The sequence below is a fragment of the Falco peregrinus genome, chromosome 2, assembly GCF_023634155.1.
Source record: "Falco peregrinus isolate bFalPer1 chromosome 2, bFalPer1.pri, whole genome shotgun sequence".
NCBI lineage: Eukaryota > Metazoa > Chordata > Aves > Falconiformes > Falconidae > Falco > Falco peregrinus.
In genome coordinates this window covers 56,883,113-57,126,905 of record NC_073722.1, presented here as the reverse complement: position 1 = coordinate 57,126,905, position 243,793 = coordinate 56,883,113, and the positions used below count along the sequence as shown (strand labels likewise).

The 243,793-nt window shown below is 40.8% G+C and overlaps 3 protein-coding genes across 8 annotated transcripts; 2 read left to right on the top strand and 1 right to left on the bottom strand.

Moving 5' to 3' along the window:
- The first annotated feature begins 305 nt into the window (after window positions 1-305).
- Window positions 306-7,485, top strand: COMMD8 (COMM domain containing 8). 2 transcript variants are annotated; one of them, XM_055795034.1, is made up of 5 exons: window positions 306-461; window positions 1,554-1,709; window positions 2,739-2,891; window positions 4,540-4,695; window positions 7,012-7,485. In XM_055795034.1, exons 1-5 carry the CDS (start codon window positions 321-323, stop codon window positions 7,030-7,032), a joined length of 627 nt encoding a protein of 208 aa, XP_055651009.1. In that variant the 5' UTR covers window positions 306-320; the 3' UTR covers window positions 7,033-7,485. The 2 variants fall into 2 exon arrangements, with proteins under 2 accessions (XP_055651009.1, XP_055651008.1); XM_055795033.1 differs by lacking the exon at window positions 7,012-7,485 and having other exon boundaries at window positions 4,540-4,743.
- A 6,014-nt stretch (window positions 7,486-13,499) lies between these two features.
- On the bottom strand, window positions 13,500-154,666 carry GABRB1 (gamma-aminobutyric acid type A receptor subunit beta1). 4 transcript variants are annotated; one of them, XM_055795029.1, is made up of 10 exons: window positions 154,248-154,666; window positions 154,074-154,165; window positions 153,916-153,983; window positions 136,294-136,344; window positions 79,474-79,694; window positions 45,669-45,751; window positions 25,448-25,585; window positions 25,152-25,304; window positions 23,701-23,951; window positions 13,500-16,581 (listed from the first exon to the last, which is right to left on the bottom strand). In XM_055795029.1, exons 2-10 carry the CDS (start codon window positions 154,144-154,146, stop codon window positions 16,234-16,236), a joined length of 1,386 nt encoding a protein of 461 aa, XP_055651004.1. In that variant the 5' UTR covers window positions 154,147-154,165; window positions 154,248-154,666; the 3' UTR covers window positions 13,500-16,233. The 4 variants fall into 4 exon arrangements, 3 of the variants coding, with proteins under 3 accessions (XP_055651004.1, XP_055651006.1, XP_055651005.1); XM_055795031.1 differs by lacking the exon at window positions 136,294-136,344 and having other exon boundaries at window positions 154,248-154,665; XM_055795030.1 differs by lacking the exon at window positions 154,248-154,666 and having other exon boundaries at window positions 136,294-136,585; window positions 154,074-154,144.
- A 17,653-nt stretch (window positions 154,667-172,319) lies between these two features.
- On the top strand, window positions 172,320-217,872 carry GABRA4 (gamma-aminobutyric acid type A receptor subunit alpha4). 2 transcript variants are annotated; one of them, XM_055797833.1, is made up of 9 exons: window positions 172,320-172,589; window positions 172,706-172,824; window positions 182,118-182,185; window positions 184,635-184,855; window positions 184,958-185,040; window positions 186,813-186,956; window positions 188,379-188,531; window positions 191,823-192,082; window positions 210,332-217,872. In XM_055797833.1, exons 1-9 carry the CDS (start codon window positions 172,507-172,509, stop codon window positions 210,863-210,865), a joined length of 1,665 nt encoding a protein of 554 aa, XP_055653808.1. In that variant the 5' UTR covers window positions 172,320-172,506; the 3' UTR covers window positions 210,866-217,872. The 2 variants fall into 2 exon arrangements, with proteins under 2 accessions (XP_055653808.1, XP_055653809.1); XM_055797834.1 differs by lacking the exon at window positions 210,332-217,872 and adding an exon at window positions 200,235-201,024.
- The last annotated feature ends 25,921 nt before the right edge of the window (window positions 217,873-243,793 follow it).

Here is a 243,793-nt window from a genome sequence, read left to right as displayed (position 1 = left end):
TCCTCAGTGTCATTTAATATCAGAGAAGATGTGTCATCTGTTTTAAGCCTTGAACTTTGCCGCTGCTGCCAGTTGGAAAGTTAGCTTGTTAAGAGGAAAAAAGCAAAGCTGTAAAACAGGTAGCATATGAAAATAGCATATGTATTATTGCACGTAAAAGCTCGTAAAGATTCTGAGCTGCCAACTTCCTTCGCTATCAGATCGAAGGTGGCACAGAGCGCTGGTTTGCCCTCCAAACCCGCCGAGCGGTACCCGCTGCGCCGGGGCTGGGATCGAACCGGTGAACTTGGGCGGAGGAGGGCGAGTCCTTGCCTGTGCGCATGCGCGCTGCCGCCGAATGGGAGGGGGGAACGTGTGCTCGCGTGCAGCCCGGCTGGTCACGTGGCCGGCGCGGGGGGGGCGGGAAGGGCCGGGAAATGCTGTCGCTGCTGGAGAAGCTGCCGCCGGGACGGGCCCTCGAGGTGGGCGGGCGGGCAGCGGGGTCCGGTGCCTCTGGGGGCAGCGGAGCCGCGGCCGCCGTGCCGGCCAGCAGCCTGCCCTCCGCGCTCGGCAGGGTGGCCCTTTCCGTTGTCGGGGCCTCCGAGCCGCTGCCGCCGTGAGCGAACCCGGGAGGGCGGGGACGCGGTGGGAGCAGGCGCGTTCCCCCCGGCGTCCGGTAACGGCCCTCGGGGCTGGGGAGGGCGGCGTTCGCTGCGGGGCGGCCGAGCTGCCGCTCTCCGGCACCGGTGAGGGAGGTCGGGCCCGCCGGCCGCCTGGGGCTGCGGAGCGGTGCCGCTCGCCGCGCCGCCCTCCCTCGGCCGCCGCTCTGGGCCGTGTCGAAACGAAGCCGGAATAGGCGGGGTAGGGGGTGCCCGGCGGAGGGGCCTGCGCTCGTATGGCTCTTGGGCGGCTGGAGGTGCCCTTCCTTGTGCCAGCCTTCCGCCGGCTGAGGGCTCGGCGCTGGCACTGCCGCTGCGGGGGTGGCCTGCCTGCGGGAGCTCTCGGCTGCTCCTAGAGAGGCTCCAGCCGTTTCCAGTTGTTGAAGGAGCGGCCCGCCTGGATTTGCCTCACTGCAGTGCTCAAATAAAGTTACTACAGCAGGCCAAGAAGCCAAGCATGTAGAAGAGGCTCGGTGCTAGAGAACTGTGGTTTGGGAGACCAGAGAGATCCACAGGCACGGAGGTTGGCCCGTTGAGTTGTGCTTTGCATCCTGCCAGTCCCGATACAGGGTGACAGGTGTCCTCTGGGGTGGCATCGCTGCTGCTCAGCAGGATGTTACAGTCGTGCACAAAACTGTTGTCCAAATGTAAGTCCGTGGTGAATGTGAATCATGTTGTGATTTCTGTGGCCAAACCTTGTGAATTAACTTTGAGGGGAGGGGAGAGGACAGTTCATATTCGGGGACTAACCTCTGTGACTTTTTAGGATGGTGCGTGGGCTGTGCTCAGAGGAAGCATTGAGACAGCACCCAGTGAAGGAGGGGGTGATAGCTCTATTGCTTAATTAGTCTCATATCTGGGGTAGGTTAACCCTGATAGAATTATGCTCTTAAGTTATATATGACGTTGTTTCAGTTCCTTCATAAAATAGTTGATGGTATATGTGGCCGTGCGTATCCTCGATATCAAGATTATGGCACTATTTGGAGCTTGTCGGAGTGGATGGAGATTTTGGAAGAAACAATGACATATTTCAAAACTGCAGTTGGCAAAAACATATCTGATGAAGAGGTAAGGGCTCATCACTGTAGGGCTTGGCTTTGAGAGATCATGCTGGAGTGATTGGTCTTGTAGTTTATTTAGTCCTAAAGTGTTTTTATAGTGTAGCATTTGAATAGTAGCAGACTAAGCCTAAATAGGCGTAAATTGAGCAGCATTCAGAGATACACTGCAATGACTTTTAAAAGAATTAAATTGACACTGGTTTGTTCTTTAGGTTGTTTTTTTTTTAATAGCACTGGATAATACTTGTTAAAATACTGTTTTGGTGACTTAAATTGATATCTGAAGTACCACCAAATTAAATAAGCTTTCCTTAAAAAAATAGTCTGTCATTACTGTTTATTAGCAGTAAAACCAGTTCACACTCCTGTTTAGCTTTCTTTGGTCATTGCTACTGCATTGAAGTGTTTTAAAATATTGACTGTATGTAAATCCAAAACCCCTAAATCTAGACTGTGAATGGAGGACTGTGTGGGACAGGGACTACGTTTCGTGGCATTCCAATATGTGTAAACTTTGCAAAACCTGTTCCGTTATCAGAAATCTTAATTCCTACGTTTTGCAGATTGCTGGGATTGAGTACTTCTTAGTAGCTAGATCAAAGAAAGACACTTGTGTAGCTATAGGAAGCTGTACATCAGCATGTCTCTTTCAGCTAAGCTAATATATTTTGTCTCCACTCTGATGTTCAGAAACTTTCAGAGCTAAACTTCAGTTGGTTTTGTGTGTATGATTTTTTGTTTTGATTTTAGGGTGGCATCTAAGAAGGCTTATAAAGCTTCCATTCTCTGGTCTCTTAATTCGAATGACAAGAAAATTATTTTTTTTCGTTATATATGGCTGTGGTAAATGCTAACTATCAAACACAGAGGGTAGCCACTGAGGACAATACAGGAAAGATGAGAGTATGGAGTCCAATAAAACAGCAGACTGGGTAGAAGCTTGGATATCTACAGACCACAGCTATTACAGCTGGTACATGTTATTTCTGTAGTTCACTGTTTAAGAAATAACAATTTTTATTTTTATTTTTTGTAGGCTGCTCAGCAGATAAATGAGTTAAATTCGAACTATCAAGAAGCAATCACGAAATGTCTAAAAGGCAGAAAGGAAGAAATCAGGAATGCACTAGTGGAAAAAGTAAACGCAATCTCCTCTGCCCAGCTTCAGGATTTTGACTGGCAGTTAAAGGTGAGAGGAGTGTCTCAATGTTGTTTGAAAGAAGTGTTCTGCAACACAGAACTCAACTATTGGTATAGTGCCCTTAAGCCTGCTCATTCTGGAGCATAGTTCAGGGTTTGTAGGTATTTTGTATAAACTGTAAAGGTAAAATTCTTTCCTGTCCCACCCCTCTTCCTCTTAAATCTGCAATATGTATCCCTAAAAGGAGACTGAATGTTACTCAGGAACACCTGGAAGTTTCATATGCTGTTACGATTTTGAGGCCTGAATAGACAATATTTTTATTCAAAGGAAGAAGAAATATTTACTTAATTTTAAGGTTCAGGATGTGTTTCTCTGACTTCTTTTCAAATTTTTAGATTCCTGCAATAAACAGTTATTTAATAATTAGTTTGAAATTTTATCTTTAGACTTATTTTGATAATCCAGTGATCACTGTGGTGCTGCTTTGGGTTTACAAAGACAGCTGCTTTAAATTAGGCTCTGTCAAAGACTTAACAACACTACATATACCATTTACATTTTCAGTTAGTCCATGGGAGCTATTAAACAGATTTGTAGAGCTGTTAAATAGTTTTTAATTTCAACAAGAGTGTTAAATAATTTGTGCAGCAAACAGCTTTGGAAATCAAAGACCAATGCCCACAATAGACAAGATTTTGCAAGAGCAAATATGGCTTCATAATGTGTTTCAGATGAACTGTTAACTACAGATCAATCTCTTGCTAACTGCATTTACTGCTTATGAAAATATAAACTAGGCTTATGTGAACTCTTGTTTGTGGTTTCTTTTGACTTGGAGGATTTTTTAAGTTTCTATTTTGTGATTTCTGGTACATGTCTGAACTACTGTATTAATTTTGTTTTAAACCAGATTTATTTTTTTTTCTTGAGCTGGTTGTGATTTTTTTCGCTCACCGTAGTTGAATCCTACCAAGGACATTGTTTCTCCTCTGCTGTATTACATTCTGCTCTCTGAATAAGATAGGTGTGTAAAATACTGACCTACAGTATTATAAACTGAGCTTTGATTTGAATGTATTTTAAAAGCCTTATTTATGCTAGAGTATAATAGTAAACAAAAAAGAAAGCACAGTTGGTATGTAATCCTCTTTATCAGTGTTTGTTGAATAGGGTATCTGACAAGTGTTTCATCAGCTGTAAGAGAGAGCTGAAAAATGCACAAAGGTGTCCTTTTTCTCTCATCTGCCTCTTTCTGTAAGACCCTTCTTTTTGATTACCAGAACTATTTTAATGTGGTGACTTCAGGATTTATATACTTCACTTTTAAAGAGCTATGATCAAATGTATCCTTTCTTTTATCCTAGAATACAAAAATGTAGCAGCCCAGTAATTTTAACAAATTGTTTTGACAAATGTATTGCTATGAAGAGGGGTTTTAGTATTTCAGTATATTGTTGATATTAACAAACAAAAATCCCAACAATGGCGGGGGTGGGGGGGAGGGGGAAGGAAACCCCTATACTGGAACAGTGACTTGTGAGGAATGAATTTTGTCATGTTGATGTTTGTTCTGGTAGTGTACTGGTATACTGGTGGTATACGTTCAGTATAAAGTGCGAATATGATGCTATGAAAAACTAAAAAGTTAATGACTCCACCTTGTACTTTCTTGTTGTTCCATCAATCTGCATAGCTTGCTCTCTCCAGTGACAAGCTTTCCATGCTGCAAATGCCACTTCTTAATCTTGATCTGGATGTGAGAGAAAATGGTGAAATTAAACCAGTTTCTATAGAGATGAATAAGGAGGAGTTGCAGAACCTAATAAATGCACTGGAAGCCGCTAATAAGGTAGCTTTTACTGATATCATCCTTTGTTCCTGACTTGTCATGTACTGAGTTTATTTTCACTGAAATTCATAGAATTATAGAATAGTTTGGCTTGGAAGGGACCTTTTAAAGCTGTCGTAAGTAGCTGGCGGCTAAGTACCATGCAGGCATTTCCTTCTTGCCCTTTAGCTTGACCAGCAGGTCTCAACTCATCCATGCTGGTCTCCTGCCATCCTTTCTGATTTCTTACACCTGGGGATCAAGAGCTCTTGTGGTCTATGGAAGGTATCCTTAAGGGTCTGCCAGCCCTGTTCTGCTCCCTTGTCACTGAGGGCAGTGTCCCAGGGGGTCCTATTGATTAACTCACTGAAGAGCTGGAATTTTGCTTTCCTAAATGAGCATCCTGATTTTACTTTTTACCTGCCCCATATTCCTTGGGACTGTGAAATCCGGCGGAGCACGATCACTGCAGCCCAGGCTGCCTCCAATTCTGACATCACCAATTAGCTCACTTGCACTGGTGACCATCAGGTCCAGTATTGCATCCCCTCTGGGCTGTCCGTTACCTGGCTTAAGAAGTTATCCTCAATGCATTCCAGGAGTCTCCTGGATTGCCAGCAGCTTGGCATGCTATTTTTTCAGCAGATGCTGGGGTGGCTGAAGTCCTGCAGCAGGGTGAGAGGCTGCGAGTGCGATGCCTTCTGTAGCTGGACTAAGAAGGCTTTGCCAATAGGCTCCCCTTGAAAGGCTGTAGTAGACATGAACCACATTGTTCTGGGTGTGTTGCTGAAAACCCAAAGTCAATTGTTCATTGGCAAAATGACTATAGAGTTACAGAAAGCCCTATAAAAGGCAGACTGTCTTGGTCTTCGGCACGGTTTAGTCTAGAATTTTTTAAAAATGCCATTAGAATCCTTATAAGCATAATAGTCTGTTCGGAGCACCATTGAAAAGTCTATATAGTGAGAACAGGAGGAGAATAAAACAAAGTAAGTGTCGGATGAGAAATGATTTTGAAAGATTGGCGAGAACTCCAGTGTTCCCCCAGTTCACAAAATGCCAGTGGCTGGGGATGCGTATGGGAGAGTTGTTTCGTTCAAATGGAGTGCTGTAATTTCCATGGCATAGTAAATCAGGAACAAAGTTAAAGGTTCCAATACAGTAACCCAAGAAGAAAAATTCGAGTAAAGCTTTATTTGTAGTGTCTCAGATTTCTTAATAGAAAAGACTAAAGGAAGTGACAATTTGAAGAAAAATCATTGGGGGAAGAAGCGTCATCGGACATGCCCCCTGGTGATGACTGAATCCTGGAATCCATCCTTGTTCACTTTCAGTATTAATTCTGGCTCTGTTATAAAGGAAAGTATGTGTGTGTGTTAACAGACAATAAATATTAAGACATTTTCACATTATCTGAGAGGTGGAATTCTCTGACATACTGCAGGATGGATGCGAGTATTGTACGTACATGTTTTAGAAGTTAGCAGCTTCTAGATGCTTCATAACATTTAGCAAGTAGGGAGTTTCTTTACATGTTTTATGTAATGTTATGATGCTATAGCTGAAATCTGGAGACTAATATTTAGAAAAAAGCTTTTTCAGTATAAATCAACTGAAAGTAATCGTTTTATAGCTCATAGAGTTAAATACTAAGTTATAATAGTGCTGTTAATATTTTGAATTACAAAAGACACTAAGATGATGTCCACCAGTTGCTTTAATGAGGCTTAACATGAGACCTTTGAATAACTGTGCAGTTCCTAGTGAGATAAGTACATTAGTCCAGATACAGGTGATGTTCTTGTGAAAGGAGAACCCTTAAGAGCTTGCGTTCACCTGGATCTTTTCCTGCAAAACTAAATGAAAATAGTAGCTTGTCATGAACTTGACACTATGCAAACAAGGATTGTTCCAGGACAGACTTCAGTTTCCACACAGTTTTTGTTCTGCTTGAGGGTCTGTATGGAAGCTGTGGTATCTTGTCATCCTCTTACTTAGTTTTATGTGCACACAAGGAGGAATTCACGTTAGAAATGGTCCCTCAGTTCTGCTTTGCACGGAAGGAATCTCACTGGACCTGGAAATTACCATTCTTCTTTGTTTACAGGTAGCTGAGGAGTGGTTTGCATGCAGTAAATGCTGGTTAGTTATTGGAAGTGATAGTTATGTGAGGTTGTAGAAGAGAACTGAGAGAGGGATGGTGTATTTTCCAGAGGAAAGGCATGTTTATACAGTTGTATATTACACTGTAACAGAAAGAAAAAAGCTGTATTTCCTACCCTGCTTAAGTTTTGGTTTTATCCAACTTTAATCTCATTGCTTTTCTCCTTTTTGAAGGTTGTCTTGCAACTGAAATGATGGAATTCAGATCATCGACAGTATCTGCTGGTGATGGCTCCCCATTTGACCTGGAGTGGGCAAGGGGAAAGAAATGTTCTCTGCAAAGCCAAAAGTTGCTGATGCTGTAAAATACTGAAGTGAAAAGGCTATTAAGACTTGTGACCAAAAAAAAACCTAATCCTTTTGTAAAAAATAATAAAACCTTGTATCTGTTTGACCAAAACCATAAAAATCCAATGTACAGTTGCTTTTAGTACTAAAGATTTATAGAACTATGGTAAAGTATCATTTATGACGTGTGCCATATTTGTTTTGGTTAAACTTCGGCAGTGACTGCACAGGTGCCTAGTAAAACTAACTCACATAATGTTACTCTTATCTAAGGTGCCGTGATAATGAAGAACATGACAAAGTAGCATGAATGTATTTATACTTGTAAATAGTAAATAAACACTTGATTTTGTGTGTGAATATTTGCAGTAAGTTGTTTCTTGATTTTTATTAATCGCTAAACTCGGTCTTTTTAGATGCTGGGAAAAACCCGCTTTACAAACAAAAGCAGTACAGAATCACAGAGTAGTTGGAGTTGAAAGGGACCTCTGGAGGTCATCTTGTCTCACTACCCTGCTCAAGCAAGGTCACTTAGAGCAGGCTACCCGGATGGCTTTTGAATATCTCCCAAGGATGGAGACGCCACAAACTCTCTAGGCAACCTGTTCAGTGCTCGGAAATTGCAGAAAAAGCACTGGGGCTTTTATACAGAGTAAAATTTGAGGTTTTTATCTTACTTGATGGCTTTTCATTTAATATACTGAAAGCTCTCAAAAGGGAGTGCAGTGCTGCTGGAGAGGAGTTGACCTACATAGACTGTGAAAAGGATATTCCCAGCCCACTTAATACAGCAGGTAACTGATAAATCCTACTCTAAACTTCTCTGAAACCATGTTGACTTTTGATTGTAGTATGTAACAAAAGTTAGAAGCTGTAATACTAGAGAAGACTACGCTAGAAATCTTACGGTGTCTACTATTTGTTAAACCATTTTTCCACATATAAAGAGAAAGTTATCTGTAATGCTTGCATAAATACAAATGTGTACTTATCATATGTGTGTGTATATTATGCATGTTTTGTATATATAAGAAGGCAAAATTAATAACTTACCTTCATAGTTTCAAAATTGGGGTCTTGAGTTTCTCCCACTATATTTTGTTATGCCATAGGTTTTCATATAAGCAACGTGTAAAATAACATGTATAAAAAAAATTGGACTTCAGAGGTCTTGTCAAAGAGGGAGGAGGAAGAGGGAAAAACTCGTAGGAAGGTTTCTATGAAAATTTCAATGATTTTTTGCTTTAAAAAAAAGACAGTTCTGTTGTGATCTGACAGTAATAAATGTGCAATGAGCTGCTTTTTTGTGGATGTTAAGACTTTATTGAAAGTCAGAGTATTTTTCATATAACCATCAAAATGATGTTTTTGACAGAGGAGCATAACAACACCACATGAACAACTAGAGAGGGAGAGGAGCACCAGTTCATGAGCAGTTGAGAGCTAGCAGCTAAAACATGATTGTCACAGAACTGCATTTGAAACATGCATCCTGACCTTACATCTCTGCAGAGAAACGAACAGTCCTTGTAAGGCATGTAAAGGCCTCCAGTAGATGGAAAGGAAAAGGACCAAACAGAACGGAGAGGAGAGCTTGCCGCTCTGTATTTTGTACCATCTATCAGAAAACAGTTTTGTTATTTCTCTGCTCTGACAATTAGCTACTTCTGGAGTAAGCAAGATCTCCAGTTGTGACAGGTAAGACATTTGTGGAGATGGTACCAGGTCGAATTGATGAGAAAAGCTAGAGACTTCACAAGACTCGTTATGGTAGTGTCAGCTTCAATACACTTTGATGAACGCAGGTAGACATGAAAAGGCAGTGAATAGGAAAAGCGTACCTGTCAAGGAAGCATCTAAACCAAGCTCATGTGGCCAGGAGCATGTCTGTCAAGTATGCCTGGCTGTGCTCCCTTCTGGACTGAAGACTGGGAGGTTAGGTAAGGAAGTTGGTGTAACATTTCCACACAGAGGTTTCCATACAGCCCAGAGCACTTCAATGCATGTCACAACCCCACAATCTGGAGGAACTGTATGCTGGGACTAGAGTAAAATACAAGAACTGTACCAGTAACAAAAGCTGAGGAGGGGCTGTGATGTGGGGAGTGTCACTCACAAAGCCACTTCAGTCTGTGACTAGGGGGGAATCGGTGGTGGTGGTGGAAATCTTCCGAAGGCATAGGAATTGGACCAAAGGTGCAGGAGTTTAAGGAGACTCCATTAACGTAAAATAACTTGAAATTTTGTCCTTGCCTATCTGCTTACTTTGCCCATATCCATATTTTATTGCGTTCTTCCAGGCCTGAGCTCTTCTCATTAACTGGTTACACTAAGTGAGGCGGGTTTAGTATTTGTATGTCCCACCACACTAAATTGTAACAGTTGTTCCTGGGTGATGCTCCCCCTTTTGTCCTGTTTCAGGGACATGGGTTCATATTCTGCCACTGTTTGCTCCTGCAGAGCAGCTCACTTCTGGGTCCCATGGTTGCATGGGCAAAAAAAGGAAAACAACCATCATAAATATATTGATAAAACCTCTGTGGTTTTGCAGGTACTTTGTACAGACCTATTAAGCACGTAATTAAGAGCAAAACCAAAATTTTGTACAGTAGGCTCTTTGAACCAGAAGTCCTAATGAAAATAATACTTATAATGGACACACCGCTGTATGAAGTTTTAATTTCAACATGTAAAAAGCACCTACAGAAAATCACATTGCTTAAATAGACCTGCAATTTGAATCAGAAAATGCAGCATATCTTGATACAAAATATAAAAATGAATTATAAAAATGTTACTTGCTTTCCACTAGTGTTCATTGCACTTCTCTGTTTCATAGAAATCTTCCTGTGATTTCAGAAAAAACGTGTTTTTAATGATCAACCATTTCAGCTTTGATCTTGGCATGCTATAGTGAATCAGATTTGGCTCCGACCTGCAAACCGTTGGTATGGAAGTGACTGTTGCAATGAAGCTGCTCTTGCAACAGGGCAATCGTGTATGTCAAGAATATGTATTTTCAAAACATCTATATAAGCCTGTAGAGCAATTTCTGAGTTCTGGAGCAAGCCTTTCTTGTAAGAAACATGCTGAAACATGATTGTACCTTTTTCTGAAGCGTGGTCTTAAAAGCCAGTAACACCTTGTCCTGAAGTATGCACACTTTGCTATCCCTTTGAGTTGTGAACTAATATTTTTAATGAAGTATCAGAAATAAAGGTATTTTTACTCTTCTAGTACTGGAGAACGCTTCCATAAGTGCACCAAGATCACTTCTTTAAATCTGCCTTGATTACATTTGGCAGTACACTACGCTTCCCTCTGTAAACTTACAGTTTATACTTAGTTCTGGACCTCTCCAGAAAGACAAAAAGACTACTACCAAAATGTAGAAAAGGAGGCAAATCTCACAAAGATTCATCCTTCGGACTTTTACAAGCCCGTGTGCTTCACCTCATCAGGCTGCTCTGTGAAGTCTTCACAGGAGCAGAACCTGACGTTTTAAGCTGGTTTGTAGAGGATATACTGGATGTTCGACACTTCATGCTGTCTATGGCTGAGAATTTTACTCAAAGGTACTCTTCATATGTGCTAGCACCAGCAGGAGTCCTACATAGAGAAGGCTTGGGCTACGTTTTAGCATGAGGTTAGTCAGCTAATTTAGCTAATACAGTAATGAAAGGCACTGGGAAGTGTGTAAATTTTTCTAATTGGGAACTACTATAGGTCCACGGGGACTGCTTTGGTGGTGGACTATCTGGGGGGAAGGATTCCTAAGACCATGTAGATTAAACAACTGTTTTCTGATGCCTACCATAAAAGAAGGAATTTTGTTTCTTGGGAATGCAGAGGTTTCAGTTCTTCCATATTTCTGTTTATGTTGATTTAGATGGGAGCTAAAGCAAGCATTGGGCAATCTGATGAGAATTGGTATTAACTGCCTTTGTAAAACCCGATTCTGAATTCTTTACCAATGCCGAAGTCTTATTCAGCTCTTTCTTGAAATGATTTGCCAGCTTTGTTTGTAAAGCTGCTGCAAACAATATTCAAAGTTAGTTGTCTCTGAAAATCTAAAGAAAATCAGGTAGTATGTTGTCAGCTAGATCAAAACGGCAAATGATGTTTCAGACGGGAACAAGGAAACTGATATGTTCATAGATGGGAACAAGGTTGCTGATGCTCTCACTGAAGTGCATAATCTGCCAGAGGAAACCCATCTTTATGAACATTTTTGGCAGTGTGATTGATATTTTATGCTTTCATGAGCATATACAGCTAGCCAGTGATAAGTTAAAACACGTTATTGATCAGAGAGAGTCTCTAGAGATGACATGCTTCTGCTGTCATTTAATTATTTTAGCTTCTCATTGGTAATGATAATCAAATACAATTGGATTTTGCCAAGAATAAGTGCTGAAGACCATTTCTTAGAATGGCACCAGGACAAGACAAGAGGTGATGTTTTTATAACATTTGGAGATTCAAAATTACCTATAAAATAATTCAGAAATAAACATGCCAAGGAGCAGACAACATAATTAGAGTTCACTCTGCACTCCAAGACAGTAAGTAGACCAAAGTGACCTAGTCTTCCTTTAAGAAATGCCAGATTTCTCATTTGTCTCTTAATTCTTTCATGCTGTGCATATATGTTTTGGTATCATTACATGCTGAAATTAAATATTCTTCTGTGATCTCCTGCTGCCTTTGAGCTGCAGGGTGGATGCCCACGGGGGTAGGAAGGCACATTCTTGTACAATCACAGATATGGGTCTTATGCCTTGCAATACAGAAGCCATTTAAAAATATTTTTGTACATAACAGGTGTAACACAGCCCCTATATTTGACTAATGCTCCCAAGGCAGTGTTAGCAATGCATCCTCAGTACATGGGAATTCACAAGAAGGTGCAGAGGTTCCTCAGTGATGGGAAACAGGAGCAGCTGGTGGAACATGGCCCCCAGCGCTGCATGACTTCCCTCATGATACATCTCAAGAAATCCTCCGCTTGCAGTACGAGGGGATGGAACATTTTCTATAAGGGTGAACAAGGTGAAAGAGCAAGTAACTGAAATGGCAACTTCTGTGCTGGTCAGTGGTAGCATGAAGGATAGGAATGCTGGCAGAAAGATTCCTGTGATACTGATTTTTTTTTTTTCTTTTTTTACTAATCAGGTTGGTGTTCATCGAATATCTCTGTGCCAGAGAAGACGGGTGAGTTAACATGATCTTTGTCCTCTTGCTCAGCTAACTGCTTTGTTGAAACCTGTAAGAATGTGGTATCTCCTAGATCCCTACTGTTCTGCTATCTTGTAGTTGAAATTGTCAGCGGATTCAAATATTTTTGGGAGATTTCCAGGTAGGCACACAAACATGCACACACACTCAGGGGCAGTAGAAGCCCATATCTTTGGGAAACCTAGCTAAAAAGGACTTCCAACACAGGTTGCACGAGACAGCTGCCCAAATTGAAAGGGAGTTTAGCTGAAATCTAATTAGTAATAGTACCTTACCTATGCTGATCTTGATGTCTGCTTCCTAAGGGCAGGCAAACTAATTAGTGAAGTACAACAGTGATGGAGCTTAGCATTACATCATTATTCACCTTCATTGCTTAAAGTCAGCCAAATGACTCCACCCTGTTGATGGGAAGAGGTGTTTCTTTTGTACTCACTGATTTCTAGCTCTAGATGGCAGAGTGCGTGGGTAACCCATAAATAGACATATTTTTCCATCCTGTGCCTCTAATAACCACTGTCTTTTCCTTGCTGCCAAGCTATTGCTCTCAAGTGAGAAATGTTTTCTTCTGCTTTTTTTTCTAAAAGTAGTTGAAAGAGGGAAAATGTACTCGTTATGGTCATACACCATTATATACCGTTCCCAAGTTTGGGTTTTAATTCTCTTTTGAGGCTTTGAAAGGGGTTTTAGTTTAAATCCAATGTACCTTGCAAGCTTGTATGCCAAATTCTGTTTTCTTTACCAGAGTTAGTGGTTAGATGTGTGGATAGGAGCGGTGGGAGGCAGGAGGTGCTGGCTTTGCGGTAAGATAGTGCCTGCAGTAAGTGGCTCTTGCCTCTGTATGTGGTGGGGTTATTAGCCCCTGCTGCAGAGCTTTGCGCCGAGAGCTGGCAGCTGTTTCCTCCGTCAAGACTGTGGCTTCCAGCTCTTGATGCAGGCAGGCCTTGCTGCGTGCCGTTCAACACTGGCAGTTCTATTTTGGACAATGCTGTTCTGAAGGACTTCTGCATTTGCACTGCTTTTTGTTTGTTAATGGCCCTTCCTCTGCTCCATACCCTTTTATTTATTTATTTATTTATTTATTTATTTATTTATTTATTTTGCTTGGAACTGTACAATGTAATGGTTTTTAGCCCATGTGACTAACATCTGTGGGTGAAGTAGCTGGGTGATCCATAAAATAGAAACTATGTGTATGCAGATGCTAGGGTCTTACAAGAAAAATGCTGAAGACCAGTAAGGCTGATCTTTGCTCTTGTAATATAAGGTAAAGGATCCTTTTCTTAAGCTAAAATCTTGTTTCAGTGCCATGCTGCTTTTCCTAAATCTCCACTGTAGCTGTAAGAAGGGGTTGTAACATCTCTGCACCACTGGAACAGCTGGGTTAAATTACTGACCTGTGGTCTGCCTGTGAATATCTTTGAGAAATCAGGTAATGCAAATCCATGGGTCACTGACAGTGGTTTTTTTCAGAGTATTTTACCCTACAAATCTGTAGAATGTATTTCTTTCTTTATATTTATTTCTGCATATAACCTCAAATCTGGCAAGTGCACAAGCTCGTGGACCTATTCTCTCTGTTTGTAAAGTCCGGTGCCAGTTCATTGAATTCAAAACCATTTAATGGGGTATGTGTTTGGAATAGGCAGCATATACGGCCCTGCTGCTGTCTCCCTCCTGGGGCTCTTTTGGCAGTTACAGAAGTTCAGTGTACTTAGCATGCAAGACTTCCATATACAGCTAAAATGTTCATGATCTGAACATTGCTTAAATTTAACTAAAAAATTCATCAAAATGTCCCATGTGGAATGATGTGTGGCAGTTCTTAGTTTGGTTGCTGTTATGGTGCAAATGTTGAACATTTATTTGGAGTTGTTTTAGGGTGGGGATAGGCATACAAGTTGTAGCCTGTTCAGAAGAGCCATTTGACTGAATGAATATTTGTCCTGAATCACTTCAAGTTGTACTCACTGGCTGATTAATCTGGTAAAATTGTGCAACTCTTCAATAGAGTGGAGGTTAAAGGTTGTGACAGAGAGAAGACAGCTGAGGAAATCACCTTTGTGTTCCGTTGAGCTTGGGTTCTGTGGCTTCGGAGCCCACAGGAAAACTGATAGTCTCAAGGACCCCCCTAGACTACCAATGTCAAATGCCTGTTTTGCAGGCTTACATTTTTTTGTAATGAGTAAATTAAACCTATTCCCTTTCTTGTTTGATGTTTTATCATGCCAGTCTGTTTCTGCAGGAGCCTGCTGCATAAACAAAGGGAAGGGGCAGCAGGTCCTGATCTGTTAGGAGGTCCAGGTCTTGCAGGATGTGGCAAGCATTAACATGTAGGAGTGTTTCATTTATTATTAAGTTCTGATTGATTAAAAAGTTGTAATGTCAGCTGGCGATAAGGTCACCGGTTGACCTTACTGCCAGTCAGTGTGGAACTGGTGTAGAAGCTTTCCATCACTCGTTTGTATTCCCTACTAATTCCTAACTGTGGGTATTGCTGCTTACTGATTGTCCTGATCAAAGTTTCTTTCTGTACCAGCTGGCACTGATGAAAAATCACCTTGGTACCTCCACAGGCTCTGCTGGCTTGTATATCTTGGTTCTCTTAAAACTATGAAACACTTTCAATACAAAATAAAATTCAACCGCTAATAGTTCTGTTTCAATCAAATGCTATGTTAGGCACCATAGAGTTAAAACTGTTAAAACTCCCCTGGCAATAGAAGAGGAATGGATTTGATACAGATAGGAGATGACTGACCAGTTGCTACCCAATTGCAGGGACCTTCGCCTGTGGTCCCTCGGCTGGAGTTGTGTCAGGCGATAAGCAGCCGGATGGGGAGAAGCAACTCCTCAGGAGCAGTGCACCCAGCATCACTAGTGTGTTGCAGGACTCAGCCGTATCTCCTGTTCCTCAGCAGAGTAAGGCAATCTACAGGAAACTGCATGCAGAAATCTCCTCAGATCTGTTCCCAGACACCTGCCAGCTTTTGGGAGAATGTGTTGCAATTATCAGCCACAGGCAACCTGGGAGTCAAAAAGGTGGCCGCTTGAGGCCTGGGGTATCCCTCAGTAGTTGCTTCCAGGAATGAACACGTCTGTGTGTCCTACTTTTTAATACAAAATTATAAATGGCACAATTGTTCTCAGCAATTTCGACTTTGCTACTTTGTGGAAATAAGTTGGATCCAGTTAGGAGTCCATCAGCTGATTCCTTAGTTGGAAACTTGGTGGGATTTGTCTCTGCTACCCTTCCTTTCTTTTGAAGATCCCTGCCTCTTTGAAAATGTGAATTGACTTTTCCTTGAGTGGTACTTCTCACGGACACTATGGAAACACTTCCCAGTATAACTATTAACTTTGAAATGATGTGTGATATAATAGTTACAATCCTTCAAACAGTTATTTCTTCAAATTTCTCTGTGCTTTAAATGCTGAAAGACTGTGACATAACTACTACTTTGAGTTGTTTTACTGCCTCATTTGGAAGCGTGCTGCCATAGGCTGCCAATATATGGTAAGAAATACAGTAATACTAATTTTTATTCCATTAAAAAAAAAAAAGAGAGATAAAAGTGGGTACAGAAAGGTCATGGGTGATGCATGAACTCTATAAAAAATCAAAGTATAGCACTTTTGCTGAAGATGCTTTTTAAGAGCACATCTGTACTATACTTATCTGTGAATGGTGAGGCTGGATTTGGGTTGGGTTCTTTTTTTTCTTCGAAAGCTTAAATCTAGAAGTATTCGATGGCTGGGTATCTTACCTTGAACATGTTATGGCTACTGCAGTTCTTCAGAGTTAACAAAATTGAGAAGGAAAAGAAACAAGTCTAATTATGTTAGTCTATGGTAACATTATTGCATAAATTAGTGCACATAATACAGCCAGTAAACAACATTGAAAAGAATAAACGTGATGGGAAAGACCATTCTGGACCACTTGTCTATCAAGTTAACATCAGTCAAATCAGGGATTTTGACTTTGATCTGGGATGCCCTTCTTCGTAAGCGTCCTTTTTTATGAAGCCTGTGCCTGTCCAGAACACTCCTGCTGTAGAGGTCTCTGCTGGAAGTGGCTCCTCTGTACTGCAGGTTGGCGCTGTCGTACGTGTACGTGGTGGCTCGAGGGTCACAGAGGCTTGTGAACACATCTGAGCTGCTGACATCATTTCGTATTTCAAGTGGGCTAAGAAGCACATTTCCATGGGGATCAACCTGTGTCAAGGAAGGAACGTGAATTAGACGAGTTCCTCAGGCAGCCCAAGGTTTTTTCCAGATGGACGGGTGACTTCTGGCTCTGCTGCTGAGGCACTCCTGGCGCTGCTGTGACAGTCATGTCTTGTGCAGCGTTGACAAAAAGTGAAAAGGTACTGAGTACACTTTCCTGACTAGTGTGAAATTATTATTAAGCATCTAAACACCTTCCATCCAGACCTGGCCTCTTGGTCTGGGACCTTTTAATTCAGTTTGTTATCTCGGCCCCTGTAAAGTAAGACTTTTCTAATTTTATCTTTAACTTAGAACATGGTTTTTATGAAATACTGATATTTAATGCCTGGTGACCTGACACTCGAAGCTTTCACGTACTCAAGATGAAAATAAAATGTTGCTGTCTCTGCTCGTTTTATACAGGTTTATACAGAGTTAGTGCTGTAGGTTAGTTTAAAAATTGCTTTTGTAACAATAAGTTCATCATACGAAGAGCACGTAGGTACACGTGCATTTTATCTGTTACTGTAAAATACTTGTGATGAGAATTAATTTTTGAGAATTACTATATTGCAGGATGGAAATCCCCACTCCCCACAGCATACTATTAACTTGTTCATATGGAGACAGAATAATTTATTTTACTTGATGAAACCTTACATTCAGTTGCACTTTTATATGTTGGTATCAGAAGCAGTTGTTTCAAATACGTTTATCACTGAATTTTGTGCTGTTAGTCAGGGCACTGTTTCAAGTACCTAAAACTGGAAATTGCAACTAATATGTACATGTCTGGCAGAAACAATCATATATGTGTAGACATAAAATATTTTAATATCATTGCCTTTTGTGTGTATGAATGTAATTAAGTATGGATTGCTGCGTTACTACAAAGTGTTTATCTTTTCACTCTTCTTTACTTTTCTACGTGTCTGTAGTAAAACCTCTTTTAGGAAAAGTTTTTTGGTGTTCCCAGGATGACTCCTGACTTCTCCATAAAGACTTCCTAGATGTTTCAAATTCTCAGGCATTTAAACATCCACGGTAGCTCATATGAGGGAAATATGCTCAGGACACAGACCTCTTAAATGAAACTTCAAAGACTTCACCTTGAGGCTTGAATATTAAAATTCTTTTTTGTAAACCGTGGTGTTGGACCTACCCCAAATATGTTACAATCTATACCATGGCTGTCTGGGGATACCTTTGTACCAAGGAAAATTACTTCTTGATGATGTCTAGTCTTGTGAAACATCAGTGATATGCAATGCTTGGGTCACACGCTGAGACTTACATTTTTAGTGAGACATAGCAGAGCTAGGAAATGGTATAATCATCTACAGCAGGTTCGAAGTATGTTCAAGAAAAAACCCCAAGCAGAGCACAAGGGGAAATCCAGTCTCTGGGGGATGCTGCAGAGGAAAGCTGGAAGCCAGAGAAAGCCTGGGTTCCACCTGGCAGCGTGGAAGATGTTCCTTCCCATCACTAGAAGGAGAAAATGTTGCGTGATAGCTGCTGGCATATATACACTGTGCCAGACTAAGCACTTACTAACTGAAAACACAGAAGTGAAGGGGCTATTTGTACAAAAGCCACCCAGGAGAGCTGTGAGGGAAAAAAAGTCTTCTAAATGGAATAGTAACTCACCACAGACAGAAGATGCACTACTCTGGTTTAGTGCCTGGTTCTGTACACACTGAAATGAGTTTTCAGTGGGAACATCCCAATTCCCACCACTGTTTTTGGTGGGAAAAGCTCACATATTCTGAGTTAGAGAGGCTAGCTGGTCACAAAGGAGCATGGTGTTTGCAATCTTTATTTGAGATAGGGGCTACTCAGTTTACTTTTTTGGTCAAGTCTTAAAATTTAGGCAGAGGGAAGACCTAAGCCAGGGTTTCCTACTCTGCAGAGGACTGCCATAGCTATGGGACTACTCATTGTACCCCTAAGTTCTGACTTTTTCTGTGGAAAAAGCAACAATCTCAGAGTTGTCTCCATGTAAAAAGGAATATTTTTTTTTAATTCTCAGAAGCTCTGATAGATCAACCTGTTCTTCCCAGTTTTACAAAATAGCTCTTTAAGCTGTCTTTGATTACATAATGTAATGTTTAAGCTAATTGACTTTAGTGCTGTGATAGTAGTAGCAGTAGCACAAGCATCATTAAGCAGTTGTTATGGCTTCTCTTTTGTGAAGACAACTCATAACTGCCTACAATCTAAAGTGATTCATAGGGATGTTTCTTAAACTAACACACCCTGACAGCTTATTATAAGTCAAGCAGCATATGAATTCCCCCTTTAAGTGTTATGAATGAGCCTGTTATATTTTAAAATTAGTTTTATTTAAATCATTTTAGGTGGGATGATTTGTATACATCATGAAGTAATTCAGTCTTTGAATTGCGGTCTTTGTAATTCAGAGCAAAGGGCCTTATGCTAATCTTGAATAAATTAGCTCAGAAAAGTATAAAGGCTCTACTTATGTACCTGGGTCAAATTCTTCACTTGTGCAACATGAAGCTGGACTAACAGTTAATTTCCCACATTGTTAAAAACCCTTTCAGAATTGATTGAAGTTCACTCCAAAATATTCTTAAAACTTGTGCAGCTGAGGTTTTGTTACTGAAGCATAGGAGTTCTAAATTCTACAAATTCCTGTAGGAATCTGGAAAATGTACAGATTGTTAAGGGATCCCCCAAAAGGACTTGTTACTAGTTTTGTTTATGTTAATGTTAGAACAAATCAACAGCAAATGACTGGACAGTAAAAGCTGTAAATTTTCTGTCTTAAAATATTTTCTCCCTTACTTGATACGAGGTTACCTGGGGCTTGCGGTCAGTCCTGTGCTGGAGGAAGCCTGTGCATCAGAAACAGCCAGCAGACTTTGACTTATTTCACCCTGTGTCTCAGTGAAGAGGCTCTTTCACCTCACCAGGTATGTACTGCAGTTGTACACAGTCTTTGACACATTTGCATCAGATGGCATGGCAAAAAATGGGGATGGAAGAGTCAAGGCTCTGTCTGCTCAGTTTTCTGGCCCCCTGCTTTGGAGCAGAGTATCTCAGTCCCCTCCTTAGGTAGGAAAGATGAGCCATATCAAGCCCAGAGTTCTTCCTTGCTTGGATGCAATGCATTTATTCTTTCTTTCAGATACAACCTTGTTGTTCTTTCGCTGGAGTGCCCTAAATTTTATTACATAAACTGATTATTGCTCAGATGAAAGCAGGATTTCTTGCTTAACAGATATTCTGAGCCTAAATGTGTGTTTGCACAAACATACACACTTAGCCTTGTTTGTACAATGCATACATTTTGCCTAAAGTTATAGAAAGCTGAAGAATTGTTACTTTTTTTGTCTTTTGAACATATCATGACGAATACGTGAGCAGGATGTTAAAGCATCTAAAGCTGATGTGTTAGTCATCTAGTATAATTATGAAAGCGTAAATATGCTTCTGATGCATGTACATGGTGACACTTCTTGTAATGACATTTGTACCCATATTGAGCGTGTATCTATATTGATTTTATAGATTTTTAATTCTTTGCTTGCACTGGAACTACGTAAAACATCAATCAGCACAGGTATATATATATGAATCTTCATCAGTGATGTAAAGCCTTGATGTGTGCTCAGGAAACAAAGAAGAATTAATAATTTGTCTTGTATGTGTACTTAGAAAATGAGTTTCCTGCTTAGGAGTGTCAAATGACATTGTAAGTGTAAAATAGTTAAAGTAATAAAAAGACCCCAAAATAACAATCCTGTGCTGACCACATAAAAATTAGTCAGTTCTAGGGGAGGAGCACACTGGCATTCCTTGACAGAGGATGGGTCTCAGATGCTTAGTGCTGTTTGGAATGGGTTTTTACCTACCTACTTTTTTAATGTTAAGTGTTGGGAGAGAAAAGGTAAGAACTTTTGTTTTGTCTCAATACAAAAACATCTTTTCTTTTTCTTAAGTTGAAAGATTCAGGGCCATGCTACTCATACAAGCCGTCTTGTGGAACAAATGCAGTAGTGTTATCACAATCAGATCTGCAAAGAAACAGGTTATGCTCAGCAGGGGTATACTTCTTGAGGCGTGGGTTTACTTGAAGGCTGAGCTAGCTGTGTGGTTATGTGCTCCCTCCTTTTTCTCCTTCCAGTAGCCACTGTACTGGAAAATTGTACGTTGTCCTTGCAGCCTGTGGCTGGTCTCTGGCTTTGCATCCCAGGTGTTTTGTGGTTCATAGAAGGTTTGAAAGGAAGGTGAGATGCTCTGCAGAACTGGGGAGCAAGAGACCATGCTTGTTGCCATTTATGAACCCCTTGATGGCTCAGCCCCTTATGCAGTTACGATTGCATCCTGCCTCTTTCTCATGCTTAAGAGGCATCTTCTGTGTAATGCTTATTCATATTATAATTGTCTGGTGAAACAGAAGCAGTTGAATGCATGGATTACCTTGCTAGGTGGTTTGTCCTATTTAACCATAATTATGGTGGTTTCCTCAGTGACATCTAGCTTCAACAAATGGACAAGGAGATATAAACAGCATTTATGCTTTATTCAGAGAAACAGAAAGCATGTTTATTACAAGTTAATATTGTTTTTGCGTATTAAAAATTAAGATGGTATAAGTTGTGAAACTGGAGGGGCTTTACTTCCACCTTCTTCATTCTGTAGAGCAAGCAACAGCCACATATGAAATAGCATTATGGTTTCATTTTCCATTGGGTCTTCTTTATACTGTGTTAATATCACGGCCAGTTTGCTGAGTGTTGCTCACATGTCTAACGCTTTTGTTATCTGGTGAAGGAATTTGAACTCCTGGTTGTGGCAGATGGAAACAAGAAATATCTTCACCTGGCACAAAGAGAGGAAGCACTGTTACATATCTTCTATTGGTTATAGGTGTCTTTATGGATAAGTGGTATGGATCAAGAGTAAAAGGGAAAAAATATCCTATAGCTGTAGATACTTACATCTGTGTTTCTTTTGTGCTCCAAAACCACTTTCCCCTGCTCTGGTACAGACATCATAATACCAGTGAAAAGTCTCAAAATATGACGGAGAGCGGCTGGGAGCTGTCTTCACTAGAGATCACATAACTTTACTGTGTCCCACTGCTCTGCTCATGTGCATTCTTCCTGCTGAAGACAGAAATACGGCTGCTGGACATCAGCATTTCCATGCTGAGTAAAATGAATGCTCACAAGCTCCCACATCAATGTATCTCCAGTGGGATAACAAAATCCATTGATACCTGTTCACAAGTGTGTGTCTGCATGTGTGCGTGTAGGTGTGTATTTCTCTCTCTCACTCTCTAAAATCACAAACCTGCTCTGTACAGGCAGAAAGCAGTCTGTTCACTTAAAGCATTCTAAGTCTCAGAATGGAATTGCAGTCTACAGTGTGGACAGTTGCAAATCCTAGTACAAAGAGAAATGCTGGTGTATGATATGCATGTGGTGCTCTGAGAAGTTCGAGTGGGATTGCAAACACTTTCTATTCCATTCTGAGTACTAGTCTCAGTGTAATCTTTGCCAGTGTAACATTTAGACAAAAGCTTTCAGTCATTAAGTTAGGACTTTTTGTTAGTTAAACAAACTCGCCAAATACGTAAGAGAAAGAGCTTACCTGCACTCTTATCCTTCACACTGTTTCATCCTTTACTCAGTTCAGTGCACTGGGGCCCATAAAGCCAAGGCTGACCTCTGGAGAAGTGTTTTCCTTTTCATCATGAATCCTTGCTGTGCTTCTTCTCACCTAGGCTGGGTTATCTCAGGAGCTGTTGAGGTGGCTGGTTAGAGTTTGTGGGCTTTGTTGGGTTTTTTCCACTTATTTTCCACAGAAATGGACAGACAGTGCCTGCACACAGCAATCTGTAACAGGATGGCTTACCTCCTCTGCTCTGTGGAGGACAATACTTTGTGGGACCCTGGAGACTGCTGCAAGTCTAAACTGAATTTGTGCACCCGTTGTAATAAAGCATCTCCTACACATTGGGACAGGAGGCAGATGTGGGTAAGGACTTTTAATGGGCTTATGAGTTCACTGAGACTGAGGACATGACTCTGTTAATGATGCGGTTACGTAGTGGCATGGCTGCTGGGATACAAGGCACACAACTCTAGTACTAATAAAATATCACAGAGTTTCTGAAATGCACTTCCTGACATGTATGTGGAATTGCAACCATCCATTAAGCTAAGGTCTTACCTGCTGGAGCTTTGTGTGCCGGTCTCGTGCTTCAAGCCGAGCAGAGGGCTCACATACAGTTTGGTCCAAATGTTATCACCCCAGGCCACAACAGCACAGGAGATTATAGGACAGCCTGGGCAAGATCTCGTAAATACTTGGATGTAATATATTGTAAGAAAAGCAGAGAACAGAAGAACATTTTTGGCTCATGAGGATATGTATTTTCCTCTGAGTCAGACTGGGCCAAATACACTTAAGGGAAGTGTTTATTTCTGAAAAACTGGGAAAAAATGAAATAGGTTTATAGAAGTTTACAAGTGCTCAGTGATGTACTGCTGAAAATTAAACTTTTCCAAGTTAAAAAAATGTCCATAGTATTACTTCCTGGAGTTTGTCTGGCTTGTTTTTTAAGAGGGTGTAGCTGTGGTCTGCTTGAATTTAGCCTGAGGGAAAAGTCGTGACATCTGTGAAAGCTGTTATAACCTAGCAGCAGCATCCTTACATTTCTGGAAGCTCAGTGGTGTGGGCTTCATTCAGAACTCACTGAAACAAATGTGTCTGTCTTTGCTTTTTAGTTTTGTTAAAGTTTTATATGTAAAGAGGAACTATATAATAAACATTTCTTCTATATCACCTTGTGTGGCAAAGAAATATACAGTTGAAATGGTAAATATTTAACTTCCTTGTACCCCTTGCATTTCTTCTGTGCTGCAAAGAAAAGCTTGCTCTGAATATTCTTCTCCATTTTATGTAGTTTCTTACTCTGTTTTCAGTTGAAAATGGAATAAACATGTTGTTGTAATCTCCTTAAAATACAATTTTTCTCCAGACAATCCTAAATACTTTTGCATATGTCTTCAAACCGCATTTATCACTATCATCATATACATCAACACTGTCACAGCAGAAATAATTGAAAAGTTGGCTTGAACATTTTACCTGGACTGTATTTGTTTCCAGTCTGCTCTTCTCGCCTGTAGCATGTCCTGCCCTTCCTGCTGCCTTTTTTTGACGTTGGGGCCCTTTCCCAAAGAATATGTAGTTTACAAAGGCATATTCCAGCAAGGCAAGGAACACAAACACAAAGCATCCCATCAGGTAAATATCTATTGCCTTGACGTAGGGAATCTTTGGCAAGGTCTCCCTGAGGTGGGTGCTGATGGTGGTCATGGTCAGCACAGTTGTGATTCCTGCGAAAGGAAGCAAAAGACATGGAGTAAGCAGGCAGGGAAGGAGATTTGAGCATGAAAGGCCTAGTGGCAGCATTGCCCAGCTACCATGCACTTCTCACGCAGATGGCTTAATTACGAGAACAGATTCTTAACAGCAAGGGAATGTGTTTTGCAGGACTGGAAAGGAAGATAATCCTTGCAAGCCTGTGAATAGCACCTTTCTTGGCTTTCTGTGCATCACAGGGTGAACGAAATAGCCTTCAAAAGCCCAGGCTACCTTGGTACATCTTGCCTTAATTTTTGCAATAACTCTGCTAGGGAACACGGTGTTCCATAGCTGACCTAGATAGCAGAGAGCTCATCACTGTATTTACAGCAGCAGCCCTGTGGCTTGCATTGCTCTGGGGAACTGGATTAAGTATCTAGCTTTTGACTGAAAACAGAGGGTTGAAAGGAGAAAGGGAAGCTTTATGATAAAATGATGGTCTTTGATGAAGAGAAAGTGATATATGTGCTTGTACCAAACAGCTTTTCCTGTTAGAGGGGTGCTTGCAAGTAAAGCATTTCCATCTTACTGTTATCCATCGCTGCATGATTCTTTCTTTCTTTCTAATGCATCTAAATAATAGCTCTAGGCACAGGTGTAATGAGCTAAATTTACAGAGAGGTGGGACAAAATAAAGGTGGAACAAAATGCTTTCTGGCTTTAGCAGTTGAAAAGCATATGTGCCTTAAAGCGCAGATGGTGGTAGAAGATCTTGGTTCTTATGGAAAGTTGTAGGAAAGAACATGGTACAGGAAACTTGGTGTAAGCTGGTACCACTCCACTTTGGGAGGAACTTGAGTATTCATTCCAGCCACACATCTGGCCTGAGAGGATGCTTTTTAACATCAAAGAAATGTTGATGCAGCACAGTATAGGTACCCTTGGCCACCCGAATTAGACCTTTATGCTTACATTTGGAAGCAAGATACTTTTGACCTGATCCAAAAACCATTATGGCAACTGGAAGTCAGTCAGGATCCCAACCTAACTGCAGGGTGAGAACATCAGATCTAGGCAAGGTGGCACCTGCCTGCCTTCCTAGTGATGAAGACCCTACGCTGCATATGTAAGCTCACAATTAATGCTGCTACAATCACCTGTATGGATTCAGTGCTACTGTATTCGAAGGCAACAAGCATCTATGTAGTTCAGTGATTTTGAAAAGAAGTTACCTAGAGCAACTCTGGCTGCAGAAGCATCATAATTGATCCAAAAAGATACCCACGACAGAATTGTGATCAGTGTGGAAGGCATGTAAGTTTGCAAAATGAAGTATCCGATATTTCTTTTAAGCCGGAAGCTAAGGGATAATCGAGGATATGCTCCTGAAAGAAAGAAGTCACATAATAACTGATGTCTAACACAAGTTAGACACTGATATTTCTGGGTTGGGGAAGAGGGGGGAGCTTTTTTAACTAACCAGTACTTACCTGTTTTAAATTCCACTCTCTTTGATACCATTTCTTACCTGTTGTAAATTCCACTCTCTTAGATACCATCTTGTAATCAACAATAGAGAATTGTGGGAGCTCGATGTTACTAACTCCCGTCACTGCCGACTCTCCTCCATTCCAGTAAAATTCAATATCATCAGTAGTGTATCCATCTGAAACAGAGGCACAATTTGATTATTGATTTTTCATTTTATTTTATTACTTGGCTTAAATAGTTGCAGTTAAAGTGGAGGGAGCTGCTGTCAGTCAGGAATTCAGCCTTCTCTGATGTGACATTTCTGTTGTACAGTAGCCATGTAGCCTCCTCCATACCCAGGGGAAGATTCTAGGGGTGGAAAGGGAGAAGGCAGAAAACAAGGACAGAATTTAAAGTTAAAGATCAATTTTTAGCTAGCTCTAATGCTGCTGCTTTTCATTCAGGCTCGAGTTACTCAATTTACTGACATGTTACAACATCAGCGAAACAAACTCTCTAAGAGGAGCTCTGACAGTAAAACCAGGTTCGGTTCCCAGCTTTGCCTTGATTTTGTATGCCGGCTTGTGGCAAAATACTGAGTTTGGAGCCAGTGGAGGCAAAGATGATTCTAGAATTCAGGTGCCTGTACTATTACCTGGCCATGTCTGTCAGAGCTTCAGGTATTCCTTTGATATTCATGCAGCATTTTGTATTTTAATTAGACCATGCCATCTTTGATCTTCTGTTATCACAGGACTATTTCCTATTGACTTAAATTTTCCTTTCTTCTCTTTCTTTTTAACATTGATGTTGATTATTTATCATTTAATTAAAAATTAATTTGCCATTCTACCACTGGAAATGTTAACATTATTGTTACCATTTTCAAAAACATTTTGATTAAACTCAAAACTGACTGAGTTTCAAAAAAAAATAAATCTCACAATTGATAACTTTTTTGGACTAATATTTAAACTGGTTCCAATTTATTGCATTTTACTACTTTCTCCAGATATCCACCAAAGGAGAGAACAACACTCATCTATTTTTAGACTTTTCCTTCAGGTGTTAGTTTTAATCAGGTTTAAACCATATGACACAGATCAAATAAAAACATGTGTTTGAACTCAAAGCTTTAGCAAACTTGACAGTAGTTTTGCCAGCTGAACCAACTGCATCAGAAACCTCTCCAGAATTAGGAACTTATCCTTTCATATGCAGCAGCAACACAATTTCTAGCTAGGGAAATCAGCCTGGAGATGTCCTGTGACAGCGCCTGGTATCAGCCTTGTCTCTGGCAAGGTGACCACGTGCAGAACGGGTCTGTAGTTTCCCTGGGGACAATCAGAGAAGCCCTCACAGCTTGCTGCAGGCTCCGGGGACCGCTTGGCAAGTCTGCAGTTATTGAACAGCAATCTTTTGATGCAAACACACAGTGATGGGCTGAACAAGGTTAAGTGTTCACGTACCTTATTTGTGAACTGCTCAGTGCCATGGTTTGCTGACTATCTGAATTGCTCCCGAAACTGTACTGATCTGTGTAATATGGATCGCTGCTGTTTGCTTAAAACTGTGCTTCCTGTTACTTATGGTAATTTTTTATTTTTTTTTAAATGAACCATCCCAGGGCTCCCACACAGGGCTCTCTGCATGACTGGTTTTCATTCCTTCCAGGCAGAAGCCAAAAGCTTTTCACTGAAAAAGGTCGAGGTAGCTGCTTGGTAGTGGGACTTCAGTAGCTGCTGTAAAGGCAATGCACACAGCCGTGCGCCCAGCATGAGCCACGTCCAGGGTACAATACAGAAGGATTGAAGGACAGAGTGAAGACTGCAAAGTCTGTTTAAATGGCTGAGACTAAGATTGTCAAGGAAGTGTTAACTTCATTTTCTTGCAAATCTGTATTATAAAAAAATCTCTGTTGAATATTTTCCCTTTTTAAAAAAGATGGAGCAAAACAGAGGAAATGGTAAGGTGTCATCTCATATGGAAAGGGTATTGATTATGTATAGAGTCGGTACCACACAGATATCTCTGCATGAGGTAACACTCACAGCTATTTCTTTGTCTTTAGGGGCTAGCATAAAAAAGAAAGGCGCAGCACTACCTAAGGTGTTGCACCCATACTTGCTGCAAAGTCACAGGTGAAGGTTTAGGTGTCAGAATCCTGGATTCTGCTTCAGGCTTTGGTAGAAAAGAATGAACCTCAGTCTTCTGTTCTGTGCCATTGTCACCTGGGGCCCTTTTCACACCCCTCCCTCTGATTTTGCTGCGGTTGTGCTGCTTTCTCGGCCAGGACCCAGGGCAGAGAAAGGAGCCGTCTCCCATTCCCAGCAAGTTCTGACTTCATGCTGTCCCCCTCGTCAGCCTCTGCTAACCTCTCTGCAGTTCCTCTGCCTGTTTGACAAAAGAAGGAATAATTCGGACACCTAACTGCAGAGAAAATTCCCTTCCCCAAAGGTGAATTACTGTAGATTTAGTTGTTAAAACTAAATGGTACCAAATAAACCCCTGGGGTATCACAGGGCAGATTTCAAAAAGAAAATGGGCACAACTTCCTACAAAAGGATTGCATCGTGTTATTGGTACAGTGTGTGGGGATGCTGGACCCTGGCAAAAACAGGTTATAGAAGTTTTGTAAGGTAGGCAGATGGGCTTTGCACTAGTCTTGGAAAGATTTCTATGACTTTGGCTACAAAATGAAAATTATAACTACAAGGTTATAAAGTCAATTAACCAAAAAGCAGGAACCTTGCATGGAAGATTTCAGAGGATGACAAGCCATCACTGTTAGCAGGCCACGGCTTTAACCTTTACAAATTTAAAAAAGGCTTGAGAATACAACAAAAAAATGGATCTAGTGTGAACCGTTGCTGCTTCTAATATGCTTGTGCCTTGAATTTAGTCGGGTTAAAGTTGAGCGAAGTTAGGAAAAAGGGATAATGATGTTTTTCAGGTACGAGCATTCACATTTGTTAGCTCTTATTTTAGAAGAGTAATCAAGAAGGAACATCTTCCTGCGGTTTCGTATAGAGACCCTTGGTACAATCGTGATTTTCTTGACAGTCACTGTGATAACTCTGCCAGACGCTAACAAATTGTATACTCTCCTCAGGCATTCCATTCCTTGGTGTGATATGATTTTTGTTGTGTGATGCCTTCCATTATGTGCTTTGCACATTGTAGGTGTGTGAGAGGCGTTGCTTCCACAGCTGCTGCTGACTCACTGGTGCAGGGCTTGGAGCCCCTCATGTTCCGTAGGTGTTGACATTGCTTTTTGCTTTCCAAACTAGCAAACTCGAGAGGAAGGCAGTTGGCTGCAGTTTAATGATTGGAACCGATCTCGGCTCCGAACAGAGTCAGCAGAGGACAGATCACTCCTTCTCCTTTTTGAAGTGGACAGTGCCTTCAGATGAGGAGCCGTAGTGATGTAAATGAAGAAACATTCAGTGTGGAATGTGCTAGCTTCTGGCTAGCAGGTCCTCAGTTCCGGCAGCATACGCCTTCACATTTGCAATGGAAGAAAGGCTGTTTCAATGATAGAAAAAGTGGCTCTAGCCTGCACAGAGCCCAATCTAACAGGCTGAGTTGTTCACTGGACGTACCTGTTCTGCCCAGGTATTCCCTCGGCAGCTCCTTTTCGCATGTGAGCCTTTCCCTCCGCGTGCATCCCCGTGTCACCGCTTTACCAGGGGGTGCTGCTGCTTCTGCCGCAGCGAGAGCGGGGCTACAGCTGGGCAGCGGTGTCCGAACGCCAGTTGCACAGGAGTCGAATACCGGGAACCTGAACTATTTCAGTTACGTTCGTAACAGCTGTCAGGAGCGGGTGCAGCTGCAGCGGCCTGGAGCTGTTTCCCCAGGCGGGCATGACCGTGGCATTAACCACGTGGAGCTGCCGTGACAGCAGGGGTTGCTGCAATTCAGTTGTGCCCGTTCCCTGGAAATCAGGATCGGCTCCTCCTCGCGGGAGTCGTCTGTGGCAGAGCTCCAGCTCCGCTCCGCAGGCACACACCGGGCACCGGGGGGCGCCTGTCCCCGCCCCGCCCCGCCTGTCCCTGCCTGTCGCCGCCTGTCAGCGGGCCCTGCGGCGCGGCGGCCACTGGGGGGCGCCCGCGCTCCGGCTCCGGCTCCGGCTCCGGCTCCGGTCGAGCCCGGCGGTGGCGGCGCGGGCCGGGTCCCCGGCGCTCCCGGTGAGCGGCGGGCGGGGGCGGGGGCCGCTGCGGCTGCGGCGCGGCTGCTCGGTGTTTCTGGAGCAAACACGGCCCCATTCTGTGCTGCCCTCCCCAGCAGCCTAGCCCACCCAATCAAACAATTTCCCCAGGATTTCTGCCTGTGGTTTTGTTGACCTAAGTAACAAGTGATTGCTAAGATTACCATTTATATTTTTTAATTAGTAAAGGTCCCATGAAAATTATTTGATCCATTTAAGCCTTTGCTTGCTCGCTCGATTCTTTTTCAGCTTCAAAGCCAACAAAACATGTTTGACTGCCCAGCTCAAGATAGCGAACTTCTGCTTCCTCTAAAATCATGTCTAGAAGTGATAGTCTAGCCCTTGATGTGCCTGTCACATAGATAGAAATGGAAACACTTGTTCTTTTTTTGTATTTTTTGTGTTTTAATTCCAGACCAGCGGCCGAGAGTTTAAGTGAGAACACTTAGGCAGAAGTACCACCAATCTAAAAAGCAACTAGATTCAAACATGGCAAGAAATAGGTTATGTATAAATCTTGCTGTTCACAGGAAAAAAAATAAATTAGAAATGTTGCTGACATTAATAGCTGAGATTAACAGTGTATTAGATGTTAATGTCACCAGGCTCTTTTATTTTCCACTGCAGTACTTACCATCTGAAATACCTCTGGGATAAATAAAGATCTGTATTACACTAAGTTAACAAATAAAGTCACGGTTCTACTGTTATTGCCGATTCCACAGACATGTCCAAATGGAGCCTCATTTTCCTTCCAGTTCTCCAGGACAGACAGCTCTGAAACACCCAGCAACAGGGTCTCTGCCTTAGGGACCTGAGTCTAAACAGGGCATTTCAAAAGTGTTTCCTCCCTGCGTGCCCCAAACCACTCGGCCTTGCGTAAGGCCACGGCGCTGGAACCCAAGCCTCTTCCCCTTGCCTAACAACTTTGTCTTTGCTGCTGAATGTACTCTTACAATATCATTTTTCTTGTTTCACACAGTTATTATTCCTATGACTGTATTCAAACAGGAAGATAAGTAATTTGTTCTGCATGCCACCAAGATGATCCATCGACTGGTAAATTTGTTGTACTATTTCAACTTAAACCCGATGCGTGAATGGGGCACTGTGGACCTGAAGATGTGTTTTGGAAAGAGATGTCACTAGTTAACGCTGAAGTGACAGAATTGCTTGAAAAGGCTCCCTGCCACCTGTGTTCAAGTGGGTGTTTGTATCTATAAGTTGTTTATTCTTTTCACTGAGAAATACTTTCTATAGGTAGATGGCAGATTGTAAATGGGGATATGAGTCAGAATTTAGCCTAAGCAATACTGACCCAAACAAAAACTTGGTTAGACTGCTGGAGTACTACAAATTGTCAGTTACTTAAGAAGGTTTCTCAAATAAAAATAAATTTAACATATGGAGCAATCTGTTCCATCCCAGTTGGAGACATCACTTCCCATCCATTAGAAGTAGAAAATAAATGTTATTACAGCATAAAGTCACTCTTGCAACATCCTAATCTAGTTCAGAGAGTGAGTTATAACCTTGCCTTACTGTGCAAACACTTTTAATATTGGTTCACTGTTACTCGTTATCATTTTTTGCCCCTCTAACTTTTTAAATCTCATTTTCAAGCGAGACTCGATACAAGGTTGAAAGTCCTTTGGGAGAGGAATTGTTTGGTTTTGCTTAATACCTCTTTAATGACTAACACAGCAGGACTTCTTAGTATCACTGCAGTCTCAATAGATGGGAAACATTGAAGATTTCTGGGCAAGTAGTCAGGCTTGTGCTGAAAATGCCTTACTGCTTTGTCTCCTTCTACTGGATTATGCTAGTGATGTCAAAGGACCTACTGACCCTAAAATAATTATATTGCAGTGCACAATCAGAAATACACATTAATATGTTTTATCTAGTATGGCTTTCATGTGCAAGAGTACCTCTTATAAGGCATGCTGGTATATTTTTTTTTTCCTGTTCACTAGTAAGAGTTTTATTCTCACTAGCTATAAAAACAAACAACTCAAGGAATTATTAGGAAAGGAAAGGAGAACAAATGCAAAAATCTTTGTTTGCATTTTCATATGCTTTCCAGTTCATGTTGTGCTATTTCTTGACTATTATATGCAGTTTTCTTTCTTTCCCTAAAACAGCTGTACTAAGCTGGCCAACAAGAAGTGTCACAGAGATGACTTGCTTCCACTGAGGGACAGACTGATTGAGTCATGACTCTTCAGGCTGGACGTAAGGTGGCTGAGGGGCTGTTAGGACAAACGTCTATAAGACCCTAAGTTATCATGGTGAGTTTGAACAGGATGTGATTATTCACAATCCCTCACACTTCTAGAAAGCAACAAATCATATGCCTAGTGGCTAGTTGAAAGAAATCAAGGGAAATACAATGTACAGCCAAACAGCAGAAGTCATTGCGCAAGGTGACGTGTCAGAAGTTTATGTTTGTTTGGAAGCTATCAAATATTCACAGAATAAAAGTCTATCCAGGTTATAAATCACAATGATACTATTTCTGACTTGAGGTAGCAAAGTGCAGAACACTTACTGGAGGTGTGTACTGGGGAAATATCAGCATGTATATCCTATGCTCTGTTCCAGCTTCACACATATGTGCTGCCGGCCACTGTCAAAGCCAAGAGGACGGGTGAGACAGACATTTGATCTGAGAAAGCACAGCAGGTAAGGGTCTGACATTCTACTGCTGCCTGATTTGTCCCTCTCATGTCTCTTACCTTTGCAACTCACGTTTTTACTTCAACACTGGAGTGATGCCTTTTAGCCTGATGTTGAGAGCCTCTAACTCTACGCATCTTTGTGTAATTTATGTAAATTAAATTGCAATTAGAAAACTTTGTTCATGCCCATGATAATTTTGTGTAGAGGTAAGCAACCTGCCCATAGTAACTCAGTGGCTAAAATGTAACTGAAAACTCAGAAGTCTCTTACATGCAAATGTTTACCAAGCAGTGCCAGTGATTTAACTTTGAACTTGAGATATTCTGATGACCTGTTGTCTCAGAACTAGCAGCAATGATATTGCTTTTTTAACTTTTTTAACAAAGCAGGTGTGCAGTGTGTGCTCCCGACCAGTGTCTTCTTGTAAATATTTAGTTGTGTAATTGTACACGTAACGTACAGGTGCACAGCTGCTATTGATGGATCGGTCCTGATAAGCACAGCCTCCTTTGCCTGAATCGTCTTCTCTTGTGGGTTTGAGACCAGCAAAGTTCTGAAGTCGTGCTGTCACGTTCTCTTTCTGGTCTAAAGGCCAGCCCACAGCAATGAGGGCAGAGGCTATACACAAGGACATTAACCCCAGTAGTTTCCTTTCCTCACATCCAGGTTCACTTGCTGCTGGTACCAGACTGTCCTTGAGAGTTTGGAGCTGGGAAGAGAGCAGTTGTTTCTTTCCAGTAGTAAGCATCAGAAATCTCAGTTGTCTTCTCTTGCTTTTGTTCTGAGATGCCTTTTTCCTAAACCTGTTTTGAGCTTTCTGCTTTTCCCTTTCTTCTTCTGCTTTTCAGTGGACAATTAGGCTGGATACCAGCTGTATCTCAGTAGAGATCTGAACCAAAGCTCCTGACCTCTTCTGGTGAGGTTTGCTTGCCTTTCCTCCCTATTTCTTTTTATCTTCTGTCTTTCATTCCCCTCTGGTTTGGCAAGGAGGGGAAAAAATCCATTTTCAGGAGCAGCAAAATGCAGACCACAAATTGTTTCTACTCCAGTCCTGGCAGCATAGCCTGGGAGTGCCTGACCTGGGATGAGAGACCTTGGCACGTGAGAGATACCTGACCTCTACTGGAAGCCCAGTGTTGCAGCCCGTCACCGATTTTGCTAACTCAAAACTTCCAGATCCTCACCTGAACCAGACTAAGGTAACTTGACTGCAGTGCTGTCAGGAGCACATTTTATGTAGCATTTATGTCTGTTGCATATCACAATTTTCACCCTTCAGCTTTCCTTCTCTTTCTTTCTCATCTGGGGTTGCTGTGCAATAGATGGCTATCCCAGTCTAAGCCATTCTCCTGGAATTTTTTTCTGACTTGAGTTGCTTTACAAAGTTAAAAAGAGAACACTATTTTATAAGCACATTATGTAAACATTAGCAACAGAGGTCCAGCTGCTTAGCATTCAATTAATTTAGTTCAGTCAATATTGCATGGTACATAGTTTTGTCTGCTCATATTGTAAACACATCTTGCCCTTGAGCACTTATTTCGTTTGCCTAATTAAGATCTACTTCTAAGCGCTCTCATTCAGTTGCAAGGCAGACTCCCCCCATTTTAGGTACAGCTGTTGTACTCAGTGGAAAAGGCATTTGAAATCCAGGTCCATCTGGTTTGTGCTCCAGCGTGTCGGGCCAAAACCTGCTCTGGTTTAAGGCAGCAGGGTCTCTGTTTTCAGCAGGACTCCGACTGCAGGTGAATCAGGACATGTTGTGTTTCTTTCTTATACCAGCATGGCTTATGCAAGTACACCTGATATTTCTATGCATTATTGTGTTCCCCTGTCTGACATGGTGAAAACCCTTTTAAAATTTTTATTACTTAATTCAGGTGTGCCATTGTACTTGGGCCTTTTAGATCAATGACGAGAATGAAGTTTTCATGGTGGACTTACTCAGTGTTCTGGCTGTGTAAGTAGCTGAGTTTTCCATTCATGAACAATCGTATAACAATTTATACTGAGCTACATGAAATTTTTCATTCAGACAAAATTCAGAATAATCGAGAGGAAAAAGGTACTTTTCTAATCAAAATTAATTTCAAATAAAAATAGCAAGTATTTTGCCTTTTGAAAATGAAGTATTGACTCTTTAGAAAGTCTGTTTTACAATGCACATGTATTGTGCATGTATTACACTTCTTCTGCGTACATATTTTGCCAAAACAGTTACACATTACTGAATTGATATACCTCACTGGGGAAAAAGCCTTGCCTGAAACATACCGTGTTGTTATTTATTACATTGTTACAAGACCATGGAAGGAAATGCAGGTTTGACTGTTGTTTTAAACCTGTCACTGATCCACTTTATGGCTGTAACCATAGGTAAATACTAATTCTGTACCACCACAAAATAGGAAGAAGAAATTCCTACAAAGAACCAAAAAATACGGAAAAGTACATCCAGATCTGTACTTGGTAACAGATTTATAGTGTAACAGGAAAAAAAAATAAATAAAAGGAGCTTCAGACTGAATTCTGGTCTTGGTTCTATAGAAATGATTCCCATTGCTTAGGAAGCTGGGATGGCATTGGCTTCTCCTGAGAAAATTTATCTTTGCTAAGGCCATTGAGATAAGCCAGCATCATTTTAAACACCGTGACACATCCTGCGGTTCACAGCTGGGCTAAGCAGTGCAAGCTACCAGCATTTTTTTGGCTGCCTGTGTTGCTGAGATTGAATTTGTGCTAGCAATGATTAGGAGCAAAATAGCAAAACTGCAGTAAAAAATAGCAGAATTCTGTTACTACCAGGAAAATATACACTATTTTTCATCCATGGGCTTTAATACTATACAAAAACAATCTATCTCCATTTTGTAGGGACACCAGAAGCGCATAAGGGAGAAGTATATAAGGTATATAGAGTTTACAGTCTATCTGAAGGACTCAATTCTGTTCTCAGTTCTGGAGGGTAGATTCCTGAGGGCTGGAAGACTTGTACGTGACTGCACTGCCCACTTCGTAACATCACTTCATGTTAATGTTGTCCCAGGTCAGGTAGGCAGCCTCTTTCTACATTGAGACTTGAGGCACTGTGTTTTGTTTGTTTGTATTATTGCAGTGTCAAGGAGCCATAGGTACAGATCAAGCCCCGGAGTAGATAGGCACTGAACAAAGAATTTCTCAAGTTTTATAATATCTGTAAACTCGGATGCCTTTGGGGCAAGGGTTCATTCACACAAATTGAAGTGAATCGATGATACCAGTATCTTCTAATTTGTTTTGGATTTTGCTTGTTTTATACGGCAATTCACACCTTGGCAGAAGACAAGTAAATACATAAACTCTACTTACGGCTGTTACATCCTAGGACAACTGCATTATCGCAAAGCAAAATATGCCAGCTCTTCCAAAAAATGTGATATGACCAGGTGCAGAGGTTTTTTTCCCCTGCTGCTCTGACTGCAGCAATACAGACTCATTTAAGAGCACAGCTGTTTCCAGAGAAGTCAGCCCCTTCTCTAAACAAAGCCTTATTTTTGAAAAGGCAGCCCAGCTTTTCCTTTTGCTGTTCCCGAGGCCTGGGGGCTGTCAGAGGCTGAAGATTGAGACCTGGTGAGTCTGTGCTGGGAAGCGACTTGACCCCAGCTTTCATGTCCACTGTGGTCACCGGGGGACAGCCCAGGCCCTGTATTGGTACCTCGGAGGCTACCGGGATGGCGTTAAAAAGAGAAGAGCAGTCGGTGAGAATAACTCTGCATTCCTCTGTGTGCAACACAAAAGTGCTTAAGATATACCAGACAGGTGACTTGGCTACCTTCATGTGCTGTGCACTGAAATCATCAAGTGTCAAGTACTTGCTATCAAAACGTATGCATCCATATAGACACAAGTTATCCATCTTTTTGAAAATAAAAAGGGAAAGTCATATAGACTATACCATCAGCATCTGAGTAACTTCCAAATTTGTATGCAGTGTAAAAATACATTGTGAAAGTAAAATAACTGGTTTATAGTCCTTTGGGAAAAGAAATCTTTCCAAAGTGTGGAAACAGAGCAGTTGCTGTGGCTTAACACTAGTGTACTGTGAAGAATTATTTTAGCTTAGTGACTGACTTAAAAGATGAGTGGTAAGGAATGACTTAAACAGAGCCAAAAATGCGTTTCAATTTTTGATGTGAAAAAAATGAATCACAGTCGTAATTGGCTAATTTCTCAGTTTCAATATCAACAAGCTATTTGTGAATCTGCCTCTCGGAGTATCTGAAAAACAACTTGCTCAGCTCCACAGCTTTGTGCTAGTCTTTCTGTCCCTGTGATGTTTAAATCTGCTGCTGTGGATGCTGATGCCATGACTTTAAAACCACTCCTGTTTTGCTGCCAGCATGTTCTCTGCAGCTCAGAAGGATGGCATTTCAGCTGTGTCAAAAGTTAATGTGCATCTACAGATTGCTGTGTGCATGCAGAGTCTGCATGGGCAATCCTGAGAGTGAATTTGCAGTGACACAAGCTCAGTGTGTGTATTCTGCATAAGGCATGTGGAGTGACCTAGGGTGTATTACCTGAATGCCTTTAGAAGTTATCGAAGTGTGTTTCAAATTGCAAAATATGTTGCCCAGAGAGTAGTCACTTTGATGTCCCAATGGGCAGTATATGGGATCACACCAGCAGCCTGCGTGTGCTGGTCTCTGTTCCTGCTCTTGCTGGGATGTTTCCTGTGGTACCGTCTTGCTTGTTTAATGAGTGTGCTATGATAAAGTGTGCTTTTCTGTTTTACTGGTGTTAGCTGTTCTTTTGCTAGGGTTTGTGGCAGCTAGCTGCTTGAATATGGCATTTGATCCTTGGCAGCGTCCTTCTGAAATAGAGCATTTTATGCATGTCATAGAGCCGGCAGCAGTGGGAGTACAGAAGGTGGCATGGATGGAGACCCACATTGTGAATGCTGTGAATGAGATGAAATGCTAAGAACCTCTGATCACTTATAGCTGGCAGATTAAGTCAAGATGGCCAGGCAGGAACTCTTCTGCCTTTTGCATGCAGATAGTTAATCATCTCAGAAAGATCACACTGTTTGAGTGATCTGAGTATTGGAACAGATACTTCGCTTTCTCTCTTTGTGGTCCACCAAGTTTGAAATAAATTTAAGGCCGAGTGTGTATTTTAGAGCAGTTAAAGGAACTGGTGAGAAGCTGAAGAGAGCTTTTATTCCCAGTGCTACACTGTGATAACCAGAGACAAGTCAAAGTGGAGAAAACAAGGTGGGGTTTTTTCCCTCAAGGTTTGCACGGCCTGGGGGAAGCAACACATGCTGGGACACAGGTTTATAGCTGACAGGTCTCATGGGGGAGCAGGTGAAGTCTGACAGGCGGGTAAGTGGCAGAAGTTCTTAATTTACAGATGTGGCAGAACCTAAGCAACTGTGAGGAGTGGGAGCTGCCCTCATTAGAAACATCAGAAAGGTGGAATCTCTTAAAAAGGGCATATAGCTGAGCATCCTTCCAGACTTTTTTTTAACTGGGAAGGGGCCTTGCAACCGGTTTTTAGAATACTCTGAGCAGCGAGCTCCTTTGGAAGGGCAGAAATTATGCCTTCTGTGGAAGCAATTTGATATGCTTGGTGAGAAGAAGCAGGATGAGACCAGATGCCTTTTTAGTCCTTCTGGATACTGCAGGGAAAAGGCATGAGTGGAACCGGCTCAAAGCTCCTGCTGCCTCAGGTACCAGCACAGTTGTATTCATTAGTGAATTTTTATTGCCAGGCATGAATAAATTACTAGATATCTGGTGCCTGCAGACAGGCAAAGGAAAAGCTGTCTGGGAAATCTTGGATTTAAGACAGGCTTGTCATCTCTAATAAAAATAGCTCTTTTTGTTTGAGGTGTAGGCTCTTACATCCTTGGTAGTTCAAATGCAATCATACCCTGGATCAATGCAATCTTGTCTCAAGCAGGGAGCTGTGATAAATCTGTTCAAATCTCATTCTGTCAGACCACTCTGTGCCAACGGAGGTGATAATGAATGTTTAGGTATGAACACAGTTGTTTTTTCTGGCAACAAACTATGTAGAGGTTCAAGTGGAGTATTTTACCGATTCACTGCAATATCACTTCAGGTTGGTTGCACTTTCATCAAAGCATTACAGATATTTAGTGTTAGGTCTACTTCTATAGTAAGTAGGGGCAGCCATAAAAACAATGGACTCAAGGCAGAATCACCATTTTCTACACTGTAGCTGACGAAATAAATCTTCCTCTTTTCCCCAACTTGTTCTGTTCAGGTTTCTGTGGGCTTGTTCAGCTCACCCACACAAGTGGAGCGGTTTCTAAGAGTGCTGCTGACAAGGCTAAGGCATGGTTCAGTGTTGCAGTCTTGATCCCTGAATCATGCTGCAGCATTACAGTTGTCATAGAGACACAGATTTTTGAGACCAAAGGGACAGTTCTGATAATCTGCTCAGACCTGTTGTAAAACACATAGTCGCTTGCCAAGAAGTAAATAACTTTGCCAAATCGGAGTGCAGCCTGGCCCTCCCTCTCCTGTGACAGTGGAACATGTTTCACTTAAGCTTGGGGGATGCTGGAAGAGAAACCCCAAACAGGGATATAACTTGGTGTCAGACTGGTACTGTTGGCACAACACTTTTTTTCTGCTGAGTGAAAGCCAGGTGCAAGCTTAGTCCACAAGGTCACACCGTGATTGTGATACTGGTGACTTCAAAGGGACAAAGACTATCAAAGTAACAACAGCACCCCGTCCTATTTTCTAGGTGGTGCGGTGAGGTCAGCACTTGTATTTGTAATGAAGGATACTAGAGTGGGGCAGCTTGTGCACTCGGAAGTCTCTAACAGACAAGCACTGGGTGATTTAGCTGCAGCAGTTTGATGCTACTGTGCCTGGTGGTTTGCCCTCTCCTTCTGTCTGCTGCTTTATTAGCTGAGATGTGTCTCTGCATCTCACCCATGCTGGTCCAGAGCCTGCCGCAGCTGCTGCCGGGGACAGTGGGCTTGTGCCAAGGCACTGGGTTGTGAACTGCCATAGCAGTTGTAGTCCTTGCCAGAGGCTACCTGGTACAGCAGAACTAACAGCTGGGGGATTTAACATCTTAAATTGCCAAGCTGACATCCATCAGAACTCACGTAAGAGTGCCAAGCAGTCTGGGTAACCTCCAGCCAAGTATTAAGTCTCCTCTGTCCCAGTATATGCTAATCTGTGAGAAATGGATTGTTACAGATTCTAGCTCCGCTGATGAAGCAGTTCCACTTGTAAAATCCCTTGATTTAATACATAGAAGTTTCCAGTGGCCATCACAGTTTTATACACTGAAACAGGTGTAAAGTCTCTGATATGGTCTCCCATCTGCTGCTGCAGAATTTGGAATAAGGTGAACTGCTTGAGCAAAGCTGTGAAAATCTGTGTGAAGGAACATGTGCAGCCAAAATGCTCTCCTCCTAAATGTATACATTTCTCTGGTTGTCACCTGTGCATACATAGCTTTTGCAGTCCTGTAAGATAGCTTTGGGAAAGCTGGAAATGTAATTTTTTAATGAAATAATCTGCTGGCTCAATATAGGCACATGTTATCTCTGCATTGGCTGCTCTGCTGGAAAGGTTTGATAATAGGGCAGCATTTGATGTTTTGTGCTCTTTTCCCATTCCTGTGTAGCACAGTTGTTTTGTGCTATTTGCAGTGCCTTATATTACTTGCTGGTAAGTATTATTAAGGAAAAATTCCAGCAGTTTAGATTTGCAGGGATTGGATTCAGGAATTTGGCTAATTTCCATGTCATCCCTGTGAGGTGTAATGACTCACTGCCTTTCTGTTCACAAATAGTGCTATGTTAATCTATTCTTTGAGCAGGTTAAGAGCAGTTCATCTGTGGGACTGCCTGGTTCCTCTGGAGCACGCTGCTGCCGTAGGAGTAAGTTTCCCTTGAAAACACAGGGGAACTCAAGAGAGGGCCAGGCTGTGTGTGCTACAGTATTGGTGTGCTACAGAGCTGCGCACCTATTGTGGGTGCACTGGGGAGCACTGAGCTTTTGGAGGGGAAAATGTGTCTCCAGCTTGCATGGTTTAGAGGTGGGGAAGCACCCTGGGACAGGGAGAGGAATCGCTCAGATGCCACCTTCTTGTCACCCTTTAGAGACAAAGGAGATGCTGCAGCTCTCCTGTTGAGAGGGAGCGGGGCGGGGAGAGGGGACAGTGTTTGCAGCAACTTTCTGGCCTCACACTCAAGCACAGTCCAGCCACAGGCTGACCCTGGGTAAATAAGCAAGACTGAACTGAGGAAGCAGGCAGGGCTTCAAACACAAGGAGACAGGATGGTGCAGAACATAACGCTTGTGAATCTGAGTGTAAAATCTGTTAACCGGCATGCTTTCCGAAGGATGCTATTCAGGGAACCACTTGCAGTCCTAGCGTCCTTGTACACGGGATTAGAAGAACACAAAGCTCATAAAGTTCAGTGTTTTGGGGAGAGTTTAACAATAGTGTGAAGCACATGATCCATTCTTGTTCATGGTCTTGTGTCTCAGCATTGGTTTAACTGTCAGGCTTTTGCTTGCTGTTTCTGCACAGTCATACCGCTTGTGATTGCACCTGCTGGTATCCACCTCCCTATCAGCCATGCATTTACATCTGCAGGATAGCGAAGATCAGTTTAATAACTACATGGCTTAAATGCAGGATAGATATTCTACATGCCCATATAGACCTTTGACTTGGTGTATTATTCACCCTTTATCTTTTTGCTTAAATTCCAAATTGACGTGTGCATTTTCTACAGGCATTGAAAACTCCTCATAAACATGTATCTTAATTTCCGAGTCAATTTACAGTGTTTCTGCTGATTAGATCTAATTTAAAGGGTGAGGCTGAGGAAAGGGCCATCCATTTGGAACAACTAAGAAAAAAGATAGAAAAGATTCTCAGTGTGAGTTGTGGTGCTTTAATTGACAAAAATGGAGCCATGCCAGTTTTCACCGGCTAAAGATCAGACATAGAATCATAAAATCATTTAAGTTGGAAAATGTTACTTCTACGTCAAATTACATGCTGCTGAGAGCTACTAGATTTAGGACTTTTAGTATTGCAGAGATTTACATGTCCATACAGGTCTTTTTGCTGTTTATGCATCCAGCTCCACTCATTGTTTTCTTTCTACAAGTCTCAAGCTTGCATGATTATTGGCAGCACCAAGGACAAAAATGACATTAAGAAACAAAGTTAGGATTAAAGAAAGTCAGTGTTACTGTTATTTATATTCCTGCTGAAGCCTAGAAGACTGTAGGCAGCAGCAGAAGAAAGTCAGTGGCAGTGGCAATTTAGAGCACATCTCCTCAAAGCAGGGATTATTGTTCAGTGATGGTTTCCTTGACCGGTATTGCTCTGGAAGCTGGTGCCATATGGCTTAAACCATATAACCATGCTCAGTATAAAAATGAACAAAACCACTTTCCGGTGCTTTGAAAATGGTCTGGCAGTACACATCGTGCACAGTATCTGTCTAGCTGTGAGGGATGCTGCTTGCTTTTACACAGGGCAGTTCCAGGATTGTGTAGTGATTACAGCACTGTCTTCTCTGGCCCTTTTATTAAGGAACAGTTCCACTCTGGGGATTATTTAATTCCTGTCTCTCCCAAAATTAAGGCAGATAAGCCTTTCTTTCAAAGGGATATTTTAAAACTAAGAAAATGTTAACATTTTGATTTTCATCCTATCTCTGTGAAGAAACAGAAAGCTGAATAGCTGAAGTATGATGCAGGAGCTGGAAGATGTTGAGGGTGGAAATCTCACAAACATGGAAGAAAACATCACATGCCTGATGAATGTGGTGTGATCAGAGAGGCAGTGGACACAGTTACTGCCTCTTTATTCACCCTCTCCGCTCTGCCCCCTGGTAGCTTTCAAGGGGATTAATGGTACTACTAAGTGCAGGGTACTCAGGACAGCTGGCTTGAACTCAAATGCCTAAGAAAGAAGTAAGCAGCCTGCCCTTCAGAACTCTGTTCTTCTCCCAGGTATGATCAATAATTATCAAGATGCAGAGGAGAAAAGCTGTGGTGTATTAGAAGGTATATTTTAGGGAGAGAATTGTCAAAGATGTCAGCACTCCTGACACATCTACTACCTGTGGGCTTTTATTAGCAGGTAAGCACGTTTGTGCATTTGGAAAATCACTGAATTCTTAGTAGAACTGATCTAAATACTCATGAGAAGTAATGCACTCTGCGATTTTGACCTGTTGACAAATTGTGAATAAAGATTTTTTGATTTCTTTGGATCAGCTCAACAAGCATTAACGTATCAACACATATATATATATATATATATGTCTTTGGGGACATGAAATATTTATAGAAAGTGTTCAAAAGGTCTGAAATGCAATTTTCTTCTGGGGATGTGTGACTGGTCACATGGGTGACACGGTATTCTTTCATCCCTGATTGTGTTTGCATTTTAATTGCTTATTCCATCTGATGTTAATTTTGATTCTTGATGAGGTCTCAGTAGTAGTAGTAAGTCCATTTTCACCAAGCATTCACCCCTACAAAGCTTCATTTATGTGAAAGCTTGTGAATAAAGACATATGAGCCAGCCAAGTGTCAGTCTGGTTTCATTATCTGGGCTGCCAGCTTATAAATGCTCATGTGCTTTGATCAGCTTCAGTCATGATTGGGCTGGAGACTTCAAATCAACTATCTCCCAGCAAATAAATTCAGGTATGAATTCAGTATGAAGGCAACATTTTGGTTGCTGTGGTACTGAATAGATACCCATTTCCTCTGCTGTCCGGGCAGAAGAGTTACTGAAGAGATGTGTTATGTGCTTTATTTTGAAAATCAAGATATGACTCATTCTCATAAATCCGTTGCATGCCTTATTAAGTTTAAGCCAGAAGATGAGCCAAGCAGCAGCAAGCAACATAAAGAGAGCTGTTTTGTGACAAAAAAGACAGGGAGCTGAAAAGCCCAGGGATGTGTGAGACAACCATGGGGTTTAACGAGTGCCTCTGTAGGTCCCATAAAGTGGTGGATTATGATACTCAGACAGAGTTTTGCACTAGCAGAAAGTAACTGGGGAGATCAGTAGGGTGATGGGCAGCACTGAAAAGGGAAGTTACAATCGCCTACAGTCCCTGCTTCTCGGGAACGAGAAGAGAATGGCTGCCTATGTGTTCATACACAGGGCTGTGGGTTTGTGGTGCTTCAGTAAACTCAGAGCAATGCAGATACAGGCAGGCTGACTGCAAGCAGATGTACGGGGAAAGGCAATACATGCTGGTCTGACACAAGTATTCATTACATGCACATTGACTTGGCCCAGCTTGCCATGCTACTGCATCTGTTGAGGGGGTTTAATATGGTGCATCACCAGTATGTCCTTCCAGAGACTTCCTTGTGCATGTTGAATGGTAACAGACAACAAGCTGTTGTGGTGACTCGGGACTGTGGCTACTGAGGTGCTTCATGGGGAACCTTGACAACACTGTCTCCCTGTTTTTCCTTCTGAGATGTCTGCCTGCAGTGCTAAAACACTAGGATCTTCAAAATAAAAGCCACCATTTTTAAATCTCTAATGAAATAAATGACCAGGTTCTGTTCAGACAATGCTCTCCAGTAAAAATAATTTGCTTAAGCCTACTGTTAATGTTTACTTGATTGAAATATTTTGCTGCTGGAATAAAAGGTTTGTTGTTCTCAACCTGGCAGAGAATTTCTAAAATCGCTATAACATGACATTCTGTGAAAAGGAGCAAAAGCAAATAATTTGTGGGGAAACGTTTCAAGGTGCTTGCCAAGCAATTTAAAATCTGAATGAGAAGCTGCACCTCCACTGACTTATATTAAGGCTGATATTGATTATGTGCTTACAAAGAAACAAAATAATTCATTATGGAGAGTAATTTTGATGGTATGTACCCATTTCAATGCTTTAAATAAGGCATCTTTCTGGTGCCATCAAGTAGAAATAATAATAAGTATAAACATTGGGCTGAGAGCCCATCTTGTCTCTCATCAGTGCTCTAGACTGACTGTATGCTTTTTTTCAGTGCCTGGCAATCACCACCTCACAGGTATGTTGAGATATATTACATTTATGTATACACAACTGATGAAAACCTCTGCAGTTCAGAATAAACTGAAATCTTTCCCAGCAATATTTTCTAAGGTTCAAAGTGAGTGTCTTCTTTGGCTTAGACTTATTTGTTTTATATTTGTGTTACTATACTATTAAACATTTTATATGTGAATATTCCATTGTTTTGACACTGTGAAAATGTTTTTATTTGTCAAATCTAAGCAATGGAAGACTAATGGAATAATTTTGAAAATTGGTGCTGTGAGGTTTTGCGGAATTTAACCTCTCTTCAGTCCACAGCAAAATCTGTACATACTGGACTTCTGAGAAATTGTAGTTCCTTGAATGGGATATGCTACAAACAATGAAATCATCGCTTTTGTTGATGGCATTGGTATTAGGAAATTATTTTGGTTAATTCTGGATCAGCTTGTTTCTCTGTTTATTTAACACTTCAGTCTATCCATCAAAGCAGAGGTTCAAATGCTAAAATCATTCTTTCTCTTCAGTAATTGAACCAAAGTACTTCATTTGGGGAAATCTGTTAATCCTTTCTAGAACCTCATACAGATCGCTTAACTCTAACAGTGCAGTGGTTGTAATGTGAAAAATGGAAATTCTTAGAAAACTGCTGCATTATTTTGCTTTGGACTCTATGTAGTCTTAACCAGTTTGTTTAGACAGACTGCTCTGTGGTCAGTGGCAGCAGCTGGTTTGACCAACGACAGAATAAAAATTCTTTTCAAAAACCTTGGTAGGCATTTCTCTAAAGGTTAAGTTTATAAAAGATAGACTATCTTAATGGTAAAAATTTGCAAGTGCATGCCTTGATCCTGCGCTCGTGGATGACAATGGCAAAGCTCTCATTAACCTTAGTGCTGAAGGATCAAGTTATTTCCTTTTTTAACCTCCAAGTGTTTTGGTAAGAGCAATTGATCAGTCCTGCCACCACCATGTGGGGCAGATGTTAACCTTGATGTTAGAGATGAACGCACTGAGGTGAAGTAATTAATTCAGGTTCTGCGGCTGATTAGGCACTGAAGAGGGACAGTGCTTGGTTGCTGTCCTCTGACCATCAAGAAATACTCTTCTCTCTTTGATGAGAGATTTTAAAAGACATTTTACAAGCTTGGATCAACCAATATTGTGAATTAAACATACTTTGGCTTATGTATTACAGAAATATGTTGGATATGTTCAGTGTGCAAGCCCACTGGACACAGCGTATTTGAATAACTTGTTCCTGTCGTACCTAACCTGTGAACGTCTTTCAATCCACAGCTGTCATTTGGCCAACCCTCTCCCTCCAGTAACTTACAGCTTTCAATTTCTAGTGTGCAGTTTTGTTCATCCAGAGGGTATCTGCGTAGATCCATCATGCAAGCAGCTGTTGTTGTGATCCTGCAAGAGGAGGGTGAAAAAAAATATACTGAAACCACATTTTACTTGTTTGAGAAGGCAAGATTTTCTGTAGTGGCTTCTCTCTTTGTTTAAATACAGAATGGTTATGCACAGGGATTCCTGGAATACAGGCTTTACATAGCTTGTATTTATATGATTAAATAATTTATACAGCACACTATATTGGTTAAAGTATAAAGCATCAGAGCATATGGTGAATACTGCAAAGCAGGATTTTGACTGAAAACTTTATGTGCAAGTGTACAGTGTTTTGAAGAACAATTAGAGAGATTTCTACTTGGACATCTGTTTTTTAATGTTCTTCATTCAGACATCTTCAAGTTGCTTTATTTATAGCTTGTACTGCTGATAGTTTTCTTTTTTCATTTTGTTGTCACCTGCTACTCTTTCGATTTTGTCTGATAGGTATGTGCATTTTCACCTGAGCTGTGGAAATGTTGGTTATATTTGATTCATTATTTTTAAGGTTTCATAATCAGTTTATCATTAACTGATAACTGAACATCACCTCTTAAAAATGGCATGATGCAATCAAACACTTGTGAAATACAACATTGTATGGTGGTTACTTAAAGAACATTGAGAGTAGCTATGATGTAGGCAGGATCTTCCCCATCCTTGCTCCTTCTAGAGGAGCATGTAAGTTGGTATTTCGTCCCTGAAGGTATTCACCATAGCCTAAGACTTTTTGCAAGGCAGTCCTTCTCCTTTTGTTGGACTGAAAATCACAGAATATCTAAGCAAATGCTTGCTGACAGGCCTGTGGTACCTGGGAGGAAGGTAAGTGGCTGTGTTAGGACAGGGGTCAAATTATAGCTTCTTTTGAAAATCCCTTTAAGAAAGGCACTCATAGTGGTGCTTTCAAACTCACAAAAGTGGGTTATTACCCGCATTTGCCTTTTTTTTGGTGATAGATGGCTTCTTAAGTGTTATACAACTTCTGAAGTTGTGAATGGGCAAACTTAGCCTCTAATTTTTTTTGTGTCTCTCCCCCTCCAAAAATTTTTACCTGAGAAAGGCAGATCTTGCCTTGATCTGGATGTGTTCCAGTTCTATGCTAATTAATGTCACAGGAACACATCTGGAGATTTTACTTTTGATGGGGTGAAAGTCAAGCACACTTACATGCTCATGTATGGGGATGATAAACCTTGCTGTCATAGAACTGACAGAATTAAAAGAAGAAAAATGCCACATGCTTCATTACTGTGACATGCTTCAGATTATCCTAAGTCTACAAAATCTGCCTGTCTACCTGTGTGTAAGGACCATCTAGCTAGTGCTGTTATGGGAACCCATCCATGAAACTACTCTAGAATACTGTGTAAAGCACCATGGAAATGATATATTTATGCTTTTCCTCAGGCTGATTTTTGTTACATTGAAGTGAATTGCATATATCTTAATGGGTTTTGCATTTGTCATGGGAAATGTTGAAGGCTTCAGCAGAGGTAGGATCTTGTTTAGTTTAGCCATGTACCAAATATATCTTACTGAGAGGCACTGAGGAGACACACAGTAATCATTTGTCAGGCACCTACTTGATAGTGCTTAAGATCATACATAACTCTATACTAACATTAGTCACACTTAAATGCTTTTTAACGAAGGTTTCATAGGGTAATGTTTTGTTTCCAATTAATAAATCAGCCTTTATGGTAATTTTGTTCACTTACATCAACCAGATTTATTTAAGTGTGTATGGAATTAGAGGTTGACAGTGTTTCCCAGATCACAGAGTTGCAGTGGCTTGCTGTTTCCTAATGGCCAGTGTGTCTGTACTGCTGCCATCTGCAGTTCTGCATATCCTACATAAGTTACCTAAGCAATACAAGTTCTTATTCTTTATATAATCAATGCAAATTAATTTTGCAGTAGTAAATAATGCGATTGTTGTATACTTGTGATTTAAATATTCCACATAATTATTTTTTCCTGACGTTGTAATTCTGTCAACTGTACTGTCTTCTCACTATTTGTGCAGGTTTTGGCACGCTGGTTGGTTTGGTGTGTCTGATCCGTACTACAATCCAAGAACTAATATGAATGTACGTGTGGCTAAGACACTGCACTGCTAATTTCAGGTGGGATCTGGAAGTAAATACTTGGGTTATGCAGAAAAAAGGTAAGAAACCCTTAGTATCAGTTTCTAGCAGCAGTAAGTGATCCAAATCTGCTTAGCCTGCCCATTGGTAATTTCTCATCCTTGTTAAATCACTCCTTGTCTCTATCCCACAAGGAAAGGTAAACCAGAAGCATTTAATTTATGTTCTCTGCTTCCCTCAGGTCTGTTTTGCATATCCTATAGGGCCTCTGTATTTTGGGGTCAGTCTCCATACTTTGGGGAAAGTCAAAGGTGGTGGTGGGGAGCAGCTCTCCCCCTCGTGAGTCTTTTAACCCCTTAGCAGCAGTGCTGAATGCTGCTGTGGCTCCTCCGGTGCAACAGCAAGCAGCTGCTCCCAAGGAAAAGGGGAGTGACAGGGTTTTTGCTGAAGTCTGCAGAGGTGAGAGCCGCACAGCATGAGGTGGGAAGGCCAACTGGAGACTATTGCCAAGCAGGCGGTGGAGGGGTAGCTTCCAGCAGCAGGAGAAAGGATCCTACTTCGGTTGCAGACCCACAGCTTTGGAAGTGGTACAGTGTCCCTGCTGCTTAAACTTTATTGGGAGTCTTAGGCTTCCTTGAAAATAGCTACCTATGACTGCAGTAGGAGTGCTTCAGGATCTGGTAACATGCATTACCTGTAGTTCATAAATCTGCCTTTCAAGCATTTCTTTCTCTCTCATGATAGATCTCAGCTGTGTAAAATTTTTAATGCATTGTGCTCTGGATAACCACAAATCTGTTTAAGGAGATAAATTAAACCCAGACGCAATCATAGTAATTGCTGTCTCGATTACAAAAATCAAATCTTGTATTATAAATAGAGTATAATCCCAAACCTGTTACTGTCTGTGCTCTGAGTGAGTGTGTGTGTGAGCCAGTGCTCACAGTGGAGAGTTAACTGATGGCTTGCACAAGCACCAGAAGCTTAAAACTGACATTCAAATGTGGAATACAAGGGTGTAATGGCAGGAAGGGGAATGCAATAGCCTGAAGACAGGGCAAAGCTGCAATAAATCTGTGTCCAAGAGGATTACTGCTGAAAGTCTCTGGGCACAAGCAGTTTCTGGCAATGGTGGAATATGATGGGGCTTTGTAAAAGTTTTAGTGGAGGACTAATCTTACACTTGAAGCAGAGCTATTTATATCCCAGAGTAAGATATGTTTCTTCCAGACTTTCCATTCTCATAATATGTTTTAAGTTCCAGTGTTGGGGCTAATATATTTTGTTTGTACAGTGTCTTTTGCCCTACTATCCTTACAGTCTTTAGATTCTTTTGAATACAAATGATAAAAATGGGATTTTGCAAAGAGTACAAGCAGTTAGGTGGAAATATATCATTGTGCTACTTAATTTCATTCATGTTAATACTCAGACATTCTGGGCTTGAGTGAACTCTGAATGGCTAACAGGCAAGACAAATATCTGCAAAAAAGCAAAATTATTATTTTTTTAATTGTTGCTTGTGTTTCAAGTTATCTGATGAACTGCTTAGCTTTTATTTTGATGTCTGAATCTCTAAATACCATATTCTTACTGTATAATCAAGTTCTTTTTTCCAAAAATAAAATTATATAAAACATTGATATCCAGTATCTGCAAAACTGAAGTCCTTATGTAATACTGTCAGAGGCAGCAGGTCTTGCAGGAACAAATGGTAAAGTTTAATATTTTGGGTTAAGTCATCAGTGAGCAGTTAAAGCAAGTTCAGAATGAGTGCAGGAAGTGGAGCTGTGGTTCAGTATTTAGAGTATTTCACCAAATGCTGTCAAAAATCTGTTCCTCAATTCTTGAAGAAGAGAAGAAATATTTAAGACAGCAATGACAACTAAATGTGGAGGTGATCAGAGCTAAACAATGCAAGATCTGTAGTGAATTGTTTCCTCTGTTTGGAGGACAGGTATCAAATTTTAATATGTTGGTTCTTTTTCTCTCAGTCAACAGAGCGTGAATTATAAATGTATATGAAGATATGAACTGGGGTGGACCCACTTTTTTTCCTTAAAAGCACAATAAAATCTTCAAATCAAATAAAGAATAACTTCTCTTCATCACTGCAGAGCTGGGGCTCTGGTGCACACTGGAAGTAGACTTTCATACCCCAGGTAAAACACTGTTTTTATTAAATCGGTGTTAATTTAACTTCAGTGGTATCAGCGAAATTAATCCCATAGCCACTGTTTGACATCAGAACCCAGTCCCATGTTCTCAGTGTAATCAGCATTTTTTTCTGGAACTTGGAAGAATCCTGATGTTTAAGATCTAATAGGATGTCTTGTAGGAGAGTTACTGAAGGAATAGAGGAAGGCAAAAAAAAGGTACATTTAATCTGCATATTTTTTTCTCTGTCCAAACCATGTACAGGATTTACGGTTGTCATGCCAGCTGACACTAAATTTCCAAGGAAAGTGTGAGTGCTTGACCCTGGGAGAAAACGTCAACTCTCAACCTGCAAACATGCCCAACTTAGAGTGCTTGGAAAAGCCTACTTACAAGATGTACATTTAAGCATTAGCATTATTTGTGTTGATGTTGTGTATTTTACAGTGTAGTGTGTACTTGGGAAATTTGTGTTCAACAGTCTGTGTATTGCTTGTCTGGTCAAATTCTATTAAAAAAGAAGTTACAAGTGTTAGTAAAATTGGGAAGGGCCAATACATGATTAAATAATGATGCTTTCACAGATCTCATGAGAAGTTGAGAGAAAATTGGAATATTGGGTCCTGAACCAGATGCAGTAAAAGATTTAGATACTTAGTTTTAGATATGAGTACAACAGCATGTGTAAACCAATTTTTTAGACTGGAAAATGATTATAATATGACTAATTTTTTTTCCTTTATCTTTTTTTTTTTTTTTTTCTCCACAAAATCAGTAGGAAATATATCTTTGACTCTATCTTGGAGACAAGCTGCCAACTGCTAGGTCACTGCTGTAGACTACATACTTTGAGATAAGACTCAGGTTTATAAGGAAAGCTTTTGTATGGATTTAAGTTAGCGAGTGTAACACACATTTCCTTTCCATGTTGCTCAGAGAAACAGTAGACTTGCATAAACACGAAAAAATAAAAAACATCTTGAGGAAGACATCTACAGATAAATATACAGCTCAAAGAGTTGAAGCTGTAAGCAGCTGAGAACTGGGTCTAGCATGAGAAGCACCCAGTGACCTTTATTATATCAGGTAAAGTGACCTGTTCTACTTAAGTCACACGAAGACGAGGCTAGGAAAAATGTGTCATACTAGGGGCTTTCTCCTGTGTTTTGTTGATAACCTGAACTGGTGTTTTCTTGGTTTGCCTCTCCTTCATCTTTATTTTTCATTGAGAAAAAAATTCAAAATACAGATTAAAATTCACAAAGAAGTGAAAATGGTTTTTAAATGTGGAAATCCTGTGGTCTGCCTTTCTGAAAAAGGTGTATATTTATATGTGCATGGATGTGTACGTATATGTATATGTGTAAATAAAGATGTTATTTATATTTTGGATTAAGCAGAGGGATGTGGATTTAACACACTGCAGATAAATAACTGTTAGGTCAATTCTTTTCCCAAGAGTTTATTAGAACTGTGTTGTAATTACTTTATGCAGAAATGGCCAGCCAGCCAGCAGTGCTTCAGCAGTCACCGTAACCAACAGGGCAGCCAGCTTCTGGCTGTGCAGGAGCTGACCTGTTTCCCATGCAATGACCAAGCATGCCCCCAGAAGCCACCTCTTCCATGGCTTGTGGACAGTGGTGGTATGGAAAGGCATCTCAGGGACAGCCTTCTGCCTACAGCTCCTGCTGGTCTGTGATGCTATTGCTCTCTCCTCCCCTTCCACCATGCTCCTTTCCTTCCAGTCTGCCCCTTTACTTGCCAACATTGAACCCTGACTGAAATGCAAGCAGCTAAGCAGTAAGGTTGGTAACCATCAAGGTGATGAGCAGCAAGGGCAATAACATCTTAAGCTAGTATAGCTGCGACAAGAAAAGGGTAAGTGGTCAAATTCTGCAATGCCTTTCAAAGGCTGAAACATGGTTTTTAAGATGAAAAGAGCTGCTATGGTCAGGTAAAAAAAAATACTACTGAAAAAATCAGAAGAGTTAACCATAGTAGTACTACTGGCTAGTGCTGTAATGGACTGGGATTCATGCTGAGACCTGGAGAAGTTGTTATGAGTTTATTGTCTATCCCCGTGTACCTAGTAACATTCCTGGGAGTGAATACACTTGTCAAATGTAGAGGAGGAATATTTAGGTTTTTTCCGAGGTATAAATACAAATGTCTGTTTCCCAGCAGATGACAGGCATGAAAAGTTAATCTACAGGATGTCAAATCAATCAACAGCATTGGCTTGAAATAAGAATGTTAAAAAAAAAAAAATACTTTCCCTACTGCTCTTCTAATTCATGTATGTTCTCACAAGCTACTGAGCTGCCTGCTTGAGCTGCCATGCTGTTCCGTAGCTCTCCTGAGACACTCCTTATCCCATTCCTTTTCCCCCCAGTCATATCAATATAACAGCTGCCCACCCAAAGAAGGCAGAATTTGTCCGAGTTGCTTATTGTTCTTGTTAGGTTGGTTTAACATGAATCAGTTCAAGCTGGGCTCACTGCTGGGCCCCAAAGGTGGTTAGATGGCACCATCTCTGAAGACAGTGTTGATGATGAAGAACCGAGGAAGGCAGAGCTTGCACACAATGGATTTTGTCAACTTATTTCATTGTCAGTGTTATGCACCAGTGAATTGCCAAGGTCAGCCATTGCTGCTTGAGCTCTGCCTCAGATGGAAGACCTGCAAAAGTCAAAATGCTATTCTTAAATAACATTTCCTGTCCATCTGTCCTGGTTCCAGCTGGGATAGAGTTAATTTTCTTCTTTGTAGTTAGTACAGTGCTGTGTTTTGGCAATGATGTGAGAACAATGTTGATAGGACCTGATGGTTTTAGTTGTTGCTGGGTGATGTTTATACAAAGTCAATGACTTTTCAGTTTCTTGGCCCTGCCTGTGAGAGGGCTGGGGGGGCACACGAAACTGGGAGGGGACACAGCCAGGACAGGTGACTTGAACTAGCCAAAGGGATATTCCATACCATGGGATGTCATGCTGAGTATATAAACTGGGGGAAGAAGAAGGAAGTGGGGGACATCTGGCATCATGGTGTTTGTCTTCCCGAGTAACGGTTACACATGATGGAGCCCTGCTTCCCTGGGGATGGCCGAACACCTGCCTGGCCATGGAAATTAGTGAGTGAATTCCTTGCTTTGCTTTGCTTGCACAGCTTTTGCTTTACCTATTAAATTGTTCTTATCTCAACCCTTGAGATAAGACCCTTACCTTCCTTTCCGATTCTCCTCCCCATCCCTCTGGGTGAGGGGGAGTGAGTGAGCAGCTGCGTGCTGCCAGCGTTAAACCACGACACCATCTCAGCAGTAGAGTCTAATTCAGTATGTCTTAGGCAGGGGCAAACCATTGATTTAACACACAATGTGACATGTTTCTAAGAGAGAAGGAATGGTTTGTAAATGTCTCTTTGTATGCCCAAACAGTCACCAGGTCTTATGCAGGAGATGTTGGTTAGCAGTAGGCATGTGCTTAGTATTGCTGTTGTGGTCATTTCAGTTTACTCCAACTAATATTCTTTAACATAACCCAGGCACTGGTTTCTTACGTTGGTTTTGTGCTTACAAAGCTATGCAGTGAATGGTGTCTTTGTCACTTAATAAAAAAAGAGTTCTCTCTGAGAATAGCTGGTAGCTTCGTGGTGAGGTGAAGGTAAAAGAACAAATCAGAAATCATCTTAAGCCTTTCCCAAGACATTTGTCCTCAGTAATTGCTGGGGACAAGATAATGGGCTAGATGGACCTGCAGTCTGGACTTTTGTCATAATTTTTAATGTTCTGAACTTTGGTAAAATTAACAACTGAAGTGGAGGCCTATCCCTCACCACTTGTAGTCCATCTTTCATTCCCTAGATCCTTCCCGAGTCCAGCTCACCCAGCATGTTTATATGGATAGCCTGCAAGTGCAATAAATGAGTTTGGGGTAGTGCTCAGCAAAGCAAGGTCTAACTTCCTTCACAGGTTCTAATACACTCTAGAAGGTGGAAATAGTTCAGTATTCTACAAGAATTACAGCAGTACAAAGCTAGTTTGATTAAAAAAAAAAAAAAGAGGAACACGTATGCATGATATTTCAGTCCTGTATGCCCAGGAAATGTTTTCTGTTCACAAATATTTAATCTAGTCACTTGCACCTGTGCACAAGTGATGGCACTGCTTGGTCTTTAGAGCTCTAGTTATATGAGTTATATGAGTCCTGCTGAGTTACTCATGTGACCTGAAATTTTGCCAGTAGAGATTGTGAGATCCATAGACCAAGGCATGTAGAAGTGGGTGCAGTGCATTGTAGCATCTTTAGTGTGCGTGGTAACATATATTTTTAAAAGCCTGACACATGAGATCACATAGACAGAGAGATGAGATGTGGATATTGTCACAAAATATCTGAAAAAAATAATAACTCGTTTATTCTTTCTTTATATATACACAGTGGCAAGATGAGCAAAATTAAAAAGGAGCTCTTGGACTGGCACACTGTAGATTCATTTATGCCTTTGTAAGCAAGCCTATGATGGTGTCAGACTGAATCACTGGCATTTTGTGCTGAGTGGAAGCAGGTGTAAATAGCTAATACATACCTCAAAGCAGAGGAGCTGCGGGCATGTATCTTTACCTCCAGCAATTCCAGCCATTCAGGGTGAGCAAACTATTAAAGACTGCAGTATGAGAATCAGCTTTGTGCTACCATCTATTCAAGTGTAAATGCTCTTTTTTGAACTAACTGTGAATTTGAAACCTGTTATCCACCTGCTGATTGTTCTCCCCCTCCCTGCTCCACCTTACAAATTGCCTTTACTTTCTTTGCCCCCCTCCCTTTTTTTTTTTTTTTTTTTCTTTTATTGTTGTAAATGAGGAAGGGTCCTTTGCTGGAAAAGGTCACTGATGGTCTTCCTTTAAGGATCCCAGGTTCAGAGATTCCCTGAAGCACTTTGAAGCTTACACATTTTCTGATGAGGTCGTGCAGCTGCAGTGCCTTGTGATCAAGGTGCTGTGTGCTGCCTAAGAACAAGCGGATGGCCTCCTTGGGCACTGGGGCTGCTGCTCGCTGGCCTCTCCACTGTGTTGGTAGAGGTATCTATGGGACAGTGGTGTTACCTGAAACACTGAGATATTCAGGGCTAAATATCCACTTTTCCACAAGGAAATGTTATTTCTAGTCCAAAAGAAGTCTTCTGCTCACCGCAGAGCTGTTGTGCTGCAGAGTCAAAGGGTGCTGCAGGGAGTGGGGGCCAGCCAGCACCTGCGTCCTGGAGAGCAGGATCTCCTTTAGCCAGCCCTGCTGATCACCTCCTCCTCAGCTCATGAACTTAGTGTCAACTACTATTCCTTCTCAAAACCAGATATCTTATTAAGCTCTATAAATCTAAAGAGTTGCTTGTTAGTAGGAAGTATGCAGGTGGGTCAGACTATGGCATGTCAGGTGTTGAGGTGAGAACCTGATGGGGAGGATTTGTTACACTCCTTCACTGCCTGCATCGTGTTCTCTTTGGTTTACTCAGTGATCCTCACTGAAATCTAGCACTATGCTGTCATGCTTAGCATATTTTAAAATCTGATATGAGCTAGCGGCTGGTGATTTGCAAGTAAGTTTTGGCGTCAATAAAAGAAAGCCATGTATATCATAAATGCTAGCTTGACGGGTATTCCGCCCTGAACTCGTTCTCAGAATGAACCAGATCTTTGAATGTAGACACCTGCAAAATGCATGGCATTATAAAGCATAACTTAGCATAATAACATCCAACTGAGGACGTGTTCAGCCCTTTCAAGGTGTCTGATTCTTGGGAAGAAGTCAGGATTTCTTACGCTATGCTATGTATGCATTCTGGCCAATTCTTTTTATAGGTTGTTCACATAGAACATTGACTTCTACAGGCAATGCCAAGTAGAAGTGTTCAAAAAGTTAGACAACCTTTAACTTGGGTGCTATAGGCATTAAAATATTTTGGGGAAGGGGATATCACATTTTAGTTGTCTTGGGAGATTCACCTCAGCGTTGAAAGTAATTGTCAATAAAATCATTGTTATTTAGCTTATAGAAAGAAACCCTTGCTCAATAGCCTGATTTTTAGCTGCCAGAACTCTGCTTCAGCGAATGGTTACGTAGTACTATCACAGAGCAGGGATGGGGTGAGATTACTGAAAATGGGGACAATTAGGCTTGCTGGCTTCTGCCTTCCCCAGGAAGACAGCCTGAAGCTCCAGGGCAGTGGTGGGAGCAGGAGGCAGTGGGGAAAGGAGAGCTGTGATGTGGAGGAGTGGGGGGACAGAGGTCATGGGAGAAAAGGTCTATAAGAAAATATTTTGCTTTGACTGCATTAGAAACTTCTAAAATCAAAACCTTAAGCAGATATGTACTTTTTACAGTGTAAGAAGTTTTCTGTTCAACACAGTTTATTAGAAATAATTCAGTGAAGATTAATGACTTCTTGTAAAGATCTAGAAATATAAAAAAAATCACTAAAATATTACAATCTAACTTTTTAAACGTTAGCAAAAAGCACTCTTTCTTTGATGCTTGTAGGCCAAACTTCAGTGCAATGAGAATTTTTACTGCACAGCTATAAACCCATGAAAATAAATCCCAAGAGAACTATAACTATACCAGGGCAAACAAGATACTTCAATAAAATGTGCCTGAGAGTTGGAGCTGAAATTTACTAGAAAAAATAATTTAGTTTGACAGTGCAAGTATGTTGCAAGCCAAAAAGAAAAAGAGTGAGCCAGATGGGAAGTGCGTAGCATAAAGGAGGGTCCGAGTGGGAAGTCAGATAAATGGTTTTCAATCTGGTTTAAAAAAAAAAAGAAAAAAAAAAGAAAAAGTGCCAAATCTGCAACTTTTTCAGTACCTCTATACAAAGCTTCTAAAAGTGACTAAATGCGAGAAGAGTGATGTTACTATTGAAATTTCTAGACGTAGATAATACCCACAGACTGAAATATCCTGCTTAGGAGGGAATAGAGGTCTGCTAGATGGCAGCAGTGATGTTCGTGTCATTTGGCATCTTCAGCTTTTGTGTTGTTTTTGTTGTTTATCCCAAAATAAAACCAAACCAGACACTGAGATACGTGTTGTGTGCGAAAGAGACATGGACATGTTCAGATGTCTCCCCTTCTTTGGTGGAAGAGGAATCTAGGCAACAAATTCCGCACCCAGCCTGGTTTGTAATTGGAAGGTTTCAGGATGTGCGTGGTCAAAATGACTGGTAAAAACCAGATTGTTTCTGGCATCAGACATACTTCATATTTACCTATCACTATCTAACTGCCTTGTGAGCAAGGAAGATCTTCCTGGATTTTGGAAGCAGGGGTGAGGCTGGAAGAGAGCGCTGTCATTTTGCTGCAGGTGTGGTGTGACTCTTCAGGAACTGTGACTTCTCATGTAGCTTCTACAGGTCAACATTACCCATATCAGTGCATCTCAAACAGAAACCTGCAGTCAGGGGAGGAAAGGTGCAGAAGCAAAGATCAAAACAATTTCTTGCTTTCATGTTTCTTTTTTCTTTCCTTATTCTGGTGCCTGGCCTGCTGGCTTTTCCAAGAAGGGGGAGTCTGCTCCTTTTTCAGTGCTTGTAGCTTTACCTATGCAGTGGAAAAATGGGCCAAAACAGTGGCTTCAGTGTCAAACTTGGATGAAAGACAGAGATCTACTGATTTTAAGTTAAGAGAAATTGGGTGTTATAAGCTTTCATGAGTGGCACGGAAACTCCTTCATAGTGGAGAAGCTTAATCCCTTCTTGACTTTATGAAACATGTGTGAGAAACAGAATGATTTTGAATACAGCATGCCCATGGACTCCCTGTTATGCAATTCCTATTACTAAAAGCACAAGCTGTCAGCCCTTACTGTTGGTTCACAACACCTGTATGGGCCAGCAGAAAGAGCAGGGCTCTGACAGAGTAATTGGGGGTACCTGGGGAGGTGCCGGCTTCTTTGTGGTGGCTCTGTCTGGCTCAATGTCGAGCTGCTTCAGGAACTGTGAACTGAGTGGGGAGATGCCTTGGAAAAAAAATGGTCGAAAGTACAAGTAAAGTGCTAAATTTCTGTGGTTTTTGAGGAAATGGGTGCCTGACTAAGCTAAGAGTTTGTTTAAAATCTGAAATACTAGGCTTTTTGTTGGTGGTAGGTGAGGCCTTGTTCTTTTTTTAGCTATAAAGAAGAGGAAATTAGTAACATAAACAATTGCAGAGAAATTTGACTTGAGATTTTTGGGACTTTGAGATCCTATATTGTCTGAAACTACAGTCCCCGCTCCTAGGAGAGTGCAACAGAGAGGGAAGCCAGCATTTTCTATAGGGTTTGTGTGGCGAAAAGAAGGAAAGAGACAGGAGGAACCCTGACGCAAGGGAGAAGATGCTTCCACTTGAATCTGTGGTTAGTTTTATGGCCACATTTTCTTATATCGAGCTCACCTATGAAATCTATTAACGACATGTATCACCTAGGAAAGGTTGCAATAGCAAGAGTAAATGGCATCTTGCAGTATGGCATTGCACTGCTTTATGTTTGCAACTGACTGTAAGATCTAATATTCATTAAAATATGCTTTTACCACTTATACAGAAGACCTTAAATTATCAAGCCTTTACAGACCACTCATGCAGTTCTTAATATAAAGTGTGATTGATTTCTGAAGGTTTTTCTTAGGTCTTTGGTATTCACTGTTTTCCTGTGTTCACCCATCCTGACCAGACAGTAAGCACACCTCATTTCTTCCAGGTAGGTAATTGAATGTGAAAACTAATAATTTCAGTCAGCAAAGCTGGCAGTGTAATTATGTCTTGATACATATGTTATGAGGAAACTGGAGTGCATCTGAAGAAGCTGAGCTCCTGTAGTTAATCTACCATGTGTGGTGACTAATTTCATTGGAGAACTGAAAGTAAAATGAAAGTCTTGCACTAGGACCTTAATGACAGGATCTTTGTTTTTGCAAAATATTGACCCCACTGGCAGTCTCAAGCATGAATGAAGAAATTAGATTGCCTTTTTGCACACCCCTGACTTGGGAGAAATGCTGATGTGATTTTTGTGTAGAAAATTGATTGATGTTCATGCCCTGTCAATGGATCTTAACTGGAAAACAAGATAAATCAAAGAAGAAATGAATGTTTTCATTGCATGTGGCCTAGGACTGATTCTGTGACAGTGAATCAGTTTAAGGCATGTATTACTTCAAAGAGATTTCTAGTTACAACAGCTTATTAACTCTCAGAACTTTTTGAATGAGCATAAATTCATTACAACACTGAAATAAACTTTGGAGAGTAGAGTGTTTCTGTTATTCCAGAACAGCTTTTTTGCAGTTCTTATGCCTTATTTTTCTTTGTGAATTGTGCTGTTGAGTCAGTTAAAACAAACATAAGAAGAAAAATTGTACCCTGCCATTCATTTTATTTAGAAAACAAGATTTCGGATGCAGTGGGAAGGGAAGGAATTTTGGGTCATTGTTCATACTACTGCAAGTACTACCTCATGATATTTCTTTCATAAATTGATCAACATGCCTCTTAAAATACTTGGGCGTAGTAGGGCAAACTATTAAATAAGAAGGTTTTGGGCAACCACTTTTTTTCTGATAGCCCTCTAACTTGCAGCCTAAATTGATTTATGGCTGGTGTGTACTCCTTTGCCTTTGGGACGGTATTGTCCTGTGGCTTACACAGAACTTTTTCCTAAAGTTGTTTTTCCCCTTTCTGGACAACAAGCACATCTTCTGTCAAGACTTCTTTTGCTGGGAAAAAAAAATATCTCTGTCCTTGTTACGCAGATATATGTCCTTTCCCAGCTGCAGCAGCACTAGATGAATAGGTTACCATCTTTTAATTTATCCCCCCTTTCCTGGAAGTTGAAATCCATTATTATCTACCAGCAGAACTACTGATGTGAAAACACCTTGAATAGTCTCTGTGAATCTGTTTTTGTTGACCAGTAGTTAAATTGGGCAAGGTGGTAACTAAAACCAGAAACAGAAAGTGTTCACTAAAATAACCTTACTTAGCACCTGTAAGAAAGCTGCAATCTCTAGCAGAGGAATGGTGATGAGTAACTTGGGAGTAGACAGGGAGAGACCTTCTTAAACCAGCACAGTGTGGATTAGGACAGAAAAATATGAATGTTTTATCTGAGCTTGTCCTTTTCACCCAGTTCTTCAGCTGGGCTTGCATAAGATGGAGCAGGTTAGCAAGCCCCAGAGAGTGAGTAGCTTAATTATACTTACAGCATTTAGTTTCTCCTGACTGTCAACACTGATGAGTCATATGCAGACTTCATCTGAGTGGGTCACATCTTTGAAAAGAAAATTGGTTTTGTGCCAATGAGATATTTTTATCCAAAAAGATCTGCTAACTAAACCCAATATTGATAACTTTGAACTGGTAGGGGGTGGGTATTTTGTATATGAATGTGCTGGCGGGGGGCAATATTTTCACTGTTTTTGTCTTTCAGTAGTGGTAGGTAGTTGTTTTACAAAGTGGGTAGCAGTTGTGTATACCAAGAATGTCTTACAGAGAAGAAAAAGTTATAAAAATTGTAAGCAGTTCTGGAGCAGAATATATATATTTCTTTGTTTAACTTTTATATTTTAATAGAGGTGAGAACAACTTGCTCCTATGTTGAAGCTTTGTCGTGTTTTATTTGGTTTTAGACTTCCTTTATATTAGCAATGTAATGTCTTTTTACTTTTGAACATTGATACTTTGTGCTTTCTTGTATTCACTGAATGCTATGTGCACCAGTAATCCAGCAGACTAATACGCAGCTGTATAGCATCTTGAATGCACAACACCTGTTACTGCTCCTCTGTAAACTGAACATCCCTCATAAAAAGAGCACACAGGCTTGTTATAAAGTGTTATTTCAGGAATTAAATGTATATTTCATTATTTAAAGAAGTGTGTATGTCCTACAAATAATATACTTGTAGAAATGCTTTCCCCATGATATCTCAGAAGACCTTATTTTGTCTGCTTTTCCCCCACACCCCCCCGCCCCCTCTTTTTTTTTCTCTTAAATTATTCCACAACATACACACTGCTTTTAAAAGTTTCATAAAAAGCTTGCCTGGTCATCCAAGCTAGGTACTCAAAATCCAATAGCTATTCTAATTTCTCCTTGGCACAGAGTATTTTTCAAATGGATGGAATAAGGGCAGCCAGAGAGGTGGACCTGTTCAAGTAGGAGAGCAAAATGCCCAGCTAAGTACTTAACGTTCAGGTTATCCACCCCATGTATCATTATACAGTATAGGCATACTTTGTGATACTTGGCACTTCAAAGGGATGGCGGGTTGTAATTAAAACTGTGCCGATCTGTATATGAAATCCAAGAAGAGGTGTGAATGGAATCTCATGTTACCTTTTTACATTTTGACTGTAGAGCTGCATTTTTTTGTTTGTGTTGGGTACTCACATAGAAAGGCTGGCTAGAGAACACTTGATTTTTCGCTGAAATCATGGAGGTTAGCTATATTCCGAATGGTGATGTGAATACGTTTGGCAAGATTGCACACGCTTATGAAACGTGAGGAAGCTGGATGCTGTGTGAGTGTGGGGATGTATTAGCTATTGGCTCTTCCAGAAGAGAGAATCAAAGCTCTGATGGAAGAAACAAAATGAGAATGTTTAACAAACCAAAGCCATGAGTTGGATGAGGGCAAGACTTGTCTTCCTTAGCTCCTTAAATGTCAGGACAGACAATATTTATGTACTTTAGAGAGTCTCCTGGCTCAGGCTCTGGTGTTGACCTACATCAGGCCTTCTTGTTGCCTTTTACCTCCTGCCTCAAGTAAGCTTTAATATTCTGCAAGTTCGGACACTGGGCTTTTGCTCTTTCCTAGCAACACATCTGCATTTGATTTTTACAAATAGTTGACAAATAATTCCTCATAGTCAGTACCTGTCATTGTGTCTGTTTCTTCTATCTTTAGCTTTAAGAGCACAGTATGATAGACTGTTTAATGCTACTGTGCCTTTATTCATGCAATGATCATGATGACAGAATAAGCAAAAATCTCCTTAGATGATAGAGATGCTCTTTACCATGGCATTAAAATACCCCATTTAAGACTGAAGCTTATACAAACAGATTATTTTCTTTTTCTGCTCAAGTTGTCTGCCTCATTAAGGAGAATTTTCAGATAAGGTCAGGGTTGTTTATGGTGTTTAACTCTCACTTTGTGTTGTTTTGTCACAACCTTGCTGTGTTGCATGGCTTCTTGGAGCCCAAGGAAGTGGTTGGGTGATTTTACCTGTTTTTTTCTTCTGAGACAAGAGAAAAATACAGTGAGACAATGCTGCTTGACTACTGTATTGTATTTTCTTCTGGATTTCATAGTACAGAAGTTCTTCCCTGAAATGTTTTAATGAAGGAAGCCATAATAAATTACACAGTCATTCCTTCATCAAGATAGCTAACAAAAATGTAGGAAAGTATGAAAGACATCATACCAACCTGTTTTGTTTTGAAATTCTTATCCTTCCACTTTCCAGCCTATATAAATTTTTTTGCTATTTATTCTCATGTTTAGTAGCTAAATAACATGTTATTCCTAAGGCTGAGTATTCAGGTAAGCCTAAAGAAAAGGTGCTCTAATAATCTACAGCCTTGATTGCTCAGTGGATTACCATGAACTCTAGATTTCCGAAGAGCAAGAAGGCTTACTTTAGAGATAAGGGAACAGACAATTCCTCTCTTACCCCAGCAGATCAAGATGCAAAAAGAACATGTAATTTATAGGGAATGATTTACACTCTTGGTTCAGCCCCTTTTTTTGCGGTTTCAAAATCATCTGAAGAGCATGAGTTCCTTGGGTGAACAGGCTTAATGTTGTTTGTCATTCTTTGCCTTCTCATATGGGCTGCAAACAATTTAGTGTAAGAAGCTATCGCACTGTGTTCAAATTCTATACTGGTTATCCAGTGGCTTCACAGCATGATTTCTTTTCCTTGAATGGACACCTTATTTTTGTATTGAAGGAAGTAGTTGTGACCCTTCCAGGAGAGGGATCTAAAAATGGGTTTAGAAATGTATTTTAAACTTTATATATTGCAGTTTCTACTAGTTTAATACATTCTTCCTAGGTCTAATTTAAGCTCCTTTAGAAGGAGGAATATTTACATATAAATTTTACTTCTTGTTACATTTACACAAAATAAGTGCATGCCTGGCATAGTGGAAAGAACTAAGGTAAGTTTTTTCCTTTGATCTTTTAACTCCACTAGCTATGGCCGGGGCTATCTCTTCAAGTATGTTAATAGTGCTTATATTTGGCAAATAATACCTCGCTTATACTGATAAAATTTCCTACAGGTGTCTGAGTATGGAAGAAGATTGACTTATTCCCCATGTGAGTGAAAATTCATGGACAGCACGTTCAGTGTTCAGGCAGCTTTACTTATAATCTCGTGTGCATGCAGGCCTTTGAATTTTTTCAAGAGAATGCTTTGATATTTTCTCTGGCATCTTAAAAATAAACCTGACATTTTGCCACTAAGAAATAATAGAAAAAAGAAATTAGAAATGTAATAAAAGATCACTAATCTTTTAGTGACTTTTGTATTCAAGAAAAGGAAAGCTCATATATATATATATACACATCAAACAGCCATCAGCTCAATGCTCATAAAAGGCAAAAACTCCAACTGCCATTGAGAAAACATTTCCAAGGAAGCAGGCACTCCACCATTGATGTCTCCATCTTGGGCTTATAGGGACACCTACAAAACATCCTCACAGACAAACCTGGATACTGAGCTTTATTGCTGTACCCTTCATAACCAGAAGAATGAAATGATAGGGGTACAACATACTTGTGGAAAAAGCTGCTACTTACAGCCCTAGGTAGTTAAATTGCACAGTGCTCTGAATGGCCGTACGTGGTGGAATAGAGGAGGTAGCAAATGCAGTATGGTTCAACTGTTTTATGAGTTTTGTCAGGAAAGAAAATACTGATGGATCTCTGAGTTCAGAGCAATTGTTCTAACCTGTACTTAACCTGAAATTTGTTGTTTTGGTTTGACTTATAGGAGCTTTTGTGCCCGAAAACTTGTCTATTTTTTGCAGTTAATTCAGGTGGTACAATAAAAATACTACGCTTCCAGAAAAGACAAAGACTAATTTTGGCATTTTTCTTTTCCTGCAGCCCTAAAAGTGTTTTAGTAGGGTTTTTTTTGTTCTGTCTGGGCAGTTGTTTCTTGGTTTTTTTTTTTTTCTTAATCAAACTGAATAAACCTAATTCTGTTTATGGTGTTTTTAATGATAGCCAAACAGATCATCTGCCAGTTTGGATCCTTTCTATTTAGCACACAGGCTGTCCCTTTGCATCTTCATGCATTTCCCAGAATTAGGAATATTTTAAAATGTTTCAAGTATTTTACGAATACCAAGCAAATGCAATTGTTATGTACAGAAAAAATATTTTTCTTCTGTGTATTGATTTATTTATGAGAAATCAAGCATTCAGTGACTCAAAGGTTGATAATATACCATATGTAGAGTAATTAAATATTACTGAAACACCTGTGACATACTTGCAAAACAAAACTTCTTTTTGCTTGTTTTCTAAAGGCAGAGTCCCAGCAGGGGGCTCCCAGGTAACACAGAAATCTTTAGGAGTCTTAATGCACTCTAGTTGCCCACACTTGGATGCTGAGTATTTTAAAACTTCCCAGAACTTGAGCTAAATTACTATTTAGAGTCTTTATTATTGTTTAAAAAACATTTTACTTAAGGAATATTTTAGTTGCTAAACTCTCCAGGTTCATCTTAAAGTGTTTCAGTGGAAATTACTGTTCCTTGGATGCAAAGGTAGATGGTGAAAAGCTGAAATTTTTGCCTTGGATCTTTTAAAAATCTGGCTAATATAGGTCTTGTGCCAATTTAGGCTTAACACCAGTTAACATCCCAGAGAGAGCTTGGAATCCTTGTATGTTTTAGTAATCTTCTGCAAACAGGTTAAGTGTATGCCCTGTATCAAGAAGAGGCACCATTAATTGCATTAAGAGCAGAATTATCAGTCTCACATAAAGAAATAATTAAAAAAAATGAAAATGATATACCAACCTAGAAATTTACCCAAAACCATAAAAGTGCTTATTTAATAGCTGTTTCATTTATTTCTTTGAGTGGAAAACTCAACAGTTGGAGACATTGCAACAGGACAAGTAGGCCAGTAGCCAATTGTATTTAAAATTATGTCAGGTGGGGTCAATGGATTATTTCTTAGGAAAAGAATCGAGAATTTTTTATTCTCTTCCCTCCCCCCATTTGCAAAATGTCTGACTAGAGATTCATCAAAAGTATTTCTTCAGGTACTGAAATACCTCTTGTGAAATAGTTTATAAGCTAATAAAACAGAAATCGAGGTGTTTTGGTTTGGGCTTTTTTTAATTGGATTTCAAAGGTGTGTTCCACAGATGTTTTCTGACAACAAAATAATGGTAAATGGGTTAAGACATTATTTGAACTAAATCCTTAGCAATGCAATAAACCTGTGCAACATTTTTCTTTCTGTCCCTTGATCAGAACATACTAAAACTAATAAATATAGCACTGGGGGCTTACAGGTGATTTACTTGGATGACTGTTAGGCCCTTTAAAAAACTCTTAAATATTATCTGTCGTTTTACCAAAACATAGATAGCCTTAAGAGGTATGGTCTTTCCTTTGTAAAAAGATTTATCATCAAGCCCGAGAAAAACATCCCACATCTGCTAATAAAACAGAAAATATTAAGATTTCCACACAAGATTTACTTTTCAGGTTCTGTTCCCAACGTATTTGTGTAAATGAAGGACTGGAAGTAGATTTATGCTTCCACTAAAACCGCTTGATGACAGTGTCGTACATAGTTTACAAATCTGTCTATCTAAAGATTATGAAAAATGCTGCATTTGCAGTCTCTTGTGACCGTGCTCTCAAGAGGTGGCAAGCGGCTCTGTTAAAAGACGCCTCAGCACCGTGCATCAGAGTTAAATTTCCCAGGCCTGACAAGTGTTGAAGGGTCTAAACTCCCCCAAATTTCTTCTGCCTGTGCCATGACACATGGAGATGTCAGCTTACCCTTTGTATGTAACTTATTTTCTCAGACAATAAAATTTTCTGTCTGATCTATAGAAATGACGGTAATATAAGAGGGTGCATATATATCTTTTTGGAAGATGATCAGTGTCTTGTTGGACCAAACCTATTGGTACGCACGTGGCTTTGAAAAATTGGTCTCTGGCACTTTTTCATTAATGTGAAGAACCAGACACTTTTCAGGTGTGGAAAATACACAGTTCTGCAAAAAGTAAGGACAAATAATTTGTAATTTCTGTGATTTGTTTTTAGCTGCTCTTTTCAAAGAGAAGCAGTGTATACTCTTACTGATCCGACTGCAGTAAGGACCTGTGTGTAGGTTTTTTGTTTGTGTTGTGTTTTGTTTGGGGGTTTTCTTTGTGCTTGTGTGGGGTTTGTGTGGGGTTTTGTTGTTGTTCTGTTTGGGAACTTTTGTTGATTGTTCTTGTTTGGTTGGGTTGGGGTTTGTTTCGTTTTGTTTTTTAAACGGAATTTCAAGAATTGGAGCCAATGCCTCCATCAGTGGTACTTGTTGTTGCTGGTACTGAGGTAAAAGGCTGTGACTGCTGTGTTACCATGACTTGTGAGCAGGTAGTTCAGCTAAGACGAAACCAGCCATGCTGGGTGTAGACAACACTGTAGTTGGGCTGGGGACCTTGAGGTTGATGTCGCTGCCTGATGATTTACCCATAGATCAAGAAATAGTCTGCAGTCAGCTCAGACTCCCATGTCACACTCATGTAAACCTACCTACTGTGAGTTTAACTGCTGAGTGAGTTTCAAGTTGCTTTCTTCATGCTTTTGACTCTTGCTTTAGGCTCCAAGAAGCTCCATTACTTCTGATACTTTTCGGTTCTTCCCCGGAAGATATCTAATTATATTTGTAATCCAATCAAATATGTCAACCAAAACTACACAAATGGTATTTGAAGTACCTACCTCCTCATGTCTGCTCAGGCTGACTGCTCAGTCTAACAAAAAGAAGTCAGACAAGGTGGGATTTTATTACCAATGCTATAGATATAGTTGGTAATCACATCTTATTAATGGCTTTATAAATTACAACATTCTAGTTGTCACACATTTTGCCTCTTTAAATGAGGTAATTCTGGCCTGGCAGTTATGAGAGTATGTATGTTGATACTGGAGCAAAGGTGCCAAACTGAGGAATGTACTGGTTTATTTTATGGAGTGATTAATTTTACATTTTATTGTACTCAAGGGCTTGGCTATTTTCTAGATTGTAAATTCTCTTGCAGCTACTTCTAAACTAGGTCAATGATATTTCAGAAGAAAGGCTTATCCTCTTTTTCTTTTAAGTGGAGATATTTGTAGAGGGGTGAGGGTTAAGGAGAAAATACATTGCCTGAAAACTTTTTTTAATGCTTGATTATTTGCATCTTAGCATTGTACTCAAAAAACCCAGCTCTTAATCTGTCTTAAAATTACTTAAAACCACTGTGCTTGATTGCCTTAGTGAATTAATCAAGGCAGGGCTGCTCTTGATGCTAATGCCCTTAAACATTTGGTGTGGTACAATACAGCTTTCTGCATGGTGTGGCACAGAGCAGGTATGGCCTGACTGCTGTGAGCTCTGTGAGCAAAGGGGATGCCTGAGAAGTAGCAGCCCCCACAAGGCACTTTCTATTAATTTTCCTTTTCCACTTTTTGTCGTGTTAGTAATGGGCTGTCACACCATTTGTTCAGGATTTCAGCAGCTTTTGGGTAGCGTTGTGACAGTTCTTGTCTCTTAGAGAGAATACCTGAATTAAGACCCCACAGTCTTGTGGATCTAAGTGCATTCATCAGTTTGGTTGCAGGTTTGGTGAAATATTTTCTGCCTCCCCTAGAACCTTAATTTACCTGCCTGATGCTCCTAATGCATAGAAAAGGTTCAGATTTACCCCTTGCCCCCTGCCCGTCTGATTTTGGTTGAACAGGTACTTCATTGATATCACAGATCAACATCAGCATAAGCGAAATGAGAGTGAGGATGGTTTTGAGCAGGTAAGAACTTAATGTTTTCTCCCTCAACAATAATTTTTCTCAGCATGCTCGAAATTAATAGCATGCAAATTGGAAATCTGCAGCAAAGTACAACTTTAATTACTGTCCCTTTTAAATGTTTATTATTAGTGAGAAATGGATTTGCTTTTTATTAAATGTCTCTTTAATGAACTTCCTTTTAATGAACTTTAATGCACTGTTAATGAACGAGTGGAAAACACACATAGTATGTATGTATCATGATATGAAATGTACTACTTCAAGTATGTTAGCATATTAGGATTCAGCACAGATTGCTATTGTTATGTACTGTCATGTATTATATAGCATTATATAAAAACATATACTAAATTATCGTACTGCTAACAATACATACCAGCTCTGTAAGTAAAATTGCAGTGTTTTTTGAAAAGTTTTTGCTTTTTTCTTTAAAAAATACAAATAGTGTAACTGTGTATGTCTGTTTCATGTTCCTTGCAAAGTATAAGCAGCAAGAAATGTGTCCATAATCTAGTATTTCAGGGAAAAGGCCAACATTATGAAGTTACACAAACCTAAGGACTGACTTCTAGAATACGAAGATGAAATATGTGCTACTGCAACAGTGTGCATGCAACTGGCCACGCTGATATAGTAGGACTTACACAGCTCACTTGTGAAAAGCTTGTGGGGTTTTCTTACTGATTGCTCTATTATAAGATACCTGTGCATCTAACAGGTTGTCAGGCATGAGCTTTCATGGTTTGCAAGAGAAGAAAGCTGAGATGGTAAATATACAAATTTCCTTTCTCATGTGATACATACCCCCTAAAGAAAGAAAGACTCATAAAAAATTGCCTATGCTGTTACTGGATGAAGTAAATCTTAGAGTGTATATAAATACACTTGAAACTCTTCTTGATCAAAGGTACTTCAATCTTAATTGCTGCCATTAAATTTATTTTTACTTAATTTCTGTCTCCCAATGTGTTTGAGCCAACTATAAATAGTATTATTTACACACACTAGAGATAAACTTTGGTGTGAATGGAGTTCTTTTAAAAATAAATAAATTGTAGAGAAAATTAAAGACCATTATATTTTGAAGTGTGATTTTGATGCAAATTGGGTTGATAGCAGCGGGGTAATAATTCTAAAGTATTGGAAAACATTTGCACTTCTGATATGAAAGAAAGTGAGGACTTCCTCACATTGAGTAGAACATAGTCTTTAAAACAGAGGGTAAGAGAGTCATCCAAAACCAGTTTATACCAAGACACTAAGAGATGATGTGCTGCATAGGAAACATGTAATCTATACTTTGCATTATCCTTCAGCTTTAAAAGTAAACATTTGTTAAATGTTGTCTAATTATTTTTTATTGTTCTTTGGATAGTATTAATGTGGTTAAATAGTACTGTAACAATGTTATATTCAAATAAGTGACATATAATCTCAGTAATCTGAGCGTGATCTAGAGTCTGCTTGAATTAAGTGGTCTTTGAATAAAGCCTAGTGGGCTTTGCTCTACAAAATGCTTATAATTCAGTTCTTCAAAGCGCTATTACTTGATAGCCACAATCAATTACAGCATCTGAAGCTTGCGTTTAAACGCAAGCTTGTGAAGCCAGTTGTTGTGACTCCACCAGACTACTTATGTACTCAACTACTAATTACAAGAGCCACCACTCACATATTTAAAGCTGAGTCTATGTTAAGTACTTGTGTGGTTTTGTTGCTTCGGGTTTGGTTGTTGTTTTTTTTTTTTTAATACGCTATTATTTGACAGTTCAGTAGGAGTTTATGAATTGTTGCTCCCCACAGAGCTGTGTGTTTCCGCCATGTCTGCTCTTTACTGGGAGTAAGAAAGCAGGGGGAGATGTGCTGTGCATTTCACTGGAGGGATTTCAGTTTGTGTGTTGTCAGTGATGATAGCACCTCTTCTTGGGATAGGTGGCCAGGCTGCCCCTGGCTGTGTGTGAGACCGTTTGTGCTGGAGGAAGGCAGCAAGCCTGTCTCTGAGTTACCCCAGGACTTCTTACCCTGCTCTGGTAGCTGGAGAGGACCTTTGTTCATTTTTCTTATAGTTTTCAGTCTTCCTTTTCCATTTGTGCTATTTATTAACTACCAGCTTACCGCTTCATTCTATCAAGCCTGTGGGCTTCATTTTGTGCTTGACACTGAATAAAACCTCAGTGTTTTGGAAGCAGTATTTTTAGTTTGCACATAGAAATCCATAAGCAGTTGCAGGTTTTCTGGTTTACGTGCAGTAGTAAAGGTCCATATAAATGACACCCCATGTGTTTTAAGGGTTGTACTCACTTTTGTCTTAAATTTCCTCAGCTTTGGCTGTGTGCTCTCAGTTGTAAATTACGACAAGTGATCTTGGTCTCAGGTATTTTTCATCAAACAACGTTAAAGAAATTATAAAACCCTGTGTTGACTGGTATGTTTCATTATGTATAATAAATGTGGGGGTAAAGTAGTAGTGAGATTGCATTTCGCTGTATATACAGCATTACATGGACATAGCATAAAGGTTACAAATCCAATCACTCCAGAGTGAGGAGGTGTCTGAACTGAGGTTGTCTCTTCAATTTCCAGCCATAGTGTCAAGCAGTAAAGTACACACCAGCCTTTGGGAATGGGTATAGAGCAAGGTGGTACAGAGTTTCCCACTGCTGCCCAGCTAAATACTGGAGAAGTAATACTATGATGAATCAAGCTTCATGCAGCAAATGCACTAAATGTGCTAGTCTGCCACTGATTTATCATCCTTATCAATCCTGTACTACTCTGTCTTTTTCAATCTTTGGACATTAAGCAGGGGAATAAAAAATGACAGGCTGGGCATGAAGAGTCCTGGGAGGAGCTGGAGGAGGCAGGTTTGGGGAGAAATGTTCAGACCTGGAGACGAGGAGGCAGTCAAGTTGGTGGGGAGTGTAAATGTGGGTTTCAACATCTAAGCTGGAGAAAAGTCTGGCTGGACCTGAAAAAAAATGTATCTGACATGTAATAGGCCCAGTGGAGAAGTACAGCTTTGTGCTGCTACTGCCGTGTTGCCTACTGCTAGCAGGTTAGATGACTGCAGGGGACGTCTAGCCTGAGGAGACAAACATTAAAAAAAAATAATCTAATAATAAAAAATAACTAGAGTAATGCCGTGGTGGTTTGTCATGAGCTTAGGAGTGGCTAGGCTAGGTTACAGTTCCCTTGTTCTTGCTATTTTTTGTTTGTTGTCTGAATATAATTACATCTCTTTTTGCATCTGAAAGCAAAGTGAGCAAATACAATTTCTGCAGGACTTGTTTATTCTGATCCACATTTTTTTCCCCCTCACCTAGAACATCATATAACTGTTCTTCAGTTAGATCTGTTCACTAAAAATGAGTGATGCTGAGGGCATCCCGTTCCCTGGCGTCCCTTCACCGTTCTTGCATAGAGCTATGAGGCAGGCTACACCTGTACTGCCTCCTCGTGCTTTCTGCAGTATTTAGAGAAGCACATCTCCCAGCTTCTGTGTGAAAAATAAGCTGTATTTTGGTATGCCAGTGCCTGCTTGAGTGCCTCTGTGCTTCACGCAGTAAATTGCAGACTGTAGTTGTATTGAGATGATAAAACATATACTTTTTTTTTTTTTCCACAGAATGTATTATACAAACCAGTTTGCAATCTCCACCAAACTAACTGCAGTGTGTGGGAACTGACTTGGGACAGACTGTGTCAAATAAACAAGTTTTGCATGTGATAAGAACAATCCTGAAAATGCATTTTTGCTTATGACAACTTAACATATTGATGGTGCTGCATCTCTTGAGTAAATACAGACGTTCTCTGTTTTGACTTTATAAACACCCAGGCTGGAGGAGTCCTTGCTCAAGCATGAGAGAGCATAAGTGAACTTGGGTGCTTTTTTCCATCTGGTAACTGCCAAGGGTAAGGAGTAGCTCTTTCTCCTATACTGACTAAAGCCTGGTTAATATATGCAGCTGTAATTTGGCCGTGCCTGCTGTCTTCTGTGCATAGACAGTTGGTGCCAACTAATTTCTCCCCATGGGTTTATGTACCGGTTGCTGCTCATCCTTCCATCAGAAGGGCTGAAAGGAGGATCTGGGGAACTACAGGCCTGTCAGTCTGACTGCGGTGCCAGGGGCGGTTATGGAGCAGATCATCTCAAGGGCCATCAGGCAGCACACGCAAGACAACCAGGGGATCAGGCCCAGCCAGCATGGGTCTATGAAAGGCAGGTCCTGCTTGACTAACCTGATCTCCTCCTATGACAAGGTGACCTGCTTAGTGGATGAGGGAAGGGCTGTAGATGTTGTCTACCTGGACTTTAGTAAAGCCTTTGACACTATTTCTCCCAGCGTTCTGGAGAAACTGGCTGCTCACGGCGTGGATGGGTGTACTCCTTGCTGGGTAAAAAGCTGGCTGGGTGGCCAGGCCCAGAGAGTGGTGATGGATGGAGTTACATCCAGTTGGCGGCCGGTCACAAGTGGTGTTCCCCAGGGCTCAGTACTGGGGCCAGCTCAGTTTATATCATTGCCAACAATCTGGACGAGGGGATCAACTGCACTGTCAGTAAATTTGCCGATGACAGGAAGCTGGGTGGGAGTGTTGATCTGCTGGAGGGCAGGAGGCTCTGCAGAGGGAGTTGGACAGGCTGGGCTGATGGGCCAAGGCCAGTGTATGAGGTTCAACAAGGCTCCGTGCCGGGTCCTGCACTCGGGTCACAACAACCCCACGCAACGCTACTAGCTTGGTGAAGAGTGGCTGGAAAGCTGCCTGGAGGGAAAGGACCTGGGGGTGCTGGTTGACAGCCAGCTGAGTTTGAGCAGTCAGTGTGCCCAGAGGGCCAAGAGCATTCTGGATTGTATCCAAAATGGTGTGGCCAGCAGGACAAGGGAAGTGATTGTCCCCCGTGTTCGGCACTGGTGAGGCTGTGTTTGTTTTTGGGCCCCTCACTCAGGAGGGATGTTAAGGTGCTGGAGCATGTCCAGAGAAGGGCAACAGAGCTGATGAAGTGTCTGGAGCACAAGTCTTGTGATAAGCAGCTGAGGGAACTGTGGTTGTTTAGCCTGGAGAGAAGAAGGCTCAGGAGGGACCGTGTTGCTTTCCATGTCTACCTGAAAGGAGGTTGTAGCGAGGTGGGGGTCAGTCTCTATGAAGAAGTAACAAGCTATAGGAGAGGAAATGGCCTCAGGTTGTGCCAGGGGAGATTTAGACTGGGTACTAGGAAAAAATTCTTCACTGAAAGGGTTGTCAAGCATTGGAACAGGCTGCCCAGGGAAGTGGTTGAGTCACCATCCCTGGAGCTATTACATGTAGGTGTGGCACTTAGGAACATGGTTTAGTGGTGGACTTGGCAGTGGTAGGTGAACAGGTGGACCGGATGATCTTAAAGATCTTCTGCAACCTGAACAATTCTATGATTCTATGATGTCCTTGCACCAGCCATACCATGACCAAGAACAGATGACAGTAGGATTGATAGAGAAGCACAGACAATCCTAACAGTCTGCAAAGCAGCAGGAAATAGAGGAAAATCTGTCTGCCTCAGGATTAATTTGCTCTGTCTTCTTCCTCTCCTTTTTTCTGTCTGAGTTAAAAAAATGCTTGTAGAAGTGCATCTCCTGTCATTAGGGGCCATGCTGGCTGTCCATCAGGCTCGTTTGCTTGTTTAAGTGTGGTCTGTTGGAAGAAAGCTTGCAGCAGGCCTGGTGTGACCTGAGGCCCGCTGAATTGGCTTCCACAACACACATGTGAACTGACCCCCTCATCCCTACCCCTTCCTAATAGCTGTACATTGAGGAATGCATTTGTTTGTTTAGTGAATCCTGAAAACTGACCCTCAGAGACTGAAAAGTTTTGGGAGGTGGAAGAGATGACAACTATTTGATCAACTTATTTTTGCAAAGTTCTTGTATATCTTCAGGTTTCGAAAATGTAAAGGAAGTCCCAAACTGGTTACGCTAAGCCTTAATACCAGGTAACCACATATGAAGACACCAAGTAGGAGAAAGTAAAGTTTTCTATGTCAGCTATGATCTAATGTCTTGCTCTTCCTTGGATTCTTTACTGCAGCATAACACTTCTTTTTTCTTTCTTTCTTTTTTTTTTTTTAAAGATGCCTGCTTCTAAATCTTTTGGCATTGATACACAGAAGAAATAGCGTTTTGTATCATTTTCAAAACTACTCTATCACCTGAAAAAAGAATGCTTTATAAGTTGTTCTGTATTTTTCTGTAGAATGAAAAAAGAAGTAGCTTTTTATTTTGGTTAGACGATAGAATTTTGTATCATTTAGAGTGACTGAAGTAGGGTTGGATTTTTTTTGCTAGAGCTGTTTAGTAACACAGGTGAGGACAATCTAGTGAGTACCAGCATAAGCAGGCTGCTTGTTGCCATGAGGGGATGTCCTCAAAAGGACCCAAAACCTGACTTTTTAATAAAATCCATGAAGGTGTTTGGAGAAAAACTAAAACTCCATAGCCCCAAATCATGGCAACACAAAACCAATCCACAAAGCAGTGAAATTTCACTGCACTAAAAGATGTAAACTCCTAGCTAGTAAATTTCTTTAGTAACACTCTCAGATATATCACCAAAATACAGAGAGTCAAGAAGGGAAGTTTACACTCAAGTTTAATTTCAAGATTATATTTAAAAACAAAGCTTTCTGCATTTAAATATAGCTTTTCTTGCATTCCACCTTTAGGATATGCTAGATGGGCTTCCATGGATACTGCATGAACAAGTGGTTAGTAAATTTAACGTTGCATGGGTCAGTCCACATTTGTGAATTGGTTGGAGTAGACGGATGTGTCTGACAGTGTTTCCATCACAGAATACCTTCTTTGTGTAAGAAGTGGTGAAAAAAGTCCTTACATTAAAGGAAAAAATGATCCTTCACTCTGTCCCCTTGCAGTTGTAGCAGTGCCTAGCAAAGTGGCATCCTCTGCTGCAGCAGTATAAAAACATGTGGTCACACTAAACCCAAAAGTTTTTGGTGTTCCAAGCCAGATCTTCACATCTTTGTCATAACATGCTTAGTTCCCCTGCCTTGAAATAAATGAAGACCTGCTCTAATATAAGATGGTGTGTCTGAAAATCAAAAAGGAGGGGAATCTGTGTAAAGGGATCATCGAAGGTATGTTGGTCTTCTTAATGACTTACACTTTTGAAGGATATACTTCTTTCAACACACCAGATGAAATTATCCCAATATTTATTTTGAGGCAAGGTCATTTTAACAGAACAGATGTCTTGGAAGCAACAAGATGTCATTGTTCTGCTAGTGAAATGCTGAGAAGAATTAAGACATAGCACAAAATACTAGGAAATTATTTAAATCAGAGCTTCCATTCTTGACATTATGACATAAGAATTTGAAAATGGAATTCAGTACAATAAAATAATAATTTTTCCTTAAATATCTTCAAGATGGATTGCATGTCTAGCATCTTACCCAGTAAAGGGGGAGAAAGGACAAGCAAAAGAAACAACAGCATGTGTTCATTTGAGATTCTAGAGCTTTGGGAGAGATTTCTAGATAATCTTGCCTGAAAACGCATCAAAAGTAACGTAAGATGCTGCTAGAACTAAAAGGATTATACCTAATGGGATCTGATGAGTTATTAAACATGGGGAAAAAAATAGAGAAGGATCCAGTATTTTACCATCTTGTACTGGGACCAGGCTAGAGCTGTCTTGGACACCAGCCTCAGAGTGCTGCAGGTTTGCACATTGACTCAAAGGGATACTTTTTCTTTCTTTTAAGAAGCAGGTGGCTACACCACAGAAAATAATAATAGCTGCTGGTGGGAGCACTTGATAGACACTGAAGAATCACATGCTTCAGGTACATAATACTTAACAGTGACACTCAACTTCCCTGGCACATTTGAAATGGAATTCAGAGGAAATATCAATGTGGAGTTAAATATGTTTATGTGTGTTTACTTGCTTGGGTGATAGGATGAAAGAGTTATTTGGTTGTTAATGTTACACATTATTCACTACTGTGAATAACTAACAGAAGTAGTATTTGTAGTAAGAGACGTAACAGCATGGTACTTAGAGGGCAGAAGGTTAGGAGTGTCTGTGTCTGTACAAGTTTGTATGCACATGTCGTTCTTTCAACTGTGGGGATAGAGCAGCTGAAAGTTACTTGAAAATATAGCTAAAGGGGCTGGGTTTTTTTCATCCTAGAAATAATACTATAATTGAGACATACTGAAGTGATAATGCTTTGTTACATGATCTGAAACCAGTCCAGTGTATTCAGTGCATGTTTTCCTTGTTTATTCATCTGTAAATCCAGATGATTAACCTTGTTTTATTTTTTCTCAACTTTGTTGAGTCTGAACATTGCATCAATGCCAAACTGCTGAGTACATGGATGCAAGCAAAGCAGGTTATTTAGAGCTGCTGTGATTGTTCCAATTCCTGTTTAAAGAAGCCAGTAAAATTTCATATATGAGCCTGAAAAGAAACATTTAACTCTGGACTGAAAGTAGAAAATTTGTGTAGGGAATAGGAGGCACAAGGGAAAGCAAGCATTTAAATCATCCTGCCTAATTTGTTGGGAACTTAGACCCTGGTCTGCAGGGTAGTTATGCCAGGCCAGTGCTCTGTCTTCAGTAATGAAAGTGAAACGCAAGTCGCAGCTCCTGTGTGAGAGGTTTGGTGATAACTGTCTTCATGCCTTCTACTGCATAGAAGCTAAATGTAAGCTAATATGGTGCAAAGTTTCTTCTTTACTTGTGAGATTAAAATTGGAGCTGTGTTTAAATTTCTAACAGGCAATGCTGAATTTTACCTAGAGATCATTTTCTGCATTGTTTTCTTATGTTTTATTTTTTATGAGGCATATGTATCATCTGGCATATGAAGAAATTGCTGTTTGAATGATCTAAAGGTAATTTATAGGTTGACAGAAGCATGTTTATTACCATGAGGAAAGTGACCACTAACAGATGCAAACAGTGCAATAATTGCCATCTGTTGTATGAAACCTGACTCGATGCTTCTTCATTCCTTCTTTTGCTCGTTTGTTATCTTAGTCTTTCATCAGATTTTTCTTGTGGGATGGGGACATTACATGTGTTTTCACTGGCAGGTGGCAGACCAAAGTCTGCTCACCAGATGTGCCTAAACAGCTGCCTTGTCCTTGGAGAAAACATGACACATCACCTTGAGCTGTGACAAAGACCTGACAGCTGAGCATCTGCTGTGGTTGGTGATGATGATCCTGTTGGTGGATACAGGCACATCGGGCAATGCTTGGCCCTGCTGCACCCTGAGCCCCTTCTGCCTTCTCTGATGTAAGAAGATGGGAAAGTCCAGAAACCTAGGAGAGCCCCAGGCTACCCCTGTGCCAGTGTGCATTAAGGGCATGAGACAGGGGTGAGTGAGGAGAAGGGAATCATGCTGTACTAGACTGTGTGTGGAATACAGGTTGCCATTTATATTAGTGTGGGTTTTTTCTCGTTTATTTGTTTTTTGGTTTTGTTTGGTTTTCCTACCTACAGCAGTGAGGTATTGGATGGCATATTAAATTGCAGAGCTGCAGCTGTTGCAGAGCTGTTGCTTAACCATTGAAATGTGAATGGTTATTTAATCGTATGAACTAGCAACTTCGTTATGTGAAGGTGACCATCTTTGCTGTTGTAGTGGATGTTTGCTTGAACACCTCTGAGAGGAAGAGCACAGGCATTATGATTGAGCAAGGTCACAGCTTCTTGACCAGGCTCATACTTTGTGGATGAAGCACGTAAGAGGACCTGCAGCAGGGTCACCAGATGTGTCACAGCTTCTTTTGCTGTTTCTGCAGAAGACAGCTACTCATAGCAGATGTATGGCATGTCTGTGGGAGCACATGCAGGGCATACATTTCTAGGTGTAGTTTATATTGTATACTACTGTTTGTGAGGGACTGCTTGGCTCTAATGCACATTCTTGCCACTGTCCAAATCCTGGAATGTAAATAAATTTAGTTCCTGGCCTTAAAAAATAAAATAAAATAAAATTTTGAAAAGGTCTCAGGCCAAAACATCCTCTACTGATAACTGCCTTGATAAGCTGATTTTCAGGAGTCAGTTTGATTGAAAGGAACTTTAGAAGGTCTGAAGGCAATGGCAAAGATGTATTTCTCAAATGCTTTGTTTAGTAAATGATAACAGCAGCCTGTAGTCTATCAGCTATTTCCTCATGGGTTCCTTGTTTTCTTTTTCACAAATGAAGTCGTTTTTCTGTACCAGAACAGATCTGGCTGTACCAAAGTGCCTGTTTGGTCATTGGTAGCAACTGATACACTGCCTGTGAATCTGACAAGTTCAAAAGAACTTAAAATGAACCAAAATAATAATTTATTTTTTTTTTTTGTTTCTTGTGAAGCTTGAATTGATTGGTTGGAAGGCTTTATCTGAGTGCATGGGTAGTGTTGTGTTTTAAAAGGTTACGGTTTTTATAGCCTAAGAGGTCATTCCTATTTTCAGTAAGCTCTAAGTTATCTTTCCACAAATATTTTCATTTTGAATTGCTGCAGCAGTTTGGGTTTTCCCCAATTCTATCTTGGGTACAATTTTGAGGTATTTCAGCTAGGTTTTATGCTTTATGACTTTTTTTCTGATTAACTGAAGTATGCTTTCAGGTTTGTGCTCTCCAGACATTATTTTCACTGTTGAATGGTAACAGTGATCAAAGGTTTCAGGCATGCAATGTTGTTTTTCCAAGCAAAGATACCTTAATTTTAAAATAATGCAAAGCCTATTTGGGCTGTGCAGTGATCTCAAAACTCAACAAAGTTATTTGTTATGTTAATTTTACATTTGTGTACCTTAACATTAGATTGTGCCTGTTCAGATTTTAGAATGTATTTTTATCTACAGGGGTGACTGTAGGTTGCATTGGATGAAGAAGCAATTGTGTGAAGAGGCCATGATAAACCAAGGCAGATTAAAGAAAACCTGTACTCGGACATTTAGAAAATCTTTAAATGATTCATGTAAATTTAAAATGACTTCTTCTTGTTCCCTACCGAATGTTGGTTGCATTTCTTCAGTGGACTCCCACATATTTTACATTGTTCTAAAGAACTGCTGGAGAAATTTCAGAAGGAAGGAAGCATTTGTCTAAGCTGTGATTATTTACCAGGTGAGAACCATAATAAAGAACTTGTCAGAAGCATTAACATATTCAGAAGAGCTGCACAGAGGCATTAGGCTTTGTTTGTTACGGCTATAGCTGTTAAAGGTAGTTTTGATGCACTGTGCAAAATTCTTGGATCTATACTGATGGTCTAGATGGAGTATTTGCCGACTTATAAAGCTGCACTGAGAAACGAGGAAAAAGGAGAGGAGAACAGCATTGGTACTACATGCACTTAACAATCATGACTTGCATTGTGCCAGGACAGCCATATAGTGGAATAAAAAAATCAACGTACCGCAGGCCATAAAGGACTGTCCCATCTGGATGGAGTCGAATCATTCGGTTTTTCACTGTCACCCCATGGACAAATGACTTCTTGTCATTTTGGAAATATGTGTCTGGCACCCAGAGCTGGTCAGCCACTCTGTTGTCCAGAGTTAGGTTCAAAGGTATTCCAGAATAAGAAAGCCTTTTATCCCTCCACGACTGCTGGAAGTACATGGTCAAGGTGTAGTCCTAGGGAAGAAATAAGAAGAGCTTTTTGTATTTTGCATACCACATAACTTAACAAAAGTTTATTTTTTAGATAATTCTGAGTAACTGAGGATCAGTAGCAACGTGAATTTTAAGGATTGTTAAGATGATGTCCTTAACCATGATAGTAAGTCTTGGCCTGTTCATGTTAATATTGAACATCACACTACTCACCAATGGCAGTGACCGCCACAGGCTTTCAAAACCTCTTGAGCCAGAGGGAATACATGGCACATTTGAGTTTCCAGTCTGTGGATCACACTTGCATGGTTTTTGATTTTTTTTTTTTCTTTCATGTGAAAACTGTAGTGTTTAGCTGACCTCAGCCAAATAGCATTGCATACCACTGAGGACATTTTTTTCATATTCCCTCCCTTCATTCTGAAAGATTCCCCCATAATCCTGAAAGGCCAGAGTCCCTAATCTCTTGAGAAAGAGCAAATACAACCTCAGAATGTATAATTGACAACTTCCCGTTCTGTATCTGCTGGAGTTGCCAGATATGATGACCTTAGCTGGGCAGATCTCACCTCAGCCTGAGGAATGCAGGTCTTTCTGTCCTTGGCAATCAGATATTACAGCATAGAAAATTAACATTTTCTCTTGACTATCACATTGTGGCTTAGGTGAAATATCATTTATGCAGTCCTTCAGCTTTCACTTAGTCTGAAAAGAAATTGTTCTAAAAGGCTTCTGGTCTGATTTAGTCTCTCATGTCTGTCTTTCTGGGAATTCCTGATTTTAAAGGTAGTCAGATTTTTTAAGTGGAAAAGCCCATGCACTTTGTAGCTGATGGAGTTCTTAAAAGAGGACTGGAACAGCAGTACGTGGACTATTAGTCTTCTTTTCCTCATCTCCTCCCCCAGCCACCTTTTCAAGTGGCAGGTCATTTTGTCACATATTTTTATGGTAGAAATGCAGCAAAATTATAGATATTGTTGAAAACATTGGTCAGACAGAGGTAAGGTTTTCTTTTATGTGAGGGAAAGTCTTACCTCTGCCAGCCCCACAAATCCTAGCCTGGACTCTAATTTTTGAAGAAACAGAGAGCATAAAAGCTGTCTGATGTGATCTGTTCTCTTAATCTTCAGTGGCTTCTTAAGACTGTATCATTGCCATGAAACCAAAGCAGTGTTGATACCTTTCAGAAAGACTTTCTCTCTGAAATGTTGCATCTAGCAGACCTATAAACTATAGACTTATCAGTAAAAGAAGTCAATGAAAATACTGTTCTTCAGGCTCTGGGCGTGGTAGTATTTGTTTTGTATAGAGGAAATGCCATGACTTGATCAGTGGTCATATACAATAGGACAATTACGTCCATTTTGAGCATTGATTTGCAAGGTTTTAATAGATATACTCTTTTCCTGGCCTGCAAGATGATGGCTACCCACAAACAGAGCCAAGAGGCGGTATGCTGAAAGCATAAGTTTTTTGTTTTTCTGGCCCAGGTAGCAAGGAGGAGATCAGGACAGCTTCTTTCACTTTTCAGACCATGCTGGTCAAGCTCGGAACTATAAAGTATATGCAGTGGGGTGTATGCTGTGCTCTACTGAATAGGTAATTTATAATGTAAATTGCTGTATGGAGAAGCATGAACCTCAGGGAGGCAAATTTTTGCATGTACAATGTGAATAGAGTTGGATTAGAAGCAGACACCTAAAGAGAAGTTAAGTCCCTGCCCTTTGTTTCTCTTACACATATACAGACCCAAAGACCAGATGGGAATTGGATGAGAAAAAATAAATAAAATAAATATCACTATTCTGTTGAAGTTTTCATATGTTGTAACTGTTTTCTAGCCTGTTCTATTTCAAGTAACTTTAGGCAGAAAAGCCTTCATACATGGTTTTTACAAGTTAAATTCTCAGTGCTTCACTTGGTATCCTCTACATCTTCTGCCTGACTCAGCACAGGCCATGCAGTCTGCAGCACAGATGGAATAGAAATTCCAATTATACATAATTATCTTTTTTCCTTCCTGCTTTCCTTTCTATTTTCACTAGGTCTTAAAGCTGCTTTTGTAGAACTGTCATGCTGTTCTGGAAAAAAGCTAACAATTGCAAGCTAACATAGGCAAGCGGTGCCTATGTGATGGTTCTCAAAGCTCAACCAAGAGAGAAAAATAGCCAAGATAAACTACAAGAGATCTTAAAGGATGTGATGAAGTGAAAGAAAAAGAAATTCTGTCTCTCTGCTGTGGCTACTGGAAGAAAATTAGTTGCTATTTTTAGCATCACAGTCTGCTTTAGAAATTTTATTTCATCCAGCTGTGCTATACACAGAATACCTCTGTTGGTAACCCTGTGGTAGAGTGAGTGATGCTCTGCCCTGCAATTGTACTATACTATGTAGAAGTACATGGCAAGCCAACAAGCACTAATGGGGAAAAAAAAGCTGAGGTTCATCCTAAAGGAATCTCAGTGTTTCTTAACTCAGAATTACCTATTTTCTTCCATTCCCCAAGAACATGGGGGTGTTATTCATTCAATATTTTAATGAGAAAAATGGAGAGTTATACGTCATGATTGTAAGAGTCCCTGTTGCTGTAAGTTCTTATCTTAAAAAGCATAGTTAAAGGTTATTTTCATGGAAAGGAAGTGATACCTGAGCTACGATAACCCGAATTATATAGTTATATACTTTCTAGCATTTTTAAAGGAATACAGCCTTACCTTTCTCATGTCTAATTGTGCAGAATGAAATACTGACAAACCATATAGCTAGCCGCATCTTGGAGGATTTGTATTATTTTTTTATATTTCACAGCAGTGTGAGTGAAGTGAGGATTTAATGACTACTTGCCTGCTACCTTGTAAAACTTGCGGGGGGTTTTGTGGTTTCAAGCTTTAGAGTGTATGAATGATTTCTGAATCCTTCATAACTATAGTGGTAACTGGCTGCAGAATTTTTTTAGCTTTTTATGACAGCTTCCCAAGATCTCAAGCGTCAGTCTAGCTGTGAAAATAAATCAGGTTATTTTAACTTTTATATTTAACAATTTCTAATCATGAGTTAAAAAAGCAGGGCCCAATGTAAAATTAAAAGAGGCTCTGTTTCTGCAGATAACTGTTCTTTTAAACAATGTTTTAAAAAATATTTCACTTTTTTTAGAAGCAGACTGAACTTTTTTTGCTTAACTATACTTCCTATAATAAAAGAAAAAGCTGTAATGCAGCTGAAAAATCATGATATGTCAGTAGATTTACTTGAGCTTTCTACACTTCCCACAAGTGACTCCCTGCTTTTCCAGGGCATAGTCAACCTTCCTAGCAGTAAATATCTGAGCACCAATGAAAAACTTGTTCTGACATGTATTGATTTTTATTTTTATTTTTTTGTGATGAATTCTGATTTGTCAAATGAGATGGGTTTTTTTTCCTTTCTTAGTAATCATGCAAGTTTCTTATTTCGTTGTATGAAACTGAAATGTGTGAGCGTGTATAGATGTGTACTATAGCATGTAAGTCAATCTGTGTATCAAACAGTGTTTTAGTAAGGTGCATTAGTTTGCTAAGACAAATAAGAGAGATGCTATGAAAATGTGAGCAAGAGAAACTAGCCTATTTTACTCAAAATGGCAGATTTCTTAATCTGAATTTAGGCAGCTTCATAAATAAATACTGGCCCCAAGCTTCACAGTTCACTTGGGTAATATAAATTTCTTGTAGTAAAGAAAATGAACGGACCACGGATGCATATTATACTTGAAGTTAAAAGAACAGTCGATAGTTCCAGTAAGTAATGGATTGGAGTTTCCATACAATACTAAGTTTCCTTTTTATTTCTACTTTTTTGGTTTTCTAATTTTTTTGTGCAATATGTATAGATGATGCAAGGACAATAATGGAATTTTTCTCTCCTGATAAACATCTGTAGCTCCTGAAACCAGTAGAGATGCATTAAAACAATAATTTGGACTTGCTGGTAATTTCCAGTGTGGTTTACCAGTTCAGCACCGCAGAATATAATGTGGAATACACTGTTCTATTATAATCTAACCTTCTGGGAGACACAGAGCTAGTACTTCACCATTCTTACCAGTTGAATTATGGACTCTGGTGTAGTAAGAGATGAGTTTACGTGTCTGCTGTGCTGGCAGTTGCTTTGTCTTTCACAATTTCCAGACATACATGTTTAAGGGGAAACTAGGGAATATTTTAACTTGCAATGTTAAGCTCTGTGATCTAAAAGACCTTTTGTGTTTTTCCTCTTTCCAAGGTGGCCCCAATCTAAGTTCTTTTATAGTTTCAAGTATTGAAAAACAGCTTAGTACACTGAGATATGTTTAAGTAATGACCAAATATCAAAGCACACTCCAAAAGACTTACCAGCTAAAAATTAACAATATGGATACAGTTCTTAACAAAAGTTAGTAAACAGAAGAGTATTTTGTGACTATTTAGCTGTTCTAGGTCAATTCAATATCATTAGATCTCTAGATGAGTTTGCACATGAAGGCACTGTGCAGCAAAACAAATAAATGAAACACATCAGTGTCTTGCTTCTAATAGATAACAGTGTATATTGATAGTTGTGGGATGCCTACTTTACACCCAAATGATCTTAAATTTAAATTATATCCTTGGGAACCATCCAACAATCAAATATGTGGCAGCATCACAGAAAATTAGATGCAATGCAATTCAGATATAGTATAACTTAATCAAGACAAGCATAATTGAAGCTGCATTTTAAAATTAAATATGCAGTGATGATCAGAATACTAATATTGACTGCAATAAGGCCATAAATACAGAACACCAATATATGTAAATCCTGCTGTGACTGCAAGCTGTTATTAATTGGAGAAAATTATTTTCTATGTTTATCTGATACCAACAAGAATGGGAAGGGCAGAGTTTTGAGACAATGGTAAGTGTTGGATTTGTAAATAGTAAAAAAGCATAATCATTCACGTTATAAGCATGCTAATACATCAGAAGGAGCTGTTAGCATTTGTTTAGCAACAGTTAGCTGTCCTATCTTGGAACTCCTAGGGAAGATCTATGCCCTTACCCACAAAAGAACTATTTTAAGATGAGAGAATGTGAATGATGATGTGTTTTTTTAGGTGGGGGTTTGGTGTTTCTTTTTTTAAAGTGTTTTTTGCTTGTTTCGTTTTTGGTTTTATTGTTGTTGGGTTGTTTGTTTTTTTTTCCAAATCCTGTAAAATTTCCCATATATGCTTGGTGCTCAATTCCAGATACTGCACAGAAACCAGGGGGAAACATTTTAACTGAAATTATGGAGAAAGAAAATACTGGTTCTGCTCATGCTCTTCTCTAAAATTGTCAGGGCAGCTATATATCTTTATTAAGTCTGCAGTCCAGCCAGGCAAGGAAGCCAGGGACTTAAGGATGTGCACATTAGTGGATCAATTGCATTTACCTTCCTTTCTAAAGGACATAGTTCAGTGGTACTTTTGGTTTTGTTTTCAATGAAGACAGATGCAGCATATGCATCCAAAAGTAGTGGGAGCAGGGGGGAAGGAGCACATACTCAAATTATTCAGTGCACTGGCCTGGTTCACAGGAAGCCGTGGTTCTTGTGAACTACACCTCTGTCAGTGTACAGGCAAGATGGGAAGCTCCACTGACTTCAGGACAATAGAATAAAAGACTTCTATTTTCCTGAGAGAAGCTGTTTGGTTTTATAACAGGATCAGAATTTTCCCACAGCAAGCTTCAGTTTTGCAGAAATGTTTTCTGTCAGAAAATTTGAAATCATTTGTAGATGTGAGATTTCTGTAGGAGAAAAAGTTGTGCAAGGTATTGTTATTTTGTTTGATCCAGTTGGTAGCTCTAGTTGCTAGTGAAGTGCGTTTAATTCTTGTTTTTCAAATCTGCTGACAATTCTCCAGAGAATGTTTCATAAACCTTGTTGGCATTTATAACTTCACAATTAAGTATGTGGCATCACAGTTGTGTCTTGTAGAAAGACACAGAGATCTGGCAGGAGTCAGCATAGCTGTTATGATGATGCTCTTTATTGCTCAAAGCACAGCCAGGAACAAGATTAGACTCATTATAAGAGGCATGTTGGAAATGAAGGCACTCATCATTACTGTATTGGGATCCAATATTACTCTTTGCAGTCAAGACAGAAGTCCCTGTAACTGCAATGGGATTAGATATACATCCAATGTCTTCAATCATTACTGAAAAAGCAAACCAAAAGGCAAAACGTTTCTCAGTTACAACAGCAGACTTAAATATTTTGTTGCATTTCCTTCAGTGTTTTCATAATAATACTTAGCAGAAGCATTTATTACTGCTTCTAGCATTTAAATGGGTTGTTATGATACTTGTGTTCCATTGGCTTGGCGTTATTTAACATAGAGGAGGGTAAAATCCCAATTTTATCTTGTGTGTTCTACTTTGCCTCTCAGGGAGAAGAAAGCAAGGACTTCTGTACTTTGGATCAATATCCCACTGCCTTGCCCTCTGCTTCTTTTCTCTTATTTGAGCTTCGCTAACCTGGAGGCCTGAATGTGTCACTTCTTTGTACAGGAAGAGAGATCATGTTGCTAAATATTAGTATAGATTGCTTTGATTAGAAGTGCACTTAGCTAAACGTAGCAGGAAAGTAAGGTAGCAGGTAAGGTAAGCTTACAGATTTGTTACCATCACTGAATGCTGGAATCTCCTTTAAGAAAGCTTGAAAACCACTATAGCATTCCCAGCTACACTTCAAACTTCCAGCCACATAACTCGCTGTCTGGGGCCGGGGGTGGGTGGGGAGTGTAGCAATGAGATGCACCAGTACAACATTGCTTACAGTGCAAGCTAATACTATGTCTGTCTTAAGTGGCTATACTAACTGCCAACATAAGAATCAGAACATGTCCGTGCTGATTCATATTCCCTGAAAACTGCTTTTAGTACCTGTAGGAAACAAGTAATTATATCTATTCCCCTGCTATTCTATTTTGCTTTTGAAGCTGGTAATCTTTTCTATACAGAGGGTAATACTGCCATAATGATGCTTGAGGGAAGAGGTGGAGAATGGCAAAAAAATGGCAGAGGAGTTATGTGTGGTTAAGCAAGATGGCATTGTAATGAATGATGGAGTAAACAAATACAAGTGTATTGGCATATAGAATAATTGTATTCAATGTGTGCATATACGTTCACAGGCAGCAAATAAGTGTCCTTTATATTTTGGCTCCAGGGAGAACACCTGGGGTTGAATACAGAACAATTGAAAGGAAAACAAAGGAACAGAAAAGCTTCTTACTGTCAAGTAGCCCGCAGCCACCATATGTTGATCCATGTCTAGATATATCTTTTAAAAGCAAATGTAGACAGCACTGAGACAAACATGTTTTCTCTTGGACATTTGTCTCTGAGAGGCAGCTGAAAGCAAGTTTTTGCCAAAAAACCCCCAACCAAAGTCAACTTGTCCAGGTGGTCCATACCTGTCTGTCTGTATCTGGGGACTCCAGTTACTGTTCAAGTCTAGATATTAGCAACTACAGTGAAAAGGTGTTCTAGGTGTTATATGCTGCTTTGTGATGAAGTTGAGGATGTTCTTGGGTGGTACTTGTGCGAATTGTTCAAAAACTTGCCTGTTCATATGAAGGTATGAAAGGGAATGGTGGGATGACATTTGAGGACTGTGATATTGTGCCTGCGTAGTGCTCTCCTCATCCTCTCCGCAAAGCAGGTGGAGCAAGCAGTACAAGGAAAAGAAATTTCAAGCTTTAACTGATGTTCTAAAACATTTCAGCCAGCTTGGACTGGAAGCACCAATACATGGGGGTGGGACTGGGCATTTGGGAGGAAACTGTACTTCCCATGTTCTTCTTTGGGCTACGTGGAGATGGCTCTTTGCTGACCAGAGGACAATCCAAATGAGGTGGGCATGATCAGGTCTGAGGGTCTAAAAATTGGAATGTGATGTGAGGAGTAAAGCAAACTATGAGATAAATACATTGGAAGGATGCAGCACTTTAAAGTTCCTGTAAAGGCAAAACATTGTGGAATAGCGGAGAACTAATTAGACCACACTTCCCCTGCTGCCTATAAGCAAGATAATTGGAAAGCAGCCTTTTTTCTAACAATGTTGTTTCTGAAGCACTTGATTATTTTTTTTTCCCTTTGTGATTTCCACCTAGCTCAGCAGGGGTGAACTATGAGACCATTAAGAAGTGCACTGAATGTCTAAGGAGGACAACATGGTGCTAAGAGCTCAGAAGAATTCCTTGCTGCAGATGAAGCTGAAATGCTTGCTAGCTTAGGAGCAGATAGGAGAGGTCTAAATTTTGTCTTGAATGCTATTGTATAAGCAATAAAAGTATCAGAAATCTTATAAGCACTGGACAGAAAGTTGAAGAGAACACAAGCACAAGAATGTCAGCAATGTAAAAATGGAGTCACAGGGTGTACTAGCTGAGGATGTACAGTAAAAAGAAAAAGCCCCACAACCCTTCATTCTGTGTTGTGCAGGGGCTTATGATAAGCAAAGCTTATGAGTTAGAAATCAGTAGTGAAGATGGCAAACCATGCCCAGACTCCTTGGCTTCAGCAGATGCTGAACAATGTAGGAAGCAAGTTACATATATCTTAATACGAGGGTGGGCTAACTTTGTAACAATAGCTACTGATTTTTATTATATTTTTTTAATGCTTTAACATACATACATATGTAATATATTTTTTCACTAATTTACCCCTATACAGATTAGGTAGGAGTATTTCTATTTCTGTGGGTCTGGTGATTGAAACATTTTGATTCCTCCTGCCTCGTTCTCAGTGGTCATTCTATGGTATCAATTTTCTTTCATTTTGAGAGAAGCAGATGGAGGTCAAAGTGATATGCAGGGAGTCAGTGGCTCTACCTGGAATAGAAACAGTAATCATTTAGCTGCCAGACCTTTACACTTGTATATACTGTAACTGGGTTTTTTGTCTGTGGAGTGTTTGGGGTTTTTTTGGTTTGGTTGCTTGCTTGCTTTTTTGCTTTGTATATAACTATTGTTTTGAGGTTTTGTGCTTTTTTCTTTTTTTGGTTGGTTGGTTGGGTTTTCTTGTGGGTGTTTTGGTTTTGTTTTTGTTGTTTTACATTTTCTTTTCCTCCTCTAAATTGCTCAGGACTACTTCGTTTCATTGTTCATTATGTTTATGCTTGAATTGTGTTGCATAAAATGGTGATGATAATGAAGACTGTTATGTGGCTGGAAAGACTTTTCCCATATGTGGTTGGCATCCTGGCTGTTTTACGGAATGCTAACCCATAAATCAAAAGGTCAGGTTGTCTCCCTGATACATTCAAATGAAGGATTGTAACATTTTGTGCTGTACCTGGAAACTGGGAAGAGAAGAGCATTATGACATTATTGCTTTATAATGTCTCTCAAAGTGGAAGTATTTTGAACTTGGAGCTGATAACACTAAGGGTATTAGCAATACTGTCATAGTATGATAAAAACTATTGACATGCTGGTTGGAAGGTCCTCTGGGAGTTTCTACTAGTCCAATCTCCTGTTTGAAGCAGGACAGTCACCAACCCTGTCTCAGGTCAGGAATCACTTTCTCTAGCAAACCTTGAAGACCTTCAAGGATGGAAATTCCACCACCTCCCTGAGCAGCCTCTTCCAGTGTTGCACTGCCTTTCTGGAGTGAAAGTCTTTCCTGACATCCACCCTGAACCTCCCAGGGTGCAATCAGTAGTTTTTGCCCTTCATTATACCATCTGCCACTACTGAGCATGGTTTGACTGTCATTCTCCCCTCAGGCAGTTGTAGGCTGCCATGAGGCGTTGCCCTGGCTCTTCTCTTTGCCAGACTAAGCGAGGCAAGCTCCCCTGTCTTACGGGTTATGTGCTCTAGGCCCTGGCCATGTTGATAGCTCTCTACTGGACCATTTAAAGTTACTCAGTACACCTCCTGAACCCGGGAAGGAAAGAAATGGGGCACCCCGTTGTAAGTGCAGCCTTACCCTTACAGAATGTAGGAGGGTAGTAACTTCCCTCTGTGCTGACCAAACCCCGTCTGTAGCTTAGTCTGCGGTTTACGTATGATGAAAGTGAACTCAGTAGCTTGTATTCAGCTGCTAGTTAACCAGTCAGTTTCCAGCCTGTTCCAGTTCTTGCTGATATCTGAGTTTCTTGTTAGTTGAATCCTCTTGTTTATTAAGGTCATTGAAATAAAGCTCTGCCGTTGATTGTCAGCCACTCTCCCTAATGTAGAGCCATCCATGTACTTGCTAAGGATGCACTCTGTGCCGTTTATGAAGATGTTGAACAGTGTTTGCTCCAGTGTTGACTGTTTTCCTTGTTGCTAGCTGCTGCCTCAACCTCAAGCCATTAATAACCACATTTTGAGCCCTGGCACTCCAGATAGCTAATTTTCAACTCATCTAACAGCCCATTTGTCCAGCACATCATTCCTCATCTTCCAAATATGAATGCTGTGGGAGATGTCAAAAGCCTGACTAAAATCAAGGTATATTGCATCCGTTGCTCTCCTCTCATCCACGCAGACAGCCTCTATGTTGCAGAGGGCAGTCAGATTGATCATCAAGTATGATTTTCCTGTGGTAGATATGTGTTGACTAATTATCATAGAAACATTGAGGCTTGAAAAGACACTGACTGAAAAAGAAATATTAGCGGCATATGAGGAATTTGAGCTGCTCCAGAAGTAGTTGGGACTGAAATACAGCTCCTTTTGGCACCTCGATGGCCTGTGCTTGGCTGGGTGTTCAAAGGGAAGGTCCTCTCCATGCATCATGCAACAGATGCCACATGGAGTAAGTAGGTTGCACTGATAAGGAAATGAGCTCGAATAGGAAACTCCAACTGCCTGGGAATCCTGGAAGTGATTGTGGACTACCCCGAGGGCTGAAACTTTGGAGTGCCACCAGGCGAGGTGATTCATGCTGAAAAGGCCTCTCTATATAATAAACTACCAGTAAATGAAAAGCAGTATGTCCTGTTTATAGATGGATCCTGTTGTAATGTGGGAAAAAATTGAAGGTGGAAAGATACTGCGTGGAGTCATACATGACAAGTCACAGAAACTGCTGCAGGACAAGGGGAATTCAGTCTGTTTGCAGAGGTGAAAGCCATCCAGCTGGCTTCTGATACTGCTGAACAAGAAAAATGGCCAGTACCTTGTCTCTAGACTGACTCATGGATGGTGGCAAATGCTCTGTGGGGTTGGCCATGGCAATAGAAGCAGACCAACTGGCAGCACAGAGGTAAACACATCTGGGCTGCTCAATTATGGCAAAATATTGCTGCTCAGGTAGAGAAGCTGGCTATAAAAGTATGTCACATAGATGCTCACATACCCGAGAGTTGTGCCACTTAAGAACACTGAAAAAATAACCTGGTGGACTAAGCTGCTGGGCTTTAAGTGGCTCAGGTGGATCTGGTCTGGGAACACAAGACTGAGCTATTTATGAGCTTGATGGGTCCATGACACATCAGGACATTTAGGAAGGGATGCAACACACAACTGTGCTCACAATCAAGCAGTAGACTTGACTGACTATTGATGCCATTGCACAGGTTATCCATGAATGTCAAACGTGCACCACAATCAAACAAGCTAAGTGGCTAAAGCATTTTTGGTATAGAGGATGATGGCTGAAATCAACATGGGAAAGCCTAAAGATTGATCATATCAAACTGCTACAAACCTCCCATGGCAAGCACCATGTTCTTAAAATGGTGCAAGCAACTACTGGATGGTTGGAAACATAGCCTGTGACCCATGAAAATACCCAGGATACTATCTTGGGCCTTGAAAAGCAAGTTTTATGGCAACATGGCACCCCTGAAAGAATTGGACAACAGGACTCATTTCCAAAACAACCTCATAAACATGTGGGCCAAGGAACGTGGCATTGACTGGATTTATCACATCCCCTATCATAGAATCATAGAACTGTTTAGGTTGGAAAAGACCTTTAAGATCATCCAGTGCAACCATTCACTTGGTGCTGCCAAGCCCACCACCAAACCATGTCCCTAAGCACCACATCCAGCCTGTCCAGCTCCCTCTGCAGAGCCTTCCTGCCCTCCAGCAGATCAACACTCCCGCCCAGCTAGCTGTCATCTGCAAATTTACTGACAGTGCAGTTGATCCCCTTGTCCAGATTGTTGACAATGATATTAAACAGAACAAGCCATGAGCAGCCAGCTTCTCCAGAATGCTGGGAGAAATAGTGTCAAAGGCTTTACTAAAGTCCAGGTAGACAACATCTACAGCCCTTCCCTCATCCACTAAGCAGGTCACCTTGTCATAGGAGGAGATCAGGTTAGTCAAGCAGAACCTGCCTTTCATAGACCCATGCTGGCTGGGCCTGATGCCCTGGTTGTGCTGCATGTGCTGCCTGATGGCCCTTGAGATGATCTGCTCCATAACCGCCCCTGGCACCGCAGTCAGACTGACAGGCCTGTAGTTCCCCAGATCCTCCTTTCAGCCCTTCTGATGGATGGGTTCCACATTTGCTAATCTCTGTCAGCTGGGACCTCCCTGGCTAGCCAGAACTGCTGATAAATGATTCAAAGTTGCTTAGTGAGCACTTCCACCTGTTCCCTCAGTTCCCTTGGGTGGATCCCATCCGGCCCCATAGACCTGTGTGTGAGTGGTGTAGCAGGTCAGTGACCATTTCCCCTTGGATTATGGGGGCTTCATTCTGCTCCCCATCCCTGTCTTCCAGCTCAGGGGGCTGGGTACCTGGAATACAACTGGTCTTACTATTCAAGGCTGAAGTAACGAAGGCATTAAGTACCTCAACTCTTCCTACATTCTTTGTCACTATGTTTCCCCCCCTGCATCCAATAAAAGATGGAGATTCTCTTTTGTCACTAATGTAACATTTTTTTATCGTCTTTTATGGCAGTATCCCAATTAAGTTCTAGTTGGGCTTTGGACCTTCTAATTTTCTCCCTGCATAATCTCACATCTTTGTAGCCCTCCTGAGTTGCCTGCCCCTTCTTCCAAACATCATAAACACTTTTCCCGCCCCCCCCCCCCCCTCCAAGTTCCAGCCAAACTCTCTGTTCAGCCAGGCCAGTCACCTTTCCCACTACCTTGTCTTTCAGTACATGCATAGATGGCCTCCTCCTGCACCTTTAAGATTTCCTTCTTGAAGAATATCCAGCCTTCCTGGAGTACTGTGTCCTTCAGGACTGCCTCCCTACCACTTTGCCCTTCATATGCTTTGAAATGTATTCCTAAGAACATGCTCCATGATTTTTCTAAGGACTGAGGTGAGACTTGTAGCTCTGCGGGCCCCCTTTCTTGCCTTTCTTATAGACGGGTATAATGTTTGCCACCTTTCCTATCATTAGAGATCTCTGATCACACACGTTTTTTACATAGGCAGGCAGCAGTCTTGAAAGTTCTGATCACATTGTCTCTCACCTTTTTGCGATTAATGTACCTACCACCTTCTTGTTACTCTGTCTCCTACTTTCAGGTCCATCTGGACTTTGAAGCAATACTTCTGTGCTTCACAGAATCAAAGAGCCATGGACTTCTTGGAAGGGACTTCTAGAGGTTGAGGAAGAGCTTGTCTGAGGAATGAAAATCAGACGCAGCCTTAGCTACTCTCCTAAAATCCAGGGCTGTGGTCCTGCTTTTTGCCCTTTTCCCTCCTCTAAGGATCCTAAACTCCACCATCTTGCAGTGACTGCAGCTAAGGCTGCCTCTGACTTTCGCATTTCTGACAAGTTCTTCCTTCTTGTAACTGTGAGGTCCAGCAGAACATATTTTCTTGTTAGCTCCTCAGTTACCTGTGCCAGGGAGTGGTCATCAGTGTGTTGAAGAAGTCTTCTAGATTACCTGAGCCCTTCTTTATTGTCCTTCAGGCAGATAGCAGGGTAGTTAGTCTCCCGTGAGGATCGGGACCTGTGAAAATGAGGCTTCTTCCAGCTGCTGGAAGAAGGCCTTATCTACATTTTCCTCCTGGTCAGGAGGTCTGTAGTAGATACCCACTACAACAGCACCCATGTTGGTCAGGCTGCCAATCTTGATCCATAAACTCCTGGATGATCCCTGACCCATCCCAAGGCACAGCTCCACTCTCTTCACCTTCCCAGCCTGTTCAACAACAAGTAATTATTTGCTGTGGGTCTCCTTGCCAGTTCTGTTGCCTTGTTTCCTTCTGCAGGCTCTCTTCGGTGTTTTAGTTCAACAAGCTCCTGTCTTAGGCTGGCAGGCAGGCCTTCTGCTGAAATTCTGGCCTTCCTGCATGATGGGGTGGATTCTTCCTGGTTTTCTGAGTTCCTGAACTCTGTCATCTTGTGGTCACCACAAACCAAGCATGCTGTAAATACCAGCTTTGCATCTGGGATGCTTCTACATAAGGCAGCTTAAGAAAATGCTTCCCCACGTGATTTTTCATGGACTGCATAATTTAAATATTAAGCTGCTTACATGATAATCTAACATCATAGTTGATGAGTTTACAACATTGATGCAAATTTTCTGTGGAAAACTTGCTTTTGGCTTTTGCAGGGAATCAGTTTGCCTTTAGATGCATCTATCATTGACACTAAATCCTCAGAGCAGAAACCAGGGTATTTTCAGTGTTTATTATAAAGGGCCTTGTTTTATTTTTATCTTACTAATAGCATAACCAATTGGATAACTAATTGAGTTGGCCAATTTAATATGAATAATCTGATTAAACCCCTACAAATCCAGTGCTATTGACAGTTTCATGGGAATCCACTTTTCAAAACATTTTATAGTAGGCATTTTAGCAGTGAAATAACCAAGCAATAGAAAATAATAACTCATCAGTCAGTTTGAAGGCATGTGCATAAAACTCCTGAGTACTGAATGGTATATGAAGTGCAGGTTCTCTTTCCTGAAAATGTGTAACTAGAGAGAACATGGGAATAGTAATTATTTAGAGAACTGAGTAGATTAGTGCAGAAACTTGGGATTGGCATCAATATACTGAAAATCTGGGAAGGTGTATTCTTGCAAATGACAAATAAAGGAAACCCAAAAATCAGTTTTATTTAATGGTTATGGGTAATAAAATCTCTGAGAGTGAAGTTTCAGAAAGCTTTTGCCTCACTGAAGTCCAAGACAACCACTACTATAGGAAGCAAAGGGAATCGGTCCAGGTTAGAAATGAATGCTGTCATTACTATTTTGGTGTGGTGGTTTTTTATCTAGATAAATTCCCCGATCCTATCCCCACCACGGCTATCCAAGCACTAATGCTGGGGCAGGAAAGGACAGCTAGGAGTGATGGAGGAAGGCAGAACATCTCTGCAGGGCAGCTCAGAGCAGCTCTGAAACTCCAATTCTGTAGTAGGTTTTAGAGCCCAAAAAATGAGACAAGAAAAACTTAAGGACTTGTGAAAGACCACAGAGCACACCTACCATGGCTCTCAACCAAGGCAAACACCACTGCATTTTTCATGTTTGCTATTTGGAGGAGGCCAGGATGAACCAGAAGGAGTTAGCAGTGTGGTGCCATGCATAGGGCTACAGCAGAGACCAGGTTTATAAGCTGTGTAAAACTGTTCTACAGCTTCAGGTCAGAGCAACAGAAGAAGCTCAGATCTATTGCCAGGGCTGCACCAACACTTGTCAAATGACTGTGGCACCCTATGTCTATGGATTGGCATCTAGTGGCCTTCCTGTTACCTTACATTGCTGTGTAAGTTTACTAGTGTTTTCACTGCATTAAAAATGCAGGAGCTCAGCAGCCAGTCAGCACTTCCAGTATTACCTTGCCTTTGTTTGCTCTTGATTAATAACCTGGGGGGGAAGCATCCAAAATGTTTGAAAAAGCAAAGAAAGCCAGTCTGACCCTTTAGCTTTTCCTTGCTTGCTACAGCCTGCTACTGAATGTTGAGGCACTGTTGTAAAGCTTGTCCATAGAATCATTTAGGTTGGAAAAGACCTTTAAGATCCAGTCCAACTGTTAACCCAGGACCACTAAGTCTATCACTAAACCATGTCCCTAAGCACCGACTGCATCCACATGCTTTTTAAACACCTCCAGGTATGGTGATTCCACCACTTCCCTGGGCAGCCTGTTCCAGTGCTTGACAACCCTTTCAGTAAATAATTTTTTCCTAATACCCAATCTAAATCTCCCCTGGCACAACTTCAGGCTGTTTCCTCTTGTCTTGTTGCTTATTACCTGGGAGAAAAGACCTACATCCACCTGCCTACAGCTGCCTTTCTGGTAGATGTAGAGAGCAACCAGGTCGCCCCTGACTCTCCTCTTCTCCAGGCTAAACACCCCCAGTTCCCTCAGCCGCTCCTCGTAAGACTTGTGCTCCAGACCCTTCACCAGCCTCATTGCCCATCTCTGGACACGCTCCAGCACCTCTACACCCCTCTTGCAGTGAGTGGCCCAAAACCAACACAGTGTTCGAGGTGCGGCCTCACCAGTGCCGAGCACGGGGGACAGACACTTCCCTAGTCCTGCTGGCCACATTATTTTGGATACAAGCCAGGATGCTCTTGGCCTTCTTGGCCCTCTCGGCACACTGACTGCTCAAACTCAGCTGGCTGTCAACCAGCACCCCCAGGTCCTTTCCCTCCAGGCAGCTTTCCAGCCGCTCTTCACCAAGCCTGTAGCTTTATGGGCATTGTTGTGACCCGAGTGCAGGACCCAGCATGGAGCCTTGTTGAACCTCATACACTGGCCTTGGCCCATCAGCCCAGCCTGTCCTGATCCCTCTGCAGAGCCTCCTGCCCTCCCGCAGATCAACACTCCCACCCAGCTTCCTGTCATCGGCAAATTTACTGAGGGTGCATGTTGACCTCTGAGACAGGCAGACTGGAAGCCTTGCTGAGAGGAGTGTGGTGTTGGTTGGCTGAAGTTTTTTTGTTTTGGTTTTGTCATGTCCCCCCACTGCCTTCTGAAGTATTTGTTTTCTTGGTCCATGCTGAGATGTCAGCAGAAGTACCTGTAGCAGTCCTCTTGCACATAGCTTCACTTTTCTTGGTGATTTTTAGGGACAGCTGTGTCACAGTATGAAGGGTGAAGTTAAAACATCTCACATGTACCCATACGTGATGATCACTGACACAGAAGGCATAGGTTTGGTGTGTCCTTAATTTATTGCAATTGACATGATACAGGCTAGAGGGGCTGTTGAGGGCTGAGGGATCCTAAACCCACAGGCTTTTGGCCAGGCAATATTTTATTCTGGGGCTTTAATTTCTGGAGTCATTGCAGTGCCTTAACTATGTCAGCTAAAAGTTCTCATGAATTCTTTCCGTTTAAAGACAAGCAAACATCTGCTTGTAACTGGTAAGTTTTCACTGCTTTGCAAATTAGACAATTTCCATACTATAGAGGAATGGAAATTCAGCATGTTTTCAGGAGCAAAACCAGCATTTCAAATTGTGTCTGTGCATTTATTCCTCCTCCAAATATGGCTGCTTTTCTGGTTTGGTTTTTTTTTTTTTCTTTTTTTTTTTTTTTTTCTTAATGCCTCTTCTGAATAGAAAGACTCATTTCCCACTGAAATCCACTTGTCTTCAGCCAGAAAAAGTTCCACATATAGCTGGCCAAACTATGTGAAGCCTAGGTCCATGCCACTATTGTTTAAGGCTAAAACGTAATGTTTGCCCAACTACGTCTTTTTGTATGACTGGTTTAACTCATAACAGAGCCAAAGGCGCTGGTGTCAGAGGCATATGAAGTGTAGAGATCCGGAAGGCTTGGCTTTTTTTAAAATACTACTGATAAATGAAGTGTTTTGGGGACATGAATGGAAATCTATGTCAGTGAAGCAGCACTCTTGGCAGAGGAGTAAATTATGGGATAGATGTAGCTCTTCTCTTCCTGCCACCTACAGAGATGGCCTGTGGCAAGGAGGGGATGATAGTAAGAAGCTGAACTGGGCCAGGAGACCAGCTGTTTGGCAGTTTTGGTGTATGGGAGAGGTGACTAAGTCATGCCATCTTTCACAATGTGAGCAACGATGCACATGATGGGGAGGTTTTTCTTCTTTGTGGTGACGGCAGTGAGTCTCATATTCTTTAGTTTGGTAAGATGGCTCTGCTTGGTGACTTCTAATGAGAGATAAGGCCCTTACAGGTGAACAGGTAAGCGATGCTGCAGCACCATAAACTTTGAAGTGATATGGCAAATGGCTTCACTTAAGGTTCCTCATTATATGGTATAGATATAGTCAAGTGCAGCTTTAGTGCAATGAACCTTTTCCATATATTGCCTGTTATTTGCCTTAACCAATCGCATAAAACTTGATTAAATAGTTACAGAATTAGTGGGTTTGCATCAGTAGACATTGAATGCTTAGAGATAAATATTCTGGCTAGTCACAGGACTTTCCAGATGGATCTGATGTATCTGAGTGGATGTTTAGTTTTTCATTTACTTATAGCAGGAATGTTTTTTGTATCTGTTAGAATATAGTAATAAATTAACCTAACTATCAAATAATTTATCTTCCTGCTTGCTTTCAGCTGATTATAACATCTCTAGGTGTCTTAGGATAATACGAACATCTGTTCCCTGCAGACTGACTCTTCCCAGACAATAATCATAAAGCTAATGAATGGAGAGGAAAATGGTGTTTAGGAAACAACTAGGGACAACCCTGCCTCTCTTTGCTAACTCTCACCCTAGTATATCATTCCTTTCACCAGATTGGCTTTCTTACATACCCTACAGTGAACTTGCCAAATGCAACAGTCTATTTTCTCCAGAACAGGATAGAAAATTAGATAGTGACTCTGGGACTTGAACAACTTGCTCTAACAATTTGTGTTAGCAAATCATCAGATATAGATAGTCCTGCCTCCTTTCCCACCTACTCTGAAACCTAGAGCACAAAACTAGACATGGGTATCCAGTAGTCACCAGTGTTCTCAGGGAGACATCTCCCATAATTTCTCTTAATTTGAGTAAAATCAATTACTTCCCTGGTATGCTTTTCAGTTTGCTATTTTTAATGATAGAAGTGAATCTGACACCTAATTTGCACTTGTTAAAACAGGCTTTGAAAAATGTGTTGTAAATAAATCTTGGGAGGAATATAAATTAGCATGGTTCAGGATAAAATAACTTCCCTGCTGTGGGTCACAATGAAAATAACACTGTGGAGAGATTATTCCCCTTCTATATGCTGAAGGATTCTTTATCTTTTTATGTAGTACTTGATGTTGGTCATCACTGGAGACAGGACTCTAAACAGACCTCAAGTCTTAGGCAGTATGACAGCCCTGTTGTTCTAAGGCAGCCAGATGAATGTTAACTCTTGGGTCTCTCCTGGATTACAGACATGATAAAACAGGCAAACAAATGTCTGTGTAGTGTGTATCGAGCAGTGAAATAGCTGCAGATGAGAGAGCTCTATAGTTTCTGCAAGAAACATGGATGTAGTTAATTCAGCCTATGTAATCTTACTGAGAATGTATAGGGGGCAGAAGGGGAGAAAGGCTTGGTAATGAATGAGCAAAATGAAATTCAATAGGCTTAGTAAAGTATTGTACACTGCCTGCTGTAACAGTAGCTGCAATGGTTTTGTGACATGTATAATACTTTTCTGATTTATGTTTCATCTCAGGTGGCAGCTAAGAAAGCTGAGTCCCTGCCCAGCACTTGGTTTTTATCATATACCCTCTCCTATATCACCAACTTGATGTTTGGGAAAAGCTTTTCTGTGACGGGGAATCTGTTCGGTGTAAGGTAAGTGTTCTGTGTGGGAACAGTGCTTTAATTTCTCCCTTTTTTTTGTATTTACAGGAACAAACCCCATTCTTTAATCTTGGTTTTAGTCAGTTTTTAGCTGTACTCCTTCTTCAAATTCTGTATGCAAAGATTGCTTGTCATAAATATACTTATTTTCTACAGCACCAATGTTCAGCAGTAGGCGTCAGTTCAATATTGAATGAACAAAATATTGCATGTTTAATCTCTCCCCAAACCTTTTCCTTCTCCATTTCATAGCAAGTCAAAGTCTAGCAACTGAAAGGAAATCACTATGGTTACAGCACCAGTTCTAGCAAAGAGTCCAAGATTTAAGTCTCGCCGCTTGTAGGAAAATATATTTGACACACACCCAGACATTTGGGATCATGTTTATAAGTGTTAAAACAGACATTGACAGTTTTAGATAATTCCATTGCAACGCTTTGCTTGCAAGACAGTGGTCTGCTATTATACATGGATTGCTTACATAAGAAGTGAAAGAATACGCAGTAGTTAAAACACAGCTCAAAGCAGTGTTTGGCTGATAAAGTCAGAAACCTAAGATTTAATTACCACCTGGTTAGCAGTCTGTGTCCACTGTCAGTCAAAACAAGAACTGAAACTTGGTTTCTTTGCAGCTGCAAACATTACCAAGGTATCACCACGGGCCCTTTTTAGGTATTATGAGAGCTATGTACATACAGCAGATGACTTCATGGCCCAGGTGGTTGGTATTTCCCATACTGAGGTCTCTCACCCCAATTAGTAACTAATTTCATTCCAATTGCTTACAGATGTCAGAAAATTGCTTACCTACCACAGTTCTCACTGGTATCTGCCCATAAGCCAAATTACCAACCCAAGATCAGAACCATGTGGGGAGATTTCCTGAGACACCCAGCCACTGCATAACATCAAGTGTGCAAATCAACTTCAACAGAGTTGCTTGTGTATGCAGTTGGATTTGGGCTTAAGTTTCTTATGGAACTGAAATTGGAACGCAGATTTGTGCTTGATTTTCAGTTGTTTTCATCTGCCAGATCTCTGCAGGGCTGGGACCTATGTTGATTTATACTAGTGCTGCCATGATCGGTAATTCACTTAATCTTGTGCCTGATTTCAGGATCCCAGTGTTCTCACTGAAATGGAAGCTACTCAGGGGAACATAGATGCCTGAGCATTGTTAGAGCAGTACTGGGGACTCTGCTCAGGGCCAAGCCTAATGGAAAAAACTGAACGAATGCTGCTTATGCTGGCAAATATCTCTCTTGTCTGTGGCTCAGGCATAGGAGTTAATTTGGGTGGGGAATATTTAACCTGGACCATGCTGTACTTCAGATCAATACATGATTGTACAGGGTTGTATCTATGCTTAATGGATGAGAAAAAAAGGCGTAGAGTTCCCCAAGAATTGAATTTCAGACCTGAGTACAGTAACTAGTATAGATCAAGTGATTTATAACTTAAAATGTGACAATGTGGGGGTTTTACTGCATTTTCAGAATGGCCCTACTTGCTAATCTTGAAGGGCTCACTATCCTATAATAGCTATTCTCTAGATATTTTTTCTTAATGAAGTGGAGAACTAATTAGAATTTTTAAGCAAATCCCATTCATAATTAGTTTTCTACATTATAGCTGTCAATAGCACACCGCATTTTTCCATTTGATATATGATGGTTTTATTTTATGACATTAATTTTTTGAGTCTTTGAGGAAATTGAAAACTTACATAATATTTTACTGTAAGTAACGTTTTCCCATTGAGTAACTCATCATAATTGTGGGGTTTTTTTTCCTGAATCTATTAAATATTAGATGTAGAATTTTCTCCAGATAGCAAGTCTTTGAACTTTATAACTAAGTCAACTGTTTCACAGGCAGCTAGTACATACTTACCATGGGTTTGTTGTTTTTTTTTTTTGTTTTGGTATATGAATTAGGAGGCAGCAGGTGCTGCTGCTATCACTTGACTTTTAGATTGAGGATGTTTAAAAGGATGCATTGTTTCAGGTTAAGCTTCATTTGTATTGGAGTCCTGAGATAAGTAATGTCTAACCTCTTTTTGTACTGGAGGGTTTTGTTTAGCTTGGAGGAACCTTAAGAATAATATTAATTTTATTTTTGATTGGTTGGTTGATTGTTTTTGTTTTTTTTTTTAAGACCACATGGGACAAAAGTAGAAACAGCTGGTGATGGGAAAAAATGCAACACGTGCTCAGCAATTGTAGATCATGTCACTTCTTGTTTATTCTCTGATTACTGGTTTTCCAGATAAAAGAAATGTTGTGGATCTCAACTATCTGAAGGTCAGTACAACATTTTTGATTGTGCCATTTAAATTAGAGAAGATGGAAATGAGTACAAGAATAGTGTCATGGTTTAACTCCAGCTGACAACTAAGCACCACAAAGCTGCTCGCTCACTTCCCCCCTGCAAGCCCTGCAGGATGGGGGAAGAAGAATTGGAAGAGTAAAAGTGAGAAAACTTGTGGGTTGAGATAAAAAGTTCAATAACTGAAGTAAAATTAAATAATAATAACTTGCAATTATAAAGGAAATAACAGAGAGACATACAACCTAAGAAAGACAAGTGATGCAAATTAAAACAATTGCTTACCACCAAGCCGCTGATGCCCAGCTAGTCCCTGGCTAGCAGCCCCCTGGCCAACCTTCCCCCTGGTTTTATTGCTCAGCAATGACATCATATGGTATGGAATGTCCCTTTGGTCAGCTGTCCCGGCTGTGTCCTCTCCCAACTCCTTGGGCCCCCACAGCCTGCTTGCTGCTGGGCCGGGGTGAGAGGTAGAAAAAGCCCTTGGCTCTGTGTAAGCACCACTCAGCTGTAACAAAAACATCCCTGTGTTATCCACACCGTTTCCAGCACAAGTCAAAACCATATCCTCCTGCTAGCTACTCTGAAAATAAACTCTTCCCCAGACAAAACCAGCACAAAGAGTAGAATGGTTAAGATACTGGAGAAAAGATGTGCCAGTAGTGTGTGCTGAACAGAGAAGAAACATGCCAAGGGAGATTACAGGTGGAAAACCTCAAGGATGAGATTTGGGACTAATTCTTATTTTCTCTTTTATTTTCCTCTGGCACAAAAAAATCAAAATGTGTCAATGAAATTTGCAGCTGATATTAAAGTAAGGAGCCACTTCCAACACCATAGGGTATCAGAACATCACAATGATCATGCTGAATGCTGGGTTAGTAGAAGTGGGCTTATATTCAATACTGAAAACTCATAGACTAGGAGACTAATGATAAGAATTTATTTTATAAGATGAAACTTTGTTGGGGAATGGGATGAAAAAAAGAAGAAAGACCTGAAAAAAAAACCAGAAGATGTGACATGTCAGCCTTACATGGACAGGATAGAAGAAGCAGGACCCTACTGTGTACTAAGCGATGCATGCTAGGTAAGTCAGGGACAAGCTAACCTTGCTAACCATGAGCAAGCAGGGCTGGGAATGCTGAGCATTGTCCCAGTCATTCACAGAAGAACCAGTTAATTTCCAAGTAAATTAATTCAGTCTGGGTCAGTTGCAGAGGAAGGCTCTGGCAGTGGCCGGGTGAATGGGGAGTGGGGTCCTGAACTCCAGGTCCAGCCTCGTGTGACAGCAGCAGGCTTGGTGAACGGGAGAAATCTGCATGCTGCTGTACAGGGATCCTGATTCCCTCTTAGGTGAGCTGTGTGTTTTGCTGGCCAGTGGTGGGTTATAAAAGCCAGGCTCATCATCATGCAGACAGTCAGAGCATACATCTGAGACACTCTGGGCCTCAGCTGTCACCAGCTAAGACCTGGCTGAAAAACTCTCTGAAAGGTGTGGGAAATGCGTAGCACCAGCAGTGGCTTTTAAAGGGCGAGACAGACGTGCACAATGAAGCACTTTCACAAGACTGGGAGGCTTTCAACGTGACACCTTTGCTTTACACGCTGATGTACACTGATCATCAAAAATGCACTTCTGACAAATACTTCGTTTTACTGTCAGCATTGAAACTACAGCTGGCAATGCTGGATCTGCCTCTCCTGAAGCTGCAGGTGTTCCCTCACTTGTGTACTGTGGCTAGGAGAATAATTCATTTCTCCTCCAGCTTCAACATTACCCTGATAACTCAAGGATGCCTACCAGCTCTAGGGAGGCTAGGCTGCTGCGTGCTACTCCCTGCAGGCGGGAGAAGACAATTTAGGAGAAGACAACTTCAGTTTAAGTTGCATGGCAAAGATCTGGGTATGGGGAGATATCCTCGGGCAGGGGGTGAACAGTAGGGTTGGCTGTAGCTGTTTGATTGGTATTGTCATTCAGAGCTTCATTAGGGTTTTCTGGGGAATGTGATGGCTGAAAAACAGAAAAAAGGCAGGAAGGCGTGGAGGGAGTATGAAGTACTGGGTCAAGAAAAAGCTACAAAGCTTTCACTTCTGAGGAACAGGAAAAATAAAAATGCAATAGAAGAAGTTTAAGCAGCCATGTGCTGGGAAAGGAAGGAGGCAAGCTTGCACACTTGTGCATCATGGAATAAAAGCATCAGAAGGAAGAGTGGGGTGTTTAGGGTTTGTTGTGTTTTGCTGGTTTTGGGTTTTTTTTTAGTCAGCAGACAAATGGAAAAATAAGAATAAAATTGGATCACCCAAAACTGAAAACTTCAATTTTATTGCCAAAATTAAAATCCATCTAAAATGCTTTTGAGCAAATAGCATCTCATATTTGTTTTATTTTGTTTTTTAACAACTTTATAAAAAAAAGTATAGATGAATACACTATAAAAATATAAGCTTAAAATCAGTATTTCAGACTGTTGACGCATTATTGTTTACACTAGAGAGGTTGAAAGCCTTCATGAAACGTAGAGAAGAATTCATGAATAACCTTAAAAAAAGTTTCTCTTCTGAGAGACCTTCCCAAATTCTGCCCAAATGATTCAAAGCATGTATGTGTTCACTCTCTTTCTAAGCTATATGTACAAGTTTTTGTATGAATTAGACACTCATGCAGGTTGGAGGGAAGCTCCAGAAAACTTCTTCCAACCTCCAGCTTACAGCATGTCCAATGAGATCAGGCTTCTTGGGGCTTCATCCAGTTAAGTTTTGAATATCTCCAAGGATGAAAAATTCACAGCCTCCCTGGGTAACCTGTACTGGTGTTTCATCACCCTCATAGGGAAAATCTTTATACTTGGGTTCAGTCAGAATTTCTCACATTCTAACCTGTGCCCCTTGTCTCTCACCTTACCCCTATGGTGTGCAGAAATTAAATACAAAAAAGCTCATACTTATGTACTGAACTGAAAATTTTATTAGAGATGATTGTTAAACATATTACACGATGATACTGACTTTTAATTTCTTCTTATATATCCATGCATGATGTTTTAACGCTCTTTTTTGAACAGGAAATTTCTCAGCATTTAAGTCATATTAACGTAGAATTACATGTGACTATGTAAGACAACTTATGGTTAAAAGCTTCAAGTGTATTGTAATTATCTCTAAAATATCTTTTGCTCTACTGAGCTTATATTTGAAATTTTGGCTGAAATGCTTAGCTTTACCAGAAAATCAACTAGATCAAAGGGTATTTGTAATTTCCTAAATCACCTTCACCTACAGGTGAAGTGGAAGTTCTCACAGACATAGGTTGGGTCAGTGATTTTAAACTCTCAGCTGGTGGTGAACATCTATCTCCCATTCATGTGAAGGTAATCCAGAAATTTATTTTAATTCACATAAAGTATTTTTCTGAGGTAATCTCCTGCATTATTTTACCCTGTAATGTTCTAGTAATAGTATGTGTGTACTTCTATGATATTTTACTTTTTTACTTAAGGTGTGTCAGGAAATAATACTAAGAATTAATTTTTTTAACCTTGAAATCCTGTCATGTTAATTAATCTAGAACATTTTACCGTGATTAAGTTCTTATTTTGAGTCTCTTTGAGTAACTGCTATTAGATGTCAGATCTGTTTTAATTTGGTTTAGATGCTTGTCATATTCCCAAGTGTGAAGAAAACTGAGGGGGAGAAAAGGAAAGCTTCCTTTGCTAGTATGCTTCTAGCAAAGAAATGCTGGGAATCAAGGTTTGTAGCTGCTTGCTTATCGAGATGCACAGGTGATTTGAGAACATATTCAGTATTTTCTTCAGCTGATGTTTGCAAATAATATTTCTTTCCGGCCAATGTATTTTGATGTTTAGGTATCTACTACAGAAATAAGAGTGTAATAAGTAATAAATCTGTAGGAATGCTTCAGTATATATCTTGGTATAAGAGCTGGCTTCCAGCTAGCTTTTGATAACCATCTGCAAGCTTACATAGGAGATTTGACATTTGATTTTACAATACTAGCTGATTTCCTTTTTTTTTTCCCTCTAAGGTATATCGCATTTCTTTAATAAAGAAAACACATTTCCCTAATAGAAGATACTCTGATATTATGATAAACAAGCATAATATAAACTGCAGGGACTAAGATAGTGTTTGCATTGCTTTCTCATCTGTTTGCAAATATTCTTTATTATGAATTTTTATTTTGATGCAGCTGTTTAGTGTGGCTATGACTAGTAAGATACCTCCTATTAAAGCTGGGGTGTTCCTGGCTTTCTTAATCTCCTTAGTGCATGCTGTAAAGATACTGAAGGTATCAGAGTAAAATGGAACTTGTACAAATTTTGAATGCAGTGCATCCTGCCTTTTGAATTTGTCTACAAACACTGCTTTGGTTAGGTCAACAGGCAGCCTGGCTTTCACACAGGCTTACAGAGCTCCTATAATTAGATTGCAGACAAAGGCTACAGAAGAGTTTGCTGGTTAAGGCAATACAATATTTGTATGAGAACAAAGAGAAAAATGAAATTAAATTGAAAGTAAAATCACCAGTGGGGATGCTGGGAAAGAGGAAAGTAGTATTGCAAAAAAAAAAAAAAAAAAAAAAAAAAAAGACCTTATTTCATTCCTGGGAAAATCTGGAAGAAGAAATTAAAGGAGAAATATCAGAAGATTTATTATAAATTTAGGAAGGTGTTAGAAACAATTCTTGTAAGACACTGAGCTTCTTGACTTTTACACATTGTTAGTCTAAAATAATGCATTGCTCTGTTAGAGCTTCACAAGCTCTAATATACACTTCAGGGATGTTCACAGGAACGCATAATTTGATCTACTGAACTTTGACACTAGTTTTCTCAGGTACTTCCTGTAACTTTTTCTTTTTGATTACACTCTCCTGTCAGGAGGAATACCGAGCCTTGATTTATAACAAAGCTTTTGTCTGCTGCCACTCAACCATAAGCCACAGAGAAAGCTGTTTCTTTGTTCCCTTAACTGAATTTAGAGGCAGTGGGACCTGGGTCGAGGCCCTTTTCTTGAAAGGAGTTACTATTTCTGATGAGCGAGTAACTACATGGACTTTGCCATGCCCAGAAGAATTGGGCTAGAGAGCTCTATCTTATCCACTCTGTGAAGGTTTGTCAACATCTGAAATACAGTGGGAAGATGTATGTAATATAGCCAGCAGCAAAACCAGAAAATTATTATTATAATGAATTTAACATGGGATTTGGGTTCACAGAGCTCCTTAAGCAATGAGAAGCAGCGTACCAACTATCCACAGAAAAATTGGTAAGGGCAGGTGGTGACTGCCTTTGGAAATCAATGCTCCTTTCTGACAAATGCATTAATTTATAATGGCTGCTAGTGTCAGCTGTAGGCAACCTCCCTCATTTAATTAAGAAAACTTACATTTCACAGATGCCAAAATCTAAATTTGGCTTTTGATGCCAGACTGGATCAATGTTTTAATTAACGGAACCTATAATCTTTCCTTTAGCTGCCACTTTCCACTGCATGTGGCCACATGAAGCTTTTCGTCTTACAGTGAGGAAATAATTTCCAAAATGCTTGCTGACAGAGGCAAATCAGTAGACTTTTGGGGACATTATTAGAGAATCCAACGCTAAATCCTGTGATTATGCATACTAGCCACTTGATCATTGTTGTGAATTTTCTTTCTGTGCTTCTATTTCTCAAGCAAGCTAAGTACATTTTAAGTTTATTTTCTATTCCTGTTTATAGACATTTAACTTTCAAAACCCTACTTTGTAACTGAAGCTGAGTTAATAAGCGTCCCCCCTCCCCCCCAAAAAAAAGTTCAAATGCCCTCATTAATATGAGGAGTCCAAGTTTGCTAATTACCAAGGACTACTGAATAATTATCCCATCAAGAAAATTTATAATTTGCATGTACATCCTATGCAAAATGAAAGAAGCAGAATTCGCTGAATGTTTTGTTCACAGAAAAATTACATTTTACATAAGCACAGACCTATGCCTGACAAGGACCTTGAAACAAAATAGGAGAATCATATTAAATTCAGAGATGATGCTCTCCATGTCTGTTTTTCTGTATTTCTGGTAAATTAGAGAAGTCTTTGCACACTGTTTTGACTATTCTGATAACCTTTTGAAGCAATTGGCCTGAATTTCTGGAATTTCTTCAGTTTTTGTTATTTGCTTATTCTGTACCATGTAAGTGTTTTTCGTTTCTTCGTAATACTGATGCCTTTTATGCAATGAAGTTCACTTGTGAACTGACTGGTTCTGAATAGACTAGAAGGATCTGCCGTTATCTTACAAAGGAACATTTTAAATTACCTTCCATCATGGGAATGTGTTTACAAAGACAGTATTCAGAGGGGCTTTGTTTGGGACTAAAATGGTATTTCCAGGCACATACACACACCAGTCCAGCTTATCAGTTCCACTATGGTATTCTATTTTATCCTAAATCATGCTCCAAATACTAGAAATGTTCCTCTTTAAGAGCGCATCACATACGACGAAAAATAAAATTCTCAACTGTTTCTCTAAACATTAAATATGTACTTGCCGCAGATATTTCTGCAATGAGTAGTAGGATTACTATGAAGATAAAGATTCTTTATCCTTTTTGATTCTAAGAATTATTTCTTCTGAATTCCTTTTTTCCCACTTTGCCCCTCCCAAGTTTTTTCCTTATATGATAGTCTTGTTCTTCCATTTTCAGGCTTTTACTATGTTAATATAAGAATATTCCTTTATCATAGACATTACTGTCTACTGACTACAGAAATGACTAGTATTAAAGTCCAGGCTGTAACAAGTTCATTAATATCATTTGTTTTGTAACAGAATTGATAGAAGTTTTATTAGAAGATGAAGAAAGAAGTAACCCTACAGGGAAGTGATGGGTCAAAGTTTATTTCATTTAAAATGAATCCATAAGGAACATTATTTCTTTCCACAGAGCAGAAGGGCAAGTTTTTTGCTACTCAGCTAATAATTTCTTGATGAAATCTTCACTGATCCTTAAATAAAACTTCTAGATCAGCTTGCCAAAGGATTTCTCTTTCCCATCAGTGGGACCTTTGACTGGACCTTTAAAGCATGATTACTTCAACATATTGTTTCAGTTTTCTTAATACACATTATGATATACTTTTCAGCTCATTCTAGCTAGCACATCTTTTTTTTTTTTTTTTTTTCCTCCCCTACGAGAAAAGTCTAAAGCCTACAGTCTGTTAGGTGTATGCTTTAAAGCATAGCTTGCTTGCAAGAACCTCGTACTTCCAGAAGTTGGAAGATGGTCCATGGAAAGGGTGCCTGTAGTGGTTAATTTCCACTTGCACAAGGAACTACAACAGCTTATGGAATTCAGGGAATGGGGTTTCCATTATATGTTCCTAACTCACTTTTCTTCAATGGATCCAATGTATTTTAGCAGTCAGTGTTAGCTTCACTGGATAAGCGTAATTTCTCATGACTATGAAAGAGAAAATATTGATATTTACATCAGTTTTGCCTCACGTCAAATTTATGTGATGGTCAACCAGCTAGCCCTTCTTCCTGTTTCTTACGTCCTCCTAATCTAACTCCAGCATCATCTTAATGGGAAGCATTATTATGGGTATGTGTAATGGAGGCCACAGCTGGTGCCCTGAAGGTACAGGTAGTGATCTGCAGAGCTCTAATGGGCAGGGACCTGAAATTTTGCTGCCTTGTTCCATGTTGTCACTGGTTCAACCTACATGGAGCAGGTGTTCTCTGCTGTACTCTCATTAGTCCTGGTCTACCAGCCATCCCAGCCAGAGGACCTACTGAAACAGTCAGTGGCTTTCATTTACCCACATCCATAAGTTTCCTTTGGGAGGGAGCCCAGATGAGCTGGAGAAATGCTGGGTCATCATGATTCTTGCAGCATGAGGTAGTGGCAAAGTCCATTTGTGGCCTGGAAAGCAGGGTGAGGAACAGGGTGCCTGTGCCCCTCAGGCTGTGCAGCTTTGCTGATGACAGTGGGTACGCTGGCACATCTGTGATCTGCTGGAGAGTGTGCTATAGGAAGGGTTACTCTGTGAAAAGTCCTTGGTACAGGAACACGACCCCAGCCTGTTTGGCTAGCCTTCTAGCACACCCCAAAGTATGTCTCCTCTTAGTCATGGTGAGGGCAGTGGCTTCAGGCTTGCAGTTCATTTTTGTGAGTTGTCTCAAGTATTTTTGCATGTTTTGATCAGTAGAGGATGGCAAACGTATCTATATTTGATGAATGCCATAAATAATGGAAGCAGATGATTTGAACTGAACAGCTTCGTGGTCTCCTGGAGGATGTGAGTCACTGCTTTCATGTTTTTTAGATCCTCGTATGGCATTTGAGGAGTCCCAATCACATAATATTTCAGAGCTTTGGTAAGGGTTGTACTTTTCTTTGACAACACACAAATTACTTTGTGGGTAACATTTGCTTTTGGCTTATGACTGGACTTTTTCTTAAATAACAATGTTTAAGAAAAAAGGTAGTAAATGGTGCATTATTTTTTCTTTTGTGGCTTTGCTGCTTTCACATCTCTTACATTCATTATTCCTCATCTATCATTTCTAGCTGGATGCAAGTAATAAGTACCTGCTCAAGACATCTATCTCTGTACCGTATTTCTTCCAGCTGGTCTTGCTGAGTTTATACCAAGCTATTTCTTGGTATGTTCCTTGAGGGACTTCTTGGCTGGCTCTCTGGGAGCCACAGAAGTGCCATGTGAGTTGGTCCTTTGCTTTGTTCGATCCCAACAAATGCTGGGGTGGTGCTGGGTGAGAAATGCTTTCCGAGACTCAGGGACAGGAATACACACCTTTTCTGAAGTTTAGAATGTTAAAACCATCTTGTGTTGATACTAATCATTACAAAAGTAGCTGTCATTTTATTTTTTAATATTAAAGTCTAAGAGTATAATAAGGCTTACCATAGTGAACTGTTCTTTCATTTGTGTTCAGTATGTACCAGCTTGATTTATTATCCTTGGTTTGCATTTAATTAACGTCAGCCTCTGATGTCGGTAGGACAAATTGCCTCTTTGACTACATGGCATGAGAGTTCTGCGTTTTCAGGTTTTCCTGCCTCAGGTATATTTTCAATAACCCACCAAAGGAAAGGTCAGTTTTGCTCACTCACTTGTCCACAGTTGGTAGACCATAAACAGTCTGATTAAAATCCTGTATGTATGTAGGTGGAGGAAGCAGACCTGAAATAAGAGAAGAGTTACGTAGCCATCTGAGATGAAGCATGCCTGTAAGAAACAGCTACACCTGAGACAAATAAGTAGAAGCCCTGGCTATTATTGAGTCCTTGTGAGAACGATGTTTACTACTGCATCTGTATGGGATTCAGCAAATTAGCCCTATGTGTCAGTTCTGGTCCAAGGACTGGTGTGAAAGGAGAAAGAAGCTTATTATCTCTTTAGCGTTCTTTGCAACTGCAGGAGAACTGGGAGAAATGACTGTTAATCTACAGCTGGTCCTTTCCCCATCACTCAGAAGAATTGGAAAGATGTTTTGTGCTTTCTGCCCTTCTACATATAGTAGTGACAGGCACTATCTGGTCCTTCATGGGAAACTAAGACATACGTGCATCAGAACCTTGTGTTAGCATATGTATGCTTCATCTCACAGTAAATTATTCTTCATTAACACATGTCTACTGGAAGGAAAAGTAGACTCACCAAGTACTTCATTAGTGAGGTTTCAGTGAGTGTCAATGATTTAGGGGATGTTTCTCTTAACTGTCTTGGGTCTGTTCTTCTCATGCTGGCCAGACTCCCAGTAAGTATGTAAGTATACATTGTAAGCATGAACTTCAATCCTTGAATGAACAAGCACAGAACAGAAAGGAAAGAGCTTAGAAAGGACCATCTACAGAACCGGATGACAAAGTCTAAAGGACTACATGGCACTGGAAGACTTTTACAAAAGCTTTATGTAAATAGGTCATCTGCCCCGCTGAGTGGTGGCAGATGTTAAAACAACTGTTTTGTAACTGAACTCTGCTCTGCACTAAAAGCTGTCTACAGAGATTTGAGTCAAATCCCTGTGATAAACATCTTTGGAATGGGCCCATAAACATTGTACCAAGCAAATGGGAAAATAATTTTCAAAAAAATAGGAAATGAAAAAAATTAAACTGGCACACATGTGAATGAATGCTATTAATTTGTCTGGTTTGCAGAATATGATGTTGCTAGTTCTTTGATTAGCATATGACTGAGGCGTTTTTAATTTAGATTGTCAGTCCAGTTATGCTAAGGTTATTATTTCTTTCTCTGAAGGTCAGTTTTCTGAACAGAACTCTCTGGGCAATCACATCAGGAATCTGACATGTGATACCAACAGTCTCTTTTGGGAAAAACTCTCTAAGGCTTCTGTGGTTTGGAAAGGGAAAGTAGAAAAATAATCCCTGAAAAATGTTCTGATAGAGATTTGTTTTCTTTAAGTGTCTTTTCTCCAACATACTCTGGAGCTTCATGCAGACTTTTACCATGGTGTCAACTATTCTTGCCTTAACTCCCTGGACCATTAGCAGTTCTACAATTACACCCAGGACTTTAAAAGCCAGACACAAACCCCAGATATATGCCAGATGCTAAAACAGTCCCAAAGAGCAGATCTGTGGGTTCTAGCACCTTTTAAAAAATCAGGCCACCTATTTCATGACTTAACTAAGAAGAACTTGGAAACAAGCAGAGAGACTGTGTGAAGGGGGAGATGCTTTTCCATTTCTGCCCTTTTCTATGGTTTCAGACTTGTTGGAAGTCTCCAGCTGTAGTCATGCTGTCCCATCCAAACATACTTGTGCAGGTGCAAATGAAATGGTAGACAGCTGGCAATACCAAGCTGATGCAGACACAGCAGGGAGTTGTGTTAGATGTCATCAGTTACGTTGTTAGTGATGGATTTCCCAGCATTTGTGTGCTGGGCTGAAGGGGTAGCGATGAGTCTCCCTGTTTGTAGATGGATTAAAGCTGTGTGAGGGTTACAGCCAACAGAAAAAAATGTCTGGTTGAACTTTGGTAAATGAGTAGGAGAAAGGCCAGTCTCTCATCTCAGTTGGTATGAAGATAAATGAGAGTTAATGGATAAGGACAAAAGACAAGACAGGAGCCAGGATGCAGTATCTAGATTGGAGAGAGTATACATGTCTCGAGAGAGAACATAATGGAACTAGATTTTATCATCTGTATGTTTTACATGTTAAAAACTGGCTTCTTATGTATGAGTATGGTGCCATGGTATTAGGGAAACAAATAATTATTATAATTCTTAAATCAGATTTGGCTAGCATGGATTTCTGTGTTTGCATAGGAAAAACCCTAGAATGTGCTCATACACTGTACAACTGCAAGGACCAATGCTGCCTTATCCCAAAGAGATTACTAAAGGAAGCAAGGAAGAAAGTGAAATAGAAGTTTGGATGTACTTTCTGACTAACATAAAAGCAATTAGAAAAGGCAGAAAGACAACCAGACAGCCAGCAGACGGTACGATTCTTGAGCTGTGCTCACAAGTGTTGTGAGAAGAGATGAAAGAAACTGCTGGTAGAGGAGTAGGCAGTTGATTGAAAAGAGAAGAAAGGCTACCAGGGCTACTGGTTACTATCAGACCAACGGCTTACCAATTTAAAACCTAAATCAAAACTCAGAAGCCCATTTTGAGGCTACAGAGTTTTGCCATCTGAAACCTCTTTTGAACCAGAACGCAGCCTTGTCCATACATGAGGACGCACCGTGTATCCCCTGTTGTTGATGCTAAAATCACCAGGAAGAGATAAGCATGTTCTGATGTGTTTACCCAGTGCTTCACTGAGTGTGTGAAGAGCTACCACATCATAATGAAATATAATTTTAAATTCTTTTCATGTCATTTGCTGTCACACTGAGTCCTTCACAGATATTACCACTAGGTTTATACCTCGCTGGGGTAGGGAAGTTGCTCTGGGAACATTGGTTGCCATATAGACCCGATAGTGACAGAATATTGAGAATCTGAGATTGTTTCATTGTGATTTTACGAATTCTTTTGAATTTTTGGTAATAAATTTCAACTTAAGTTCTCTTATTTTATTTTACATAATCACTGCATATAATTTAATTCAAGAATTGGCCTCCAAAAGGGTGACTCAGTCACAGAAATGAGGCTAGATGTGCTGAGAGCTGTCAGTGGTGTCAGGGCGCAGCTTTGTGCCAGAAGAGGTGACAAGATTATCCAGGAAGACAAACCCTCTAACAGTCTCTTCAGGTGACTTTCTGCTGCCTGGGCACTTTGGTTTCTGTAAGCTTAGCATCGTAGCTCCCCAGCACAGAGGCTGAGCTCTGACTAAGGAGTGTGTGTAATAGGGAACTGGGGAGAGAGGATTTAATGAGCCTGTGGAAAGCCTGTAGACAGACATCCTCTGTACCTTCTTCTTAAGTCCTGTGAGGCCAGCGGGAGTGGTGATGGAGGACTCCTGTCCAGGAGCTGTGGATCTCGTAGCTGCCTCTCCATTGCAGTACCGAGGTAGCCTTGAAGCTAAATTGCTTGCCCATTCGACCTTACCTGCTGGGCAGCCCTTAGAGCCTGTTCCGGAAACAACCTGCTTACCATTTTTTGGGATGTACACAGGCCTTTAGTTTGTACACACACCTGCTTTTCATATACTAAAAGCTTACTTCACTTCCCTGCTTTCAAGCTGTCAGAGAGGTTTGGTGTGACATATACCACCTGAACTTTCAAAACCATGGGGGACATCTTGTGTGTGAGTCCCCTAAAGGGCAGGCATGAGATGACAACCAATGAGACACTTGACAGCCCAATGATAGCATTGAAAAGTAGCAGAATTTTGGGCACTTGCTAATGAAAATATTGGTACCTATTGGCTCACTTAAGGAAATCTCTCAAATTACTCAGCTGAAGGCAGGCTACTAATGACATTTCCCTGAAATGTCATTTTTTTGGTAATTTATTACTTCTCAAACCTACTTTTTCCTAGCTCTAGTTGGGTGTCTTTGTACCGGTCCTGCAATATTTTGAAAGCTTTTATTGACTACCCTTATTTTTAAGAAGTTATTATAAACTGACTCTTTCTAACAGGTTCAGATAAAGCCCTGAATACATGCGCATGTGAGAGGATTAGTTCCAAAACAGGCTGAAATAGGTGACCAGTGTTTCCTGCTGCTGGTCTTCAGGGGATAAGTAATTTCTCTGATGGTAATCTGTTGTACCCACTGTCAAAGTGACATGTTTATTCTTTGTTTTGAGTGTAATGACTTAATTATTACAGTACTTCTTAATCTCCTCCTTTATAGGTCAGTTCATGTATTTTTGTGCAACACAGTGAGCACTTCTTCCTCCCAACTCTGATATTTTTCTGATATTGAAGCTTTCCCATTTTCTGCCTGAGTTAACTGGTTAAGACAGACTGGAGGCACTGGCACAGGTCTTTCCAAACTATGGGCAGTCTGTTGAGAAATGCAGTGAGCCCCTTATAAAATGAGCTGTCAATCATTCATTTGAGCGTGGTCTGAGATGCTGTGGTACAGCAACACCATGTGATAAATGTGAAATTTGACAAGTGAGGATTACTTAAGCTGGTGGCCTTTGAACTCAGGGATAGTAGTTCTGGACTCAGCAGTTGAAGCTGCAGACTGTGTAAAATAAATGGGATCTGTGGTCACCATCTTCATTAAAATACACCCTTGTTTTTGTGCTTCCTACATCATGCTGTTGCCAAGTAAAAATTCAATTCCTTGTGAAATTAAAATCATTCTAGCCCTAAAATGCTGACAGAATTTTTAAAAATATGGTTTACTGGGAGCTGCAATGCATGCTTTACTGTTCTGCTTTATATTTGCTGTTTAGCCATACCAAAGTTTTCTTTACTATTTTACTTATTTATAAGATAATTATTCCTTTCATGCTTTCAGAAGCTTGTTTTGCAAGACATAGGCTAGCCTTAGTGTAGATTTATTGCTGCTAAAATATGTCATGAGAATAATCAGATTAACTGTAGAGGTGACAGGTAAGGCTGATTAATCTATCATCCTCTACTATAGGCAGTTTCAGACATTCATTATTTTTATTATCTGAATGACCTTCTTCAGCCATCTATGCCCACTGTCTTCAAGATGCTGAAAATCCAGACCTTCAAGCTATATGCTGAACTCTGAGAGGGAAAAAAAGGGTGTGGATGTGTGTGTGTGTGTGTATTTTAAGATACGATTCAAAACCAGTTCCATTACACAATTAACAAACAAGTTTGAATGCCTTCTTGCAAATTAATAAGCTGTTAGAAGTAAGCAGTGGAAACTTACAGTATCTGTGCAAGAATGATTGTGGTGAGCTCATACTAAGTATTTCTCATGTTTCTTCTTGGTCCTAACTTCCCTATGCCTCAGTTCACTCACCTGTAAAATAATAAATCTTGGGTATTTCACAGAACTGTTCTGATGCTTAATTAATTGTACTTTTTAAAGAACTATAGTTATTATACTGTGATATATAAAATGTCACACTGTAATTGGTGTAAGAAATGAAATGTCCAAATAGCTCTATGTGAGAAAGGACATGTCTCCTGAATGCGCTTTCACCCTTCTTTGCAGCTGTACTTTGAGAAGTAGAGAGGAACAGCAACGAAAAAATAAATCAGTATGTTTCCTTTGCTGTTAATTTTGCAAGACTTATTTAAAGTGGGAATGTGTAGACTTTGAATACCAGAGACAAAACAAAAGACTGCACAGTGTCCTCAGCCTAGAAATGAGATTGGAACACAAATATTGAGGGCATCCAGCTAATCTACCACCTACCACGATATACCAGCTGAATCCTTTGGAAAGCTATAGCTCTCCATACTAGAAACGGTGTCGTCTTAAGTCAGTATCTTTTCCGAGACCTTTTTTTCCATCAGAACCAAGGCAAAGTCTATTTGTCACTGGCTGGGGAACTGCAAGCATGTGGCTTCTCTGAAGGCCCACAGGGTTTTATTACATTTCTGCTTAGATTTTTGGTAGACTTGCAATCCCAAGTGATTCTTGGATTGCTTAGGAAGGAAACTGCTTTTTCAGCCTTTAAAGTAGTTTGGATATAGCAGCTATTCTCAACTCAATTAGCATCTATTACTTAAAACACTCCCTGCACCCACCCTACAGTAGAGAATTAACATTTAGTTAAGAAATGTGCAATTCCTAGATGCAAATCACAGAGGGAAATACACACACACACACACACATATATATACATATATAAAGAGTGACACCTCATAGTCTCATAGTGACACCCTTTGGTTTAAATTGACGAATGCCCCTATAGAAGGAGGAGGTGCTGGAAAAAGTCTGAAAAAGCCTGGGTGTTCATTGTTCCATGGGGCCAACAGGAACAAGGTGCCAGGAATCCTACAAATGCATAGGTACTATATTGAGCTATAACAAGAGGAAAATATAGACAGTGATGTTGGAAGATTGTTGCCAGGCAGACCCCCTGGGTGACGACTACAGTGTTATTTCTATGGGCTCTGTTCATCTGTGTTTTAGCTGAGGGGGACAGCCTCTGTGTTGCCCTCAGATTGGCACTGAAGGACTCCAAAACACGGGGAGGAAACACAAGGGGAGAGGAGTCTACCTGGACTTCAGTAAGACTTTTGACACTCTTCCTTAAGATCCTTACAGAGGTCATGAAGTATGGGATGGATGAGCAGACAGTTAGGTGGATTGAAAACTGTATGAACAGCCAGGGCCAGAGGGTGGTGATCAGTGACACAAACTTTAGTTGGAGGCCAGTAACTAGTGCTGTACCTGCTGTACCCCAGGGGTCAATACTGGGTCCCGTGCTGTTCAACATCATCAATAACCTGGATGATGGGATAGAGTGTACCTCCAGCAAGTTTGCTGATGACACCAAACTGAGAGGAGTGGGTGATATACCAGGGGGCCGTGCTGCCATCCAGAGTGACCTTGTCATGCTGGAGAACCTCATGAACTTCAAAGGGAAGTGCAAAGTCCTGCACCTGGGGAGGAACAACCCCATGCACAAGTATATGCTCGTGGCCACTCAGTTGGAAACTATCTTGGCAGAACAGGACCTGGGGGTCCTGGTGGGCACCAAGTTGAACATGAGCCAGCAATGTGCCCTTGCCACAAAGAAAGTTAACAGTATCTTGGGCTGTGTTAGACCAAGTATTGCCAGCAAGTTGGAGGTGATCCTTTCCCTCTACCAGCACTGGTAAGACCACACCTGGAGTCCTGCGTCTGGTTCTGGGCTCCTCGGTACAAGACTCACGTGGAGCTACTGGAGAGAGTTCAGCTAAAGGGCCTCAGTGATGATGAAGGGACAGGAGCACCTCTCCTATGAGGAAAGGCTGTGAGAGCTGGGACTGTTTAGCCTGGAGAAGAGCAGGCTTAGGGTGGATCTCATCAATATACAAAAATACTGAAGGGAGGGTGCGAAGAAGACAGAGGCAGGCTGCTTTCACTGGCACACAGTGACAGAACAAGTGTCAATAGGCACAAACTGAAACAGGAGGTTCCTCCTGAACATCAGGAAACATTGTTTTACTGAGGGTGATCAAGCACTGGCACAGATTGCCAAGAAAGTTCATGGAGTCTCCATCCTTGGAGATATTCAATAGCTGTCTGGGCATGGTCCTGCACAGCATGCTATTGGTGGTCCTGCTTGAGCAGAGAGGTTGGACCAGCTTACCTCCAGAGGTGCCTTTCCACATCAATGATTCTGTGATTTTTATCAGTGTATATCATATTAGAAGTTTGCAGTTTTTAAGTTAAGACTTTTGTGCAGCCACAATGCCTACCAATGAGAATTTGGCCCTTCTGACTTACACAATCACCCTTCACCAAGACATGTTTATGCAGTAGATGGAACTGTTTACTGAGATTACCCAAAAGGTGAATTAGGTTTGAATGGGTTTATCTAAACTCTACTGCTTCGCATACTCTGCTAGCACAATGCATGCTGCATTAGCTGCTTTCTGCCTTATTACCCTATAAAGCTCTAAATGTTCTGGGACTTCATTATTGCTTTCCACATCTGATACCTCTGCTGCTGCAATTAGTGTTAATGTGTGAGCTAACAACCTAAAAGAGAGGGGATAAAGCAGAAACATCTCATGAACAGTAATAATCCATATACCTTTCCCCTTTGTATCACAGCAAGCTGGGAAGTGAGAAATGCAGGCAAATGAACAAGAATGTGACCTGCTCTGGGGACTTTGAGCTGACATATGGTATTAAGAGGTGTCTATTATAAGCAAGGGAAATTTCCAGGCATGCATGCTTTAGAAACTGGAAAATCTTGAAACCTTATTTTGCAAGTGCTTTTGTTTAACTATGATTTTTTTTTTATTAAGATTTTGATTAACTATGAAAATTTCTGGTTGCATGACTTGTCTCCTCACCCTCCACTTTTGCAATTTATGAAGACTCTAGCTCAAAAATTCAGAGGCAGAGACATTCACTGCAGGGCTTGTGGTTTGCTCTGTTACTGTGCCTTTTAACATGGACTGTTAAAAACAAGCGTCCATATATGTGTTTAGTAAGTCTTTAGATGATCCACTCTTACGTGGAAGCAATACAGAGATGAACAGCTCCAGACACTGGTATGATACAAACTAAATTTACTCCTCGTACTGAAAGGGAGCTTAATTAGATTTTTCTATTTACTTTAAAATCATAGACATCACATTTATTTCAAACCAGTTTAAAAATGATGAAACGAGTGGAATTTTTTTATGTGGAATATGTAATACGCAAGGCAGATGATTTATATTCTGAAGCATTGGTTTTGTGGTGCTTTCTAGCAAGGTTAATGGGTAAAGTTCCATGGCAATATTGAACAGTACTGAGTAGTCTGACATCGAAATGAGTGCGAAGAAGAATAAATCTAGTGCTAATCAGGTAAGACATATAAAATTTATGTTCACCTGTTGTGTTATTATGAGAAAATTTAGAGACACCAGTAGTGGTCACTGAAGAAGACTTCAATGTTAACATCTACCCAACAGTAGGAAATCTGGGAATTCTGTTTTAGGATTTGGAATGTCTGCAAAACTGTTCTCAAAAGAGAAATGGAGAGTTGCAGAGTACAGTTGTGTTAACTGAAATCTCTGGTTACACACAGGTTATTTCAGGACTAGGGTCTCAAATAGTTCACAGCTGAACCTAGCCCAAGAGCAGCAGATGATGACAAGCTATATAATACAATAGTGAAAAAAGTGCACTATGGGAGCAGTGAGAAGCAGAAGGAATCTACAGGTGTGATGGATATAACAGAAGTCTCTGTCTTCTTTGAACTCTTCCTTTTGTCTCCAGTATCACCCTTGAAAAAGCTTTAGATTAAAAAAAACATCTGTTAAGAGCATTTTTTCAGTAATAGTAGCCTTTGTAGGTAGAAGGCACCTCCAGAGGACAGGAGATTCCTAAACCACATAATAACAGCTTTTTAAACATACTGCATTTCCTCTAGGAAGAAAGCGTGTGGTTGTGGTTGTGGGTAAATGCTTGGTGGACAGCTGACCAAGGCAGTGAGCACTGGAATGGGGGAATGTGCCTATGCAGGTTTGTGGTGGCACAATAATACAGTGAAGGACCAGCCCAGTATGTCCTGAAAGACTCTGACCGGGTGCTACTGGTAATAAATACATGACATCCAAGGAAACTACATTTGCTAAGTTGAAAACTCAGGTATACATCAAAGAACTGGAAAGATGCTACGGCAAAAAGAGTATTTCTGAAAGACTACGTGTGTTGGGAAAGATGCTGAAATTAATTGCCCTGAAAAGGGAATTTTTAGGGGGGAAGGGGCTAGTCAGTCCCTGAATTCATTCTGTGCCTGAATGAAGTTGTACTTAACAAAACTTTGAAGAAAATATATGGTTTAGTAGTGGCCAGATGTGGCACTGTCTTTTACTTCATTTACTATGCGCCTCTGTTATGAAGCAGTCTTAATAAACCAGGTTTCCAAAGAGCAAACACCATCAGCAGTAGGATGTGATGAATTGTCCCAGCAGGATAATCCTGGCAGGGCTGTGAGGCTCTGCCTTGAGAGGTACAGGCACAGCATGTCCTGGGTGGAGGAATGGTTATGTGAAGGGCTTAATGTACAGCCTGGCCTGGAATCCCGGCATCTAAATGACTGTGAAGCTTTTATCCTGGTGTAAAGTAAGTCTCTGTTCTACCTGGAAAGAGCGTAACATGAGGGAGGGAGGTTTCAGATGCATTTGAACTGTGACACTTGCTGCAAAAGGTGTTGCAAAGGGTGTAAGGCAACCTTGAAAACATTAGTTTGCCTTTAGAGAGTCTTTAGCGTGGAGCTGTTACTTCTCGATAGTACAAAGAATGCTTAGGGCAATACACTGCAAAATAAGAAAACCAGCAGAAAATTATGATGATTACTTCCAAAAAGCTATGTTTTTGAGAATATTTGGCTTCTGGCTGAACAGAATTAAGGTAATAACTCGTCTGGCTGGAACTGATCGAAACTGCCACAAGCAGGGCACTGACACCAGTGTCAGGCAGTCTGGGATCACTCTTTAAGTATCAACCTGAGTTATGGTTTTGTTTCTGACTATAATGGATCTGACTGTAGATACGTGGCCTGTAAGAGCTCTCTGCATAGTAAGGTGGGCTACCTCTTTTCCTCTGGCTCTTGCAGCCAGGTTTTCATGGCTTTTGCCTGCGCAGCTGGGGAATAAAGCATCACAGTGAACTGATGGGGCAGCTGAGCTGTTCCTTCAGGGACCCTGTGTCCACCTCGGATGCATCCTGGGAGGTGCTGTACCAGCTCACTCCTCCTCAGAGAATGACTTTTTAGCCTTGAAATTCTAACTCAGGAAGACAATGACCTATAATGTATTGCTTACTCTACTCTTAAAAAAGGAAGGACAAAATGCCACAGTAGAATGAAGCAAGGGAATGCATAAGCCATGTAAACATGTTTGGAAAAAAATAAGGCCCAAGAAAAGCCACTGCCAGTGTCAGAGTTCCTTAGCTGTCATAGTCAATTGTACAAATGCCAGTGATGTTATGTCTGCAGCAGATGTTTTTTATTATTTATGATGGATTGTGGGGAATTTGTCTTTTAGTTGGATTTGTTTGGTGCTACCATCTTTCTTCCCCAGATCTTCTGAGAGCCCTGTTGCAGAGTCTTCTCAGATGGTCCATAAACTTCAGTCACTTTCCTGTATCTGCTGCCATAATGTCTATTTTAATCAGGAGCTGACACCAGACTGAGTGTATACATTGATTGCAATACTGCATGTCATATCTTCTCTTAATGAAGTCAGACAGAGGGGTGAGCTTTCTGCTGTAAAGTTTCCTTATTGGTCTTCCAGAAAGAGTGAGCATTCAGACACAGGCTGTGATTTCCCAGAAGTACGAAGAGTTGTGTTTGGTCTAAGTGATGGATTAGGGAGACTATTAGAAATTTGGCAAAGGAAATATTCTGTAAATCAGACAGACCAGCTCAGATCTGTTTTTATTTAAAAATCGGTCTACAAAGACATTTTGAGCAAGGACATTAGGCTGCAGCGTTGCATCATGAGAACAGATCATCACCACTCGGCAGTTGTGAGGACAAGGCACTGTAACCTAGCAACTTCTCAGAGCTGTCTTTTATAAATCCATACTGTCATGGATGTCACGTACACACCACAGTTGGTCTTTTCAAATTTTGCACTGGGTAGTATTGCAAAATATATCTTCTGAGTAGTAGTATCCTTGGCAGGTATTAAATCACAACAGCCTGGGTTGTTCTTGCCCTACCTGCTTGCACAGCAAGGCAAGGGCTGTGAATTAGTTCTTTGCATAAGTTACCGACCTGCTTGGATTCAGAGATGGAGCAGTGTCTGTGGGAGCTGTTACTCAGCCTCTCTCCTTCTTTCTTGTGCAGGAAAGAACCGGCAATGATCTGTGTTAATTCCCATGCCTATAAGCTGCTCTCCATCTTTTGTTGCAAGGGGTGGTTATGAGCTGTAACTGTCTTGAGGTGAAGAACCCTTCCTCTGGCTCAGTATTAAAGTCTGAAATGAGTAGAGATACTCTGAAATTTTGGACAACTGCTGCCTATATCTCTATACAGTCTCAGGCACAGAGGATTTGATTCTGGATAGCTATTTTGGATGTTACTGGATTACAGATACTCAGCAAGACTGATTTAAGACCTTAACTTTTCTTTCTAATCTTCGCCTACTGATCACATTTGAGATCATGCAAGTTCACCGTTGCTTCCAATGGCATTTGGAGCTGGAATTTGGAAATTCCAATCATTTTATGTTTTGCTCCTTGCAGTATTTTGATGTGTATCCTGTAGTACTGTAAAATGGGAGTTGGACACATTATCCTAAATATTACACGTAAAAGATACTGTGCTGATTCCTGCAATACCATTTTTAATTGCTTTCCACTCATTCTGTTATAAGCAGATAGTGTGTGGCATCTCTTGCTTCGGTAAGTAGTTGCCTTTAATTTGATGTGTTATGAACTAGACTCTCTTGGATTCTGTTACAGTACAAGTAGTTCAACAAGCGAAGCTTTCTCTACAACTCCTGGAAGCTGACAGACATCACATCCCAAAAGAAGATGCCAAGGATTTCACATTTTGAAGTGACCAACTGTAGTAGTAAAATATTTCGGCCTGTGACTTCCTCATGGTTACTTCAAGTGACTTGATATTAACGGGAACTTGTAAACCAAGTATCAGAGACACTGAGAAGACCAAGGTCCTATTCTGGTTTTTTTTTTGTGGGTTCCCAGCATTTTTTCTATGGAAAAAAAAATAATCACTGGAAATTGCTACCTTCTATGAGAATATTGTACAGAGAGAATAAGATACAAGCCTTTCATAATAGTGGTGAATTCTACCTTAAATGTGTTTTGTGATGAGGAATTGTTACAGATTTCTGCCTGGAATAGAAGCAGCAATGATTGCAAGGACAGGAAAGATACTATTAATGCCTTTTGCAGGCTGCCCATTGACTGGGAAGCTTCAAACAAACCAGTACTTTCTGTATCAAATATGAATCAATACTCTTGACTCCGCATGGTAGGAAGCAACGATTATGTTAGTTTTCCTTCTCAAAACAGATGACCTGGACAATTATGATGAGATGAATTTCTCAGTTTCATGCAGACTTCAGCTCATGTTTCCAGCAACTTAAGCTACAAAAGCCAGTAAAAGGGTTTTCAGACCTATTTTGACAAGTACGTGTTAATTTTTTTTCTCCCAATTTAACCATTAGGATCATTCAGAGTATATTGGCTTTGAGTACAGGTGTTTCTGTGTTATTTGAGTAGAAAACAGGTGGGTAAGTACCCTGGCAATGCAATGTTGAGAAGTATCTCACTTCAAGGAAGGTTATTTCTGCTCTGTCTTCTTCCTTTAGTTGTCTTGTCTTTGTCTAAAGATCTTGATAAACTCAAGAAGCAGTCTGAAAAAGTGGGATGTGATTCCCACAGTTAAGGATGCATTCAAATTCCTCTCTAAACCCAACAGGAATACTGAATGTGCAAATACAAGACAGGGAATAGATAGATGCTCTGAACAAAAGGATCTGTGGCTCACAAGATGAGTGTGCACTAATGCCAAGCTGTTGCAGAAAGAAAGAAGGCATATGCTGTAGTGGGATGTGTGAAGAGAGAATCTGCAACATCTCATATTTAACATAGTATAGAGAAGACATCGAGGGGATGTGATATCAGTCTTCAAATACATGAAAGGCTGATGCTGACATCAGTGGCTATGTCAAGACAAGATGGGCTCAAAATGCAGTAAGGTAGATTTCAGTTAGTAAAGGGAAAACTTTCTAATACCGAGGATACATTCTGCATCAGTTGCTTCAAGATGTTACAGGGAATTGGTCACTGGCAGTTTATAAGTACTTATTAGCCAAATGTGTGGCACAGGTACTATACCGCCACTAACTCTGCCTTGGAGCATCCAGTGAAATGGACTGTGTGACCTTCTCAGGCTTCTCTGGGATTATGCCAATATGTGTACCAGCATTATCGCATTATCAGGATAGTATTTGATAAGAGGCAGGAAGAAAAGTAACATATTTTTGGAGTACGTTTATTTTACAATTACCCAAATATCTATTCATGTTAATTTTTAACATCCCAGCATTAAAAGGTTACAATAATACCTAAAGAAAGTGTTCTAAATACACACAGAGTAACCTCCATGATACAAATCAGCCTGTTACAAGAGCTGCAGGGCCATTCTCAGCTGAAGTCTTGTTTTTGACGTAGCCCCCATCCCCCAACACCTTTATTCTCTCCTATTACCTCTTCTAACTGTGGAAAACCTTCTACAGACAATTCCTTCCGTCCCCTTTACCATGACACACAATTAGTCTTTTAATCTGGCCATGGCAGGTGGTAAATTGTCATCAGGACCACTTGTTCTAAATTATGTACTCAGAATGATGGGAACTGGACAGAAAAAAATTTGCTCTTTAATACAAGCTGGATTCCTACACAATTTTCTTTTGGCTCACCTGTTTGCTTTATCCTAATATTAAGTCTTGTGATTTAGATTATGAAGTCTTTGAGTCAGAGCTTCCACCTACTGTTTGGTTCATGTCTTGCACGTGGGGTTTTCCTCTGTATAATGTGGTGCCTGTGGTCTCCCTGGTACCTCTTCTCCTGCCCTTCACCTGCTCAGAGTGCCTAAGACAGTGGATCAGCCTAATAATTGGAATGACTTCAGGTCAAGTACTTGGCAAGAAACATGAGCAGAACACTCGTTCTGGAAACCGCCCTGAACAGCAGAGCTTGATTAATTGATTAATGTCTGATTTTCAGTTAAACATTTAATAAAACTTATCTTTTATGGCATTCTATGCACAATACGTGGCATATGAAAGCAGCCAGCTGGTTAAGATGCACACTGTGCTGTTCAGCATATTGGCCAGCCAGCCAGCGTGCGAATGAAGCAAGCTGCCAAGCTGTCTGCGAGGGTTGGACATCACAGGAACAAACAAGAAGGGGCCATGGCAGAAAAAGAAAGTAGAGGGGTCATGGCAATGACGGAAGAGAAAGGCAGTGTTTTAGGAGCTGGGGGAAGAGGCTGCAGCCATTGCTTATCAAGTGAAGCCTTTAAATATTGAACCCAGTTGGTTTGAGATGATTACTCCTGATTTACCATCCGATTTTGTTTATTGCGTCATGTATCAGCTGTTGTTGCTCCACATAAAGACAGAGGCTGGAGCTAAGGTAAAGCAGTTCTGCTCACCAGTTAGTTGCTGAGCAAAGTGAACCGAGTGCTAGTAAGGTTACATGATAGTATATGATCACCTTGGAGGAGCTGCTCTCATACACAGTAGAGGATTAATTAATTAGAAATGCTTCTTTTTGCTCGGTGAACTAGACTGGCAGACAGAAAAAAATTTAGAGTGGTTCAGAAACAGTAGTCATTAAGCAACCAGAGGATCTTGACAGGAAAAGGAATGAGACCTGTCAGAAGTACGGACCTAAAGAAGATTCTTGGAATAATATTAGTCCTAGTAAAATCCATGATGAAGTACACGGTAAAACAAAAAGAAAAAACAAGCTCAGAGCAAATGGTATTTTTCTTACACAGAATTTTTATTACTGTTCTCTCTCCAGACACTGCTCCATTCATTGATCAAACTATTTTAAAGAAATCCTTTGTGACAACACATATATACATAGTCTTACTCAGTCCACCCAGCAATGGGTGCACTGGGGATCTAGCTTTTTCAAGCAGAAATGGACATACCTTCCCATTTTGAAACTACTGACAAAAATGAAGTGCTGCCATTTGCACCATTAACACAAGTATAGAGAGAAGATGCAGCATTTTTTCCTATCAAATATAACTTCATTAACATAATCTTATATTTTTCTGTTTGCTTCACACAAGCAGTAAGTTGTTTAGTTTCTGCCTTTTTATAATTGGTACGTTATGATGGGTCTCTGCCACCATTCCTTCAAATTTCAGCCCCATAAGCCTTGATTGATGAAGTTTCTTCAGTTGAAGGTAATTTTAATTTGAAATGCACACAGAAAAACGGTACCATTTTTTTTTTTAAACTCAGCAGTGCAACCCTGACAGCGCCAGGTGCCCTTAAGACCTAGTACTTCTATGACTTAGTTACATAAATATCTACAAATTAAGCATGACAACATCTGAAATGAGTGAGGTTTGTTCTATCTGCCCTTGATTCTTTTTCCACGCTTCAGAAATCAAGTGCATGGGCAGGGAGAAGCCATGCTGTGCTCCTGTTCATGCCCTGGATGCAGCGACGGGGCCACAGGGACCTGAGGCCATGGCATGAAATGCCCCCTCCCACCACAGGTATGGGTCTGGCTGGGCACACCCAGACTGCGGCTGAAAGAATAGGTGTGAGGGATGGGTATATATAGGAGACACAGATAATAATGATGTTAATGATGAATGGCAACATTTTAAAGGGGGTGAGGGCTGGGGGAGTTTGGGTGCAGTCTTTACAAATTGTTCTGTCCTCCTCTTTTTCCCTACACATACCTTTCAGAAAACACAGTTCACAAATCCTAAGTAGGCTCCATGATGCTGTAATTGACTGATGTCTACCGATAATGATCTGCTTGGTAACAATTCTTCTGTGCTCGTTGTAGTAACACTAATAGGAATTATTTCATTTGCTTTCATATGGATGGTGCAAGCACTTCACATAATTAGCGTTAGCACATATGAGGAAAAGCCCCTGGTTATTCACAGATTTCCCCTCTTCGTACCACCTATATGTTCTTTCAGTAACCCTTCTAAAGCTCATGCTGTCCATTTTAATTACATTCAGATGACCATGTTTTAAAGTCCACAAGAAAGATGGCTGTAGTGATGTTTTATTGATGTGTACAAGGAGTCATGAAATTAGCTGCAATACGTAACACTATTTCTTTCCAAGAGGCTTTAATTGCTTTATAAGCTTACGTAACTGGGACCACTCTACGTGTGGGTGTGTGTTTAAATGCACATCAGTGTGTTTCTGTCATGCCATTTCCAGGTGACAAATGCAGGACTGCAGAGGATCTCCAAATAGCCTTTGCTACAGCCACTCACATCGGTTTAAATTGGGAGTGGGGAAAAATGTCACACAGTATTTGAGACTGATTCAATTACCCTGGCTCGTTGAGACGTTTTGTTTCTTGTCGATTCCTTATTTTCTTTCCCTTGGCCATTACAACCCCAGATCCCCTTTACTAAATCACTATTTGTTTCATGTGAACTGCAGTTCACTGTAGAAGTTAAGAACCTTTACTTTACCTTACTGTAGAACTGTAGAAGAACCTTTCATCACAACTTTGACAGACATCTTACATGTTAGAATGGGGAATAATTGATTGATAATGTGGTGGGCAGACATGTCTTTCTCTGACAATAGTACAAATGAGCTCGGATTACTGATTTGGACCAGATTCCCAGCACCTAGGGGGCTGTGCTTTGGCCTGAAATTTTCCGCCTTGCTATAAGACAAACAAGGCTCACAACAGGTGAATAGTTTAGCATATAAATCTTGGGCCTTCCTAATTTCCCTTTGATAATCGGAAAGACTTTTGTCAGGTAGCAGAAAAATAAAAAAAAAAAAAAAAAAAGCTTATGTAAAAAATAAAACGACTTTTAAATCATGAATAGTTGCAGCAAATTCTCCTTTTAAATCCAAGCCTAACCCTGTAGGGAGATGCTGCTTTCCTGGGATCACAGATGGCAGGACCAGTTCAGGCTCTTGGTTCTCTTGCAACCTTCTCTTTGGCAGACTGAAGTGATTCTTCTAGGATAGGTTTGAGAGTATTTGTACAGGCTCCTTGTTCCTTCAGGGCTAACTCTTACACCAGTCAAAACCAGTGAGTGAGAAGACCTCTGGAGTTATAGGGTAGGCTGTAGGGAAATTTAAGCATAGGAAATTTAAGCATATTTGATATGTAACTGTTCCTTGGTCCTTATGGATTCAGCACAGCTAAATCACGTCTTGGTAATTATGGAGGACACGTTCAATGAGAGCAAACAGATTCTCCTCGTGGCAAAGCATGCTGTGTCAAGATCTGTAGCCTTCTGCTGTGAAATGTACATGAAAGATGCATCATGAGCTGTTTTGCATCTGCCCATATATTGAGTTGGCTGCAGTATGAAAGCTGCTTTCATACCAGTACAAACACAATTAAATATTACTGCCTTGAGGATAAGATAAAATAACTTACTCATTTTGATAAAATTCAGTTTCACAGGCATAAGAGTGTGGCTCTGTCAGGCACCATCGACATACACGGGCTGGGAGCAAAGGCTGAATTGAATGAGCTCCCTTTCCTCATGCCCGTCCCGGTCTGTTCCTCAGCTGTACCTAAAGCTGCTGCTTCCCTCGCTGATACTGAGCTCACGTGCCCTGTTGTCTGGGAGGAAGGTGAGGAGCAGGTGGCCAGCTGCCTCCTCCTCCCACCACGCTGCCACGGCTTTACCTGTGCAGCCTTTTCCTTCAGCAGAGGCACTTGCACTGAGGTGTGTGGGGAGAGGTCACTTGAATGAGCTGCTCTGTGGAGACAGCCCGAACCTGGAGCAAAGCCGGGATAACTGCAGCGAGACCTACAGGACTTCCCTCCTGCGCTTGCTTACCCCTACGACTGTGCTGTGTCCAGCACTTGCTTAGTTTAGGTAACTGCTCATTCTGCTGGTGTCTTCACCATCACTGACTGCAGCCTTCAAAACCGTTTTAACCTGTACTGTCTGGGAACTGCAAGCCAGTAGGGAATAAATGCTGTGCTCTCATACATTGAACCAGCAGCTGGGAATGATTTGCTGACGCAGTCCCTAAGGAATCCTGACCTGGTGGGAGGTACTGACTTCTTTCCACCCTTTTTTAGTACATGCAGCCACAAAGGAGCAGGATGCTCATGTGCTCCAGCCTGCAATTCCCAGTACAGCCAGCTCATGCACAGTTGCAGAGCATGTATTTCAGTTAGAATTACAGATGCTGTGTATTTTGATGATGGATCTGCTACAACACTGGAGAAAGGTAACAAATTAGTTATCACCAGACATGCTTCTGTTTACAATCCTTGTGGCTACCGCTGTACTGATGTTAGATTTTAACACTTTTGTTTCAGAAGGGACTTCATACTAAGAAATCTGTCATCTGAAAACCAAAGCCTGTCTGTGCACATTTGGTACAGAGGGATTTCAGCTACATTCTAAGCAGGCTTCTTTTCTTTTTCTAGGGAGGTTGTACTTCACTATGGAAATCCCTGAGGAATAACCTACTACTTCCCTTACATAAAAAATAAAAAAATCTTTATTATTTATCTTTTTTGTTATTCTTACCTCCTCTGAAAATGTGGCCACGTAAATACTGTGTAATGAAAATTAGTAATATAGGTTCTTGCATGGACCTACACAGACTTCTAGACAGGGGAAAAAGCCTCAGCCCAGTCTTTGTTCCTTGCCAAGGCAAAGAAAGAACTTTTTAATTGTGAGTTTTCATACATTCCTATCTTATAACTTTTCTGGATTTCTGCTTAACTGTTGGGGAAAGAGAATTCCCACCAGGGCTGCACAGGCAAACATTTTTGTCTGAAATTAGCGTGTATTTAATATTAGGCATATATTGGGGTAGGACTGGACCTCAGATATGTTTTCTTACTCAAAAACATGCAACAGTTTCTACAGGAGCAACTTAGCCCCACACCACCATTACTTTGTTCAGACCATTCCTTAAGGAGGTGTGAAATCAGTTACTCTAGAACAAATAAATTGTATTTCTTATGACTGCTCAAGTCCAAAGGCATGAAAGAGAAACAGTACTGCACCTTCCTGTTCTGTGAAAAATGTCTGGCTTGGATGCCTACACCATGAGCATTCAGAGATAGGAAGACAACTTTTATCTGGCTAGGTTAGGCTGATCTCTGCTTAGGGAGCTAACCTCATGCTTTAATTTGGTGTATGTGCATCTTCTGCTGCAGGTCTCAGTACAGGCAACATAAACTGCTTCTGACCCATGTCTGTTCTGAAATAGAAATGGTGCAGCTACATTTGTGGATGCCAAGCCCAAATCAGGCATCCTTGCTGAGTCTGGACTAATTATTTTGGGCATATTGCTGCAAGATCTGGCTTCTCTGCTTCCAGACTCAAACTAGTATCTTCATGCTGTCCTGAATGATGTGAAAATACAAGCCTGGAAGGGTGTTACCTTGATGATTAGCTCACAGGTTAAACCATTGTCTTACACTCCTCACATTCTCCGTGTACGGTGCAGAGCATGTAATTCAGGAGTGCAGCTGCCATTCACCCACTCAATCACACCACTGCAAATTAGACACAAAGCACTGCTATTCAGATTTGGTCTCACGAAATAGAGTGGAAAGAGTGGAGAACAAGGCTCTAAATTTAGTCTGTTTAGAATGACACACCACTGAGTATTCTCATCTGTTTTCAAAGATGCAATAAAACAGCATGGCAATACTAGTAGATGTCATTAGCTCTTTGAATTAATAGAATTACTGTTGGCAGCCAACGGTAATAGATTAGAGCAATTCTCATCTAGTACATTAGAGTAATTCTTGGCAGTGTGAACATAATGAATCGCAGGAGTTTACAACACAACCATCCAACTAAAACTTGGAATATAAAGTCTCTGCCTGTAATGACTTCCTTTTTTGCCTCTTTTCTCTTTATTCAAGGCAGTATGATTATTATTATCTTTTTTCAGTCAGAGAGTCGTAGCTCTAAGTTCTGTTTAAAGTTTTTACTGATTTTCAAAGATGCTGTTGACTGGTTAACATAATTTAAGAAAACCCAACTTTCTCTTTTTAACACAGGACATCTTCAAGGTTTAACATACCTACCTGAAATCATAGGGTTTTTAGGCAGATAAGATTATAAATTTTCATTACACAAATATATTGTCGTGCCATCTTAACTGGGCTATGAATATTGAAGTACTGATCCTGCTCTATAGCTTCTGTAGAAGTCTTTTCTGTAAAAGAAAAACTGTGTCCCGAGCTTGTCAAGTGTGCGGTTTATTCATTTTTCCCCCAACATCTAATAGCTGTATTGATAAAAAAAAGCATTATCCCAATAGCATCAGCACTATGTAAGCCCTCAAAATGCTACAGACGCCAGTATTTTCTTGCTATAGTTCTTAAGCCTGATACCAATTTCTCTGTTGTGTTGTTGGAATAAGTTTGAGTTATTCTTGATTTATGTGGAAGAATCAAGTCCTGCTAAGGTTGTTATCACTGGAATGGGATTAGGGTTCCTCCTGTTTGTGAACCAGTCTTTGCTGTTCCTACCTTCCATCTGGGCTACAGTCCAAACACGATGTGTCAGAGCCAAATCTGAAGCGATTCAGAGACTCTATACTGGTTGAGAAAACAGTGTGCTTTGATTCTTTACCTATTTGTGCTTAATTTTGAACTATTTTTAAAGAGCTATACTGAAAATAGAGAAGAGAGCAGCTTCTTCTACTTGCCCCCAAAGAGAGACTGGTAAGACAGTGAGCAAACACTCCCTGTCACCTTTTAGCAAGTGAGTTCAGTTGCTGGAAAGGACCATTTCCACCTTTTAATAATCACATCTTTGGTTACCAAAGGTATTGAAAGATGCTGATGGCTCTAATGGAGAACAGCACCTGTGTGTCACTTGCCAGAAGAATTGATATATGTGGATTAGAGGTTATCAGAAGATCTGTATAAATATTGAAAAATATGTTCTGTGCTCTTTCCCCAATGGCAGATTTATGGTCAGCTAGCAACTGCCTGAGATTTGAACACAAAGCGCATGTGGAACCTAATGGCTGCCCTCTGGAATGATTACTGACAGATAATATCCTGCATGGCAAAGGAGGGCCACCGGTCACAGGCGTTCATGCCTGAGACCACAATGCGTGTGGAGAACCTGACAGCTAGCTCCTTCAACACAGTGGTGAGAATCAGACTTTTTTATGTCAACTTGAATCTCTTCATATAAAGAACATGCATCCCATAGGTTCAACACCATTTTAAAATTTATTTCATTTTCCTTGCCCTTGCTGAGCTATGTATGTTTGTTTGCCTTACGCTTCACCTTGATGGCCGTCGCTAAAGGAATGCCCCTGAAGAACTGAAGGCAGAGCACTATTTATGCATTTGGAGGACTACTGAAGAGTTAAAACATTCCTTCTGTTTCTTCTTTACAACTAACCTTCCAACACCACTCTAACGGAGAAGTAGATTTTTTGCAAGCTGAGCAAAAGGAGATGTACCTTTCCCTAGACTATAAAAAAAAAGATTACAGCAATGTAGAGATAGGGAAGCCCAGTGTTCCTGAAATTACCAAAATTACATGACTGATAATCAATTTGGAATCTTTTTCACGTCCTTCCCTCCATTTTTCATTATTCTACTATCTTCTGTATTTTCTGATCTTCTGAAGCAACCAAATAGTATTTTACACAGGGAGAACTTGCTAGAGGAAATTACCCATGAAAAATAAATGCAAGACAACACTGTGACTAAGTGCTGTACCACCAGATCTTGCCGTTCTTTGTCTCCATTGAACAGCCTTGCCTTGGTTTAATTCAGGAAGAATTCTGACTTTGCTATTGCTTCTGATTGTCTTCATTCCAGAATGGATGGTGAATGGAAAAGAAAGTAAAAAACAGTTGTGTCTCTGCAGCCCACCATAGAAGAAAACAGTATTACTGGTTTGACAAGTGTGCCAGACTCACTCTGTAAAAACAAAAATGCTACGTTTTTCTTGCTGTTACCAGTTTACAGATTCCAGAAATTTATAGTAAGGACAAAACATTCAGCTAGAGGCTCCATAAAAATTACATCTTTTTTTGCTAATGTGTGTAAGTCCAGTAAATAGTTTACTTAGTTCTCTTAGGCTTATAATCAACAGGACAGAAGAAAATTTATATGGAAAAATGGATTTTTATAGGCATTTTCTTTCATAAAATTATCCTCCTAACCATTTGGGGGTTTTCTCCCAACTGTTTGAGAAAAAATGAATTCTCAAGTGATTAGTAACTTGAATTATGAGCATTCAAACAAACTCCTCCGTGATCTAAAAATATTGGAAGCAAATCACAGTCAATTAAAAACCCACAGAAATACAGAGGCAGAAAAACATATCACTCAGAAAAACAAATAATTCTTTGTGGCTCTAACTCTCACTGTGAAATTCATTTAGGTAACTCTGCTTTTAAAGTGAAATCAGAGATAGCGTGAAATATCATAGTGAATTAATAATCCAGTATTTTAGTAAATAAATCTGTTGGATGTTGTCATAACTGGTCACGTTGGAAAGCTCAGATCTTCAGCAAAGGAAATAATATAGCTAGACAAGATATAACTGCAACTCTACGGCTGATTTAGGAATTCAATTAGGCTATCTAGAATCTTAGCCAAAAAACAGCATTCCTTTCTAATCCTGGTTCAGGGAAGAACACCACTGACTTTTATAAGATCCCTAACAACCTCACATATGGTGTCCTTGATTGCTGCCCTATGCAGTTTCTTTATTCTCACCTAACATTTCTCTGCCTGAGCCATCATTTTGTCTAAGCAAATGTTTAAATGACTGTGGCCAACCATTCTTACCTCTTTTGGGAGTGATTTTTTTTCAAAGACTTTTTTTCAAAGGTTGTGTTCCTTGGGGAACTCTGCAATAAACTCACAGTTCTGCTACTGATCAACCACTGCATTCTTACAAGTTGCAAATAGCTATTGTGGGAGGCAAGGGATAGATTCACGGGTTTTGGAGTATTTTTTGCAATGGATTTTCATACACTGACAATTTGTCAGCAGGAAATGCAAAGTGAAGAAGGCTCCAAAGGATCCTACAAGAGAACCAATAATACCCATATCAAAGCATGTGATGCCATCCTAAAGAGACAATGACTGCCACAGGTACAGGAAGAGTAATTTATAAAACCTGCAGGATAAAACTTTGATTTCTGCACTGCATTATGTTTTCGTTTACTATTTAGTCCACAGTGGGAATCCATTGCTTTTTGCCACAGAACACTGAAAAGGGAGACAGAAACTGAGTCACAGTATTTTGATTAGACAGAAAACAAATAACAGTACTTTGATTACAGTCACTCGTACTTTCTTAAATCTTGTATCTGTATGTAGAAATAGTAGCAAAGCAAAGAGTAAATTTCATAACCCTCTGCTTAATATCATGCTCAGTTGTTGGTACTGTCTGGTTTACAGAACAAGGAGAAATTGGCAGTCTTTTTACAAAGCATTTTCTAGAGCAAGAAGGCTCGAGAGTGGAGTTCTGAATTTGTTTCCATTCCAAAGCTAATACCTTCTGTTCGCAATCATGTTGTTGTACTACAAGGCTGATGATCTTCCTTTCCGGGAAGATTTCTGTGAATTTTACTTTTGCCATATCTGTTTAGCAATAGAAAGTAAAGTGATGCTTTGGATTATCCCGTTCCATTCTCCAACGCCAACACCAAGTCCTTAGCGTAACCTAAGCCTTTTGTTGACCTTTACGTTAACGCTAATCACAAAATAAAGGAATTTATGAAGCATTTTTCAGGATGGTGTTTTCCACCCCATACTTCTGCCAAAATCCTCCTGCTCAAACCCCTAGCTATGCAACTACCTGAGCTGAACACCTCAGCACTAGTTTTTGAAACACTGGTTCTGGCTTTTTATCATTTGCCTATACAGCAAGGGATGGGGGCAAGAGATGGGAGCTATGGGACAGCATAGTGCAAAGAGCTCTCTTTTGAAGGGAAATTTTCTTGGCCATCCTTTCCCATTCAGCTAAATACAGTAAAACATTCCATAAAGTAAAACCAACTTGAAGTGAGGCAAGAAAACTAACTTAAATTAGAATATTTTTTTTTAACAGAAGTTGATCCTACACTTTGTATTCCTTTTTAGGTTATCTGCACATTCGTAAGCACAATATAATAGAATCACAGAACAGCCCAGGTTGGAAGGGACCCCAAAAGATCATCTACGCCAACCTTTAGAAAAGGTTGAAACAAAAGACCCCCCATTTTTCAAATTGTTTAATGAAACAAGAGATTTCATTTGTTAACAGAGATGAGTAAAAAGGCAGTTGTTTTGTATTTAGTTTTTAACGTTGCATCCTCTGAGAGTTTTCTTTGCTTAGAAACCATTTTTCACTTTAATAAGAAACGTAGTTTGTTTTTTGAAATTTGATTGTACTATGACAGATTGTATACAATACATTGTTTAGTATTTATATTCCATTCCAGCATGCTCTAGGTACATTATTACCATATTATTTACATATGTTTTCTGTTGATCATTTCTGAAATACATTTAACCGATCCTCTGACATGCTTTCATCATTTGACTCTGTGAATGCAACTGTCAATAAGGCTGTCTGGGTGTATCAAGACTACAAAGAAACTGAGAAATTGCCCGTGTTTGCTATCAAGGTATTATATCACCCCTTGCTAACACACATTTGCTTGATGCTTATAATCCACTTCAGAGAAACATACTGCTCACCCTCACAAAACTCAGAAACATGCTGGAGAGATTTTTGTTGGGTTTTTTTAAGCACTGTTGTTGATCTGGGTATAAGCTTCACCTTGTTGTCTGAACTAAAGGCTCACTCACCACTTGCTTTCCTTGCTTCCGTTGCCATTTTAAAATGTCACAATTTTCTCCCTGGAATTAGATAAAAACCACTGAATGCCATCCAAAGTGACTCCCAAAGTGCAGGCCAGTTTCACCAAGTCCATAACTAAACTCCAGCTGGATATCTTCTTACTGTCTGCCAGAAGTCCCCCTTCTCAACTGCCATGCAGGTGTTTGGTTTGCTCATCTCCATGATAATGAATCAGACACCAGGTGAGCCCTCAGCTTGCTGCCCCATCATGCATATCTCATATGTCAGAAGATACTGAATCTGAAAAAAAAATCATTAGGTGATTGCCTACTGCTGCATATTCAACGGAAACCCAATCCTGAAGAATGAGCTGGATGGCTGACATTAGCAAACATGCCTTTATTTATCTTCTTCTAACATATTTGCACTCAGCATTGCATGAAAAGTCATTTGTGACACTGATGTGGAAAGCAATATAGAAGTTGCTTACCTACTAGAAGTCACTGTAGAAAATATACTGCCTTTCCAATAATGTCTTTGTTTCAGGTCTGTAATAATGCCCAGGCTGAGTGGTCAAAGCATTTTATCTCCGGCCTTATCTCAAAGACATTGGTTCAAAATTTGCCCCAGCCAGAGTAACTAGGAACTTGATGAGAAATAATTTATGCCATCTTTTGTGATAAAGCATCTTGAACTTGTTTACTCCTACCTCTTTTCAAAAAGGAATTTAGTGTAAATCATTTACTGTTCTTCCTCTAGCTCAGCGTTGTTCAACAGCTATGTATGGCACAACTTTGCAAGGTGTCAAGTATCCCTGGGGGGATGACAAGGCTCAGCTACTGATGGAATATACCAAAGTTTCCACAAGTGACCTCTGCGAGAAGGCTTACTTGATATGGACCTGTTTGTGCGATGACACAAGCAGAAAGTTGAGCGAATGCAGGAAGTCGTGTATTAAAATAAACATGATGCAGGTACATTTAAATAAGATTGCTTACGTGTAAAAACAGTCAAGGTAACAGAATTAATAAAAGTTCATAGTATTAAAATTCATAGTATTAAAAAAAAACAGTATGGCTGTGCTGTAAGAACCAAAAATTACAGGGAAATGAAGAGATTTGGGAATAACACTTTGAAATGCAATTACTTTCCATCCAACATCTGAAAGATGCTTTGTTCTGGAATGAATATATGTGCAGAAGTTGGCTTTTGAAAATACACTATGTCTGCTTGTCATCTTTCTTTCATCTGGATCTGATTCACTGATTTCAGACTAGTTACTGCCAATTTATAACAGTGCTGGTGAGCAAAGGTTCTGATCCAACATCAATATGTGGTGAAAAGTATGACACCAAATTGGATTGCTCATATTACAAAGCACGACATTACTCTCATCAGTTGTTAAGCTTTCTCAGACATGTGAAAATACACCTAGGAAGCAGCAAGGTAGCCAGGCATGCATTTCCAGAGTGCATAAGGTGGATCCTTACACAGGCTGGTACTTGGAATGATATATGATGTGCTATTTCATCAACTGGAAATAAGTGAAATGGCCATTGAGTTTAAAGGTATAATATAAGAGAAACTTGAGGGGAAGAAAGGATCATGGGATGTAAAACGAAGGACACAAAATGTCTTACCCTTATGTGAAAGGAGCAGGTAGTGGGAAATGTGATACAAAGCCACAAAGTGAATATAGGAGAAACAATGTCCCAGAGACACAGGGAACCCCCTGGCTGAGGCATGGAAAGACTGCTCAACAATGATCTGGTATTAGTTCCTGGAGTAAGCACAGAAAATACACAATGCAGGGCAGGATCCTCTACTCAGTGGATGGACTAGATACAGTAACTTCTCTCATTTCATGCTGATTTCTACACTTTTAACAAATGTAACAGGTTTTGTCATGGATGTAAACATCTTGCCCTTGCTTAGGTCTTGTTACTCATTCACTGTCTTCATACAGCTCTAATGCCAGTTTACCCAGTCACCCAGGGACTTCTTACCAAATGCATGAAAATTTCCATTTGGCACACACCAGCCATATTACCTTCATAGAGACATGGCCGAAAGAATGAGTCTGAGGTGCAATTTTATCCACCAAACCACCCCTAATATCCATAGAGTTTTTAGATGGCTCTAAATTACTTTGTGCAACTGGTCTGGTAATGCTTGAATCACGAGGCTAAGGACTGTTGGGGGAAAAAGCGCTCCTGGTTTTGAATTTAAGGATTAACAGATTGTAAAGCAAGAAAAAAAAATACCTTTGTCAAGGTCATACTGACTAACTTTATCTTCCTAACCTTGGAGAAATATCAGCACAGACTTTGTATAATTGCATTAACGGGAAGAGAGAGATATATGAGGATATGAGGATCCTTCAACCAAGTTATTTGGGGGGGCGGGGGGAGATTTTCCTCCTTGGCACTTTAAGCAACCTGCATTACCTCCCTGGTGAGCAGACTAGTAGCAACTGAAGATCCCTGGTGCTACCGTGCTCCGCTCTCATTACAGCACATCAGTAAATGTTTTGGAATTGAAGTACTTGAACTGCTCATCTATCCACAAACTAAAGCTCAGTAATCCACCTTCTTTGCTCCTCCATGGGATGGCTGACTTTAACTGTTGCTCCCAGCACAAGACGTAACTTACCCAAGAGGCCAAAGTGCAATTCAAAGTTGCTATGGACATTTTTTTTTAAAGAGGACACTGGACATGGCACCAACAGAGAACCTAGAGAAGTGAGTGTCCATTCTAGAAACGAGAATGGCAGGTCTAGGAAGACTTTTTCCACTTACATGCCACAAACTTGGCATGAAGGTTATGGTTTGTTAAGGTACACTAAAACTCTTCCACAAACACCTAAAGAAAAAAATCTTTTCCATAGAAGGGAGTTTCTGCTCATGCTAACTTCCCTGCTAAATATGAGAGCCAAAATCCAAACTGTGTCAGTCTCTATTGCAGACTTTCTCCCCAAATCCTCCTCCTTCCCAAATATGACCCTTGCAATTTCTTGCAAAAGACAGTACAACCATGGAGGGATACAAATGAAAATCTGCCCACCTCTTTAAGGATCAGCAGAGCCCTCTGCTGTTGCATGTTGTTCCAAACACTGGGCAAATAAAATGAAATTTAATGAGATTAAATAGCCTGTTTACAGAATAGTCATGCATGTTGCTTGCCTGTTCAGCTACTCACAAGAAACATGCGTTTGGTGGCATCAATGAGTAAACAGAAAGAAAAACTATTTATATTTTGACATGTCTGATTCTTCAGACAAATGAGCATCATTATTGTCTCCTCCTGTGAATTCATTCTGCAAACAATATGCTCTTAAATATTACAGTGAATATCTAAACCAAATAAATAGTGAATACACAAAGTTTTCCCAAGCCAGCACAGAACTGTGTGTGTTTTGAAAGCTAATGCTGACAGAGCATATATGATGCTGTGAGGTATTCAAAAACTTCCCTTTATTCTTACATTCACACTATGTTCATCTGGAAACCTACTGTACTGGGCAAAGTCTACTGTGCTGACTCAAGTTAAATTCACAGTTGCCTCTTGATATATCACAATATGTCATTCAGTAATCCCACTGAGGAAAATGTAATTACCATGCAACATCTTGTGCTGTCTTGGGATTTCTCACTACGTAAGCAAGCAACAAATTCCTGTCAGTACTGCAGGAATACTGCTGTAGAGATGTAGGAACAGACCAGCTGGGTCATAACCCACAATGTTGTGTTGAAATTACTGGTCACAGAGGATATATTCTTTTTTAGCTGCAGGCTGTATGTATTTTCTATCCACCTGAGTGTGCAGAAACTTGCCCACTGTCCAAATGAACTTTCATACAACGCATTTAATTCTCATAATATTGCTGTAAGGTAGGAATTGTAACAGACGATGAACTGAAGGCTAGAGGAATTGCTGTGTGTCCACAGTCACGCAGAAAAAAGAATGTTTCATGTAAGAAACAGACATTGTTGACCCTTTGGTTCCACCCAGGATCTCTCTCATGACACTTTTCTCTTCTGTAATGCAACAATATGTAACTGCTGTAGGCGCTGATCTCCTGCTGAACAGAGTGAAATCTAAGCCTTCTGCACTTCCCTTCAAAACGCTTTCTGAGCCTGTCCCAAGCCAGCTGAATTACTGCCTTTTCCTTGGGAATCAGGACCTCCCCTCGCAGCTTTGTTCTGCCGCTACAATGACTGTCAGAATCGTCAGGAGGCAGAAGCATTAACACCCATATACTTCCTCAACTTCAGCACAAAGTTCAAAGTTCCTACTGTGGATCCACTCTGATTTCTTAGTATAAAGTCAAATACACAAATAAAATCAAAGGTAGTTGATCACTCACACCTACAGAGAACAGAAGATTCTCACTTGTGACTTCTAAAGCTTGTATGCCACTCTGATAATGTAGTCGTGGGTGTGAATAATAAAAAAGAAGATGCACAGGTAGTTGTTCACATTAATTTTGTTTCCACTGGAGCTGGCTCAATGTAGACTAAGGAGACTGAGATCTCAGATTACTGTCAGAAAGACTGATAGCTTCTTATACCAACATTTAAACATTAGGTTAGGATGCATAAATATAGCAGCAGGAAAATTATAAAAAAGCTGCAAGGAAAACCAAGTTGTCTGCAAGCCAAGACTGAAATGACAGAGAATAATATTCCTGGGAAGATAACAGGCAGCTTGTTTTTTCTCACTTGCTCATTTTCATTCATTTGCATTTTGCTATTGAGATCTTCTCAGAAGCTTTAGCATAAAAATTAAGCATTCTGAAAAATTTTTCCTTGATGTCTGTGTGTGTTTAGGGCAGTTCAGTTTGTCTGGAGTACATGAATGTTACAGGCAGCATTTCTGCAAGAAAACATAGTTACTGCAGGAAAGTATAATCAGCTTGAATAAAGTTGGTTTGATTCATTACTGATGCATCCTCACTGATTTCAGTAAAACCTGATCAAAGGACAATGTGGGCTGAGCATTTCTATGCTCCATGTACTCCAAAAGTGCCCTCTGGAGTGAATAGTCAGTGGAAGAACAGCTAATACACAGGAATAACTTTTTCCTTAGATTTCAAATACATTTTTCTTCTACAGGATTTCTATAAAGGATGATTCAAGAGCACATGGATATAGCTAAATATTAGCTAGTTGAAGTATTTAAACCAAAGTGTATTGGTTCCAAATTGGGTTTGGCTTACTATTGCCTCAAGTTTGTCCAGCTTCCTACTCTAGAGTTCTGTAATATTGCAGTGTGTTATGGTGATCACTTCTGTAACTGGAAGGCACGTGAAATACTGAACTTTCATTTGCTTGGACTAGTAAGTGCAGAATTATGCATCCTAATAAGTTAATTGGATTCACAATGTTTTAAGTACAGAGCTCTGTATTACATAATCCCTTTCCACAATATTGTGCTGAACTCTCCATCGCTGTAATCATCTGAATGAGAAAAAAACCCACAATTAAGGAATACAGATCTACCTGCCTTAGTTCAAGTTCCCTTCTAACCCCACAAACATCCTTGGAAATACAGCAAACCTGAAACCAGCAGCAAAGGTTGACTGCATTGTAAGAGGTTCTATGTAGTCCTACAAAAACTAATCTAAACCACCGTATTCCTGTGTTAAATATGGTGAAAAGCATTAGCCATCTGTCATGACAGCAGCTTGACCTGATGGGCCCTGCAGAGCAGCAGTGAGATCAGCACGGTCCCCGCTGAGCCAGCAGCCCCCTCCTGCACAGTCAGGTGCTGATGCTGTTCCCCGGAACAACAGGTTGTCCTCAGCAGCTCCTCCTGCACTTGTTCTCTATGATCTGGAGTGCCACTGTTGCCTAGGTTTCTGAATAGAAGCTGTGCAATAGTCACCGAAACCGTCAGGTCCTGCAATAAACCCATGCAATAAGCTTGCCTGAATCATACACGTCTGAATCATCTGCAGATTAATATTTAATCTTTTTTTAAAGAAGTATTTGTTTTCAATAAGTAGCTTAATAGCTGTCCTGCTGGACAGCTCCTACCCTGGCAGGAGGGTAGGTATAGGCAGGAGTAGTACCTGAAGAGAAAAAGTGACTTCTAAACCAATTTAAAAAACATATATATAGTAGTCAATTTTCTCTTTCCTTTTGAGAAAGAAAAAACAACTTTTAAATTGGACAACTTAATGAGCAGTGTTCCTGGATGGTCCTTTGTTCTGTGTTACCCTCTGAGAGGAGACAGTTCAGGAGCTGACCTATCATTTTAATTGCTTCTGGGTTCCGCATATGTGAAAAGCAAACATCTGACACTGAGGACACTGCTGCTGCTCTGCTGCTCTTTGCCAGTGCTGCACTTGCTCTTAATGACGAATGGAAGAATTAATATTAATAGCCTTAAAAAGTAATTTACAGCATGTATTTAATGTCTGTTATTTGACTAACTGGAGTGCTTACAGGTACCTTGAAGGCACTAAAATAAAATAAAAGCCACGGTGTTTCACAGTGGGCAGTGAATACTGTACGCAGATCACACAAAATCCCCAGAGACCAACAGTGACAGTGCAGTACCATGTTGGTCACGAGAATAGTCTTGACTCATGTTGTCTGCGTCTCCTCTTGTCCATTCCTCTTCTAGGAGCTACAGCAGTATTATTTACAAAGCATCCCTGTTCCAGTGAGACTGAGGAAATTAAACCCAGGGGACCGTGGCTGGACATGGGTCACATTTCCCTATTTTGTCTCTGGCAGTGGTATTTCCCTGGTACTACCTAAAAGGCAGAACAGTGTCAACTGCGTTTAGGATCATAGGGTTCTGGGAAGGAAACAGTGGAAGATTTGTGTTATGGTATGTTTTCAGTATTGGCATAATGAAATGTCCATTGGGATGAGACACTCCAGAATGAGGTGGAATTTTTAGCTTGGTATTTGAAATTGGTTCGCTTCATTCATTCAGTGCAAAAATTTCCTCAAAGGTCAGCTTTCTCTGACAGACCACATCATACTGGCGAGAAGGTCCAGGACGACTGCTGTGAGCAGAATGGTTACTACTTTATGTTTGTCTTTATATTTTCCTGAAATATGCTAGTCCTTCTCATCATCTGCTTTGTACCTACTTTTGAGTTTCTGGTAGGAATAATTTAAAAAGAAAGAAACTGTTACCTGGAATATAAATATTCCTTAATATCTCAGAAATTCATACCCTTAGTGTGCTTCTGGAAAACAAACTCATTTCTCTTGACAGTGGGAACTGAAAAGATCCATATTCAAGATTCATTTCCAATTGACACTACAATGACACTGGATTTGCTCCCTATTAGTTTAGGAATCCACAGAACATTTAACAAGCTGTGAAGTCTGTCACTGCAGGTTTGATTCCCAGCGTGTTATCGATGTTTTGCAGCTTACTTCCCCGCCCCCCCCCCCCTCCCCCCACTTGGTCCTGGCACAGTAGATAAAATAAACCCAGAATTTACAGGTGGCTCTCAATCCCATGTTTTGTATCCTTCATAGGAAGCCAGTGACAAAGATGCACTGACTATGAAATGCAATTTATGTATGAAGCCTCTGAACCTCACCCGTTTCTCTCTTTGACTTGTGTATGGTTTCAACCAGTGAACGTTTTACAAAACAACCGGTTAAAGAAAGGATAAATCATCATGGAAGAACACAGGGTGGGAGGATATCATTCCAGGCTTGGTTATTCTCTCATGCTGAAGACTAACGACAAAAACTGTATGGAAACAAAGATTTAAAACTGATGTAAACCGGAGAGCTAGACTGCTCCTGCAAACCGCTGAGTAAACTGTTGAGATGCTAAAGCTAATGTGCACTTCAGTTTACCGGTGTGAGAAATTGTATCCATGAGCACACTCACTGAAATGAATGGGACCATCAGCACCTAGGCTCCCTGCGTGGGACCAGAACCCTCAGTGCTTTGTGAGAATTAGTATTGCCTAGAAGCTCCTGAGATACCCAAGCACGAACATACCCACCCGCAGCTGACTGCTACTCATGTTACTTCAGCTACGCATAAGAGTCTCCTCAGGTTAAAAATATGATGGGGAATTAACGGCACCCATCTTTTAACATGATTAAGATAATCCCAAATAATATTAAGACATCGCGTACCTATTTCAACAGTTTTAACTTTGCTATCTCTTCAGTCCTTTCTATAGGCAATTAAAAAAGACATGACCAAAATTCTTCCATCTCAGCCAAATGGATTGATGAATTTTAATGGAGAACATTTATTCTGACCTTTAATTAAGTTTGGCGGTCTGAAATCATTAATCTTTGCTGTGAAACTATGCATTCTATCATGAGCATTTAAAACCTTACAATTCCATTTTGCTATAGGGCGGACGTCTATGTGATAATGCAGCTTTCTAGAAGCTGCCTTTGTGTCTTTTACACTACCTTTCCTTTGTTCATGGCATAATACAAACCGTTAAGTATTTGGCCCTGCAGAGGATGGAGCAAACATCAGTGTGACACTGCTTTGGCCAAAAGCAACCTTTTAATCTTGAAACGTCATCGTAAAGGTTGACAGGCAAGAAATCTAACCTACCTTCTCCAGCCTATGTAAATCTTAATACAGAGCTACTGCTTAAAGGAAGAACTGAACAAACTGCATTATCTGGTGTTATTCTGCTAGATTATTCAGTGACTGCTACTACCAATTTCCCTGTGAACATATTTGCAGTAGTTTAGCCTTTGGGGTGGAAACAATTTCATTTTAATATGCTCTGTGGAGCACTGCCAGTGTTACAGGTGGTATTGTATGTAAGGGAAGAGAAATTCTACATGCATGGAAGTGTGTGCCTTGAGACCCTGAATTCTTTTTCTGGAGGAAAAAAAGGAGTCTCAAAGAGCATTAAAGTACAAAATCCTTCTGGTAGCCATCCTGGACTCTTTCATCACCTGCTAGAAGCTCTTACAGCTGGTTTTACAGGCCTCATGATGTTTTAAAATACAGCGCACTTAGAAGGATGGGAGATGAGACACCCCAGAGAACTCTTCAAGGCAGCTGCTGTTTGGAAAACAGTGATCAATAAAACATCAGCTGGGGATACTTCTGAATGATTGCAATCTCTGGGTTTGATTTAACGGTTTCAGCTGCTGTCCCAGAGCACCTGGCATGCTGTGAACAGGAACAAGTCTTTTGGGTGCTAGCCTTCGAGCTTGTTGCTGTTCCTCCCCTGAGGCTGGGATCTTTTCCCACCTCAGGGAGAACTAACTGGTGGTGTGACTGTTCCCTTTCTTGGTTGCACAGCTTCAGCTCCAGGTCTGTACTGAACTGCAGTTGGTAGAGAATTTATTAATACAGCCTAGACAAGTTAAGGAATACTTTTCAGGCAGTAGGGCACAAAGCAAAACTGATTTAAAAAAAAAAAAATCACTAAGTTTTGCAGACACTTGAAATGTATCCCTTACATCTCCTTATGAAGAAAAATGCTTAGTTTGGAACATTCTGATTTCTCTCCTTTCCATAATCAGAAATAAAAAGACAGTGCAACTGGGGAAAATGAAAACACAAGCTTTTAATTAAACACCTTCCCTGTCCTGCACACACACAATAAAAGAAACATCTTTCAGGTTCCCGAAAGAACTTAAAATTTAATTTTATAGATCTATTTTTCTCTTTTTAGAAAGTGATTCATTTTGGGGAATGGGTCTTTTGTGTGAATCATTGCCTGTTCCATTATTAAAGAATCATTTGGGACCCTGAATGTTTCAGGTTTGTGCCACCGAACCGTGGGGTTTGTGTGTGCTAATAGACAACAAGCTGGAAGTTTCCAGCCATCACAGTACAGCCACGTTGTTAACAGGCAGTGCCAGGGGAAACCTTGCATTTTCTCACCCATATAACTGAAAGGCACATCTAACTGCAGGTGTACCCCTTATTTAGTGAATTCCTGACACCCCAAACTGGGTGCTAAAGCTTCCACTAAACAGGAGGGGGGTGTCACCCCCCATTTCATGCATACCACTGCTCACCACTGTGATACAATGAACTGTAGATTTTAGGAACAAGACCTGGCTGAAGAAGTGTTTTAGGGCATGATTAAGACAACATGTGGTCCTTTGCTTTGCAGGTGGTCACTTGCTCACTCCAGGTGAAGAGATTTTTGACAGTTCATCACAATAATACCATCATATTTCAGACTTGCAGTTGCTTTGGGAGGTTTTTTTTTTTTCACTCCATGCTCAGAAGAAACAAGGTAAGAAACAGCTTACCAACAAAATCATGTAAAAAAATCATTTGACTCTAATAATTTACTGTCCTTTGTTACCTTCTGCTGTTCTCTTGCATTCCTGGAACGTGCTTTAAACAAACGGGAAGTGTGACCGCTTTCTTTCTTTCTTCAGAAATGTAAAACAGGTTATGTTATCTGGCTGTACTACAAATGCATCAGGATGCCCTGTGGTGTCAGGTGTAAAATCTCGGCTAAAGGATGAAGTACACAGGTCAGAACTCAGCTTATCAGCTCTTGAGAAAAGCTGGAAAGTGAGGGTAAGCCACCTGCAGTGGCTAGAAAGAGAAACAATTGAAGGAGTGAGGAGAGCTGCCCTTGTGGGAAACTGTGAGTTTAACATTAGAAAAAAGAATCACATCTTTTCTATAAAGGGTGTTCACTGCTAGTTTGTTTAAACCTTGAAATCAGGGAAGTGTTATGTCTGTCAGGCTGAAAAGAAAATTTGCAATACAGAATGCATCAACCCTGAAGTTGGTCTCAGGTTAGTGTCACTTTTGAAAAATTATGATATATCCACTTTCTGGATCATATAAAATAACATTTAGGTTATTGCTTTATCCTTTTTGCCCACTTGTTAATTTTATTGAAGAACCGCTTGTTCATGCAGTCAAACGAAAAGTAACACAACACCACGTTCAGTAACAGTGACCCAGTCATTTAACCTCAAGCTGCCTATTTCTACATTCATTCTGTTTCATTCTTTAATATAATTACTCCTGTTTGGAATAGACAGTGATGAAATGATCTGACCTTTATGTATTATTACTTGATTAGTTTTTCCATATTTGCTGGGAAAAAAATCAGTTGCTGAAGATTCTTATTAATATTCATTTCAAGTGCTTTTGCATGTCCTTCATGCTCTTCAAGTGAGTTGCTGTATAACAGAAAAGTACTTCTCCTTTCTTCTTTTGCACTACAGCTAAGCAAATTTTCATTAATAATTGTTGAGTTTAAAATCTTGTTTTAAAAATCAGTTTAACCTGGGAAATTCAGGCAAATGTATTTAGACCAAGGACCATTTATTATCATTCTGACTACCCTGGTCACTTCTGTTGCCTCACTGGCTGAGCTGAAGGGAGTTTGATGTTTTAGTTCTCCAGGAACCAGACAAAATTACATAAAACTGAGACTTGGCTGCTCTGATGCAAAGAGGTATGAGATGAGGTTCACAAGGCCACTTTGGTTCCCCAGCGTAGTGTTTGTTTCCTCCACTGAGATTCACAACAGCCACCATGCTAAACTCTCAGATACTTAATCCAGACAGGGAGAAAGAACACTGTGACGTGTGAAACTCTGGTTATAGCTATAAACACAGCTTAAGCCTTCCTCAGCCTGCAAGAAGTGCCTTACGATAACCTGCACCCACACATAAAATTCTCTCTACCATTCCTAAAACTGGGAGTCCAACGCATGAGCACTGGCCTGCCAGGATTAATAGTCAAATGTCAGTGCCTTGGTTCCAAGCCTTACCCAGCCTGAGTGTTTAAACCCACTGATTTAGCTTCTCTTAACACCTACCAGTGCAGGATGCCACAGCCACCCAGCCTGGTGTCAATCCTAAAGCAAGGGGAAGCCCTTTGGCTCTTCTAGGCTCTGGAGGCATATATATGCTTGCCTTGGATGTATAGGCAAATTTGAAAACTACTGTGTGTATATACATTTTGTCAAGGTCATCTTGTGTGATCGGCCCAGAACTCTGAAAATTAGGCACAGCTGACTATTGCTGAAGGTTTATTAATGCTAAGGAGAGTTCTGCCTCCTGTATTATTATTTTATTAAAAAAAAAAATGCAGCTATGAAGTCAGACCAGACTGCTCACAGCTTGATCCAGTCAGGTCTTCCAGACCACCAAGGACAGAAACTGCACAAGCTCTCTGGGCACCCTGCTTCTCTCCTGGGCTGCCCTCAAAGGGTATAAAACCCTATTCCTTACATCCAGCCTCAACCTCTTTTGTTTCCCTTCATGTCAGTCATCTCTTGTCCTCCCATCATGTTCCTCTACGAAGAGCCCAGTTCCATTTTCTCCATAACCTTTTCACTGGTCCTGGGAAGCTGCCTCTGAAGCCATCTTTTCCAGGCTGAACATGCCCTGGTTCCAGAGCCTTTCTTCACAGAGCAAGTGCTCCAGCCATGATCAGCTTGGTGGCTCTCCATTGGGCTTGCTTCTGTTCAACATCTTTCTTGTACTGGCTGGGGGGAAGGAGGGAGGCCCCAAACTGGATGCAGTATCTAGATACGGTCTAGCAAGTCCTAAGTAGAGATAATCAGTTCCCTTAACCGACTGGCTGTGCTCCTGTTCATGCAGCACAGGACACAGATGTCCTCCTTTACTGCTGTTTATACAACTGAACGAAACACTAATCCTCTGTTTCAACCTGCAGTGATATTTGCTCAAGGACTGCTTATTCATTTGGCTTGATTCTGAGGTAAAATACATCAACTTACGTGGGAAATTACTCCATAAAAGTTTAAACTGAAAAAGCATTTAGTACCCCAAAAAGACACACTCTGAAGATCAAGAAGATTCTTTCTAGAGATCATGTGGGGGGAGAACACAAGTTTGCTCTTAATTTTTCCACACTTGCAGAACTGCTCACTACCCAAACTGAATAAAGCAAGATGCTGTGAAACAAGCAATATAGTTGAGCCTTCAGACAACCCCCTGTTTACCAGCCTCTAAAGTAGTATTTCTGTAAACTTCTCGTACATAAGAAAATACATTTATTTTGGACTCATTTTCTAATACAAGCTAGTGTTTCAGCAACAGACCTGGAAACAGCTCTAAAGTAAGAAAAGAGAAATACTGTATTGCTTCCAGGGAAAGCTAAATAAGCATAATAGAAAAGCCTGTCTGACAACATAGGCAGCACAGCTTTTAAGTACTGAGAGACACCTCATTCTCCAAACCAATAATAACCTGCAGTCATAACAGAGTGAGGGATCAAACGTGACACGCAGGTCTACTTTGTGCCACAAACACATGACTTTATCATTCAGTATAAACCATGGTGTCAAAGATGCATCCGAAGATAATGGCTGTCTCTGTGTTTGGTTTCTTATATATAATCACATGAGCTAGAATCTGAGAGGGTGGTATCACATGAAATGGATGAAAAAAATAATCTATGCAGCTGGCTTATTATTGGTTTTCCCAGAAGGACACAAAAAGTGAGCTGTTTAAGCTAAATCAAATTCTTTCAGGGGCAAAAACCCATTATCCAGCAGGTTGGGATGTTGACAGTATAAAAGACAAATGACTTAAGGAAAGCCTTGAGAACCAGTTGTGACTTTTGAGCAGTAGGCAACAGATAAAATCCTGCTTCTCTGCAAGATTTGTGGCTTATTTGGGAGATCAGATACATGGAAGTGCCTTAAGTAAAAGTCACTTTGGGTGTAAAGAAGCTAAAGAATTATATGCTCTTTCCGTGTTTTCTTTTTCTGGGACAAAAAACCTTCAATTTGATATCATAGAAACTAAATCATCATCATCAGTGTAAAATCAGAATGGTAGGTAGGAACAGTGTTCCCAATACAAAATAATGGGCTTTTTTTTTTTTCTTTTTTTTTTTTTCTTTTTGGTGTCTCCTAACCACTCTATGAAAGGTTCTTTATCATGTGTGCTGTTTTTTCAAAACTGTAAAACATGTACAGCTATCTTTTCCCTACTACAAAGACTTGAACATCTGCTCAGTAGGAAATTACATTTTGTAGACAATTACATCATGTACGGCATGGGATTCCCGCCCTCCCCCAACCCCCAAATTCAGCTACTTCTTGACTGTTTCCTAGTAGATACAGCAATATGCTATTTGTTTGCTTGCCCTGAATCTTGACAGTAGTTGCCATGAATCATGCTGTCCATGTTTATTCTTGATGTACAAGCAGCACCTTCCATTAACCAGGTAAAGGTATCAGAGAAAACCAGACAATTCATGTCACAGCAGTTTAATAGATTTAGTTGTAGCATGGTTCTTAATGAAGTCTTTACACTCATGTAAATGTCTGATATACTTCTAAAGGAACTCTGTCATGGATGAAAGTTAGCTGAACATTCATTAATTAAGACAAAGCGAAGGGCCACCTTGTACCTTTGGAAGGGAGTGCCTACAGTAACTGCAGCAAAGACGTGAAAAATCTGATGAAAACAGATTAAAACTTATCTCATGGTGTATTTGAAAGAAAACATGGTTAGAACTGGGCAATGGTCATTAGGACTTTTATATTCTACTTCTGCTGCTTGTTCTATGTATGACAAGCTCTTCAGCTTATTACCTGCAAAAATCAATGTATGACAACATATCTGATGCCAAATGGGGGAGTCATGAGAATGACTGCTTCAATTAATCCTTCTGTAAAAGTTGCTACAGCAGCTCACTACAGTATTGAACTACCAAGCAGCTATAAAACAGCAGTTTAAAAAGCTGAATATATCAGGAGAAATAACAGGTTGACTTCAAGGCTGCGCAAGTCTCAATTCATTAACTGACTAAAGTACTTCACAGTAGTTTAGTGTACTCGAAGAAGCCACTACAACTAGACAAGCTGCTTGAGTAGACAGTTATTACTGATGGCACTCACAGAATTCACAATAGTTCTGTTGTCTGTATTTCAACTTTTTACCCGAGGAGTGGACTTACTCGGACATACAGATCAGCCTGTTGACTTGGCAGACAACCTACAGCCATGACATATTCTCAGCTAGTGCACCGAAGAGATACATCTCCTTCATAGCCGAGAGAGAGAGGTATTTTAACCTTTACTCTTATTTAAGCACCAAGACTGGAATAAAAAAAATTAACCCTGCCTGTGGGTACCGGGATTTGGAATAACTGCGTCTTGCCATTCTGGAAATGAGGTTTCAGGAGCCTGAAGACAGCCAAGGGATAAGACAACTTCCTCCAATACCGACAGGTGAGACTGCCTGAACAGAGCTCTGGTGGAGTCCAACCAGACTCTCTTGCCAAGAGGCGCTCGCACGGTAAGGGTGTTGCTCTCCCTGCTCATGTTACCGGTTTCCTTCAGCAACAAAACCCACCCTATAGACAACAGAAGCTATAAACCAGCATCTTCTCTGGTAAACACTTCTGTCTCTGAAGACACAGAATGGTAGCTCTTAACAAACAAAGAAAGAAACAATCTACAAGACAGCAGTTCAAAAGGAAAGGAGAGAAGGTGAATCGTTCACAGGTTGTTGCCGCATTTCAACGCCGCGATTCTCAGAAAAAGTACCAGAATAAAACGTTATTTTACTAGGTAGAAAAATTTTTCTTAAGCTGAGATACTGATCCCCTCATTTCTGGAATGATGGATGAAATTACTAATCATTGCCTAAAAGGGTATGTAAGTCTCTAGCAACACAATGAAGACCTTGCAACACTCCAGACATGGTATGTACAGGTAAGCACTTGTGGTTTGGGAAAACCCCTTTCACAGTGATTCAGAACGGACACTGTGTTTTCCATATTTGCGTTTAAGGAATGGGCTATTTGCTATACCTGGGAATGGTTACTTCCTTCCCCTGTGAGAGATGTAGCATTTTATGAAATGAAAACATCTAACTTTTTTGACCAGTCTTAGCAGAGCTGCCCTCCTAGCACACGCAGATTAGTCAAAAGAATCCATCTAGCATGTAACTTTCCTTGATTAAAACCCAGGGAGTTCAAATTACAGTTTCCCAAGGGCTCTGCAAGTGTCAGAATGGAGGAGGACGTTGCATGCTGGATCCATCAAAGCTAGGCAGAAATGCTGTCAGCTGATGCAATGCCATTCATACACTGTGACATTGCCACTGGAAACAGTCACATCCACTCCCCTTCCAATAAACAGTATTTCAGGTGTTGAGACTTTACAAGATAAGTTCCGGACCTTTCAGAGCAGGTATTTTGTTGATTGTGTTTGTCCTGTTTTGGCTCTCCAAGGGTATACCACTGTTTAGAAGCAGCAATCCCATCACAGGGTGGTAGAAACAGTTTAGAGTCGAAGTAGATTTGTTATTTGGCTATTTTATGTTGTTTTCTCTGCATGATCTGCATAGTCCCTACCATGTTCTTCCCTGAAAGTGTAATACAGCAACAGCAACTCCAGGAGCTGAAACTAGTAAAGTGTAGTCTTTGCGTGGCATTAGCATACCAGGCTCTCTGAAATGCTACATGCAATGTGATGAAACTCCTTCCCTCCCCATTCTGCCAAGCTTATTCATAAGCAAACATAACAGGTACGCATAACCAACAGAAAAAAACTAAATATGAAAATGAAAACAATCTCAGAAGAGACTGTTTTAATGACAACTATTAAATAATAGGAAAAATTCCCCTCTAAGGAAAAAGTCCCCACTCCTGGAAAATTACTTTGGATAGGCAAATAACCACCTGTTGTTGGGTTGTTTGTTTTTTTTTTTTAATGAAATCAACCGATCAGGATGGAAATGCAAGGCTTCTAGCTTCTTTTAACTAAACAGGTGTTCCTCTATGGAAGGAAAGCATCTTAAGATTTTTATGAGACCAAACATAAGACAAGATAGCGAGAGCAAACTGCCCACAGTGCATACTAATACAACATGATTTTGTAAAATGTTCAGACATGTAACTGATTTTTCATTTTCTTCTGGGAAAAGGCTGTCAAACAAGGCAAGCACTATAGAGACACATTTTTGCTCTTTAAGCCTGCACGCCTATTAGCATTTCTTCCAGCAGCAGAGCCGAAATCTAATGCGGTATGTTTCACACCTGTAGGTAGGAGACTTTTCCGATTTCCATAGCTGGATATGCAACATCCTCTAAGTACTTAATCTGCAATGCTGGGTGTTCTTTCCCTTCTTCAAGAGAGTGTTTTCTAGAAGCTCCTTTTTCTTTTCTTTTTGCACCTTTTACTCAACACCACTAGCTTGCAAAGTGTCTAACTCTTTAAATCATTTAACATGAAAAAACTGCACGTGCCAATCTGCTGCTGCCGCTCAAGACGCTCCAACATTTCTGAAGCCAGCTGTTGACTACGCAAACGGCAAACCCGTGCAAGCAGAACCCCGCACCTCAGACCTGTACCCGGCGTTCCTATAGCGGCAGGGAGCACCTCGGGGGCGCCAGTTCAGGCACGCAAACGTTTGCTTAACAACGCAAATAACTTTTTCCTAGCAACCGCGATGCGCCTGGCCGCTTTATAGTATTTGCCGTCGCCCGGGAAGCGACCCCCGCCCCAAGCCGGGCTCCCGGCAGGTGACACCCCGTCCCCGCGGGGCTGGTGCTACCGGCGGGGACGCGCTCGCCCCGCCGGGGAGGCCGGCAGGGGGCGCTGTGGCGAGGGGGGCCCCGCTCTCCGCTCCGGCCGGTCGCGGCGGGGAGCCGGCGGCAGCGCCCTGCGTCCCGGCCCGGCGGTCACTCACCATGTTCACCTCCGAGACCACGTCGATGCTGGCGATCTCTATCCGCATGCCCACATCCACGGGCGGCCCTGCGGGGGGAACGGGAGGCGGCGTTAGCCGGCGGGGGGCGCCCCGGGGCGGGAGGGGGCTGGGGGGTCGGGGGAACGCGGGCGCCTCACCTCCGAAGTCGGGGCGGAGGCGGATGTCGTAGCCCTGGAGCAGCCTGTCCACCGTCTCCTTCACGTAGGACATGTTGCTGGGCCCGTCGGCGCTGCGGGAAGGAGCACAGGCGGGTTAGGGAGGCGGCTGGGCGGCCCCACGCCCGCGGCCCTCCGCGGCCCGGCGGCGCTCACCTGCGCGCCGCGCACGCCACGGCCAGCACCAGCGGCAGCGACAGGGCCCGCGGGCCGTCCCGCCTCGCCGCCGCCGCCCCCCCCCATCCCGGCACCGGCCGCGCTGCCGCCGCCTGACAGGGGACGAGCCGCGGACTGCAACTTGGCGCGGAGCGGTGGAGCAACACTTCCCGCCGGCAGGGCGCATGCGCGGAGCGGGGCGCCGCGGCCCCCGGGGCGCCCCCCTGCCCGCCGCGGCCCGCATACGGCGCCCCCGCCTGCCCCGCGCCCGCCCGCCGCGCCGGGGGTGAGGGCGGCGGCACCGCAACAGGTGGCGGCCCGGCCCCGCCGCAGCGGCGGGCGCAGGCGGGGCAGGGCGGAACGGAGAGCCCCCGGGCTGCCGCGGTCGGTGCAGCCGCCCCGGCTGGGGCGCGAACTTCTCGCCAAGAGAAAACAAATACGTGCGGAGGGCGCTTCCCTGTGACAGTTCACGGTGGGAGGCGCTGACGTCACGGATACCGGAACGGGGGGCTGCAACACCGGAGAGACACGGCGCGTTTTGGCGCCAACCGCGCGTTGTCCGGGCGGGCGCGTCACGCAGCCGCCTCACGCAGCCGCCCCACGCAGCCGCCCGTCGGTGCGCTGCGCCCCGAGCGGGGCTGCGCCGCGCCCGTCCCGCCCGAGTGCCCGCCGCGGCCTGCGCGGGAGGCGGCGACAGGGCTGTGATCGCTCTGTGTCGGCCACAGTAACCGGCCTTGCGTTCGGAAGGGGATTTTTAGAAAAGTCCCTGAAGTGACGCCGTGAGGCAGCCTGGCCCCGGTGGGCGATGCTGCACGCTGCCGGCCGCAGCCCGGTGATCCGTGCGCGGCTCTGCCCCCCGCTCGGTGGCTCGGCACAGAGCACCGATCCCTTTCGGGTCCAGCCCGCCTCACCTGCGCGGTGCAGCCGGCCTGCGGCGGCCCGGGGGTACGGGTTCCGTGTTTCTGGGGCTCCCGCAGTGCCGTGCGGGCTTATTTCGGAGAAAATGGCAGGCTTCTGGTGGTTCTTTTGCGGTTGAAACATGCCCCGATATTCGAAAAATGCAGGATTACTGAAACATAGTTTCTAGTGATAAATTCGGACATCCTGACGATGCACATTTCAATGCAAATTCGTCCCTCTCAAGGGGCGTGACGCGCTTCCTAAGGGGTTACCACAGGAGCCTCTCACCCTCACAGCTACTTCATGTAGCCGCAACAGTGTGAGTTTATGAGAAGAATTCTTTTATTGCTGGTCTGTAACAGTGTAATAAACGTTTTCATTCGGTTTTGAGGACTTTTACACTGAACATATCTTTCTTTTCCTCCTGTTTTAGTCCTTGGTTGCTAAAAAATGTCATCTCCCAGCTCATCATGATAGTACTTTAGCATTGCTGTTTGGAAAGAGATTTTAAAATTTACTAATCACGATGAGTATATTTTAGTAGTGTTCAATTGTAAGTGGTATGTCTTGCGTCTAGCAGTTTAAAAAATAAATGTTCTACCCATAGAAGTGTACCAAAAAGTATCATTTTATTCAGTTGTATCAAATTTCACCATAATGAAGTCACCTGGTTCCTCTGAAGCACTGAATTAGGATTTTCCATGGGACTATAGAGTCCCTTCTGCCTCTTGATGGTGTGCAGCGTTATATCCTATAGATAATTTTATCTTTGTCGTAAACCATGTGAAAGTCAGATACACCTGTATGAAAGAAAGGGAGATTTCTGCTCTCTGTGGCTTGCCAAAATCCATCTTAAGCCATAAGTGCAGGGGTTTATTATATATGAATTCTTCATTCTCAGTACATTTCAGGGCAACTTTAGTTTGGACTAGCTGTAGTCCCATCCCGGGATTGAATGCCCATTAGTGCTTGAAATGTTTTAGATGCATTTCTGGAGCTTATCTTCTGGTTGGAAAAGGCGTGCGCTAAGCCTGCCCTGCAGGGCTGCTGCCCTTAGGAATGCCTCAGCGCAACCCAGGGAGGGGGAGGATGTTCTCTTCAGCAAGCTGGTTCCTCTGAGAGCTCTCCTGGCTGAGCTGCACTGGTCCGCAGACCGGTGTCGAGCTTCCTCCACTGAGCATCCCCAAAACAAGACTAGTGAGCCATTGACTGTTTCCCAAAAGTGGCGTTTTATGGAAATTCAACTCCCATCTTGTTCAGCTTGTTCACTGGGGCCATCTGGGCTCTAAAATGGGGTCTTGAAACAACTGCAGATATCATGCTGTGAGGAGACGATAATGAAAAGATACCTCAGTAGTTTGGGCTTGGGAATGAAGAGGTTTATACGGTACTTCTAATAACCACACAAAGGAGGAGCTGCATGGCATTATGCTGCTGGGGTGGTGAGAAGGATCCTTTGCACCATGAGGTGGATGATGGGAACATGTCTGGGACGTGTGTTCCATTGCTTTCAGGACTGAAAAAGAGAATTTGCCAACAGCAGGACTTCCCCTCACCCACATATTAGCAACTGAAATGCTCAATAGTTCTATCTTACGTTTAAGAACTTGAAGTTCTGCTTTCATTGTAGAAGATCTGTTTCTAGGAAAATAGAGCATGCTTTTCCAGGCCACCAATGCAACAGAATCTTGTCATAATTTTGATTAAAATACTTCTTGTGACATAATTCTTGGTTTCAGCAGCTCTTTAACAATCCCTTTTACACAGAACAGGTGATGTCCAAAATGAGTGACCATGGCAAAGAGGCCAACCTTCAACACCCAGATACTATCACTATCCTTCACAAACATTTCCTAAAGCTTTTACAGGTGATGAGGCATCTGGTGGTCTGATTTACATATGTGGTCTGAATGGCAGCTTCTTCTGCAGTCAATAAACTTGATTCCAAATACAGCAGTGTGTCTTTCCATCCAGTCCAGTGGGGCTTGCTCACTCACTCAGGATGAGGGAAACCTGATGGGTATTCTCAACATGGCTTTTAGGCATCTTGGAATTTGCCGAGCACCCCAGAATTTAAGCACATAAGTAGATACAAACCTAGAGGGTTAATCTGGAGACTTTTGCCACTAGTTTGTGATATTTTTAAAGAAAACCAGACTTTTGTGGTGGCTTCAATTTCTGCTCTTATGGTCTTTTCTTAAGGTTATTTTCTCATATTTGTTGTCCAATGATCCCTTTTCTTTAAAACGTTGCTAATAATAATAATGCTAAATTCCTTTCCCACTCATTTCTATGCTGGGTTTAATGTTTATGGGGTTTATAAGATGGACATAAATCTTGCAAATAAGATTTAAAAAAATATTTTCTGGGCTGTATTACTGAAGGCAGATGTTTTGGGTGGGGAATAGTTTCATCTTGATTAAATATATATAAACACTAGTAAACTACAACAACTGAAATCCACTGGTTCTAACATAGTAGCCATGACTTCTTTTTTCATATTCTGAGGCATGTTGAATGCTTACTAGAAGCAAGACAAATAATATAACTGCAAAGCATGATTCATAAAACCATCCTGGGCGAGTTGCATGTTCATTTTTTACCTTCATTAGGCATAAACTTTCAGGAGGGAACATTTTTTCTTACACAAAGAAATGTTTCCAGTTTATTAAAGATTTTTTTGACAACGCTCAATTTCATTCAGAATCAGAAAGTGCACAAGTACAAAGATAATGTCCTGCTCAGACAATGTTGGCTAATTTAAAAGAATGCAAGATCATTAAAAAAGAAGTAAATTCTTCCTGTTTCCCACTGGATAAGATCTGTAGGAAGGGAGACCGCAACTTTTAATGAAAGTAGGGGGAAAAAAATTGCAAAAGTTGTGGCTCTATTATCTCTCTTTAGTGATACTTCCTGCCTTCTTAAATGTAGAATGAGGGAAGGTATGTCTTTGTGATTCTGCTCAAAACAGGGGAAGGGAGCTGTGTGCCTCACACTGCACTTTGCATGTAGAGGTGATGGCTGAAAATGTTAATATTTGTAATACTGACCAGTTTGAGTAATTGGAAAAAGGGACTTGCAGACCCAGGATACTTGTAATCTAAATGTCCTATTGGAATTGCAGTTTTCCAGTCAGTGGGGAGAACTGTTGTGGGAACCAATACACCAGCCACAGGCCAGAAGCAGGACTGGTGTTATGTGGGAAAGCAGCATAATTAATTAGAAAACTTGCATTACAGTGTGACAGAAAACAGAACAGGAAACTGAGCTCAGGATCTTTGGATTATTCATTGTCAGGCATCAGTGCTCCACTGGTTGCTTGGCTGTGTGGCTTTTCATACTGCATACACCCCAGCTAAAAGAAAATTGAGAAATAGGATGGGCTTACATTTTTTTCTTGCTTGGCACTGAGCAGGTGACATTTTGCAGTAGCTATACTAATAAGATATATTCAAAATTTTAGATTAGATTTTCAAATATGTAAGAACTCAGTTAAGTGTTTGGATTTGAAAACTATGAAATGAAACCTAGGAACTGTGAAATTACTACCTTTGCAGGTAAAAACCAAACCCTGTTAATATTTATACTTATAAATAAAGTATAAAGAAAAAAGAGGCAGGTAACAGAATAGGTCACATATTTCATCTGCTTAGTGATAATGCTATTGTCATTTTGTACCTACAGTAATCCCTTGAGTTGAACACAGCTTGTGACCAATCTTTTCAGATGGCAGAAAATGGCAAGCTGGAGATACTTTTAGTGTGCTTTGGGGATTTCGCTGCACTGGGAACACTGTGCAAGTGATGGAGGAGAGCTGCAGAGTGACACGCTGAACGTGCGCTTTATCCTGGGATCTGTAGATGGTGAGATGCTGCCCTGCACTGAGGAGAGCACCTCACCCTCTCAGCCATTTCCCTGTCCTTTGGGTCTCTCAGTAAGCCTCCACACCCTTGCCCTTCCCTCAGGAAATAAAAATGGTACAGCTCAAAACCCATGCCCTCTTTGTGCCCCATTTGTATCCCTCTTTTTATATGCGGTTAAAGGTTAATTAAGATATTCTTAGTGCAGGTTCTACTTTCTTCTCAGAGCCTGTAAAACACTCAGGACAGCACTTTTAAAGTGCTTTTAAATATCAGAACTGTGAATTGAAGTTATTCACCTTTAATAATCAAAGTGAGAAAATATATAATAAAAGCTATAGGATTCTTTTTGTCCTATAGTATCTACAGCTAGAATAATTTAGTGAGTCTTTAATCATGTCAGATAAACTTCTGTAACACCCATTTGAAATCCCTTTTTAGATCTCCCAGCCTTGTGTCTACACCACTCATCCAGCATCCTTTAACATTACAGAATTTGCCTCCTCTTGAGGGGTGCAAGTCCAGCACTGCATGCCTAATCACAGAACCGCTGCTGGCAGGAAATTTTCTTTGCCCCTCTCCTCGCTGCCTGTGGGAAGCAACTCTTCTGGCCTTCTGAGTCCTTCATCCCATGTGTGGGAGACTCACAAGCTCCTTCTCCCTCTGATGCTACCTCAAGAGAAGTAGTAGAGGCTAAAGATTAAAGTCTTTGTGCCAGATGCTATAGAGACTATAAAAAAAGACAATCCCAGCTTCAGAGAACAAACCATCCAGGATAAGTTAGGAAGACATTCAACAAGTGTTGAGACAGACATGAAGAAGGTGAAGGCCGCAGTTGGTCTGTAAGCATTTGGATAGTTTAGTGGCCTCAGTGGGCATATTAACTACAAGGAGCCAGTAGTCTTTAAGTTTGCTGAAGAAAGGCAGGCAGCTGTATACAGCACTGCAAAGGCTGGTTTTAAGGGGATATTGAAAGAAGAGAGACATACAAAGTGTGATATTGTTACAGTTCCTGTTAAAAGGTATTTCAGGTACTTCCTCTTGTACAGTTCCTAACAACAGAGGTTTGTCAGTGCTGGTGAGATGTCAGGAGCAGGACAGAAAGAGTAACTGATGTGTTATCCTTAGAAATTGAGCAAACATACACCTTTCCATTGCAAGCAGCTCTCTTGATTTTAACAGGCTGTGCATACCATGGCAAGTTGTGTATGCATTTGCAGGATTGAGACCTTTGCTTCTATGCTTTTTAGGCCTGGCCCTGTCTTTATTTGTATGGGGCATTTTTTGGTATAAGGAATGAAACACTATTACTGGAATGGCCCAGAAATTCTTTTTCTGACAAATGAAGTTCATTTTCTCCAGCTTTGCCTTCTCATTGTTTCCTGAAGTGGCTCACTGCAAACGCCTATTTAAATTGTCAAGTTAAATAAGTCCTTTTAGAAGCAGTGAGTAGAGAAATATGAGTAGTATTCTCATACTCGGAAGTACTTTACCACACTGAGCCACTAGAATGCAATGTGTCTCTGTCCCATTTCAGGGATGTGATGCATTTGCTATGTACGCTTATGAATCTGTGAATCATGTAAATAAAAGCCTAGATTGTTTGCTTCGAGCAATAAAGAGACAGAAGGGCTGAGTTCAGTCACAGAAGCAACTTTTCTGGAGATATTTTCACTTACGCGTGTTGATCAAAGCGTTCCTTCATCAGGAAGAAGAAAGAAAATACTTAACCCAAATGAACTTTTCTTTTAGAAAAGATAGATTTCTGCATTATTTACTCACAAGAAATTTAGAATTACAAGATACTCCTTTCAAAGCCCTGAGCAACCTACTCTATCTTTGAGGTTAGTGCAGCTCAGAGCAGGAGCTGAACTCAGCTCTGCAGTTGAGCAGGAGGTAGGCTACGTAACGTCCCCTTCCAATTTCAAGGTTTTTGTGATCTTGGGTAACATCACTTTCTGCTTGTACTTATGGTTTGCAGTTATTCCATGGAAAGAGTAGTTCCAGCTCCTTTGTTAATCTCCAGTAGCCCTTGCTTATTTGTCATTACCTTGCTAGGGAGATTGAAGGTCCCAAGTAGGTCTTCCTCTAAATTAGTTTTACATTAAACGTTTTGGGGTTTTGACTTAAGTCTGATTTGGGTTTAAAACTGGTGCTGAGCATGGGCCTTTTCCATTGGCCGGCGCTTCCAGTTTTAAAATTAGATCGACCTGAAAGTATCCTTAGGGCACTGGAGACCCAGCCTCCAAACACATACTCCTCAAACAGTGAAGTTCAGTAAGAAAAGAAACAGTCATTTTGGTTGAGACTGTGTCGTAATTGTTTTTAAGAGGTTGTGCCTATAGTTGGTTAAGGACCCTATAGAGTAAAAGCTAGAACAGAGCCAAGAATGATCACTACAAGTAGAAACAGTTCTTGATCCTCTTGCTGTTGCATCTGCCTCAGGAATAGCAGGCATTTTGTACTTCCACCCGTTATCAAGGTTGTCTGCTGCCTCCAAGGACAAAGGTGAGAAGGAGGAAAATTTGCATTGTATTTCATGAATACGTTTACAAGACATTTCACCTCTTACATTTAAAAGCATTAGAAAAATAGCAAAATATTACAATAAAAGCTGCCAGACTGAAAACTTACAGGCTGATTTCTTTTCTGATGGCAAATTCCTCTGGAATTATGTTGAGTAGGTTTACAGCCATGAAAATGACAGCATTAGATGTGTATCGCCGTGTATAGTCATACCTACGCTGGGAGAAAACAAAGTGGGCATGATTTTAACAAATGCAATAGTCCTACACAACAGCTGCTTGCACACTCCTTTCTTGTCTCAGGAGCACATTTGATGAGCGAGATAGATGCTTCTTGCTTGCTGAAATAAAGAGCACATGTGAATCTCTTCAGCTGGGAGTCACTTTGTCAACAGGGAGGTGTAAGACAACAAGTAATTTTACTGATCTCTAACTGATGCAGGGGCGCAGGTCTAAAATCCATGATTTATATGTCATGTGGGCTGGCAGCAGTCACTGGAAGCGGTCCATAAACTGAGAAATAGATTACACCCTGTCATTTGTGCTGTTTTTAGCTAGTTGAAAAAGTACCCTAAAATAAAGGCTAAAATAAGTACAAAGATAAGAATTGGCAGAAAAAAGAAATTGAACACAAAGAAAGAGAACTGGTAAAGATGTGGGAGAAAGGTTCCTCAGCCAGATCACAAAACTGGGAGGCTTCTAGTTTTTTAGCCCCTCTGGGTATCTCTTCCCACTGCAGTGGTGGCCACAGAGGCTCTCACAGGTATAACTGCTCTGAGACGAGGCCTGCAGGAAGGATGATTAAACAACAGAGAGTGTTGGTTTATTCACTGTTCGTGCATTTTGGAAAAGACTGGACTGTTTGTGTTTTTTCAATGTCACTGTGAAGGACTGTGGGCCTTCAAACCCACCCCAGAGGGCAAAACCATCCTGACTCCTCTTTTGAGGCAATCGGCAGAACAATGCTCGTGAAGCAGTAAAGGCTGGGATAAAGGGTGGGGGAGCACACCCTTGTTCCTCTGAGCAGTGGCAAGCATTTGTGTGATGTCAACAATGTCAGCTTCAGACATTTTCTAATACCATCCCTGGGCAGAAGAGAAAGGTTGAAAGAAGGCTTAGTTTCATGGGCAGAAAAGGCCAAAAGAAGAAATATCAAGTATATACTTAATTTTATAATTTGGAAGCATTTCCCTCTCATCTCTTCCTACTGTAAGGGATGATTTTTGGATCCTTCCCATGAGTTAACTTCTTATATTCTTCACACCTCTGTTGTGTCCTCCTTTGTCTTGCCAAGTGTCTCCTAGAGTGATTTGTTCCTTGCTTCAGAGAGTTTCTCTCCCTTCACCTGTAGAGGAATGAAGCTGGGTTGATTAGCATTGATTGTGGGCTGGCTTCAGGGGCGGTGGGTTGGCTGATGTAGACAAGGTGCAGTTGTGGCTGGTTCTGTTAAGAGGTTGGGCAGCCAAGGAAGAGAGAGCAGGAAGAAGTAGAGAGAAGAGAGGGAGTGAGCGTGTGCCCTGGGTGAGGAGAGACTAAAAGAAGGCAGCAGAGGGACTGGCATGAAGATTATGATGGTATGTGATGGTAAAAGACCTTGTTGCAGCTGGCTAGTTTGGAGAGTGCTGTGGTGTTCACCTAGCACATTAAGGCTTAAATTTCGCTTCGGGTTCTGAACATTATAAAGGTTTTCATTTCAGAAAACCTGCTAAATGTGTTTCATATTGTTTCTGTGTTAGGCCAGTCTGAGGGGCTGGCCACAGGAGTGGCAGCCAAGTCACATTTCTGTCTGCCCCATTTTGATGAAGGCAAAATATTACCTACCTATCTGTCAGGTGGGGAAAGGAGGAAATAGAACACTTGTACAATGGGATAAAAACAACAGCAATGAGGCTATAAGAAAACAAAGCATTACAAGGATAGGGGAAAAACCCAACATTGTAGCAGATCAGGGACTCGAGAGTGAAAAATGCTGTTTGGTTCTGATCCAGAATCCCCAGGGTGAACAGCCGGTTTTTAGTTTACTTCAATGAGTTTTGGAACAGGACCTAAATGACCCTGGTGTCCAGATCATACATAACTCAGGGTAGAATTGTACTTCATCTTTTTGGGCTGTGAGCTGAAAGGTACAGGAGGGAAAAGAGGATTGCTCTGGAGTAATAAGACAGGGAAGACACAGATGGTTTTCCATGAGATAAGAAAAAGCGCTTGTGAGTGCAGACCCCATCCATCCTGTTAAAGCTATTAATCTTGAGAAGTCTACCTCCTGGAATTGTGTATTTGTCTCTGTAAAATATTCAGTTTCCTTTCTGCCCCTGGGTTTTCTACCCGCTCATTTTCAACATCAGCAGTGGAAGTCCTTCTTTCTCATGCCTAAGTGGGCTAAGACGTAAGGCAGGTGACTGCAGAGTCCTGTTAATGTAGACAGTGCATTGGCTAAGGAGTGTTTATTTCTCAGATAGTGTTAATCTCATGTAGTCTGATGACTTGTCCACCAGAGAAATATTTAGAAAGCTGATTATGTATTAAACATCCAAAATGAGACACAAAGTTGACAAAATGTCTAAACTAACAAGGACATGAGTATTAGTTAAATACTGACCTATTTGATAATAATACTTGGTATTTATACACTTTACATTTTTAAGCCACTGTGTGGATTTGAACTAATTAATACCTTCAAATATCCCTGCAACATATCTAAGTCTTCTCTAAATTTACAGAACAGGAAATTCAGGCAGGGAGGTCTGGGGATCAAAATTTTAAAGGCAGATTTGGGTATTTGGCCTCCACAAGATCTGGGTCACTCTTATGTATAAAAGCCTTCATTATATGTTCCTGCACTTAGTATTAACTACACTTGTTGAGAAGATTTGGCCTAAATGACTTATCCAAGGTCAAAGAAATCAGTGCAGAGCTGGGAAAGGAACTGAAGAGCGCATGTTCTTTAAAGGTAAAAAGCAACTGAGCCATAAAACTGTTTCTGGTTTTCAGTATATTGTGCTTTGTGAATTTTAAGATGACAATAATGAATTGATCTCATTTCATGCTATTCTTGAAAAAGTCAATCTCACACATGACAACAGATGCTGCAGCTGCACTGGATCAACCCCGTGGAGTATCCAGACCAGCACCCTCTGTGACTCTGGCCAAGGGGTTATATTTCTACTGTTGCAAAATACTTAGAGTGGACTTGTCACTGTATATTAGTTATCTGTTGATCCATGCACTTAGGTAAAAGCAAAAGGGTATTGTACTTCATCAGTTATTGTACTTCTTTCGTTCAGTATAAGGGCAGACTACCCTTCCTTCATAAGAAATACTCTTAAGATTGAAAAGGATGAAGATCTCCTCAGAGGCTGTGAGCCACCTGATCTAACTTTGAGGTTGGCTGTGGTTTGAGCTGGAGATTGGACCAAGGACTTCCAGAAGTCCCTTCCAACTGAACCATACTGCATAGTTTCCCTTTTATGAAACCATTGTGCGGGAAAGGGAAGAGGCTGTACGGTGGAGAGCACAAGCTGTGTGAGACTGGAGCTAGCTCCCCTTGTAGCTGTAGAATGGGAAGATCACCCTCTTGCTTACCACTGAGGACATAGGGCCCCTGCTAGGATACCACTTGTAAGATACCTCTCTGGCTAAGTAGTGAGGGAGATCTGGGAACTAGTTACTGAAAGTGGTTGACAAGGTACCTGTCTTGCCAAGTGGTCCCAGCTGCCATTGCTGTCAGGCAGTATGCTTCCCAAGCACTTCTCAGCTCCTTGCAAACACTGTTCAGGTACGCCTTAAAATTACTTGATGAAATGCTGAAGTACTACCAGATGCTTCTTCATTTTTGTCTTTTCCACTGGCTCATTTTGTTAGTGTTTTCTGGGCCTGATTCCTCTGTATCAATTGCCTGTAAGACAAAAGCAGCCACCTTGTGCTGCCCGCTGCTGTTACAGCACCCTTTCCTTTCTGGTGGTGATATGAAAATTACCCTCAGTAACTTTTTCAGGTATGAGTAATGCCACTCCATGCAACAACCACCAGATGGTAATGAAGAGCAGACCGGTTGTGTGCCTTCTGTAGATGAAGTGTATTACCAAAATGGCAAATTTTGCCTTTGCAGGCAGAGCTTACAAGTACAGCTCTAAATGCCAATTTGTTCAGCTGTTTACAGACCCCTGGGCCACTGAAAAAGTCTGTTTGGCAGCTCTATTTGCATAAAAATTCATTCCGTTTGTTTTTAAACGAAAACATTTTAAAGGGAATATTTTCTACCTAACGCATGAATGCTGATATTATTATTCAGTACAGAGATGTTATCAATATAAGGAAGGTTTTGGATATAGTTAGTGTAAAACTATATAAGCTATCCCTTATAAGAAAGTAGATGTGGTATACCATCAGGTGACTGTATGCCCTGCTTCTTCTGGAGCCATAATATTTCTTAAAATGTCATGAAATAAAGGATGTATCCTTTCCAAGGCGGAAAGGAAGGTCTCTCTGTTAATGTGTGTGCTTGACATCAGGAAAGAGAGCAGGTGTGGGAAGTGAACCAAACCATAGCAAAGCAATGTGTTTTTTCTTAACTGAACTTCATTGTCAGTGCAGAGGTGGTGCTGAGCACGGCTCACCACCCCCCTGGCACAGCAACGTGAAGGAAAAGCAGCATAAACAGAACCTCATCAGTACTGCTAGCTCCAGACTTTGGAGAATCAGAAGTCTCAGTTTTACTTACCTGCCTGCAGGATTTTGGGTTCTTTATGCAGTACCTTGTAAAACACCTAGGTCAAATTTTCAGGTTTTTCTCCCCGTTTTACAATCCAGAGACTTTGCAGCTCTCTCTCTCCCCCTTCTAAAGAAAAATAAGGCTCCTCCTGCCTTTGAGAGACCTGGGCAAGCCAAGCACCACAAAGGCAGGGGCAAAATCAGCCAATAACTTCAGTGTGAGTCAGGAGCCAGACCTATGGCTCCCACGGCATATTTGATTCATTCCCTGGGAATCTGCGCATGACTCGTATACTTCTGGGATTAATAGACATGTAATGACAGGGAACATGAAGCCTTCCAGGGAGAAAGTTTGTTGATGCTTCTGCTCTCTTGTTCCCTCTGGGAGCAGGGGCCAGCAGTGTGGTGCAGCTGTCTTAAAACTAGATGGCAGAGTGGCAGGCACTGTCTGAAAGCAGGAACCTGAAGGAGACCACGAGTTGGAACACCCAGCCTTCCTCCCCTCTCCTTCTGAGCCATAGCAGCCCCCACAAGCTCCCCCCGCCTCAGGCCCCTGCCCCTCTCTCTGCCCTGACTGCTGCTTGGGAAAGCTGCAGCAGGTTTGCTACTGTTGCTCAGGGCAACCAACATTTTTGACACATTTTGCGTTAAACTTGGCAGCGCTGGCAGAGGAAAGCAGGGTACAGGGCAGAGGTTTCCCAGATTCCTCCCCATGACCCTAGCTGCTATGTCCTTCATGTTGATGAAACAGCCTTGTAATGCTTTTAGAAAAATCTCCGTTCCCCCCTGCATGAAGAGATCCTCTTCCCGTATTTTTCTGGGGATGCCTGTTTTAGAGACAGAAATCAGATCTGCTTTATTTCCTGCTCTGCCACAGAGGAGGTGACTGTGACCTGCCCTGATGGCCCCTGCTGCAGATGTGACGTGGGTCAGTGACATGCCCAATTATATGAGCGTGTGTGCTGGGGAAGCAGTGCGGTTAGATGAGAGATGGAGGCACAGGAATGCTCTAATGCTTTCTTACTGAGAAGACTTTTTGCCCCAAATTGGCAGTTCCTGCAGCGAGTGCTTTCACAAATGCATTTCCATTGCAGTGTGTAGAGTAGAGGTCCCATTAAATATGAAGCTCACAGTTTACCTCCTTAAACATCCATGTGTCAATCACTAGAAGAATCCACATAAATCCTATTGCAATCAGTAATAGCAATATATATATGTGGGTATGTATGTATATATATACACATATATTTGGTACTCAAAGTATTTTCTAGCCTTATTCCAAGCAATCAAGGACATGTGTGTTAAAATAACCATGGTACTGTAGAACAGTCTTGTAAATACCATATGTCAGAGGAAAAAATACATGGCTAAATGCATGTCGGCATCAGTTCCTGCAGTTTCGTAGGAGTTTTGACCACAGAAGCGAAACAAAGCTGGGCCGGCTGAAGGTTCAGGTTTCCACAGAGCTCACACTGTGCTCTGAAAGGACAGCTGAGGTGGCGATGGGAGAACTGACCGGGGACACAGCATACTGGAATTAAGCTCCTGTTCAGCTGCAGGTTTCTTACACAGTGTTACAGTGTTGTGTTGCCACTTACTCTTTTTGCATCTCAGTTCCCAGCAAAACAGAAATAATACACTTTCTTGTGTCCAATCCTTAGTTAGTCTTACCTGTTTAGACAGTGAGTTCTTGCAAAAAAAGAAACGTATCTGGTAACACGATAGCTACAGCGAATGCAATGGGATCCTTTTAAAACTGGAGGCAACAACTTTGTGATCAGATACTGAAATAGAAAGCTGGAAAGAAAATGACTAGAGCTATAGCAGGGAGGGAAAGCTGGACTGGCAAAAAGAGCCAGAAAGTGATTAAACATCTTACTGCTTCCAGAGCAGAACTTATATTGCGATCAATACACCCAAAATCCAGACTCCTTAAACATCAGCACATTGCTAGAGGTACAATCAAGGCCCACAGTGTCCTGGTGTCCCCACTGATGGAAAGCTCTTCCCTGAACAGGTAGTTCAGGTTTCTCCTGCGCTCTAGATCAAAGTATTGATAAAGCCAAGGGCAGGTGTTTTTTTGTAGGTTCCCATGATCTATTTAATGTGTGAAAGACCCCTTGCACCATTGAGGAGGATGAAGGATGTGAGCCGAAGACCCTCCAGTTAGCTGTACAGAAAGGGTGTCCATTATCTTTTCTTGGTCATCTACCAAAAATGGGATTGGGTTATACATTTTCCAAAGAATGGGATATTCAACCCCTGACCTTTAAAAAGGATGTATGGGAAGACAAGCTGTTGGATTAAGACTGTAAGGAACTCTATTGATATGGGCAGAAACTGTAAAATGTCCAAGAAATCAATGACTTCACTATTCAGATAAAGAAATGCTTGGCAGTGACCCCAGTTTTATCTCCTCTTTTCTAAGTGTTAAGAGGCTTTTTAACTATGTAATATATAGTTGGGCATTAAAGATTTCCCCAGTTTTTTCCATATAAGCTTGGCTGTCTTCAAGGATTTGATACCAGGTCTAAATCAGGTCAAAATCAGCTGAATAATGAAATCTGCTGGGGAAAGGATGTAGCCTATAATTTAGCTATATAGCCTGTAATGTTGGTGGAACCTATAGTTTACCAAAAAAACCCAAACCCCAGAAAGGTTAGATAATGTCTTCCACAAGAAAAGTCCTGACTTCCTTTATCTTTCCCTTTAGTCTAGTGGTAAAGTAGGAATGGGAAGAGTGATGAAAAACACTTCTGGTTCTCTATGTGTTGTGATAAATAAAAAATGATCAAGCTATACTTGAAGATCCATAGCTTTGGATAAAACTGCCTTTGAGGTATGACCAGAATGTGTGCTTCACCAAAAATCATTAGGAGGATACATAAGCATAGGGGCAGTGAAAAAAAAATAATATATATTTAAGATATTCAAGTGCTTTCTGAGCATATGGAGCCAGGCAAAAATAGTCCCCTTCTTACAATAGTCCACGATGGCTGAGACTTCCTCAGAGAAATCTTGGAAAAATTGGTGGTAAAAGCTGGAGAAGCTGGGAAAACGCCGAATTCAGCAAACATTTTTAGGGACTGTCAATCCAGCCTGTGACCACTAAATCCTCTGTGTCATCAAGTTCTTTTAGAGGTGTGATACAACCTAGAAATTCTTTGAAGTGATCAAAGACCATTTGAAGGCGTATTTTTAAAATCAACATACATCTGCTGGTGACAGAGAAGCACCCTGGGAGTTTCTGTGTGTGTCTATGCTACAAATACATTGCAAAAGAGTCTAGAATATCTCTTAAGATGCAATTCAAAAAATGCTGAAATTAGCCAGGGCAATGTATGTATCAGAAGGTATAAAAGAAGTACTCGGAGGTGATATATCTGGCTTACAGGACTGTTTACTGTTATTTTGAACTATTTTAAATTTCTTTCAAGCCTAGTTTTGTAAAAGTTTCAGCAATATACAGATGACACAGGTTTTCAGATATCAAGAACAATGATCTCTGGTTTTGGTATTAATCTGAGTTCTTGATGGTCATTGCTGGATCTAAGGGACATATTGATCACTGATAAATTTGAAAAGTGTTAGAACTAATTTTCTAGATTTAGAGAAAGTGGTTTCTCATTTAGTTTTAGCACTTGTAGGGACAAAATGCACCCACATGGCACCTGGATCCTACACCGATACAATCTGCTCCAGGGAGGGTATGACAGAAGCGGGGGACTATATCTACCTTTTCTTAGAAAAAATGAGATAAGCATCTTCTCAGAAGCCATGACCACTTCTTGCCTTGTGCTCTGGCATGGCATATCCACAAATCTTTCAGCCTGATCTTACCCTTACCAAAGTACCTGTACTGAAGAGACAAAAGGTGTCTATAATATTATTCTGTGTTCTAAAGAACCTGGGAATCATTCAAAGGCCAGTTCAGTTCCTAAAATTGCTGAAAGGGGGATAACTGAGTGAGTTTCTTTGATTTCTACCTGTAGCAGAATTACTGGTCCTATGACATCCATGTTCCTCATGACTCCAGGCATGGATTTGAGAGGGGGTTGAGTGATAACATTTCTCAGGACATTCATATGGGGAGATTGTTACTGGTGAATACCACTTGACTTTTTCCATTTCAGATCGCACAGGTGTCTACACATATGCAGAAGGTGAAAAAAACAGTCTAAACCCAAGGGTGTCCTCGGCCCTGCCAGGGTGTTGTTGGCTTTCTTCCACAGCAGCTGCTGGAAGTGGTGGTGCTGTAGAGCCACAGTTTGCTCTATGTCTGTGACTCGTCAGCAGGGTCAATTACCATCTTTTGCCCTTGCTTTAGTTTTGTGAGTTTGACTTCTGTCAGCAATTTTTTTCTGAGGTATCCCTAGATCAGATAACCTCACTTTGAAATATTCTTCTTCAATGTTCTGCAACAACGGACTACTTTTTCTTGCAAAGGACAGAAAAACTAGAGACTCTCCTTACTGGAGGCTAGTTCTAAGTATCTCCTTGGCATAGTCCATGCTATAGGAGAAGACTGGCCCAGGAAAACAAAATTGCATCACTTTACAGAAGATCAAAAGTGGCTGATTAAGCCAAGCAAAGTTATCTGATATGGTGAAATTAGATCCCTGAAGAGCTGCTGATCCATCCTTCCATTGTTCCTGATCAGATTGCTAAGGGAGCCAGGGCAGCGAACCTACTGGTGTGCTGGTTTTCACCCGTACGTGGAGTTAACCAGGCTGCTCTCAGGGCCTCATCACAAGAGCTGAAGTGACCTTGGCGTGACATCCTACCGCCTGCATTGTTCAGGCTTGCAAACACTGCATGGAGTGCGTGTGCCATCCGTGGGCAGCCTGCCCGCCCTGTGGGGTTTCGGCAGAGCATTTGTCGTTCCGGTAAGGCAGCCAGATCGGGATCCTGTAAGGCAGTCAGGAGGTGAAGATCCTGTCAAAATCGCAGGAAGCAGACTAGTAATCTGCAGAGGCCTAAATAGGGCTTTTAAAATTGGAAGCAGAACTGACTGCCTAGACAGAGTTTTTTGAAAGATAAACAGCATCAGCAAGCTAAATGGATTTCAAGGACAGCTTTAATTGTTTTTCAAAAGAATCAGCAAAAGGCACCCTAGCCAGAACAAGCTCTGAAGTACAATCAGGAAGATTTCAAGTGTACAGTAGTTTTGAAGATAATCAGGCAGTTCAGTGCTTGGAGATACCGTAGCAAGTAATGAATAAAGCCTTTTAATGTCAGCATTGACAGTACTGTAGTCTTGGAGTCAATTACAATACCTGCTCTAGGTGCTCCTGCAGGATGAACTTTGCCATCCTCATTAAAATTGACATGCACGCAGATTCCCGAACCTCAGTAATTGTCCCCGCAGCACACTTGGTGAGAAGAACAAGTTGTTTATTGCCAATACCTGTTGTGTGGAGCCCCCCTTCTCTTCCTTTCCGCCCCCCTCCCCCTCTCCACCCAACCATCCCAATAGCCTGTGACAGACCAGCAACGTTTCTGAGTGGATTTTACTGTAATCGTTGCAGAATCCCATGGACCTTGCATAACGGAAATTATTTGGGTCACCAAATCTTATTTCCTAATTATAGGATTGAAAAGGGGAAAAAAAGAAGGTACAATGTGAAACCATTCCCTTATCCTGGCATTTCTGCTTTGAGAAACCCTGCATAACCCAGTGCTTCTCTCCGCTTTGGGTGAGCTCTGCTGTAACCTGCAGCCGGAGCGCTCCTCTCGCTCTGCCCCCGGCCCCTCGCACCGGAGCCGACGGACCCTCCGGCTCCCGGATGCTCTTCGCTGGGGCATTAATCCCCCCCGTCTCGGGGAGCAGAGACGGTCCGGACGAACAAAGATTCCGCCGCCGCGACCGGCACCCCCAGCCGCTCTCCCCGCGGAGGCGCCCCCCGGCAGGCAGCGGGCGGGTTTGACGCCCCGGCGGCCGCCCGGGGGGGGCTGCGGCGGCCGCCCTGAGCCTCGGGGCGGCCGGGAGGGGAGAGCGGGGCGGAGCGCGGGGCCGCGGGCGGGGCGGGGCGGCGGTGGGAGGGGGGAGCGGCGGGGACCGGCGCCTGTTGCCCCGAGAGAGTTAACGGTGCGGGGAAAGTCGCCTCTCCTCCGCCCGTGCCGGGCGCCTGGCAACCGGGGCGCCGCGCATGTAGGGCCGCCGGGGGCTGCCGCCGCCGCCGCCCCCCCGCCGGGCCCCGCGACCCCCTCCCCGCCCCGGACAAGGCGTCTAAGGTGCCCAGGCGTGAAGTATGGCATGCAAAGATGGTTTCTGCCAAGGAGCCAGCCATCGCCATGTCCTCGGGTCTCTCCATCGCCCTCCTGCACTGCCTGTGCCTGGCGACGTGGTGAGTACCCCCGGCGGCGGCGGGGGGCCCGGGGCGGCCGGTCCCGCCGGTCCCGGTGCCGCTGCCCCCGCGGGTTCCCGGAGGCTCCGCTCACCCGTTCCCTCTTTGCCTCGTAGTCTCACCGGGCCGCCAGGGCAGAGCAAAAAAGAGGAGAAATTGTGGCCGGAGAATTTCACCAGCATCCTGAACAGCCTCCTGGATGGCTATGACAACCGGCTGCGACCGGGATTCGGGGGTACGGTAGCGGCGCGGTGCTGGCCGGGGGTGTGTGGGCACGCCGGGCAGGGCGGGGGGCGCAGCGCTCGCCGCTCGTACCCAGCGAAAACGTGTGTCCCCCAGCGTCGCATCCTCGCCCGGGGATCCGAGCCCTCGGGGAGGGAAGGGGAGGGAAGGCGAGCAGCGCCTGGCCCCGGGAGCTCGGGGGGCGCAGGGCAGCCCCGGCCGTGGGGACCCGCTGGGGCGGTCCCGGGCTCAGCCCCCGCTCCGCGGCTCTGCCCGCACCCGGCATCGGGCCGCGGCTCTTGCGCTGGGGAAAAGTGGGGAAAAAACACAACAGAAAAAAAAGCCCTGAAGCCGCTGTGCATTGGTTTGGTGAGGATGGAGGGATCTGTCTAACCTGCAGATTCTTCTGGTTCTTGGCAGTTTTTGACCCCGAAATGCCACGAATCGGGTCCTAATAGAAACAAGTGTACTTCTGCCAGCTGGAGAGGTCAGGGCTTCGGTGGTTCTGTGCCACTAGTTAGAGAAAAGCAGAGCTCAGGTGCCTGAGCACACCAGTTCTTTGCCACAGCTGCTCGAATTCCGGGTTTGATTATTAGAAGTGGTAGGCTTAATTGCTTTGCAGGAATTAGAAGTGCAGGAGTCTCCCGTTTGCCTTCACCTGTGCTCTGCCTGTGGAGCGTTTGTGCCCTGTTCTTGCCTCAGGCTGTTAAGATGCAGTTTTGTGCCGCCGAAGAAGCAGCCAGACTTGCTGCTCTTCGTTGGTTTTAATGTTACTGTGTAGGGACTTGGAATCACAAATCATTAGGATCCAGACAAAATAAAAGTTTATTTTGTAATCTGGAATGAAGATACTAAAAATGCAGATTTGGAAGTAAAAAAATAAATAAATTAAAAAGAAATGCTGCAGCCCTTATGATGCACAAAGCTATAATGAGCATTTTCTGGGCTGCTTCCTATAAGGATTGAATGAGATCCTTGCGTAGGTTTATGTTGCAAAATACTTTCTTCCTCCTCTGAAAGTACTTTCCCCATACACGTGATCCATCTACACTGACATGTATGCCAACACATTCCCCACATGCCACATACAGTGCTCACATGCATGGTCATGATTGTTAAAGGACAACACCTGGCATCATTGATCACTCCTTTATTAATTTGAGTGTATGGAATAAATTAGGCCTTCTGTAAGTTAGCTTACGCATTAAGTGAGAAGGAAGCTAAATTTATTAGCACCCAGAGGAATCATTTGGAACGGGTAGCCTTTTGCAATTTAGTCTCTGCAGAGAGGTTACAGACACTTCTGCACGCGTACAAGAGATGTGCTATGTTTGGCATCATTTTAGGTTGAATGCCAACTAATTAGTCATCTAGCAAAGATGCTTTATGAGCATTATCAGATTTCCCAAATTAAACAAGTACTAAATATGTAATATGACATACATTTTATGTTGATTTTTATTTTAGTACTGTTGTCCTTTGCAGGACATTTTGCAAGAGTAGGTCTTTTTCCCCAGTAAGTGTGGCAGACTTTCAGCAAAATACTGTCAAGGAGAAAAAGCTCATTGTATCTCCTTGAACTTTCATTATGACAACAGTGAAGTAAATGATAGAGGGAGGAAAAAAACCTCTCAGATCTCAGCCCGAGGAAAACACTTCTGCGTGAATATTTCACCAAATGGGTATTACGTTGCTTCTTGCTTCTTCCTTATAACATCTGATCCACTCACCTTTGGGTTTTGAACTTCTGGGTGAAACATGGGGAAAAATACTTTTATTTTTGAAAACGATGCTTGCCTCCCTAGCTCCTTAAAGCAAAAGTTATCCTCACGTGATTTGACAAGGACAACTTTTTTAAAAAAAAACCAAACCAAACCAAAATCAGCCAAGGAAAGAAATTTCTGCAGTTGGTTGCATCTGACTTTTTGACATGACTCGGAGTAATAACTCTAGATTAGTTAGTAAAATATACACTATCCAGATCAATTTTTTCCTGGTATTTGGGGGCATTTTGCTGATAAATCCTTGATAAATGGGTCTTGCATCTTAAAAGTGGGTCACTCGCTTGGTGACAGCATAGCAAACAAGATATCGGAGGGGATGGGAATATTTAGAGATGGAAAGTAGAGTGTGTTTTGGTAATATGAAAACTGCATCACTTCCTGATGAACAGCAGAATATTTTTGTTTTAGTCTTGAAGCTGATTCACCATCTAGTTTTCACGTGGCTCAAAATGAAACGAAGGTTTTATTTTAAGAACAAAAGGCCGCACAGAGGTCTAACTGATGCTGATTTTAAACTTCAAATTAATGAAAACATTTCTAATTCTCGTGCAAATGATGTTTAAAATCAGACTTGAGGAGGTAGCCAAATTCTGAATTTTGCTGGCATCTTCCAGAGTTGCCACAAATAGCAATTCATGAAGATTTTCCACATGCAGAGCAAAGTAGAAAACATCAGATTTTGGAGAATTCCTAAAACTGGATCCAAATTCTCCATGCTATCATTAGCACAATTTTTTGGTGGCTATGGAGGAGAAGTTAAGCTCTCTAAACATGCTTACAAATGTGGAAGTAGTCCCCTGGGAGAGTTTTGAACCTCAGCGGAGTATATGGAAGCTTGTCTTGGTACTCCTTACACAGAAGCATGGCGTATGTTGAAGATTAAGAGAAGAATTAAGTTCCCTGTGTCATTGGATTGACACCTTGGATTACAAACTGGCTTTATTAAATGGATTTGAAACCCTAAAAATTTGCTGTCACTTACTGAGCACTGTGAGGTTTGGTAATGTCAAAGGGTTTATGAAAAATGTTATTAAAGACTATTTAAGTGAAAGTTCCCATTAAGTTGGGGGAGGAATCTAAAGAATCAAGAGAGAGGCAAAGAGATTTCACCTAGAAATTTAATGAAGCAAAGCAGAATGGGCAGTTTTGTGTAGGAAAGAAAAAAAGAACCAAGTGCTGTCAGGAGGACTTTAAAATGCATGAGTTTTGAATTTCAGTAGAGGGAAGGTATTTGGGGACTAATGAATAAAGTAATGCTGTATGATGTTTGAAAATAGTGTGGTGGAAAGGAAGTCAGTTCCATTCCCTACAGTTTATGCTTCATTATATCGTTATCCTGGCTTTTAGAAGGCAGTTTGTGATGCACGTGGGTTTCTTGGTCAAAACCACTCTATAAGAACAGGGTGTTTACAGAAGCCACTTGTAGCATGTTTAATTAAAAGCATTATCTGCTGGAAAACTTCAAGAGTGTTGCCACAGTGCTATTTTGATTCAGCTGTAAAACATTGAAAAAAAGCATTTCCATTTATACCCTGATTCTAGTTTTCATCTGCTTTTAAAAATTTTATGTATAGCACAAAGGAAAAATATGAAAGTTGCAAAAGCTGGATTTTCTCTGAAAATCCCCTTGGTTCTTTCTGTTATCTTTCTGCTGGTGATTAGTTTCAAAGCAACGGCAGAAGTCTAGAGACTTTTTAAAAGGAGCGTTATTTACTTGAAGTAAAAGGCTTGGGCCTGATTTGCTCTTTTAAACACTTGCATGGTTTCAGACTTCAGCTGAGCAACTCTTCACATAAATAAGGGCCTGCAAGATCTGATTTAAAGCTGTATTGAATTGTAACTTTAAAAAAATGTCATGATGTCTTTGAAACTTTCATGATGCAGTAACTCATCACACTTAAACCTGCACTTAGGGAAGTCAGAAGGAATGAAAGGACTGAAGCTGGTGAGGACAGCATCACTGTGTACTGCCCTGTATCTGCTAATTTTAGTGAGTTGTGCCTTTTAGAGAACATATCATCTCCAGTGCCTTGCTTTTAATTGCCAATTGTATGGCCGGACCAAAGAAAGGAGGTGGTGTGTGAATTGCCTCCTGCCCAAGGCTCAAGGCCTGACGGCAAAGCCCGCTGACGTCAGCTCTGAGCAAGCTGACAGTATCGCCCACAGCGTGTTACTGGCTCGTGGTGGTGCGGGTGCCCATCATTTGGTGAGAGCTGGAGTGCTCTCTCCTCCTGGGTTCTGTTTATTTGCGTGAGGCAGAGTTTGGCATGAGCTGCAAGTCTCGCCATCAGCTAGTGAGATGGCAATGGCTCTGTGGCGTTCTGTTTGGAAATTGCCAGGTGTACTGTCTCGTGAGTAGAAGGAATAGGACTGTGTTTATTCACTTTTCTTTTTCTTCATCTTTTCATACTCTTTCTCATGAGTGCAGCTGAGTATTAGGCGGAATTACATGTGCTGGCCATCGTCTCCCCTAAGAAGGGTAGGAGGGGGCTTCTCTGCCCCTTCTAGGCTGTGGAATGTTCAGCTGATGAACAGTGTTTCTGAAGAGTTTCATTTCCTGTCAGTGCAGGAGGAGTGACTTTAGTCAGAAGATAAACAGAATAAATTTGAAGAGCAAAGACAATTTTCTGTTTTTAGAGAGCAGAAAAATATCTACATGATTATCTGCTCTTATTAGGAAGTCATGTGTACCTTCAAGGTTCCCTTGCTCAGCATAATAGATACTGTAATTTATTTCTGTTTTTCAGATTGCAGATGGACTTGAAGCGAGCACTGTAAAGTGAAGCTGATAAGTTTTTTCAGACAGTTGTCCAGCCTTCCTCAGCTGGTGAGAGTAGATTACTCAAAGACTTAACAGGATATGGTGTTAGATACCTGTAGTTGACTGGTTTGAATTTGGCCCAGGTTAGTAATGCTTGAAGTCATTACCATCTGTTCATTATTCTGTGACCTGTACAAAATTAGCTGATATTCTTAGTCCAGTTCTTAGTAGACAGGTGTCCACATCATGAAAACTGGCACCAGTATCAAGCTAGTTGGCTGTCTCAGCAGTAATTGTCTGCTGATGAACAGGCAAGGAAACAGTAATCTCCTTGTTTGTGGAGGTATGTTTTTTCCTTTTCAGGATTCACACATGCTGATCAACGAACATACGTAAAGACAAATCTCCTGTGTGCTGCTGAATTTTTTGTATTTCTCTTTTGGTAGAGAATATAGTCTACATGTTGGAATTCCACATAAATTTTTTACAAATGCCCTACCTAGTTGTTCTGACTTCCTAACAGAAATCTGGCATATAGCAAGTGTTCTTTCTGGTAGAATGAAACAAGAGAATACACTTCATATGATGCCTTTTTTTCCTTCGCTTAAAAGATACCTTTTAAAACCCTATTCAGGCAGCAAGAATTTGGAAAGAGAAAGCACTAAATCTTTCACATGTAGTTATATTAAAAAAAATATAAATCTGTAGCAATTACTTTTTTTTTCTTCTTTTTAGACATAGCTGTAGGAACTGATGCCATATAATTTCATGGAGTTTATGTATCCTGGGACTGATCTCATAATAGCAGCAATAACTGCACTTAGCATTTAAATTGTACTTTGTATGTTGAAACCTTTCTACAGACTTGTTTGCTGAAGTTCCCGGTTGGTTGCGTGACTCCTGATGGGAAAATTTGCAATATACAGAAAGCCTGTACAGGATTTGACTGTTTACATACAGTGGAGATCTCTGCAGTGACAGTTGCCTATGGAGACGCGGTGATAATGGAGCCCAAAGTCTTTCACTGGGAGCTGTGCTGCAGTTCAACCCATATGTTGGCATAAAATGCATGGGAGAGCTGTCTTAGGTTCCTCTTCACAGGGTTAGGGCCTGGCATCGCTTCTTCAGCCCACATGTAACATCTCTAACACCAAACTATTCTGGCTTTTTGCAGGGGTTGCTTTTCATCCTGCCTGAGCTTCTTTAGAGTATATTATCTTGCAAGCAGTGATTCAGACTTAGCTGTTCCCACTGCAGTGTGTAGGACTCTCCTCCTATTTCATTGACATAAAAATACACACCAGTATGTTATAAATAGTTCTTCAGCATTCCTGAAGATTTATGGTGGATAGATGCTTTCTGAACATCCATTGAGGGATAAGCCCAAATGGTCATATTTAAAGTTAATTGGCCTGCTTACAACTCGATGCATTTTATTGCCAGTAATAGAGTGTTAAGGATTCTAATAGGATCTTCTGCTTGCAGAGCCTGAGTTGATTAAGTGGTGCTACATGTTCATTTCAGAGGGCTCCTTAAATCACCAGTAAAAGTGGGCTAGGTGACTACAGATCACCTCCTCGTTGACAGGAATTCCCACGATTAATAATAGTTAAAAAAAAAAAAGCAGCATGACTCACTGTTTGCACCCCTGCTATTGTTGCCAGCTGGAGTTATCTTTTCTTCTAGGACGAGAACAAGGGATAGGTTTTGGTGTCACCATAGATACTCCTGGGTTGGCATTAATACCGGGATGTGCTAGAAAATCCAAGATTTGCTCTTAACAGTTGTGAACTGACAGTGTAGGTGGAAGATGTGGAGCACGACAGGGCTGCAATTGGAGAAAAAGCATTTGGGAGATAATCAGCTTCACTGTCCCTTGCTGCTGTCTTCAATCCTACCAAATATTTTAGTGTTTGACCAGGGTTTTGGATGCAGAGCAAGGATTTGCACATCAGTACTAGCTGGGTAACTGTTACGATGCCTGAAATGTTTCTAGATCCTCATTCACCTGCCATTTACTAGTGGCCTAAAATGTGATTTTAACATGTGTTTTGTCAATGTACTGATACTATGTTGGGCAAGCAACCAAAAGTAAACTTTAAGCCTTATTTTGTGGCTTCATTATTATCTGGGAGTTTTTACTTCCTTTTTTCTCATGGGTCCTACTAATAAATAAAGGCTGAGAGCAAAACAGCAGTGGCTGGAGAGTGAACTCAAGCTCGTTTTAGCCCTGTGCTGCTGCTATAGGATTTCTCATAGCATTAAATCATAGGCTTCCTGGTTTGGAGATTAGCTTTTTGATCTCAGCTTTCCTCTTCTTTCTGAGAAGCTCAAAAAAAACCCCCAAACCCAACAAACTTGCAAAAAGCCTCTGACACTTATTGCCCATGCTTCTGTAATCATTTAATAAAACAAAAGGGTTCGATGCCTGAGGAGAAGCAGCTCATGCCTGTGGGGAAGAATCTGTCCCTTTGCTCAATGTGTAATGATTATAAAATTACAGTGTTCTGTGAGCTAAAGAAAAGAAGATATCGCCAGAGGAAAACAGTTGAAGGTTTAGGGTTTTTTTGTTTTTTTGTTTTTTTGTTTTTTTTTTTAAGGTATATTCCTATTTAATTTCTTAGAACTTAACAAATAAAGCAGTTCCTGAAAGGGATTTGGGAACCTGAGTGCAATGTTCGCTATTCTCTTACTACTGAGGAACAGAGACTAATACCTGCATTTTCTTATTAGAGGTATATGGGGAAAATGATGTTTTCATTTCTATGAAACTTTGATTCCAGAAATATTTCAAGTTCAGGTGAAATAAATATTTATATATTTAAACCAACACTAGATCAGTTTTGGTCTTGTGATTATGGGAGGTCAGATATGATTGTATCTCTTCTATTTCCATGTACAAATATGATTGGGTTTTTCTCTCGTGTTTTCTAACGCTGCAGATGAATGTCTTCACTTCCAGTGTCTTGACAGCTCTAGTATGAGTTTTTCCAATCTCTTGGAGCTCTTCTGTTCTCCAGAAATGATTATTTTCAGGAAATGCCATTTGCTGTGTTGTCAGTAAAACGAGTGGTCTAACCACTCATGGGTTTCCCTGACCTAATGAACACTTTGCTATTTGTCGAAAGGGGAGCAGCTTCCATTTGACATATTTAGAGAAAAACCCATTGCAAAATAAACATCATGGTATGAAAGTATGTTATCTGGAACTTGGGATTTTCTTCTTAAAACCTCTTCAAGACAGACATGCCAAACTATCCAACTTTCCAGGGACTGCTGAGCTACCAACTGTTCTAGGGTGAATTTTCTTTAGATTTTATCTCAAAAAAATGTCCTTCTGTGAAACTGTTAACTTCCAGCAAAGTCGGTTTTTTGACATTTAGCCGAAAAATTCTTAGCTGTTCTTCTCTACATAACTTGCAAACTGTTTAGTGAAATAATTTTACATGGTTTTATTTTACTTTTTGTTCACAGTTTGACACTTGTTCTAGATGCAAGAAATATAGGTTCCCTGTTTTCCAGTTACTTACTTCTTTTTCTCCTTTTAACATTTGATTCAAAGTGACATCTGTGAACAGCGAATTTTTTTTTTAATTTTATTTTTTCTTTCCAAGAGGGACATATTCTGCTGCTAACAATCTTAAGTTATTCCTCCTTTAATTTTTAGATTGCAAATACTGTGATAAAGCCTGAATTAATGGACTCGAGCCACTTACCCTCTATAAATTTGAGTTGTACGGATTTAGAATCTTTCGTTGTGAATTTGTAGATCGTACATTTTTTGCAAACAGATACAGTTTGGTGAGACCATCAGTAGATATTTTTTTAACTTACTTTTAAAAAAATGTATGATGTGAGTTAATTACCTGAATAAAATTGTTAGCTAATGCTTTGAGCACAGAATCTTCGTAGTAACTGGTAATGATTAGCAGCTTTCTACCCTTTTACACTGGCAACAGACCTAAATCCCAGTGAAATTAGTTAGTGCATGTGTTCTTTACTTAAGGGGAACTGTAGGATGTGCTGTAGAGTGAATGCCCGTCTGAGATTTCAAGGTGTTTTGTCCTGTGGTAAAGGACATACATGAAAATGAAGCTGCTTTCTGGGGTGGTTGCTGTGCCATACCCAGCTGTGAGAGCGCAAGACCTCTGCTCAGTGTACTGTTTTTAAGTGTCCTACATATCGCTAGTTCTTTCGAGACAGGCTTTGTAGTAGCACATACACCTAGGTTCAGACCCTAAAAAATGTTCAAATATCCAACTTTGACTTTTTGGTTATTAGTATTAAAGCACTTAGGTACATCTCAGGATGCGGGTGCAGTTCTTGATCCTGCAGTACTAAATTGCCCAGTGCATGGCGTGCTGATATCTGTAGTCCAGTTATTACCAGTAGGACTGAATGTTAGTAATAAATGCCTTGAGGAATGTGGATTTCCTGAATTTGGTGCTTGTTGTTAATTAGCATGGTGTTTTCAGTGAGCCTTTTAATTTTTTGACATCTGTTTTCTTATCCGTTGAGTCAACATTGGTATTCTGAATGGGGATTTACATGGAAATGCTGCTTTTGATTTATTTATGTGGTAAAGGTAATTGAGCACTGCTTGTTATTAGAGACTTATCTGAAATGACCTGTGTTTTCATTTTGCTGTTGCTCGTCCACAGAACCTTCAAAGCAATAACTGTTCACGTGCCAGGATCGTTTATGGGAATTGTTGACCTGCAAAATTCAAATTTTCTTGCTCACTTCCTTTTCATACATTAGGTCCTGTTACTGAAGTCAAAACAGATATATATGTCACCAGTTTCGGACCTGTTTCTGATGTAGAAATGGTATGTATTTCTGGGATTAAAATGCCATTTCCTTGTTCTGAGAAACCATTAGCTGCAGTGAGGAGTGGATGCTTCATCTGTACTGTTCTGTCAATCATGCAAAGTAGGCAAGATTAGTAACAGCTTAATTTACAGGTTATAATTAGATACATCAGGCCTGATTCTGGTCACACTTTCACTGTTTTTTTTGGCTGACTTTAGGAATTCACTTTGCGAGATTTAAAACAGACTTTCATGGTATAGAGGCAGAATCAGGTCTTGCAGGGAGTGTCTAAGTCAGTCTACTGTGGGGAAAACATCTAATTATCTTTGCAATTGCTTTTCCTTTCTGAAACTTGTGTTATTCTCAGGTGAATAATCATGACATCATTTCACAAATACTTGTTGATGTTTTCATTTCAGATGAATGCCCTTTGCTGATCTTTGTGCCCCTTTTAGCATCACTTTCAGCAAATGTTTGATTGATAAGAGTTTTCATAAATGTCTGCAGAAATTGAATGTCAGTGTGACATGCATGAAATGGTCACAGGAGAGAAATGTTACATTTGCATGTACTGTTATTTGTGCCTGAATGGCATCTGCATTCATTTGAGATCAAATCCAGTAAAACTCTCATCAGCTTCTGTAATCCAGCGGTATACCCTTAAACTATGCCATAGTTTCTCTTTTTAAAAAATAGCCCAGAAATCCTATGGAAGCAACACAACCATACATGCTGAACTGAACTTCTTTAAGGGAAAGGCAGTTTCAGGGCAGTAACTTCCTTCCCATACAGTGCTGTCGTGTGCTTTGTGGTGTACCTGATTTGGTTCTATCATGTGGAAAGGTATGTGACAGCAAGGTCTTTTTTCAAGGGCTACATTCATGGCAGCAATCTTGAGTTGAAATGCATTGTACTCCTTCAGTGGCTGTCCTGTGCAGTATGATGTTGTTCGGTGAGACAAGGGGTACAAGAAGATGGTCCCAAGGAAGTTTACTAATGTGTGCCTCAAATCTAAAATGAGGGCTGCGTGGCATCTGTAAGGGTTCATTGAAGCGTTTGGACAAGGTGCCACATGGGAAATTACTAGTTATATTGGAGAAGGCAGGAGTGAGAACATAGACTGAAGGTAGGTAAGAAACTGGCCAAAGAAGAGTTTACGGCAGATGTTTCCCCTTTCATCACTAGAGATCAGTTAGGAGGCTATTCAGGGATCCAAGAATTGTTTTTGGAATAATTTTTAGTTAATGTATCCATTAATGACCTAATATAATCTGAATGTGGATGCACTCTAAAACTTGCTGAAACAGCCAAGTGTGATACAGTCTCAGTACAGGGGATGACCAGAATGCTCTTTTAGACCTGGGCTACTTTGGTGCCCAGTGTAATGAAAACGGTTGAAATCGTCTATTACAAAATCTGTCAGTAGAAGCTGGTAACAGAAACTGCTACTTGTGAGCTATGAAGTCACCAGCAAGAAATGACACTAGAAAAGAGACTTTTCGTAGATTGATTAGAAACCACAGCGGAGGGTGCAGCCATGGAAAAGAAGATTCTCAAAAAAAGCCGAAGATGCATTACACTAGCGAACATACCTCCTTGCCAAGGTGAATAGATACGGGCATACAAGTCGTTTCAATGGTAATATTACGCACAAGAGTTTGAAGTGAAGTGAGAAGACATTGTTTCGCTTAATAACAAAATCACAACTGTGACTTAAAGCTTTTTGTGTTACCTTTTTAAATGCCATGTGATGCTTTTTGTGTGAAATGCTTTAGCTTCCTGAGATAAGTGCATGCCTTCACCCACTCATTCACATAGGGTTTCTCATGATGTGCCTGTGTCTGCAGTTCTGCAGTTGTTGTTTGCATGTTTTCTTTGGAGCATCTGAATGGCTTTTCTGAGGAAGTTAATGGGATAGTTACGTAGTTAATAACAAATGTGTATATATATAAGACTGTATATAATGTATTATCTGTGTTTTGTGGGCCTGGGAAAGGAAATAATTAGCTTTCTTCAGTTAAAAGCTTTCTTTCCATGAGTTGAAATTAATTTTTCCTTCCTTACTTTAAAGTGTAAGTAATCATTTGTCCTGGTATTTTTAATTTAGCCAGCAGCAGAAAACCCATGGATATCTTTTCCTTGAAAATCTGTTGACACTTATTGCCAGAGATCGTTTTGTTTCCAGTTACATGCTTGACTACAAATTCAGTTGCCTGCTTCCTGCAACCTAATTAGATTAATTATTCCTTAATGATTAAATATGTGTAGCAATTTATTGGTATGACTAATGTGGGAAATTAAGCTATTAAGAAGTACACAACATGCTTTAATTGGTGGAGAGATGTTTGTGTAGTGGACTTAGCATTTTCTTTAGCACTGATTTCTTTGCTCCCGAGGAATTTCTTTTTTTACAAGAAATCTTTACACATGAAAATGTGATCTCTGTTTTTCTGCAATTTAATACAGGAATATACGATGGATGTCTTCTTCCGTCAGACATGGGTAGACAAAAGATTAAAATATGATGGCCCTATTGAAATTTTAAGACTTAACAACTTGATGGTTTCGAAGGTGTGGACTCCTGACACTTTCTTCAGGAATGGGAAAAAGTCTGTTGCACATAATATGACAGCCCCAAATAAACTCTTCAGAATAATGAGAAATGGCACCATCCTGTACACAATGAGGTATCTGTTGTGTTTGTTTGGCTTCTTACAATTACTGTATGCAAAAGTTATACTGCCTAGACAAAATGGCAACCAGAGACTATTTAATTTGTTCCATTATAGGCTTACAATAAGTGCAGAGTGTCCCATGAGATTAGTGGATTTTCCCATGGATGGTCATGCTTGTCCTCTCAAATTTGGGAGTTGTAAGTTGCAATTATGAAATTTCTTGTAACTACAGAATTTAAGTAGTAGAAGTAGATTTTGAGCAATTACTAAACTTTTTGAATACTAGTCTTGATACACAATCCTTATGCAGACAAAACTCCTGTTAAGTTTCTTGGGAATTTTACTTAGTGCCTCAAAAATTAAACCCAGTCAGAGAATTGAAAAGCGGGAGGTGATTCAGCTGTTATGTTAAACCCGTCTATTCTGGCTACACAGTTGCTTGAAATACGTAGTTTTTCTTGGTTCTTAGGGAGGAATTGGATACTCAGTGAAGTGAGAGATTCTCCGGAGAAGACAAGGAGGGTGGGATCCACCTCAACTTACGACGGCCAGGTAAAAGGCACCGAGGGGAGGTGCAGGTTATTTGACTTTCTCTACAGTTAGTTGAGGCACACCGATGTCCTAAGATAGACGTGTAGGTCATGTGCAGAGATTTGATCTTTAGTTCTATCTGTCCATCTCCTGGCCTGTAATTGGAGCCTGCATGGCAAGTTTAGACTAGATAAATGATTTTGGGACTGGTGAGAGGGATCTTAGTGCAGGTCACTTTCTGCTTTGAAGTCGGACATTGATGTTTGGATCACCTCCAAACTCTGGCTAGAAGGAACGTTTTGGGACGTACTGCATAGCAGCTGGGGGAGGTAGTTATGATTCCCCAATTTGAATCCACAGCAGAGACTTCTGAGACTGCCTGGGGATGGTTGGTGCACTCCAGTAACTATCCTGTCACTCTGCTAAGCCTCCTTGGTCACTGACCTCTCTGCTTTACACGATGTAGTCAGTGGCTGGACTTCAATCCGTGAAGGAAACTTCAACCCAGAGCTCTGAAGTTAGAAGTGGCTGGAAGCTCCTCATAGTCTTTCCTTGGCATCAATTTAGCTTATACAGCTGAGTAGTCAACCAAAAGGGGGATATTTAAGACACTGCTCTGCAAAGGCTCTTCATCCCTGTTACGGCGAGATTGGAGACCAGGTGCTGTCAGATTTGGCTTCGGTATCAGCAGTACGATAGAGGAGCTTCACTAATGGGGGCTTCTCCACAGGCATATTTCTTCAGGCAGAATCACCAGACAGCAGAAATTGCGCTTGATGCTAATCTGGTAATTTCCTTAGTGAAACTGGAAATCAGATGTAGCCATTTCAAATGAGAGACTGATTTAATTTAATTTTAACAGGAGTTTGGGCTGTGTAGGGATTGAATGCTAGCCCTAAGTTATGTCTTTTGTATTAAATGTAAAATGTTTCTTTGGGTGTGCTTATTTTGGGGCTATTGTGATTTTTTTAATGACCTCTGGTTTCTGGCAGATATTGTAAACATAAGTTTAATATGTTACAGTTTTTAGTATACTATAGTTTTTAGTATGCTCATTATTTTCTGTAAAGAAATGTGCACCCAGTCTCCAAAATCTATCCTCCTCCTACATGCTCTTTTTTATATATTAGTATATTTTAATGATAAAATTGTAGATGGAAATTTCTAAAATAATTTAAAGATAAACTTTACGTGCCCATTAAAGGCTGATCCAGCAAGAACTTGTGTTTAGACTTCACATTCAAATGTGAATTTGTGTGTGACCTTAGCTGCTATTTATTCTCGTCTGAGGGTGGCTTTTGGGGGTAACATAACATGAAGGGTATCTTTGAATCTCGTTAGTGTGAGTTTTGCTGCTTGGTTTCAGTAGGTTTGGATTGGGCTCTTAGTCTAAGATGTGAGACATTTCCTATTTATGCAAACTGATGCTGTGTTGTAGATGCTTATCCAAAGAGTGAAATGATTTATACCTGGACGAAAGGACCTGAGAAGTCAGTGGAAGTTCCTGAGGAGTCTTCCAGTTTAGTTCAGTATGACCTGCTTGGGCATACAGTATCCACTGAAACCATTAAATCTATTACAGGTAGGAAACTTGTCAGTAAAAATCAACTTGAGGTAAAAATAACCCTGTAATGTTGCCCAAGGCTTTTTTCTTTCCTTCCTGTAAGGTATTGTACTGAGTGTCATAGGGTATATATTGAGGGCTGAGATCATAAATCTGAATTAGGTTTCTGTCCCTCAGATTTACATTTGCAGATTCATTACAGTAGATTGCGACAGTCTTTCAGAAAGCTAGAATGAGATCATTACTCCAAGGGACAAAATGAGCATTTAATCACTGTTTAAAATTCAGTTTGAAGAGTCAAGAGGATGCCTGGGTGAGGAAGTAATTTCTCAGCACTGTATCCACATTACGTGCAAAAGACTTCCTTTGTTTGGTGGTGCAAACAGCTCGGGATAGAAGTACAGCATACAGAATGGGTTATTAAAGCCATAAAACCCTTCTAGTCAGATAAGGATAGGCACAAATGCATTAGTCACAATAGATACTTTTGCTGATTTGTGCTGCAAGAAATAAGGCAAATGGCAACTACAGGCATCTGAAATGAGTGAAGTATCACTGATGAGCAGTGTGGTGATAAACAAGCATATTCCCAAAATATTTTTTAAAATTTGGAAATGTTTTCTAAGCATCAGCAAGTTTGGGTGTTGCGAGATGGTCAAAATGAAACAGATAAAGCAAATATATTTGATGTGTTGCTCTATGGGTATTTTTCTCAAAGAAAATAGAACAGCATTTTGCAATACACAAGAAATATACTTCTTGGCATATTGATTATTATGAGTTAACAACAGTATCTCCTTACTGTCCTCAAAATGCTCATTCTGTAGTGCTTTATTTAGACAGTTTATTCGGTTTATAGTCAAACTGCATTATTTTGTTGTTGTTTAGTATGTACTATAAGGTTTTGGATAAACTTAGAATATTTTTAATTCTTGTTGATGATTTTTGCATTTGCTTCATTATCATAGTGGTGCTGACATACAAACCTAGTAAAAAGCTTGAGATGCTTCCATAACATTTAATGCGCATCATTGTGGTTACTGTTTTATTTGACAAGTAGGTACCACAATGTTATGGGTGCTATAGTAGGTAGATAGCTTGTGTCGTGGGACTCCTTTCTTCAACAGCTTCCAAAAGAATTTTTAACATTGTACTTAGTGTAAAATGTAGTCCAGTATTAGCTATACTTTTATAGTATTTTTGATACCAGCTTCTGAGTGGCACTGTAAGAACCTACTGCTTCCAGGATTTTTTGTTTAAAACATTCATTCTTGTCTCTAAGGAACATATCTTTCTACACACATTAGGTGGTATGGATAGCATCATCTTAAACAATCCTAGTCTGAGGCTGATACTCTGAAACAGTTATTCTGCAACACAGGTTTTATGCACAGTCAGAAAGGTATTTTCTTTCTTTTTTTTTTTTTTTTTTTTTTTTAGGTGAATATATTGTTATGACAGTTTACTTCCACCTCAGACGGAAAATGGGTTATTTTATGATTCAGACCTATATCCCTTGCATTATGACCGTGATCCTTTCTCAAGTTTCATTTTGGATAAATAAGGAATCCGTTCCAGCTAGAACTGTGTTTGGTAATTATTTCTTTTCTACTTTTTCTCATACTTCCTCCTTTAATAACATTCACTAGAGTAGCCCTTTCTAGTGCATTGGGGTATGCTGCCTCCATACTTGTGCAGAAACAAGGGAGTGATATAAATGCAGAGGAATTTTGGCTGTCAACATATGAAAAATATTGTTATGGGAATACGAAGAGATATTGGAATATATAACGTGAAGGGTGGCATGGTTGCCTGTGGCAAATAGCTGTACATCTCTGGGGATCCTCCACGCTTGGGGGAGCAAACTGGGAAGACCTGGCTCTGAGTAATACAGTCAGGTCCTTAGTCTACATCCAGAGCAGTTTGATCCTTCAGTGGACGGTAGTGTAAGTACTTGGACTCATACCTCCTAAGAAACTTCTAAAATTAATTGAGTGTGCAAGATGTACAGATGTTTTCTTAGGGGTTGTCTGTGTCATCAGTGGAAGCTTGCTATGAGTAAGGCTTAGATTCTGTTTATAAACTCGTGTTTAGTGCTCTTCTTTCCACCATTGCCATTATGAATTCAAAAAGCAAAATGATCTCAAGATATTAAAATTGCCCTCATCAAAGTACAGTTTGAATGAGAGACTACAGTGAACTCTGAAAATAAAAACCAAAAAAGCTTCTATGGAAGACAAAGCATAAGAAATTAAATGGAAATACAGTTCCTAACAAAGAAGTAGGATAAAAACATTTTTAAAGGTAGTCTTTATAGAGCAATGTCTTGACTTCATAGTGTAGTCTAAAGCAAGACTAATCAGGAAGAGAATTTTTTACAAAAAGCCTTTCAAAAGATAGGCAGATGCTGGCAAGAGTGATAGGAATTAATGTTTCTACATGACAGCCCATTCAAACATGTAAGTGGAGTCAGAACACTGTTTTGTATCACAGATTAGGCAAGGTTAATGATTAGTTACAGGAGAAACAACCGGTAAATCTAATAAGAGCCCCACTAGCTCTCAACTCAAGCATTACATTAGGCAAATTAAGTGTATCACTTCAAATGCCTTTGCAGTGATGTTAAATAATGGTACCTTTTTTTTTTTTTTTTTCAAAGAGTATTGCCATGAACTGAAAAGTTAGGATCTGTATTTACAGACAAAATGTGATAATTGAAAATGTACAAATTACAGAGCAATAGATGTAATATAGTCAATATAGCCATATGTGAAACTGGAAACAAATAATAATAATAATAATACATTTTGGACATCTGCTAAGTACAGCTATGTTTCTAAAATGCCTTTGAAAGCAAATGACTTAAAGTATGGCTAAAAGTATATTTTTTTTTAGTTTTCTGAAAAACTCCAGCAGGGACCCCGTTTTCTAAAGTTTTTCGTAAAAGACAAAAAGAGGTAGGCAAGACCAGCTTTCTAGAGGAACTGTCAGAAGAGGCTAACCAAAAGATCTTTCCATTGGATATTGCATGATTAGGGAGATCTTGGCAAAGGTAACAGAGGAAGAATACACAAGGAACAAAGGTAAATTAGGTCATGAAAGTGTCAGGCACCTGAATCTGGTGATTGTGGGGGACTGGTGTTTCTTAGAGGAAAGACAGCAGTAATTTTAAAACAGGTTTTTAGCATATATTTTTATATTAAAATACTCTTAATATATTTTTATATGGTTATGTGCATTTCTAATCAGAAGCTTGCAAGCATTTAGCTCTGGATAATTAAAGTTCATGTGTATATATAATATTTTTTCACCAGAACTTAATTCCCTACCCTGTAAATCCTTATGACATGTATCCAAGTGCAGTTGCAATGGCAACTGCAAGTGTCCCAGAAGAATAATTTAATAGAGGGAAATCTGATAAAGACTATGGCAGTAGACTATCATACTGTCATGGCCTCCCCTCTCCTCCTCGTATTTGAGGAATAGTTGATCATTCAAGTCACTTCACCCTATTCTTACATCTGTTAAGCAAAAGTCTTTGGAAAGACAATTCAGACAAGCTATTTGCTTGAAGTGGACAAAGGTAGGATCAGGAAGGATAGGGCTAAGCAGGGATGGGTCTCTTCTAGGAAAAAAAAATTCCCATAATTTATTTATTTTTTCCTCAGATTTAAACATTTTCAGTGGTGTGTTTTTCAATGCCTTCCTACTGAAGAAGGTTTTGTGAGCTGGCATCTGTGGTTTTTTATCCTGCTGAGTTTGCTCTGAGATACTCTTTATGCATTCATGATCTGGCTATTACTCTTTTTTTCTTCTTTAATAGGAAGGACTGGTTTCATTGTGCCCCATTCTCTGTGTGGCAGTGTCTAGGTGAAGCTTTTTCATACCAGATTACCCAGATGGAATACCACCATTTAGGGAATAGGGGATGTGAGGATCTGGTTGGAAAACATTCTCTTAATTTCTGAATTCTTCTGAGCATATACATTTCATCTTGAATTAAAATGGGTACAGTGTTTTCTTCATAAGAGTAAAGACCTCTTCATTTGTAGTCAGTCTTCCTGGAGGTTATCATGGTAGGATTTATGCAGTGTTCACTATATACTTGGTATTTTACATTTGTATGATATGGGATGTTTTGGATGAAAAAGGGGAAAAAAAAGAAGACCCCATACCTTGGTTTTATACACCATGTATTTGTGTTTGAAATACTACCATGTAGTGGTCATATTTTGAGTTCAGTGTTCATGCTTGTACACTTTAATTAAAAAGTTGTTCTTTCTGAAGATGAAGTTCTAATTAAATTTCATCGGTTGACTAGTAGCAGAAGGGTTTAAAAGAGAAGGTAAGGGTTTCTTAATTAACAGAATTGTTAACATAATATTCTAGATTTCCTTAGCACCAAAATAATTTGCCATGACTTAATGGCACCTAGACTACGAGTGGGATCAGGGAAACAGACACAGACTAATAGATGGCATTCTGAGCACATTACAGGAAAAATCATGTTTTTGTTGCAGTCTGAGGAGCACTCCCCTGTTTAACAAATTATGTTCAAGTGTTTAGAAAATAACTTGTAAGGAATTCTGTGAAATTGACATGTGGAAGCCTTCATTTCATATGCTTTTAATTTTCTTCATGTGAACTGTAGATAAACTGCTGAAGTTGTAGCTTTCCATGCCTCCTTTAAAAACTGGTTAACTGTTTTGTGTGCATAGGTGCTCACAGGTATATAGTGGTTGTCATGACTTAAATCTAATGCACTATTCACAAGGAGCAGAAGAAGACTCTTAAGTGATTTAATGTTCTTTGTTTGAAGCTGCTTGCCTCTTCTCACTTTGTTTTACTCTGATTCAGCAGTGCTTTTGCTTTATTTCTTTGAAGGAATAACCACAGTGTTGACAATGACGACACTGAGCATCAGTGCAAGACACTCACTGCCCAAAGTATCCTATGCTACTGCCATGGACTGGTTCATAGCGGTCTGCTTTGCCTTTGTCTTCTCTGCTCTTATTGAGTTTGCTGCTGTCAACTATTTTACTAATATTCAAGCGGAAAAAGCCAAAAGGAAGACGGTAAAATCCCTTCTTGAATTTCCAGTTGCTCCAGTACAAAGAGAAAGAAGTACGGAAGAGACACTCTCGGTATGTTTTCAGCTTATGCAAATATCTTCTGTCTTTTTTGTAGTGTTTCTTGGTAAAAACAGGCCTCTAACTTCCTCCCTGCTTCCCTCTGATGTAATGATACAGTGTAAATTAGCCTAATGCTACACTATATTCAATGAGAAAAACCTGTATAACATTATTTAATTCTTACATTATTGGATTAACTCAGGGGAGAGAAGGAGGTTGTGTCCATCCATACCTGCAGTCTCTTCCCTATTTAGTTGTGTTTTGGTGAAGGTCAGTTAGGGTGGGTGTCTTTAGGAAACTTTCCCTTTGCATGTTGATTCTGATAGGACTGATTATATAGACGAAGATATTACAGATTATGAGGGCAGCATGTTATCTTTGGCTGATGTCTTTAATGAATTAAAATAAGTTAAAGTATTGCAGCTGTACCTTGGAGCACTTCCCTAGATATCACATTTCTCCTTTCATTGCATGTATTGCTCTCTAGAGTTTTCTTTCTTCATCAGTTACAGTTTCTGGAATTTTTGAAGAATGCTGGATGAAACTTGTGTCCACCATAGGTTTCGTTTTATGTAATTAGCCTGCCTTTGCACAGGAGCTTGCCTCAACTCCTGAAAAGGTTGTGGGGCTCTGTTTAACAAAATGTTTTGCAGCTTTCATAGTGCTTTGGGTTGCATGTGACTTGTGTGGCAGCTATTTTAGCATGAGGTCTAGTTCATAAAGGCTTGATCCAGGGGTCCTCAAACGTTTTAACCAGGGGGCCGGCGCACGGATGCAGTGGCAGGCAGCCATCTGCGGCTGCTTGGTTCCCTCCCCAACCCCCGGCGGGGGGGGTGGGGGGGGTCTCTAAATACCGGGGGCCCGATTGAGGACCCTGGGGGGCTGTATCCGGCCTGCAGGCCGTAGTTTGAGGACCCCTGGGCCTTGATCTCATTTCCAGTTGAGCTCACCAGTGATTCTCCTTTCCTCCCTTTTCCCATTCCCATATGCTAACAGAATCGTTGCAGCACTTGCACCGGCCATGCAGGAGGCCAGTAATTCCCACCCATGGCTGACTCTTGGCAGCACCACTCAAGAAGTGAGATGCTGACAGCAGCGTTGTAATTTACTCTTCCTGTCAGACTGATTTTGTAATTTCCTTTGGCTGAGCCATGATTGAGGCACCGCTGTTTTAGGCTAACTCTTGGTAATTTTGTCTTCTGTCTCTTTTCACATCTCATTTGTCTCCTTCCCTATTCATCTGCTCTTTTTTGCCTTACCACCCCTTCCATTTGCTATTGCTGTTCAGCTGCTGTCCACCCACTTCCATTTTTCTTCCTCCTCTTTGCTGTCTTACAGTAGGTTGTTACTGTTTCCAGTCTCCTGGCTGTGGTGTTCTGTTAGCTCCTGTTTCTCTTTAAAACGATCGATGTGCTCCTGAAGAGTTTGTTACTTGTCACTCTGTTGGCTGCTAGTAAGAGGTGGGAACAAGAAGAAGTATGTTTGTAGTAACATGTAGTTCACCTTGTGCATAAGGGCATTAGTGCCATTAGTTTATGCTGAGCTTCCTGGTTGTACAGTGTGCAGTTTAGTATAGTGTCTCGGGCATTCCTGAGGAATGTTAATAAATACTGCTTTGGGTGATAGGCAAGTTTCACTTGGCTCCATAGGAAAATAGATTACATAAGAACGGATTCACCATAGGTTTATTTGGAAGACTTTATTTTGTTTAAAAAAAAAATGAAAAATAAGTTTTCTTAGCAATGATGAAGGCTTAACAAAACTGTTTTGATTCATGATTCATTGCTGTAAGTCACTCTTGTGTCATGCCTAGCCAGTTACGCACATGTTTTGGAGGAACTTCTCTTTCTCTCTCTTTTTCTGTTTTTTGTTTGTTTGTTTTTTAACAAAAGCAACAACAGGACACACACAGCTTCACCCAGCTCAAAAGCTAGGTAAAATGAGATGTGAACACTTCTATCCCACTGCTTAATCAATACCTCTGTAATAAATGTGGTAATGTGCTTACAGGTTTGGGGATTTTGAAAGCACTCAAGGAGCAAACTACTTTTTGGAAGGGTTCCACGTTAATGTTTTTAGCATGCAAGTGGGTGATAACGTTGATTGTACCTTGAACTGTTATTTTTTTAATGGCTTTTACTCCAGTTATGCCTATGCTAAGTCTTGAGTCTCTGCTCTTCTCAAGCAGGTGTACAGGGTGAGCCCACAGGTACTGTTACATGTAAGGCTGAGCTATCGAGGTGCAGCCCTTTCCGTGGCTAGAGGATGACTGCTGTTCTGGTCACCTGCTGTGCAGAACACAAGCTAATGTGGCTGTTCTAATTCATTAGAAGCTGATATGGCTGTTAGATTCTGCTTTCCAACCTGACACATAATACAGCCCTCTCCTTAAAAGTTTTAGTTTTGCTTATAAAAGACTAATGTAGAATTTTCTTATGCCTTATTATGAATCTGATTTTTTTTTTTTTCTTTCTGCGCATATACTGTCTAATCAGTGCTGATTTACCAGAGATAACAGAATCTCAGTTTCCCGGTGAGGGGAAGGACAGTAATCTGACTGTAGCATGTAATCTGTAGGAATTGTTTCTTAACATAAAGACCATACATTTTATCTCCATAGCTAAATGATAGGGTTTGATTTCGTAACCCAGTAAGCATTTTAAAAAAAGTATGTACTATGTTGCCACTATTATTCTAGAAATTCTGCTGTTTGCAATACAATTGCCAGAGTTCAAAGAGAAGTTTTATTTTAAACTGGATTTTTTTTCAGACTGATGTTGCCTAATCTGTTAAATTTACCAGTCTCCCGAAGTTGAACATTTTCACTTAGCCCAGGGGGGAAGTGTGTGTAAATTTGGAAAGGCAACGGCTGAACACCTAAACCTTACAGTTCATTCTGGTGCGCATCTCACCATTTGCAACCTGCTTCGGTTCGTCTACTAATAGAAGGGGGAGACCCCTCTCTTACGCTTGTTATCGCTGTGCTTTTGCCTGCCTTGAAACAGCATACAGGTTGTTGCACTGGCTTTTCACAGTTGAGGTCCCAACTGTATAGGTCTCCTGAAAACAAAAATTGAACTCTGAAAAACAGAGTAATTGACACTGTTAAGGAAAACAAAGGCGGTGATACTATACTTTTAAATGAGGGTTTCATTTTATGGGTTGTTGATTCTGAATTATTCATTGGATGATTCTGAGCATTTGATTTTTTTTTTATTTTTTTTTTTTTTTACCTCCACTAACATGATGAGATTGTCCTAGGGGGTTTTCAAGAGGGAACAAGTTGAGCTATGAAACTGGATTCCCTATAAAACATGGGGGTTTTGCTATCTGACAGTATTAGAAATCAGGCATATTAATAGTAATGTTTGGTAACTTAAAGATAGATTGGATGTAATTGGAAGTATTTTTTTGATACGTATACGTTTGACCAGTTTCTGACCATAGAATTAAACTGGGTTTTCGATATTGAGTCAGTTCATGTATTATTCACACAAATTAGAATTCTTGGTGGTGTTTTTTTTTTTTTTTCTTTTCAGTCAAAAACACTTTTCCAGTTGTCATGGATCAAAGGCAAGTCGTATCACTATGACCAAATGATTTGGGATGTGTTCATTCACATTATATGTTTCTTCACCACAACCAATACTTCTTTACTGTAGCAAATGCAGACTGTATGTTTTTCTAAGTTATTCTCTTGAGTAATTATATTTACATTTTTGGAGCTGCATACTGGGTGTGACTGATCAATATATTTATTAGAGTAAGCATTAAATGAACTTTGGAGGCTGGCTAAGTAATCTGAACTGTGTTAATTCCAACAAAAAAATCCTGGTGTCAAGCTAGTTTCCTGGGCTGGGAGTGGCCGAAGCGAGCCTGTAGTGCCTGTGGATGCCATTTGTGCTCCTCTATCACTTGATTTGGTTTTAGCCATGGTCTTACACAACCTCTTTTTGCCCTCTTCCACCTCCCCACCCCATTTCAAACCTGTCATCTTGTTGCCTATAACTTTCTGATACAAACTTAATAGTTTTCGTAAGGAGGAGTACAGTTCTGCAGTAGACATCCCATGATTAGGACCCAAGCTTGTTTGAGATCAGCCTTGAGTTCACAAGGGACTTGGACAGCCTCATTCATCCCTTCTGGCCAGCACAGCAAGACAGTTCTGGAGTCTGTCTAAGCCAAGACAGATGACTTTACACCATGGTCTCCTGTGATTTCCTTGTCTTGGGAGCAAGTTAAAATGCTTTCAGGTTAGAAGGAGTGAACCTGTCCCTGAATATTCTGAACTGCTTTCTTTAGTGAAAGCAGAAATGTTGTTGCAAAGTCAGCATGTGATGGAAATGAATGATTTATAGTTTGTTATTGGACTCCTGAGTCTATTTTTATGCTTCTGCATGATTTCCTTTTCACTGTACTCCTATGAAGTTTATTTTTAAAGACCTACCCAGTTTTGGAGATGAAGAATGCTACTGAAAAAGTCTTCAAAGAATAGGCTCCTTAACACTGTTAAGCTTCAACCAGCTTCGACTTCAGCTGTTTATTAAAAGAACGTGGAACTTGGAAAAAAACAGGTCAGACACTAACGAACCTTTTGAACAGAGTGATTTCTTCAAACTTGGTCACAAGTAGATTTTGTAACACTCAAAACTATCTTCCTCTTTTTCTGAAGATGGCTAAGTGTCATGTTGTCTTGAGCAAGTTCTGTACATCCAGTGGAGGAACTCAAGGGTCAAACTCTTCACTGCCATGTAGGTGTGCAGTCCACTTCATAACAGGTATATCCATTCAGGGGTGATAGGTGACTGGTGTGTACTTGACAAGTTTACAAGAAACATGTCATGTGGGCAACCTGCACATGTGCTTTCATGTGATTAAGATGTGTTTTCTGTGATACAAAGCTTTTAGTTATACAATGGACACAGCTCAAGTTACATGATGGAGGGTGGGAGGAAAATGGGATCCTTTGGCATCTTCTGGTGAGCAGACGTCGAGAGCAGTTTGTCTAGAGCAATTAACCTGGCTCATGCTCAGGTATGTGCACTATCTCCTGACTTCCAGAGCAAGGACTGGGCCAGATAGATTGTTCTGATGGGCTGGGCACAATCCAGAGGCCATAGGCTAGATATTTCTGGTTTTTTAGTGCATGTGTGCACTGCTTCTTTGTTCTTAATCCCTGAAGTGGATTCGTGCTGAAACAGTAACAAATACGTTCTTGTGTCTAAGGTCTAGGCTGTAAGTGAAAGTCGAAATTTTAGCCTTTGAACCAAAACTTCTTTTGGAATATGGAGACATACTCTGTAATGGAGAGGTGCATAAAATGTACCAGATTTGAAGTAGTGCCGCTTAATTTCTTTGCTTCTTCATTGGACTAATAGCTTGGAATAATAGCTTCCTCAGTCCCAGCAAACAGAGAAGTGGAGCTAAACCCACATCCCTCATATGTGGACGGAGTTTTCTGAAGAGCAGCTAGGTCTTACCAGTGGTGTTTGGACAAGGTGATGGTCTGTTTACTGAACTCCTTCTGTGGATGCATAGCTTGCCTCCTATTGTGTGATTTGAATAGTTGTGCAGCTGGAACAGCATTTCAGTTTTTAAATACAATAATAATTTTTTGCTGCATCATTGCTTCTGCACTGCCTAGGGTGTTGTGGTTTGGGTTTTTTTACGGCAGTGGCATTTTAAAAATCAGATCCTAATGGAGGACTTCAGGCTCAAGAAATGTGTAGAGTTCATGCAAATGTAAGGACAGGACCATAGAAAAGGAGGGTGTTGTACTGTGTGAATAATTTCCTTGACGTGTCAACAACTTTCTGTCGCTAATGGTTTCATTAGTCAACATTTTTGCTGTCAGTTATTTACAGTCATAATATACTAGCGTCATGTTTAAGTAAAATGGGAGTGGATGCATGTCATAAACAGCTGGCACATTTTGTACAGAACACTACTTGAGAGAGAGGAGAGAGTGACTACCTGGGGGAAGGCTGCAGTGACTTAGTGGGAACTTTGAATGTTTGGGTTCCTGAAGATAGAATAGATCCAAAATAGTTCTCAAAATATTTTATTAGCTGTGATGCGCAGATGTTTTGTGTGTTCTCTCTGTGCCACCCCCCCCCCCCTCTTTTTTTTTTAATTGCTTCTTTGGCTTTGTTTGTTTTATTATTGTTTTTCTTTGGGCTTTAGTTGTTGGGGTTTTTTACTTGGTTCACTAGTCTTAGATAGCCCTACCAGCAACTGGCACTATTTGCAAGTTATAGAGCTAAATATGTGCTCAGACAATATGATTGGGGCATAAATGTAGGGTGTACAATTTAAAATTATTTTCTTAATATTTCACATAATATGTCTTTCTAAATAGCAAAAAATAAAGTGCTATATTAGAAAATTTGGTCTCTTTCCAAGAACCTGATATTGCTCTACCTTTAACGTGGTTGAGTTGTGGAATAAAATTACCCTGAAAGTAGAAAGAAACATTTGCCTAATGCAAAGTGGGCAGTTTAATTACTGGGAGTATGCAACGTAGGATTAGGTTTGGGGCTAGATTCTGACCCAACTTAACTGTGATGTAAGCTCCATTGAATTCCGGAATTCAATTATAATGAAGGTAAAAGATGACTGAGTGTTGATAAAATGAACAAAAATATTGGAATTGATAGGGAAACTGTTTTCTGTTTGGGGGGTTGTTGTTGTTTGTGTTTCTGGTTTTGTTTTTTCTTTTAACATGCACAAAAAAAGCAGGAGCTTAATTTCAACACCTTATTTATAACTAAACAAAAATCCCTGCTGGAGTGCTATCTTCTCAAACCCTTACTAGGAAATGCAGTAATTACTCAGTCTTCAATTTTCTGTGAATATTATAATGAAGTACCATGATAGCAGGCAAGGGAATATGAGGGAAATGTTCAGTTGTTATTGATCTGATGCTCAAATACCTGACAACGTTTACTGTAGTTACTGGAAGACTTGGCTTAAGTGGTACTAGGATAAGGCTTTTATTTTGGAAACCAAAGCATACCTCAGTAACATCAATCTTTCAAGTGGATATTCTAGAAAATACTAAACCCCATTGGTTTTAATTCTGAAAATACACTTAAATGCCTTTCCCTGTGATTGTGCTGATCTACTGGGGAAAAAAAACCCACCATGGTCCAAAACCCCATATTCATTATTGTTTTGTCATTAGGATAAACAATGCCTGTTCCTGTTTAATTATAAAAGTTTATTTTGATGCTGATGTCAGTTGCAGGCATTAAGATAGGTCTTATATTGGTCTAATTGCATTTTCCTTCCTTTTTTTCTTTTCTTTTTTTGTAGAGGCAAATATTAAGTACTCAAAAAATATGTGGTAGCACTTCAGAAACACCAAGTCAGAACAAAAGTGTGTAGTGACAGGGGTAAGATTTTCAGATTGTTCAGCATCTCTTGTGATGCAAATTGTCAGGGGGTTTGTAGTTTTCGCTATGATGATAAGTATGAAATGATGTCTTTGAACACAAGGCTCTTTGTATTTTTTGCTTAAACCTTTTTCTGTATTTATATTTAAATTTCAGTTTTGTTTCCCCTTCACAAAGAGTTTCCAGTGCTGGTGAGCCCAATGACACCAAATTGCAATTGAGTTTCACAGCTGGGAGAATTAGAGTCAGAAGAAATAAATGTTGAGAGGCTTGGGAAAATCTACGAGGCAATGAGTGTTCAAGGCATTTTCAGCAAACTACTGAAGCAAATTTAGCTACAGCTTTAAGGTCACTGAAACTGAAAGATACAGAAAATAATGAAGGTCTTTGGTCCCTAATCAGCTGTTCTTCTTCCTTTCATAAACACATAAATACAGAGCACCTAGCACCTCCACGTTGGTTAGCACATGACCTATCCTAATGTGTTTATTCCCTGCCCCCCCACTTATGTTTTCAGTTTCTTCATTTTTGTCATGATATAAATAAAATCTTTGAGAACCATGTACACCAGTGCTTAAGAACTATATACATGCATACGTACATATATATACATACTTACATGTGTGCATGTATATAGCTCTTAAGCACCATACAGGTTGATGAGTTTATTTGACATAAATTTAGGATCCATTTTTTGAAAAGAGGTTTTTCCAATTTCTGTCGCTTTAATAACCTTGAATTCACTTTTCTTCCACATTGTGCACTTTCAGGCCTGTCTAATGGTGGAACATAAGATGGAACTCTTCTTACCTCTCCTCCCCTCCCATCACGATTCAGGTCACAAAATGAGCAGCATGGATGGTGGACTGGCTCTTGCAGCTTATCTGTCCTTACTTTTTCCTCTCCAAATAATCTGCATTGCTATTTGCACTGCTAAAGCTATGGACTGGAATTCATGGTATTTTGTGGCAGGTGGAGCTTTTACTTGGTCATATTCCAGGGCTCTGTAAGGCAAAACAAAATCTCTAGTATTATTCCAGTAAAATGTTGATTGACTGGCTCTACAAGATAATAATAAAACATGGGAGATTTATCCTCCAAGTTGTGCATTTGCTAGCAGCATGGCAATATGGTGACTCAGTGGGATTTGGGACAAGCAGCATTATTTACACTGATGACAACATGCTACTTCCCTGGTAAGTATCAAATGGTGTGAATTTGGCAGGCTATATAATGTCCTTCCAGAAGAACAGACTGTTTTCTTAGGAAGGAATGGTAAGGATAAAAAACACTATGGTAGGGTTTAATGGGAAAATATTACTAAATTACCACACAAACAATTTTCATGTTGCAGCTAAACAATAAGTAATGCCAGACTTTTAGTTGCTTTAAGTCTTCCAATTTTTGCATGAGTTTATGTTTGAATTAATTGAGCTTTCTTAATTTGGGAAACCTATGCTTTCATATAGCACATCACTGACCTTCCTATGTATTAATTTACCTGTGTCTCACTGAAGGCTTAATAGTGCTGTCATGGAAGGCTAATCTTAGTCTCGCAAAATTAACGGTGATGCATAAAGATGTTTATTTACTGTTCACTTTTCATTTCGTTATAATAGTACCTCTTTGTTATATGCTTGAATATTCTAAAAAACAATTAAAATTCTTCTGTGCATTTAAAAACTGCTTTAATTGTACCTTTCTCAGGGGTTTGGGTGTTTTTGTTGGTTATTTTTTGTGGGGTGTGTTTTTGTGTTTTGTTTTTTTTGTTTGTTTTGGTTTGGTTTTTTGGGGGTTGTTGGTTTTTTTTGTTTGTTTGTTTGGTTGGGTTTTTTTTGTTTTGTTTTTAATTTAGGGAGATTAAGTATCCAAAAAGGTGATTAGGCACTTAAAAGGCTTAATTACTAAATTTCCCTGGGTAGGCATGCACAGAACTGACTTGCTGCTTCCAAAGTGTTTGCCATACATCTTAGGTGGAAAAATACCTAGTCTGCTTTATTTGAATGCCCAGCATGCCTGTTAGATACAGCCTCCCACAAACCCCATCATGGGAATCTGGGCAGACTTGAGTCCCTTCTGTCTTGGGGAACTGTGTTAGTAACCGGGCTGCTGTGTAGTCTGCGACATGTTAAGTTCCTATTGAAGCTGCTCATGTTACGTTAAGTAATTTGTATGGGGCCAGGGAGAAGGAGAGGAATTGATTCTGGAGCCAGTTCGTGCATGCACTGCAACGGGAGGGGGAGACTGAACTGTGCAGAATGCACACTTCCTATCATAAGGAATGAGGACCACTTGTCCTAGAATATCCAGTAGGCTGGTGGGGAAGTGCTTGAGATGTGGGAAGCCTGTGTAGTTATCCATGAGACAGTCAAGGCAGATTTGAGAGTCCTATTGCCAAACCTATGTTCCCATCCTGGTCACTGGGCTGCTGTAGAGGAGGACAGTGTCTTTTTGTGACTGCCTTTTTACAGTGTGACTGAATCTAGCTTCGGGAAAGAGCTCAGAACTGAAAGCACTGGGTGCAGCTGGATGGCTCCTCCTGCAAAGGTGTGTAATTCAGGCTGTGATCCTGCTCAGGGCATTTCTCTCCAGCTTTGACAGCCGCTTGCTAGATGTCAAAGCATTAGCTCTCTGCTGCTGGGACTGGTACCAGATGGTGGTGGTGTGACTTGTAAATTCTGCTGTGAATTGATCCCTGAGAAAATAGAAGCTGCTGCTTTAAGGATTGTCCTGCCTCTCTCTCAGAGAGAGATACCACTTTAGTGATGCCCTGTGTCAAAGATCTGCTAAGGATCTAGAAAATGCATTGACCTCCAGCAGTGAACTCTCTCCGTTTAAGTGAACGAATGGTGCAAAAGCAGCCCTGGGACCTTGCGCGGTGTTGCTGTGAAGGTCTGTTATAGGGTGAGGCTGGCGCAGGTCTTCTGAAGTGTCTCTATATCCCACCTCAGGACTGCTGAGCTATTTTCTAGAGTACTGAGGAGGGTTAAAAGAATACCTGTGAATTATATTGCGAATACATGGCCCTAGTTTTAATGTGTACCTGTTCTTCAGCCATTGATGATGGCTGTGCTTCCTAGCTGTCAGAGGGCCTATGAAGGGGATAGCCAGCTCTGAGTACTGCAGATTCTCTGTTACCTCAGGCACTGGGAGCTGCTTATTTTGGGTGCCCATCCCACATGATGTATCCATCATAAAAACTATGAAGCAATTTCAAATTGCAGAAGCTGATTTAAAGCAGTGATGTAGAGCACTAATGGGCTGTAGGAAGATGGTCTTGAGTTGCATGAAGGACCTGACTGTACAGTGCTGTACCAACACAAGAATTGCTTACAGCTTTCAAGTGTTCTCAGTGCTGACGTTCTGAAATACAGTCATAAGAGTAAACTTGCCTGCTGCCCTGGTAGTCACTTTTATCATTGCTGCATTCTCCCCAGGACTTGGCATGTGAATTTTAAATAATATTCTTGATTGTTTTACAAGATTCTAGGTTGACCTTATTGTAGGGAATATGCACTGTGGTTGTCACCAGTTCTCTTTGTTCTGTAACAAGATGACTAAGTTTGTCAGTTCAGTATTGTATGTTGCTGTGCTGATGATCCCCTTCCCTGAATATCAGCTCAGCTGCTGCACGCTGCTTCAGTTCATGCTAAATTTGCCATCTTGACTTCACTGAAGTACAAAATTGGCTTACTTGTCAAAAACTGGTAATACATACAAAACAATCCAGTACATTTTTTTTTTTTTTTGGCTCAAGTCAATGCTTATGCAGGCTTAGAGAAAGTTTCCAAATTTCCACATTATGTGAGCAGCTGTTTAGTGTGCAAGCCTTGTTAAATATTGAAGAGTTTAGATTGACTCATATTTGTGCATCATTTTAGTGTGGTAGTAAACAGCAGTATCCATCAAATTTAAGCTTAAATGGAAGAGCAAATGATCTATGAATTGCTTTTGGGTGATAGCATTTTTTTAGGGTTTTTTTTTTGTTCTATACATTTTCTTATGAAAGCTGACCATCAAGCTTCATCCACACATCTGCCACAGTATTTAACAATAAATTGTACAGATTTATCCTGAAGTATGCTAACACATTGTTCGTTGCATTAGTCATGGTCAATTGCATGTGAAGCCACTTGTCAAGGGAAGAATGCAGCATTAATTACCACATTTTATACATGCCTGCAAGGAGGTTGGTTTAGTTATCCTATCTTCATGCCAAATAAAATGGACTAGCTGCTCTGGGACTAGCCGAAGGGCATCTTACATCAGGACTTTTTACATAGGAAAAATTTGTACTGAATGTATCTTTCCCCACTTCAGTTCTTTTAAAGATGAAGACCATGAAAAATAGCATGTGATGCTTAAAATTAAAGCAGGATCTCTATGCTTTTTGATACAGTAAATATTTCGGAATTGTTTTGCACGCTGTATGACAGTATTTGTCTGACAGCATATGAACCTCTTATCCTATCCTACGGCCCCCCACCTCCCCAGTAAAGTATGTTTATGCGTAGGGTGGGAGCTTTCTAAATCTCTCTTACTTGAGTGTTGGTGCGTTTGTTTTTTTTTTGTTTTTGGTTTTTTTTTTAGTTTGTATGGACTAATGAAATATTCATTTGGGTAGAAAGGAGGAGTGATTATCCACCTCTTTGAAAAAGACTGGAGTCTGCATTTCCCTATGTTTGGTCAATTCCTTGGATTTTTTAGTGCAGTCACCTCTCTGCCTCTGGCATCTTGTATGTTTTAAAGTCTTGGTGATAAATGTTTGAAGTTGCATGGAGGCTGAAACTTAGTTTTCACTTTTGGCAATCCTAATTAAAAATCAAATTGGAGGTTGGTGCTGTAGATTCTTGGCATTAATTTATCCCAGCCAACCACTGAGCTTTATCTAATGAAGATTTCCTACGATTATAACAAAATGTATGTATTTTTATATTATTATCAGAGCTGTGGGGACTTGGTTTATGCATGGACAGGAACTGTGCTCTCAGATCACCCAGGATTTGAAATTCTCATTCATAGTGTTCCTGCTAGTTAAGGCTCAGGGGCTGAATTCTCCCAACAACATTAGTAGCAAGAAGGTTTCCTCTTGCAGGAGGATACAGCAAAGCAAAGTACTTACAAATTCTGGTTTGGTAGTGGTTGTGAAGTGTGGAGTTAGTCAGACCAAGTCACAATGATAGACTATTTCAAAGGAAGGGTGAGGCATTATTTATGTAAGCAGCAAGTTGTACTTAGAGAAAGGCAATCTTTATCAAATCTATTAAGGCTGGTGTTGCATGCGATAATATACTGCATTTTATGGTAGCTTCCAGGCTCCCATTCTGCATTCCTGAGCTACACCATTTTAAATGTCTCCCCAAAATCCCACTGAAATGCCTCTAGAAAATTAAATTCTTTCTCAATCTAGAGTGAGAACGTAAAAAATGTGAACTCAGTATTTCCTGTGGAGCCCCATCTGGACTAGCATAGCAGCTCTCTGTTGGCTCAGGATAATTGAGTGGTTTCCTGACTTGCCCTCAGAAAGGAATCTTTACTTGGATAATTCCTACATTTATTAGGTTGAATTTCAATTTGGTTTCCATTTGATTTTCATGTTTTTATTTCTTGTTTTTGTGCCTGTGGTGGGTTGACACTGACTGGATGCCAGGTGCCCACCAAAGCCACTCGATCACTCCCCTCCTCAGCTGGACAGAGGAGAGAAAATACCATGAAGGGCTCATGGGCTGAGATAAGGGCAGGGAGATCACTTGGCAATTACTGTCATGGGCAAAACAGGCTCAACTTGGGGAAAATCAATTTGTTGCCAATCAAATCAGAGTAGGGTAATCAGAAAATGAAGCCAAATCTTAAAAACACCTTCCCCTCACCCCTCCTTTCTTCCCGGGCTTAACTTCACTCTGATTTTCTCTACCTTCTCCCCCCCCCAGCGGCACAGAGGGACAGGGAACAGGGGCTGTGGTCAGTCCCTCACACGCTGTCTCTGCTGCCCCTTCCTCCTCATGGGGAGGCTCCTCACACTCTGCCCCAGCTCCAGCATGGGGTCCCTCCCACAGCAGACAGTTCTCCGTGAACTTTTCCCACAGGAGTCCTTCCCACAGGCTGCAGTTCTTCACAAACTGCTGCAGTGCGGGTAGTCCCTCCCACGGGGTACCGTCCTTCAGGAACAGGCAGCTCCAGCGTGGGTCCCCCACAGGTCACAAGCCCTGCCAGCAACCCTGCTCCAGCCTGGGCTCCTCTCTCCATGGATCCACAGGCCCTGCCAGGCCCCTGCTCCAGCACAGGCTTCCCACGGGGTCACAGCCTCCTTCAGGCACCCACCTGCTCTGGTGTGGGTCCCTCCCCGGGCTGCAGGTGGGTATCTGCCCCACCGTCAGCCTCCATGGGCCGAGGGGCACAGCCTGCCCCACCGTGGGCTTCAGCATGGGCTGGGGGGAACCCCTGCTCTGGCGCCTGGAGCCCCCCTGCCCCTCCTGCCCTGACCCGGGGGCTGCAGGGCTGTTGCTCTCACACAGCCTCCTCCCCACTTTGGCTGCAGTTGCTGTTGTGCAGCAGCTTTCCCCCATCTCTACATACGCTGTCCCAGAGGCGCTACCACCGTCACCGATGGGCTCGGGCTCGGCCAGCGGCGGGTCCGTCCCGGAGCACTGGCACTGGCTCCATCGGGCACAGGGGCAGCTGCTGGCAGCGTCTCACAGAAGCCACCGCTGTAGCCCCCCGGCTACCAAACCCTGCCACCCAGACTCAACACAACACCTCCAAATGAAAAGCTGCTGATAGGTAGAAGGTTTGTGTTTCTTGCTCTTCATTTTAAAAAGACTAAGTAAAATAATTTTGGGAGACAGCAAGTGCTTTACATATGTATATCATTTTGTTGGTCACATTGTCATTATCATGATATCCTTTTACTAGGGATATGCAGCATAGCTGAAATGTCTGTGGAATGTTTTGCTTAGTACAAACTGAATGTTGCATTTTACTGTGTTTCACAATGCAGTGGTTAACCTGACTTCTGCTGATGTTGGCAGAATTTGGTTCATTAAGGCTTGGCTGTGGAATCAGCCTTGTTTGGTATTTTTATTAGTGACCTTGGCACTAATCTTCAGATGATGTACAGTTGTGAGAGAGCATCAGTACAGAGGAAGGATAGACTAATGTAGGAAGAAATGAGTTATCTTTGTGATGAATAGAGGAATATATAGGGGTTATATGTATGCAACCAATAACAAGAGTTTTCGCTAAAAACTTTTCAACTGGGGAAACCAAAAAGGAGACACTCCCCAATTCTTTGAAGGAGGAGAATGAGTTATTGTCATGGTATAGTCTTGAGTAAGGCATGTGCAAGAAAGGGATATATGAGTGGAGGCAGTGGCCAATGTGCTGGCAAGGCCACCCTGGCAATGAGTGCGCGTTCTGCTCAGCTTTGACGGGGCACAGAGCTGGGTGCTTACCACTCAGGGGTACAGCTGCCATGTTAAAAAAGGAGGCAGTGAAACGGGCTGCCTGCCTCTTGTTTTGCTGCTGTGTACTGATTCTGCAAAACCTACTGGGGACAGGAGTGGGAATTCGTTCCCCTTAGACAGGGCTTCTGGGACATTGGAGCTAAGCACTGACCCAGGAGACTTTCTGTCTCTCGTATTTAAGTTGCTCCCAGCACTGTTAGAGTGCATATTAATGGTTAACAGGCTGCCCTGCCAGTGGCCAAAGCCCCTGCCTTTCTGTGTGTAATGTAACATCTCCCTCCATGGAACGTGCTTGTTTCAGTACATTTCAAGGACAAGGTTCAATTCAAGAACACAAATCCAAACGATGACATTATGCAAGAACGACCAGTTTTCAGGGATGTGTTGTCTGTAGAGCACGTTAGAACTACCATTTCTAATTTCCATGCACAAAGCTCTTGGAAGGTCATTTACAGAGAATTAACAAAAAATGTACCCATATTTTTGGGGCTTGTTATGCAGTTCTATGTTGTGATATCTTACAGTGTCACCTATTTGGGTTTTACGTGTATGTTGTAACATGCATGAGGGAACCGGGTTTCTCTCCAAAATTAAGGTTGCTGAAGTACTGGAAGTGTTGTGTATCAGTGCCAAGAAAGAGAATGCCCAGTAGACTTTTAAATAATTATGCGTTTTGACCAATTGAAATAGTATAGATAACTTTATTCTAGAATAAATGTTGTAATAGGTCATGAGTAGTGGATTAAATAGCAACAGGTCTTATTTGGTCACTTAGACAACAGCCAAAGTGGGAAGGAAGAGTAAGTATTATGCAGACGTACTGATGGGAACTTGTTCCCACAAATGGGATGGAGATGACTGGAATGTGAGAAGGAGCCTGGCTGTTAGCTGCCTGTCCTGCCAGCATCTGTGGTTAACAGTGCACAGAAGGAAAGGATACTGAGGTGGCTGTTGAAAACAGGTGACAGTACAAGCAAGCAAGAATGTTAAATTGTGCCTTTCTCTGTTCCAGTCTTGGGACCATTCTTTCATGGTTGTGTGTGGAGTGATTTAAGACGTGGTAGTTCATTCTCCAGCAGCACTGCCTCTAAGCTACTGGTCTGGTATAGGCGTAGAGCGGGAGGGAAGTGAGACGTGTCTCAGTTCCAGTGCAGCTCTACTTTGCAACCCCTGTCCCAGCAACTGGGCTTTGGGTCCCCAGGCACTGCTTGAGAGCTTTATGATGGGAGAATCTTAAGTAAAGCCCAGTTGTCCAAGGGTCTGCATGTATAATATAAAACTCACTTCGTGTTGATGACTCTTGCGCTAGCTTCTCCACAGCACACAGCTATTGTTTCGGACAGTGAATGTTGATGACTTGCATCTGTTTAACTTTGCAAGCCTCCAAGTAATGTGTGATACTCAGTCAGGTATTACCAGGTCTCTAGTAAATGCACTCCTGTCCCGATTGTACTTTATAATTTCAATTTTAAAGTCTTGAAAACTGCTTTATTATTCCTGTGTCATTGACAACCCTAGTGTGAAAGTATCCAAATTGCACACCTGTGTGTACTTCTGCACTTCCCAAAGAGTGACTGAGGCTTCTTAGCTTTCAAACAGTACAATTAGTGTTTCTTTCAGGAAATACCAGTTTCCTCTGGTGTTTATTCCAGTCCTCTGCTTGTTTGGATTGCAGATGCATAAAAATAAAAGGGATTGACGCGCTTCTATGCAGGAAGGAAAACTGTGAAACATAAGAGGGATTCTTTGATATATCAACCATGAGATGGCAAATACATCAGCCACAAACTGGCATATAGCTATGATGGCTTCAGATAAATTCAGGCCAGCATATTGCCGATGAATGATTCGTATTGCAATTAACAGGATTTGGGACCAGCATTCTGGCTCTGATGGGAGTACTGGGGATGTCAAGGGATTTGATTATTTATTTTTTTAAACATTTTTTTCAGATTATATTTTAGCTCCTACTTCTCTGTTTCCTTGAGTAAAACTGCTAAGCACAAGTGATGCAGCAGAGGTGGTTGTTACTCTTCTTACTGCTCAAGGTAATAGTACCTTGAACGACACCTGAGTTGTTCTGTGTTACTGCTCTGGCACTAAGCTGGAGAGAATTGTTGTTGGATGGAGGAGGGAAGAGAGATTGCTGCCCACTTTCCCTTTTCCTTGTGCTGTGAGCTTTGGCAGGGTTCTCTGGTGGGGTGAAGGGAAGGAGAGCCAAAGGCATAGCAGGTGTGGTGCAGGGCAGTGCTTGGGAACAGGATTATTGGAGAGGTGCAGAACATGATTTTTGATATATAACAAGTGATTGTTTGGTCTTGCCTATGTTTAGACCTGTATTGCTGCTGTTGAGTACATGTACACTGTCTGCCATTAAATCTTTGTCTTTTAGAAAGCAGTGAGTCTTTGCACAAAAAATATTCCCATATTATACCTAAAATGTAATGTGTTTTATACTATACTTTAGGTGCAGGGCTGAAGGTTCAAAAGTCTGTTCTTCAGTCACCTTTCCAGGAGGAGGTTCAGGAGGTATCAGGCTTCCTCTTAAATGCAGAGAAGAAAGGCAGAGCCTCAGTACGCTCCCAGAAGTCAGTAAAATATTGAACTCTGCTGGGTTTACCATCTGAACTTCCTTATCTGTATTTCAGTATCTCATCCGGCCTAATAAGTACTATTTGGCTGAAGTATCTCTTTCAGAAAGACATCCAGACTTGCCTGAAGACATCAAGTGACAGAGAGGTCACCACTTTTCTTAGTTAATTAATGGAAAAAACTAGTTGATGAAAGACTGATTTATTCACTGGTTCAATTGCAGCTGGTGAATTTATTGTCCACAGTTGATGTGAAAAAGCACTGCCTTTATTTATGAAAGAGCAGCAACATGGTAACTTGGTTTGGTTAAATACTTGCGTTTTAATAGCATGTACTCTAGAAGACAGACTACAGTTCCTAATATATGGTAGTTATTTTTCTGGAGTTACAAAGCAGAAGTAAACCATCATGGCTGGTAAGTTGCATCCAGAATGTTTCTGTATCATCAAAGAAATAGGTAAACATCAGAAAATTTTGTTTTGAGCGTAAGCCTGGAAAAAAGACCCTGACTCAAATGCAAGAATCCTTAGCCTCATGGTATTAAGTTTACATAGGCACCACATCACGTGGAATGTGGTATGTCAGATGCGTTCACCCTAGTGTTCCAGCCACAGGTAAAAGGAACTCTTTCTTTATCACTTTCTATGCTTTTAAATCTATTTTCACGAGCACATGGTATATTTGTGCTTCAGGATCAAGCTACTGGTTATATTTATGATTATTACTCTGATAATGCTTGATTATAAAGTTGCCATTGCTTCTGTTTAAATCTTTATTTTAGGAATGACTAGTATTCTTTTGTAACTTTGCAGAGTACAGATGCCAATTCAAATGTGAGGAAAAGAACGAATGCCACAGTACAGTCCGAAGGTGATGGTGGGAGCCGAATTGACACAAGGCACAGCTCCATCCACCCTCCCTCTGTAGCTCAGGGGTCTTCTGACATTACACCCCACTCCCTTTCTGCATCAAGTCCCAACCCTTTCACACGCATCAATGCATCAGAGACTTTATCTTCTGCAAGAGCTACCCCTCCAGCTCCTCCTTCTACCCCAATTTTAACTGGATTTGTATCCCAGCATGCCACAGCTGGATCCCCTTCCATTCAGCACTTGCTTGGATCTAGACTGGAGCAGATTCAGACCACCTCACCTAACACATTAGGAGCATCTGCAAAGCCATCTGCTGTCACACCACCTGCTCCCCCCGCCTCCCACTCTGGCACGAGTAAGATAGACAAATATGCACGCATTTTATTTCCTGTTACCTTTGGAGCATTTAACATGGTCTACTGGGTGGTGTATCTATCCAAGGATACCATGGAAAAATCAGAAAGTCTAATGTAGTTTTGCTGCTATGTAGTAGTTCCTAAATTATACTCACATCTGATGCAGAGTTTCTTCTTTTGAAACTATTTAAAAAGGTCAGTAATTCTTATTTATAAAAGCTGTGTGCTACTTTCCCATTGTAAAGGCTGGAGTTATTGGGGATAATTAGTTAACTCCTAACAAGAGTAACGGGTAACAGATTGGTCTTCCTCCCTTCAGCTGGCAGTGAACCATCACTCTTTTCAGACAGGCTGCTCTGGCTACACAGAACTTGCCTTTGGGAGGAACACCTAAACCAAATCAAATCAAAGGCAGAGGTGCATAGCTGTGCAGTGGAACACATCTTGACTGCTAGGAATACTCACGTTGATTATTACAAAGCCCTGAGGCACCCAGCACTGCTATCTGGAGACAGCATTGCACTCTTGGAGTGCAAGGTCCGTGTCCTGAACATTTTGACAGTGCTTGCTAGAGAGGGTCTTGCCCTGCTAGATCAAAATTTGCAGAATGGGGGGAAGAAAATGAGCAGTGGAAAAAGAAAAGGGAGTCCAGCCTGGGAGAGTGCAACTCCAGAAAAGTTATGCAAAGGAGTTGTAGAGCTCCATATATTTTTACTAAGCATTATTTTGCGTTGCAACCTGGGAAATTCTCACTCTGGAATAGGAATGAGCGAACCTTGTAAAATCTGAAATCCGATGTAATTCTCAAAATTGGAGATTTTTGTTTGGTAAGGTGATCTTAAGTTTTGTGATTCCCTTTTGACCTTGCTGACCAGCTTGAGTGGATTTATTTCTAAATTACATCTGTTGCGGTAGATGAGGATTAGGCCCACAATGTTCAGCCTTTTATTTGAATTTGTTGTTTTTCCTTTGGATGCTTTGGGGTTTGCCCCCCCTTCTCCCATTTTTCAGTCACACTCCTCTGATTTGATTTGAACACATATTTCTCTCCCTTATATAATGTGTGTGTCAAGAAAAATTTTCAACACTGTTTTAAAAGTGGCTTCAAAACTCAGCAAAGCAAAATTTCCTCTGCTCAGAGTGTGGCTATGGCACGTCTTTGAATGAATGAATGACACAGCCTTTTGTGAAGGAATGCTGTGACGTAATTAAGAAAAAGTTTCTAGGTGAAGCTTGGGGGAAAAAAAAGTTTCTGTTTATGATCTGTTTGTTTCTCTTAAACTATGGCATAATAAGCGCTTTTCCTGCCAGCTCTAATTGCAATATGCGAGCAGGCAACTTTAATAAAGAACTGAATACTTTAAACCTGATAGAAATCTTGATCAGAGATGTTCTTCTCAGCAGAATGGGTGGAAGATACACTGGCAATAATTCTAAAAATGTTTGTACAGATCCATCTGGTTAGGCAAATGGTTAACATTTCTGTGCAAGTGACAAGTAAAAATCAAAAGCCAAATTCTCGGCTGTGATCTGGCTGTGCCTTTGGAGGTTCTGGACTAATCCTTAGCTTCAGTTGACTGGAATAGCAGACTGATTGCCTGTTATCAAAGTTTTATGCTGTGGCGGGCAGATCAGGTGAATGTTGAGTGGTTCTGTACCCAGGTAATGATCAAGTGAATGGTGGAGACCACAAGGTGCTGGGGTAATTGTGGGTATACATGAGGCTGCCCTAGACTATGCTGGGACAAGAATCAGAGTAAAAATACCTCGTAATGGTGAAACTGTGGCTGTATCTTTGTGCCTCTTTCTTTTAGCCAGTTCATAGCTGAGAATCTGACCTTTTAATTTACAGGACCTGGGAGGCTGCAGATGTGTACTACAGCATATAGTATGGATCCCAGGCTGCTATTTCATGTATAACATTGGAATGTTGGTGATAGAATGCACTGGATGTGGGAACGTCTTATATGACTTTATTATGATGTAGTGATATAAACAGTTACCTTAGTCTTTTGTTACTTAAGTTTTATCTCAGAAGGCCACGTATCATCCTTTCCTTTTTGCCTTTCACATCTGGAAGCCTGAGATTACGACACTCCCTAGAAAACCATTATGCATGCCATAGCACAGAACTGGAAATGGAGCAGCCATGCCAGACGTCGAACTGCAGTAGTTTGCACCTTTGGAAGTATCTGTAGTTGCTGTAGTTGTTTCTTCCCTAATTTGGTCACATCATTGCAGATTGTCAGAATGGAAGATAATATACAAGAGATTGTTTGTTTATTTTGTTTAGCCAGAAGTAACAAAGCTAATCTGGCAATTACTGACCATAAGTGCACAAATCATGAAATATTTCTATGAAGAATAATGGCCTTCTGTGTTGAGAACCTAGTGTTTGTACTGGAAGTTACTGAAATTACTCTTTGCTTTCCTCTCTGATGGAAACCAAGGATGTTTTCTCTCAGGCAGAGCTTTAAACAATTCACTAGAAACAGCTGTCTCTTCCTTCCACCCATGCCCATAATACTGATTGTATAACCAGCTTTTTCAGTGTATTGTTTGGTAGAATCAATGCTGGTTCAGGCTATTTGACCAAGAACAATCTAAATGTGGTCTTTGGATTCATTTGTAGTTCCTGTTTCATTTTGAAGACTTATAAGGAGGAAAAAAGGATTGCAAAAATTAATAGATTCCAAATATTTATTTCTGTGCTTCCATTTTGGAAAAACATTTTAATGATACCACAGGAAAAAATATTTTTAATATGTCAGCCTATTTCTGAAGTACCTTCCAACACTTGCATGCCTACCTACATTCAAAATGACGTACATATAAAAAAAAGTCTCATCATGAGTCTAGGGTTTATTTATTGCACTGTGCTACATTTTTGTGTTATAGCCTACGAAGAAATTACCATAACTAGCATTTCAAAGTACTTACAGACAAGTAAATAGGAATTTGTTGTTAACAGTGGTTTTTCATTATATTTAATTTCCTTGTAGAGTGATCAGAAGCAGTAAAGAGCTTGCAGTATACTCAGTAATACTGGCAGGTTCTGAATACTGCGTAATTCAGAAGCACAGACAAAAGCAGGAGTATGCTAAATATAGTGGCCCAAATGTTCAGTGCTGCTGACTAAAATCCCAAGGGATGAATGTTGCAGGTGTCATTTCAGTGACCAAGTGGCTTATTTTAGGGATGGATTTGAGTGAGATGAACTCTACGGGAGGTTTTTTTTTTTCATTTCTTCCCCCCCACTTGCCTTTGTCAGAGAATCCTTTTTTGACAGTAACGTAGTGATTTAAAACTCACCAAACACTTCAGATAAATCATCTCTATCAACAGGAAAGGAAACTGGATAGAAAGCCAAAAAACCTCACCAGGAAACAGAGCTAGATCGTCACTGGCTGCTGTTTCCTCGGAGACATTGTTACCAACAGCAGAACTCCCACAGATTGCCGTGATGCAGCCCCAACCAGTAGCACAGTCATTTGAGAAAACCAGTTAAAAACTCAGTTCAGGAAGGTTGGTTCAGATTCCTTCACAGGAACAGAAGTGTATTCTATAGTCAGTTGCGAGCAATGTCAAATTTTTAGCAGCCCATATTAACAGGTGCCACTAAAACTGCAAAAATAACGAATCCAGGGCAAGATGACAAACCCAGACCTCAGCTCTCCATGGTGACCTGAGCCCTTACATCTCACCTGTGGAACTTGAGTCTGTTTCTCTTCCTCTAAAATGGACTCGTCTCCATCAAATGGATGTTGGTGGCGCATTTTATCTCCCATGTGTCTTTTAAGGGGAAAAAAAGTAGACCTTGTAAACTGTTTAGTCATGCCCCCTACATTACCCTGTGATCAGGCAAGCAGACCATATGGTAATTGAATGAAAGAGGTAAATAATTTAATAGGGAACGTGATTAGAGCTTTTCTATTAACAGCAGCTAAAAGTTACTGATTACAGTGTTCAAGCATAGCCTTTGGCATCTCATAATTTTAATCATTCAAGGATGGACCTTGCAAAAAATTGGGGAAACAAAGTAACTGTATTTAGTAGGATTTAACCAGTATTTCTACAGAAAAGTGAATGAACTCAGCTTTTCAGTATACACAGAATTCTGTCTCCTTCCATTTCCTTGCATACCTTCTGTATGTCATTTGGCTCCCGTGTACCTTATGCTGTAGCACAGTGTCTGTGTGCCATGTGAGAACATCACAGCGTACAGTGTACATTTATCTAGTTTATCCAGAGCTAACATTGTGATCTCCCTTGTGCTATTGGAAGTGGAGGGAAGGCCAGAATGGAAGAAATGACCACACAGGTCGTGTAAGACACATATGTTGGGCACCTTGGATGTTTTCCCATCAATGCTACAGATTTCCTAAGAGAATCTTTCTCCATGTGAGAAGCTAGAGCACAGTTTCTGCTGTAGCACAGTCTCCCTCCAAATCCCAAAAGCTTCCAAGAGATCTATTTAGAAAGCAGAGTAGATCACAGACTTTGGACGCTGGCCTCCAGAACTTTTGCTTGACCCAAAAGATGTAGGAGGAAAGAAATTTTGGTATTTCCTTGTCTTCCTGGGACTTGCCAGTAGGGCTTGGCTGCACTAAAATGGGTAGGTGTGTGGTAGCACTGTTGTGAACCGCAGTACAGACAGCTGATGAAATGAGTCCTTGGTTTTATTTAATCCTGACATTGAATAACAAAAAAATGGCAACTGCAGTGTTGAGAAATCTAGGTGAAGTATAGTATTTACAGATGATATGGATAAAGGCAAGGATGGCCAAGGCTGTAGGAGTATTGCAAAGCTGCAGAACTACGTTGCATTAAGTTTGTGGATGGTCAGTGAGTGGGGAGAACAGGAGGTACTTCTATGCAGAGTCTGACAAGCATAAACCAATACAGCATAAAGTTGGAGGAGCAAAACTCTATAAATAAAATTTCTTACTCAGTGAAAATCCAAAAGGTAAATAGCCTTATGGAGGTCAGTATTAATCGCAGCTGCCCCCACCCCCCAAAACAAGGAAAAATCCAGGGGAAAAAGAAAGCAGTTAAGTGACAACAGCATCTTTTCTCCCCTGATATTTTTTTTTTCCCAAGACTTTATATTTCCTTTACTATGTGATTTGAAGGTAAGTATCATATATATATATTGTTGTGAGGACCTGTACTGGTGTCCACTGAAATCAATATGTGCTTTTCATTGACTTCAGTGCACTTTAAACCGGAGGGAAAATGCACCATTTTGAAAGAGTCTGATATGAGTTAACTTGTACAGTCTTCATTTGTAGGTGTCTCCTCAGAGTGAAGATGTAGCTTTTTTGGAGAATATGAGCGCGGTGAGCAGTTTCAGCATGTTCTGAGTAAATCAGACTCTGAAAGTAAGTTTTTGCCACATCCCAAGCAAGTGAGGGTAGTGCGAAGTACAGATTATTCTCTCTTTGCTGATGCTATGTACTGTGTTCTTAGCTGGAGGGAACAAAAAATGAAATTATTGTAAAATTGGTAGAATTTGTAAAAAATACTTTATTTTCATGTGAATTAGACAGTGTGGTAGGTATTTATTTCAGAATTGACTGCCTTCTACTCTGTAACTTAGTGCATCTACAAGTATCTCTTAGACTTTCTTATGCTTTTTGCGTTATTCCACTAGAAAGGACTTCAAAGTAAACCAGTTACTATCCACTGCAGTTCACTACATTTTTTTGTCATAATTCTATTTTCATTTTCTTGTGCAAGAGAAACTGAGAGCATGATAGCTTCTTTAAAAATAACAGCAACAAAAATAAAAAGCCTTGGAGATTCCCTTTTTAGAAAACCATCAAAAACTCCCATCAATTATTCAATGCTCTTTTTAAATAATACCATAGTTTTAACATTTAAAAATACTAATGTGATCGCAGCCTGGATACCTCTCTCTCTCTATATATATATGTATTTGTATGTATCCATTCAGATAATATGAAATCCCTGAATTGTAAGGGAGGCAGGCTCAAGATGCACTTGCAAGCAGTCTTGTTTTAAAAGACTGGTTTTCTGGATGGAAAGCACCTTATGAGGTAGAGTTTTGTTGTTTGGGGCTTTTGTTTGTTTGTTTTCTTTTAAGTTATCTTCATATTGCTATTTTTAAGAAAAAGATCCCAAGGAAAAATACAGTATTACTAGTTAACCCTCAGCTAGCCCAGAGATCTAGGTTACTTCTCGCTGGTGGTCTTGTTGATCTCCTTCAACATTGTCTGTGTGTTTTTGTGAATGTTATATCCATGTTGCTTTTAACTGACATAGCACTCTCAGGGTGATCTGATGGCATAAAGAAGCATTTAAAGAAACAATAGTTGTTTGTGAATGTGTTTCCATCCTTGGAAGAAACCTAACTGGAGTTTGGTAGAAGAAGCAGGTGACAGTATGAAGCACTTAGCTGGACTTCTGAGCTTGATGCGTAACAAAATTTAGTTGAGTACTGCTTTCTCTTGCCTCATCATTTTGTGCTGGTGGCTTATCTCCATGGTAAGTAAAGATGCACAATGTTGTAGGACTCAGAAGTCCAAAATATGTAGAAGTATTTCTTCAAAGTGCTTTTGGAGTATGGGATGGTTAACCTGATTACTAACAGTAACTTCACAGTCTGCTTTACATTTGCAAGCTTGAAAATCTCTTGTTCTGCTAGAATGGACCAGGTCATCAAATGAATAAAATGTCATCAATAGATTATTCTGTATGTATATGTATTTCATTTTTTGTTAATTTGTGGCAACATTCTCGGGCACCAGGTCAGTGGTGGAGATCTGAGAAGTTTCAGATAAACAGAGTTCTTTTAGAATTACCTGAAAATATAATTTTGTCTCATAGAAGCATGCCTTTGCTGATCCATACCAATGGCACATTCATGGTGGAAATAAATCCACTTGTGCAAAATCCTGGCCTTGAGTATTTAACCCGTATTTGGAGGGCTCATAATGCACGTTGGGCAGGTCAGGACTCGGGGCACACTTACTCTAAGAGGCTTCTGGACTGGAGCTGGCTATGTCCTGCCATCCTCTGAAGCAGTCAGCACCAGACAGACCACAAGCAGAATCCAGGTTGGTTTTTTTGGGTCAGTGTTTTGGTTCTTTTTTTTTGTTTTGTTTTGTGGTTTTCTGTTTGTTTTGGGGGTGGTTTGTTGGGGTTGGGGTGGGTTGGGTTTTTTTTTAAGACTGTATTACTGCTGAATGTAGTGCTTCTGCCTTCTTCCTTGCTGTCTGGCTTTGTGTGGGGAGCAGTATTTGTGTGGTTGTGGTGAGCTGGCTGAAATAAGTTGTCTAGCTAAAACCCAGTTTTTCTTGTCTGTTGGCTGGTTCGTAGCCAGTGGGATCCGTTCTCTGATCTGGTTCCGTCTTAGTGCTGGTACAAAGGAGGTGGTGAGGAGGATGGGACTGATGTTTTGAGCTGGGTTAAAGCTGTGGTGTGAAACCACAGCCTGAGGATTCTTATCCTCCCTCCACCGGCATTAAAACAGAGCACACTCAGGCTTGTTTTTGCACCTCAGGTGCCCTCTGTAGTCGTTTTTGCTCCACAAAGGTGATTTTGTGAATTGCGTCAGTGACAAATAATGGGAAAAAAGGATAAACAGGTCAGAATTTATGAAGGAGCCCAAATCAAGAAAGTTATTTGGAGAGAGAAAAAGAAGAGAAGGAGAAACATGAGTAAAGATGAAAAATTTAGTTTCTTGCTACCAAGCAGTTATTTTAAGATATGTCCTATTAGAGGTACTAGAACAGCATCTGGCAGGAAACAGACAGCCTGGAAATAATTATTTCTTCATTATAAGTATAATGAAAAAGTAATAAAGAAAATAAGTTGCTAATGCCCTCTTAGAACCATTTGTGTTCCATTGGAGTTGTTTTCATTAGAAAAGGGTATTTTCATTGTCAGCCAGGAAGAATTAGGAGACAGAATAGTAAGGGAAAAAGATTGAGTTTTATTAGGTATTACTGTTTCTCTTTGGTTTAGAGCATTTCTCAACCCAAAATATAAACAGTGACATTTTTTTTTAACCTTTCTGGGACTCCATATTTTTAATTTTCAGTAATGAAGCACTTTGGAACTTTTTAGCATTTAACCTGCTTTATGTTTAAGAGATTGAATACAGAATTTTCTTCTTCTAATTTAAAGAGAGTTATAGAAGGGGTGGGGCGGGGGGGGCGAGGGAGAGAAAAAAAAGCTTTCATTATAATAACAGCCAGTTTTGGAAGTATCATGCCTTCCTACTAAACCTGAAGACTTCATTATCCTGTACCTGAATTTACGGGAACTTTTTAGTGCTGAGCATTTCTGATAATGTGGTCCGTACTACACCTTGTGGGCTGCAGCTGCATTTGAAGTAGACCCGTCTGAAAATGTACATCCAAAACCTCGACACTTGCACAGCTGTGAATCCTGCCCAAGGATCAGCACAGTTAATCTGTCCTGTGTTGAACACAGTTAATCTGTCCAAGTTTTCTGGCGTTGTGATTAGAAGACTGGAAAGATGTGAGCTAGCAGCTGCTGCCAGCTGGATGCATCCACATTGCTGTGTGTCCAAGCTGTGCTGTGGGGCACGTGGGTCCTTGGGCCACTGGAGGTGCAATGGAAAATGCTTTCTTGGAGTACGAAATAGGGCCGACTGAAGCTGAAGAAAACTGTTCAGCTCAGCACTGCTGACACTGGCTGTAACAGCACTGAACATCCCGAAGGAGGACCAAGATGTGTTGCAGTGTTGTCTTCCCTTTGCCTGTCTGCTAAATATTGTGATACGGAAAGTGGTGAGAGTGACAAGTACACATATGGTAATGAAACAGAGCATGCTTAGAGCTGCTGCCTGGTAAGTACCTAGAGTCTCATGACAGCAGTTGTGGGCCTTCCCAGAAGCAGAACTGCATCGCTGGCTTTTTTTTTTTTTTTTTTTTAAAGTATAGTAGTTATGTCCCTACCAGTTCTGCCATAGCTAAAACATTGGAGAAGGGATTTTCTCTTTGACACTCATTGGAGAAGGGATTTTCTCTTTGATACTCATTTCTTCATTTTGTTGTGTATTCATGAAGAAGAAAATCAAGTTGAATTTATTTCTAGTTTTATTTTTTTTCTTTAACAAATATGTTTCCTCACCTGCACACATGGAAATCACAAGCTCTTTCTGTTGTCTTCTGTTGCAGACTTTGGGAAGGTAGCAAACACAAGGTAGCCAATTTCAGGAGAATCTCTGTGACTATGAAAACAGCTTTTGTTTTCAGATAAAATCTCTCATTCGGAGAGTATTTAGTTACAAATTTTTAAATGAGCTGTAGTTTATAAAAGTATTTTCTCTGTACTGAAAATGTGAATTTTATTTGTAGCCATTTCACTTAGGAAGGTAAGACACAATGTATGTGGGTTTTCTGTTAAGCTAGTTAATGTATGTCATGGTAGGAAAGATGCTTAACTGTGTGATGTTCAGTAGCCATTTCATAAATTACATGGGTTGTATATTTTTTCTTTGGAGAATATGAAGATTGTACGTAAACAGAAAGTGGGAGAATTCTGTAGAGAAATTTCAAAAAGCTACTCTTCACTTCCTATCTGGATATTGTATCCATAACTATAGTGAAATCAGGTAAAAGAAAATATGTGAGTAAAAAAAAAAAGATCCTCTTTGATCTTCATACTTTCAACGTTTCTTACTAAGTACGTGAGTTAACAGCTTCCCTATACACTTGCAGTTTTTCCCTCTGCTGTGCCATGAGGGAAGCACAGAAAGCAATGCCTTTTCAAACAAGAGCTAGGGATTTTTAGGTTCACTTCAACAGGACGGTCGGGAGGGCACTATGTCAGTGCTGGCCTTGCCAAGTTAGGAATGTGGATTTGTAGGTCTGAATTTAGTCCTGGTAGAGCAGTCTGGTCAGCAGAAGGCATCCCAGTTCTGGGTGAGAGCAGCTGAGGATGGAGACCATTAGGCATTTTGCTGAGGTAAGATGTGAGAGTCGAATTAGGCTTAAGAGCTGCTCATTAGCTATTTAAAACCCCTAAGTGTACAATCTAAACCCATGCTTCGGCGTGTCCTGCTACTTAGTTGTTCCGGACCTGTCCCTGGCTTTGCTGCCTTGCCTGGCGGCTGAGGCAGAGGGTGGCAGTGCTGGGGTGGGGTGGGCTTCGCACGCCTTCCCCTCGTCCGTGGGCTCTCGCGGTGCTTGAGCATCACAGGGTGGAAAGCAGCAGCTGGGCAGGGATAGGGCACGTGCCCATGGCCATGGCAGATAAAACCTGACAGCTGAGCAGCAAGGTGCAGCGTGTGGAGGGCTGGAGTACTGAAGCAGCGGCCTCTAAAAATTGTTGCATGAGTTTCAAGATCCAGTGTTAGTGCAGTGGCCTAAAGCACTTTGGAGGCTTGAAATACAAGTCAGTTGTAGAGCAGACAAAACATTTTCTGGTTTCCACATTTCCTGGGTGAATGCTAGCACTGCCAGCCCCCTCGTGCTGGTACCGTTTGACTTGGATGTATGTGGGGAGTGTTGCACCAGTAGCAAATATACAGAGCAGCAGCAGTACGTTAGAAGTCTGGTTGCAGACACAGTGTTTGCTTGCTGGTAATTAACTAAGCCCCCTAACAGTTGCCTCAAGTTCCTGTTTCTCCTCACCTTTAACTGCCATCCTTGTGCTCTGCCAGTCGTGCCAGTTCCGATATTCCAAATTGCTGAGGCATTTCCGTGAGCTGTTAAAATTGGTCCATCGAACAAATGACATGGAACATCCTGTCTCTTGCTCTCTCAACTCACCATGGTCGGAGGCGCAGGCTGGGAGATACTAACTTCAGTGCTAACTCAAAATGTAATAGCCGTACCACCCGAGGAACAAAAAGAAAAACAGGATTTGTGTGATGTGCAGCAGCTGCTATAGCTGTGTGTCATTTTTAAGCTGGGAAAAAAGCAGAAAAGCAAGAGGATGGTATTTACTGGTATTTTAATTAACTGTAAGCTTTTCTTTTCCTGTGAAGCCCTGACCGTTGCAACCAAAGTATTTGGGTTTAAGCTTAGATGTTGTAAGGAATACTCCCAGTGAAAAATACAAAGCTTTTTGAACTATTTTTATCTTTGTTTTCTGTAAGACTTGGCATGCAGAAAATACACACTGAAGCAGCATAATAGAAATGCTTTTTTAATACCCTCTTAGGGAAGTTTGAAATCCCCTAACCTCTCTGTCAGTGATTTACTACTTCTGCAATATGTGACTGTCCTAGATGCATGTTGCAAGAGTTTCTGTGCCATGCCAAATTCTGGTGGTTATCCCTTTGTATTGACTCATACGTTGAAAGGAAATCAAAGCAAGGGAAGCTTTGCCGTTGAAATCTTTTACATATTCATCATGCACATTTTTGCATGGAACAATGTGGCTGAGAGGATTGGAAGAATCAGAAGTTAACTAAATTATTTGAATTGATATATTCAATGCTGGTCACCTGACTAACAAACTCAAAAGGTGGTTTGATAGCTGTCAACTTGTTTTGCTATTGTGCAGCTTAACTGTTACCTTCCTGTATTATGAACATCTATGTATTTGGAAAATAAATCCATCTTGCAAGAAAGACTGTACAAAAAATTGTTCCTATTATACTCCAGTGTATATTGCTGATGTCAAATAAAATACAATTGTGAGAGTTCTTAAACAGTTGTCTTTCTAATTGCGGCCCGAAGCAGGAAAAGGAAGGTTATTCTCCTGCAGTTATTGCTGGAACATTGATGTTAGCTAAACGATTCAATCAACCTGATGCTTTATATATGTGAACAGATAAAGGGATGGGTTTCATCAGCAATATGATGAATGATAATCTGTTGTATTATAACTTATTAATAATAACTTATTAAGACCGCAAACAAGTCTACTGACATATCATTATCAAGATACGTCTTACTATGTTAACAAGCTAAAAGCTAAATAAATTACCTTTCCTCTCACAGCAGCAGAAACAAATAATACATATACTAGCAGTGCCCCCCCCCCCCCCAAAAAAAAAAAAAAGGGAAAAAAAGAGAGAAACCCCACGCTGTCAGTTACTTTACTTCTTTACATGACCTAAAGTAATTTTCTGATAGTCTGTGCTTGGGCCTGGTAAAGTTTTCCATCATGAGAAGGCATGGACTTGCAAAAACTGTGTTTCAGTAAGGATGAAAAATAACAAGCAATAACTTTGTGTAGAGACAGATGTATGGAGAAATCATTTCAGTATGCACGGTGGCCCTTGCAAGGCAGGGAGCAGGACATCCTCATTTCTTTTGCAAAGTGTGGCCAAGACCATCAAATCTTTTTGCAGGCTGAGATGAGAGCTGTCAGAATGGCTTACAGTACTGCAAAGTGCTGTAATTGCCATTTGCTTCAGGCACAGGTGTTGATGCCAAGAAATCTTCTGTATTTGACAACCACAGCTAGTTCATAGATTTAGGAGACTCTACATCCCTTTCTCCTGGCTTCTTTGGCTTTACTTTTTAAGCCTGATGTACAAATTAGTCATATGTATTGCAGCTGCCACTTAATGCTGTATGGCATGATGCTACCCCACATCACACGTTTTATTAATGGCACTTGTCTTGATTATGCAGGGAATTCTGCTGTTAGGCTACAGATAAGGCCTGTTTAGCATCCAAGGAAAGCTGTCATTGACTTCAGTGGATGCTGGGATCAGGTTTTAATGCAAGTCAGAACTCCGGCTCCTGGTGGTGTAAGAGGAATTCAGTCTGTGGGCTGAAAGCAATTAGGAAATTTGCTCTGGGCTGGTGCAATGCACCTCCTAAATTCATTTTTCCTACCTCTTAATGCACTTGGGTGTGACTAATGTTTCTTCAGAGCACCAGGATCCATTCCTGGTAATTAGGAGCATGAGACTTCTGTTGTATGTATATCTCTAGCGTGAGTTGAAGGAAATTGAGCCTGAGTTTGCTGTCTGAGTAGTCTCACTGTTGGTCCATGAAAAATCGGAGGTTGATTCGCATTAAATGTTCGAGTTTTATATGTAGCACTTAGAGAAAAAACACAACTGAGGAGGACTTGGCTGGGGAAGTCAGGTCCTGGCTCCTTGCCTGCCACTGTCTTCTGCCCTTTTCCTCCTTCCTTTCTGCAGGGCTCAGTCTCACAGATGATATCTGGGATGCTGTGTTGGAGTGGTCCTGGAGAAGAGACAGGTAAGTATGCTGTTGTTTGAATACGAAGTCCTGGTCTCAAATTCTGAATATTGCTGCTCATCTAGTGAGCAGACTCTGACCTGGAAAGCCTTAAAGATAAAACCATCTCTCAGCCTGTTAGATGATCTGAGATGGTAAGAGTAAAATTGTCTAGGAAACCAAGCAGATGGCAGCTCCAGATATAAGTGAAGGAACACCTGGGAATAGGCTGGATGTAACCCGTGTGGCTTATTGTACTTATGCTAGCAAGTGCCATGTCAGGAAGGCACCTAGCACAGGCACAAAGGCAGTTGCATTGACTCCAGCCTGGGGGAGAGCACAGCTGAGTCAGGCTAGAGGGGAAACTCAGGAGATGGGGTGAAGGGTGGTCCCAGTGTGGGAGTGGGAAGGAACTGGGCACAACCCGATGTTATTAGATGAGGGAAGAAGGCGGCAGGAGTTGATGTGATTAGGCCAGCAAGATGTAAAGAAATTACATATCAAAAGCTTGTTTTTCAACTTTGCTGGAAAGTGATGGGTAGTCTTTAAGAGGTGTAGAGGACTTTCCCTGTAATGCTGAGCTGGCTTTAATGCTGGTGAGAGCCTTTGGATGGGAATTATGCCGCTGCCTGGAGGGGTAGTGTGAAAGGAATCTTGCTGGAGAACGATCAGGTGTGAAGCTGTTGGGACAAGATGCCAAAGGCATTTTCGGATGGTGAATGTGTCCAAGAATATTGGTATCTGTTGCAATTTTAGATATGTTTCCTATATGGTTTTTTCTGTTTGCTCTGTGGAGATTTTTGCTTTCTCAACTGAGAAAGTTTCATTTCAAACTACAGAAAATCCATTAAAAATGTATTGAAGTATTTTATTTTTCAGATGACAAGAAGCTGAATAAAGAGTTGCTCTGAAGTGTCGTTCACAGCATTAGGAGAGCATGCCAAAGCCACATGAACAACTCGGGGCTCTCCGGTGTTGTGTCTACTGGGTGTATTTTTAAAACTGATTACAGACTGAGGTACTTCTTATGTCCTTTCTTTACAAGGCTAATGGTTAGAGCCCATAAAAGACCTTCAAAGACTCCTGCCCAATTTACAAGGTGTATATAGCTGCAAGTTCCCAACGACATAAAATAACTAAAACCATAACATGAAGTAATTATAACCAGTGGGCCATTACAGCAAAGGATAAGCCCCTTGGGGTCCCTTGAAGCTCCCTTGAAGCACACTAGAAGGTGTTTTTCTTCAGGAGTCTGTCCAGGATCTGGAGTTGGTAAAGATGCATGATTCAGTTGCTGGTTCAGGAGATAATTTCGGACAAATTTTTCACAGTATTTCTGGATCCCTTGTTTGAGAAACCTATATGCCCAGGGAGCCTTAGTACCAGGTAACATTGTATGCAGAGTGCATATAGACAGGTGTTAGGGTGCCTACAGATGTTACTGGATTTGGCCCTGAATACTGCTAAGATAGCAGCTGATAAAGCAGTTTATGGCCTTGCATTATGAGAACTGGACTCAACTGAAGAGGCCCCAGAGTTACGTGGGATGTATGGACACAGATCCAGCTATAGGAAGACTATTTTTCCCCAGGGACACAACCATCCTGTGAGCTCCACCACAGCTTTGCTGGATAAATGCCATACTGGTTTTCACACTTGTCTCAAAGAGAGACTGTAAAGTTAGAGGTTAGCTAGTCAGAAGTTAAATTGTCCTGATTACTTACATGGCTCTGGACCTGTCTGAACAATTCCTTCTGCTGCAATGTGGCAGCCTCTTTTTTTACCATGCAATGGACTTTTATTCCTTTATTTATTCTCCTTAATAATGTTCTTTGCTTTTACGGAGACCAATTACATCTGTTGGTTTACGCTGGAAGTTGTGCTTTTGTTTTTTCTAAATTTCCAGCTCCTCTAAACAGCATTGCATCTTTGTTGTGGGATTCATTGTGGGCTATAAAGCATAGCAGTGCCTTGGAGACTGTGTGTGTAGGCTCTGCTTCATATGTTGAGAGCTGAAGGCTGAGAAGGTGGGATGCCTTGGGGCTGCAGAAGCAGGCCCCTATAGCATTCCCTGGCCCATTACATGGGAGGAGGCATTTGAGGTCTGCTTTCATGCTCTCCACATAGCTTCCAGCTTCTTTAAGCAGCTCTGCTATCTGAGAGTCACTGCAGGTAGCATTACCCTAAACCCCCTTTTCAGTATGTTTAAACTTCACCATATAAGATTGCAATAAACACTACCTTTGGAGTGCAAGTGTGATAAGTATTATCCCTGAATTTGAGAAAAGATTATAACTGGCTGTGGATATAGCCACATAAGTAAGGAAATTGTGTATATCTGCTCCACTTCTCTAACTGTGTGTCTCTCTCTCTCTGTGGTTTTTAGAGCCTGGGATCCTATCAGCATCTTGGGCTTCGATAATTTTCACATCCACCTAAATTAGCTAAGATATCAATATAGGTGTTTCTGAATATATTCAGTTATCAAACTTGTGACCACTTGCAAATCAGTGTATCTGTCAGACCTTTTTCAATCAGTTCTTGTATAATGTGTATAATCTTATCTTGCCCTTATTTTCATAGGTTGTTATCAATGAGCTGTATTCTAAAGTAAGAGCAATTAGACTTCTCTGAGACATGAATAAAATCACATGAGCATAAAAGGCCATCAGCTTGCTATTGCAGGTGGTGATAAGGAGAGAAGTTAGTTTGGCAGATTCTGAAATTTGTACAAAATACATGTGGGTAGTATGCTAATAAAGGTTTGGAAAGAGCCAGTCTTCAATGGATTGTTCAGTTCTCTGTCATGGCATCTGTGGGCAAAGCCTAATAAATAGGTGTATCAAAACATAGAAATGAAAACTTTTGTTCATGTTCTCTATGTGTCTTTTAAGTACTTAGCCACTGAGTCCTCATTGTGGTCATTGAAGCTGTTGCTTGGAATGCAAAAGCAGTGGATATAAATGCTACCGGTAAGTAGGGAAGAAAAAATACAGCAAGTATGCTGGAAACATGAGACCTGCACAGTACACTACAGAAAAAATGCACTTAGCAGCAACTTGCCCAGAGTTTTTAGTCTGGAGGTAACAAATGATAGAGATGTCCCACCGCAAACCTAAGTGAAGTGCAAAACAGTGATTGAGGAAAGATTAGGACATACTGTCTTCTCACTTTCCCTTTGAGCCACCTCAGGATAGTCCCTCTCTAGCATCCTAGTCTCTGAAATGCCTTTCTGAGACCCCTAGCTCTCTGATAAACATAAGAAGCCAGGGATCCCACAGGAGGAGAACCAACAGCCTGTCCTGTGAAGCTCTGGATTAGAAACCCTGGGCTAAGTGGTGGTCATCACAGCTTTTTAGATGCTGGACTCCCTCAGTGAACTCCAACATCCAGTCCTATGGTACAGTTTCAACCTAAACCCAAGCAGATGCTATTTCATGCTGATACCATTGCAAAGGCCTTTCTTCCTGCATTTTTTTGTAGGAGTGGATAGGGGGAGAGAAAGGCAGGTGGCGGGGAAGTAAACGTGGGCAGCAGATGGGAGGGAAAGGCAATTCTATTCTCAGAGAATCTTGGTGTAATTTGAACAATAATTAAAAAAAAATAGTCTGTTTTCCAAGGTACTTTTAAGGTCTTGGAGTCACTGTTTTTATCTAACAAGTATACTGTGGAAAGCAAGTCTTGCTAAAATGTTTAAATTATGTAGAGACTTGTACTGAACTCAGAATTAAATCCTTGGTTAGGAATCCAGCCTCTGTCCCAGCACACGTTGCCGTCTGGTTGTTCAGTCAGATGGGAAGTAATGACCTGTGGCAGCGACAGGTTGCAGGTGCTTAAAGTGAGAGCTGAGGAGATGAGCCTGAGCATTCTCTTGTTGTTTCGTACAGCTAGATTTATCGTTGCCTTGTTCCCATGAAAGTCAAATTTGTTGAGTAAGTTCTCTTAGATAGTGTGAGCATCTCTTTAGTTCCATTATCACAGGAGCCGAATGTGCTGAATTGAGCAAATCAACCAAGTAATTTCTTAATCATGTGCTTAATTCATTGTCATGGATTTTCCCCGTGGGTATGGGTTATGTCCTTGTAAATGCATTGCTGTTCATTTCTCTGTAACCATTATTTTGGTGGTGGTTTTTTTTCACTAATCAGTTAATACATATTACATTAATGACTTCAAATTTAGGTGACCTCACAAGCAGTTAATTCAGGTTAAAAATAGCTTTGTGTTGTGTTATTAATATGTTTCCCTAGAAAACGCTTCAAATAAACTTGAATAGAGTAAAGCATTTTGCAGGAGTCATGAAGGAATGAGAGAAGTGCAGAAGATATTTTCTACTGTGTTTGTGCTGGAGCTATGGAAGAGTGAGGTACAGATCCCTACAATGGCCAAAGTACAGTGGTCCAAGGCCACCAGATTTAATCTCAGATCCTGTTTTGTTTGAGTTTTTTTCTTGTTAGGCTTTGTCCCATACACTGTTTCTGTTTCTCTCTGCTTTTCAGTTTCTGCTTTCTTTTGTCCAATATTCATCCCCGATCTCTCTTTGTAACTGATACCCTCAACTAACCTAATAATTGACTTCAGTGGAAGTTCAGGATATGCTCAAGTGCTTTCCTGAGGAAGATGCTTTAGTTAATCGGGACTGAAATTGTGAAGTAAATAACTTTAGAGTTCTCTGAGTTATGAATAAATGCAAGAACAATTTGCTCATATTCATTTTGTCACAAATTGTTCATAAATCATTGGAGCAACTAGATAAACCACTCTGATACCTGGTGTGGAAGAGAAATAACCCCACTTACATACTCATTTAGCAGCTTTTGTTGGCATCCCCCACTGCAGTAGTTAAACTCTGCAGTCCAGTGTTTGGGCAGTGAAACACTAGTTTCTTCCTGGCTACATCTGTACTAGAAGTTAAACACCTAAATTAGTCTCTGGAGTGGTTTTGGCTTGCAGTAGCTGGCCAAGTGGTTTCTGGACACAATTTGAAGGTTCCTGATGGGAGCTTTCTCAACACATAGTTGCCCTCACTGGAAGGCAAGAGAAGTAAATGGCATTGCACAGCTCAGTGCCAGCTGGCCTTGGCAGCAGGCAATGGGCCGGGGCAGGTTTAACGTAGCAGCATACATGCACCAGGCTGCAGCGGGGCAGAGGAGAGTCCTGGTGCTCCTTGAAGGACTGTAATTTTACCTGGTCATTAAGCAGAAGCTGCAAAGGAGCTTCTTTGAGTTGAATTGTGAATGTACGGAGGGATGCAGCAAACTGTTTGTTTAGGATGTTTAAAAAGCGGTGGCAGAGGAATACCCCACAGGGTTATAATAAACCTAGCCGAAGGTCAAACTGAACTGCCCTTAGTGGCACTGTGTGCCATGAATACCTGTATCTCAAAATGAAATGACATGTATTACTGCGGTTTGGTCCTTTGCAAGTGCCTTTCATTGTGTAGGAAATAACCCTAACACATTCCCTCAATTAGAGATAAAGCCATTCAGCGTCTCACACGTCACAAGCAAATGATCTTGCTGGTGCCATCACACGGGAACTTCACAGCCTGTGATGACATCCAAGCAGTGGTATACAGATAAATCACCTGAGACATGCCACAGCTTATTCCATCTGGGCTAACACAGAGCTCCATGAATCATCAGCCACGTGGCCAAAGTGCACACATTCTAGATAAACTCTGCACTCCTTGTAGTCTTTCAGGTCTGACAGCAGACAGGCAATCCTTCTGGCCCTTGCATGCAGGTGGCTGATTTTGCTGCCTTCTTGCAGATCGCTTGAGTGCATGTCATTGTCATTAAACATAAGGGAAGCACTGGAGTTGTTTGGAGCTCACGTGTTTCACAGAGCTTTCATTGACCAAGAAAGATGTCATGAAAAATGAAATTATCACAGATTTTTATTTTCTTCAGTGTTAAAAAGTTGAGCTTGAATAACAAAGACAATGATCAAAAAATAAATCTTCAAAATGGCTATGTTTACAAGTCAACAAAACCAAAATTTTCAATTTTTTAATGAAAAAAATCAGAAATTTTGTCCAGTTCTGATAGAAAAAGACAGATTAATAAAAGAACCACTGAGCAGGGATGTGCATGCCCTGTTTTAACAAACTTGATATAATGAAAGAATTTCAAGTGAGGGGTTGCATCAGCTTGCAGACATGCAAGTGATAGAGGGGTGACAGGGAAGGATAGCATTCCAAAGGTAAGAAAAGGAAGATGACAGAATCAAGGATGAATCTTGTTTTACTCTGCTGACCATCTGCACACATCTGTAACCCTATGCTGCAGAGACAGTAAGGCTGTGTACCCTGCTTGTCTTGAAGTGCAAAGAGAGGAGGGGAGAGTTCAGGTAAATAAAAACGATTCCTGACCCAGGTGAAGAGTTTCAGGGTGACTAAGAGTGTTTTGTTTCTTTCTGGCAGGCAGCTCTGGATCTGACTGGCAGTCTTTGGTGAAGTCAAGGAGTGGGATTGTTTAAGCCACAATGGTCTATATGTTCTTTATCACCTGTAATGGATTGATTTTTGGGTTTATTTTATTTTTTTTAAAAAAATTAAATAGTTGATTGTCTCTGCCTGTTATTGAGCATTCTGGTCCTGCCCAGCACTGAACCAATGTTTAGGCATGTGAGCAGTGACTTCACAGAAGTGTAAGCCTCATATGTTTGGCTGAGTCAAAAGTGCAGATAAATGTGGGACTAAACCTGTACAAACAGTACATATTTATAAATCAATTGCCAGACTTTTGACCTGCACAAAACTATTAAATATAAGGACTAAGGACATTGATATTTCCAGCCACTCTATAGTTAAAAACTAATTCCAGAGAACTATCAGCATGAATCTCCGTGTTGGTTTAGGAGAAATTTAGTGTTTTGTAGATCTGGCCTTATGGTTAGGTCTAAGGTATAGGGTACTGCAGATATCAATACCTGTTATTAATAATAAATGAGCATTTAAGTTAGGAAGAGGTAAGGACTGATAAATATAGAATGGTATTGTGGCTAAAATGTGGCTGAAGAAATGCATTCTTAGATGAGGCTGGAGGAAAGAATTAGTCAGCTTAAATAGCAAAGAAGTTAGCAATGGAGAAATAGAGTGTCTTGGGAATTCAAATTTTTAGAGAATTCTTTATATCCAAGACAAAATTTACAGCTATAGAACTAAAAAATTAATGAAATGTCAAGAAGTGTGATACGATATGAAAAAGTGTGACCAAAAAAGTTACCTCAGCTGGAGCAAATGTTTCCTAGTTTGAACTGAAGAGCAAGCATATCTATAACATACTATTGCAGTACACTGAAAAATATGTTAGTTGCCATCTGGAAAGTTGCAGTGATTGCACTTTTTAAAAATTTCCTTCTAACAAGAAGCAATTTTGCAATCTCAGCTGTGGCAGAAATTATCAAGATTAAATGCTTCTTTACCTTTACTTAAATGATACATTATGCAAATTGAAAACAGCAATTTAAGGAAACAATTACATAAAGGGAACAGCTTTTCTGATCCTCAAACAGGAAATGTTAAGGGATAAAAAAAGCAAACCCTAAATGCTGTTGACTTCAAGCTATTACAGGAAAGAAGCTTGATACCTTTCCTCATTTCGGGACTTCCTGGCTCAGCAATTGCCAATAGAGACAGTCCTTGTATAACATCCCTGATGTGAGCCCTTTAAAATGCTGAGAACAAGTAAGTAAAGTTGTACACCTGCTGCAGACTTGAAATGTGAAGATGGTACTATTGAAAAGCTAAAGGGTTATAAACAGGTTACTTCCAGGGCTGAGCTGAAAGCAGACTCCTACCCTGACCTCAGTTACTACACCCCCTTCGCATTTACCAGCTTCTGTGGGAATCGTGCTCGCTGAGCCCTGTCCATTGGTGAGCAGGTTTTACTAACAACTTGCTTATGTCAGGCTTTAAGATTGAGAAGATGGTCAGTGTCTCTATGGCTGGGGAAAACCAGGGACACTCAGGTGATGAGAGTTCCGTGTCCCACTTCAGTAATCCATCCCCATTGTGTGTTTCAGCCCGTTTAAGCGTGTGTTTGCATCTTGTTGACTTCATATGCTCTCTTGATTATCTGGATGCAGAAGATTACCATTTAGTCTTCTACATTTTAACTGGCAACTCAGAACTCATGGGTTGACCTTCACACAGTGAGGGAGACCTTTGAGATTGGGAAAAACCTGCTAGCTGCTATTGCATGGCAGCACAGGGCTGTTTAGGGACTTTCTGGAGTCTGTCACTGCTTTTTCTTCTTAAAACATTTCTGATACAGTTTTTGTAATGCTGTTGGTCTTGCCTTGGTTATGAGTCTGGATTAGCTGTTCTCGTAAGGTGTATTCCTGAAGTAAAACAAGGTGCATTTCCTTTATTCAGAAAAAAAATATCATTTTTTAAAGTTATTGATTTAATTCATATTTTTGTGAATATAGCTCCTTGTGTTTCTTAAGAGTTTACATCTTTATTATGAGGACTCCTGCTACTGTCTTTATCACACAGTGTGATTTAGCGACTGCCAGTTTATAGGCCTAGCTTTTTTCTACTTCTATTCAGACTCTATGTCTGTGTTCAGTTTTCTTAGGTAAAAATAGAGAGGTTAGATCATTTGTATGTAAACTGATCAAAATATTAAATTTTTTGTATCACAATACAGTTTTTGCAAAAGCTTTTATAAGGCTACGATGTTCTCAACATTGCTTTTAGTTTATAACTGTGCTGCTGCTGAGCTTTACCTTGTGGCAGTAGTATGCACAATGTGGTGCTGAGTGGTGAGACCAAGACCATGTGTCACCTTAGCAATTCAAATGATGTCCTTTCTTCTTTTCAAAAGGTGCAGCTAAAAGGTCCTGCTCTTCTCTTTTTGCCAGCCCTCCCCCTTCACACCTTTCTGAATAAATATTTCAGCAGTAGAGTGATGAGAGGGCTGCATTGCAAGGCAGATGTTACGTTAAAGAAGCAAAAGCTGCAGATGGATTAACTGAAGCGGTGTGTGACAGTAAAAAATGAATGTGAATGGTATGAATCTTTGGGGGTGAGCAATAAACCTGGACCCTGGTAGCTTAAAAAAGGACAGCTGTGATGTACTGCGGTCATGGCTGCTAATTGCCTGCTGTCATCACTGCTGTCATCACTGTGTTCTTGGAAATATGTTTAACTGCTGTACAAACTATATATTTTTAGTTAGGATGTGTTTATTATTTTAGATGACTTATTTAGGGTTGTGTTTGTGTTTATTTAGGGTTAGGCGCTAAATCTTAATTGTCACTGGAAGTAGAGTTTACTAGATAGTGGTTTGCATGTAATCATCTGTTCTTCTGGCTTCCCTGTTTCCTAATATTATAATTCATTGTGTCCCTGGCTGAACATAAATTTGTATAGAGAGGTAGCATGGTAAGCACTGAAAATGTGATAAAAGTTCTGGTAATAGAAAACATCCTTAGTTTGAATTGATGTATGTCAGTTCTCTTTAAATTCTGTGAGAACAAAAGTAGGTCTGTAATACAGATGTTCAATTTGTAGACTAAGCTATGAGATATGAGTGAAAAAAACTGAGCTAAAGACAACTTGAACTAAGAAGCTCAGAAACTGATGTGAAGATGATGCCTGGGATTTCCTTAAGAAAAGAAAGGAAAAATCAGGGAACTTGGGTTTCAAAATATTGTAGAAAAGATCTCCATATCTTTTAAAGCGAATAAACCCCTCAGAAAGGATTTTGGGAAGTATTTAGAGTGCCTTCAAGCAGTCAAAGAAGATTTAAGTAAAATACCTTGGAGGTCAGAAAATGAGCGAGTAAAGAAAATTACTCAAAATTTCTCAAAAAAAAGAAAATCAACCTCAGTTAGACATTGAAAGGGAATTAAAGCAAATAGAGGGCACTCTGCTTAGTAAATAAGGATGGGATAATGACACTTTACATATTGTGTTAAACCAGTATCAAGACAGAGAAATAATATAGGGAAATAATATAACAATAGTAGTAGAGAGTTGTAGTGAAATAATATACAAATGTATGAGAACAAAGTATCTATCCATCAGCAAGGATTGAAATAACAGTCTGTGGATTAGAAGAACTTTAATTTTTGAGAGTCAAAACTTGTGGGTGATGATAATGGAGAAAGTATAATTAATGATGCTGTGTCATCTTTGTGAAACATGAAGCAAGCAATGTAGCTTTATGAAGGACCATGCACAATTGGAGGGGGGGAACTTAAGCCACAGGTAAAAAAATAAAGGATGCATTTGCAAAAATATTAAAAACACTATTAAAACCAGCATAGAATGTATAAGAGTAATAATGAATTGGTTTGGCTGAAACTGATCAGGTGTTAAAAAGATTTACTAACTGAAGAAGGGTAAGAAGAAGACTGTCCTGGTTTCAGCTCAGGTAGAGTTAATTTTCTTCTTAGTAGCTGGTACAATGCTGTGTTTTGGATTTAGCATGAGAATAATGTTTGTAACACAGAGATGTTTTAGTTGTTGCTAAATAGTGCAAGGTCTTTCAGTTTCCCACACTCTGCCAGTGAGCAGGTGCGCAAGAAGCTGGGAGGGAGCAGTGCCAGGACAGCTGACCCAACCTAGCCGAAGGGATATTCCATCCCATGGAATGTCATGCTTAGTATATAAACTGGGGGGATTTGGCTGGGGGCCACCAATCACTGCTCAGGGACTGGCTGGGCATCAGTTAGTGGGTCATGGGCAACTGCATTGTGTGTCACTTTTTTTTTCTTTGGGGTTTTATTCCTCTCTCCCTCTCTTTCCTTTTCATTACAATTGTTATTAGTAATATTTTTTTTCAATTATTAAACTGTTCTTATCTCAGCCCACAAGTTTTACCGTTTTCCGAGTTCTCCCCATCCCGCTGATGGTGGTGGGGAGAGTGAGTGAGCAACTGTGTGGTACTTAGTTGCCAGATGGGGTTAAACCATGACAGAAATGAAATGAGAAAAGTAGGTCCATTAATTTTTAAGTAGCTAATGACAAAATAGCTGAGAACTCAGAAACTCTTTAAAAAAAAGACAATAAGGATGTTGAGCTCCAAACCCCCAGTTCTTGATTAAAATAAGCTTTTCTCATTTCTGTGTTTCCAAGAGAAAAATGAAATGGGATTAAAAGAAATAAAATAAAATAAATAAGAATGTGCTATTTTGCATTTTTTAAGTTGCTTAGAGGCTGTATGCAATAGAATGTTAGAGACATACCTATTTGGAATTGAATGGGCAGGTATCGTTCTTGTATGTTGACCTCCTCCAGCTGGGAAGCTGTGTAATTGCATTAGGATCGTGTTGTACCTGAGCTAAAAGCTCTGCTGGGATGTGAGCCGCATGTTGAAAAGAGGATTTGTTGCTGGAAAGCTTCCCTCTGTGACACACGCATGTCAAAGAAAGTAGTTTGCAGTGTATCTTTATCTAGAGCAAATTACGGGTGTTGTGAAACCTGTTGAAACGGGCTCTTTTCAAGACTTTGGTGGAGGAATGGAAAAACTTTGGCATCTCCTTGAGAATTGGGTGGGAGCTAGATGCTGAGTGATGCAGGCTGAAGCAGACATGCAGAAGAGTAGAAGGCTGTCGGTGAGGATTTGGGGTGGTCTCAAAAGGGTTTGGGCACTTCGAGGTTTTGAGGGTTGCTGAATGCAATTATGTTGGGAAAAAATGGGTTGACTAAATCTTGCTGTGGAGCTTGCCTACCTCTTCTTTAGTACCTCTGAGCTTTACTTCAGATCAGTGGTTTCCAATGCATCAAGAGCTGTTAACCTGAGTTTGTAGCGTTCACTTAAAAACAACCAACCAACTTGATTTGTTGTAAGGTCTTTCAGCAGACCTCATTTCCTTAGCAGGGGATGTCTGGATGAGGGATCTGATAGACCCAAGGGCCAAGAGAAACATAATCACCTGAACACCAACGTGTGCCATGTAGCTGTAACCCCAGGGACACTGTCTTGGTCATGTTTGGCAAGGTACATGTGAAAGGATAGACTTTGGCACAAAGGCCTTATGAGCTTTTCGCTATTTATTTTTGTTACTTAGTTTTACTACATTCTTCTATGAGCTATTCTTAATTTTCACTACTTTGCAGCAATTTTCCCTTCTGCAGTGTCAGTCCTTCCTCTTTCAGTGTGTCTCTAGTGCTCTCATCAGTCTTCTGTCTTCCCCTTCCCTGTACCATGCCCCCCCAGTCTAGTCAGATGTAAGCTGATCATAGAAATCTTTATGTTCCTTTGTTCAAAGCACCTCAGCACAGTTCTTCACTTCTTCTTTCTGCCTGACAATTACATTCATGGCTTTGTCATCCCAGTCAGTGGGAGTACAAGAACTAGCAACATCCTGGCATCCTTTTTGAAGGCACGCACTGGATAGCTTTTGCTGAATGCTGTTCTGTCACGATGTTCAAAGCAAACATCTACTGCAATGCAGATGTTTGAGCTCTGCCTGCATTTGGTACTATTTTTGTTTGCAGTTCAACACATTTTCTTAAACCTCTTTTTGTAAACTCAGATACATGCTGCAAGCTGATAGCTATTCAGAGAAAAGCATAATCCCTAGGAGCTGCCTGCCTTGGCAAACACGCATATGCTTTTCAGTGTGTCAACAGGGAGTTGTTCAAGTGGTGTTTGTTCCCACAGTCTGTATTAGTCTGGCCCAACACCTGAATAATTTTTTCATTTGTTTTCACTTAAGGAGACTGGATGAATTTCTACAATGGTGAATTTGACAACTGTGGTTCCACTCAGTCCCAGCTCAGAGGATGTGGTTATTCAACCTTTTATGCGCTATTAGGGTTATATTAGAATACTAATATTTCAGGACCAGGTTCATGCAGTTGATATTACTCAGATGCACAGTCCCATATTCTCTAAAACCAGGTGCTGGTGTGCTGGAGACAGTCTTTTGCTTATCTTCATTAGGTCTCATTTCCTATTCCCCTGCCACAGTGCATTCCTACCTCAGTAAAACAGCTTACTTTCACATCCTCAGGAGAAAAGCTACTGTTCTGCTGTTTTTCCCTATCAAGATAATTTCAAATTAAAGGATCTTGCTATGTGCATGCCCAGAGTTTCGTCTGTAATAATCCTGCAGCAGTTTATTCTGGCTCGTGGTGTACAAGTAGTTCAGTTCTTTATATAAAATAGTCAGCTCATTTGTGAATGGTTTAAAATATTTTTCTTTAGGAAAGTTTTTTTTTTTTTGTTATTACAATAGTGAGCAAAGTGGAAGGTGCTTTTCATATCTTAGCCAAGTTAGAAAATTAGAATTCTTTACCTCTTTCAAAGAATGAGACCTGCTACAATGGATCCTTTCACATCATGTCTGGAGCTCTTTTTCTGAAGCAAAGTAGCTGTTAAGAGTGCTTAAAATACTTTGATAGTGTGATTATAAATACATGCTGTAGTCTGGCACATAATGATTACACATTTGATACCTGGACTTAATCCATTCAGGTATCTACTAGTGATGGGGGCTATCATTTGAATCTTTGACAGCATCAGTACTAACATAAATATTGCAGTTTAATGAAGTATTGCAATACTAGTGTACCTTTTTGTTTACTTCTGGGAGTTTTTAGGAGACTGTGTCTCCCCTCCCTCCCTCCCTAATCCAGTAACATCTCATGTGCAGCTAATGAGCAATTGTGGGAGCTAAGACTTCATGTCAAGATGCAGTGCCAAGGCCCTGGCATGCTTCATCCTTTCCCTCGACACCAAGTTATACTTCCTTCTACTGACCACAGCAGTTTTCTCACCCAGTCCCCTTTGGGGTCAGCCAGGCACAGGGTGCCCTGCTGCATTCTGTGTTTTGCTGGGGAGGGCATGGGAAGGTGCCAGTCATGAGAGGGGAAAAGGTGAGCAGCTCATACCGTGCAGTGGTCCTTGTACAGCACAGGCAGAACATCCCGCTGGCCAACATGAAGAAGCACAAGGGATGGGCAACAGCTCACAAGTTTGAAAGGCTTCCTCGTCAAGAAGAGGAAGAGCTTGGAGAATGAAAAGAGACTTAAGGTTTTCTTTGTTGGGGGGATTTTTTTTTTGAGTGTGGAAGAGGGATGAATAAAAGCTAAGGAGAGTGTTTTTCTTGAAGAGTCTGGAGTGCCCTGTTCTTCTACCTAAAGAAGGGCAAATTATTTTCTTGTTGTTGACTTTAACTCAATGGAGTTGATGTGATCCCTTGTTTTTGGTGAAAAGTGAGACAGTTGGGGATTTTAACATTAAAATATTTGTGGTACTCACTGAGCTGACTGACTCACATCCCTCCTGCCATCTCCTTTCTTTCCTGACTGTTGCCACAGGCCATGCACGTGGCATTATCCCAGTGGTGAGAAGAAATGTCGAGGGAGGAAACTGGAGGTAGGACCTGGGATAAAAGCCTCAGATAACTCAAGCCTGATCTCGTAGAGAGTATCTCTGCCAGAAGTATCTCTGCCTGACAACTTTGAAGTAATACTACTGTGAAAACAGCATGCCACCTCTCTCTTGAACATGGCTATTTTGATAGATTTGACTGTTTGCAAAGCTCTTGTATCTTAAAGAGCACAAACATCTAGTTTGCCTCTTTGTTTTTCCCTTAGTATTCACAGTTTTCTCTGGGCACTTGCAGCATTTAGGAAGAATATCAGTCTGATTTGTTGCCTGCAAGAGAGTCTAATTAAAATGAGAGAGCAGGATGGGAGCTGATGACACATAGTGCAGCTGAGCTGCTCCCAAAGCTGAACATGGCAGCTGCGGTTTCCGTCATTTGCAAAGCCTCAGCCAACACGTTGGCGCACAGAGTTAAAATAAATGTCTAATTAAGTTGTTTAATTATGTTAGTTCCAAATTCATGCTTGCAAAGTATTGCAAAAGATGGGAAAGAAACAGTGAGAGCACCATAATCAAGACTGTGGCCTGCCAATAAATCAGAAATGACGGTGCTTTTTCTTAGGCAGGTTCCTCCCTTCACCCTGCCGGGTGGTCAGGCAGCAGAGGAAGGTCTGTACGTGCCTGAGCCCATCTCCAGCCCTCTCCCCTCCCCTGTCACTTGTCATTGACTCAGCACTGTGTTTCAGCATGACAATAATCAGCTGCCAGAGGCAGTGAGATACTGCAAATGCTATGAGTAAAGACAGGAAAAGACTCCAAAGAGGTTTACCATTTTCTTTTTTTTAAAAATCATGTTGTGAAAGTGATAAAAGAAATACCTAATCACTGCTGCGCCAATCCAGCGATTTGTTGTATGCAGGGGGATATTGCTCTAGGTTATTCTGGGATGAGGAGGTTTTGGCTTTCTTCCTTTGGCTTTCCTTCCTTCTTACTTCCTCTTTCCATGGAGCAGTTAGTTATTCAGTGGGCCAAGAAAAGGGAGAAAATATGAGTTGTCTAAAGTCTGGCTGCTAAGTGTGGACAGGATGGTACTAGCGTGGCAGGTAGAGTAAAATTTCTGCAGCAAGAGGGACTGAGATCCCCACACCAGAGCAGCCTGCTGGAAGGTGAAATGTATTATTAGGTCTAAGTCCCGTTTGGGGCATGGAGTGGGGGCAAGTAGAGACCTTTTCATCCACAGCTTAAGCAAATGCTCTTGATTAAAGTGATGAGGACCATTAGGTGCTTAAGACTCTCTGTAATTTTAGCCCATACCCACAAAATTATTTGCCAGTAAACAGATTAATACTATGTAGATTAACAGGTCCACTCTGTACAAAGGTTGTGTATCAGTTAAACTGTTAGTGAATCAACTGTTTATCTAAATTGTCTTTGCCAAGAGCACTGGAAATGAGGTGACTTTCCACACATGAATGGTTCCCATTTACGCATATTTACTGACGCGATGACCCACTAGAGCTGTAATGTGTTATTCTTAATTCGCCATTCTTTGACTACCTCAGTAACAGATGAATGTTGAATACATTGTCAAAAAGTAGGAAAATACATCTCTAGGAAAGACCTCATTTTCATCTAAGTCTACTTGTCTCTTCCTAATGTTAAATAAATGTCTGCCTTTCCCCAGTCAGGGAAATTCTGCACAACGTGAATGAAGATTCCTAAAATAGTCACTGCCTCACTTACTATTAATTTGTGTGATGAAGGAAAAATCTGAAGTGTTCAGGGAATACTTAAGAGTCAACAGTTTGCTGTTATCAAACAAGATTATGCTCAAAGAAATTGTGACTGCAGGTATTGAACTTGGTGAGCTCTCTTGAGAACATGGTTTTGCTCTCCCACAAACTGGATGTCACAGTTCTCATATCTATACTGAGACCTTCTCTGTTTCTATTTAGAATTAATAAGAGGGGAAAATGAAACCTAGAGCACTGAGAAGCCAGGCCTATTCAGAATCCAAAATTTTGGCTTCTTTTTAAATGATGCACATTTTGCACTCCAAAGGTATTTAATAACAGTTGTTAATTATTGCAAAGAGACACTGGCTGAAGAGGAGAAATAAATGTCCCCGGAGTTTAGTGTCAGTTTGCTGCTGATCTCTCTTCAGCCGCTGTAATATTGATACTACAACCAACAGCTGTACGTGGCAGTCAACTGGAAAGCCAACTGATTTCTTAATACTTCTTTTGGCGCATGTGGTAAGTCAGCTGTACTCTCCTCTTTCTGGTCAAGGATTTCTGATTTTAATTCTGTTTCTTCCCCAACTGATGTTTTCTTGTAATTAGAGCATTACAAAAAGACTTTCTGGAGAACCTACATAGAAAAAAAAGTAGGTTTAATTTCTTTTCTTCTAGTCTGATCCTGGCGGGTGTTTAGAAATCTTGGTGCCCATCTGAGAGTGGCAAGAATTCAAATGAGTGATTTTTATTTTTTCTAACCTGGAGATAACATAAATCAGAATTTGATAAAATGCACAGATTAGAGCAAAATGAAATTACACTTTTTCAGCTCCCCTTTGGTCTCTAAACCTTGCCAGTACCTTTCATTGTCTGTTTCTTTTTTTTGCATTTGCACATTTGTGAGTAGTTTTTTATTCTCACATGTATTTCAGGACTTATTCAGGTCTATTGTTTAAACTGTGCAATCCATAAATGTATAGTTTGTCACTAGCCTTTATCCAGATACCAGCCACAGTTCCTTTTTATCTTGGATGTTATTTTCATATAATCCAAAGTAAATCTAAAAAAGGTGTTTTATTTGCTGCACCTTTTGGTATGCATTTTCAACAAAAGCGGTGATAATGACTCCTAGATTTTGCGATGATGGCAAAATCAATGCAATTACTGGGATACAGAAGGATGTTAAAATATACCATAATCACTCCTACTCACTAAAATCACTGATCTGAACCCCAGTTCATAAGCAGGTGAAGGGGTCCAAAAAGAAATTTTAACTGTACCTTTCCAAGTATGAATTTCCACCTGGGCATGCAGAGGAAGGTCATTAATCAATACACCCCATGCTGGTTCTCTGCCGGTAAGACTGCTTCCCACCTCTGTTGGTGAGAATGCACTTTCTTACTTACGAAAGCTTGGACTTACCACTGACAATGGTAAACTAGAAGAATGAGAAGCCACATGAAGCTGGCGTAGTAGTTCATAATGCTGTGATGCATAACTACTGCTAAAAAGACAGGGTGTTTACCAGGTTGCAGCTCATCTCTCTGCTCTGTGAAGGCACATTACTTATCAGATGCAATAAGCACAAGGTCACTAGACCTGAGATTTCATTCTGACACAGGGCCCAGAAGGGTAACTACACTTCCCAGGGACAGTCATCTGCTTTTACCCTTGCATGTTTATGCAAGGGAGGACTATATTTAAGCTCACGCAGTGCCTACGTTGAAAAAATACTTCATCAAAACTGATGTCAGCATTAAAATTTGAAGTTGAATATTATCCTGAATTTTCAAATGCCTTGTTAAGCAGTGGATATATTTGTGTTCTTGCAATTCTAGAGGAATACAGCTTTGCCAGTGTGGCAATGGGGCATCCTGCAAATATCAAAACAGCAACGGGTGAGATTTTCAAGGCAAGTACGGAATTAAGCTAGCAAAAGGGACAGTGAAAGCTGTTATCACAAGGACAGCTTTCTGCATCACAATTCACACTTGAAAATGGTGTACATCATTTTTTCTGTTGAAGAGGCTGCAGTAAAGTGGGAATCAAAAAAACCCCAAACCAACATAATATAGTGAATGCAAGATTCTTTTATGTCAGCCTGTTAATGTCTGTTGCCCTTCATACAGCTTTTCTGCTGTTAAAATAAAATTAAAAATTACCTGTCCTACTTTTCAGTGAATAATTTAAAAGACTGAAATGGAGACTTATGAGTTCTTGAAAGATCTTCTTATCCAGAGCATCTCTGGGAGAGTCTGGTACGTCAGCGAAACCTTAATGTACCCCACATCATTTCTGTTCCAGTTTTCAGAGTTCCTCTCATGGGGATGGTCGCTGGCTCTCTTGGCTCAGCATGCCAGCCAGTTGCTGAGTCTCTTTCAACTTTAAGTCTGTGTTTATACTTCTAAAGCAAGTGCTCTGCAAATGAAATGCTCAACTAAGACCTGGGCTGGAGGCTGCCATTGGTAGATGGAATATTTCTCCTTGAAATCGGTTGCCCTCGTCAAAGAGAAATTGCCACAGATCTTCCATCTTCTAGATGCTTTATTCATCCACAGAAGTGGTTGAGCCAATCTCAACTTTAACTTTCAGTTTAAACTCACTTTAAAGGCTGGCTTTAAAGATTTCAGGCTTAGGTTTCTAAACTAAAGCAAAAATGTTGATGAGTGCTAGTGTGGCGGCTGCAAGAAGTAGTGTGTCACTGTGAAGGCTAGGTAACCTCAAAGTGGGGACGCCAGTACCTGCTTGGGTCTAGATACAGTAGGGACTTACTTGCCTAGAAATTAGGCTTTGCAGCACCTAGATTGACCCTAGAAACCAGTAAGAACTCTTTAAGAGATCAACCCACTTGCATAAAGAATAATCTGGGTGTAGCAGCAAACTTCAGGAATGTCACTAGCTTGATTTTTATCTTATTTTAATGGTAGCCAGACTTAAATGCATGACATTTTGGACAAAATTTGAGTGTAATTAGTAATACTCCCTATAAATCTTCTAAATACATTTTTACTTTGAAACATTTTTCATTCCTCAGTAAAGCCAAGACCAAGGTGCACACTGTAGCTTTGAATAGTCTGTTTAGCAAGTTTTCTCTTTCAAGGTTCAGAGCCTTAACATTATGGATGAACTGTCTGAAATGATACATAAGCCGTATGCAGAATGCTTGCCTTTATGAACTCCTAGTTTATGCTTCTTTAAGATTATTTGTTATTTAAAACATAGCTTGTCTTATTTTATTTAGGTGTCTTGAATTGCATGTTACAGTAGCAATAACACACCCCAGGTAATTCATTTCCAGTTGAGCTTCACTCTGCTTGAGTGCTTAAAAAGCCATTTGGCATTCTGTCTTGTACCTTTTAATGCCCCCTGCAGTCTGCAATAACTGTTCAAGAAATTCACTGCTTGTCACGGCCTATTGCTTTAATTTAAAAAGCTGAATTTGGAGACTCCACATGCTCTGCTTTCAATTTTTCCAGTGTAAAGCTGTCCTGCCATGGGAAATTGGCAGAGGACTTTACCGCCCCTGAAAAAAACCCCAGCACTAATATAGTGGAAATAGAGTAGAAAGATATTTTGGTTATGTCATACTTGGTGAAATGTCGTGTAGATACAAGTTTGAAACCTGTCAAGGCTTCTGACAAACACTGGCTGTTTTAAGGCAGTCTCTACCTTGGGGGATGAAAGTGCACCATGGAGACCCTGAGGTGGCGGGGTGACGTGGCAGCAGCAGGCAGAGATACTCACAGGAGTCAGGAGACACTACAGGACGATCAGCAAAGCAGCATGCCTGTGGCAATATAGTTACTGCCTGCATTCCTCCCTGTCTGGAGTGTCTGGCTTGTGCTGCATGATACTTGTGGCTCTTGGGGATAGC

Bases quoted from the DNA above. Each gene is read 5' to 3' on its own strand.
- GABRB1 (XM_055795029.1), bottom strand. From the start codon at position 154,146: ATGTCCTACGTGAAGGAGACGGTGGACAGGCTGCTCCAGGGCTACGAC. The intron at 25,586-45,668 runs GTAAGTTACTGG...CCTCTGTTTCAG, and splicing joins CACACTAGAAATTGAAAGCT to ATGGATACACTACTGATGAT. The intron at 23,952-25,151 runs GTAACTTCTTTT...TTCCTTTCGCAG, and splicing joins TGCAGCCAGAGTTGCTCTAG to GAATCACAACTGTGCTGACC.
- GABRA4 (XM_055797833.1), top strand. From the start codon at position 172,507: ATGGTTTCTGCCAAGGAGCCAGCCATCGCCATGTCCTCGGGTCTCTCC. The intron at 185,041-186,812 runs GTAAGTTGCAAT...GCTGTGTTGTAG, and splicing joins TCCTCTCAAATTTGGGAGTT to ATGCTTATCCAAAGAGTGAA. The intron at 192,083-210,331 runs GTATGTTTTCAG...GTAACTTTGCAG, and splicing joins GTACGGAAGAGACACTCTCG to AGTACAGATGCCAATTCAAA.
- COMMD8 (XM_055795033.1), top strand. From the start codon at position 321: ATGCGCGCTGCCGCCGAATGGGAGGGGGGAACGTGTGCTCGCGTGCAG. The intron at 1,710-2,738 runs GTAAGGGCTCAT...TATTTTTTGTAG, and splicing joins AAAACATATCTGATGAAGAG to GCTGCTCAGCAGATAAATGA. The intron at 2,892-4,539 runs GTGAGAGGAGTG...CAATCTGCATAG, and splicing joins ATTTTGACTGGCAGTTAAAG to CTTGCTCTCTCCAGTGACAA.